The following is a 288,358-nucleotide window of genomic DNA, read 5'->3' as shown; positions in this document are numbered from 1 at the left end:
CCCCGCGCCCCGGCACCCCGCGCCCCGCGGCCGCAGCAGCCGCCTGCCCCGGGCAGGGCTCCACGCTTCCAGCCGGGGGAGGCGCGGGGCCAGCGCGGCTTCCCCCTCGGCAGAAAGTTGTGCGGGCGCCGCGCCCGGCTGCCCCGGGGCCGGGCGGCGCCGGGCGGGGGTGCGGGCGGCCGGCCGCCTCCCCGGGCAGGCCGGCGGGCCGGGGCCGGGGCCGGGCGGGGCGGGGCGGCCGGGCCCGGCCCCGCTGATGTCAGCCGGGACGGGGGAGGAGGGGAGGGAGGGGAGGAGGGGGAGCGGGAGAGGCCGCCCGTGTTCCGGGTCAGGCGCGGGAATGCGCGGCGGCCGCCAGCAGCAGCGCTGCGCCCGGCGCCCCGCGATGCCCCTGCGGGGAGGGCAGCGGCCCGCCGAGGAGCAGTAGGGGGGCGCCCCCGCCCCGGCCCGCCCCGCCCGGCTCGGCTCGGCTCGGCTCGGCTCGGCTCGGCTCCGGCTCCCGCCCGTTGTTCTCCCGGGGCCGCCGCGCTCGCCCCGGGGCCGCTTCCCGCCGCCGGCGGCGGCGCGCTGGATGCGGGTTGCCGCCGCCGCCGGCTCGCCGGGACCCGCGCTGCGCGGCGGCGGAGGGGGCAGCGGCTCCCGCGGCCGGCGGGGAGGAGGGGGCGGCGGTGAGCGGCGCCGCCGCCCGCCCCGCGGCCCCCAGCGGCCCGGCCCCCCCCGGGCGGCGGGGCGATGTTCCACTGCATCCCCCTGTGGCGGTGCAACCGCCATGTGGAGTCCATCGACAAGCGGCACTGCTCGCTGGCCGCCGTGCCCGAGGAGATCTACCGCTACAGCCGCAGCCTGGAGGAGCTCCTGCTGGACGCCAACCAGCTCCGCGAGCTGCCCAAGGTGAGCGGGCAGCGGCGGCGGGGGGCGGCGGCCCCGCAGCGGGGCCGGGCCGGTCCCGGCCCCGCCGGCGCCCGGGGCGGGGGGCGCAGGTGAGCCGCCCCGGCAGGTGCCCGCCGAGCTCCCCGGCCCGGCGCCGGCGGGAGGAGGCGCCGCCGCGCCCGCCCCGAGGCTGCGGTGAGGGGCCCCGGGAAGCCCTGGGGGTGCTGCGGCGTCCCGGCCCCGCTCGGCCCCGCCGGCCGGCGGGGGTGACCCCAGGAGTTAAAGGAGGAGCCGGAGTCTCAGGTTAGCGTTTGGCCTTTTGCCGTAGTTTGACGGTAAATGGGCTTTCACGAGGAAACCCTGGAGATCCGCGCCTTAGGGGAGGAAGAGTGCTGTTGGGAGGGCAGGGGGGCTCGGGCTGGAGTCACAGGATGTGAGTATATGTTGTGATTAACGTTCACGTCATCGGAATTACGAGGCCTTGGGAGGTATTGAACCCTCCGCTTTTTTCCCCTTTCGCTAGATACTATCTGCTCTCTACATGGGAAAAAACCAAAACCCTTTAGCAGATAACAGCGTTCCCGTTTCTGCCTCCCGCTCCTGGAAACTTCGGCATGCAAAACATGAGAGGCAAATAAGCTTTTTCTTTTTCTCAGTGTAAGTCCTGCACAGTTGTCAGCGTTTTGCTTCTTGCGTGAAACATGTAGCCAGATTTTTGTGCATAATGCCTTTTTTGTAGTACTTTCAAAGGTGAATTTACTTTCAAATTAACATGGTTTTGAGACGTCGTGCTGGTACCTGCCAGCGTGACTCGCTGGCTGGCACTTGCTGATTTTGCTAGAGAAACTCCATCAGAGTAATTCCAGCAAGGCAGTGTTCGACTCCGCGGGCGCCGAGCGAGCGGCAGGCGTGATCGACGTTTGACTTGATGAAGGAAGGGCATATTTCAGGGCTTCCTCTTTAAACTTTGGACGCCTCAGAAGCCTTCGTGAGCTGTGGTTGGTAGAGTTTGACACTGGAGGGGAAGCGTTACCTGGAAGCTGCACCCTAGAAGCATGTGAACTCTTACTAACTTGGAATCCAAGAAACTGAACGCACCAGCCAGGGAAATTTTCAAAAGCACCTTTGTTTCTACCTGAATCAAAGTTGTTCTGTTCCTACCAAAACCTAAACAGTCTTGCTTTTCTTTTTTTGAACTCAGTTCTCTCACATAAACTGTTTTTTTCACTCTAGGTAGTAAGCGTAGTCATGGTGGAGAAGTTTTCCTATAGACAGTAATAAAGACGTTCGGTTGAACTGACGTGTTAAATTTGGCTTTTTCTTTTGAAAATCCTAGGCACAGGTTTGCATCTTGTTGTGACTGAGCTCTTTATCCTTCTGAAGCAGAGCAAAACTGGTTTACATAGTCTCCGTGTGGGTGCTATTTTTACTTCCAGCAGTTTCTACTGGCTTTGTGCACAGACTAGACTCAGGAGTCTCTTTCTTTTTGTACTAGACTTTTCTTCTTTGTGTTGACTTTCAGGCTCGTACACTTCTTACTGCAGGGATACTGAATGTGCTTGTGACTGAAATCCCATTGAGACCTGTGTCTCTCTGGTTTTTGTTTGTTTGTTTGTTTGTTTGTTTGTTTTAGATAATAAATCCCCCATAAACTGATTGCTATGTACAAATGTGAACGATGGTGTTTGTGGTATGATATGGTATTTATTTCTGTAAATAGAGTGCAACTATTCATTGTTTCTCCTCTTCCTTGAATTGTAATAAATGAAATAGCCTGTGATGGCTAAAAAGACCGCTTCTTCCCATTACTGACATATGAGTATGTATTAAGTTCCATACATGTAAAAATATCTGTGGGGGTAAAAAAAAAAAAAAAAAAAAAAAAACAAAACCAAAAAAACCCCCCAAAAACCAAACCAACCCAGGCTCCTTGGCCTTGCAGTGGAATAAAGCAAAAGTTGAAGTTAGAAAGAAGATTTTAGAGGATTTTTTTTTTTTTTTTTTATGTGCACGGGTCAGATTACAGGAGTGCCTAAATATACTGTAGGAATACATTTGTGGGTTTTTAGCTGGACTAGGAGGAATCTGATTAAATACAACCGCAGAGACGTACTTGTAGTATCTGTCCTGAGTGCTTTGTGCCTTGTCAGCAGTGCAGGAAGGCATTTTTATTAGGGCTTCCTGTACAGACCTATGAACTTGCCTTGTCAGTTCCTTATTAATGTTTTCTGATAAATGGAATATAGTGCCATCGTCTCAGATAAGTGTTGACTCTGTAGGAGTTTCGGGTACAAAAATACAGCTGCAATCCTGGATGTGAAACTAATCTACTGAGGCTGGAAGCGGATGGGAAGAGCCTCGTTTAAAATTGCTACCAGCAAATAGTTTTTAAAAGTTCTGCTGTAGGAATCTGGCTGAGGAGAATAGTGGAAGATCTCTGTTTGGAAGGCAGCTACAGGGTACATTGTTCATTCCCCTTCATATTACAAGGGTAGTGTCGATGCACACTACAGAGACAGACTTAGAAATAAGTACAGAAAGCAGGGGTACACCGTACCTCGTGCAGGGCAAACATGAGGGAAATCATTAGGGCGTATAATTAACAAACTGTTAGGTCAGCATAGATCTTAGTAGTCGTTACGCCCTTAATCTAGTGTAATGCATTATATTAGTTTCCTCTCTATATGCATAAAGGCAGTAACACAAAAATCAAACCGTTTTTGGGCTCAATTCAGGCCTAAACAAGTCTTGTTTAAGTCTCGGTGGCCAGCTAGTTAGATGTTTTCCCGTACTTGATGAACTCCTGAAGTTCACAGTGATCTGTGCCGATTCTTGATGAATCGTCTGTAGGCTGTGCTGATGCCGTAATACATCCCATAACACTGATAAGGTTTTAGTGTCACTGAGATGGTTGTGATCCTCCTTAGGAAATTGCTGCTGTGAAGGCTCACCTTGAAATAGTGAAGCATCGCCCCGTAGACTCTATAACTTGCAGCAGAAGTTGCCATAGTTGGACGGACGAGGAAGACCCCAACTCTGCTGCCCAGCTCTTCATTCTGTGCACTGGTAGTTCAGACCTCATCTTCCCAGTGCTGGTTGGCAGGTGTGGTCTGAAATGGCTATGACAGCAGGCAGGAGGTCTTGAAATACTTCTCTGAAACCAAGCAGATGTTGGTGAGTTCTTCTCCCAGCTTTGCCACGCGGCAAGTCTGAGACAGTGATGATGGCTTTATCTCTAGACATCTGCTTTCCTTCCACCTGCACAATTTTTTTCATCCCTTCAAATGTAAAGCTTTCTGAGGCAGATAAATATCAGCAAGTGGCATGTTGGAATACGTGAACTCGCTGCACTTTTCTTAAGTTGATGGGGCAACTTGTGTTGGATGCACGCGCTTCCCCTCTTCTCCCCTGTTTCTCCCTCCCCTCGTTTCTATTAAGTAGCAACGAAAGGTGTTCTTTGGTTGGTTTGCTCCAATACACCAGTAAAAGAATACACTCTAATATACCCTAAACCCTCCATTTTGAGGTACAGAAGTAGTCTTAGGCTTTGTTTAATCTGCAGTCTTTGCCAGCATACTTAAAACCTCTATTGTTCTAGAGGACAGTAGAGCATGTTGTATGTTAGGGTGTTGCCAAAAAAACCCCAACAAAACAAACACACACAAAAATCCCCTCAAAAGACAGAAGACAACTTAAAGAATTGCTGTAGCGTCTTGATGAGAAATGACTAGCTGAAAGACCCAGCAATATTGCTGCGTGTATGTTTTGAGAGTCATCTGAAGTATCCTGAGGAGAGGAGAAACAAGAAATACAACTGAATTATTTTGAAAGAATAACTTTGTTCGTTTTATTTTTGTTGTGTTGGTTGACCAAAATGTATGGTAGAATTCCTCACCCCTTTCTAAGGGGAGAGGGGTAGGAAGGGTTCATCTGGAAGACATCTGAAAAGAAGTGTCTGAGAAGCAGAGGGAGATGTCTTCACCCCCCCGTTATTCCCACTCCTCTCCTTGTTTGCTCCCTTGTGCATGAATGCATATGTGGACCAGGAAAAGAATGGGCTAACTCAGATTCTCTGACCCCCCTTTCTCCTATGAATACCTCCCCCCCCCACCCCAAGCTATACCTGTCAGCCTCTCAGGAATACAAGTTAATAATTTATAATTGTACAGTAACTTACAAATTTTTTATATCATTTTGCTGCTGCACAGGGATCCTTTTGGTTTCCCATGTCAGTATACTGATTCTTTCCCCAGGTCTCCTTAACTGCTCTTTCCCGTCCTTTCTGCTGCCTCCCAGCTTCCCTCTTCTGCTCTTGCCCTTCCTGCAGGATGAGCCAGCCTGGTGGGATGTGCTGGAGGAGCAGGCTGTGTACTATTAAGCTGCTGGTGGTTTTCCACAATATTGAGGTCTCTGTAGCCTTTCTTGGCAGATGTGGCTGTCTTCCCACAGAACAGCAATTTCTAGCTGTCAGCATGCTTCTCACCACTTCTGCTTTACAAGACAAATTAAAGAGCTGCACCCTTTGGTCTCAAAAGGAAGGGCTTTGTATAGGGCCAGTGGTAGAGTGTGGCTCTTAATTTGCTTAAATAATTCCTTGTCCTGTGTTGGATCCTAAGTGCCTTCTGTTGAATACTTAGTGTATCTGATTTGATTGGGAAAAACCATAGTATGTGGTCACCAGTGTGCACAGAGCGACTTAAAAATGTAGTTTGTGGTTTTTTTCCTAAACCTGGACCTTTTTATTTTCTTTAGGAGTGAAAACTTGAAGGCTTTTCCAACTCAAGCTGTAATGTGCGGTGTATCACTTGCTACACGTCAAAAACTATACTTCACTGAAGAGTAGGCTTTCTGGCAAATTGCTTTTATAGAAGAAAATAACACATTCTGCATGATGCATTTCAATAGCTTCTCTAATGAAAAGCATCAGATAAAAATAAAACGCTTTCAATTCTATAGATCAGTCTGTAGTTGATGAGATGTTGTTTCCTACTCCTGTACATTAGAATTTAAGGGCCAATATATCCTGTCAACTTAATGTCTGTGTGTGCATGGAATTTGCAGTACAAAACTGGATCTCTGCATATTTTTTTTTCACTGGTAAAAAAAATAAAAATATCTTATGAACCTTTGAATGCAGTATTATATTTTGGCTTTTATATTAAATCACTGGCATTCTTTGCATTGGTGGGTGGTGGGAAGAGCTTATAACTCTTGTTTTGCTGCTGTTTTGTCTTGCTGCCGCTCAATTGTTTTACACAAAGGATAAAGACCACTTTCCCGTGAGACTTTTCGCAGATGTTGTTTATGTGAAAACTCCAATGGCAAAAAAAATAATTCAAAATTTTAGGTATGCACTTAGTTTAGCTTAAGAGTCTGAATGATTTTTATGTGGTGTTTGTAAACCCAATCTGATGCAACTCTGAATCATTTCGTTTCTCTGTTTGAGCTTACAGGTTGTATCTGTCATCTGTAATTTTTCTTCTTGGTCTTATATGCTAAAGCTTCTCTGTGGAGGTATTTGATCGATGTGAGACCCCTTCCCTGAGAGGCCTGGTTAAACCCTGACCTCCTCCTGTTCCCCGGTTTCTGTGCTAGAGAAGCCGATGATGTGCTGCTGCTTGGCATGCGGCTTAGGCAGTGTCCGTATCTCTTTGTGTGTGGTGTTGAAATCCAGGGTGCTGTTACCATACCAAAATCTTGTGAAAGCTCCTTAAGAAAAAAGTCCCTCCGTTCTTCCCATACCACACCTCTTTCTCAGGAAAAAAACCCGATTTTGCTGTTCTGCCATAGTTTCTCCCATTATGCAACCATAAGCCTGAAAGAGGCTTGCTTGGTCAGTGGCCAGTAATCTGCTGTGGAAAGAGAGATGATATCATACTATACCTCTCTTTAAATTTGTGCTTATAGGTTGTAACCATCCCTTCTTAAGATGTAAACATCTAGAAGCTTTATTTCCTTTTTCAGATTTATAGATCTCATTGGGATGACAGAGACGTGGTGGGATATCCCACATGACTGGAGCGCTGCAATGGATGACTACAGGCTCTTTAAGGACAGGCCAGGAAGGCAAGGACAGGGAGTTGCCCTTCATGTGAGAGAGCAGCAGGGATATGTGAAGCTTTGCCTTGGATGGATGATGGGCCAGCTAAGGGCAGGCTGGGATTAATGAGTGACGTTTTGGGTGGCTGCTGTAGGCTGCCTGATCAAGAAGAAGTAGTAGATGATGCCTTCTTCAGGTAACTGAAAGAAGCCTCATGTTTGCAGGCCCGGGTCCTCATGTGGGTTTTGAACCACCCTGACATCTGCTGGAAGGACAACACAGTGGGACATAAACAATCCAGGGGTTTTCTGGAGTGCATTGATGACCTCCTAACGCAGGTGATCAAGGAGTCAATAGACAGAGGTGCTCTGTTGGACCTCATAAATAAGAAAGGACAGGTTGAGATGCGAAGGTCAGTTGCAGTGGCTGTAGTGACTGTGAGATGGTGGAGTTCACGATGCTGAGAGGAGGGAACAGGGCAAAAAGCAGCATCACAACCCTGGACTTCAGGAAAAAGACTTTGGCATGTTCAGGGATCTGCTTGGAGGTGGTGGATAAGAAAGATGTTTATGCTGTCATTCAGAGGGACATTGACAGGCTGGAGAAATGGGCAGAGAGGAATCTCATGAAGCACACTAAAGAGAAATACAAAGCCCTGCATGCACATTTTCCAGTACAGGCTGGGGACCAACCATCTGGAAAGCAGTTTTTTAGAAAAAGGCCTTGGGTGACCTGGTGGACAAGTTGACCATGAGCCAGCAGCCCTCCCTCATGGGAAAGAAGGCCAACGGTATCCTGGGCTGCGTTAGGAAAAGCACTGTCAGGAGGTGATCCTTCTCCTCTGGGCAGCATTGGGGGAAACATGCCTGGAGTGCTGTGTCCAGCGCTGGGCATCCCAGAAGAAGAGAGTCATGGGCACACTGGACTGGGTCCTGCAAAGGGCCACAAAGATTGTTAAGGGCTTGGAGCATCTGTCATGAGAAGAGGCTGAAAGTAAGGTAGTTTAGCCTTGAGAAGAAAAATGGTCATGGGATCTTATTGGTGTATATAAATACCTGATGAGAAGGGGTAAAGAAGACAGAGCAAAACTCTTCTCTGGGGTGCCCCGTGACATTATAAGAGGCAATGAGAACAGACTGAAACACAGGAAATTTTGTCTGAAATAAGAAAACACTTTCTTTGTGAGGGTGGTCAAACACAGGTTGCCCAGAGAGGTTGTGGAGTCTCCATCTTTGGAGATGCTCAAAACCTGACTGGACATGGTCCTGGGTGACATGCTCTAGGTGACCCATGCTTTGAGCAGGGGGTTTGGATGGACTAGATGATCTCCAGAGATCCCTTCCAACCTCAACTGTTCTATGATTCTGTAGAGGGCATATCAAGGATTTTACCTGTCTTTAGCTTCGATGTTTTTAATGATGCAAATAGAATTGTCATGTTTTTCACTGTTTATTCACCCTCAAATGTTTAAGTGCATTTTACTTTTAATATTGATAGTGCCATGGTGTTTTTGCACATCTTGCTGAAAATCCTTGAAAAAATACGACTGTATGACTCGAACAAGCATGTACTTCTAGTTAATATCAGAGAGAGAACTATGCCACTGTGTGAAACTGCAGTAGACTGTATGCACACATTAAAGGTAGTTTTACTGAAAGTTTTAAGATTTTTTTTTTTTTCAGTATGACAAATGCTATATAAAATACTTTCTAAGAACACCTGCAACTTTACAACTTCAGTGTCTTGAGACTACATACCTTTTGTAAAAACCTATTGTGAGCGTAGTCAATTAGTCCTAGTGTGCAATGCATGCTTGAATTGTTACAATGAATAATGGTTTGTAAAGAAGCATCATTGGATCATTATATTAAACATCCCGCTAAGCATGGAACACTGTGTTGAAGGATTAAAATAAGTTTATTACCAGATAAATATGTCTAGTTTTTCTGCTAGCTTCCAGATTCTTTTGTTGTATTGCTTAAGACTTGAGGAAAATACTATGCCTTTTGCAATCAAATTTGAAAGACCACAGCCTGATGGGAGCAGGGAGAGAACTTAGTCTGGTGTCCCCTACAAAGTCTGACTTCCCTGTTAATGTCCCTGAGATTGTTCAGAAGATTTTGAAGTCTGCTTGGTTTCAAATATTTTCTAACGGCAGTTTTTTTTCTAGTAACATTGAGTTCTACTGATTTTTGACCTCAGTTGGAAGAAAGTAATTAGGTGGTTATGTTTCAATACTTTTAACATTTTTTTTTCTGTAACAGGTGTATTGTTGTAGTAAGTTGGTAGCATCCCCTTCTCTGTGTGATGTACACAGATAGCACAAGGTTTGTAGGCAGAGATTATACATCTGCAGCTCTAAAATAAATTTTAGGATTATACATAGAGTTATTTTTCTAATTATATCAGTTGGTCTAAAAAAAGACGTTACCTCCTGCCAACAGTTGTGTATACTGGAAAAATGCATGCTAGAGATTCATTAGTGAGATTAAATGTGTTTGGTTTTTTTTTGTTGTTGTTGTTTCTCCAAATGGCAAATGCATTTAACTGCAATGAATCCATATTTTGTTGTAGCAGATGTTTTCTGGCCTCTCTTAAAGGCAGAGATAGTCCCTCCCACTGCTGTACTCTAATGGCTATGGCATCAAGTGCTCTTTAACCTTTGTTGCCTCTGCTTAATTGACATAAAAGAGAAAGTAAATCCTTGCCTGCCAGGAAACAGTATGAGGCAACCTGTTCAATGCATTGCTCGGTAGAGCAGCATTTTGATTCAGTGCTGCAGTGTATTGGTTTTTGAGAGTGGATTGTCCCCTGTTCATTTTTTAAAATGAATGGTAACAACCAAGACTAGGACGTGCAATTGGCCCATCGCTGACTGTAGTTCAGAAAATGGCAAGTACTTTGAAATTAGGGGCCAGGAACGTAGGCAGGTAGATGTTGAATGCCAGCTTCAGTGAGGCATCGGTTATCATTTTTGCTCTGTCTCCTGTAGACCCTTCCCCCACAACCCTTCTGCCTGGCTGATCCTTCGTATCAGGCTTTAAAGCATCCGTTGGAGGGGGAGATAGCAGTTGCAACATCTGGTTCTGTTTAGGGTACATGACCGTGAACTGTGATCTTTCATTAATACTTTCTCTTGTCGTGAAAGCTAGTAATTTTAATAATGTTTTGTATGGATTCCTGCTTGAATGTCTGCCCCTATGACGTCTTCCCTTAATATTCATGATGATAAGGTTGGTGTTAGGATGCTGCAAGACCAAAGTACAGCTTCAACATATTCTACAAACATGGTTTGGGCATGTGAAACAACCTTTCACCATGCCAAAAATCTGTATCAGTTCTGGTTTTGCCATGAAACATGTGGAGACAGAGACCTCAGCTGCGTGGAGCAGTTGTCCATTTGCCGGCTTGCCACCTAGCAAGCAGGCAGAGGTCTGCGTACTGCGGTCCATCACCAGCTGCTGCTGCATCTCCTCAAGGCTTGAGAGGAAATCCATTAGCTGCTTCCAGTAACGCTTTGATACAGGGTCATCAACTGCATGAGGACTGCTGTGCTGCACACTGAGTTAGTCCCTGCTCTCAGGAATCGTTTCAGTATCTCGCTTAGTACTTTCTTTGAAAATTAAAGTGTGTTTGGCCCAAAGGATCACGTGGGATCCGTATTTGTGAAACTCTGTTGCCTTCACCAGCTGTCTCTGCTCGCAGGTGAAAGCAGGTTGAGCGACCTGGGGGGTCTTGATGTTGATAGCAGGCTTTGTTGGAGGTGCCAAGCTGATTGATAACGCCCATAGTAGACGTCACTGGAGTCTGCTGGGAGCTCGTTACACACTTCAAGGATCCGGAGCAGGATCCAGCTTCCTCAGAATTCCATTGTGCGACTAGTTAGGATGTGCTTCTGGAGGAAGGTGTCTGTTTTCTGTGCTCTTGCCGGTTTTCCGCAGTGCTCCCGCTCGTGCTACTGGCGGGAGTCTCTGGGATAGATTTTAAGTCGGCGATATAAGGATTGCGTCCTAGAAAGAGTTTTTTGCTTACAAGTTAGTTGTGGCTTTCGACTGGGGTTACCTTGAGGCTTGAGTGGAGGGCAGGGTGTGTGCTCGCTGTGAGTGTAAGTGTGGCCGTGGTTCTCGTCACCTCCAGGCTGGTATGTCCGCTGGCTGACTTCAGGGTAAAGCAATGTCTGAAATCCCACCAGTTGGTTAGTGTAGGGCGTTGAGTGTCCTGTCCTCTTGGAATCCTTGGCACTGAGTGTTCCCTATGGATGGTCGTTCAAAGAGTTAACTATCGATGACTTCTACAAAAGTGGGGTGGGGGAGGACTGAGGAAAAGTTCGCCTTTCCCTCTTCGCCTTTGCCTTTCTGACAGGCCGGGGGAATGCGTTTGTGTGTATGCCTGTAGCAGAGTCTGGTTATCGAACACATCCCCAGGAAGCACAACGCTTGAATTCGGTGCTGCTTCTGCCTTAATCCTTGTTGTCCTCGTAGTGTCCTGACCACCAAGCAGCGTGTTCGCCTGAAGAAAGGTCGGGCTTCCCCTGCTCTCTTGCTGAAGCCATGGAATGGTACAGGCAAGAAAATAACTTTGAGGGGCCAAAAGCAAGTGCTTGGGGACCTTGTTGAGGAGCTGGAGAGCTTTGTGTCAGCCATGCTGCGAGGTTGTTTCACGGATTTGATGCCTTATCTTGTTCACTGCTCTGCTTGCCAAAATCAAATTGCAGCTTCTGCTTGTGTTTGCCTGAAGAAAGACCTTTTTCCGAGGTCTTTCTGAGGCAGTATAGAAAGGGTGGGGGAAGGATTGGTTGCAATTTCCCTTATTTGGCGACTGAAGGAGGACACGTAGCTGATGAATGGAAGTGAACAAATAAAGTGAAGGCTTCCCCCATTGATTTTTGTTTACAACGTAGGAGAAGAAAATGGAGCCTGAAGTAAGATTCGAAGCAGGAATGCAATTATTAAACTATGTTTAAATTACTGTGTGTCGCTTTTTAATTCTAAAGCTCAGATACATTTTAGCTGGTCAGTTATACGTTTGGAAAATGGGTGAAATAAATATAGATGGTGTTTAAGAAACAGGACCTAGTAATGTACTGTGTCTTGGTAGTTTACTTAATTCGTGTTTGAATATAATACTGTAATTTCCTGAAGAAGCCTTAAAAGCTGAGGCAGCATGCTTATGTTGAAAATCCATATTGGTGTCTAAGGGAAACTTGACATAAAAGCAAGTACTCACAAATTTTTAAGCTTGTCAGCAGTAGCTCAAGTGCCTGCACCAAAGGAAAAAAAAAACCCTCTTTCTATCCTGTGTGAATATAACTGTGAAACTGGGGTTAATTTGCAATTTTCTTCCTCCTCTCCCTCTCGTTCTAATTTCTGCTGCTCATGCTGGTCCATCTTGAAAATTAGGCAGCAGATTTCATTAAAGTCTCTAATTTTAATTCTCTTTGCTACTAGTAGTGGCCTTTTTATGGAAACATTTTGCTTAACACAGTAAGCATTTAGTTATGCTACCTGTGCCAAATGGGTTTGGAGTTTGACGTGTCTCTAGTGCTGGAAAGGCTCTAGCGGTGAGATATTGCTCCTTCCCTTAAGCAGTGTTAGCTGCAAGTAGGTCTTTGTGCCCTCCTGTGTTTCTTATTTCAATTGCCTATTGTTTTAATCTATTTCCATTTTTTTTTTTTCCCATCAGGAAAGGTGCTGAAGCATTCAGGCAAGATTCTCGGGCATGAATGTTTTTTGTTGCAGGAGTGAACCATTGAAAGAAAGCCAGCGACATGTGTTGTTTTGGCCACTTTTGCAGGAGAAAACCTTGAGTTTTATCAGTCCTACTAGTTTGGCTTAATTCTGTTAACTTTTATTTCTAGAATCAAGAGTGCCAGTTGTAGCGGTATTCTTAAAAAAAAAAAAGTACAAAAAATGAGGACTGTGGGATCACACGGTCTGTTTATACTTTTCAGTGAGTCATGCACTTATCTTTTTTTTTTTTTTTTTTTTTCCTTCCGTTGGCTGACATCGACCCAATTTTGTCAGAATGAAGTTTTTTAAAAAATACAGGGCTGGGTGGAGGAGAGAGACTTGGTTAGTTTTCCACTGCGAGAAGAGCTCTATGCAAGATGCATGTTCTTAGAAAATCTGTATGAGAGAAACCTCTATAAATTGATAGCAGGAAAAGCTTCAATTGAAGGTTGGGAATTGCCACTACATAGAAAGTTGTAGGCTTCTTTCGTGCTGATGCTCATGGAATTATTTGTCTCATTGAAGCACTATTAATTAGGCTGGCTAAACTAAGCAGCATTAAAAGTGTTGCCAAGATACTCGTGGAGACGTTGGGTCTGCAATCAAAAACTGCTATTACAGCATGCTGGGTGGATGTGCTGCTCTGGCCAACAACCTCATTGCACTTTGGTTCATGTTAGAGCTTTTTCAAATAGAGGCTGCACTGTGTCTGTTATATTGAATTAGGAACATGTTTCTGGTTGGCATGTATTTAAGAAATTACAGATATTTTTATATATATATATATATTTTTTTTTTTTTTTTTAACATTTGTTTAACTCTATTCAGGAAGCTCTTAATTCTCTTTTTTCCCTGTGGTCTTTTTGACAGGTAAAACAAATATGGCAAAAAGGAGGTGCTTGCCTCTCCAGTAGTGCTTTAGAGCACTAATGATGTGCCTTGGCTAAAGGAACAATAGTTACTGAGATGGGAATAGGATGTACTAAACATGCAAGAGTGATTGAGTTCTGTAGTTTAAAGGAAAAAAACAAACAAGAAGTTCAAAGAAATGCCATTCACGTAACTGCAGTTTCTGATTTTATCTAGGAAACGGTGTCATTCATTAAAAATTGTTATGCAAACTAGAAATAAAGCTCCCACTTCATTTTTCTTTTAAGTAGTCAGTTAAAGAAACAGGAATGCCTTTAAATATTGTGTAATTTTGTTTGTTGCACACATGTGCTCTGCACATTTAATAAATATATACAACACTGACGCGTGGTGCGGTGAGGGCCCTCAAACCTTCCTAGGGATGCCCAGCCCTTAATAGCTTTTTGATTACCCTTCTGTCTTTTAACTGTGTTCCCTCTGTCTGTCTTTTCTCCCTTGCCCTTGCAGAGCATCTCTGGCAAGGATGACTGTTGCTCATGAGAAGATTTGTAGTAGAACATCAATATTTATAACGGTCATACAGTTTAGCAGCTACACACTGGCTGAGAAACACTTTTTGGCAAGTATTTATTTTGGACAGTGTTAGGACGGATTGCGATCTCTTCTGTGGAGTGTACTCCTGTGCTTTCATGAAAGTATCTTTAAGTGCTTTTCTAAGCTTCTGATGGATTCTTGGTTTAGTTGTATTAATAAATATTTAGCAAAAGGTATGCATTTGTTTTAGAAGATAAAAAAATGTTAATGATACGAAAATACAGTTATGGATCTTGTGAGGACAAAGAAGGATTAAAAAACCATTTGTGGCTATTTTAATTGTAATATATGTTTTTAGGGAGCTAGAAATGTGGAACTGTAAAGGTTCTTTATCTTCCTCTTACAGTTTCAACTCTGTTATCGAAGGCCTTTAATACTTGGGGGGGGCAGAAGTGCCATTCTGACGCAAAAAATGCCTTTCAATTTTCGCATTCAGATCTGATGCGTCTTATGACTGCTGAGTGTTTATAAACTTTTTAAAGCTCTGTCCTTTTTATTCCCTAAAAGGAACCCATGTTTTTGAGGGAAAACACATTAATTTCAGTGGTGTTTTATTTGTCTATGACAAGGAACGACAGTGTATATTGAAAGATTGATGCTGAGGTTGCAAAACCTTGCACTTAAAACCTGGTTTATGATCTTGGGTATAAGACACTCAGACTAAGACTGAGAACCTGTATTATAATACAGATTCATAAGACTCTGCTTTTACCTTGTGTCCTGGTTAAGAGGCCTGTCTTACTGCCCCTTTTCTTGTCAATATAAGATAGAATTGAGTGACATTCAGAGCACACACTGCAGCACTTAAATAAAATAAAATAATAATAAAAAAAAAAGGTGCTAGTTTTCAAGAAAGGATTGCAGGTGATTAAATGTAAGCAGATATCCCAAACTTACTAGCATCTTCCAGTTACCCTGAGGGGCAAAACCCACGAGGGTAACAGGCACACACACATGCTGCGAGTGGGTGAGATGCACAGGTTCTGACTGCTGGGCAAAAATGCCTCTGCAGTCCGGGGGCACAAAACTTGAAATTTGAGAAGTCCGGTCAGTTATGGTCAAGATGCCTTGTCTATAAAGTCATTTAATTCTGCACAAATCCTCACCACTTGCAGTCAGTCTCATTCAAAGGCCTGCCTGGAAGAGAGGAAAGCTGTGATGAGATAAGAGCTTTCCGACTTTGCTAGGGATGCCTACATCTCAATAGGTTTTTAATGACCGTTTTGTCTTTCGATCACCAGCTGCTCCCAGCACCTAGGGTTGACCTGACTTGCAGCTTGGCCTGTCTCCTTTGATGGCTGTTCTGTCTTGAGGGCTGCCAGACCCTCTGTGCCCATAGCTGGGGGTCAGGGAAAGTTAGTACCCTATCCGCATTGCACGCCCATGTCCTCACTGCAGAGACAGGGCTGGGTTGGGTTCCTCCTCAAGCTGGGAAGACCTGGAATTGTGCGTATCCCGCCCAACTTTCATTAGTCCTTCTGAAACTGGGCCGTGGAGGGGATGTGATGCCAGAAAGAAAGTCTTCCCGAGGGAGGCTGGCTCTGTAACCTAGTTGGTTATGGCGCTCACCGTGAAGAAGACCTTGGCAGCCGCTCTCTGTGGGTTTTCTGGATCGTCCTTTAGAAGTCTCCCTCTGCATTAGCTTCCTAATGAGCCCTGGTGTGTAATTAGGATGCTTTTAATTACCCTGCTGGGTAACCTCGCCCCATTAATGCTTTTGAAGCAGGCACTCTGGATTTCACTAGTGTCTGTCTGCTGTGATCTTTAATAGCAAGCTTTACAGTTTGGTTTTGTTTTTTTAATAATTTTCATTTTGGGTAAAACAGAGATTATAGTCTGTTTGCATGTAAAAATTAAAATGTTCATTCTGATGCAGGTCTGAAAGAGGTCTGCATAACTGATTTTAAGCAATAACTTTGATTAGCTCGAATTTTGAAAGTGGCTTCCAGTTATTGCTTATCATTTATCACGCTTATATGTGAGTTACTGGAATATTTTCTGACATGGCATTTTTTCTTTCTTTCAGCCTTTCTTCCAACTTGTGAAGTTACGGAAACTTGGACTTAGTGATAATGAAATCCAGCGGCTCCCTCCAGAAATAGCGAATTTCATGCAGCTGGTGGAACTTGATTTGTCTCGAAATGGTAAGCTCCAGTGTTAATTTGTTTGATTCTATACTGTCCTATGACATGGTCTTTAAAACTGGGTTAGTAGGGTTTTTCTGTGTCTGACATTGCTATCTATGTCCTGCAGAATGCTTCTGTGTAATTCATGGATTTGCCTGTAGTTCTAGATGGGGAGGAGGGAAAGAGCAGAGGAGAGCTGGTGGTGGAAATACAGTAATAAAATAACTCTTGACTGTAGTTCTGCCTTTCTGAGAGCCTGCTTTAGTTTCCAATTTAAAGAATGCTTTACATCCTATTTTTATATGTGTATCTATCTGTCACAATGTTGATTTCTTTCCCCAAGCTCTCTGAAATGCCTAGAATTTAAGAAGGGAAAAAAAAAAAAAAGAGGTTGAAAGAAAAAAGCTCCTTTCTCTCCAAAAAAAGGCTGCCTATGGGTTAGAAGTCCAATTCTGTATCTCTGCTCTGCTCTTTACATGTGATTAGCAAGAGGCAGAGTGCTGGTATTTCTAGTTGTACTTCTGGAAGAAGAATCAGTCTGTTTGTCACCTGCAGAGATAAATTCAGAAAAGGATGCTGGGAGAAACTGGCTTTTAAAATGTGTTGTTGGAAACCACATGGGTTTATCATTCGGTTGTAATGTTTGCTGCTTATTTTGGCCGGAGCTGGGATGGAGTGAAAACCGTTGGGTTTTTTTTTTTTCTTTTTTCTTCTCTTTTTGTGGCCTGGTGAACTTACCAGTTCTGCAAGAAGTTCAGGGGCTGGTGGGTCACCTTTAAGCAGCCTTATGACCCAGTGATCTAGAAATGGCAAATTAAAGCAGCCGTCAGCTATTTTTGCTTCTTTATATGCAGTGAATATGCACAAAATGCTCTCTGAGGTGTGATGGATGGGGTGGGAGAGAGCAAGGTTGTGTGTGAGGGATGTAACTGAGTATTCAGTGAAGAAATAGAGCCACTTTTTCTTTACGGTTTAACTTCACATTGACCCTTTGCGACTGAAGAATATTCAGTGACCACCTTTCTGTAACTATCTGAAATTTGCATCTTTCGCTTTTTTGTTTGGTGCTTTTAATGCCATCTTTGTCTGATAATATAATTGATGAAGCATAATGAGTCTCTAGGCAGTTGCTGAAAAATTTCTGTGAACCATATAATTTTATGCACATTTGCAAAACCTTGTAAAAGAAGAAAACTGGAAAGAAATCATCTGAGAGACAGAAGAAACACGTTAGTTAAAACATTTTAGAAATACATGAGCATTAATTGATGCAGTATTTTGGCTACCGAGTTTGGCTGAGTTGGGTGCTGTCTGTGACAGTCCTTATACAAAAGGAAACACTCTGTTGGCTTAGTAATTCTCTTTGCAAATGAATAACTAGCTGCAAAGGAGCTGGTGGATCAGAGCCATGTGAACTCTTGTCAGCCTGACTTGGAAGTTGGCCTGAGAGCTCAACTGTAACGAGAACAGATGGTGTGAACATTTATGGTTGGGTAGATGCGTGTGTGTCATTAGAAGTTACTGCACAAGGAAGTGTTTTCTCAAGTGATGGGCTGATCTAATGCAGGTGGTAGGGAGCAGTTGCTTTCCTATATCCAAGGTTCAGTGTTAATCGCCTGTTTGATTGCATTACTTTCTCTTCTCTGTGGTTCATTGCAGAAGGTGACTGATACCGCTTCCCTTTGCTTAATCATGTCACAGTTACTGCACGACTTGACTCTTCAAATGAGTAACGCACCATGCGAGGTGATGTAGGGGGGCCATGGCAGAAGATGACTGATGTTGCTTTCGGCTGTTTGGTCACGATACGGTTGTCTCACAGCTCTTCAAATTAAAAGGCAAAACACACGCCATCTGGGATGCTGCAGGGTGAATTCTCACATAAGATTTTGGAGATCTACAGTATTTTTGTTTCTTAGCTTTGTGTTTTGAACCACCTTCCAATATGTCAGATTCTCAACCTGCTAAAGGTTTCTCCTGTTCAGTGGTTTGCACTCCATCAGTTTTTGTTTTTCTAACTACCAAAGTACTTAGAAAAAAATAGAAACTCTTTGTATTCCTTTCAGGCAGAGAAAAACAGCCCAGCTTTTCAAAACGCAGTATGCTGCATGAATAGGAAAGTGTGATGGTGACATCTGAACTTGGGAAATAAGAGATCATTGTTCTGTGTTTTTTGTTGTTTTAGCTGTCTGGTTCGGTGCACTAATTGCTTTCAGTTCTGGCCGTTCTGTTTCCTCAAGAGCTTAAAAACGCAAATATAAATTCATTTAATGTTCTGTGTACAGGAGTACTCCTTTATATTTTAACCTCTTATCACAGGAGGAGGAGGAAAGGGTTTTGAATAAACAGAAGTTCTTCCATTTGCCTCGTAATAAAATGGTAACATGTCTTCCTTTCTCATACTTTCTAATTCTTTGGTCTGTGTATGATCTTTGAAGCTCCATGAGATGGTGAGTATGTCATAGGGCAGGGCTTGAGCCTGCTTCCAGGCCGCAGTGGCCAGCTGCGTTATGTGCATGGGTGAGGTGTTGCATCTGGAGGTGGGATCGATCCCCCCCAGGCAGGATCCCTCCCGACTCGTTGGAGGTACCTCTGGATGCCTGTGCAATGCGGTGTTACCCACTGCGTAAGTAGCCCTAGTTCATAGGCACTCAGGAAAAGTGAACAGCAAAACTCTTAAGTGTGGCTTTCTTGAATTCCCAAGTGTTCTAAAATGCCCGAGACATGCTAGTATATGTTAAAAATGTGCTACATAATTAATCCTTTAAGCAGTTTTTGGTTAGTAAGTGAATCTAGAACTACAAAAATCCTTCTGATTAAAACTCAGAAATCTTCACAAGATGTAAACTTGATGCTCCTGTGATCTTGGGTGTACGTGAGAGAAGTCTGGGAAGGGTAAGGTGAGAGCCTTAGTGGTGCAGAAGGAGAAGGATTTGGGGAAGGCTAGGAGCCATATAATCTTAAACTTTTCCTGGATTATTTGCATCTTGATGCTATTTCTTACTCCTCTGCAAGGCCATGTGTTCATGCAGATTTCCTAGGAAGCATCCCCACTGTGCTTTTCTAGTCTGGCTGAGGCTGTTATTTGAGCAAAGGTTGAATGGATGAATCGAGGATGGGAATTGTCAGAGGACAGGGAAGCTGTGCTAAGAAAACAGCACGGTGATGGGGAACACTTGGAAGGTTATTTGGCAATGCAGTTTATCTCTGCCTCTTGGTCTTAGGTTGTTCAAAAAGCTGATGTACTAGTTCTGAGGCTAAAGAAAACAGACTTGTAGGATTTCAACAGTGGATGCCTGAGCTTTTAAGTTGCTGGCAAAGCGTGTCTGAGACTCAGAGTATTCCCTGTAGCATTTTCTGAGATAGATGCTCAACTGCTGTGCATCTGAAACTGCCGCTGGTTCCCTCAGACTCCCCAGGCTTGGGTAAATCTTTTCCTGGATTCTCACATCATTGGTGAATTCTGCAGGGACACTGGGTCGCTGAAGCATCCTTGCTTGATGTCCTTGAAGTTTGGGTAGGGCTCCTGTGCTTTGCATTGAGTTTCAGTGCAAGTCTTTGCTCTACAATGGTGGAGGAGAGATTCTGCTCCAGGCACAGTCAGAAGCGCCTGTGTGCTATTTGTTTTCCCACTCACTTGGGCACTCTCTGGGACAAGTCTCAAAAGACCCTGTGATTCAGAAAAGAAGTGCAGTCTCCAAAGGAAGAAAGATGTGTTCAAACTTTTGCAGTTTTTTCCTTGCGTCTCGGCTGGCACTTCATTAAGCTTCCCTCTCTCCCAAAGCATGTGCCGCTTGTTTGAGATCCCTGGGAACTGTAGCAGGCCACTACCCATGCTGCTCATCCCACCGAGGTTTCCTCCAATGACTCCCTCCCCCCTTCTCTTCTGCACAACCCCTGGAGGCTGAATTCTTAGAGCTTAGGGCCCTGCCATCCCAGATTCATTAAAATGTTAATGGCTTTTCTTGTTTTGTAGCTTCTACCAGACAGGAGGGGTAATGCATAAAGTTTCTGCAGTTAATTTAATGCATGCTGATATTTGGGCTTATGTATGCTACGTATGTATGCTGTGTTCTTGCAGATGTGGTGCATTTCTTTTTAGTATCCCTATTCTCCAAGAAGAGGTTTTTTTGTTTGCCGTTGACAAGTATTAAATCCTCCAGATTCCAGTGATATGTTTTTGGTCACGACATTGCAAGCTCCTTAAAATGCCCTGAAGGTGTTAATTTAATTGTAGTATTTTTATTTGAAAGAAATTGCTACCCCACACACACACACTTTCTCTTAACAGCTGTGGTGTGGAAGTCTGGAATTTTTTTTTTTTTTTTTAATGTCCTATATCTTTTCCAGCCTTTGACAGATTGGCAGCAGCTTGTTTCATTCAGCTCTTTTAGGATAAGAAGAAAATCACTGTGAGCTTTCACGCTGGACAGTGGCTGCTGGCTATTAGGCATTGGGGTGGCTTTCCTACCCTTCCCAGCTGCAGGAGTGCCATTTGAACCGTCCCGCTGTCCACCTTCTTCTCGGATGAAGGCTAACCCCCTTGCTTATGTAGGACATGAGGCTCTTGCACTTCTGTGTGTGCCTGCACGTTGCTGTCTCTCTGTGATAAAAGCCTGTCAGGCCTCTCTGCTGCTGCTCTTCTTGCTTCCTTTGAATGTGCCTACCAAGGGCTTGGCCATGCAAGCCCGTAGCATCAGTGTAGTTGCTGTGTACCGGCAGATTTGCACTAGCTGTCTGTAGTGGCTCTCCAGCTGGCAGCAGGTAAGGGGATTCAAGTTAGCTGTTACTCCGTGGAAGCGCTCTGTAACCTTGCGGTTTGGTCTTGCGTCCAAGCACCAAGTCTCAAAACAGTGGAAGAGATGCAAGTGCGTATGCAATGGGGGAATTAAATGGGTTTTGATAATCTTCGTAGATGGATTATGCTGGTTCTGCAGCTGACTCCGCTCTCAGTGGAGCTGAGATCTGTTACTTCGTGAACTGAGGAGTAATGGCTTTGCTGTGGCATCCGCTGAGGAAATCTGTGTGTGGGCAGATCTTGTTAAGCCATGTTTGACTCTGCATGATGCTTGATACCAAAATCCCAACGTGGTTCTTTACTTTGATATTCAATAAGAATAATACTGTTTGTTTAATGTGTACAGTTTCGTACCTACTGTAGAGATGGATTCTGGCTATATCATATGTTAGTTGCTACCCATTTCTGTAGTTTCTGTTTAAACTGAGCTTATGACTGTATTGATAGTGCAGGTGTTCTGGACGCAAGTCTCGTGACATCAAGATATTCTCATTCCAAAATCCTCTCTCAACACAGTTGCCATGTTGTGGCAAATATGCTATAATTTATGTGAAAATAATAACAGACTTCACAAAATATAAATATGCTACTTCAGAATTACCCTAAAAATAGAGGTGGTTCCTCAGGAGCATCTCAATAGTCACAACACTGTAGTGTATGGAGAGAGCTGCTGCTGTGCAAGGCTGATGGTCTGACCTCCAAGGAGGTCAGTCTTTGGCAGCTGTAGGCCAGTGTCCCAAATGCTCCATGAGCCTTGTTTTTACCTTTTCCTTGCTTCCAAAATGGATTATAGTTGCATATTTAGAAACTTCTGTTTTGTTTTGTCTTCAGTTATCATGGTCCTTTCAGAAATCAACAGCAACGGTATTTAACTATTCTACTTTCAGTTGCAGGCAGTTTGGTATTACTACTTTTTATTTGAAGTGTTTATTCTTTTTAGCTGCTTTACAACCTAATTAAAAGTCTCTTCAGAGATCTTAGCCATCCTTAGGACACCATATTAATTGTGTATTTTGTGATAGGTTGTGCTAGTTTTGGATGGGATAGAGTTAATTTTCTTCATAGTAGCTGGTATGGGGCTGTGTTTTGGATTTGTGTTGGAAACAGTGTTGATAATGCAGGGGTGTGTTCATTACTGCTGAGCAGTGCTTACTCAGAGTCGAGGCCTTTTCTGCTTCTCACCCCACCCCACCAGCGAGTAGGCTGGGGGTGCACAAGAAGCTGGGAGGGGACACGGCTGGGACAGCTGACCCCAACTGACCAAAGGGCTATTCCATGCCATATGACGTCATGCTCAGCATATAAAGCTGAGGGAAGAAGAAGGAAGGAGGGGACATTCGGAGTGATGGCGTTTGTCTTCCCAAGTAACTGTTATGCGTGATGATGGAGCCCTGCTTTCCTGGGGATGGCTGAACTGCCAATGGGAAGTAGTGAATGAATTCCTTGTTTTGCTTTGCTTGCATGCATGGCTTTTGCTTTACCTATTAACCTGTCTTTATCTCAACCCATGAGTTTTCTCACTTTTGCCCTTCCAATTCTCTACCCCATCCCACTGGGGGGAGTGAGCGAGTGGCTGCGTGGCGCTTAGCTGCCAGCTGGGATTAAGCCACAACATAGGTACATTCATTTAAAGCTTCCTTAGAAGGCCAGGTGAGCACACAGCAGCTGACCTGCAGAGCATCTGTCTCTGCCACTGCAGAGCAGTGTGTAATCTTTGCTTTGCTCTCTGGGGCTTCAGCTCATTTGTTTGTATTGGTGCATGCACACCAATGCTTTCCATTTTAATTCCACTGTCTGCTCCCAAAGATGTACCTGTCATCCATACTGTAGCATTACCTCCCTTCTGCCCAGAAAGTGGGTAAGTGTCCCCCTTTTCTCCCCCACTGAAAGCAGGATAACCAGCGTTTTCAAACTAGAAATACTGACGGAGGAAAGGCTCGAGTGGTTATTTCAATTCACCTAGACTGGTGACCCAGCTATTTTACAGTGAAGACATAAGCTAATTAGGCAGAAGCAGTCTAAGTCTTCTGATCCTGTCCTGCAGCCCTGAATGGTCTCCGCTTTCTCATCTAACAGCTGCTGCCTTTTGCCCTGTGCTCTCACCTTGGATCTGCTGTCCACCTCTGCTGCACTTCCACAGCATCTGAGCAGAGACCTCCTCTGTGAAATGCTCTTCTCTGCCTGCCACCAGCTGCTCTGACAGGAATGTGCTGGTACAGGTCTGGTGATAAATAGTAAAACCCAGAATGCTGAGAAATAAATGTAAATTGACACTTTCTTGCTCAGTGGGCAAGAAAGAGAAAAAAGAAGGCAGCAAGCTGTGCTGTTGCAGGCACTATGGCTGGCAAACGCATCTTTTTGTTAAAATATGCAACTGCTGCTTGTTTGCCTTCAGAACTGCTTTGTGTCCAGGTGAGCACTTATGGACAAACAAGAATTGCTCTGACTCCTTCATGGACACGTCTTACCTGGTACAGGAAAGCATCCTGTGAATGCACTCACTGCAACCCTGCAACCCTGGTTGTGAACATCTGAAAGCCATAGGACATCCCACCCGAGACTGTTGTGGTTTGTATGGTGGTAGAACTATTGCAGAGGATCTTCAGCTTTAGCCTGGGCCAGGCCAGTGACTGTTTTTTAGTTTTGTGTTTGTGTTTTGTTTTTTTTGTTTGTTTGGTTTTTTGTGCTAATGAAAGCAGAGCTCCCTTGTTGCAGACTTGGAGATAACAGAATTTTTCACTCTTTTAGATGATTGCTTGCTAGCAGTTGTGTTGGATGGTTATTTTTTGTTTGTTTGTTTGTTTGTTCGGGTTTTTTTTGACACATCTAACTTCTAGTGACATATTTTCTTTGTATTATCTCCCATCCCTCCCTTCAGGTCAGTTTAAAACCTGTGCTTAAAAAACATTATCATCTTCATGTCTTACAAATGAAGTTTATGGACTGATGTACAAAGCAGAGTACTGGGGAAGAAAGAAACACACACTGCAAATTGCTTTTAAATTCTAGAGCACTGCAGAGTCCCACAGACGTGTAGAAATTCTTGCTTGCTTTGAAGGAGTGGTGTAAAAGTTGGAATTTGAATCTGTGTCATTAAAATGAATTTGATGTTGGTAAGTTGGAGGAGGAGGTGAGCTTTATATGCAGCAGGAGAAGTAAGGTGAGAGAGAAAAGACTGGACCTTGTCACTGAGCAAGGCTCATTAGGGAGGGGAAGGAAAAAGCATCAAGTGCCGACTGTGATCGGGAAAGAGAAGATAAGTGAAATCTCATGATGGAATAATCTAATTAGAGAAGTTTAGAAGGTGTTATTTTTAAATGGATAAGAGAAAAGTGGATTTTTCCATCATGGCATATTCTGCCAGATTTAACTGTTTTTTCTAAGTAAATTTTGCTGAAGTACTTGCGTGCACATTTAGCAAAAGTGTCTGGCTTCATCCAAATTCAAGATAAGGCTATGGGTTTAGAAGGTGTTTTTTGTTTGTTTTTGGGGGGGGCAGTGGTTTTGTTTGGGGTTTTTTGATATTTTAGTGAGGATTGTTTGGATTTTTTTGTTTGCTTGGATTTTTTTTGTTTGTTTGGGGTTTTTTTTGTTTTGTTTTGTTTTTTTTTTTGAAAGCAGCAGGACAAGTTGGAGACAGAAACCTTTGGCCTGCTGAGGTATCAGCTAAAGTGTTAAACATCAGACAATCCATATGGGAGTGACATAAAATAAATACTTCATTTTCTGGATAATCTAGATTAGAGATCATAAAATGGCAAAGGCGTTGTTCTTGTATCCACGGAGTTGCTTGGGTTTTGGTTTCTTTTTTGTTGAGAAGGTTAGATGCCATGGCTATGAAGTTACTGAAGAATTAATTCAATAAATCTCTAACTTTGTTGTTAAAGCACTTAATACACTTTCTGTCATCCGCAGGTAGAATACTAGGTTTTACTTTTATTTTTTCTTGCTTCTCAGACTAAAAGTGTTTAATTCCTGCTAGCCTTGAGGCTCAAGATGGAAATCCTTATAAAAAATGTCTCCTAGCCTTGTTTAACTCTTCATTGGCACGTATCAATAAAAAGGTAGAAGACCTAAATTCCTTGCCAAAGTTGGGCTCTTCCACTTGATTCACCTGGCACTATCGTTTCCTTGTGATCTGATCTTTGAGCTCCCCCCTCCTTCTTTTTCCTCCTGTTTCCAATTTACAGCTCCTGGTCCTCTGTTGCTGCTTCTTCCTGCAGCTGAGAAGGACAGTCTGTTGATTTACCACAATGCTACCTGTTCAAAAACCAGCTCATTTTTATGTCCCCGCACGGTTTTCTTTCATTGAAATAATACCTATGTATCCGTGAAATGCACTTATGTGAGGAATTTTTTCCCCTGCTCCTCTCCTCCCTTGGAAAAGGGACGTATCCAGAAGAAATGAGGAATGAGATGCGTACCTCGCTTCAGTTTCTTGCTAATTGTGCAGTAAGGGATTTAGTTGAGAAAACCCAGCCTGAACCTGTTTGTGAATTTTCCTTGAAGTCATAAAGATGGGTCTTCAAAGAGCAGTATCTCTTGTATTTTGTATATCCTCAGCCTCAGAGCTTGAAGAGGAAAATGTTACAACCTATACAAGAGCCACTTAACTTCAACAGACTTTGCAAGAACTGCGGGACTCCTGTCACATTGTGCCCCAGAAATTGTAACATTTACCTAAAGAGTTTGGTTGCTGCAGCCTTCAGGGCTAGTAGCAAAACCTTCCGGTTTCTAGAAAAAAAGAAGCCTGTCAGATCATTGTGTATATCATGATTTTAGTGTGGAAATGGAGGGAGAGGATGAGTGATCTTCCTCCATCCCTTCCCCCTGTGGAGACAGAACCTCTGGGAGCTGCACTCGCCTGCTTTGGGGAGGATGGAGAGATGTGGTGGTGGCGTCTGCGAGACAGCAGCCTACTGAGCTGGACTTTGCAGCTGAAGAGCCCTTCGTAGAGACAAACAAATATTTGCACCACAAATTCCTTCTTGCGAGGTATTTGACTAAGCGGGCTGTTTCCTCCTCCCCCGTTGGGAAGGTGGAGGAGGTGGAGAGCGGGGTGGGAGAGCTTTCCCAAGGGCAGGCGTCTCAGAGACCCCTGTGCAAGGGGTGGCACCCCCATGGAAGTGGGAAGAGAACCTCTAGGCTCCTAAATCACTCCAGCAGTGCAGTGCTTAATGTTTTATTGGACCTTTTGTGTCTGTGTGTCTGTATGTGTGATATACTATAGTAGATATTGTATATGATGTATGTGAGAAGAGACAGGGGAAAATCCTTCTGTGTATTGAATTGGATGGATGAGATCTGGTTTGCCTTTGGTTATCTCTCTCCTGAGGGATAATGCTGCATGAATTCACAGCCTTTGAATTTGGCATGGGTTTCCTGGGTATACATTTGGTATGAACTAATCAGCTGCTTAATACATTAATGAATTACTAATCCCTAAGTGGTTAAGGTGTTTTGCCTGTGTTGTACATACCTGGAGGTGGGCCTTCTGCTGTGACTGTCTAGAGCAGGACTATTCAGTTGACTTTTGCTGGGGTGCATGGGGTGTGCCAGCTCCAGCCCTCCTAAAGCACAGTGTCACATTCATAGCTGCAAAATATAACAGTGTCCAGTAGTTGCTCCCTGAAAGACTCTTGAACATTGTGAACTCTCCCTCAGGAATGTGGCACATCTGAGACTTCAGCTAAGTTCTTGTAAAAATACTTTTTACTGTGAGCTGGAGTCCACTGTTTGAGTAGCTCTGGTCTGGTAGCCCTGTCACAGCCTAAGACCTTCCCGGCCATTGCTGTCTCGATACTGATTAGGTATTGGAAATTATGTTCACTATTGCAGAACGTGTAAAGGATGATGGCCGTGTAGCCTTCGGCTAGACAAAATAATATTGTCAGCTCTTGAAAGTCGATATACAAGGCTGTAAAAATGTGCCATACAAAAGGTTCTATCAGTTTAAAATGAAGGCTGTCTTCTCCCCCACCCTCTCAGCCATAAGAAGAAGGAAAGTGGGGAAATGGGGATTGAGAGGTGTCACTGTTGTAAAAATCTTCAACAAAAAATAGATTAGCACCAAACAAAAGGCTTTTTAGAAGTAACTTTCTCATTCAGACAGTACACAATTCAGTAGTGTCAAACTTACCTCTTAAGTCACTTGTACAGGACTTGCAAGATGGTTAGCAAATTCTTGTGCAAACTAGAACGATAAACATCTGAAGAGGTATTTTGAAGGAGGTTTGAGGAATATGCCCTCCTATATACGTGACTGCCAAGCTTGATTTTCATCCACTTCTGCTGGCACGACTTCTTTTTGCTGCCAGTGTATTTGTATTGTCACATGTCACAGGGCTTATGCTTGGTTTATGGCTTTATTATTAGCAGGGCTGCACAGTCTGTATGCCAGAACATCTGGGGCATCATGCAAATGTAGAGCATTCATCAGTGTGTAGCATTAGAAAAATCCTAGATATTTAAGTAGGATTTGAGCTAGTTATCCAGCAGTGGCAAGAAAAGCATTCAACCTTACTGCTGCTGATATTGGCAGAGATGTATGTGTTAATGTCTGTAACGAAATCGAGTAGTCAACAGTAATGGAGAAAGCTGCTTAATCCATCAAGAGGCAGAAGGACTTCTTGATATATCTTTAATATCCTCTGTTGCATTTCAGTTGATTATGTCAATGCTTCTATTGTGGACCATCATCTTCTCTGCTATAATAATCACTCCAGGTTTTTTTGTCATATACTAAAATGCTCCTTGCCTTTTCTCTTCTGAGTTTATTTATTCAACATGTTACAGTAGTCTTCACATGTAGTGATAAAATATCTGCTCATAACTTGGTTGTGTTTTGCCTGAGAAATCTTTTTAAGATGCCTTGCAATTAAAATGAGTTCTATTTCAACCTTGTTAAACTTATTAAATGTATAATGATCCTCAGTTCAAAGAGTTGCACTGAATTTTTGTCTGTCCCTTGCCTGGTTAGGTGGAGGAGAAAAATTAATCAGATACAGGAAAAGTATCAATGCAGGGAGGAGAATGCACTTTACAAGTAAAAAAAAAAAGCTTAACGTAGAAATGGAATTGCCTTTCTTTTCCTTGTGCCTGTTACCATTTCTTACTGAAGGTTTTTGCTTATGTAGTGACTTCATAGTCTGGAATATCTAGGCTGGGAAAGCACATTTCTTTTTCAGAATAGATTTTGTAATTTGCAAATGCATCCAAACTATAAGCAGTGCCTATACTGTCTTATTTCAAGTAGTATCTTATATTGGAGTAATTTCTACTTAGCTCAGATTCTTGTTGGCTTTTACAGCTAATACCCAAGACTTGTAACAGAAAAAGCTTATCAAAATAGTTTTGCTGAGAAGGCATATTTTCTGGTTTTCATAGTCCATCATACAGAAGTAGAAGAGAAATTATTTATGGTATGGCAATGAAACTGCACATTGGTGGAGGAAATCAATAGCACGATTAGTTTCAGAAACTTTGTCATTGAGGATTTGAGTTTATCTTCTGCTTTATATGTTACATTTTTGTGTGTGTGTATATATATATTTTAATTTTTTTCCAAACGAATTAGGATAGTTACTTCTACTTGAGCTTTGATTTTTGTAGGAATTTTTGTTTGTTTTTTTATCTGGGAGAATGATTCACACACACAGACAGTGTGTATATGAAAGGGGTGTTGTGTGTACATACATGCATGTGTAAAAGTTGTGGACACTGGCTTGGTTGCAAAGAAAGGAGTTACTCTGAGCCCTCAGAAGCTGTGAAATAGTGATGTCCCTTTCAGGACTTTTCCAGCTAGTTATCCAGGGAAGGATGGTATGAAGCCTAGATGGCGGATGATGCGCTTCTTTATTTGCTGCTGGTTAGCAGAGCTCAGTATCAGTGTTTGTCATTGCTGTAATGAAAGGTGGAAGTAACAAGGTCTACTGAGTGCATGTAGGACTTATGTCTTCAATAATCCTGTAGTACCAGTTCAGTCTTCTACAGACGGCACTCAATCCCAGAGGACTGGAACGGGTAAAACCATCAGCTTTGCTGTCTGTAAATGCAGTTTTGATTTGGTTTGATTTTATGTATATTTATCTGTAGGGAAAGGGAAGATTTCCATTTCTGCGTACTGTTCGTATTTCTTAGAACGCCCTTTCAAAAGTGAATGCTTCTATATGAATGTTTAATAAAAAAAAGAAAAAAAAGAAAGAGTAGCGGTTTATGTGCCATCTGTTTTGGAAGACAGAGCAATGTCCCTGCAATGACGTCAGTGCTTTTACTTTCTGGAGTATTAGTGACAGGCAAATGCTTTTAAGTACTTAGAGTGTTATGAGAATTTTATCACTTTAAGGTCACCATTCAATCAGACAATCTTACTTCTTTTTAGTTACTCAAATGCCACTATTCAGACCTGTTTGTCCCTACCATATGAGAGGAATAGTGTGAGGTTTTGACTCCAGCAGAGATGCTTATGAATGTGACACTTTGAAATAGGCTGGTTGTTCAAGCATCCCCGATTTAAATTTGGGAGCCCTGTGGCTCCTGCAGTAGCTTCATGGCTACTTCCGAGGTTCTTTGTGGAAGATCTGCTTGTCGACTGTGTCACTGGCACGTGCTGTGCTGGATTTGGGCTTGTGAATGAGATGAAACCCATGAAGAGGTTTGAAGACCCCAAGGCCTGGTCGCTCTCTGGCCTGACGCCCCCGGCGCGGGGTCCCGAATCGCGGCCCCCCCACCTCTCCGTCCTTCGTGCCAGGCTGGCGTCTGGCCTTTCAGTCAGGCAGGCGGCCGCGGGGGAGCGAGCTCGCTGGATCCCGACTTGGGGACTCGGAGTGACCTGTCCCTTCTCACCTCAAAGGCCTCACCTGATGTTTCACTCTAAAGTTGTGTCATTGCTGTTGGATTTCTGGGAAGGATCAACTGTTTGCCTTCAAATACCAAAACTGTTATGAAGGAGTGGGTGAGTAAGAACGTATAAAACATCTCTGATGAGACATAATCTCTAAAGTCACCTATTCCATTTTTTGGGACAACCACTGCTGTTGACGGGCCTTAGGGTTTGTGTAGATTTAAAAGTAGTTTATTCTCCTTCACGAAGTGTACTGAGGGAACTACTTGTGCTGTACACACTGCTCCATGCAAACCTTGCCCTGGGCGGCTTTGGCATTGTAGAAGCACAGCTTGGTTGTTCGATGCCTCGCACTGTGGGTATTTACCCCGCTCATTCATTATTTTGGTATTTAGTAACAATTTACCCCTCTCATTCATTATTTTGGTATTTAGTAGCAGTGAATTCTGAAGATGCGGTGTATTTCTGGGGTTAGTGATTAGACCACTCCAGAGCTACTCGTAATCATTAGGAACTGTTTCTCCATCTGCCCTGGCTGTTTTCAAAGCTGTGGCTGGTGAGCACTGGGGTTCAACAGGCAAGAGGGATTTGCTTCCATTCCAAGAGGAAGCACCGCTTGGGATGGAGTGAAACCCATTTGGGGGTGCCCATCTCCCTCCTTCCCTCCAGCCCTTCCCACTCATGTGGGAAACAGCAGGAGGTTCCCAGGAGATGCTCCTCTACCGCCCTTTCGTTGATTGTTCACAACTGGTGACCTGTGGGTTTGGAAGATGGTCTTGCTGGCTCTGGGTTCAGTTCTGAGCTGGGAATCATTCAAAACAGGTGCATTTGCTCAGATTACCTGGCAAGAGATGAACCTGATGAGCAGGTACTCTCCTCCCATCCATTGCACCGCTTTTGGGGAGAAGGGCTGAATGAAATACATAGGTAGTCAATTCTGAGTTACTCAGCTGGATAGGAAGAGACCTAATTTCCAAATATTTTTCCACATATTTAGATGATTTATGGCTGCTGAGGTCAGTGGTACCACTTGCATGAGGAAAATCTATGAAGGTATTTCACGAAATATTCTTTGTGATGAGAACAGCAGAAAGAGGAGATGGAGTAGATGTAATGCTCTCTAGAAAAAATGGAAGTAGGAAAAAACTTGGAAACAGAAGTCTGATTTTTACTTTAAGATTTGCCTTTTTTTTCTTTTTGAATTCTTTTCAGAATGAATCATAAAAATCTAAGTTGTTAAACAAGTAAATCACATGTCTGTTTCATTTTTGCTGGATCTCAATGACAGTAAACAAGCACTTACGCAGAGGACTCACAGCCTATTTGCAGAAATACAGCTTGATGTAAGAGGCCCAGAAGACAATTTTATTTTTAAGATAGCATTCCTAACTTCAGTAGGTAAACATGTTATGTTGAAGATACTTGGAAAAAAAAAGTCTATTTTCACATACAAATATTTCTGATTGCCAGAAAGTAATCCGAAACAGTGTACTAGCACTTATCTGGGACCCGTCAATTTGAATAATATTTTCAAATTGCCTGGCTTTAGTGTGAGGGAGGCTGGTTCTGCTCCCATGAGTTTATGTTACAGGTGGAGAGACTCACACATTCTCCTTCCTTCCCTTGTTTTCCCTCCCCAGGTACTTTGTGCCAGCACAGATTGTGGGCGTGTATTGATCAAATTACAAAAGGTTCAGATTTTAATTGGTTCTTTAGGACAGTCCTAGCACATAGAGTCTGGGTTTTTTGATGGGCAGAGGCTGATAAAGATTAGTCCAAGGACAGGTGAGTAATCTAGGATCAGGAAGATGAGGGTGGAGCAGGAGCGGGAAATGGGATGTGAAAAAACACAAAATGGCTCTGCTGCGATAGCCGTGTACTTGGATGTGAAGCAGTCTTGCATGTTGAAATGTCTTGAAAGATACCAAGATAACTCCTTGCAGTAGTGAGTTACTGAATGTAATGAGGCAATAATTTCAGTGTAGATGCAGTACAGTTGTTGACATTTTTTTTTCCTTTTTTTTTTCTTCTGCAGATATTCCTGAAATACCAGAAAGCATCTCATTCTGCAGAGCACTACAGGTAGCAGATTTCAGTGGGAATCCACTGACTAGGTAACCTCCACCTTCTTCTTAGTACTTGCCACACCAGAATTACAATCTTGCTGTAACAATTACAATTTTAAATAAGCCCTTAAAAATTGTGTTCTAGGATCTCTATGAAATCTTGCCAACAGTGTCTGTCCCTGGCAGGGACTGCAGCAAAAGTTCAGATTTAAAAAGTGATGTGCATCTTTCCTGGGAGGGGATGAAATTTGTTAGCCAGCCAGGAAACATGTAAATCTGATTATCTTTTAAATAATTTTAATTTCTCTTCTTAAATGAAAAGGAAAACCATGCTCATACTTGGGAGAGATAAGGCAATGGTTAGCACGAATGCATTGGCACAAACCCAGGTGCCTGACGATTTGGAATAGACTTTAGATCAGCTGCTGCAGATAATGGCTTTTACTAATGATTAAAGCTTGGACTAGTGTTTCATCACCCTCCCGTCAATTGGGACACAGTGACATGCAGTAACATGTGGCAAAAATGCACTGCGTATGTCGGTGGCTGCTACGGCTGCTGTCGGTCTGCGTTCTGATGGGCTGGGGCTTGGGGATTACACACACTTTCAGTACAGGAGTTTTCTTTACATTTCCCCGTTCCATTTGCTGAAGAATTTGGAATTTATCTAGTGAAATGTGGCTGGACATAGCAAGGAAGAGGCAATCTGCTAATTAAGGCCTTTGAATACTATTTGGAGAACTGTTTCCTAAACCAGCCTGTGCCACAGAACTCCTTTGTGATACTGAGCAAGTCACATAAGCCAGAGTATTCACAGTGGACGCTCGCCAACCGGCGTTGCTTTGCGCTGAGATGGGCTAGGAATACTTGCAGGATTAGCTGGCTGGCTGGGCTGCAGGAGTGCTAACAAACAGGAGAGTGTCTGTAATATCTTAAGCCGCTCCAGTGGGTTTGCAAGATGGCTTCTCCCACATGTGCAGCTGAGATTCTTCAGAAGTGCACTTTGAATATCGCCCATAGTGCCTCCTAAGTTCTCTGGAAAGTCACATCTCTGAGCATTAAAGGGACACTTGTGATCTTAATCCCTGTGCCTCTGTAGCCCATTTATATAGTGAGGATAATAATACCACAAAAATCCAGTAAAGCAAACTGAGGCTGAACTGATGTTTAGATACGCAAGTGGTGAGGGTCACTGAACAGCTTTTTCCCAGACATCTCAGTGTGCAGTACGTAAAGCTCAGAGCTGCATCTCATGGTATTGAAATCAAAATTGTCTGTAGTAGTGCGCTAATTATTATTCTCCATTTTGTGTGCTGAATACGGCCTGGGGCCTAAGTAATGTGTTTCCTTAAACAGTAGTTGTAATGCACAGCTACAGCTGAGTGGAATTAACAAAAGAGTTGAAAAGCTTTTTAATGGGGTTGAAATAGATCTCATAACTCTTTGTTGACAGTCTAAGGGAATTTTAAAAATTCTTGATAAAGTGGCTCCAAAGCGTGTGCATGTCCTGGAAAACATCACTCCAAGCAGTTTACTAAGTTAGAAAACACAGATACCAGAAGCTGTTTGCATGTGGTTGCCAGATATTTTCTGTGATGAGATCCAGAATTTCAGTTTTACCTATATAACAGCATGTAGGTTTTGGTACTAATTTGCCCAGGCAGAGTGGGAAAGTCTAGTAGTGATTTCCTTTTCTGGGCAATATCCTGGAACTTTTTTTAGCCATTGATTCTTGTCCTTATTTCCTCTAAGCTTAAAAGTCAGTCAGAGATCTTCCCAATCAATGTCCTACCACTAATATAGTATGTTGCCTCATTGTCAAACTTAATCATTGATGAACCTGCAGCATTAAAAGTGGCTGGCAGACCACTTTTCCTGCTGTTTTCAGATTATTTCAGGTTTTATTAATAAAAAGCAGGCACATTTATTGTAGATTAGACTGGAAGACCACTATATGCAATAGATAGGATAGCATGGTTCCAGTTGGAAGGGACCTACAATGATCATCGAGTCTAACTACCTGTCCACTTCAGGGCTGACCAAAAGATAATCAGACCATTTAACTCCAGTCTTAAACCTGTTAGAGCCTAAACAATAATGAATAGTTACAGCGGAGCTCACAGTTTGGAGATATTGAGCATGTTCTGTTAATAAGTTCCAGAAAATGACAAACAGTGCAGTGTGGAGTTGAGCACATGAAAAGCCCTCCCTGGCCCCCTCTTGTAATTTGTCTTTTTCCCTTTCCCCATCATGGACAGTTGCACTTGCCTGTAGGTGTGCGTCTCCTTTTGGCTAGTTGCCTGCGAGTCATACCATGTGCCTTGAGCTGGGTGATGGGGAGAGCAGGAACGAAACCACATGCTACAGCTTGAGCTTAGGTTGCATGCTCTGGAGGTTGAGCAGAGGTTGGATGGCTGGGCCAGGGGCTTCTCCTCCTCTACCTCATTGCCCCTTTTACACCATCCTGTCTCCTGTGCGACTGCAAACCGAGCTGCTTGGTGCAACCCGGCTGCCAGCGAGCAGTGGGTCGTACAGGACTCCGTCCGTGTGAGGGGAGGGGAAGCCGAGCCTTGCAGAAGACTGACTGGATGATGGACCTAAAGGCTTTGCAGATGTTTTGCATATGGCTGCATTTTCTAGTGTAAGAAGGGAGGGATTACATGCTGTTGTGTTGTGAACCAGTAAATGTGAAATGCTGTAACAGTGGAACGTTGTCTTCACAGTGAACAGACTGTTTCTTCAAAAAGCAGCAACTGAAGAGCAGCCTAGTAGCTAATATGAAATGGCCATGCTGTAAGCATGTAACTGAAGCCTGAATAAACGTAATTTCTTTAATTATTTTACCATCTAGGTGATACAGGAAAATAATAGTAAAGTTTTTTTTGATATGTTTGATTTTTTTTTTTTTTTTTCCCAATTTGTTAAAATGCTTAAAATATTCTCAAGCCCTTTTAAAGTTGCAAATTGGGGGCAGGGAAGAGAGGGGCTAGGAGACAGGGATATTACCTGTTCTTTGACACCGAAGAAACCTTAAAGTCTGCAAGTAATGGGATTTTTTTCTTATTATGGTCCTTCGAATTTTCTGAGAGTCATGCTGGAGTCTGGGCATGCCTCCCTCTGTGTGTATTTGCTAAACAGACTCTTGTTTTCCACTACATGTTATCTTTTCCAGTATGTATTACATGAATGTGAATACTTCTGCTGGAAGTCCTTGATTTGAATTAATATTTCCATAGGTTGCCCGAAAGCTTTCCTGAATTGCAGAATCTAACGTGTCTTTCAGTAAATGACATCTCTCTGCAGGCACTACCTGAAAACATTGGGAAGTAAGTTGTTGTTTTTTTTTTTACACTTTATTACTATCTTAATTTATTTTCTCTTTATTGTTATGCCTATTGTATAAATGACTCGCATAATTGTATGTAATATACCTATAAAGTTATTTTACAGGTCTGTGCTTATTTTTTATATTCTTTCCAGTCTGAGGGATCTGTTTAACAAAAACCCTTTTGCCTTTTTACTTGACATTAGCAGGTGAATGCAGAATCAGAAGCATGTGTGTGTATGTTTCAACTCTGTTCTCCGGGATTTGGAGTAACTTGGAATTGTAGGTGCAAAATTAAATAAGTGTTTTGCGATGCAGATCTGACCTTTTGCTTTCCTTCATTGTAGTAGACCATTGATCCATTATTGTGGACATGTGAGATGGCTTGCAGCTTAGCTCAAAACCAGACAATTGTTGGCACAAGAGCAGATGGGTAAAAGCTGGCTGTGAGCAGGATGGAAATTAGAAGGTTCCTAACTAAGGAGCAGTCTGGTTCTGAAAAAACTCCAGTGGGAGCTGTGGAGATGAAAACTCATGGAAGAGCTCTTAAGATGAAATTTGATAAGCTTTAAGATGTGTTTGTTAACTCTGGCAAGTAGAGCAGGGTTGCAAGGACAGACTTCCAAAGTGGAGACACGTGGGAAGTAAAGTGAACGTTGTTTATCTGTCTCATTTTGACTGAAATGAACATCCACACTTGCAGAAGGGAAATCTCTCTCCTCTTAGTGGAGAGAAGCATCTCTCTTCCAATTTGAAGAAGATGTAATTCCATGTCTCCTCACTTGAATGCTGGTTCAGATCAAAGGCTCATCTAGCCCAGCTTCCTTCTACAGTTGCAGTGAGTAGATGCCTAGTGAGGATTACCAAGAAAAGTTTGATTACTCCTCTTTCCATCCCCTGACAGTTTCTGGTTCAGAGGATTTCCTGAGCTTTGCATTTTAGTTTGTCTAATTGGTAGCCCATAATGAATCTCTCTTCCACATACTTGTCCAGTATCTCCTTGAGCTTATGTAGACATCTTTAGTATTCTCCTGGGCAAATAGCTGCACAGGTCTGTTACCCATTGCATTGAATTGTTGTTGGGTTGTTTTTTTTTTTTTTTTTTGAGCCTCGCTCTACCTACCTCGCCTATGACCCCTAGTATTAGAAGAGGCAGTGAGCAGCTGATCCCTGTGCACTTGATCTGCCGTCGATGCCTTTGTAGTTTTCTATCGTATACCTTTTTTTTTTCCAGGCTGAAGAGTCTAACTTGCTACTCCAGCTTCAGGAATAGTCTTCACAGAACTTAATATCTGTGCTTTAACTCAGAAGAATTACGGTTTTTTACTTTTACTGGGAAACATACCATTTTACAGAATTTGAAGTTTCTTGCAGCACCTGATTGTTCTCTGTCTTTTTTTTCTCCCTCCCCTTTTTTTCAATCTGCACCTGCCTTTATGGTTACCTTGCCCACATTGTTGTTGTTAGTTGCTGTGTACTGAACCACTTCCATCTTTCTTCAGAAAGCTACAGTAACTCAGATGTTGAGTCATTAGTATCAGTAGAGGCCTATTAATCTTAGACATCCTTTCATAAAGTGGGATATTTCTAACATGGATTCTTTGGGGAGTCAGCATAGTCCCTAACAGTAAAACCCAACTGTTTCTAAACAGAGGAGTCCTCCAGAAGGGATCTTATTATTCAAAGCTTCTGCGAGGCAGTCAAGTTCAGACCGGCATTGCTTTAGCCACTTCCCATGGGTACGAAAGCTGTCAGCTGGCACCACTCCAGCAGCAACAGAAATAGAAAATGTCTTTTGAAACCTTCCACAAGTACTGACAAGTACAGCTAATGTACGCCCGGTGACTATGGCAAAGTCTTACCTAAAAATTGCATGGGCCGGGGCCTTTGTGATATTCTTCCTTTTCTGTAAAAGTTCGCAAAACTTTTCATGCGATTTTTTGCAGGACTGGCAACTAGAGAACAGGCTTGTTCAGACTTTGTGGTTACCGAAAACCAAGGCCAAAAATTTGGGATCCTGCCTGATTCTGAAAATGAATAGGTGAAACATGACAAGCTGAAACGATTCCCAAAGCATGAGGTGGACTGCTGCTTTGCAGACAGCAGCTAGAGGAAGGTTGCTGGCTTCCCTGAGAGGTCACTGGCTGCGGTAGCTCTGGCTTCTTGCTTGTCCTGCCTGTCATTTGGTAGTGTGAGTGGTGATAGCCTCTGTTTTAGAGCAAATGACTAGAAACAACTTCGGTTAAAATGAGGATACCAGACATTTGTAGAGATGTCAATATGTGGAGCTGTGCAAGAATAAGGGTTAAAAAAATGCCTGTTTATTGATCCTGAGCAGTCCAGGGAAATGCTGTGATACTATTTCAGCCCTACGTGAGCTGTTGCAGAACAGAGCAGTTGTAACCCGTCCTCCCTCAAAGTCTGTATCTGATTCCTGATATTGAAACTCAAAACCAGGGGTCCTCACTTGCTTTGGGAAGAGCCATATGCTTGTCCTGGTGGTCTTGGAGACTTCTCCTGGAGGGCTAGACGTTTGTTCAAGTCTGACAGGCTTGCTTTGATCTGGGAAGTGCTCCCAGGTTAGCTATCTAGAATACGAATATTGTATTTCTACAAAAACACTTTAATCTCCTTAGTAGAAATTTCTGCTATCAGATTTATGCTTAAAGAAGCAGAGACAAATGCGTCGGCCTGTTGTCTTTGGCTCATCAGGTATTCATGATAGGTGGGAATATGGGCTAAAGATGCATGCTTTCCAACTCAGAAGAATATTAATGTAAACATGAGGGAAACTCACAGGATGCCCACCCAAAATGTAACTGTTCCTGAAGCCTGTTGGGGAATGTCTTGGCGACAGAGAGAAAGGGATCCTGTCTGGTTCCAGCTGGCAATTATTGGGAGGTCTTGTTTGTAGCCAGTTAGAACTGCAACCTGAAGTTCCTATGGGTCACTTACCTCTGAGAGTGATTTTTATCAAATTTTTAGCATTAGATCTATAAGTAATAGATTAATTTTTTTCAGTCTGGCTACCAACAAGTGCAGCTTTCCTTTTTTAGTTCACAAAATTTTCATCATTTACTGCAAGTGAATTTCATGGTGCAGCCAACTGCCTTGTGTTTGGTAAAAGCAGTGAAGTGCTCTGTGTCTTCTCCAAAGGTTGTCTACTTGTGCTCTTTGTTCCCTTCTCTATTCTTTTCCCTCTGCACTTGCTGAGACCCAGAAAATGCTAGGAATGAGAAAAAAAGTAATGCTAATTGTGTCTTTCTGGCTGAAGAGACCAAGTAAGGCTCCTGGAGGTGTTCGGATATGTTTGCAAATGCCTTACTGGAGTTTCTGTGTGCTTTGAATAATAATCCATGGTGTTATTTGATGGAATAGGCTGGACCTAGATCTGTCAAATAGTGAGCAAACAAATATATATTGGTGACTTATTCTGCTACAGTTGGGCTTGTTTTGGGAAAAACTTGTGTTGTGCTTGTTTTGTGTCTTCTGTCTTCTGGCCACTAGAGTATGTGGAAACTTAAGGAAATGCATCCTAAATTCTTATGGTCTTATACTCTTGTCTGGGAACCTGCCTAATACAGCCAGTGAAATCCCTAATTCATCTTCATGTAGTACAGTGATCAGTATGTGCTTAGGGTCTCTTTCTTTTTTTTAAACTACCTGCTTAAAATCTTGTGGCACTGCAAATTTGCCCTACTGTCTTAAATGGGGAAAGCAACAAAAGTAATGGCAAATATTTTCCAAACAGCAATACTTTGAAGGTTAGTTAGGAAGTTCTTCCTAATGGCAGATAATAGACTTGAATTGCCTTGCGGTGAACCATTAGTGGAAGTGTGTCTTCCTCACGAATTCAGATACCCAGTCCGTTTTTCACATGGTGTGATGTAGAAGATGAATGCCAAACTTCAGCTTCACTGTCCCAGGCCAGTGTCTGAACTTGTTCAAGCCATTGATATGTAGAGTTGCTGTTAATATTTTTCCTGTGCCATTAAAAATTCTTCTGCATAGACCTCTTATATTTTTCTTTTCCTTTGTGATGCCAAAAGGAGTATTTTTAAGGGTCCCAACTGGATGTTTGAAGAACATAGGCAAGGCCTCCCTTGAACCATTTATCTTTCCTCTTGCTTGTGCGTAGCTATGCTCAGCGTATGTCAACTTTTCTTCTTCTGTGTGACCACTTCAATCTGCATATCCAGTGCTGGTATATGTGCTGAAAGTTTTCCCTTGTTAGATGAAGCATTCCTCTTTTAAGCTCATGTATTGTTTTAGGGCATACTAGAAAGATGCGTGACACGCTGCTTTAGGACTTGATAACAGACTAGATGCCTTAATATTAGCAGTGCTATTTTTTGTGTTTCTCTGTGATTTGTGTTCTCTTGACTCGTGGTGTGGTTGCTATCTGGAGTAAAACAGTGAATGCTAATGCATGTGAGATATTTTAGCTAATAATTAGGTGGGTGCAGCTTGGAGCAGGAGTCGTCCTGTTGGCTAGTTGAACCATTTGGAGAAACAAGTTACACAATTAAGCTGTGAGTGGGAGTGTCTTTACAGTGTTTCTCGGTCTAATGAGAGCAGATCTAATTTCCTTGCCTATTCTGCAGGACCATGTGTGTCTGTAGAGCTGCCCATCGAGCAAGCTTAACCTGTTCTTCCCAGTGTGGGTAGCATTTAGGAATTTCCCCTTGCTTCCAGGATTTTTCTTCAATATTTCCTTATTTGTGTAACACCCAAAACACAGGGCATGACTTTTTTTCTGAAATTAAAAAAATAGAGTGTTTATATGTAAGGGTATTTGCGTAAATCAGGGTGTTTGTCTGTAAGGCTTCCTAGGGCATACCTTACAGTAATATGAATAATCTAATGTCTGTCTGTCCCCAGCACCTTCTCTGTCCATTTGTGTCCATTCTGTAGCTTTGGCTTCAGGTTTAGTTCCCCACCACCACCACCAGCCCACTGTGATGTTGGCTTTTTACCAGCAAAGATTTGGGAACTTAGAGATCCATAGAGTGCTCTCATGGCTTAATGTCTAGAAAGAGAAAAGAGATTGTGTCAGCTTTGGATGTTTGTTTATTTATTTGTGGTTCTTAGGCTTGAATGAAGTCCAGGTACCTTCTTTGGAAAGCCTTTTATGTGTGCCTCTGATGTTTAATCTAGCACTGGACTCTCAGATGGGTGCTTCACAAGGAATCGGCCCTAACAAAAAAAACTCAGTCCTTTCAGCATGCAGTGAGTATTTGAAAAAGACAGTTATGTGTCAGACTCTGTGAGGACAACAAAATCAACAAGCGTCTTTAATGGCTGAAGTGCAGTGCTTCACTACTGTGCTTTATATTATAATTTAAGGCCTGCTATCCGTCAGCACACCAAACATCTAATTCATATCCAGTTTTTAGCTTTCACCATTTTTTTCAGCAGTCTTGTCTGTGCAAATAAAAAAGCTTTCCTCTGCCATACGCAATCTTTTTTTTTTTTTTTTTTTTTTTATTCCCTCCGCTGTAAAATGTATAGATGGTCTCCTACTTGGACATGATCTTCAAATCCTGAGGATTCAACAAAAGATCATAGTAATAATCATGATTTGTAGTATCCCCATCATTCACAGCCTCCCTCCCCTGCTTTGTTTCAGAGAACTGCACAGTCTGTGATGCAAGAAAGTAGAATAGCTTTATTTTAGCTTTAGAAACTTTTGATGTGGGGAGGGGTGAATTTCTTTAGATGGGAAGGATATTCTTCTGATGCCGATGACTGATGAATCTGGTTTACCCCCAAGCTGCAAGCAGGCTGAATGGATATGTGGACCTTACTACTGAAAGGGAATTACCAGGTAAGCAGAGAAATTTTCCTCTTAACATCTGCAGCTAGCAGGTAGAATGCTGAAACGGGCATTTCATTATGACAGTGAACATAATGAAAAGAATAGAGCAAATGTTACTGCACTTAGGAGCATAGTTTTGTGGAAAGATTTGTTATAGGCACGCTTTTTGAGAGTCGTGGAACCACAAATATCCAGAGATTTCACGTTAGAGAAACAAAGTCACTGAGCGTGGTGATTTTCTATATACATGCGTGTTTAATTCTAGAGGTTTTGAAGTTTTTGGCAACTTCTGAACTCAGAATTTTTAATGTTGATCTGAATAGGAGTAGCTGTAGAATAAAAGATCTTTCAAGGAATGGATGATGCGCTCAATGCAGATGATCCAGAAGCAGATCTGAATGGCATGCTTATTCTGATAATGGATTCCTGGGCCAGCCCACGACTGTTTTTCTTAGTGTATGATAGGATGCCTCAAGTATAGATTACACATCCGGTAGCATCACACAGAATGCAAAATGCCCTCAAAATTGTGTGGAACAAGACAATGTAATTCTGTTTTAAGGTTTAGCATAATAATGTCTGATTAAAATACAATCTTACATGATACAACAAAAGTGATCGGGAGGCTTATCTTGCAAATACATAGGGGGAGGACTGTTTGTAGGTGGTCTGGCTAGGCTGATACAAATAGTATTAAAAGGTCCCACTCTGGCTTATCTGAATTTAGCATGACAAGTAATATTTACAGAGTTTGAGTAGGTAGAGCATTCAGTGTTAATCACAGCTGTTTGCTAAATGGCAAAACTGAATGTTAAGGAACTTGAAAGTTTATTTCAGGAACACTGTTTAACAATGTAATAGTGAATGCAGTGCCATCTGGCCTTTAAATAAGAGATGTTGCATCTTGTATGTTACACAAGGAAGAAATATTCAACATATATTTAGCAATATTTTTTTGAAATAAAGTGATTCAATTTTTTTATTTAAGTCATTGAAGATTGACATTGCATGAGTGGAATGGAAGGTATTTAAAAATGAAATCTTGTAATAGTGAATTGGCTTAGCCTCCCCGACCTGTTTCAGTAATCTTGATAAGTAAATTGGAGAATGTTCAGTTAAAGCATTCAAAAGTGAACAGGCTGAGCATAATTACAAATCTCTCTTCTTCTTAATGATGCCTTTTGAAGGTCATAGGGAGTTCAGTGTTCCTGTCCATTTTTTGGACCATGCTTGTTGCTGTGTGTGAGGGAGAGAGAAAGTAGAACAGATCTCAGCAACTTGAAAACCAAGCTTATGTAGAAAACTAGACGTAATTAGCAGCTTAGACTACCTCTGTTACATATTTAGGGAATTCCTTGGCCATAAACTGTAGAACTTTCCTCTGTTTTTAAAACTTGGATGTGACTTGTACTACTGGCTGTCTGTTTAGTCTTTCCTCCAGTTAGTGGCTGATAAGATACTAATGTTTTTTATCCTTCTGTTTTCACTTGTGGAAGATCTGTAGCTTTTTACCAGCCAATTAATGGTATTGACAATTCAAGTAACTGACTAAGCAAATGCTCATCCTCTGGCTTTCAGTCTCTTTGCTGTTTAAGTCTAGGATGGCAAAATTATCAACTTTACTTTCTTTTGTGCCTGTCCAAGGAAGGAGTATTTTTTCCCCCATAATTTGTGTCCACTTCTCCCAGCTCTGTAGAAGATGGCAAGTATTAGGAACATAATGCTTACTTTCAGATTTTTATACTAGAATTCTTCTTACTAGTATGTTGTCCTGCTTGTCAAACTCCAGACGTGGACTGCTAAGGAAAGCCTCGTGTGCCTTTCCCTTGCACATTATACACCTAAACTTGAAAGGAAAGAATAACGTTTAACTTAGATACAAGTTACTTCAAGGTGCTTTGCCTCCAAAAAGGAGGAGGAGGAATGCTCTCAAAGATGACTTCTGGAAGAGTGGTCTTTAACAATACTGGTGAGACATAATAACAGTTCCATCAAAACTAAATCTAGTTACCTTGCTTTGCAGTTGTTTTTACAGCATCCCTTGTATTCCAAGGTAGAACCGTAGGACTTCACGTGTGTGAAGATAGTTTGTTTTGAAATGGATAGGTACACTCATTTAGGAAATTAGTACTTCTTGTAATTTCTGGCTCACGTAAGAATTTCTGGGATTCAGTAGCTTAGAATTTGCAAAAATCTCTCTCCCCTGTTGCATGGTGTGGGCATAGTCTCTCTCTTTAAATTTTATGGGATTGATCTTACAAAAATTCATTAGTGCTCTTCTTTATCATTCATACTGTAAAACAGGTTTCCATAAGCAAAGGGTAACCAAACAAAGAGGCAGGAGACTGGTTAAAGGTGACATTTGGGGAAGGAGGGGGGAAGCTTTAAGCTTAAGCTAGACTTTTTGGAGAAAGAATTTTCTTGAGAAAAGGAAACTAGCTGCAATGCTGTACTATTTGTAGGTTACTGTATAATGGATGTGAATTTTAAGGTTCTTTCATGATAACTTTGTCTAATTATATGCCAGCATTAAGCAGTAGTTGGAAGCAAAATAAGCATGTAGTTTTGAACCTTTTAAAAATGAGGGCCTATAGACCATGAACTACATGGTTGTATGTTAACAGAACCTTAGGAAATTCGGGAAGCATAATCCTTCCCTATAAGGCTAATATTGCTTTTGTTGCATTGGAAATGTCATTACACCAAAATTCCACATGGAGCTGGTTTTTCAGACACTGAGGAAGGATGTGGTGCTGGCAGGTATAGTAACTGTGGGTAAAATAAGGCAGACTCAGGGAAGAACTGAAGTGGTAGATAACTCTGGAAAGGGGTGCGTGCTACAGAAGTTCTTGAAACCACCCAAGTTTAAGCACCTAATTTCACAGAATCATAGAATGTTTTGGGTTGGAAGGGACCTTTAAAGATCATCTAATCCAACCCTTCTGTTGTGGGCAGAGACATCTTTCATTAGATGCGGTTGCTCAAAGCCCCATCCAACCTGACCTTGAACACTCCCAGGGATGGGGCATCCACAACTTCTCTGGGCAACCTGTTCCAGTGCCTCACCACCCTCACTGTAAAAAATTTCTTCCTTATATCTAGTCTAAATCTACCCTCTTTAGGTTTAAAACTGTTGTCCCTTGTTCTGTCACTGCAGGCCCTGGTAAAAAGTCTCTCTCCATCTTTCTTATAAGCCCCTTTTATATATTGAAAGGCTGCAATAAGGTGTTCCCAAAACCTGCTCTTCTCCAGGCTGAACAAACCCAGCTCTCTCAGCTTTTCTTCACAGGAGAGGTGTTCCAGCCCTCTGGTCATTTTCATGGCCCTCCTTTGGACCTGCTCTAGCAGGTCCATGCCTTTCTTTTTCTGGGGACCCCAGAGCTGGATGCAGTACTCCAGGTGGGGTCTCATGAGAGCAGAGTAGGGGGCAGAATCACCTCCCTCGACCTGCTGGCCACGCTTCTTTTGATGCAGCCCAGGATACAGTTGGCATAGGAGTTGGAGTTTGGAGACTGGTCTTTTCAGGCTCCTTCTGCAGTCAATGATACAGTCAATGAAGAGAGGGTGAGAGAGAGAGGCTTCTTTTGGGAGTGACTTGGAACAGGAGCCTATCCCAAAGGTATATGCTGTACCTTCAAATACTTAGGGTCTGAGTAAGTGGCATTTTGAGAGCTGCCTGGTGCCTGCTTAACCCTGTCATTTCCTTGGGGAAGAAAATCTGCCAAACGTCAGGTTCTCAATGAATTGTCAGTCTGCAGCTGGAAGCCCTGGGGGATGGGAGTAGCTTAACAGGATCCTGTCAGATGAGTGACTGGTCGCCTAACTGGTGTGTCCTGGGCAGGGTCATACATGTTACTGGTAGTTTTATTTGGGCAGTGGGGATGGGTTGTAATATATTTAAATATGGCTAGTTTCATGCATTTTGTATGCTGTTGTCAGAGTACCACAGTTACCTTCTCATCTCTTGGAAGACCCTTGATAGCCAGAAAAACTAGCATGTTCCTTTTTTGCATAAAAAAGAAAGAGTTGCCTAGATTAAACTCCCTTCCTTGCCAGTCTAGTGTCACGATGAACGTTTCGAAGTGTACGTGCTGTGTAGAGATGCAGAAGCAGGCATTATCAAAGTAACAGTAATCTTCAGATGCTGGCCCAGTGAACTGAAGTCCTTTGGAACTGGTGGAAGTAGCCAGAATGTGGATTTTCTATCTCATTTCTGTATGCTGCATCCTTGGACTGTGTTCTGTGACCATCGCTACTGCTGCATAAAAAAATGTAATACCAGACCAAATTCAGAATATGTTCTGTGTTCTCACCTTAGCCGTCCTTATTGTGTAGGACCTTCCCTTGTTCTGTATAAACAGGGGGACCGTGCCCATTCTCCTGTCTTTCCCTTCTTTTACAGTCTTACAAACGTGAGGAAAAACTACATTTGGGATTTTACATTCCCCATACCAGCTGAAACTTGCTGGAAAGGGTGCAGATGGGGCCATGCATTTCTGCAGGTGCTTCAGATCTTCATCTCTTCCAACTTTGCTTCCTTGTTTCCCAAAGCCTGACTTCTCGTCTTGCATGCTCAGCTTGTGGTGCTCTTGGCATAAGGTCAAAATGTGTGACTTTTATTACTCAAATAAGAGAAGGCTGTTGTCCAGGTTTTAATGACTAAACACCTTTAGCTTTTGTATTAGTCCTTTTATCATCTGTCTTTTATTTTCTCGTAGCTTTTTCCACATTTCTCTTTCTACCTTTGTATTTTTAACTTCATTTTCACAAGAAAATAGCATATATCTTAAAGGCTTCTGAGGAAAGCACAGTGCTGGTGTACTCCAACAGCTTGGGTGCTCCCAGTCCTGTTGCAGGGACTGGGATAAAAATAGGATTGGGATAAAAATGGGATGTATAGTGTTGTCTACTGTCACTCTTAAGGCTGACTTTCTGCCCTCTTGAATAGGGGAATGATGCAGCTGTCCCTGATAAAGTTAAAGCACTAGGATAACTCATATATTTAATGTATGTGGTACACTGAAAATGTAATTTCATCCAAGGTAACCAGGGAACATGTCTCTCTGTCTCTTTTTTTTTTTTTTTTTCTTTAACTGCAGTTGATGTTGTTTTAAATTGCTCTTGTCCAGAGAGTCATCTGCTTTTGAAATGGTTGTTTTGTAGGGCATGTTGCTACTGATAATCTCTTTGTAATTAATCCAAAGAAACAGTGACTTGCTTTGGCAGAACATGCTTTTGTTCCAATCTTAGCAGCTGGTTCTAGTCTTACCCTTATTTTGGAGGAGACCACTATGGTTGACATGAAGGAGTATTTGTGGTGTTCCCTGTCTGTAGACCATGTTGGATTGCGAGTTTCTCTCTCAAATCCTGACAGGAACGCTCAAGAAAGACACTTCCAGCATTTATGAACTGCTTTGTTGCCATTAGTTTTGTTCTCAGTTACTGATTTCACATTCTTCTTTTCATTCTTCTAGCTCACATGATGAATACCAATATCTACAGTTACTTTAGATACAGCACTGAATAAGTGTATCTGGTTTGTACTGAAAATGACATTTTTAGCCATGTCGTACCTTTCAATTTGACTTGGTTCCACCCTTACACCTGAAGTCTTCTGGAACACTGAGATGGAAAACTTTGTAATTATTTCGGATACTGCATCCTCCGCCTGGTTTGGCTGTTGCCTTGTGCTCCGTAATTTCACACACGTGCTCAGTGTTCGAGGTGTGTGTGGTAGCATTTGCGGTGAGAATTATTACAGTATTAATGCTTTTTACAAGCTTCTGTGAAATAGCTTCTTACAATAGTAGTCTTGGAAAAGTACTTAGGGGTTTTTTGGTCTTTTTCTTGTTTTTTTTCTTTCTCCTTTAGAATATAGATGACATTTTGCTTGTACGTTTTCTGTTGGGTTTTTTGTGGGGAGCGGTGACTGCTTGTCTGTGGTGGAGAGCAGCCTGCGATGCTCTATGGTGCGTTTGTGTTTCTAAATGCAGCTGGTGAACAGCTGCCGATGGAACTGTGTGTCCTGTCTGAGTAGGCTAGATTGCTGTTGCCTTTGTGTTTTACGGATCGAAACAGGTAACCTCCTATGACTGGTTTTCTCTCCTAGATGAAGATTAGGATTAGGGAAAGACACTGAAATCATTAAAGTATGGCTTCCTTTAGTTCCTTTCAGAGACTTCAGAAAGACTCTTGACTAACAGTGCACTGATAAAATTAAGGGCAGAGGGAAAAGAAGAAATGATTTCCTTTAGTATATTGTGAAAAATCTCTGTTTGTAGTTGAGAAGAGGAAGAAGTACACTTTCTGGAGAGAATGTGTTATTAAATCAGAAAACATATTTGAAAAATAGCAAGAAATGTAGGATTTTTCTTGCAAATGACTAAAAATCCTGTTTCTTAACATACCTTAAAAACAGAAAAATGTTTGTGAACATACAAGGTGTTAAGAACCTGTTGGTAAATTTAAGCAAGAGCTATATTTCTGCTCATTCTGCTAATGTATCGGAGATTGGTGCTTCAGTACATCAGTGTGCCTTTTATATGATGCTATTTTATATGATAACTGTCACATTTTCCCATTTTAAATTGCAGCACATAAGTTTGCTGGGAGCCGCTTCTGTAACTAGTTGAAATTTAAGAGTAATGAATCAAAAATTTCCTCTCACTTTCTAGCCTCTCTTTTGGATGGATCCACCTTAAACATAATACTTCAGTCTAATGGGGCAGCTTTGCTGGTATAAACTTCATAGACTTCGTCTCTATTTTACATTACTTGGTGGGAAGCTTCATTTTGCCTATTGGGGCCTGCTTACATTGGGTTTGGACTCAAGACCTTGTAAGAAGTAGAAAGGATAGTTTCAAGGGGTGGAGGGCAGTGTCTTTGTTTTGTTCCAGGGTAGAGTTATAGTTGTAAGCATGCTGTGGGTGAGAATAGCTGAAGAATAAAGCATTTCTGCTCCAGAAAGCTGTGTCATTAGAGATGAAAACCTAATCCCGCAGGTAGCTGACTCCCGTAAGAAGAGAACCTAGCCTGTGACTGCCATCGGCCACAGCCAGTCTCCGAAATGCATGGTACGCGGTTGGATGCAAAGACAGCTGTTGGTGGGCACCCACAAGGGCACAGCTACCCTGTGAGTCCTTACAGCGCTGCTGGCTTCGGCAGTACAGATGCCTTCCTTGCACCTTTTTGGCAGTTGTACTGGCCCAGGTGTTTAAGGGGATTTATTCTATGTTGTATTAGGGATCTGTGTTACTCTTTTTGCTGGGTTATTTTTAAGCAGGATCAATTCCCTGAGCTGATTCACTGGCCTGCCCCAGTTTAATGATATGATGAGGCTGGTTAAGATGGTGGTTCCCAAGCTCTTGCTGCTGAACGTGGTTTTGCTGAGAAAGATTTCTGTTTAACCACAGCCAAAGTGGTGTCTGATGTAAGAAGAGAAATTAAGAGATTGCACCATTTTACTCATTGACACTTCAGCGTGATGGGGAGGGAGATAAGTAGATGTGGGGTGATCTGTAAACACAAGATTACAAGGCAGCTTGGCAGTGTGCGCATCCTTTTTGTATTCTCTTGATAAAAGTGAATCATGGGCCTCACCTAATAGGAGTTTGAAGAGAAAGTGCAAAAAACAAAGAAAGATTGGAATAGGTTTCTAGAAAACCTGTAAACAAAAATGTAATGGCAGTCTGTGGGTGGCAATGTGAGTAACAGCAGACCCACGTTCCTCTCGGAGAGAAACAGTTCTCCATCGCCCCTTCCCTCTCCCCCTCCACTGGTTTGCTTTCCATGAAGATGTCAGATACCGTGTTGCATCTTGACTTGTGTTTTATAGTGTTAAAAATTTTATGTGAGAGTTTTCTCTTGTGTTGTTGGAACGATGGCTTCCTTATTACCTTGTTTCTGTCAAATGATTTTGAGTGGCAGTAGCTGAATTATTCTTACTTGTCTTCTAATTGAATTTGTAATAGGCTTCTACTAAAATATCTTCACCTATGTGGCATGTTTTAACTGTATTTCTTCTGGAGGAATACAGAACCCATGGGGTAAAATGTGCTTATTTTAAAAGCTGGAGAGGACTGCTGAGACCATAATCAAAGCTCCTGTGAGATTTTATTCATTGTTTTCTGAATGCAGTATGAAATAGGTGCTTGAAATAAGGATGTATTTTTCAGGCACCATCCAAAATCAATCCATGAAAAATCTTCTTTCCCCTTTAATGACTCATTAGATCAGTTATGTTGTTTTCCCTGCTTAGGGAGTATTGGAGTCACAAGATGAAGGTGTTTCTTTAGTTTTATTCAGGTTATCAGCTGCTTTTTTACTGGGGCTAACTAATGATCCTGTAATTCAATATATTGGTATCGTTTAAAGTGAAAATAAATATTACAGTTTTATGTGGTTTGAGTATATGGGCTTGTTTTTTTTTCCTAAGGTGTACAAACAAAAACATTTTGGGTTTAGATTTAACATGTGTTTCAAATTTAGTGGAATTCCTTTTTTAATATAGATTTTATTTAAGGCCTAGCACACCGTCCCTCTTCTCTGCACACCAGGACAGAACATATTCTGTTGTAGGAAACTACTTATTTGCAGTTAACTGTATTTGATTTTTATTTTTCCCTGGGATGCTGGAGGATTAGAGCAGATTATAGTGTTGGGATAATGTATGACTCTCTGTGTTCCATTTAGTCATAAATAAACCCCTGAAAAATCTGAATGTTGCTATGGTGATGTTAGGAAAAGCCTGGGATATGGAGTAAGTGAGCCGCTTAGAAGCATAATGTCACTTACAGTAATGAGCACGCTGTCGTTGGAACAGCCATGGGTTTACCTGGTGCTCTGTAACTTTGGTAGCCCACGCCAGATTCTGAAAGCGAGTAAGTAAACGCAATTCATATGAATTCATATGAATACACTCTGTTGAGTAACTTGCAACTACTGACCTTTTAACAAATGGAAATTTGTGTTTTGTCTGTTTACTTTCTAGCTTTAATGTGTTGAAGTATCACAGAGAAACAAGCAAAAACTTCCAGTCTTTGTATGCTGTCTTTCAGTTCACAGCAATTTTGTTTTAAACTGTGTAAACACATGAACACATATTTTTCTTCTGAAAGTGTGGAATATAAAAAGTAAGATTGCATTAAAATGTGGTTTGTTCTTTTTTTTTTTTTTTTTTTTTTCTTTCTCCTTTTAGCCTTTATAACCTGGCTTCACTGGAACTTAGAGAAAATTTGCTGACATATTTACCCGAGTAAGTGACATTTCATGTGTTTGATTATACTAACATAAAATGTTCTTATTCTTAAAATCTGCTAACATATGAAACTGAATGACAGCTAGAAAAAAATATTCAGTGCCAACTGACAACATGTATAAGATACAGCTTTGTTTTAGCAACACCTAGTTACATCCGTTACTTCTAGTTATACGTGGTTAGTAGCAGGAGCCTGCAGTCTGTGTCAATTGGTTTTGCTCTATAAAAATATTCTGTGTAAAATACAGCAGCACCAAACATTTCTTTCTGCACGCATTGAATGAGCGCATTGGAAGTGGGAGTGGTGGTTTGGGTTGTTTTCACGCTGAAATTTCATAACTGTGAAAGTAGGGTAATAGGATCTCAGAGATTTCCACTCTAGACCTTCATAGCATTTAAATAAGTGTTCGTGTTCAGGGCTAAGTAACCAAAAGCTTCCAAAACCTGGAGATCAAAGCCTTGGTGGCAAACTAGGCCTACTGATATCTGAAGTCTGACTCCACCCACCATGATTTTGGGGGGAAAAAAAGATATCTAGATGTGTCTGTGCTGTCTGTATTGTGGCAGAGGAATTGGTGGTTTTTTGTAAGATTAATTGGGTGTCTTATATTTTGGGGATCCTTTTTGGCTGCCTGGAAGAAGCCTCTTCTTTCTCTAGTGAAGGAGTTTCTTTCCTTCACCACTTGGCTGCTTCTTGCAAGAGTTTTGGTGACTCCTGTTCTGCTTGTTTGGATAATCTAATAGATACTGTAATAGATTTAACCTATTTTAATCAGAGTCTCTTCCCCAGTTGCTTTGGGGTCCTTTTTTCCTGTCAGTCTACCCAGTACCTCGGTTGTGGCTGTTTATAGCTGTGAGCCACAAGGCACTTTAAATGTCAGTGGTCAGAAGATATGAATTGCTAGCTAGGTTTTGCCATGCGGTGTCAGAACGAACCTGTCACAAATGTTGACAATTTTATTGCTCCTGGAAAATTCTGACTGTCAGTAATGTAGCTGACGAGTCTTGCTGGCTTTTGTGCTACTGCGGCTTTGGGGAAGGTAACCAAGAGCTCTACAACAGGCTGCTTTTGAAGTAGAAGGATGGCCCTCTGCGTCTGCTCATGTTCAGAGAACTTCTTTTACATCCTTTTGGGCTCCCCTCTGTTTGCATCCTCAAATCCAACCTGAAGTAGTTCAGAAATGGATAGATCACGTTGAGAAGATAAATGATGGATTTATTGAGTCTTGAGTCACACTGTTAATGTGATCACTATGGGGAATTTTTATCCAGTTGTGTAACTGTAAATTCCCCCTAAAAATAAATCTAACCAACTGTACTAAACTATGTGGCATTGTCCACCCTGAGGGAGTGATGGTTAAAGTAAAGAATAATGATTTGATTGCCTATACTAAGTTTTAAGTTTCATGCTGTTTTCATACAGTTATACTGACAAACCAAATTATTTTTTCAGTAAGACATTCCTGCAAATAGTCTATGCCCAGTAAAATAACTATCTGTCTACAATACGTTGTAATTTGAAATATGAGTTTCAGTAAAATGAGCTCATTCAAATACATGGGGTTTCTGTTGGTTTAGTCTGATGTGGTTTTGTTTTGACTTATCTCGCAGATCACTTGCCCAGCTGCAGCGACTAGAAGAACTTGATTTAGGAAACAATGAACTATATCACTTGGTAAGAGAACATGACACTGAAAGTGCGTGTTGGTCTTGTTTTATGCATCATTTAGATTAAATAGGTTGTAGGATGTCCAAAATTGAAGAAAGACAAATGTATGGAGGGAGAGTGTTTTTATACATACAGATGAATTTTGTCAGTGAGTTGGTGCTTCTCATATCTGGTTAGTCTTGTTCAGTACAATATTACTTTACCCAAAAAACTGCAGCTGACTTCTAGAAAATGAGAGCACTGCACAGCCTTTTCTACAGAAAGAAAAAGGAGTGGAAGGGCACAAACTCTTGCCTGCACTTGCAGTTACAGTGAACACATGGGCTTCTGTAGGGAGCTGGACGGGCTGAGCACAGATGAAAGCTCAGCTATTCCCAGGGTGGGAGTAGGAATCTTTGGGAAAAGGCTGAGGCAAACTGTTGAGGGTTGCAGTGTCTGACATTGTGGCAGATAGATCTACCAAAAGATACGTCATCTCCCTTAAGCTGACTCAATTAAATGTTGGATTTGCAGTAAATTGAGTGTGTATGCAATTTGTTAGTGCATGCCAGTTGAAGTATGGTAGCTTGTTAAGCTCTAACAATTAATTTGTATGATGGAGTTTGCAGATGCTTACAGTCACCCTTGCTGCATTTAACCATGGTACCTCTAAATACTGCTTGGAGTAAGGACTGGTTTACTCAGACTGTAATTACGGGGTGGCCATTTCATTTTTACTTGACGCTCCTATGCTACTTAACGTTATTACTTTTTATGTTATAGCCAGACACAATTGGTGCACTTTTCAATCTTAAAGACCTCTGGTTGGATGGAAACCAATTAGCTGAAATACCTCAGGTAAAGATGAGCTCTACTGATACTGTTTTGAAGATGCTTTTAAAAGAAAACCTTTTTATTCATACCTAAAGGGAGGCAGTTTAAATCGAAGTTCCCTTGGTTCACGTTGCCTGGGTTTAGTTTTGTATGTGTAAGAGTTTTCTTTTAATAAGTTCCTCTGCAAGGGATTGTACATGATATCATATGTTGTCAGACATTTTCTTTTAAACATTTTGACAAAAGAATTGTTTCCTAATAGGCACATTGTTCAATTTACAGGATGACACATCCTCTGCTTGCAGTCCTGGCCCAATGATCAGGAAGCCACTAGTAGACTGAGCTAACCCTCACCTTTTGTATCTATTTAAATTGCAGTTTTGACAGTTTTGAGGATGAATCATTGCTTTTTGGCAGTCATCTTCTTCTATTCAAATACAGTGTTTGGGAGAAGTACAATAATAGAACTGTTGCCATAAATAGAAATTTAGATTTATGCAGGCTCACCCCCATCTGACATCAGTCATGGGGTGAGGGGCCTTAGCATTTAAAGCTTACAGCACTCAAAATTCCCTTTCTTAAGAACTGTGATAACATGTGGGATGGTTTCTTTTCCCTCCTTTTCCTTTAGAGCCAAGTCAAAACCTGTTTTCTCCTGTTCCTCATGCACTTTGCTGTTGTTTGCTGTATTGATGTCGTTGTCAACAGTGTAACTTGGAAATCAGTTACAGTTTAGTGGTCTCTGTTGACTTTGTTGTCATTGTTGGTTTGGCCTAATAATTTTTAAAGTAGATATAGTTAAACACTGATAATCATTCATAAAAGATCAAGTGTGACTTCAGCAGCTGTTTTTATTGAAGCTGATAATTATTGTGTATTTTGTCTAATGTCCAAAAGATGAACTTGTAGGGTAAGAGGTGTGTGTGTGTGTTTAATGAAAGATCCTCTTGAGAGGCAAACATTTCCAAAATAAAAGGACTGATCTTGCGAGTTAGGATCAAGGCTGTCACTGTATGAAAATTTCATATATGTAGAAGTAAAGGACACTTCTGCTCCAGCTGTTCTGTTCTCTGAAAGATGATTTGGATGACTAAAATGAGAACTATTCTAGAGCGTGTACAGGGGTGTCTGTGTCCATGGGGAATGGGAGGGTGCTCTGATGGTTAATAGGGACAAAAGTATTTCTCCATCAGATTTAAGCTAATTGGTGGGTTACCATTGTAAAAAATTAAGTAATCATTAATAATTGTAGATGATGGCAGTATAACTTGGCAGTTCAAATATGCTTGCTAGAGCAACACTCCCAATTCCTATTTCTACATTTGTTGCAGTTGGGAGATGTGAAGATATGAAATCCCTAGATGTCATGGCATGTTGCTGTATCAGCCAGGAGAGACTAATCCTAATTTGCCTAGGGTTAATTGGGAGGGGCAGACTTTAATTACGTGGAGGTTGATAATCTGTAGTTCTGAAAAAACAACTTTGCAGTCTTTACTTGAGGAACACTCCAGTTTTGGCTGGTGCTTGGCTGGGTGTGCTCAGCATACCTTGTCTGACTGCGGAAGCCAGTCTTAATAGTTAGAATAAGAAACTCTGATGGAATCACATGGTTGGTTTATTATATGTAAGATGTAATTATTTACTTTTTTCTGCATTTAGAGGTCATACAACGAATGGCCAATTTAGAGGTCATGGAGAGAATTGTTGTTCTTTCTGGAATTTCATTGCGATGGTAAATTTTTCAAATTGCTTTGTTACGTGTTTGGGCATGACTTAAATTTTTTGTCTTGTATCGCAGGAAGTAGGAAACCTGAAAAACCTGCTTTGTCTGGATGTTTCTGAAAATAAATTGGAATGCCTTCCTGAAGAAATTAGTGGTCTGACTTCTTTAACAGACTTGCTTGTTTCTCAGAATTTACTTCAGGTCTTACCTGATGGCATTGGTAAGTACAAGGTGAATGCTATCGCGCAGAACCATTTAATCCACCGTAAATTGGAAGTCATTTGTTGTCAAGTCTTTTGAAGTCTTTTTGTGCAAGAGATGAGCTTGTCTCAGCTTTTTTTTTTTTTTTTCTTCTTAGTATGAAATGCATAGCTCTATTAATTTCTCATTTTAATTGTCTGCATAATGACTACCTTGTAATCCTTTTTTGGTCTTCCCTTGATACCTACCCGAACAAAATAAAAGTTAATATATCCTCTCTGTTCCTACTGTGTCCACGTCACCATCATAACTCTTTAACATTGTAAAATTCTAGTTTGTAACATGCTGTAGGTCACTTGATAAGACTGACTGACAGTATCACTACAAAAAATACATCCTTTTTAGTGGGGATGTGTAATTATCTTCAATTAGACAATGTGATTAATGCTATATTGAACCCAGTGGAAGGCTGTTCCAGCTTCAGCCCATTACTTGATCCTCACCCTTGAGGATCCAAACTACAGCCTTTCTGTGTCTGACCCCTTAAAACAGGTTTAATAACTGAGGAATGTTTTCTGAAGCATTACCAGTGCCATTTTAAGGTAAATGTTTTTACCCTTGCAGTAGTTGTGACAAGTAGTCAGCAAGGCATTGTTTCTCTACTACTCATCAGCTGTTTTTCTGGAGAGTTTCACATTGCAGAAGTGTGCCTTTTCCTTGCCAGCATTTTTTTTTTTGTTCAAAAATAAAGGTTTAGGGGAAGGAGGACTTAGGAATGTGGTTTAACCAGGAATGTGGAAAAGAATGGGCAGACCTTCGCCCTCCCTACATATGCTATATGAGCCTAAGAAAAGAGAAATGTTTTTCTAGAAGTTAAACCTGGGGGAGTGGGGTGACTACTGTGGGTCCTACAGTTGGCTAGTTTGTGTTTGGTAGAGAGTTATAGCAGTGCTCTCTGATGACCTGAGCTGGCCAGTACAGTTGTACATCAGAAATGGAGCTGTACCTTCTGAAAGGGTACAGCCCCTGCAGCCTGCCAGAGGGGAGCTCGTCTCTAACACCAGCTGGTGAACAAGAGGAGCTGCTGCTTCTTGAGAATCCTGTTAACTGGAGATCCTTTCTTAGGGAAGACGATTGCAAAGGGCCAGGCCATTTCAGGCCAGGCCTAGTTTGCATGTGCATTTTGTAACATTTTCTGAATGTAATTCTGTTACAAAGAGAAAAAAAAAAAAAAACAAACACATTTTTCTACTTATGTGAATATAATAGCTTACTTGTGTTTGGAAAATTGGGTAGGACCACAGTACTTATTCCTTTTGTGTAATATTGGTACTTACTATGCAAAATGGAGAAAATCTGGTATTGTAGGTGAAGTGAACCTCGCTGGTCTCTGTGGAAGCTACTGGGAGGAGCTCAGCTGATCACCGAATTGTTGGTTGGATTGGTGGATCTGTAGAGCCCTTGAAGCAGGGCTCTCACCAACACCAGTAGGTCAGGTCAGCTGTGGCCATGTCTCACCAAGTCTCTAAAGGCCCTAATGGAGGCGGCTCCAGCACCCCTGGGCACCCTGTGTCAGTGCTGCACCACCTCCCAGTGAGGAAGCTTCTCCAGAGGTCCAGCTGGGACCTCCCATCCTTCAGTTTGCGGCCACTGCTCTCTCACCTGCCACTGCAGGGAAGAGTTTGGCTCTGTCATCTCTGTAACTACCCTTCAAGTAGTTGTGGGCTGTTCCTAGATGCCTCCTTGGCTGCTTCTTTGCTGGAGTCAACAAAGCCAGCTCTCTCAGCCTCAGCTCACATGTGCCCTGGTCATCTTGATGGCTTTGCACTGAATCTTCATCAGCATCTCGCTTGAACTGGGGAGTCGGGGGGCGGGAAGGCAGGACAGGGCATGAAACTGAGCATGATTTTACAGGTATAGTGGCCAAGTAGATGGGATATAGTAACTTCCATTCATCTGCTGGCCTTAATTCTCCTAACATAGTCCAGCCATGGCGAGAGCGCACTGCTTGTTCGTGTTCAGCCTCGTGCCCACCATAAGCCCCAGGTCCTTTCTAGCAGGGCTCTTGCACAACCCGTCACTTGCCAGCCTGTACTGGTGCACAGGGTTATTCTGCCCAGGTGCAGATCTCTGCACTTCTCCTTGCTGACCCTCGGGTTTCTGTTTAGGTTGCTGTCTTACCGTGTATATCAACCATCTCTTCATGATTTAGCATCGTCAGGGAATTTGATGTGCCAGCCTATTACAGCTATTTTGGACATTGTGGGGATGGGCATGGAAGTGTCAGCAGCTAGTGATGTCTCCCAAATTCTCTGTCTTGGGCTCTGCCTGGGTCAGCTCTGCTTTGCACCAGAGATCGTTCTGATACAAAGCAGCAGAATCATAGAATAGTTTGGGTTGGAAGGGACCTTTAAAGGTCATCTAGTCCAACCCCCTTGCAATGAGCAGGGACATCTTCAACTAGATCAGGTTGCTCAGAGCCCCATCCCACCTGACCTTGAATGTTTCCAAGGATGGGGCATCTACCACCTCGCTGGGCAACCTGTTCCAGTGTTTCACCACCCTCACTGTAAAAAAATTCTTCCTTATACAAGAAAGAACAAGGTGAGCTTTCTGCTCTGAAATAGTATTTTGTCCTTCCTGGGGAGAAGACCTTCAAAGGAGTTTGATTTCTGTTCTGAAAAATGAACTTGGGTGTCATGTCTGACTAACTGGGTTCTATATTAGGACAAAGATACCTTGGTCATGTTTGAGTTTGGGCTGTCACTTCAGTGCAAGCCTTTCTTACTCTGGCTGAGTAGGCATAGGTGATCTTCTGAACACTACTTATGAATAAACATTGTATAATTGAGGAAAAAATAGATAATTTTCTCCTGTTTATAGGCCTTTGGATAGACATGTCCTTGACATTGACATGGGGTACCGTTCAGATTGCAACTGTAATACAATTTGATATGCTTAAATATATATGAATATTTATATTGAATATGAATTCAGTAATGTTATAAACTTGCAAAAATAGTGCGAGTGCCAAGTGAAGCACTGCTTGAATTCTTTTTTTTTTTTTTTTTACCTGGAAAAAAAAGGTCATTGTGTTAGAGGATTTCTAAAAGTTTTGCAGCAGAATGATTTTCTGTAATTAAAGCAGGTATCAGAGGATACTAAGCTAAACAAACGTGTTGGTTTTTTCTGTCCAGGAAAATTGAGGAGGCTCTCCATTTTGAAGGTTGATCAGAACAAACTTATTCAACTAACGGATTCAATTGGAGACTGCGAAAACCTTACTGAACTAGTTCTAACAGAAAACCAACTGCAGGTAAGCATGGTCCTGACTGCTCAAATGGCTGAATCACTTAGCTCATAAGGTTACTCACCATTACCGCTGTTAAGTAGCGAGTTTCCTTTAAATGCATCTTATTTCTAACCTTTTAAATGAATGCTGAAGATCAAGTTGTGTGTAGTAACAATCCTCCCTTCCAAAGGCTTAAGCAATTACATATTCACTCTTGAATCTTCCATGATCAGTAAGGGAATTGAAGCACCTGGAGTGCAGGTGTCATTTACTTTGTTGTGTTTATAATGTGGAGTTTGTGCCACGTTGTATCGTTGCCAATTTTTGCTGTGCCTTATCTGGATCAGACTTGCTGGAACTGAATAGAAGCCCTAAGCACTGCAGAGCTGCTGTTGTACTGTTCCTTGCTCTGCTGATCTGCTCCAGCCGGGTATTAAGTATGATATGTGGTCAATTAAAATAAAATCTCAGACTTCCTTCCATTAGGTATTTCGTTCCGTTATTTTGAAACCGCTGTGTCACAGGACACTGACACTTGGAGAGTAGAAATGTTTATAAAAAAATCTAGGTTTGAGCATTTCTTAAGTTAGGTTGGTGCTTGGTTGAGTTAGGAGCTTAAGCCTGTTGGAAAGATGCCTCTCCGGAGGTCAGTTTATAGCACTTAAGTTAGAAGCTTGCCTCTTAATTAGCTATTTAGGGAGCCTAAAGTTAGGTAATATGGACATTTTGCGTACATGCTTCTGGACACAGCTGTTGTGCATCTATCATCTTAGTGCAGAGATAACTTATGACTGAATTTGTATTAGAAACTGACATTCCTGGACATTTCTTCTGCAAGGTAAAACCTTTGGTCTCCTTTGGAAGGCCTGGTAGTAATGAGGGTTAACTACACTGCAGTTTTAAAAATGGATCAGTCTATTAATTCATTTTTAAAGTGGGATAAGTTTTGTTCTGACTCTGTGAATTTACAAATTCTGTTTGCATATTGTTTTATTTTTGTTGGCACAGTCATTGCCGAAGAGCATTGGAAAACTAAAGAAGCTGAACAATTTGAATGCCGATAGAAACAAATTAACATCTCTGCCCAAAGAGGTAAGTTTTGTGCAATTAACTCTCACAGATGTGATTATACAAACAGAAAACTCTTGATTTCAAATGCCTACAAGAAGTAGCAGGCAGCTTTGATCTACTGGGTATTCTTCCCAAACCGATCACAACCAGAAACTTGTCCATTACATCTGAACAGCGTAAATCTGAACAGCAGCTGTGGTGATTTGGTGGCTTGGAAGTACAAAATGTCTTTGCAGTTGAACAAGAAGGCTTGGATCTAATTAGCTTGTACCTACTAATTCCCAGTGTGGGTGTCAGGTCCAGCACTACTTGAAGACTGGGAGTTCTGGTAGAGTGAATGCATTTAAACATCAATATGCCTCTTCTGCAGGTACTTTAAAAATACTGCTGGAGTCTTCCTCACCTTACACTCTTGCGAGCAATAGCAAAGAGAAGGTTTCATATTCTGAAAAATGATTCAGAGACTGTTTTGACAGTCTTTTTGGTTTTGGAGATCTTGGGACTACTTTTGCCTATAAATATGAGGACCTGATGTGACCAAGATCATTGATACCTCAGATCTTACAGCTATGATCACTAGGACTTCTTGTCTATTGTAACAGTATATGGAATGAAATGAGGCTAGAATTTCTGTTGTGAAACTAAATATAACGAAGGCCTTACAAGTTTAGTTCAGCAGTAAATTCTGGAAAGAGACTGGGGGAAGCAGCGTACTGTGATTGGAGCATGGGACTGCGACTTGGTTCTGTTTGCCCTACTGTTTCTCTGTAATTTTTTTACAAGTAATTCTCCCCCTTAATTTTCCTATCTGTTTCTAACATGTGGCTCTGAGGTCGTAGCTTTTGTTCACTACTTTCAGTCACTTCAGGAGCAGAAGGGGTATGTACTCAGGTGGGAGCCGATGGATGGGAATTGAGAGGAGGGTCAGCTCTGGCTGGTGAGCACACACTTCTGCTCGGGCCCGCTTACTTACAGAGCTTGGACAGCTCGAGGAGGAAGTTTGAGGAGGAAGCAAAGTGGCTGGGAACCGGGAGGTGGGGAAGAGCCGATGGTCTGAAGAGGAGGGATTGAGCAGAGGATGCTGCTGTGGCACTGGCAGCAACAATTCCAGTGGTCCAGGTCTGAGCTGCCATAGGTCGGTCACCCAATCGGGGCTTCATGGTAGCCCTTATTGCTCCTTTACAGATTGGCTTATAAGTGTATGTTTGATGGGGGGGAAGGTGAGAGAGGGAAGAGAAGATGTGAGTACTGCAGCTCCTTAGCAGGACAGTGTCTCCTCTGCTGAGGTGCTGCTGGTTCTGAACAGAGAATTGCAGAGGGCGTACCCAGACGGGTTGCATAAATGCTAGCAAGAGGCAGGACCGTGTTTCTGGGTTGGGATGTGATGGCAATTTTGATCATGTGCTCATTCAGCAGAAAACTTCCCATGTCTTTACAAAGAACTTAATTTAATACATTACACAGGTGTCCTAAACTATCTGTACTTGAGACTCATACAATTCTGTGTCTAGTCCACCTTTAAGCAGAATTGCTCTGAGTTTGTTATAGCCTGTAAGGTTTTACTGATAAACTTCATTTCCAGATTGGCCATTAATAGCTTATGTAGTGTATAAGCACTTTTCTTAGTTAATTAAGTTGATGTATTGGACACAGTGCATGAGGGGGTGAGCAGTGTGGCTTGGAAGGAGCAGGGACAAGAGCGGGTGAGAGGAGAAGGCCCAGCTTCAGAAGCAGGTAAAGCAGGGTGACTATGGAGATTGTCTGTTTTTGGGGAATAACAGAGTCAAGGGCTTGGTGCAGAACAATAAAGGGATGAATACTGAACAAGAAACTGGAGACTTGTAAGCAGAAATGGGTTTCAGATGTGGAAAGTGTTGCCCAGTTGGTGAAGGAGTTGGGGATATCCAAGGGTGAAGTGAAGAACAAGAATGTGTGCGGAGAACATAGTGCACGTGAGAGAGACGGGAGGGGACACCTGCAGAAGGGGTGGGTTAAAGTCAGGGATGCGTCTGTGTTTGGAGAAGGTGGGTGATGAGGAAATGGAAGGTGGTATCTGGAATGAGGTGAGCTGGGGAGTTGCAGAAAGTCTAGGAGATAAAGATGGGAGAGGGTGGTTCCCAGGAAGCTTGGCAGAGAAACAGAGGAAGCAGACATCCTTGGCATCCACTTCTTTGAAATAGATTTTTTTTTTTTTTTTCTGTAAACATCTCCACAGCTATGTATCTTTCTCATTAGAGCAAACACTTTGAAATTATGTTTAACGTAAGATTTCCAGAATGTTTCTTTAAAGTATGTTTTGCTCTGTGGATATTTAAAATCCTTTCTTTTTTATTTTTAAAGGAAGTCAGTTCTCCTCCACCCTCTAGATCGGTGGATTTGAATTCCAAGCTGGTAATGGTAACAAATAGAAAGCAAAACCAACTGATGGTTTATCTCAAAAATACTGTGAATAAGTATGTATTGCAGAACCTACCGTCAAGCTAACGAGACTTTTCAGTTTCAGTTTTTCAGGTTTCAGTTTCAATTCCTTGTGCTTAGGCTGTGCAATAAAACACTTTTCCCTCAAAGTCTTTAGATTGCTTTCTAACAATGCTGAAATGCTAGTTTCGAAAACAGAAAAAAAAGTACTGCTCTCTGCTTGTGTTCCTGGAGCTGCATTTTCTTTGTGTAGTATTTTCCTTAACCAGTAGCTTTTTGCTTTAAACCAAACGTGAACATTTCTGTAGTACAACTTTTCTCGTTAAAATTCAGAGGAATTCAGTGAAGAGTCACATTTCATAGCTCTAAAAGAAAATGCTCTGTGTAAACAGAGTGCACAGGTGTAACAAGTACTGTTTGCCATTACACAAAGCATCCACAGGAGCAGCTTCAGGGGTGCTGATAATGGCAAAGATCCCAATTCTGAGTTTCCCTTTGGATGGCAGGAAGGGACGATTTGGTGTCTTGGTAAAATGTTCAATTTCCATTTTCTTTTTCATCATTACTGACTTGGAAAAAAAAATAGAAAACACATTGGTGGAATACTTAAGGAAAACTGAAAAATGTGTAACCCTTTTTCTGTCTATTGGAAGGTTCTGCTAGACAGTGAGAAAGCATACCATCTTTTCCATTTATTTTCATCTCAAACTGACTAATTAATATTCAAAGCCAGGCACGAGCTTCTGACAGCAGTAATTTTCAGCACCCCTCCTTGCTGTGTGTTGCTTAAGATGTCTCCTGAGATAGTATGGCAAAGATTGGGGTCTCGGACCTTTGCACATCAGTCAGTATTACTGCTTGTACACTGGTTCCCCCTTCACAGAAGCAGTCAGATGCGGAAGTACAGTGTGCACTGCAGATATTCTTGCTCGATATCTTCCTCTCTTTTCCCTTCCCTCTTTTCCTTCCTACTTTCTCTTGTTCTTTCTCTGCCTTACAGAGTGCTAGAACAGCTGTGCATTTGTGGTCTTCATTCTTATAAGAAATGGGTGTGGGACAGGCCTTTACTGGTTTCTGTTGGAGAGGGACAAAGACACAGTCTGGTAATGTGTACAGAAAAAATGGGACCGTACTAAGGAGAAGAGTACATGTAAAAAACATCATATCTACTTGCTGGTGTCTCTGTCCTTCCCTCCAGAATTATTCCTGTGGCAAAGAGAGCTTTCATAGACATGATGGCAGAAATTATGTGCCTGCTGTAATATAACCTAGTGAGATAATCTATGAGTTCTAGCCTTTTTGTGGTGGTGTGGGGGTATTTTTGGTGGATTTGCAGTTTGTTTGGGGTTGTCGTTTGGGTTTGGTGTTTTTTGTGGTTTTTTTTTTTTTTTTTTTTTTTTTTTTTTTGTTAGCAGTTTACTAGGATTGGATTTTGGGTCAGCCTGTCAAACAATTACATTGCCAGATTGTTTCAATGCACACTTGTAAAACCAGTCTCTACCTTTTGGTGTAAGATTTCTTGACTTGGGATTATTGAGGAGCTTGTATGCAAATACTCCTTCAGAGTTTCCTGGTTCAAAGGTTCTTCTGTATCTGGTGCCGATATATAAGGTAAAACGTGGAACAGCTGAATGTCTGACCAAGACTTGAGTCACTGACTGATTTAATCTTCAGTATCTCATCTTGCGGCTCGATCCCTTTCTCACTGAATTGAGTGACGAAACAAACTTCAGCAAGAACTGAGAATGTCTAAACCTGTTCATAGCTACAACTGTTTTTCCCCTTAAACTTGAAAGACCTGCCTGGTGACTCTTTGGTATTGAAATCCCACCCTGGCACTGGAACGCTGGTGAAACTGGTGTGTTGATTTTGGCACTTGCATAAATAACCTCCTTGGAATGTTTTCCAGTTCATGTGCTTTTGTTAATGAGTCTCTACAACCTGCAGAGATCTGGTAATGTGTCCTTCCTGGCTCTGAGGTATATTGTGGCTGAGAATTATTACTACAGTAGGTAAAACGGCAGGGGTCTTTTTTGGCAATAACTGTATTTTTTACATTTTTCTTCTCTCTCTCTCTCTCTTTCTTTTTTTTTTTTTTTTTTTTTTTTTAAAAAACAAGTTGGGGCCACTTTGTTGTTCCTCGTTTTAACTTCCGATATTCTGTCCCTTCCCTCATTTGTGTAAAAGTATGTGTTTGTGTGTCTCAAAGGGAAAAAAGGCACTAAGGAAAAATGTAGGAGAACTTGTCTTGAGTAGGAGGGCAGAGAAGCAATATTGCTGTGCTCCTCCCATACTATATTCACCAGTGGTGCAGGGGGTGTTGAAGTGAGTATGCAGAAGATTTTCCTAGCCAATTTAAAGTTAATAATAACTGACTAATAGCTAATAATAGTGAATTGGGCAGTTTCTTCCACCTCTAAATGTATTCTATGCTTGCAATTAAAGAATTAATCTAGTTTATCTGGGGCTAGGGAAAATTCTGACTTTATTTACTTTGAATCCAAACGAAATTTTGGTTATGACACTCGGCAAAAGATTTTACAACAGAATAGGAACGGTGTTTAAATTCCCAGTATATTTATCTGAGTTGTATAGGCCTAGTGAGAGTTCTTGATGCTGACGGATGTGCTGAGAGTTGAATAAAAGAGATGTGTCATTGGACTTTAGTCACATGCTAAAGAATAATCATTGTAGTATTTGTCATAATGTCATGTTTTTTTGCATTGCTGTGGTGGGTTGACCCTGGCTGGATGCCAGGTGCCCACCAAAGCCACTCTATCACTCCCCTTCCTCAGCTGGACAGGGGAGAGAAAATATAATGAAAGGCTTGTGGGTCGAGATAAGGACAGGGAGAGATCACTCACCAATTACCATCACAGCCAAAACAGACTCGACTTGGGGAAATTAGTTCAATTTATTAACAATCAAATCAGAGTAGGGTAATGAGAAATAAAAACTAAATCTTAAAAAAACGTCTGCTACCCCTCCCTTCTTCCCGGCCTCAACTTCACTCCTGAATTCTCCACCTCCTCCTCCCATACAGAGGTGCAGGGGGACAGGGAATGGGGGTTGTGGTCTGTTCATCACACGTTGTCTCTGCCGCTCCTTCCTCCTCAGGGGGAGGACTCCTCACACTTTTCCCCTGCTCCAGCGTGGGTCCCTTCCATGGGGTGCAGTCCTTCAGGAACAGACTGCTCCAGCGTGGGTCCCCCGCGGGGTCACAACTCCTGCCAGCAAACTTGCTCCAGCGTGGGGTCCTCTCTCCATGGGTCCACAGGTCCTGCCAGGAGCCTGCTCCAGCTCAGGCTTCCCATGGAGTCAGAGCCTCCTTCAGGCACCCACCTGCTTTGGCATGGGGTTCTCCATGGGCTGCAGGTGGATATCTGCTCCACTGTTAACCTCCATGGGCTGCAGGGGGACAGCCTGCCTCACCATGGTCTTCACCATGGGCTGCAGGGGAATCTCTGCTCCGGTGCCTGGGGCACCTCCTCCCCCTCCTTCTTCACTGACCTTGGTGTCTGCAGGATTGTTTCTCTCACATATTCCCACTCCTCTCTCTGTTGCTGTTTGTTGCTGCAGTTTTTTTCCCCCTTCTTAAATATGTTATCCCAGAGGTGCGACCACCATTGCTGATGGGTTCAGCCTTGGCCAGCAGCAGGTCTGTCTTGGAGCTGGCTGGCATAGGCTCTGTTGGACATAGGGGAAGCTTCTAACAGCTTCTCGCAGAAGCTACCCCTGTAGCCCCCCGCACTACCAAAACTTTGGCATGCAAGCCCAATACAATTGCTTTTACCTGTGTGAAAGATGCTAACTGGTAAAGGACAGCAGAATTGATTCATGGCTTTTGAGCAGTTAACAGATGCTGAGATCAAAAGGTGTTATTCAGCTAACGTGACTTGAAGGTCTTCTAAGTTTCCTACCTTTAATTAGCGTTTTGGCTTTAGAGCATCAACAATGTGAGAATGCGCCATCATAATCAGTGAAATTTGGTCTGTGGTGATGGATGACTGTAACTGATGGCTGGGCTCAAGGGAGGAAGCAAGTGGGAGGGATCTAAATGGGAAGAGAGGGATGAATCTGTACTCTTCTTGGGTTTACCTCCAGAAAGCTGCAAAGGTGTCAATAGCGAGAAAAATGAAATAGCAACCACCAGGTTATTGTAACAGAGAAGCTCAGTAAAAGTCAGGTGATCAAAAATATGCAACTGGTGTAGGTGTCAAAACAACAGTCTGTCTGCGGTAGAAAAGAGGAGTTATCAGAAACATCAGCAGAGAAGTGATGTGGTAAGACTTACAGTTCTGGAGGACTGTTAAGATGGACTGGCAGTGGGTATGTGGATGTCAAAAAAGCAGGAGGCTGAAGTGGTGAATGCTGGTCATGATCAGAACGTAGAGGGGAGTTTTAGCAGCCAAGTTGACATCCTCACTATGTATGCCCAAGTCCTGCTGCTTTTCCAGAACAAGGAAGCTGTTAGAAAGATGAGCCTCAGACTGAGACAGAAGAGGAAAAAAATCCTCCATAAGGGTAGAGTTTTGTATGGAACCCAGAGAGGTCCTAGTGGGGCTCATCCTCTGAAGCAAGTCCACCTGAGTGCAAATAAGCAGTTTTGCTTAGACTTTACTGTAAAATCGGTGATCTCAAAATTAGCACTTCATAGTAATGATCATTTTCCGCCTGACTGACGTGCACATTTTATTTTTGCAGTTTTCTTTTGTTTTTTATCTGGGCTGACTGTTCTTTGGAGATGGTGGGTGGAGACAAGTGAACAACTTCTTAAATTAAATTTGCTAGAATGAAATAATTCTCAGGAGTATGACTTAGACATGCACAACTCATTTGAGACCTTTTCCTGATGTCTGGCTCACTACAGAAGAACGTGATGACTTCTTTAAGCCTCCAGTCTTTGGAACAGTTACTCATGTGCCTAGAACTAAGCACGTGCTTGTCCCCATTAATTGAAGTCTGTGCTCAAAATGAACTGTGTGCCTAACTGTTAAATGGGCTTGTGGTCTCAACTGTGTACTTGGTGCCTATGCGGTGGTTTGGCAAAACGTCTCTTGTGAGCATGTGATCAAACTCTTGGAAAGCATGGCTCTTTGTCAGTTAATGACTCTCAGCCAAACCAGCAACGTTCTGATACCGTATTACTTCATGGTGGTCACAATGCTGTTTTCCTTTCAGCATGCCATTTAGTGTGTGCACTTCGCCTCGGTGGTACCACTTCGTGTTTAGGTTTTCAAACATTGGACTTGATGTCTTTCTGTACTGCTGGATGGGTGTGATGTTTTTTTGAAATGACAAAGATTTTAGTTTGTTTTTTTTTTTTTAACTGTCAACTTGTCTTTTTTTCTCTGTGATATCTCACCCGATGCTGCTTGTTAGATGCTGCCTGCATTTTATAACAACGGTTTCATAGAAAAAATTCAGTATCTGCCTGTTACCTCCCCCGCTACCCTATTAAAAAAAAAAAGTCTTCACTACCTCTGAATGAAACAAAACCTTTGAAAAATTACCTATTGATTGATAGAGCACAGTTAAAATAACTGAAGTTAAAATAACTTAGGAGTTCTAACCCTCTTTGGCAGTAGAAGAATGTATGTTCTGTCTCCATTTGTTGGCATGCTCTTGTCCAGTATGGATAAAGAAAAATAAATTGAACATCTCTTGTATTTTCTTAATTGTTAGCCGCTTGGAAAATTATGGGTCAGGTAAATTGATAACCCTGTAAGTATTATTCAGTCTACAGTTCTACTGTTGCCTTTCATTAAACTGCTTTAAATGCATGATGACTCAGGCCGTCCGGTTCCACTGCTGCATTTTTCCATTGTCAAAAGTACAGAAGTTTTGGTCTCATCAGGGCTGCATGGCTTTACTTTGTTTGTTTGGCTAAACTGTTTGGATCTCCATGCTCCAAGACTGAATAATGCAAACTTCATTCATGGAAAAGCGAACACTTCGTGTACAGTTAGGGCATCACTTTCCAGCTCATCAACATTCACTAATTGTATCTCTTGCTTTTCACAGCTGCTCATGTTAGATACACCAATTAGATACTTAGTCTGTGTATATATTTTTTTCCTTTTTTTTTTTTTTTCTATATGGTACTGTATTCTGTGAATGTGTCAAGGCACATTATTTAAGAATCTATACACGCTTTAAAGTTAATAGCAGAATTATTGCACTAAGAAATGTTTGCTCACGATTTGAGTGCTGGTTTCTAAGGGCTTTGATTCACGAGCTAAAATGGCTAACAAGGTTGTCGCTTCTAGTGCACACGCTGGGCCGGGCAAGCTGATACTCTTGTGAAATAGCTGCATCTTAGAGTGCAGTGATTTGAGGGAAACCATCCAAGATTTTGTTTTGTCAAGAGAATGTTGTGCTATAACTTTGCACTGTAAATAGCTTGTGAATCAGAAGCCTTGAGCAGCTGATGTCTACTTTCTTCCATTAAAATGTATTTATGGTACAAAGGAAGGTGAGTGGGGTATAAAAGCTCCATTTGCTTGTTTTATTTTCTAAGTCACAGTTGCATCCTTTTAAAAATAGCTTTTTCCTTGATAAATAGTGTAGGTTAAACGGACATGATTTTTACTTTGACTAGTGGAAAAGCTTTTGTGGTATTTGTCTGTAATCTCAAACTTGGGTCCGGACTGAATTGTTGATTTTGCAAAGACAGAACTGACAGTTAACTAGAACACATAAATAATTTCAGCTCAGATTTGGGGACTCCTAACCAAGGTGTAGTGACATATTGGCTATGTTGTGACAGAAGAACCTTCTTACATGTGTGTGACTATAGAAGACTTCTAATTTTTGAACTAAGATCTTTCAGTAGGCTTGCTGTCTATAGTTAGGTTCTAAGTCTACTTAGCTTGAAAGCTTCAAAAGGCATTGTGATATTTTGCCTCTAATACTTGGGGTAAGAGAAGAAAGAAATTTTTTTTTCCCCTTCTCATGATGAGTTTCGGAACTGGCAAACAAAACAAAGCTCTGTATGATAAGCAAGCAAAGGTAAGTTTCCTTTGTGAATAGGAACAGAGAGTTACTTGAAACAGCTTTCAAGTTGCTAAAACTAATGATCTCGGTGTTTATAGGAGTAATAATTGCCATCTGGAACAAAAAGGTGGAATGTGTTTGGTTTTTTTTAATCAAATGTATAGAGGGTTTATTTTTCTGAAAACACGTACCTTTGATGCAAAATATAGATATTTTAAGGGTAAAACTGAAAAATACCATCTTTTGCACCCGACAATTAGCTTGGGAATGCAGATGCTTATGTTTGGATAAATTGATAGAGACAGAGGATATTAGATTAAATTGGCCAGTTCTTATGGGAATCATCTTGAAATTAGGTGCTTCTAATAAAACAGGGCATCAAAGATGTTACTCAAAGTCTTCTACTTTTTGTGAACTCTTCATTATTCTTTGCAGACTCAATAAATGTTGGGAGTTGATTTTGGTTTATTTAACATTTTGCCTTGCCTAAAGCCCCATTGCACTTGCTTGTATGTAAAGTTACCATAAGAAAAGAAAGAATTAATATGTAAAACACAGAGCTAGAAAAAGTTGAAAGTTAAAGCTAGTATTTTTTGTGAGGATTGTCCACAAAGTGACATCCATGTGATTACTGATCTCTTCCTGGCTTGGAAGGCTCTAAAAGGTAGGTAGAACCTAACCTATTTGTAAAGATATATGTTATTCGCAGATAGAGCTGTTCAAGAAACTGCTGCAACAGACTTGCTTCAGGTCAGGCTTCTTTTCAGCTAACACTTGTTTGCAGTCTGTACCTCTGGGTGAAATCTCTGGCAGGCATCGTAACTTGAATGCGCTATGACACATTACGTGACCCGTACTGCATGCCTTTGTTTATACTATCGTACTGCAACAAAACCAGACTTTTTTTTTTTTCCTCTCTTCTCTAATATAGATTGGGGGGTGCTGCAGTCTTAATGTCTTTTCTGTACGTGACAACAGATTATCTCGAATTCCCTCTGAAATTTCACAAGCCACTGAACTTCATGTCCTGGATGTTGCTGGAAACAGGTAAGAGATTTTTGTATTGTCAGATTCTTTTGCTGGATTTACTTAATTCTTTCTAACAACAAAAGCTATTACGTCTAAGAATGAAGTAACAAAAAAACAGTTATAACTTTTGTGTTAGCGTTACCGTTGAAATTGTTTAAGTAGTCTTCCGCCTTGGCCCATAGTAGCATAAATTGTGTGTTGCCAGGAGTATGTTTTCTGGATTGCTTTGACCCTGAGGAAAAGATAGGATTTTAAAAAAACCTCTGGATTTGTGTATTTCTGAATTAAAACTGAGGATCTAGGCAATTTGGTAGAGCTTCAGCTGAAACTACCAGCCTTATTGTCAAGTAACATTAATATTGAGTGTCTTGTCTTAGAGATACAGTGCAAGTAACAAATAATGCCACTTTGACCTTGTGGCTTCTTGTGAATCTTAGTTGATATGCTTCAGACATCAAAATGCAAAGAGTGGATTGAAGCATAAACCAGCAAATTAGTTCAGTTGCTTAGTAGGAAGTTAAATGGAGAAAAAAAAAAAAAAGAAGAGGAAAATCAAATGGTATCTCATCTATGCAATGTAATTGTCTCGTAGGCACTTATATACACAACTGCCAGAACAAAAATATCTATAAGGCTCCAGAGCAGAAGCAGCTGTCTGCCTTCCAGGGCATTTTACTGCAACAGAAAAAGCTCAGCATTGTTATCTGTTATTCACAGCTACGGAGAATTATGGTATAAAGTTAAGCTGCAGATTCTTTTTAAAAGAATGGAGTAGTTGGAGTTGATGACTACTGCAATGCCTTCTATTAGAGGCATTAATCTCAATCCTGTTTATTCCAACTCAGGGATATATAGTTATGAGTTGACTTCATGACCATCTATTAAATCTCCTAGAGATTGCCCTGACTTTTTTTACTTTTGTTTTTTGAACTAGGCTGATGTATCTTCCCCTCTCACTGACTACTTTAAAGCTGAAGGCTTTATGGTTGTCTGATAACCAGTCCCAACCTTTGCTGACGTTTCAGACTGACACAGACCCTGAAACAGGAGAAAAGATTCTAACATGTGTATTACTTCCTCAAATGCCTTCTGAGCCTGGTTGCCAAGGTAAGCGCCTAGAGTCAGCTTTTCATTATATGTAGAAGTACTTCTTCTTTGTTTACTGTGTTGTCTGTTCCATAAAGGTTTGTAAAACGTGCATAAGCTCTAATGACCAAAGTAGCAAAGTTCTGGTTGAATTTTCACATTTAAACTTTTGGTTTGTTTTGGTTTTTTTGGTAATCATACTAGTTTTCAAAAGACTTGAAAAACATGGTTGTGAGTGTTAGTGAAAATACAATGACACTAGCTACAATAAATAAAATACAGACCTGGAAGAAGAAGGCTTAGTCATATCATTATTCTGAGGCTTGCCAGTGGGCCAAGTAGTGGTGTCCATATTTGTGTGCATTGATTATACATCTTAAATACATGTATATGTAGTGAAAATCGGAGGCTTTCCAACTACACTCTATTTACCAGAAAAATAATTGCATAGCTAGTAATAAGCAGTAGACATTTTACTTTTTAGCAAGCTAATATTCTTTCAAGCAAAGCTGCTGTACAGTAACTTTATTATATTCTTCAACAAGTGTAGAATTGCAGTATAAGTTGCTTTTGCCTTTTTTGCTGAAACTTGCCTGTGGGTCAGGTGGAACCATAAACTCTTTTTCACTCTTGGCTGGGTTGCTGCTCCAATAACTTCTGGATGTTTTTTGTCCTCAAGCTTTTATAGCAATGTGTGAACATTCAAGGGGATTCATCTGAGTTAATATTTAAACTGTTGCTGTAATCACTGGAGAGTAATTTATCCTATTCAAGAATAGCCTTTTAACAGAAACTGAGTGGATTCTTCTCCATGGAGTACAAAGGGGGCCTGAGGAGAAAAGCTCAGCTGTAGATATATGTATTGTAGATACCCAAACTTACCTAGATTAATTCCACTCTTTCAATACTATGCAGCTGGAGCAAATAGAAACCATTAAAGCAGTAGAAGTGTAGAAATGGCTCTGGTTTATGTCAGCTTCTGGATTTTAAGAGTACAAATTGCATTGAGTTAAAATAAGTAAACGAATTAACCCCTTTAGATTTAGAGAAGAGCAAGCTAACTCAAGAAGAGTAACCGAGGTAGACTGACTTTCTCTAAAGGCCTCACTACGAGAAAGTAGATTTCCTCCTCTACAGATGAATCTCAGGGCTTCAGGGATAGAAGGCTTGGAATTAAGGTTGTTGGATGTGTATGCCTAGCAATACTAAAAGGATGAGGTCAGTAAGAGCAATGATCCCGTGTTATGAAGTGCCATTTAGGGAACTAGCTAATGTCAGATGGCAGCCATGATCCAGAAGAAAAGCATGTATAGTGGCAAATACATTAAATTATATAATCAGTACTCTAAAACTGCCACAAACCTGAAACAGTCCAAGTACAGAAATTTCTCATTTTTACAGAAACTATTTATTGTGTGTGCTTGATAACAGAAAATTAATGGCAGTTCTGTTTTCTATTAAAAAAATAGAAATAGCCAATTCTAAATCATGGATGAGTGATTGGTTGGATATTGCAGTTATGAACAATATAGCATGTTGATGTTTTAGACTTGCTGTGAATCTTTAGTTATGTTTTGCTGTTCTAACAGATAACCTACCACGATGTGGTGCACTGGAGAGTTTGGTAAATGAAATGTCAGATGAAACATGGAATGAGCGGGCAGTGAATAGAGTCAGTGCAATTCGCTTCTTAGAAGATGAAAAAGATGAAGAGGATAATGAAATGGTATGTTTTCCAAGCTTTTGGATACCTGCAGACGCTGTGACTTTAATGCAAAAGTGTAAAAAGTATCTGACCTCTCTTCCTGTGAATATTTCAGCTGTGACTGCATGCTTTTTGCGTATGTTTATAGCAGAAAGTGTTCATGTTGACTGCCAAAACTTTTCATATTGACTTAAAATGCCCCCCCCTTTTTTTTTCTGCTTTGATTATAACTTTTATGTTCTGATGCAGGACAGTCTTTGTTTTGCTTTGTTTTCCTGTGTCTGCTCAGGATGTTTTCTTTCCAGAAACAAGATAGGATCTTTCTCTGCATCTGTGAAGCTTTACTGCCTGAAAGTATATAGGGTCTAATTTAGGATTCCAGCACTCTGGCACGTGTCTCCATTAAGTTTGCCATTGTTTGTCTCTCTAATTTCTATTTTCAATCTCTTTCTTTCTCTCTATCTCTCTCTTTATTTCTTCTTTTTTTTTTTTTTTTTCCTGCCACCATTTGCCTTGAAACAACCATAGTGTCTATAAACAGCAAGAATCTTGCTCATTAGTTTCCCACTTAAGCAAAGGATGTGGGAACATCTGTCACTGTACTTATAAGACCTCTCCATTAAGTTGGGCTCTGCATGTCCTGAAGATCAAAATGCAACGTGATCTTTAGCTTTACTAACTTTCATTAACAATTAAAACTCTTTGTAAAGATTAAGACTGCTTCAATCAGATTTTCAGCATGCTTCTCTGATGCTCTAAAAACTTGCTGGTGGTCCTCGTTAGAGCTCAGCTTGAGATACTTCAGGGCACTGTCTGGACTGTAGCACACTAGAAACATGCTCTTACTTTAAAAAGTGACTATAAAAATTCTTAGTTAGTGGGGAAATGAACATTTAAGTTTTCAAGTAAGGTGGTTCCTTAATCCAAAGGAGCAGAAACTAAATGACAAGTGTGGTTTGTAGACTGATGAGGGAATTCAGAATGATGCTTAACAGCTGTGCCAACCCAAGAGTGTCCTTACAATAATGAAGGCTCAGGTGTTAATGATAGCTACTTTCAGTCATGGTATTACAGGCTGACTTGAGGCAAGAAACTTTTTAGGGGAAAAAGAAGCTTATGATCCTAATGGGGAGGAGGAAGGGCGGATTTCCAAAACAGTCTTGACCAGTTCACCCGTTTATGGGTCATCAGTTCCACTGTAATCTGCACAGTTTACATGTATACCACTGAACAGTAATTGCATGTGTATGTGTATTATACTGATACATATTTGTGCAATTATTCTTGGTGTTCTGTTGGTCTCTAATCTGGATGCTAACTGGGTTTTTTGTAAATTTTGTTTTCCTTGTAAAAGTTTCAGCACAATGACGTTAGACGTTCTTGTGTCTAAGATGGGAGAGAAGTGCTCCCTCTTCTTCCTTTCAAGATATTTGTTCTCAATTGACAAGAGAACCAAACTGCGTGGTGGGGCTGGAAGGCATACAGGGCTCCACGCAAACATGTATTTGATACTGTAAAGAGATCGTGTGGGATTCTTTCAAAACCAGCTGAATTTTTTTTTGTTTGAAATGTGATCTTAAATCACTTGGATGGTTTTGGGGGGAAAACAAAAAAAATTTCCAACTATATTTATGAAAGAATCTTCACTTCATAACTTGTAATTGCACTTCACTTGAGGGGCTTTCTGATTAGTAGGTCAAGAGAGGAAAAAATTTGCTCCTAGACAGTTCTTAAAACCTCTTTCACTGTCTTCATAAACAAGCAGCTATGAAAATAATGTTCAACATAGAGCATCATAGTTCGAAAAGGAAAAGGGGGGGAAAAAAAAAAATCGATACCTAATACTTGGTATGTGAATACTAAAGCCTTGAAAGTGTATGTTGTTTTTCAAAGAGACAAAGGCAAAACCACTTATTGCGCTGTTTATTTTTAGAGAACACTTCTAAGGCGAGCCACTCCACACCCTGGAGAATTAAAGAACATGAAAAAGACAGTGGAGAATTTACGGAATGATATGAATGCTGCTAAAGGACTGGATTCAAACAAAAACGAGGTCAATAATGCCATTGACAGAGTGACCACTTCTGTGTAGAGTTTCATCTCCAGGTTTTACCTCCTGTGTCTTCCCCTGCTGTTGCAATGTTCCTGTCGTCTTCTGGGACCTCACTGAGCCCCTTTTTGTTTTTAACCAGAACCTGATTCATCATCTCCATATATGTGAAAAGTGCTGCCCACTGGAAGAAAGTGCCTTATTTCATCCAGGCAGTGAACTAATAATTTCCAAATCAATATTGTAATTTTAATAGTGCTAGGCTTTTTTAAGTATAATACACTACTGTATGCAGAATACAATATTTTTGTCTTAAACACAGGGGAAATAATGCTTTTCTTTTCCAGAGTGCTGGGATATCTTTTTCCCAGTGGCTGGATGTGCTGGTGAGAAATATAGTTTTGTGGAAAATTGATACACTTTTTTATTTTTTTGGCAGCTCAGATGGTGTAAATTTTAAATTTTTGTATAGGACTTTCATAACAAAATGATGTATTTCATTTTTAAGAGAAAATTTATCTTGAGCGGTACATATTTTAGTATTTGTGGAAGAGAAGTTTCATGGACAACTGTATTCATTCGTTTGTACCACCCATTGTGCCTTATTGTGTCTTGTATGTCATATTAGTCTTAAATATAGCAATTCTTGAGGGAAGTGAGTCAATTTAAAGTTGGTCTCCTGTTTTAGATATGTTTTTCTTTTCGGACAGTAATTTGTTGGGATTTTTACAGCACAGAACTTATGTTTATATCATGGGATTTTAGGTCGTGAAGCACAAATGTTAGTTTTGTTGTAAACAAGATTAAAATGACCAAACTGCTATTGTTTATTACATGATGCACTCACACTTTAACTTAGTTGTAATGAACCATCTTGTTTTGGATGCCATGTTGCATTGCAGTCACTAGAAATTCATGCTTCCGTTGTTTTTTTTTTGTTGTTTTTTTTTTTTTTTTAAATGTGCCATCTGTAAAATAACTTGAAAAACAGCACGATAGACTTTCAGAAGCACAGTATGAAACTAGTTTTATGTATCACACAAGAAAGCATGATTCTTTAAAGTGCTTTGGTGGTTTTATATAAATATATAAAACCATAATAAAAAAAAAATCTTTAAAAGCTTCAGTAGATTTATTGTATCATTAAAATAGCAATTAAAGTATGTATAAATTAATACTGGAATTTACTATCATTGTTACTGTGTTGCACTTCCAGTGGTCCAATGCTGATTTCAAGGTCTTATTAAATCTCTGGGTTCTGGTTTGTTTATAAAGGTAAGTATTAACTGAGTCAAATTCAGTAAATAACAATTTTGCAAAAGGCTGATAAAGATTGATTTTGGTGTCTCTGGGTTCTGTATGTGCCATGAACTAACAAAGACCACTAACTCCTTCAGTGCGGCGACTTGAGCAGTCTGAGTTCAGAGCAAAGATTTGACATATTTACTGTGAGCTAATGCAATGAACTCAAATTTCAATAAAATGAAAGACCTGACACTTCACGTATAGCTAACCACGTTAGGAAGCGTTGGTTGTATGAGGGTTTCTGGGTGAAGATGGGAAAGGAGGAGATCAGGGAAGTCATAATAACTTCTGTGTTAAAATTAATAACTGCAATATTTGATAATTTTTGTAATTTAACTTTTTGATTTGAAGCTTTTACAGAAGGCACTACTTTCTTTTTGATATTGAACAAGTAGGTATTGCAAGCCATCTGCAAATATTCAAATCTGACCTGGCAAAATACACTCATTTTTATGATTTCTTCTCATCCCAGAGATTCCTCATTTAAGCTTTCATGCATGGTCTCTTTGCAGGACCTGCTGCAGGTTGATAGGTGTTAGGTTAGTTCTTGGGTAGCGCAATTTCATTCTTCCCAAGGCAGAGTTCTGCCAGTTGTTCTTGGTAAGCTGCTATTAAAATAAAACCGGAAAGAAAATGAGGTTTTGGTACAGTTAACTCCAACCTTGGGCAGAATTTTCTTTTTGAAGTACTTATTGGGATTGACACAACAAAAGTTTAAAAATGTAGGAGACACTGTACCCAGAGTCCAAGTAAACCTCAGCAAACCCATTTGAGGTGAAAATGAGTTCCTAAAAAAGACAGGCCAAAGCCAAAGGCAGCAAGACTCTCTGCTCTGTGACGACAGGTTTTCATTTGGGGGCTGTGGTTTGTTTTGTTTTTAGCATCTGATCTCTCGAATGGTCCGTATGTGTGCCGTTTCATAAAGTGGTTTAGGTACACTTGTCCTCCCAGCAGTGTCGATAAGGTTCCAAACAGTTTTAACTGTATTTTATAGCCAGAAAAAGCTGATGATGTTTGTTATGCCGAAGGAGTGTGTGTCCTTGAAAGCATGAGCCCTCCTTTCCCAGTCTCTGTTTGGCTCTTTTTGTCTTGCTGATGCTTTGAGGAACCTGAGCAGTGAATAGAATTTTGTAAACGTAACTCTTGGGGTTTTTTTCTCTTCAAACTTTTTCTGCTTTTTCAGTTGCTTTGTAAGTCTTTTGGGAGGGTGGGTCTAATGCAAGGAAAGAAACACTACAAAATTTGCACGCTGCTTTATTAGCTAAACAGGTAACCAGGGAAAAGCAATTGAACGTAGTGGTGGAGTGGATTTAATATTAACCTGTCAGTTACTGCATGTGAGTGCTCTTTATAGAAAGTCACAATTCCATAGTCTTACAAGAGTAGGAAAAAAAAAAAGCACTCTTGCTACCATTGTTAGTGTAGCAACAGATTTTTCCATCTCCTGTGTGGTGTTCCAGGCTTTTTCCACAGCATCCATATAAATTATATGTCAAGATTATTTTTCTGGCTTAGATGCTGTATTTTTTATAATCAGCATATTGCACAAAAGTGAGTGCTGGAAACTTGCATACCGCTGTCCTTTCCAGCAAATGACTTGTTTGTGTCCAGGACAAGCTGCTCAGCCTGCTTTTTGTCTAATATTAGTGCTTTACTAGTGCTGGGTGAACCGTTTTTAGCTGATTAGCTACTTAACAGGTTTCACTACTTGCTGCTCACAAATTCAGCTTTTGAGAGGAGGGTAGTTACACCAGGAATTTTTTTTTATTTTTTTTTTTTTTTAAAGTATGTTCTTTAGTACATCAGTTGATCTTAGCCTGGCTGACTGTAAATGTCTACCTCCCACTGAGACTGGCGCATACTAATTGTAGACTTGGTGCTTGAGGACATGGTTTAGTGGTGGACTTGGCAGTGCTAGGTTAACGGTTGGACTCGATGATCTTAAGGGTCTTTTCCAACCTTAATAATTCTATGATTCTATGATTATCAGAAATGTCTAGAACTTTTGTTAATGGAGAAGTCACTGCCATTCTTTGCTTTGACTCTGGAAAATAAAATTACTGTAGTTTTTCAGTTGACTTGATAAGAGTGTTTTCCATCTTCAATTTCCATCAAACACAAATCTGTTTCCGTGCTTAGGTTGCTGTCAAAGAAGATGAGAAAAGCGAACTGGTCTTGGCTACCAATAAATGTTTTGGGTGTTCCCTTCTTCCTGAACCAATTGTGAAATTTTCAGAGGGACAGTGCCTTCCTCTTTCATTCTGAAATCGGGAATATAATCAGTATTCAGCCAGCTTAATGTGAAATGTGAGATTTTTTTCGAAGTGGAAAAGCAGATACCTGGTTTGAGGACAGCTTTGTGAACTGCCTTGCAGGAACCATCTTATCTCCTCTTCTGGTGGATGTTGGAGAGACTATGGGTTTTATTGCTTCTCGTACGGTTCTTGTGGCAACAGGACAGCCGGTCTTGGGCTCTGCCAGAGCGGAGGGCTTTGAGGGGCTCGGTGCGTGTGGCTGGAGTGTACCTTGCCTAACTTCAGGAGCAAGGGTTTATGGCAGTCTGGTTTTGAATTTGTAACTTGTTCAGAGTGTGCCTCATAACGCTGATGCTGTTGGTCTATTAACATGGAGATCTTGAGAAGTAGCTTATCTTTATACAGGAGATGTCCTCTCCTGAGAAGCACAGCATCAGTATTGTCCGTGGGAAGGACTCTGTGGCTCTTCAGTGATGTTTCAGAGAAGGGATTTAGCAAATCTCCCTTGGCGTTAATACTGGGAAGTTGACACCTGATGTCCAATAACCTTTGACACTTTTTTCTTTGTGCTTATCTGTTGATGGAGAATGTTGTCTTGACTGAAATCTCTGGATGTGCAGCTGGAGGCTGCATAAACCAAAATGTTAGCCACACTTACTGCAGTAGACAAATACTGACTGTGGTAACTTTCCTCATAAACCATGGATGCACGCACAGCTTGCAGATACCACCAAAGCCTCAGCAGCTTCAATTTCAGTTTATAAGCATCCCCAGAATAATGCAGAGACAGGACATAACTTTTCAAAGTTAGTTTTGTGTTGACTAAAACTATCTTCTTTTGGTCCTGAGGCACGCTCGAGCAATTTATTGGACTATACTAATGATGAAAACATTTTGATTCTCTCTGATCTCTCCCAAGAACTTGCCAGTTTTACCTAAACCCAAAACAAACAGGCTGCATTAAACCATTTTGAAGTAGCTCATAGCAGATACAATTGTCCTGTATTTCTGGAAGATTAAACAGGGCACTGCATGATTATAAACGTGAATGAATTTCTCTGTAGTTTGCTGATGACATCATGGACTTCCGCTAAGTGACTTAAAACCAAAAGGAAGTCTAAACTAACTAACAAAAAGAGTGGTTATTTGAATATTGCTGATGATTTTTTTGCCATTCAAAAGGGGAGGAAACTGCAAGTCTGAAGAACATTTGCATAGTGGATGTTTTTAGGGTAACCTACAGCAATTTTTTTTTTTTTTTTTTTTAAATGGTTTCTTCAGGAAATTCAAAAATCTTCTCTGGCTAGTTAATACTTGAACATTTAAGTTTAAAATTAAAAGTCACGTATTTACCACTAGCAAAGTTTCCTCATGGAAGTCTTACTTCAATAACCAGTTCAGGCAGCTTTCACGTTGCCTCTTCTACAGGGTAAGCATATCCAAGGATGCCTTTGTTTCGGCAGCATTCTGTTTAGCTTTCATTCTTATTTCATGCGAATCACACAGAGCTCTTTTGGAGACAGCCTTTTGTACTTTAAAAAGGGAATGAGTCTGAAATAGTTTTCAATTAGTAGAATATGTTATGTATAGTAGTACTTAAAAGGAAGAGAATGTTTATATTCTAGGAAGTATATCTTTAATGACATTTTCTTTCCCATATTTACTAATTAGTTAAGCTATTTAAACAATTTTTTTTTACTAGAAAAATAGGCAAGAATGTGTGTTTTGGGTTTCGAGTTGAATAATAGTAGCCGGTGTATTACCACTGAAATATTCTAGGTAACTGAAAGCACTGGCTTCTGCTTGCCAATGGTGACCAGGCTGTTGCTGTAAGCAGGGTGTTTCGTTGTCGCTGTAGGATTTCAGTATGGTACTTCAGAACTGTGGGTGGTTTTCATGTCTTGGCTTTTAATGTTAGGGTGTTTGGGATTCTTTTTCATTTGCCAGAATGATTTAGGGCGATACATAGCATTTGCACGCCTTTGTTGCCTGGAGGAAATTCATTCTCTAGAGGATTTATTAGTGAGATCTTACTGGAATAGACACCTTGTACTTTATGAGAACAATTTGTTCTCTTAACATACAGGGGTATGATACAGGGGAGTATTTATGTTCTGAAGAGACTGCCTTTGAAAACATGAAAAACGTGTTGAAATGAGGTAAAAAAAGGAGCCCACCTGACTTGCTGGTGAAATATTGAAGGAAAATGATCTGTTGCCAATCAGTTAGGATCATTACTGATGAAGGGAGATGAAAAATGTGTTTCCATGGAACATAACAACTGCTGAGGCTGATAAATGTTTTTTCCCTCCAAACACTTCTGCATTTACAAAACATCAGTGTTACACAGTCCAAATACCTATGAAGCTTAAAGTCCTAAATACTGAATTTGCCTTCTTCCTTTGTTTTATTCAAAATAGTTTTGAGAGAATATAAATCTATGTGCCTCATTCAGTGTTTGCTACTAATGACTTAAAACATTGACCTTTTTAATCTTCTGGGGCTTCAGCTTCCCCATGTATAAAACAGAGGAAGAAACTCCCTACCTTACCTGGGTAGTAAGAAGACCAATTATCTGTAAAATTCTGTAAGGAGAACTGATTTTTCTCCCTTAATATTAGGATATTTGCCAATAACCTCTTTTGTCTCAAAGTATTCAATATAATGAGAATGAGCTAATAAATTACTGGAGGTTTTTTAAGATGATAGCTTTATTTTTGGAGTACAAATCTACTATCTGTTAGCTGAACGGTAGCGATTTCCACCTTGGGGGTGATGGAAGCTTATTGCCCATCTAACGCAATTTTCATTAATACATCGGAGTAAGGAGTTGGTTTTATTTTTGGGAGGGAAAACAAAATCCAGTAAAAAAATCAGACCGAGTGGTCACTTTGCATTAAAGCACAGCAAACAGAGCTGTACCTTCCGTCTCTTCCTTGTAGCAAACTGCATGTGACTGGCCTCACTGAGAACTCACGGCATTGCGTAGCACCTTGGCTGCTCTTGGCTTTGTCCAAAAGGACGTGAAGAGCCGGGCACGGTAACACCCTGGCAGTCAGGGGGTCTGGCAACGCCTCCCTGGCATTCTCTGTTCCCCACTTCATATTGCTGCTGAACTCTGGATTAAAAGTCCACTATCTTCTTATTTCCACCCCTCTCCCTTTCCTTTCATCAAAAAGGATCGAGCTGTAGAAAATGATTAAGATTTGTTTTCAAAGGAATGTTAGCCTACACTCACAACAGCAGCATTCATTGGCTTTGTTTCTCCTTTTTATTTCATGAAAGCATAATCCATGGGGTGTTTTGCTTACAACTGGTACGTGCAAATGTAGGCTAAAAGGCACTTCTGGTCGTTCCATTCAACCTTGTGCCGTTGCTATAACCAAACTCTGAAACTGCTTTCGTAAAGATAATGCCATCCACGGTATTGTATAGACCTAGTGAACAGCTCTTACCCAGAATTGTGATTTTGTTTCTATTTTGCTTTAAAGTACTGTAGATCGAGAATATTGAAGACTAAAATCTCTTAGGTTACAGAAGGTGTGAGGTGTGAAACAGGTACTGAAGTGCTCTTATAGCTGTTTGGCGGCACGAGGAGAACCATCCTGCCGTAGGAGACGACGGGCAGGGAGCAGGAGTGCCCTGCAGCTCTGCCTTCTCAGCTCAGCTGCGAGGGGCGTAGGGATGTCAAATCTACTGACGGACATCAGCTTGCTCCTCGTGCCTATGGGAGGCTACCACAGCAGTTGAATATATGCCTAAGATGGTGAAGGGATTGTCAGCATAAGCTTAATTTGAAATCTGTATCTGCTGCCTTGAGAGAATAGCCTTTTACTGGTCTTACAGAATTTGGCAGGCTGGGTTTGAGAAGCTGTTTTTTAGGATTAGGGATCAGGGTCAAACAAGGATGAGACATTCCCTCAGAAGAAGTTAAATGCTTCACTGTATCTGTGTTTATTTTTAGAGTTGAAATTGCTTTATGACTTCATAATGAGCTTAAAAGTTGAGAAGGATTTTAACTGTCTCTGGAAATACCCTGAACATTGGGAGGTGTCACATCAGCTATTCTGAAATAAACCAGACCAAAACAATAGCAAACTGTTTCAGCTAGTGTGCTATTCACCTATCTGATTAGAATTGCTATCCACCCAGTTAATATTCATAGGAAACAAAGCTTCTACTTAACGGTACTCTATGGTTTCTTATTCAAGGCAAGCGTAAAGAAATACCAGGAGATAGCCCGCCTTGCGTTTTGAATTGTCAGGAGGAATAGGAGCCGCTACCGTGTCATGATCGCTTGTGCTGCTTTCGCATTCAGTTCGCTGGTGAACTAAATTGACAATCAGCTCAAGTGTCCTGAGCGATGTGGTTTAGAATAACCAGAAATACGGGCTATTTATCAGCAAACAGTGGTATCGCTGAGTGTTAGTGCAGTTCAAAATGTGGTTTAACAGCAAATTTCCTATAGAGGCCAATCATGCCTTCTGTGTACAATGCAAATAATCCTCTGTTGGGGCTATGATCTTTTCAGGGCTCACAGAAAGGTCTATAATCTTTTCCAACAAGGTGCTGAGATATTGTCCTTGTCCATTTCCTAGTCTTTTCAGCTGTCCTAAAACCAAAAGCAAATGAAGAATCCCAAGGGGAGCTCCTTCAGCAGCTGAAGATGAAGCAGTATGTCCAGCATGGACAGCCTTGTCCTGTCTCCTTTTCTTTCTCAACCTTAGATTTAATAGAGATGGTGACATCTGGGGTGCTGCTAACAGCAAGAAATCTGTGTGTGTGTGAACATAACCATTCTGCATTAAAACGGAAAAATGAGAGCTTAAAGAATTGTTAAATCTGAATCAAGTATCTGTTTAAACAATGTGAAAGTCGCTGTGTGTTGCTGGTAGCCCCACCGTAAGCATGTTGATAATTTTTTTCATTAGTTCGTGTTCTCCATCTCTTTGCCTTTTTGGAGCATGTGCCTTAATGTATCTACGTGGCGTCAGGCTGCTTTCTGCCATTGGATTTGTATCACCATAAGAAAATTTAAAGGTGAGATTAAAATGAAGCTTGAAAGAAAGATAAAGGTTACTTTGAAAAATGACTTCTGAAGTTCAGTGAAATTAAGGTATATAGGCAACCTCAACACAACTTGTCATGTACGAACTTGTGTATATGAAGAAAAGAGGTGGTGTTGTTTGGATGTAAATAAGTAATGAACATTTTGGGAGAACTGGATTATAATCACTTTGAAAATCGGAAAACCTTGAAAGATCAATTTAGTATTGTACTTTCTACTGGGACCATTCAACAAATGGAACATTTTATTTAATGAATAATGAAAAGAGGGGAGTGACTTGATAGGGTTTTGGTTTTTGTTTTTTTTTTTCTTTTATAACTCGGGTTGTGAGATGAGATGGTCACTAAAGGTCTAAGTACTCTTGTTTGTTTTCTTAATAGTACAGAGTATAACATTATTGAAGACTGTTGTTGATCATTAATTCTTCTTTACGATGCTGAAGGTGGGCTTGGTTCCATGCTCATGTAAGTCCTTGAAGGCTTCCGCTAATTTCATCAGCCTTCGCTTGCTCTTTGTGTCACCAGTATTGCCCATTAACTGGCAAAGTGTCTCTCTGGGACTGAAGGTACCTCTCAAGGTAAAAAGGGAAAACCCAGTGTTTACAAGATAATAAAATACCTTGCAGAACTTGCCAGACAATTTCTGCACGTACATACTTCAATCACTTTCTTAAAATCTATTCATTGCCTATTTTTTTTTTTTGTCATCTTCCTCTCAGGACTCTATTAAGTGGCTTCCCAAGTCTCCTAAACTGTACAGTGGCCATAACTGGAGCTCCCAGGGCTCTCGCTGGGCCGCGTTGAAAGGAAAGGAAAGTTTTCATGGTGGTAACCTGTACAAATTCAGCTCTGCTAATGGAAAATGGAGGGAAGGAAGGATCAGTCCCGAGCAAGAAGCGGAGGAACTGGAGGATCCTGATGATGTAGGTAGTCTCCTTGAAGTCAGGAGGGACAATGTTGTGTGTCCATCAAGAAACCGCAATCTGCTCGCAGTGCTATGCTGCTGAGCACTTTGGGTTAGCGGGAGGCTGCACTGCCGGTACCTTCATGTCCTTGCTTGTGCAGAGGGTACAGAATCATGTTAAATGTTTTATTCCTTTACTTTGCTTGCAATTAAACAATCCATCCAACCCCCAAGAGTACAGTGCAACTTGCAGGTTAAGATGAGTAACCTGAGCAACGATGAAATACATATGTTCTTTATTTTACTCATATCCCCAGTTACCAACATCCCTCCATCTCTTTCGGGTAAGCAGGTTGTTAGCAGTGCTTGAAGCTCAGTGTCTCCCAGGGGCTGGATGGTAGAAAAGTGAGGATGCAGTGCTACTCCACTGCACGTTTAGTTTTGGGTAATGTTCTTCCAGGATGCTGATGGCTGGGAAACCCGGGATGCTGTGGTTTCTCTAGCCTGTGCCCACCACGTGTCTGTCACCTGGGCGGCCGCTTGGCTGTCTGCTTGGTCATAGCCTGGGAAAAGGAGGTTGTGATTGCACTCTTGCAGCCTTTCCCTTTCAAGTCATTGCTCACCAGTCTTTTCTCCAGATGTTTGCTGGGAGTTGAGGAAGGAATTGGGGCTCCTGCTCCTCTGCCAGGACCTCTGCTCCCTTCCTAGCTCCTGACTGCTGCCGGTGTGCCCCCTTCTCCAGCCCCTACTCCCAGCTCTTGCTCCTGGCCTTTCTCCCCCGGACCCATGGCACCCCAGCACTGCTGATGGGTCCGGGTTAGTCAGCCTGGCGCCGTTAAAGAGGAATCTCTCTCAAGAGAAGAAAGATAATGAATGTTTTATGTGAGTTAAAGCTAAAAAAAATTCCCTTTTAATTTTAAGTGGAAATAGGAAGCAATCATGCCTTGCTTGCTCCCACCAGGGTTGGCGATGCTTCTTTGCATCCCAACCAAAAAGAGATTGTGGGAAAGCTCTGATACAGGTTGAAAAATAAAGTGTCCAGTGGGGTTTCTGCACAGGTCTTCATGGTAATGCCACTGCTTTTTATTTCTGGTATTAAACTTCCAAGCTTAGGAAGACATTTTTGGGGTTCATTTTCAGAAGTGTTGACCTTTGTTTGCTGCATCATTTTACTGCCAACAGAAGATATAAGGATTATGGTAATAAGATCTGATTCAACGTTACCCATCAAATTAAGGAGCAAAAATCAGCTAAATATAAATAACGTATCCATAAAATGTGAACAGAATTCGGACATCATGGCTGAATTTCATTTAACCACTTCGCCAAGCATAACTGAAAACTGGAAAACATCATTGTGTTTTGCAGTCAAACTTGTCGGAAGCTTTAATTGTTTGGTGGATGTGTTTTAATTGTGTATTTCTCTTTTCAAGCTCTTGTGGTTTAGCTAAGCTTGGGGTGACGTTATCAGTTCCTCACTGCATCTCAGAGTAGGTACAGCCTAGAGCCAGGCTTCAAAGCAGGCTTTGGGATGCCTCACCTTTGAGGCTCCACTTCCAGTGGACCCCTAAATCACTAAGTTTGCAGGTCTCCACTCACTGTCATTTGCAGCTAAATAAAGTCAATCCAGTTACTTAAACTAAAATCTTCTCCTAGAGATGTAGGTGCAAGGTAGGGGCTTGCCTTCCCTGTCACACCTGTGCTTCCCAAAATAAAAAGTGAGCCTTGAGGAACTACAAGAAATGTTTTCTTTTCTGTATGGAAAGCCCTTTCCTTTGCCTCATGTGTGTGGTTCCTTGCCCTGGGACAGCAGATTCAGTGCTACTGAGCTGCCAGAGACTGCCCAAAATAGGCTTGTTCTCATGCTCCGTCCTTTTCATAGGGCATTGCAGGATTTAGTTGGGTATATATGTTATATGTGTGTTACATGTGCCAGGGGATCTAGAGAAAGGCTTTATGAATCCCAGTTCTCTCCCTATTCCCACAATTTCCACCCCCATGTTGAGGGAAAACCATGCCCAGAGAAATAATGGTAAAAGATACTTGTACATTTGCTTTAAAGTTGCTGTTTTGTCTTCAGTGAAACAGATCCTAATGTGGAGCAATATGATAGAGAGGACCAAATTCAATTTACCACGGGTAGGGTCTGGGTATCATAGGTATTCTCCTTGCTGTCGCCGTGTTTACCTTTTTTATCTTTAACCCCCAGGAGCCTATTTCCAAGTTTTCCGGCAGCCTTTTTGATACCGACGATAGCATGAGAGATCAAAGAAATACTAGAACAGCTCTTCAAGAGAAGCACAAGTCGGCAATGAAAGGGAAGACTCTTCCAGGGACTAACACTAAGGTGCAGCCACCCATCTCGGCAGTGGGCAACTTCCCTGGCGAGAGCGGCTGGATCCCAGAGGAACTGAGGGCGGTGGATGTGCCGCAGCCCCCACTGAAGGTATTGAACTGCTCATGGGCTGGGCTCGCTGATGGGGGGAGCTCTGCATGCCCGTGGGGAAGCCCATATGTCCATGGGGAAGTCCGCTTCTTATGCGAGGCAAATAAGATGCAAACAAATAAGATATAAAAGATGCAAACAAGGGGGGACGTTGCATGGTAGATGTTGTGAGACTTATCTTTCACAGGGTGTAAGCTGAAGTTTGTCCTTGCTCCCGCTGGCTTATATGGAAAAGAAATTTTCCATTAAAAAAAACACCCAAATCTTTCTTTGTAGCCATTCGATACTGTCTCATTTTATATATCCAGCTTTGAGGTCAAGCCAAGGGTGTGTGCAGGTGGGCACTCAGCTAAGTCTTCACTTAGTCCATGGTTTAGGAGCGGTGGCATGGCCTTACCCTCACGGCATGAGAAAGCTTCCATCCAATGAAAAGGGATAGGAATGTTCAAGTGAAAGTTTATCAGTGCGAACTGCAAGATTTGGGCTGAAGTTTAGGGAGAAAGCTGTACTCTGAACTCAATGGATGTATCCTGTCTTGGCATGCTTTGGAGCACATGAGGAGGAAATGTGCTTTATGGGTTGGCTCCCAGGGGTGGCCCAGTACAGATCACACTTCTGCTGACCGCCTGTGGGGTGGGAGATGCAGAATTGTGCTGCATCCCCGGGTCGTGGGATGCAGCCCCAGGAAAGGCAGCTCGCCCAGTGTGGTACCCGTGCTGGGACCTGTCACCAAAGCACTGCTGGTAATCAGGGGCTTGTGAAGTCTCAAGCGTGTGGGTAACGCTAAGTCCAAGCAACATTTGGCATGGTGGTTTTCATTTGGCTGTTAGGGTATTTTCATAACTTTTTAGGAATTAGGAATTTCAGATGAGTATGTTATACGTGCAAGAGTAACTGCCTACATTTGTTAAATTTCAAAACGCAGCTGTGTTGAAGTATTTTTAATTATGAAGTATAACAAGTTATTCAAGCCTGAATTGTCTTAAAGATATGAAGCAAATCAATGAAAATAAGAGCGTTTTGCTAATGTGATAAGGTGAAATGCAATTTGCATTCAGATTCCACTACACTATGGCAAGGTGTTCTTTAAATAGAATATGATTGTTGTTTCAGCAATTAGCAAATTATTATTTACTAGCATATTATATACTAAAGAAAAAAAAAAACCAACTAGGGGGAATAATTCTTAAATGCAAGCTGTCTTTGGAACTTGAAACTAATTTTATTTGTCCTTTGTTGTGAATTCTGTAAATTCAAAAAATTATCTAAGATTTTGTACTAAATTTTTGCTGATACCAGCAGGAGAATAGACTAGCTAGATTACAATTTATACTGTTTTTTTAAAAGCTTCCTGATATTTTTACTTTTAAGTCAATGATTAGAGTACTGTCAAATGGATGGAATTAACACATGCATACAGAAAGCCTGTTTAAAGAAAAGAAAATTACAGTAATAGTGCTCAAATTCAGTTATCTGTTCTCAAAAGAGTTGAGAATAAGCAAATCAGACTGTAGATGAGGTTCCAAGGCAAAGGGTTTTCATAAACTTATCAAAAAATGTTTACTTTTCACTCCTGTGTACTGGTGTTGTTGCCATCGTGAATGCTCAGTAGATCAGTGGGTTTTATGAAACTGGTTTGGTCAGCAGCCCTATAATCAGCCTTATATGGTTTTGGCATGACTCAGACCTGGAGAAATAATGCATTCTTGGTGTTATTGAAGAGTAAAGACCAGTCTTGCATGTGCCAGTGTTGAAGCATAGCACAATATTTCTCTGGGCTGGGCAAATCTGTTGGTGTTCAGAGTGGGAGGTAGATTTTCATTGCTCATGTAATTAATAGGCAATGTTTTTGATTAATCAGGCCACTTATCCATTATAATTCTTTTCCAGATAACCATTACTGTGTGCAGTCAAATGGGGAGTCTTGGTATTAGCATTGCTGGTGGAAAGGGCTCATCTCCATGTAAAGACAATGATGAGGTGCATTTCATTACTCAAAATTTATCTAGTAATCATTAGAAAGAAACTGATGAGCAGTTCTTTGAAGCTGTTGTGTTTTGTTGTTTTCTTTCTGAGGTTATCTTCAATGTAACATCACTGTCTTCGAAATAAAGCTAACAAGGGTAAACATAGGTAACTTATTTCCCAAAGTAGAAGCTGGCAGTAGATTTTGATGAGGAAGCTCCTGGAAGGATGATTTTGGAGAGAAAACCTGATATAAACCAGCGATTTTTCCAAAGACAACCTGATGGCTGAAACACCGTTGGCTAGTTTCCACTTTCTGCCTCAATTTGGGGTCACTCCCTTGGCAATCCCTGTGCCTTTCCCATCCCATGTGCTCATTCCCGGGAGCTAACTTGATTTGAGAGAAGTCTTTCTCACATCTTCTCACTTAATTATCATTTAAATAAATCTTTGTTTCCCAGCCTGTCCCCCATGGCACAGTGTAAACAATTAAAGACTTTTGTTCATTGTTGTATGTGTAAGCCATGGAGGCTTTTATGGAGGCTTTTTTTTTTCTTTCTAATGTGCTAAGACATTTAGTTTTTATTTTAAGAGAGGCAGCAGAACAACAAGTCTAGAAAATTAATTACTTCCCCTTTGCTTTTTACATCTAAGAACAGTGGAAGAAACCCTGTCAGGTCTGAAACCTGTCTTTTGTGTTACCAGGGGATCGTGATTGCACGGCTGCCAAAAGATGGTCCAGCAGACTTGGCTGGGGTACAAGCAGGAGACAGAGTGGCAGAGGTAGATGGGTTGTTTGTCAATGTGGAGTGTGTTCTCTTGTTGTTATCTTTAAATCAAATCACTCAGAGTTGGGGAATTTGAGATCTAGATCTAGGCTTGCCTTAGCTTTATAGATATTTCCGAAACTGCATTATAAAGAAATGGTAATGACATTAAATTATCGTATTCCTTCTTATGTTCTGGTTTTCAGATCTTTATGTTCAAAGTACATAACAAAAGATTACTCACTTAAACGGCTGATTTGTAAAGGAAAATAATGATCTTAGTAAGCAGCTATGTAAGCACAAATGCAGTTGTACTTGGTCCAAGAAGCTTTCTTATGACATTGATTTATGAGATATGATTTATATGATTTACTAGATGAGTTCATTGCAGTTGTTACAAAGAAATATAAACCAGTGAGCTTGTTTTTCCGAGATAAATTTTGGTTGGGAGAGAACAGCTCAAAGTAACTCCCCTGATGATGGAGGCTTACAGTGCCAAGGGATAAATGTGTCTCTCGGGTTGCTCCACCTCAAGCCTCATCTTTCCTAGCAGAAGCTACTCTCTTGAGCTTCAGAGGTTCCCGAGAGCAGTGGTGATCACGTACAGTTTTGTGATATATATTTTTGACCTACTGTTTGGTTTCCACCTGCAGAGAAAGGTAGAGTGGGAGGAGAGCCTCTATAAAATTACTTAGAGGGGAAACTGGTCCATGGTTTTTTTCAGCTCTTGTTCTCTTAAACTGTCATTTATACTTGCTTAAACTAATAGTTTTTAATCCAGCATACTCCTTGTTGAATTAAGGTAGGATAAAGCAAGCAATATTGTATGTCTATTAAATTTCCAGGAGTAAGGATACAACCTATATCAGCAAAAGACAAATTAATGATAAATTAATCTACTAATTTTGTAAAACTATGCTATAGACTTATTAATAGAGGCTTGTGTTCCACAATCCACATATAGAAGTTAGTTTAACATTTTTCAAAAGGTTAATTATGGATAAAATTCTGTATCATTTTACCTTTTTCCTTTTATGAAAGGATTATCCTTCTCTAATTTTTGTGTATTAACAAATGCGAGAGAATTTAAATAATTCTTTACATATTTCTCATTATCAGATCATCGGGGGAAAAAAAATCAGGATTTTTAGTTGCTGTACCTGTAACTTCTGAGCAGAGTTTCTGGTACAGTCAGTATCTTAAAAATCATCCACTTTGCTCAGGTTCCTCCATGAGGCTATGATTCATTCTTATTTTTGGGACTGTTTGAAATATACTAGCTACTAATATCTGTTCATTTAATGAATAGTGAAACAAGTAAAAAAGAGAAGAAATTTCTGTTCCATGCTGTTCTGTCATGCTGCTGTTATCCTACAAATGGTTATGATTTCTCTGTCTCCCACAAGATGGCAGAATCATTCATCTATTTAAAGAGTGCAGGAAGAAATCTCTGCTTTTTGTATGCGTGGGAGATGAGAAGGAATTACTGCATTCATGTGTGCTATAGGAGTCCTAATGTTTTGATGACAGGACTAATCCGTGTACAAATAACCAGCATTTTTCTCTTGATACTATGTGTTACAACTTCTTATTCTTGAACTGACCATTTCAACAGTTCAAATATACAGTGTGTTCATCAAAAATGAGGAACGGCAATAATTGCAATATATTTTTCTTTCGTTGTGCAACCATATATAATGATAGGGCCAGGTATTTGTATACTAACCTGAGAGGGAGGGAATTGCTCTTCTTAAACAGCATTCAGAATAAAAATATGCATTTCTGCTGCTTTGTTTTTAAAGGCATCCCTCGTTTCAGAACCCGACGCCCTTGATGCTGGTCCTACTGAAGCTTCATCCAAGGGCAGCCCCTTCCCGACAGTAAACCATGTCATAACAGTAAGTAAGATGGCCCCAGTGAGTAATAAATCATTCTTAGCGAAGTACTTTGCGTTGTCTGTCATTAACGCTAGTAAAGATGGTAAAGACTGGCACAAAACTTGTGAGTGGCTGTGTAAGAGAACATGTACCAAAGATCAGTGACCCCACCGTGCGTTTACTTGGCTGTCACTACAGCCGGGACGTGGCTTCTGGAGGAGCTCAGCTCCTGGATAAACACCAGCGTAGCAGACGAGCTTTTGAAGCATTCTCGTTTGGGGGCTTTAAGGGTGGCGTCCGTTCCCTCCAGCTTAAGTGTTTATTGTGTTTTCTGGACTCCCTCTCTAGCTAACGGAAGGAGCCGCATCTCCAGGGTGCCTCTTTTAGCAGGGAGGGGTTGAGCTGCTAGCTGGAGGTGACCATTTTTATCTTTTGACTAGAGGGGGAACTTGCGTGACAGGCTAACACTGCAGGCCCATATTTTAGGTGACTGATGTCAGACAAGATTAAGCCTAACACACATGTCACAGAAGGAAATGGGTGAGCCTGCAGGGTGGCTTTTAGAAATCTGATCCACTTTTGTGGACTTCTCTAAAAAATTCAACTCTCTGAAGACCTACCCCAATCATGGTCATCTGCCTGCACACCTGGAATTATGGCTTTACTAGGAAGATATAATAAAATCAAGGTATCTGAATGATTAAGGTCAAAAAGCATACTATTTGTATTAAGCCTGAAGTACCAGGAAGCAACAACTGTTTCTCCTACAGCAAATGCCAGAGGAAAGCTTTGTTTAATTCCTCTTCTTCCAGCCTTTTTTAATCCTTTTCCAGGAATACCATTCACAACCCAGCTAATGGCTAAAATGAAACTTCATCTATTATATAAAAGACTATAATCAAAGACCACATTCAGTTTTTATTAACCATTCACATTTTTAAAAATAATGTGATTTGTTAGTTGACTGAAAAATAAGCAAATAGACCATGCAAATCTGTTTTCCTCTGGTTTCCTGTGTGGATTACTATTTAAGAAGGGTTGAGCTGCAGCTTTTGTCTGAAATGAACTAAAAAATGTTTCTCTTCTATTCAGTTGCTTAAAGAAACTTCTTTTGAGGCCTCTGGTCTCTACCATCATCTTGTCAAACATTTAGACCAGTTTTCCAGCTGAAAACTCCCTTTTTTTTTTTTTTTTTTTTTTTTGTGCAGCTCTACTTGGTAGCTGTTTCTTACGGTCTTAACCTGCATTGCAGGAAGCACGAGGCTTCCCGTGAGAGCAACCGCTGTTGAAAGGGTTGATTCACACATTGCTGGTGGCCTGGATCTGTTGCAGTAGTATCTGACTTGAGTTTTCAGACAAAAAGAGGAAATGACCGTATGTTGTATGCCTCTTGGAAAATAATGCCTTACTTTAAAGTTCTTCAGCTGCAAGGGGAGGAGGAGGAGGCAGGTTAGACCAGGCTACTTACCTTAGAGCACGGTGCACAGAGGGAGTCAACTGGCTGAATATGTTCCAAGTGTAAAAGTAGCCCTGTGCAAGTTCTTCCATGGAGAAACATTTGTATTTCTGGTTTTGTTTCTTTTTTAAGTCAAAATCTTTGGGCTGTAGCAAATTGTGTATGTTATTGCCTTTAACCTAGAGCAGCATTCATCAGTCTTGGGGATTATGGGCTTTTGAGGAGTATCCTGCTGACTTGGGAACTGGTCAGTATCATCTCATCTGCTCTTACTCTGGGTTTACTCTGGTGAAGTTCCTCTTATTCCTCAGTAACTATCTTATCTATCTGAAAAATGTTTACAGCCTGGCTTCTTATGGACACACTTTGCATGTTCAGATAAGCAGATGACAGTAGGCCCTTTAAAGCGGAATCTGCTTTTTTGCTAGGAATCTAGGAAGATTTCTTTCCTTCGTATTTCTGACTAGGTTTCAAGACAAGATGGGTGCGTCTACATCAAGGGAGGGAAGGAGAGAAGCATGGTGGCAAAGAAGCCAAAGGCTCCTATTATTCTTCCTGAAAAAGCTGAACTATGTGCTGGATGGTGCCCATCTTCCTTCTCCCTCTCTTCCATGTCATCACTGTTTCCTGCCCTCCAGCGGAGACTCTGTCTTCATCTATTTATTTTTACTGAATTTTAATAAACATCCTCTTTGCATATGCTAGCTGTGATAATATTTGTCTCTTACTTGCTGGCCGTAGCCCTCTAGCCATCTCTTGCCATCACCCATCCCGTCTCCGAGCCTGGCGCTCTGGCATTACAAAGGGTGATGCTGCTGCCGGATTCAGGTTTCCTCTCTGTTCTCCATGGGCCTGGTTGCTCTAACTTCTTCTGAAGGGCTCATTTGAATTGTTAACTCATCCAGCCAAACTCAATGTCAAGTCCTTTGTGATAGCTTTAAGATTTCATGAGAGTGTGAATGACCAGTAATTAATTGGACAAACAATGAAAAATTCTTTCACTCTAGTCATTGTTTTCCAAAGGAAAAATGAGAATTGCCCTTGGTTTTAATTATGATTGAGTATTTTATTGAAATGTAGAGGCCCCTGAACTTTAATTACAATTAGGTACTTTTTTTACATACCTTATTTTATAGACTTGTCTCAGTCATGCCAATCACACCTCAGAAATATGGAACCTGTTTATTTTACTTTAATACATATATATAAAAATAAAAATGTATTAATTGAACTTAAACCAAGTCTTTGGATTTTAAAATGGTAACCTTAAAATAAGAGTATCTATGTAAAGATGTGCATCAAAATATAACAGATTAGAACCACAACTGATATGGCTATCTACCTGCGGACTGTGTGTAAAATATTGCATGTCTAACTACAGGGGAAAAAAAAAAAAAAACAACCAAATCAGGGATACAAACATTGGCAATAGTGCCCCATGCTGACTTTAACAGAAGGAAGTTTAACTTGGATTCTGGAGTCTTTATTTCCAGTTCTCTATTTTTCTGTCTTCTGCCCTCTGCTCCTTGTTTCCTACTCATCCTCTCAAACATAGAACCAACTCTGCACAATCTTTCTCCATCAAAAACATTTTCATTCAAGCTCTGACTGAAATTCCCAGTGATTTTGTCTGACTGAAAGGAGAGTGTTGACAGGTTTCAGCATCTCATATCACTTCACGACGTGCATCATCATGTCATCTTCTTTGATCCATTTTTAGAGCTATCAACGTCATAAGGATATTAGATACTTTGTAATGAATATCAAATCTCTTAAATGTTTTAATCTAGTATTTCATTTTAATTCTTACCATATTATTTTCTTTAATTGTATGCCTTTGCCCTGGGAATTTCCTCAATTAGATTTTTTTCATATAGCTCACCAGGTGTACAAGTGCCACTTATATCAAGGATTTTCAAGGAAGTTTAAAGTAAGAGTTATCAATTACAAGTGATTGTGTAAAAGAAACTTACAGTATTAGAAAAATCTGAAGAACTTCTTCAAGCTGAGAAAGCCAGATGTTTTGGTAGCTCTGTTAAAAATGCAGAGATACCAAATGTTCCTAAATATGGCAAGAAAACAGAAAACTTCGGTGTACTGGAACCTGTAATGTATATCAAAGTGAAATGCTCCTGTGCCTGCAGAAAGTAAATAAGCATATACCATGCTCCCACAATACGTAGGTTGCTGGTTTCTGCCTTTCTCCCACATTGTTCAGATGCAAGTCATGAGAAACCTTACAGGGAGGAGAATCACAGCAGATCTATCTTCTGCAGTTCCAGCTGATATAGACTTTCCAGGAAAAAGTCTTGGTGCACTTATACCAGTTAAAAATCTTCAGAAATCGAAGTATCAAACTCTTTCTTTATTCCTCTGAGTAGGCTAGTTCTAGCCACATCAGGAAATCATACAACTTAAACATAATAGAACTTCTTCCTGTTTCTTTAGCCATTGTTTTAATTTTTCTTAATTTTAAAAGCAAAACCAGTAGAATACTCAGGTCAGAGAAGCACTATAAAAGAAGACAACTGAAGTGGGATTCAGAATGTCCCTATCATCATCAAAGACAGATTTCTTCTGACACTCGTTTCAAACAATAAAGATTTTGCTCACAGACAGTGTTTGATTGACGTGTTCCCATAACACCATATGACCTAATATTTCACACTTCAAGTTTTTTGTGAAGAACTGCTTTCTCTCTTCTCCAGAACATTTTCATGACTCTTAATCTTGTCAGGTAAGGGTGTTGGTATTTTTATATTTTTATATTTTTATTTTTTATTCTGACAAGGTAAGTTAGTTTTAGAAGTCAGGAGTCTGACTCCTCACTGCCTTGCATCTTGTGCAGGTTTATGCATGCTTGCAAAGAAGCCCATGCGCAGCCTTGTGGGCTTAGCTAACCTTGTACGGATCGTGTGAGCTTCAGCGGAGTGTAAGCACCCATCTGCCATGTGGTCTCCTTCTCCATTTCATCTGCTGGTTTGATTCCACTTTTATCTAGGTAACTGAGTATTTCTGAGTCTGGATGAAAGATAAAAGGTGTGTGGTATAGGCACTGCATTTACCTCCATAGCATAGTGGTTAGGGAACTTATCTTGTGAATTTGGGATTAAGTTCCTGCTCCAAACAAATGCTTCTGTTTGCACAGCGTATCTTTTTTCCTCTCTTCCTTTTAAGTAGGTTTCTCGTAGGACTCGGTCAGAATTGACTCACTTCAAACTTTAAATTCTTGGATTTTGCAGGGCTTGTAATTAACAATGCTAAATAGAAAAAATGTTTAAAAAAGAAAAGTCATTAATTGATCTTTTCAAGATACCATATTCAAATACCTCAAAGGTAAAGAAAAAAAAAAATCTACCAAGTAAACCCATCATATGGTAGACAATATAAGCACTGCAGACAATATAAGCGAAAGTACACACAAGAGAGAAGTAGACTCAAGCAAGGCACCTGGAACCATGCTGTAGGACATAGCATACTATTCGAGAATAAAAGAGGATAAATATTTGAACAACCACACAAACAATCAGCAACATCTCCCCTTGTGAAAGGCGTCCTCACTGGCCCTGTGGGAATTCAGCAGGGGAGGAGGCTGTACTGGATTCCTGCAGGTGTTCAGGTACGACCACTGCCTTTCACAGGGGTGATGAGCGTTCTTCAAAATCAAGGGGTTGGTAACTTGGGCCCTGGGTAGCACTGCTTATGAGAGCAGTACCTTTTAAGCCTCCTAATGTGATCAAAGCAATGCATTTTCTTCAATGTTTTTATAGCATCAGGCCATAAATGATTGCACAGAAAGCACTTAAATGAAAATCTATGTATCAGGTTCCAGTGTCAGGGAAGTCACTACCCAGTGGTACATTAGAAGATGAAAGAAATGGAGCAAGGACAATTTTCATAAGCAGTTTGAATCATATAAAAGCCTTTTGTGTCTGACAGTATTGCAGATATGACACAATGGACATTGATCTTGTCCGCTACGAAATGCAATGGTGAGTTTGACTGAACTCCACCTTCCTTGCCTTGTGCCTTGCCCTTGGGAGGCACTGAACTGCCAGATAGGAAGAACAGAAAGGAGCTTCGCTTTAAATGTGATATGCCCAAATGTTATATATACTACACGCTGGGAGACAGATAAAACATTCAAGGTGTTCTCTTGCTACCCCAATAAGAAGTAGAGAAAATACCCAGTTTTAAACCTGGCCTCTAAAAGATATCAGTCTCTAGAAAATTCCTACAGAGGAAATTTTAGGGGAAAGCACCTGGAGCAGCACTAGTCTGATGCATCAAACCCCCAGGAAATAAGGCTGAGCTGAATTAGATTTCAGAGCAAATCACCAGGCATAGTGTGCAAAGAGCAACAAGCTCAGGGAATAGGGACAGGCTGGTAGGGCAGCCCCTGCCCAGGGCCCTCACCGGGCTGCTGCACGCAAAACTGAGGCAGTGCGTTCAAAAACACGGTGCCAAAGCACAGGCACAAGTTTTTGGCAGTGCTCGAGAGCAGTGTGGCTGCTCCAAGCGTAAGGATGAACTGAATTATGTGCTACCCTCTCCCAGCCCCGAGCAGCAGTAGGTGCTGGCACAAGCTGGCCGCCCTGAGCGCAGCAGCACGGGCCACCCCACTCTCCCTGTGCAGAGGTCTTCTGCTGCCCAGCGTAACGAGGCACTTCGTCCATGCCTGACCATAGATTTATCTTCCCCAGGGTTTATACCTCTCTCTCCATCTGACTTCATAATTTCTGGAGTTTGGCCTCAGGTCTCTACAGCAGTGAAACAGCACTATAATGTGCCAGGAAGAGGGATGCAGCCATGGATTTCCAAGACCACGAGTGTTGAGGGTGCACTATAAAGCACGTGCCAGTTAAAAATGTTCCTGATAACATGCTATAAAAGGGAAGCTGTGTCGAATGCCTACACAGGGTTTGCAAATTCATACTGTTTCCTACACCCAGTTGCGCATTAGGTGTTTTTTGTCATGCCCCCTTCGCTCCCTGCCCCAGCCACCTTCGTCGCCTGGTGGTGAGATTGCTTGTGGGTAATAAATTCACAAGGAATTAATTAGATCTCTTTCTTCCTCTCTAACTTGTATTTCCTGTACGTTTTCTTTTGAGGAGAAGGTTGCTTTTATCTGTTGTCTCTGTCTTTGGGAGCAAAACGTTGCATCGCTTTAATTAAAAAAGCCACCAGATGCCAGTTTGGTCTGAACCGTGCAGCAGTTGGTCAGCCCATTCTCTGCTGTTCTTGTTGGATGCATTTTGGCATCTTCTTTTTAAAATTATTATTTAAAAATCCAGCTATGTAACATTTTTTAGGCATGACTAAATGCCCTCCTTCACTTTAAATTTGATTTAGACAGTTTCTTCTATGAATGCAGTCATTATCAAATGCAACCTTTTGCATCTAGCTAAGGCATGTTTTCATTGTTTAGTAAGCAGTCTGAATTCCTGTTGTTCCAGTCTAAAATACTACTGCCATCACTAGTGATGACAAAAATGGTGAAATTAAGTATGAAATCTTAACATTATTCATGAGGTTTACGCAAACCCCTGCAAATGCTCTCAACTGGGTAGATTTATTTTGTTTTCCTCTGTTTCCACCAGCTGAAGGGTACCAGCCTTAGCACTGGTGTCAATGAAGATCAGCTATTAAGTCAAATTTAAAAAATACGTACTATTTAGATATATGGAGTTGAACTAGGCAGGCTTCTCTATTGGAGGTATTTTCTGCTGGGGAATATTTTCTTTAAAAAGTGATCTGTTTGAACTAGGATTAAAAGTGTGTTTGGTTTTCTTCCAAAAGGCCAATCCAAATCCTTTTCCCCTGCCCCTATTCTTTCAAACTTGGGCTTTTCATGAGTTGTATCACCTTCTGATTCGTAGCCTCTCTCCCCGGCGGCTGGCCTTGCCCTCAGCTGTGCTTTGCCCAGCTGGTTACTTTGCTTTGCTGCTGGTTACTCCTTTCATGTGAAGCTCAGGTTTTAGCCGTGACTCTTGCCTTGAGCACTTCTTCTACTAAGATTGGAGTATGGGCCTGTGAGGGGGGAGGTCAGGGGAAGGGGAAGGCTTATAAAAGAGAAAAAAGATGCTGAGGGTTGTTCTGTTTGGTTTTGGTTTTGAAAAGGTTATAAAAAGACATAATGAACTGTCCTTTATGGACTGTTCTGCAACCTTTTGGACAAACATTTTTATTAGAAGTGGAAAAGGAAAGCAAATGTGCATAACTGGAAGTTAAAAATTATTGGATGTTAACCTGTTGGCAGGACATCTAATTTACCATGCTTTAAGAAGATGCTTTCAACTGAAGTATCATAGCTAGTTATCCTGTTTCAATATGAAAAAAATTTTGCAGCCAACACCACAGCTGAATTGCCCCAGGTTATTTAGACGGGTTTGTTTTACTGCTTCTTGCAGTGGACTGGGAGTGCACAGACAGCCCGTGTCTGTGCTTCAGTTGAAGGACTCCAACTTTCAATGGAGGGTGGTAATTCCATTAAATGAGAGTGTCTGAAATAAATTGATTTTTAGCTATGCCTGATTGAAACAAAAATGAAATCTTCAGTGAATCTTTTTAGTGTCCAAAGTCTTAGTGTTCATGTTGAAAAAGTGTAAGAAAGACACAAACAAGGTAGTGAAAGAAATTCCCATAGTGAACACACTGGTTTTGCTACAGGACATGTCCTTTGTGAAGTTTACTTTTTAGGCACTGAAAATATAATTTCAGGAGAAAAAAGGAAAATAGTAACCTGTTTCAAATGATTAATCATACATTTTTCTGAAAAAGTCTTCTGTATATTTTGATGGTTTGGGATTGACTGGTACTTCAGGTATTATTTTAATAATGAGTGCATGATGATGGAAAGTGAGGAGGAGGACTGTGATTTCAACAGAAATATTTTAAACAAGTTCAGACACTATTCATTAAAAACTAGTGGAGTAAGACAATGGAAAAACACAGGATCCTGGATAATCTGTCCTGCTACACCAGGATCAACTTTTTCTGAAGAGTTACTGGTAGAAGATGGAAATTCCACACCTTCCCACATGCCTTAGGCAAGTAACTTGAGCTCAGCTGCCTGTGCTGGAAAGGTTTTCCTTGTTTCCATCTTAAATGTCTTGCACTGCCTGTAATGGGCAGTGGAAATAGTTTGCTTCCTCTTTGCTGTGACATTTTTTTGCACATGAAATCTGTTGTCCTCTCTTCCCTCAGTTGTGATGCACCAGGAAATGTACATTGAAATATGAATATTGAAGAAAAGCTCCAAGAGCAAAGCCTGCCTATTTAATAGGGTGAAGCTGTGGTCAATGAAGATGAACATAGAAATCTGAAAGCAAGGGTAAAATCCACCTGGGATTCTGGGAAGAGAAGCACTGGGTTTGAGAAAAGGATGGAACAAAAGATAATGCAAGTTTAGAGTTGTTGAGTTTTGTTACTTTGTTTTGTTTTTTTTAAAAAAAAACAAAATTGGAAGAGTAAAGGAAGCTGTTAAAGCTTAGATTGTGATTCTCCTGAAGCTAGGGTGAACGTGAAGGCAGTGATGGAGAGCGCTGTGTTCCTAGGGGATAGTTAGGTGAAGATGGAAAGGTTACTGTGGTTACAGCTGTGATGTGTGTTTCTTACATCCATTTTGTGTTGTTTTGTTTTTACATTGATAACCTTTGATGCTAGGAGAGAGAAAGTAGAGGCCAGAGCCTCTTTTCACTGAATTAGACCTTGTACAAATGCATACTCTATTACTTAATTGGGTTTGCTCTCAATTTGCAGTTGCGTAGGTGGCACAATCCACAACCAGGAGTTGTTTTGTCATTGGTGCCTGTGATTCAGCTGTGAGGAAATCAGGGCTCCTCCACATCCCGTCGGGGAGGCGGGCGCGGAGCAGGACGATTGGCCACAGAGGAAGGAGCAGCGGTGGGCTTGGGGACAGCAGCAGTATGGCTTCACATGGGGTTTCAGAGAGAGAGTGGGCAGGGAGATGTGCAGAAAGCAGAGGGACAGAGGATTCAGCTGCACTTGGACCAGAATACTTGATTTGTTAGAGAAGCTCAGTGGTATGTCTCCAAATCAGCGTGAGTGGGTGTATGTGTGAGCTTTCATCTGCCTGGAGAGGATACAGAGGGACTGCTGTAGATCAGAGCTGAGCCCGCTCTCCTCTTGGGAGCGCAGGTTTCCAGCCTTTGCCGCACTTCTGGGCTGAGACACTGGTCAGCCTTCTCTCTAGAAAGTTGGTTGGTCATTTGGTGCTGGTTGCTCTTTATCTGCAGCAGCATGAAAGATTAAATGAAAGACTTCCCTCAACACCACTTATTTCATGGAAGTGGTTGATACAATTACTGTAGAAATGTTGGACAAGCATGAACCCGTGGGCAGGCAGTCGTCTAACTTGGAGCCTAACCAGGGGCGTTGGTAGCAGTCGTGCTGCTGGCGGGGAAGGGATGTCCTCCAGAGGCTCTGCCGCAGCTCAGGTGCTAGAGGTGTACAGGCTTTCCGACCGTGGGTGTAGGAGAGAGTGTGTCATCAGGAAATGAGACAAGTTTTTGGGAAAGTTGTGAAAGCCTAACTGCAGATTGCTGTGTATTGAATATAGGGAGAAATGCAAAAGGGTATTCGTGCCAGGACTGAGCATCCTGTGGAGTTCATTCCTCTAGCGACATTGTTACAGTCTCAGATTTATGTTTCTTTCAGATGTAGATGATTAATTAAAAAAAGAAAAAAAAAAAAAACAGGAGGACTGATTTTTTTTTTTTTTTTTGTGATAATTAAAATGAATAATGGTCTCTAAAATAAGGAGTATTTCAGACTGCCTAAAAAAAAAAGTCTCCAAAGGACCTTTGTGCCAAATCAAAACTCTGAGTGTGTCTGTTTGGGGGTGGTAGTAGAGTGGAATAACTCACAAGAACTTCATGTTATTAGTTTAAATTTTTAGGGTTATGCCTCACCAGCAGATGGAATTTTTTTTAATTTTCCATTTCATCAATTAAATTCCCTTTGTGATTGTAAGACCTAGTCTCATCGTAATATTTGAAAGATAGTATGCAAGAATCAGGCTCCATGAAATGTTTGAAGAAAAGCTTTTTTAGAGAATTGGATTTGATTCCTTGCAAGTGGGATCGCTGGGGACTAGACGCCATGCTGATAAAGAGTATTTCAATAACTGACATTCAAAATGGCTAAGGGCTATTCTTCAAAAGGAAAAAGAAGTACTGTCGGCTCTTCCTTTATACTTGCTAATGCAATGCATGCCTGGTCTCAGGAAAATGTGCCAATCTGTATTTTTGAGTGGCACAGTATGCAAAGAAAGGTCTTCCCTGAGCTTTGAACAGACAGCTCAATGAAATGCAAAGCCTGGTCCTGGATATTTCTGCAGGTAACTTCAGATAGGGCATAGACCTCCGCACTAATTTTTGAGATGGAAGAATTTCAATATATGACCCAGTATGCCACCTGTACGTATAGGATGTGCATTTGCTGTAGCACAAAACAGCTGGCTGCTGGCTATCGTTAGGAAAGAAACATCTGTCAGCAATGAATAGAGCCAAGAGAAACATCCAGTGCATGGAAAGCTTATAAATGCTGTCAGGTGTGCATGACAGAAGCAAATCTTCCCAGGAGTTGTTAGCTTGGCCAGTACTTAGGATATATACAAGTTATTTAAAGCTTCCAGAAATGTGTCCTTAGTCTAAGCCAAAGGGAAAAAAAAAAAGATATAATTGGGCGTTCAGTACACCAGGGAATATAACTGAATTTATAACTGGTTTTAAAATTAGTTTACGGCAATGATGGGTGAGATTCAGCTCTGGACTGACACCTGCATTTTGGTATCTACGTGAGGTGTGCCTGCCCGTGAGCCAGGGGGGTGCAAGGCCCCCCGATAGTCAGTGGAGTCGGAGCTCATGCAGTTGGTGGAGCCTGGGGAATAATTCATTTTCCTTCAGTGCAGAAACGTACCGGCTAGCTAGCTGAACAGCCACAAAGCATCTATGTGCTCATGCCATTTCCTCAATCAAATAATGTACAGCAAGGAAATAATATATAAAAGATTGAATTGTGTGGGGTCAACTTTAAACATTCTTATAAAACATGAAGAAGTGCAACAAAGTAGGTGATAAATAAGAAATACTACCTTTCTTGAAAATTTTCAGACTACTGGTAAGATGGACATTTTATTTATTACACATGATTATATTACCTGCTCATTAGATTTATAGACTTGCTGTTATATCTGTTTTCATTGCATGTTAAACTTTTTTTTAAAATTAGTGAAAAGTGGAATGACTTTGTGCATCAGAGTTAAATTTGTAATAGTCCATTCATTGATACAAACCATTACTGGTACGTTATTTGGCTATACATAAAGAACCTGAGATTCTTCTCTCTTTTCAGTTACAGCATTTAAATTAATTTTAAAACATTACAATATAGTTCTCAAAGAGCACGACATTCTTGGCCAAAAATAGATATGAATCAAAACCATGTATGCATATTTATTAGCTAATGAATTTACACATTGATATTTCGTCTTAATGTTTCCCTTAAATGTATTTTGTCAGTAAAAAAGCCAAAATATGCATTTTTTCAAAGATTGATAATGTATATGCTTTATGGTCCTTAATTAGTCCTCTATTGCTTTCAAGTGCATGAATTTAATGAATAATGAACTTAAATAAAAGTAGATGTGTATTTTTCATATTTACTTGTCTTTATTTTTTAAATATCTTTTTATCTTTTTTTTCTTTTTTCCTATGGAAGTTTTTTTTTTTAGATTAGCTAATGAGAGGAAAAGGCAATTTATCTCAATTTTGCTTTAATTATCAATGCAATTTTTGGCATAGAACAGTTTGCCTGTCAGGAAGCCCTGCACTGTTACATCTCTCACATGTTTTTCTCATCACCTGCTTCCCCTGTACCTTTAAAATATCCCCTTTAAACACTTCCCCCCTCTTGATCTGACTCTTTTCTCTGCAATCTTTCGCATCTTGCTGAAGATACCTCGGATAATCCTCACGCGCCCTTCCACTTCCGATGAAGATACCGACCAGTTGCCCCCAGACCCGGATGACTTTGAGCCCGAGGAGCCCGACAGCGCAGAAGGCCGTGCCTATTCGGACTGTCTGAACAGTGCTTTTTATCCTCCCTAATAAAGTACTTTTCTGGAAAGAGTTCACGAGTGGTTTTCTTTCCCATTGTTCGATTACGTTTAATGTAGTACTTGAACCGCTATGCCTTATTTGTAGAGGAAACCATTACACGGAGGATGGGTTTGAACTGGGGGAGCAGAACCCGTGTTTGTATTTCTTTGCCTTGAACTTTCCTTCAGCCAGAACTTGTGCACTTGAAAGAAAATGAACTGGGTGAGGTTATGTGAATGTCACCACGTCTTTCAATAGCCACTTGTAAGGGTGTCCTACAGCACCTAAATGCAATGGTGAAAAGAGCAGGTGATTTTTTATTCAGGAGGTACTTTACCCATTTGGAAACACACTGAAAACAATTGTATAGTTTGGGGTTTTTTTTAAATCTTGTGTCCATGTTTTGTCTATATAGCTCACCCTTTTGTCTACCCTCAGGTTCCTTTGAATCGTCCCTTTTAATGTTGTTTTGTATGAGAATAAAAAATCCTTTTCTGTCTTTTAAATAGTGCTGTTTTTTTTTCCCTGCAGAGAAATGTTATTTCTATTGGAATTCTGTATCTCATTCTAGCATAATAAAGAATAGTTTCTCCAGGTATATCAGTAATGCAAACATGTATCAGATTTGAACAGGACCCGTAAATTACATTTTATTAGATCTAAATGCAGGAGGCATCTCATGCAGCTATGCACCTGAGAGTGAACTGAGAAGCAATTTCTTACGCTTGAGGAACTGTCTGAGACTTTTATTTCTTCTCCTAACTTGCGTATGGGCAGAACACCTTAAATTTGCCTTACTGTGATATGCCAGTATTTCATGCATATATATATATGTGTGTGTGTATATCTATATATATATGAGGTAAGCATTTAAGAGCAAATGTTCTTGTACAGTGTTCAATCCTTTAATTCTGTTCACTGCTATTCAGGTTTCTAATGCATTTTGAGGTGCTTAAGAAGAACCTTTTGGGATTGATCTTTATTTGGGTTTCCATGGCGCTGCCTTAACTCAGAGGTGGGGTCTGGCCCTGCGCGGCTGGGATGTCATGGCTTTTTTTTCGTGTGCGTAAAGTGTGCATTGATGGTTTTTATGATGTGTATATGGTTTCTTTTCCTGTAAGTATAATACAGCACAACTCAGTGACCTGGTAAATCCTCATCTTTTATTCATATTCTGAAAGATTTCTCAGGTGATTGTTCATATATGACTTGAATGAATGCTCGTATCTGGATTTTCAGGAATTAGGAAGTTCCCAGGAGATCATGGCTGTCACAGAGTTAGAACAATATCTCCTACCCATAAAAGGGATATTTTATTTTGAAAAAATAGGTTTGCAATAACACTCCAATATCAAGATTTCCCTTGAATCTCAACTGCATCCACTGTGCCTTTTGCATTATCTTGTACATCAGCATTTTAATTGAAGATAATTTATCAGCAATAGGAATATTAAACTAATTTTCATTCATTTGCAAAATGAACATTACGTTAGAATCTGCTATGTCTTTAATAATAAAGACTGTATTATGTGCATAAACATTCCAATTTGAATTAGCTTAAATGATGTTTATAAATGAAATTATATTTTAAAATATTTACTTCCCATCCCTTTTCTTCCTCAAAAATAAACAGGGTTCTTCCACCATGACTTAATGTTTGATCAATGTATATTGCAAAAATATCATCAAGCTCAGAACCCATAAATGCTTTGGCAATCCAGCTGTAAAGTACAGTTTATTATTGCTTTATTATATCTTACTAGACTGCAGAAAAAGTAAACTCATTCTGCTGTTATAAACCAGCCCTGGGCTGCAGTTGTAGTTCAGAGATAGTGAAATAAATTTGGAGTTCTGTTGAGAACTCTGTATTTTCATTCTTTTTCCTCGTCATGCACAGGTGTGTGTTTGAGATTCTTCATTAGGTCTTGGAAGTCAAAAAGCTTGCTATCAAAATTACGTGCTCTTAACCAAATGCTGTCAGCATTCAGGTAACTTTTAAACCGTTGGATCTTTATCTGTCCTTTTCAACTGAATTTGTTTTCAAGGCAAATTCCATATATGCAGTGTAGAGAATTTTGCTGTGGGTATAAACTTACGCTGGTAACCCTCTCTATGGAAAAAATTAAACACATGTTGACAAATGAACTCAAATAGTTTCGTAAATGGACATGCAACTGTACAAAATACATCAATCAAAGCCTCTGCTACATATTTATTCAGGCTTCACTTAAGCAAAAAAATGCTGGGGCAGGTGGTTACGTTTCACTTTTGTTCTGCAAAAGGGGCAGAGGCGGAGGTCAGATGCTGGTGTCCTTATCAGCACCGAGTAATGTCTCTTTTGAGGTTTGGTGTTTGATAAGAGTGGGCAGAGACAGATGGTGGAAAAGGCACGATGGGAGCTGGTCTGTTAATGACGGCGCCTATCCTGTGCTCTCGTATCCTGCTGGCCTGGGAGGTGCCTAGAAAGGGCCTGCTGCCTGACTATGGAGCAGTCGCTCGTGTTCCGTGGGCAGCTGGCTTCTCCTTGTCCCCAGCTGCCACATCAGTTCAAAGATAGCTAAGAAGGTATGTAATGCTTTCCTGAAGTATTTCATTGGCCATGTCTCATCATTGCCACATCCATCTTTGTGGAGGAAGGCAAGGCAAACGGTACCTCTGAATATGGGAGGGAAGATTTTTTTTTTGTGATGCATCTATTGAAATATATTTTACAGCCTGGAATAATTTTGTTTGCTGGGATATAGCAGTAATGTTCAGGGACATCGTGTATATAGCTGAAACAATGGATAACCAACAGAAAAGAGGTCAGTTGTTCCACTGCTGTCTGTGCTCCTGGAGGACAGCAGGTGTAGGACCTTGCCAGCACAAGGATAATCCACTTTAACACAATTAACCTGAAAGACGCATGAAGAGAAGAACACCCTTAGCGCTTCCAGGGACTGCCATGTCAGAGAAGGCTCAGAGCTCTCAGAATCAATTTATTGTAATGTTGAAATAACCTTCCTTGTTTTTATCCTCAAACGTATCCAAACTTGCTCCTTTGGAGAAAATTTGTCAAGGCGTCTCCTGCTCCCCATCCACGACACGTAGGGCTCTGCTTCCTCACATGCAAAGCAGAGAGTTGCGGTGCCTGTGATGTTTCCCGCTTTTTCCACGCCTGCTCCCTCCTGCTCCCTGCGTGTTTGCAGAGCCAGCGGGGTGGACCAGGGAGCGACAGCAGCAGCTGCCGGCTGCCGCGGCAGGAATGTGGACCCACCTCTCCTAAGGATCAGCTTCCCGCCCTCGGCTCCCTCAGCTTGGAAGGTAAGCCTGCTCCGTATACAGCCCTGGCGGCTCCGGCGTGCTTTTCGTTTCTGTGAGGAACATGCCATGAAATACCAGCTAGAAACGCTGCGGAGGTCCTGACGTTTCCAGGCATGTGTGTGTGACCTTGGGTGGGCATGCTGGAGTAACGTAGGGATACTTGCAGGCATGGTGCGCTGGGGCTGAGAGGAGGGTGGGCACCAGAAATAACCTGCAGAGCTTAACTTGTGGCTACAAGCTGTGAGGAAGCCTACTAAGTTTTGTGGTTTTTTTCTTCTTTTAACTTTTTTACTTGTTTTAAGTGTGTGACAGAAACTGTCTCTCCAAATCAGACCTCTAAAAATCCCTGCAGGTACAATTTCTCTATTAGTTTTTTTAACTGGTATATGTGACTTAAGTAGGTGGCTTTCGGCTGAGTATAATATGATGGAGCACATCAGGGTCAGAATTAATACTTCTGACTGTTCAATGCTTGTGTTGTGTTTGATCCTGAGCAAATAAAAGCTACTGGCTTAAGAAAGAAGCAGCGCAGATCTATCGCGTGTGATACAGTCACTGGCTGGCAGCCCTGGGCTACAGCCGTGTCAGGCTGAAAATGAAAATGTGCAAAGTAGAAGAATTGCAGTAGCCACATGAGTGAAAACACAGCTGAGAGTGACACACAAAGTTTATAATAGTAACTTACTTCCTTCTCCAAGAACAGCAGATCAAGTGAGCACAAAAAATACATCTGCCTAAATGGTTTATTTACACAATACTACTGTTTTGGGTATTCAGTGCTTGTTCCTTACAAAAAAACCCCACAACCTTCCTCCCTCCCCCCCGTCAACTTCATCTCTTGGCCTCTGCTTAGGTTCTGCTCTGAGAAGAAAAACAGGTGTCAAAAGACCAGTGACTGTAATACAAAGAAGTAATTGAAAATAGCATAGTAATTTAGGCAATGTCTGTAACATGCTTTTTGCTTAGCACCTGTTTACTATGTTTTCCCTTGCGAAGTAAAACAGGAAATATACAGTTACTGACTGTTTTAGAAAGTCCTTGGAGTAAAATAACTATTATTTCTGTGCAGGAGTAAGAAATGTACTCCCATAATTATATAAAAACAAATTCTCATATGGTTAGGATCATGGTCGTTCATCAGGTTTAGTGTTGAAATGTCATGCTGAGCAAGGTGTGGTAGATAACAAGGCAATGTCAGCCTTTCTACGCTATCTCCAGGGTCCTTAGATATTAGCATCCAGGCTACGGAAGAGCCCGGCATCTGGTGTTTCTTGTGCTCCCTGATTTCAACGCAATGGCATGAATTTTGGTGTCGTATTCTGTCACATTCTTAGCTTTTTGCTCCTGTTCCCATCTCCAATGCAATCTGCTCCAGCTCCATAGCACTTGGACAGTCAGCAGCATGATGCATCCAGAATACAAATTTCCATTCACAAGAAATGGAGCAATTAGGTTTTTCCCTATCCTAGTATTTTAATTTTCACTTTTTTTTTCTTTTTGTGAAATCCAGTGTTCAGGCTGTAGCAGCCACACAGTGAAAGGGGAAGGTGTTAATTTTTTTCTTGTGAGTGCTATTAGACACCTCTACAAGAATGTTGATGGGAAACCCACTCATAAAACTGCATACTCTCATCAGCATCTTATGTTGTAATTACTATGAGTAAAGTCAATTCATAGTCACTTCCTTGGGTCTTTCTGTAGCGATCGCCTTTGACATTCACATGGGTGAGCTGACACGTGAAAACAGTTTAAGGCTCTGGAAGCAGAGTGTATGAAAGTGATTGAAGATTAAGTCTTAGGGAGGTTAGTATGAGTGCTAAGTTACACATAGCATAAACTCCAGATAAAATCCACCAATGCTGGTGTAAGTCTGTATGGACTTATATATGTCTTGAGTGCTACATTGCTGGTCCGTTGCACCACTGACAGCCTGCTCTTTGACTGACATGGGTATCCATTCCCCAGCACGAGGAAGGAGCGACTCCCCTGGGAGTTGCCCTTTGGGAGCCTGCTGGCAACCGGGGTATCCCAGCCACTGGTCGGACAGGGCTGGGGAGCGCACTGAGCACATGCAGCTGGACGTGCCCGCCTGAGATGCTCTGGTCCTTGCCCGTGATTTAAAACTGTTGCAAATGAACAGGTTAACAGGAGTGGAGGCACTTCAGGTTTTTCACCTGCGCCACAGGAATGGTCAGTAATGTAAGTAGCAGCGCAATGTAAGCTGCGGTTTGAATTGCACTGAAGGCCTCCTTTGAGGACGTTAAGTGGTACATAGGCGTTATGCAAGTCCCTTGCCGCAGGGATAAGTTTCATCCTCACAGAAAAGATTTTGGAGATACGAACTTACTACTGTATGCCTTCCTGCTGAAGAGCAGGGAAGAACTACAGCTTTCCTCTGGATATTACATCGCTTACTCTTGTTCCTTTTATCCCAGCATTTCCAGGAGATGCAGTGAGGTGTATTTTTACTCTTGTGACATCAAGTTCATATTTATTCCCTCTACTACAGCAGCTCTTGTAGATTTGACTGGTTCTTTGTGTTTGCCTTGCTGCACTCACTCGTCTACTGACTGCCTTAGACTTCTGAAAACGAAAGTAAAAGAGGGACTAAAGAAATATAATTGTCACTGGAGTAACTTTTTCTTTATTTTGAAGAATGTTTCAGAACAGGAACACTCTAAGGTTTTTTTTTTTGGTCAACTTTTCATATGTAAACTGTATAGACTGTTGTGTGACGACTTCTTTGACTGCCTTTTCTTCCTATCTGAGGCTCTAAAGATCACGTGAGTATAGCATCTATCAAGAAACAAGCAGAGTAGAAAGGAGTGTGCCTAGGTTTGGCTGTCATTTCCACAAAGACAACTGAAAAATGATAGATGAAAAAGGTTTTTATAGTTATCTATCTATCTATCTATCTATCTGTCTGTCTGTCTATCCACCTATTTATTTTAGAAGAGTCTTCTTTTACCAATGTGTTGAGAGGAAGAGAGGGAGAGGATGTGTGTCTTCTTTACTACGGATTTAGTGAGATGCTTAAACTGCCAGTTTTACAAAGGGCTATGCTTTTCTTAATAAACCACAGATTGATCAGAGTGCATATTCTTGTAGCAACCAATTTCTGTGTGATTCTGTGTTGTTGTGCTTCCCCTTCCCTTGTTGGTACATGCAGAAGCAGCCTTGCGTGTGAATCGCCCCCGAGACAACATGAGCCCAGTTGATGTGGCAACCGGTGTGTGTGTTATAAACCTTGGCATCCACAGCAGAGCCGCTGAGAGGTTCCCCCCGCGCTGAGTTTCTAATATTGGCCTCCTGACTTTATCGTTGTGAACCAGAGCCAGGTTATTCTTCTACAGTCAAATAACAGACTATACAACCAGCATCTCTATGGGTATTAGCTCCATTTTAGATGCTCACTGGTCATTTCTTGTATTTAGGGGTGCTGATAGTGCCTGCTGAAAGTTTTGCAATTCTTTCTGCATTTCAAAAACTCAAGAAGATGTCATGTCCTGATATTAGAAAAGGAGAGTACACTCTGCATGAGCATATGTTAGGATAGCTCAATCCCAAACACTCATCAGGGAAAGATCAATACTCATCCTAAAGCACCATTTTCATAGAATCATAGAATCGTTAAGGTTGGAAAAGACCCTTAAGATCAAATCCAACTGTTAACCTAGCACTGCCAAGTCCACCGCTAAACCATGTCCTCAAGCACCACGTCTACCCTTCTTTTAAATACCTTCAGGGATGGGGACTCAACCACTTCCCTGGGCAGCCTCTTCCAGTGCCTGACTACCCTTTCGGTGAAGAAGTTTTTCCTAATATGCAAGCTAAACCTCCCCTGGCACATCTTGTGGCTGTTTCCTCTTGTCCTATCCCTTGTTACTTGGGAGAAGACACCGACTCCCACCTCGCTACAACCTCCTTCCAGGTAGCTGTAGAGAGCAATAAGGTCTCCCCTCAGCCTCCTCTTCTCCAGGCTAAACAACCCCAGTTCCCTCAGCTGCTCCTCGTAAGACTTGTGCTCTAGACCCTTCACCAACTTCGTTGCCCTTCTTTAGACACGCTCCAGCACCTCGGTGTCCTTGTAGTGAGGGGTCCAAAACTGAACACAGGGCTCGAGGTGCAGCCTCACCAGTGCCGAGTCCAGGGGCACTATCACCTCCCTGGTCCTGCTGGCCACACTATTCCTGATACAAGCCAGGATGCCATCGGCCCTCTTGGCCACCTGAGCACACTGCTGGCTCATGTTCAGGCGGCTGTCGACCAACACCCCCAGGTACTTTTCAGCCAGGCAGCTCTCCAGCCACTCCTCCCCCAGCCTGTAGCCTTGCATGGGGTTGTTGTGACCAAAGTGCAGGACCCAGCACTTTGCCTTGTTGAATCTCATACAGTTGGCCCCAGCCCATCGATCCAGCCTGTGCAGGTCCCTCTGTAGGCCCTTCCTACTCTCCAGCAGATCAACACTTCCACCCAACTTGGTGTTGTCTGCAAACTTACTGAGGGTGCACTCGATCCCCTCAACCAGATCATCAATGAAGATTTGAACAGGACCAGCCCCAACACTGAGCCCTGGGGAACACCACTCGTGACCGGCCGCCAACTGGATTTGACTCCATTCGCCACCACTCTCTGGGCCCGGCCGTCCAGCCAGTTTTTAACCCAGCGCAGAGTGCACTTATCCAAGCCGTGAGCAGCCAGCTTCTCCAGGAGAATGCTGTGGGAGACAGCGTCAAAGGCCTTACTAAAGTCTAGGTAGACAACATCCACAGCCTTCCCCTCATCCACTGAGCGGGTCACCTTGTCATAGAAGGAGACCAGGTTAGTCAAGCAGGACCTCCCTTTCATAAACCCTTGCTGGCTGAGCCAGATCCCCTGGTTGTCCCTCATGTGCCACATAATGGCACTCAGGATGATCTGCTCCATGACCTTCCCCGGCACCGAGGTCAGGCTGACAGGCCTGTAGTTCCCCGGATCCTCCTTCTGGCCCTTCTTGTAGAGGGGTGTCACGTTTGCTAACTTCCGGTCACCTGGGACCTCCCCGGTTGACCAGGACTGCTGATAAATGACGGAGAGTGGCTTGGCAAGCTCCTCTGCCACCTCCCTCAGTATCCTCAGGTGGATCCCCTCTGGCCCCATGGACTTGTGAGCATCCAGGTAGAGGAGCAGGTTGGTGACTGCCACCTCTTTGACAACTGGGGCTTCATTCTGCATCCTATCTCCATCTCCCAGCACAGGGGCCTGAAAACCCCGAGGATGACCAGTCTGACTATTAAAGACTGAGGCAAAGAAGGCATTAAGTACCTCTGCCTTCTCCTCATCCTTCGTGGCAATGTTTCCCTCTGCATCCAACAAAGGAGGGAGATTCTCCCTGGCCCTCCTTTTGTCACTGATATATTTGTAAAAACATTTTTTGTTATCTTTAACGGCAGTGGCCAGTTTAAGTTCTAGCTGGGCCTTTGCCTTTCTGATCTTCTCCCTGCATAACCTCACAACATCCCTGTAGTCCTCCTGAGTCACCTGCCCCTTCTTCCAAAGGCGGTAGGCTCTCCTTTGTTTCCTGAGTTCCAGCCAAAGCTCTCTGTTCAGCCAGGCTGGTCTTCTCCCCCGCCTGCTCGTCTTATGGCACATGGGGACGGCCTGCTCCTGTGCCTTTAAGACTTCAGTTTTTTTAAAGGAAGACTTCCTTTTTTTAAAGGAAATTTCCTTTATTTAAAGGAAATATTTTTTAAATTTAAAAATTTAATTTTAAAAAATTAATGTCCTTTATTTAAAGGAAATATTTTAAAATATTCTGTACGCTTTCTGTCTCTACATAACAACATGTGGTTGCCAGCTAATCATATTTGTTGTTTTACTTGCTTAACAGTCCCCGTGAAGACAAGTTAGTGCTACTGAGACATAGCTATTCATTTTCATGGACTTTTTCAGTATGAGCTGTTGGGGTAGAGGGGTGCGAGGGGGGAGTGAATGGGGCTGGTAACCAAAATCCTTCCTGAACAACTTGCTGTGATGCCAAACCAATGTTTATTGTTATCAGAGGCAGCTGTCTGCCCTCTCTCCACACTTCTATTTGTGGATTTTCAACGGCTATAAATGGAAACATGCGCTGACCAGAAATCACCACAGTGCTGCCTGATACTTCTCTCTCCCCACTCCAAAAGTACAGGGATATGTAACATGTAGTCAAGTTAAATCAGTTCTGCTCAGGATATTAGGGTGTTTTTTTTCCCCTGGGAAATGGAGTTAGGAAAACATGAAAGAAAAGTCTCAGGAAGAGAAGCGTTAGAGGAAAAGCAAACGGTAAGATATGTTGAGAAATGTTGATAATTTTTTAATTTAATGATAAGAAGGAAAGGCAAATCATCTGTTGTACTTTACAGAAGTATTTCCTGGCTTCCTTTAACCACTGACCTTGAAGACTAAAACTTCATTGATGTATGTTAAATTAATTATGATGGTACATTTCTGTGGAAATTACAGAAATTTGTGAACACATTTTGTGTGCATGTGAAGTGCAAAAACTGCAATCTCGTTCAACATTGATTTGTTATTGTAACCCAGACTGATAGCTAATAGTCTGTGGTTTTCTTGGATTTCTCTTGAGGGACTAATTAATGTCTTTGCACATTATTTTCTATAACTTTAGATCAGTAAATGGCAGAAGAAATTGTTTGCCTGTGCCTGGAGCTTACTGAAAAGAGGTGTGACCAAAACAAATTATTAAGAGAAAGCGAAAACAGTCAAACATGGTTTATTCCTAATTAGCATAGGCTTGAAATGCAATTTATAATTTTCCTTGCATTAACAAGGTTATTTTCTTGATATCACAAAAAGGGCAGTTTATTCTTTGCTTTGCAAAGCTGTGAAGAAAGGTGGCCATCGCTTTTGTTAAGAAACAAATTAGTCCTGAATTTTTCGGCACTTATCTTAAATAGTGGTGGTGTTGAGTTGGTTTCGTTTCACGGTGGGTGGGACAGCGTTTACTCGTTTGATCACAACATTTGCCTCAACTAGCCTCAGTTAAGTGAGATTTGGCAAGCTTGTGTGTTAGTTAATAGTTTTAAATCCAGCTTCACTGAGGCAAGGTGCATTGGGTAGGAAATACGGGAAGTGCTGAAACAAAGTAATGACCTGGCCTTAAAGTACCTTTTCTTTTTTTACAAAAAGAAATATTTATCTAAAGAGTAGTATCCAAAACAGCATTGCTAAAGCTTCAGCATAAAGTTACAGTATGAATATTATCTAATGTTTTACTTGTTCATTTTCTCATTAATTAATTAATACTTTAGACAGTGACCGCATTTTGAATTTGTGGTTGATATATAAAATATAAGGAAAACTCTTCAAAATTAAAAACAATTGTAAAATCCCCAAAAGCTTCAGGAAAGCTTTGAAATTTTGTTCTAGCTCATGTGTGGAGAAATTATATAGCAATGTAATCAGACAGTATGATTATCTAATTGCGGACTGCATCCTGATGCACAAAGAATTGAACAGGCAATCTTAAGTGAGACTTTTCCAAAATGCAGAGCGCTTCATTTGTAACCCTAATGATCTTCTGATGACTTTCTCTGTGTGCATGATCTACTAATTCTAAGAATGGCAAACTGGAGCGAACAGGGACCCCACTGATGGGAGCTATGTTAACACCCATGCCAGGTTGCCCTCGGTTCAGTAGTTTCAAAGCTGAATCCTCCTAACACACCGAGCTGAGAGAGTCCCTCTTATCAGCGGCAGGTCACATCCCTGCGGGTGCTCAGCAAAAGTGGTGGAGGAGGCCCTGGCTCGGCAGGTTTCATGTCATTCTGCTGACAGCGGAGGAATGCCCTGGCCCAGCGCCAGTCCTCCTGCCCCTTTCCCTGTCCCCATCCAGCTGAGCCCTAACCTCCTCTCTGTCCCACCTCTCTCTCTCTTTGCCTATTTAGTATTAATGCCTTTCTTTCTGGTTGCTAGATGGATTTCACTTTGCTCCCATGTTTTTTCCCTGGTTTCGTACCTCCTGGGCTTTTATTGATTCTGTCCTCATGATTCTGTTCTGTTACATGCAGATCAGGTCAATATTCAAACACTGCATGAGAGCAGAGTCAATCATCTGTGGTTGATTGGTGGTACAGATACTATTTGAACATGTTACTGTTGACGTCTGTTCACATATTTAACTTCACTATAGCAAATACATAAACTATTTCATATTATAGGCACCACGAGGCATCCATTTTCAATATTATATCCTATAAACTGGATGATACTTTATATATGTATAACTGGATGATGCTTTATTTTTTTATGCATATTTCATAGGAGCATAGGATAACTCAGGTGCAAAGGGAGCTCAGGAGGTCTCCAGCCCAACCTCCTGCTTAAAGTGACTATGGGGTCAGACCAGGCTTCTCAGGGCTTTATCCAGTCAGATCTTGAAAACCTCCAAGGATGGAGACTGCACAATCTCTGGGCGACCTCCTCCACTGCTTCACACAGAGAGATCCTCTCCTCCTTATCTTGCCTGTGCCTCTTTCTGAAGAGCCTGTCCCCGTCCATTGCAGCATTATAGCCTTGTGAGCTATCCCACCACATTTGTTATTCCTACAATATCATAGTTCTATGACCTACATATATTTATGTGTGTAAGATAGATTTTGGTTTTGTGTACTTTGTTACAAAGTTTTCTACCTGTTTTCAAAAGAACAAAGTCTATATCATCCTGAAAATATTCTGATTGTTGTGTGTCAATTAAATAGAGACTGGTTCATGCTCAAAGTATAACCTCCATAGAGGGCAACCTCACAGACAATTTTATTAAGTGGGATTGTACCTTTACATTCACTGCTTACTGTGGTGAGATAAATAATATAAAATTCTCTACCACTTCAGGCTATTTCACTTAATATTTGTGAAATTTATTATTAAAAAAATCTTTTCTTTGCTTCCTGGAAGAAGACTCCTCGGCAGCCAGAATCCTGAAGAGTCTTTGTGTGAAGCTGGCTGTGGAAATGCAATATAATGGAGGGCCCATGTTGTGATGGGAAAATAGAATGACTCAGTATAAAATAGATTGGACTAAGCAGATGGGCTCAATTTTCCTTTTCATAGTTGTGACTTTAGCATAGCTCAGAAGGACAGAGTAATTCTAGAGTTCCCCTATTGAAATGACGGCTCAACTCAAAATAGTTTGTTTATATTCTGAAGTCCTCCTCCGTTAATGCATATTGCCTCTGTTATTTGAAATTATTTTAATTATATTTCACACTTGTCTGTTTCCTATTTGATCTCTTCTCTCCCAATGAAAATACAGCACATGTATGTACAATACGTTGTATTTAAAATAATGTTTGCATTGGTGTGTTTAACAGGGAACATTTGATCTTTGTACTTTAGTTTGCATTATAAGGAGTATTTTTACTTTCTCGTTACATTAAGTAGCGATAAAGAAAGGAAGAGTCATATAGAGAAAATAAATTAAGCCAAATGAATATATGGATCAGAAAGAACGCCATGCACTTCTTGAAATGACATTAAGATTAGTTTTTGGATGAGAGGATGTACTCTGTAAGAAAGGGCTGCAGGACTTCATTCAGAGAATTAGCATTTGCTTTTCACAAACCATATGTGGGTACAGCTTGTACAGAGCAAGGCAGTTTGGATCAAGCCCACCCAAGTGAAACAACGATTAATCTTTGTACACTGGTCCTCTCTGTGGGAAGTCTGGGAAGTAAAGACTCCTCAGTGAAGACAGCCCATTTCCTGAAGTTTGCTGCCTAAGGGAGCCCAAACAGCATAGAGAATGGTGACTAATATGGTGATGACTGGCCCTGCTTGCAGGTTTAGTTGTTGATTTAACTATGTGTAAACCAGGTGAGAAGCGAGTATGGGATGGGAAGAGTTGTTTGAAGAGCAGAAGAAAAGAGGAGGAGAGCTGGGTGGAGGCTGGTGGGAATGGGCATGGCAGGAGGTGCCAGGTACAATCATCCCCCCATGGGGACCTCTTCTACCAGGTCACCCTCGCTCTTGTGCTGCTGGGGGCTGGCGTCAGAGAGGCAGAGATGGCACCACAACCTCTGGGCTTAGGCTGTCCCTTCTTTGCCAGGAGCAGGACCCCACAGCCAGTGCTCTGTCACGCTACCTCCAGGTATGTACCAGGCTCTCAGAGCAGGTACTACCAGCTGCCCGATAGCTGCTGTGGTACTCAGCGTGGGCAGCTGAGTGAGCAGGGGTGGCTGCAGTACTGGTCAAAGAGGCACAGTAAAAGCTCTTAGTGCAAAGCAGCAGGGAAGGAACAGGAGCTGAGGGAAGAGAAAGTGTTTCTTTGTGCAGATACAGGGAGTCAAACTCCCAGACAACGGGATCACCTTTGGCAACAGCAGAAATCTCTATGGTTGAATAACAACACAATAGCCCATGGCATTGGAGAGGAACTGTGCTTATGCCTGTGTGACACACCAGCCTGTGAGCCTCTCCTCCTGGTGTCCACAAGCAAAGGCCCTTCCAGATTCACTGCAGTGGGTGGGGGAATCAAACCTGGAAAGGTTGAGATGGGAGGGACATGCTTGCTGCTCAAGGCAAGCAACTTGCATTGGAGTCTCTGAGAGGGGCAGGTCTGTAGGTTCCTCATGCATCAAGTATCTCACGTCCATGCACGGCTCAGGGTCTGCATGCTTGTATGTGTCTAGCCAGGACAGTGGTGTAAGATCACAGAAGAGCACCGCTGAGGTCAGCCAGGCATCTTCTTTTTCTTTGGAGAGAGGAGGTGATAATCCCTGCAGGTGAGGACGGCAGAGATTAAGAGGTGAAATACAGTGATACAGCTCGGAGTGCAGAACATATAAGTGCTTCAGCAGGTTACGCTCTGTGAGAAAGCCAGTGGCACGTACATGGAGGACTGCCAGATACAAACCCCTCATCCTCTTTGCCTGTTCTCTCCCCTAACAGAGGACAGGCTGGTGGCTGCTAGGCTGCTGATTTATGTGGTTCAGATGAGAGGGTAAAGGTGAGAGATAAAATTACATTTTTTTTGTTTAAATCCTCTTTCTTAACTGGTTTACTTTACATCTTGACTTTTCTACTTCTGTTTACTGTAAGAACACACCTACCGAGAAAAGAAACTCGTAAAAATACTTTGCCTGCCTGAATCCATTCCTCAGTTTGATAATTCAACACTGAAGTATGAGCATCATGCTCATCTCCTGCATAGCATATGACAATAAATAAGCACACATACTAACCATGGAGTCAGAGAAGGTTTTATGTGTGTATGCATTTAAATGATTCATGTTTATCTAAGAGGAAAGCTTTATTGCTTGCTCTGGAGGTTGTTTGTGACCTCCCCTGGGAGCTCCTGTCATACAGATGAGTTCAGCTGAGTGAGTTGTCACACTTCAGGCATTTTGTGCTACCTTATCCCAAACTACAGCAGCCTTGCCTAAAAGAGTTGGTCATGGAAGACACTTTCAAATATCCCTGAGCTTTGAAGATCAGGACTGAGGCTTTGTAGTGGCTACAGCAAGAAACTGATAAGATCCTAGTAAGGAGGCAATCGCATGTCACTGTGCAGGTATAAGAAGATGACCGAGACGGCACCCCAGCTAGACGATCACTATTTCCTCTTGCATACCTAGAGTTGAGGCATTCCTGCCTAGCTGTGTGGAGGCATGGATGACTCCAGCAAGCAATCACCAAGGAGGAAGGAATAAACTTGGAGGCTGCAAGTAGCAGCATATTTTTAGCACTGTTGATGTGACATTAAACAGGACCAAAGCAAGCAGGAAGCACTGAATCCCGGTCTGCCCTCCTTTCTAATCCTGTCACTTAGCTCTCGCCTTACTTGAGCTTATGCTACCTTTTCTTTAATCTAATGCCAGTCATATAGAGACGCTACTGGAACACTTGAGGTAGGCTTTGGTTGCATCAGTGGGAAAAGCACTATCTTGGAGCAATGTCATCAGCGCATTTTTGGCTGGAGGTTATGTGAAACATTACTATGCAATCTCAACAGGGATTCAGAAGAGGAGGGCAGGATGCAATGGTAAAAGAGGCTTTTTAGGAACAAGTAGCAATTGCATATTTTAACTTTTTGGGGTGAGGAAATATAAGAGCCCCTGTAACAGCTGGATTAACTGCTGCAACAAAGTCATGCAGGGCAATTCAAATGATTGCATTTGGGGGAGGCAGCAAAGAAAGGAGTATTAGTATAGAGAGACAGCCCCTGCTGATGAATTAAAACAGTTCTGGGAAATGCTTCTAGGCACTGGAACTCTCTTGAATCCAGTTAAATCGAAAGATTGGTCTGTGGTGTGGTATTGGTTTGGTACTTGCCTGAATGATAACTACGTTTAGCTTGAGAGTTAGAATGGGTGAGAGACCATTTCCAGAAATAAGTTTGGATATAGAGACCATTATTGAGAAAAATCATGTGTTTACTTTACTATGAATTCTTGGAAATAGAGCTACTTGACAATGAACAGAATAAAAGGAAAGAAGTGATTAATGAAAGGGAGAAAGAAGGTGGACGTTAACTGAGCTAGACTTTAAGGGCAACAGGCAGACAAGCAATAACATACTTCCATGTTTGCTTTGTATCACCTATGAAATTTATAACATTTCAGTATGTTTTGCCCATATTGCCCTCCCTGGATACACCATTAGATTCTACTTAAAGGCTGATAATTAAAGATTGCTTCTCAAAATAAGTTTCCTAAATACATTTTAGACATTGAATCTAAACGCCTTAAGCACTAACTTATCCAGAAAAAACAAAGTCTTTCAAAGGAAAATGATTGAAATATCAGGGCATCTGTTTTTCTGCTTGTCTTTGAAATAAGGCTGGTGTTGTGGCAGCGATGGTGCAATGACTTCATTGATATTTCTCCAAAAAGTGAATGTATTAACTTGATCAGGGCATTTTATCAAAAGTCTCTCCCAAGGAAGGCAGTGGTTACTTTTTCTCTCTCTTTTAATAAAAAATGTGGTCCTATAATGTACTGTTGACTATTAAAGGAACTCTAAATAATGCATCAAGTCTCTGTCAAGTGATGTTTGTTTTTTGTCATCTCTCCTTGAGGAGAAGATTCCATTGGATGAGGAGAAGTGGGAGTAGGGTGGCTTATTTTTCACTTTTAAAACATATAGTCTGCTGCACTAATGTTAGCAAAGGCAGGTTGAAGAAATGCAACCTGTGTGTGGAGTGAGTTTGCACTGCAGGCAAATGACGAGGCGCTGGTGAGTACCTACTGCTTCCTAACAGGATGGAAAATAGAGCAATGCCTGGTGGTCCTTAGTTTCTAAGACTATCCAACACCTTTGATTCCCATTGTTTCTCCTTTAGAGGTGAGCGCTACCCTAATTGCCTAGATTCTTTTGTATCAAGGGAACAGAGCTGCAACTCCTTTTTCCTGCCATAGACAGAAGGCAGTTTATGGCAGGAAAAAAGTGTGCTAGCTTATCGACCCACCACATTGCATGCTAAAAGTGCTGTAGTAGGCACTCCGCAGCCTTCACTGCCTTTCTAAGAGTCAAATGCTGTGCCAGTCCAAGTGGCAGGAGACCAGGGAGCATATTCTTGTGTGCCGAGGCAGGGGAGTTACTGTAATGCAGCCCTGCAAATGCCATTGCAGCATATGCAATACTGCACAGCCAAATCTGCAGGCCAATGTCTGTTCAGAAGTAGAAGGCTTTCCATAATGGTTCTGCATTTTCACAACAAATTTTTGTTCACATCTAATTTTTTAATGTTTATCATGAAACAGATAGCTGAACTATCAGATGTCTTGTCCAGTAGCAAAAACTGCGTCTTATGTTTTGGCAGTGGTCATCCTGTCATCAGATCTATTTGATGATGTTGCTTTAAGACAAGATTGATCTTGATTGAATGTGATGGTCATACAGGAAACCTTTCTGCATTAAATACTTCATTGCTGAGAGTTAACTGGTAGCTTTTTCCAAAGGACTGATGGTGACATGTAGTACATACTGCAAAATACTTTCCGATGGCATTTTTGCTATATTCATCCCTACCTGGTAAGCTTAAAAGGATTAACTAAATATAGATTGAACTAATGAAGATCCATTCTTGAGGAAAAGGGACAAAAGCAGATTTGCTGAATTTAGGTGAAAGATTAATTTTGCTCAACAACTTTTAATTTGTTCAGAATTCTGAAAAGCGGAAAGCAGCAGGCCACAGCTTTTCATTTCTTGAATGGTACACAAATGAATGTGTTCATACTCTAGAACTGACATATTTACAGAAATCTGAAAAACAATTTCACATTTGTCTCTATGAGACAGAAATTGAATGATTACCATTCTGTCTTTGCTGTTTCATGTTTCTTATCTTGATCATGAAGAAAATTTGGAAATCAAACATGGGAAAATTATAGGGATTTTTAAATGCTATGTTTTTAAATTATGTGAAATAAATTGGATTCACTTGAACCTCTTAAAATTGAAGATTCTGGAAAGAGACATCATTTTTTTTCCCCCTGTTGAATAGATTTAAATTTTTTTTCATAGTGGTTCTGGTTCCATACATCTCATAAAAAGTTACTGACAACACGTTTATCACCATTTTACTGCTGTTTACAAATATAGCTGTAGGTGATGATTTTATATAACAAACATGCTAGAAAAAAATCATTAGATTTTTCAGCCTCAAGTAAGAACTAAGTTATTTAATATCCTTCTTCAGTAAATGCACCTGGAAATACATCCAGATCAAAAGCCAGGCATCAACCGAACTAAGTGATAATCAAACAGAGAGATGGCAATTCTTAGCAAAGCTTCTGAGCCACAACTGTGCTCTCTCTTTCAGTCTGAGACAATAACAGCAAAATGCAAAGTATTTGTATTTGCAATCTCAGCAAAGGACACGATTTGTTTCTCGCTCTGTTTTTCTTTAGCGGATAATGTTTTCACTGATGTTGTGAAATTGATCTCAGTTGAAAATACAGCAGCTTTCATTATAGTTATGTTATTTACAATCTATTAGGTGAACTGACACTGATATTTGCATATTAAAAAAAACTTTAATGAAACTGTCAGTGTTTTATTTGTCAGGAGAGGAGTAGCTAAATCTAACAAGAAAGATTCTTTTTTTTTTTTTTAAAAAAGCAAGGTATCCTAGTTTATAGTGTGTTTTTCTGTGAAAGAAAGTGTATGTGCTGAAGGACTGCAATGATAAATTGTTCCTGTAATGAAGTGAACCTACAGTTCCTCCACAGTTTCTAAGGAGCAGAAGTCAGGGCTGAGGGGCTGCAAGGTTGCCAACCTTGCCAATGACTTGTGGTGACACAGTGCTGCACCATGTGGTGGATTACCTGGGGTTTTCAGGGACTCCAGTATTTATGGCTTCTAAGAATCTACATCTGAAAAAATGCACTTTGAAGTTTGGAAAGTAGGATTATCTGAGCAAATTTAATTTTCCTTTTGTTTTATTCGTAAGTGTTATGACATAAATGTCAATAACAGGATTATGGGCTATTTCTTTTTTCTCAAATGGTGATTGTGCTTCAGAATCACCACCAGCTATGTCAGGATATGATGTGATCAGAACAAAAGAGCCATTACCCTCAGGGATCTTGTAAGTAAAATACGGTAAAATAAAACCTAATATTTAATTCTTCTCTTTCCAACTGAATATTTTTGCATTTTTCAGAACGTGTGCTTCCTGACATATGCAGAAAATGTAAGTAAGTCAAATGGTTGAGATGTCCAAAGAAAAGGAAACTTGGCATTTTCACCCTCCCACACAATGGCAGTCAAAGGGATGAGTTCAGAAAACGGTTCTGCACACTGCAAAATGCTCTCAGAAATCACCCATCGGCAGGAAGGGACATGTGTGGCACTCTCAAAATTACTAGGGACAAGTTAAAGCTGTTTCTTAAAGCTAGCAAAATTTGTAGATATTAGTAATTTTTTAGAAGTAGAAATGACCAGACCACTTGACTTCCTAGGAACACTGTATCACTGTCTCTGTGAAGTGCTCGAGCACTGCAGATGTGAGTGTCATGAAAAAGTCTGAAAATAAATGTCATGATGCTCTCTGCAGTGTAAGGCTTGGGAGGGGTGTGAGATCAGGTATTGCAGTTTCAAGATGTGCTTTGACACATGCTGATGTTGGTTTTTCAGAATATACTACGGCGTAACAATTAATATTACATACTCCTTAAAATTCAGAACTTAACCTCATTCAAAATGTTGACCCAAGTATTCTGAAAGCATCTCCTTTGTGTTTTTATGCATAACTGTCTTGATAGGAAATGCTCTTAAGAACAGAATTACATATATAGTCTTATTTTTGTTGTGTATTGTAGATATCTTGTAAAACATTATTTATCTATGAAATTGTATATCACAATGTTGCAATTAATGTTCCTGAGTTCTGTTTCTATTACTATTTCTCATACAAAATCTTACAGATTTAGATGTTTCTTCATTAATGATGCAGGAAAAGGTTTAAATATTTCAGTTGTCTGCTTTCAGACTTCGTAAACAAGAATAATTTGTTCCAATAGTGGAATTATCTTTGAAATAACGGCTTTTGAATAAAATGTAAATAGTTACCAATAGTTGTCTCACTGAGCTATCTCAGGGTAGCAGTAATTCAGTTCAATAGTTGTTTGGCATCCTTTCAAGTGCAGAGATATATCATAGTCTTATATTGTAGTACCTTATTTTTAATGTCTGTGATTGAGTAGAATTTCTAAACGGATATCCAGCAGCTTACATGTGTAGTCCAAGAATTTATCAAATATTCATTGCATGTAAATGATTTAGAGGGTTAGCCAATGACCCCCAAAATATTTAAGTTCCTTCAAAAACAGATAACTCGTTTCAATCAAGTCTGAGTGAGCAGATGATCATTTTCCAGTAAATCTGTTGTTACTTACATGTGCATATCTTCTCGCATATAGACTACATTAGGTAAAGTGATGATCTGTGTGGCATGTCTGAAATACTGCCCTACATCAGAACAGATGCCAAACCATGAAGGACAGTATTTTTGTATTTGGCTATGCAGGTATGGGACAGCATTTGTGGCAGAAAGTGTGAAGGGAGCTGATAAGCTGTTTTGTAAACCAGCTTTCACTTTTGAAGCAGAACCCAAAGGTATTTGGAAGCATTATTAGGTGTTTCTGAGTTCAGTGCAGCAGCTTTTTCTCTCAAGAGACCACGACTTGTTTGGAGTGTGGCTGTGCCTTCTTCTGAAAGAATCCGGCCATTCTGGGATGAGTCCTAGGCACATTTTCTTTTTTTATCTGGGGGGGTAGTGGAAATTGGGAGAGAGATTTTAGTGCTCCAGCTTATTGAACATAGAGTAAACCAAGTCAGATAATATTCAAGATTCAAAATGGTTGTTTTGGAAACCAGTGGAGACTCTAAATCATTGCCTAAGTATTAATAATCTTTGCATCATCATTAGCATTACTAATATTGTAATTTTATATGATGTATGTTGCAATTTCACCGATGAATCATCTACATCAGGGCCTCTTAGCTCAAGGTTAGGAGCAAATATGTAACCAATGACAACTCTTGTCTCCAGAACACGCCACATATGCTATTGTACACTAAATTCTTCCTGTGAATTCTTTGTAAATGTCTTTCAAGTCAAGTTCAGATGTTTATTTTAAGCTGCTGTTGAATATATGGAAAAAGCACTATTTCATGTGATCTTGAAACAATCTTCAAAAGACTGTAAACAGCTCATTTTTTTCCTCTCTAATTCATGACTAAACATCCCAACATTTTTTATATTCTTGCATTCAATAAACAATTCTCTAATTAAATATGTGTAATTTTAAATATGTAGATTTCATAAACCGAAAGTTATTGCCATAAATTACAATTGTTGTGTGTTTTTGTGCTGGAAAGTGAGGTACATTTTAAAGTGGTTTTAATGAAGTTTTAAAACAGTAATTATAAGTTTAAACTGTTTTTTTCTGTTGCTTTCATTTCAAAGGAATGAATGTAGCTGACTGACAGAAAAATCATCAGAAAGTACATTTATGTCTGTTAGCTGTGTGTTGAAATCAGTTATTTAGAAAATGACTGAAACGACTAGCTAGATGTTATGTGGCATGGCGAGTACTTAGGGTATTTGGTACTATTAGCCTACAAAGAAATGGAAAGCTACTTTTTAACATTTAAAAATAGACACAGAACAACCATTTATTTCTCAGTGAAGGTTATTTGCAACAGCCTGTTACTTTTCAAATTTGTTTCATTATATTCTTACCTGTTAAGTTTACATTTTTTGTCCGTTAGCATGATGTTGCGTCCTGCTCTGTCCTCCTCCATCTGAGCAGCAATGCCGCACCGTCTTAAATGCCTCGGGCACCTGGGTGTGCTCTGCGGTGCCTGGTTTTGTAATGTGGCATCTTGGCTTTTCCTGAGCATTGCATGTTGCCTATCAGGAGATGTAGGTCTGTGATACCTGATTAATAAATCACAGGCTGACTTTGGGCGTGAGATGAGCACCTCGATGTTGAGCTGAGCCAAGGCAGTAGCACCTTTGGACAAGCAATAATGGTAGCATAGGTACCTAAGGACATTTTAGTCCCCACATTTAGACACATGTGGGTTTGCAGGTGCTGAAAAGGGCTGGACATTGAAAGGAAGAGGAGCAGGGATTGAAAAGTTGAACCTAGGAGCACTTTTGAGGCATAAGTGCTGTTTTGAATTGCTAAATTGGTTTTGGTGGGAGCTTCAGTACTTAGTTGTTTCCTGAAGCAATGGGACTTTGCTAAATCATTTTACTCCTCCGCCGCGTAGGCCAGTGAAATCAGTACTGTAGGGAAAAGTAATGGTGGAGTAAAAAGCGGGGTGAGTCTGTGTGAGTGTGTTTGCACTCAGCAGTGCTGCGGCAAAATGCGAAAATTGCAGTGTTAGTACCTGAATTAACCTGGTTGAAGTCCCGAGCAATGTGGTGTACACCACAAACTTTTTTACTACTGGTCTGCAGGTTACAGACGAAGTTGTAATATACACATTAGACAAGGCTTAGGAAGAAAGCTGATAGTAAGACAGGAGAGGTAGGAAGTCATAAAAATCATGATGAGAAGGTGGAGAAAAAGTAATAGGAGTCAGAAATGAGAGAAATGAAAGAAAAGGAACAAAGGAGAATTACTATTGAAAAATGAAGTAAAAACACTAGAAGATGGTGGGAGTGAGAATTAAATAGATAAGTGTGAATAAAAAGAGTTCAAGAAACTTGGGAATAGAGAAAGAAAACAAAAAATAGGGGACGTGATGGGCTGAGTATTCTGCAGCCTTATCCTTTTAATAATTGACATGTGTGAAGTGAAAAGCTGCATTTTATTGATCGATCTAATACTTCATCATTTGCACCTCAATATTAAGTTTCCTCATGCTTTTGGTAAATAATTGTGTAGAATTCACAGATTACTTGCCAGAACATCAGTAAGTAGCTTGTAAGCATGGCTTAACAGGAGAAACTCCTTCTGTTAATGTGTTTATAACAACCTTTCACATTGATGAAGTGATTCTACCAGCATGTGCTAATTCCCCACTAGACACTTATAAACCTCATCCAAGAAAAAGTTTAGTTGTGCTTTTTCACGTATTGCGGGATAAGGGATTTCAGTAAGGAAACCAAAACCTTCTTGCTGTTGCATTTGCTTGCTGGCTTCATTAGTACAGCTTTCCACGTAGGTTGATACTGATACTAGGGACAACTCTTTCCTTTCCGTACAAACAAGTTTTGCTATTGACTCCCATACCTGAGCCTAGCTGTACTGTAAACAAGATTTCCCTCCTTTCCCTCCAGCACTTTATATAAAGCACTTGACCGCACTTGTTACTCAGTCTTACCCAAATGATTTTATGTTGATCCATATAAATATAGGTAGGTATAAAGAAGACTTTTGTAACCCAGGATTGCCGTGTAACTAGAAGATATATTTCTACTCAGGAAGCCAGGAGTGATACTTTCCATCATATCTTCAAGTGAGAACGCTTCAGCTCTTTGCTTGATTTATTTTGCTATTATTATTTCCATGGTTAATATCTCTCCAGCATCCGCAGACAATCCTCCTTTGCTGCTGTTTTTTCAGTGCCGAAGTTGCCTTCTCACTCATCAGCACTAGGCAATAATATGTCACATTTTTGGTTGACCTCTTGTTCTCCCCTGTCTTCTGAAGTGTTTACAGGATTTGTGTCACTCCGGTTCACTGCACGCCAGGCACGTGAGGCAGCCGTTGTGCTCCAGCCTGACAGGAGCTTTGGGCATAATAACAAGAATTGTCTTTCACAGCTTTGCAGTGCTCTTCAGTCCCATGGTTGGTTCTTTATTTGAGTCTAGAGATAACCTCACTTTTTTTCAGCATTAAGAAGCCTGGAGTAATATCTGATAACATAAATTAGATTGTGCGGTTGCCCTGATTGTTTGTGGGATCTCACAAGGTTATGTTTTGGTTCCTTTATTTTCCTTTCAATTGTCTTCTGTCACTTACAGCAATGACAGACTGACTGGTATTAGTCTTTAATTTCTGACATATTATTTATTTTTTTGGCATCTGCTTACTAGCCCAATTCCTGTCTGATAAATACTTGGGGCTACTACTTTGTGCTGATCTATGCACACACTTCATTAGAAGCACTCCACTGATTTTGTTTGGATTGCTTCTGTGATTTAATCTCCGTAGGGATCAGAGTTTGTGGTTGAAAAATTTGATAACTCCATGGCAATGATCGTTGTAAACACTGTGTGATTGGCTGCTAATACAGAGATGAATGTAAGTGCTGACTGTATTTGCCATTAGAAAAAGCACTCACGCTGTTATTTGCTAGGGCTCAGCTTCATGTGGCTCCTGTTCTACAAATGCAGCCAGTTTTGATTGTATACTGTCCTGTTTTGATTAAAAAAAACCAACAACAAACCCCAAACCACTGAAACTTCAAATATTTTTCTAAAGCTTACCACTACTGAACACAGGTTTACCCTAGTTAGCTAGCTTGTGTATTGAAATAGTCCCTGCTCCTGGTGCTGTCTGGTTTTATGGGCTCTCTATATAGGGCTGGCTGCAGTAAACACAGGCAAAATCGGGGGGGGGGGGGGGGGGGGGCACCAACCAAAGAAGAAATTTTGGAGGTTTTTTTGGAAGGATTTTCTTGTAAACTGCTGTAACTATTTCCTGGTTTTAGCAACATTTGAACAGTCCTGTTTGGGGGGGTCTATTTCTACCCAGTTTTGAAATAATTAATTTACACTGATTGTACTGGAAGATAGCAGTAATTCATTGCTCTCGGGATTAGTATGGGATGAATGGAATAGTAGTTACTTAGTGCAAAATATTTTTAGGATTCTTGTGCTTATTTGGATTTTTCACTTTTTTTTTTTCTGTAGAGCTGACTTAAAAGGGCTCAAAAGTGATTGTCTTAGCTTAATATGACAAATTTTCTTCCCTAACATATTTCTCCCAGTCATCTAGGAGAAGTATTTAATATGAACAGTATGTGTCCACTTCAGTTTGTCATAAAAGTTCAGATTTGGTTATGCATAGCAAGAGTCACTGCTGAAATACAGTAGTTAACCTGATGGCTAATTTAAAAGAAAAGGAGGAGGGGGGGTTGGGAGGCGGAGGAAAAAAAAATAGAATATCCCATACGTGAAATATTTTTTATCACAAATAGGTCAGAGCTTATGTGCTGTTTTGTGACACAATGATAGCTCACCACTGAGCTCCAGGTTATTATTGGGAAATCCCCATGTGTCTGATTCTTTGGAAAAATAGTTGCAGGGGTTTTAGGAGAGGATTTTGTGTAATGATTTGGTATTTCATTGTCTTGAAATGAAGAGACAGGGACAATGCAATAGAAACAAACATTATAAAAAGCAGCCCTATTTCTTACTGTTTGTGTTCTCCCCTAACAAGATGGAGGTAAAAAATCAATTAGCAGCATTAGTCACAGTCTAAGATTTGAGTTCCCCAGAAAAACACTCTGCAGTCGAGTTCTGCTGCTATTCTTAGCAATTTTTCAACCTTGCCCATAAGGATGGAAGATGAGACTACTGCTGATGAGTCATATTGATGACAAACAGAAAGGATAATGTCAAGTAGGTGTTTGGCTCCTACACTAACTGTCCTCACCAGTAAATATCTGTACTGAAATAATGTACCAGGAATAGAGAATTGGACCAAGTACAAATGTTTCGAAGTAGGATTGTAAAAGCAGGTGGGGTGATGGCTTGCATTTTGTGTTTGTGCTTTGGGTGTGTTTCCTGGTGTAAAACTGAGGCCCAACCTGCATTCAGTAATCCTAGGAAAAATGGTATGTGTGAGGCAGGGTTATAATATTCCTTGCTTGGCTCGCTGCCATAAGAAAAGTGTTGGCAATATTAGGTCAGAAAATAAGAATGGACATACTGACTTAACTGGAGGTCCGTCTAGCCCAGTGTCCTGTCCCCAGCTGTTGCCTGCAGTTCATACTTAAGGAAAAAAGACATGAGGAAAAGGATTGATATTCCTGTGCCTTCCTATTTCTACCGGCCTTAGTGTAAATGAGTGGATCTATTCACTGTGGATGTATTTTCGTGGCTTTTGAACTGTTTTTCTTTTTGGCATCTGGAACTTCCTGAAGCAGTGAGTTTCATTGTGTAATTACGTGTTACATGAAACCCTACCAATTTTGATTGTATGATAAATTCATGTGGTACCTCATGGCAATTTTGGTCTTATACCAAGAATCTATGGCATTGTAGCGAAAACTGACTATACATATCTGCTTTTCTACACAACATTGCAGTAGGCATAGTCTTGGCCTAGGTACCACCGGCTCATATTTACAGGGAATCTTGTGTATGAATGGTCCAATTAATGTTGCTTAGATAGGATTCATATCCCTTCTTTTAGACGTCTATAATATACATCTGAGTGAGAAACTCACCTGATACAGTCAATTAAAAAAAAAAAAAAACAAGCACAGGAATTGTAGGGCATGATTAATCTGATTCATGTTAGACATTTACCTTTGAGTAGGATGAACTGCATCTCGGAAGTGCCGACTTCTCTCTGTTGCATATAAAGAGAGCACAACTCTGATGTAGATTTCTATTTTGGACACCTTTGCATTTGGTCAGATGGCCTCTTAGTGAGGTCATTTACTAAGGAAGAAGTAATATACATAATTCTGGGAAACAACTGTGCTTTAAGAAATCATTCATCAGGTAATAGGCTGGTAAAGTGTATTTTACTTGCTGTCCTTCCTCGGACACCCTTTGGGCAGGTGTTAGCTAGACCCTTTGGGCACTAGCTAAGGTGCTTCTGCAGTAGAGAAAGAAATGGCAAGGAAATTTCATCCAATTAAATACTCTTAAAACTATTTTTTTTTCCTTAATGCCTGACATCCTGGTGTACCCACGTTTTTTTGTGAAATTTTCTATAATCTCAAGAGACCCCATTCCTGGGATCAGGTAAGTGTTTCATTTGGACTGTAAAGAGGGTTCCCAGCACACTGTCTCTTAAAAGGTTGCCCAGAACATTTTGATTAATGCTATCTTGTTTATGTTTGGCAGCTAGCAAAAGGGAGGAAAAGAGAGCATGAAAAAAGCAAGGTAAGGTGAAAAAACCACTTTGCTCCTTTAACTAAAGCAAGGTGGCATGTAAATGTTATCCTCACAAGCACATGGTGCGTGGTGGGTTGGAGAATAAGAGATGATCCCAGGGCCGGGGGAAGAGAAGTTGGTCCCTGCACCCGGGAGATAGTGAGCCTCAGCTTGCAGATGCCTTGGTGGTGTGCCTTTAGCTGAGAGCTTGCCATCTCAAATCCGTTCCAAAAATTTGATCTCCCTGATGGCTGAGGAATCTGTCGCTGCCATACCGTACATTGGCACAAACATACTGCCTTGCAATTGATGTTGCCCTTTTGATGTCAAATCTTTCCTGATCCTGATGCCATAGTGTTTGATTCCACTAGGTAATTAGAAATTATATTTTGATTTTAACTATTTTCCAGTGAAAAGATAGGAGAGGAAAATTGATCCAAGGACATAAACCATCCTAGACTGAGCCAATAAGGAAGCATTCAAGAACCTCTAGCATTTGACTTACCCTGGTTTTGCAGTTTCTGTAACAGAAAACGGCATTTAGTTTCTAGTAGTGCTTTCTGGCATTCTTGTGCTATGTTTTCTTCAAAACAAACAAAAAAGACATTCATGCTCATTTCTTGGTTTTTCTGGCATTTCAGCATTCCTTCCCACAGAAATTTCAGGTGCCAGCATGAGATTTCAATACAGAAATTGTAAAGAAACTATCAGAGTACCATTTTAAGTTTATTTAAGACCTATGCTATGAACTTTGGATGTGGAAGTCAAGCTCTAGGTGTTTGAGACCTACGGGAGATTTCAATATTCTACTTGCTAGTAGTCAGGAAAAATCAAAGAGATGAGAGTGGGTAGGCCCCAACTTACAATCCTTTTTCTCCTACTAATTTAGAGTCTGATCTTGCTTTAATTACCCGATCTTCATTCCCTAAAATTGGAAATTTAGAAATTCCCATTTTAGTTAATGTGGCTAGTCAATAGGTTGTGATTAATCTCTCCTGAGTTTAGACAGCTGCATTTACATCTGAACAGGTTGTCTAGACTCCTGTTGTAGTCAGTGGTTGGAAATAGGGGCTTCTCGGGCATTATTCTCTGATGTAGTTTAGATGCCTATCTTATGGTGAAATGAATCTTTTACTAAGAAGTACCTGTTCTCTTCTTTGACCATAATGAAGCCTTGAACAAGCTCAAATGTAGATGTGCTAAGTACTTACGTTTCCTTAACTATCTGTACAGGAAACTGCAATTTAAGTCTGCAGAAACTTTGGCTTTTCAGATTATTGCAATGCTATTTTATTGCCTTTCAAAGTATTTCATTCATTGCTCAGAGTTATCTTTGGTGTGGAACAGAGCTATCAGCTGACACACCAAAATTTTACATGGGAAGTTCAAGATATACACAAGTGAAAATGTAGAGAAAACGTAGACTGAAATCTGGGCAAAGTCCCAAGAAATAGCCAGTGACATTCCTACTCCTGTGAAAAGTGTTAGACTATTTTAAGAGCCACTCTTTTTGATTGATAGCACAGAGGGTTTCAGTCTGAAAGAGGACTTTCAGCATGTTAAGTATGTCAGTGGCATTTATTATCTTACACACTTTTATCTTTCTTTCATGTTTTCCGAAGTCATTCTTTCACACAACCTGGTTAAATGTTCTACTATGTCCTGAATATTCTTTCTGGTACATTTGGCAACCTAACAAGGCTCTGCTCATGTTTCTCACTTGAACAATAAAGGATAAAATGATTAGGAAAGCATTCAATTTGTACTGTTAATTATGTGAATTTAAGTACTGCAGTTTCCAAGTCATAATAACCATAACCTCTTCCTGGCAGGGAACCTTGCCATTTAAACATCACTACAGCAGTGGGATTGACCCGCACAGTTTGTATATTCCTTTATTGTCTTATCAAAGAGAATAGTCCTGGAAGGTTACTGTCTTTGCTGTATTTGTGAATTCAGGATGGTCTCTGTGATTTCCTAGTGAGGAAAGAAAAAAATGTGAAGGGACATGACATGTCCTGAGAGAGGGCAATCCCATGTTCAGAAAAAAATTGGCTGTGTGATAAAAAGAACTATCTGTTTTCTCCTTGGAAACTCTATTCTGTTTTGGGAAAATAGAATTAAGAAATATGGAGAACAGGTCTTTATACTAATGGGATGAATTACATGTACTTAATAAATGCTTTTCTCCCAGTAGAAATTTGTCAGAAGGAGATTCAAAGTACTTAACTAGTATGTATTCACAGATTGGACCAGTCAGCCCATCTTCCTTCAAAGAATCAATGAAAGTTTCACTTGGGCTGCAGAGAACTTTTCTACTTCTTTTTCATGAAAGTGAGGGACAGAAATATGTGGAAATGTCCCACTCTCATTGCTTGAATTTTGCTTAGCTCCATAGTGTATATACTCTGTTGAGTATGAATCGAAGCAGTAAAATTATGCAGGAACTCTGCATAATTTCTTGCAAGAATTTACTGGAATTACAGCAACAGAGGAGCCAGTTGATTGTTCTCATTTAGTTTTCCATTTCTGTTAGAAAATCATAATGCAGAACAATTTAGTTCTAGAAAAAAGTGCCTTGCAACATAAAATCTTTACAGAAAGAGTAGCTTTTCTCATTTAAACAAGAATAACTTCACAAAGGACACTCTGTCTACAAATAAAGAAGTAAGGATGTTCCTTTGTAGGAAAGGAGAGGGACTGGGTTACATCTCACCTGATAGGCCTTGTTAATGCACATAGCCACACTGTGCTGCATCACCAAGAGTGATGTACCCTACAAACCTGAAGTGTCCGCAACAAGAAAAAGTCAAACATGTTATATGCAAGGGTAAGCTGAAGTGTGACTTGCCTAAGGCCACACAGTGACAGAGACGGGAATGAAATCCATTAGATTTGTCAAAGATACTGACCGTGGTACCCATAGCAGGTGAACACGTTTAGTAGCTGTATAACTTAACCAGATGATACTCTGCCTCGTTGCTCCTGGCCTAGGATTCATCTGATTTCCTTTGTGATTTATACTTATCGGGATGAAATCAGGAGTCATTGGCAGTACTTTTTTTTGGTAGACTGTTTTGCACAGAGGAAACTTAATTCTGCAGAGGAAAAATCTACATTACTTAAGGAAAGGCAAAAAGCAGGACAGTTGCACTAAGGAGACAAAGCACATCACTTGCTGACAAGGAGTCAGGTTGGAGGAGAGCTGTGCCTGCAGGCGCAGTGAGAAGGGCGGAGGGGGGGCGTTGGGAAGGGAGCTGCTGCTTCTCTCAGTCACGTTGCTCACTGGATTACAGGCTCTGCAAATCAAGCTGGCTCAACTGAGCCATTGGCTGAAGTTAAATAGTATGAAGTGGAAATATGTATATACAAAACTGTTAGCCTCAGTTTGCTCTGGTCAGAACTTATTAAAAAAAAATCAGTCAGTTTTACTGAAAGCTGATATGGAGTTATTCCAGGCTCTCTAGAAAATTCTGTACCTCCATTTGACACCAAACGTGCATAAGACCATGAAGCTGGCTGCCTTCTCCTCCCTGCGCAACCCCACACTGCCTTTGTTAAAAGATATCCACATTTCTTTAATTCGCAGACCCAAAGGGAAGTCTTGGAAAGACATCTTCATTTTTGTCTGCCTTCCCAACATGATCCTTACGAACATAACGGCTTAGCATGATGCACGCTACTGGCAAACAGTAAGAACAGTCGGGACAAAAGTCCCAGACCTTTGCTAATGTCAGTGGAAAACAGCCACGTGTCCCACCGGGCTGGTGGAGGTGTTGATGGGGTTCGTGACTTCCCAGCATGGTTTTTCCCAAGCAGAGCCTGCACATTCAAATCCTTGCCTTTAGTGATTAAATTCAGTTCAACATTATAGGAGTGGAGACAATAGCCATGCAAAGAGAAAAAAATATTTAAGAAAGGAGAGGGCACAAACCACAGCAGTAAATCCACAGCCATATTGTTTTTGACAGTTAAAGCCAAATTATAAGTGAATAAGCATTCACACAGCAGCTGCCCATACGGTCCTTGGTGGCTGCATTTGAGAATTACCTCTTTAGGCAGACACATAGGCTAATGAACTTGGCCATTGTCTTTTGAGAGGAGATTCATAGGCATGCAAAATCTCCTGGCAATGCTTTCAGAGACAGATAAGCTGAAAATGACACCAAGTGCGATTAAATAGCCTAGGCTGCCTGAACAGCCTTTCTGCTACTTGGTACCACAGCCCTTCCTCTGCACAGTGCATAGAGAATAGCTGGGTTAGGGCAGGGATGTACAAGCACTTATCTCAAGTTTTCTAACTGGCAAGAGGTACTGAGCATCTCCAGGGCCCACTGTACACCAGCGGGCAGATGCGCTTGGTACTGTCATATCAGAGCATCATATGTTCTTGGACTGGCTTGCTGTCAGGGTCGGGTTGCTCTTCTCCCTCACCCTGAAAACCCTGTTCTGAAGATCCTATAAACCTTAGGATAACATACCAGCAATGTATCAAAGCAGTCCTTGTAATATTATGGTATGTAGATTATTTTTGGTCTGTTTAGTCTAAAACAAATGTGGTCTCTTCCTATTTGTTTTTCAGATTTATACCACAATTTTTTAACTAGAGATGGCAAAAGACAAAAAAAGTAAACGGCTCTTACTGACCATAGTTGCAGGCTAGCTTACTGCAGTACAAGACAAGGAACAGTCTCCTACTCTAGGACCTGAGCTGAAAAGCCTTTCACATCCAGAGTAAGATTCAGACAGAATTTAAATGTCTCAGTCAAAATTCTGGAAAAGCTCATTTTTAGTTCCCTTCAAGTCATGGGCAACTATTAACATAAGGACATTCAAGGCTTTTTCATATCAAAATTTCCCAAGCACATCAATTTCAGCTTCAGTGACTTTGTTTTACAGTATACTCTGAGTATTCTGGTGCCTGTCTGAAACCATAGCCCAATGGTTTCAGAAATGCATTCAAGCCAATGCATTCATTTCTGAATGCAGAAAGCAGGAGTTATTTTGACAAGTCCTCTGATCCTATGGGTTTGATCTAAGCCCACCTCACAGAATGGAAATGCACAGGGTGTCCATTTCTGTTTAATGCAAAGAGAAAGGAAAAGTCATTGGCCCCTTTTAGAAGACACCCTACTGGGGTGGGGCTGGTGGGTGGGGGCCTCCAGCATCCTGGAGACCCAGTCACTGGATAATTTGTTTAAAACAACCCGAAGATGCATTGCAAAACCCAAATCTCACCCTGTATTAAGAATGTATCCTAACTGTCAGCGGACAAAAAGCAATCATAAATGCTGAATATTTTCTGAATATAAAGCAGCTGTAATAGAAGAGGGAACGAGCATTACCTCTTGCAAGAACAGCCTCTTGCCTGGTGGTTGGGAAATACATGGGTTTAAGTTTCTTCAGGCAGACTTTATTCTGAAAGCTTGTTTTAAAAGGAAAACCAACTGCCTTTTTTATACACCTGCCTTAATGTTTAGTACTGTAACCATCTCTATGTTGCCAGCCTTGTCCCTGGTGTAATAGAAAGAATACTTGAGCATTGCAAATACTTGTTGAATCAAACAAGTTATAAATAGCTTATGGAGGATATTAATTTTATGCTAAATAAGGTTTAGGAAGGTATTTAGAAATGGGGTATATGTTAAAAGAAAACATTGTAAGAAATAAATAATAGTCCTTACTATAGATTCATGAATATTTGAGATAGGAAATACCTCTTTGAGCCTTACCTACTATCCTGTGTTACTGGAAACCTGATCTCTGAAGTTTGGCACAGAATTTTCATTACCGTCCTGGAATATTATTTCACAGAGTGATAGATGGCACTGGGAAATGTTTCCTGATACCCAGCTGAAATATTTTCTTGCTCCCTTTTTTTTCCATTAGTTCTGTGGTGTGGACCAGTGAAGCCACCAGGAGATACAAGGAGTGGTGCCAGTTCACTCCAGCTGAAGAAGCAGCCCACAGTCTCTTAATCTTCCCTCAGAAGAGTTTTACCTCTTTTATGAATTCCTCCTCATATACTTCAGATTTTTATGCCTTTCTGAAGCCATAAGAATCATTCTGTCCAACTACACAATTTTAACTCTTTATAAACTTTGCACCATCATTATTTTAATGCTTTCTCCTAGGAAAAGTTGTGTCAGATTTATTTTTTTTTTTTTTTTTTTTTTTTGCTTACTACTGCCAATATAACTAGAAAGCTTTAAGAAAAAGAGAAGGGTCTTGCAATGTTTTATAGAATCCTAAATTGCTGCTCTGCAGCAGAGTATTCTACAGGAATGGTGCAATAGTGTTTTATAGGGGAATATGTATCAACACATAGCATTGACGATAAAAAGGCTGAAGTTGACCACAAGGTGATCACTAGCTTAAGCCAGACCTCATCAAATATTCTCAGTGATTTGTGCTAATGAACAAAATTTTGTTTTTCTTTTGCCATTATCCATCCCAAAGGAGTTAATATTATGGTGATTTTATGGTTAGAAAGTCATTTGCTACTTTCTTTCTGTATCATGTTTGATGTATAGTTTAGGATTTGCCTACAAATCATGGGGACTGAATCAAAGAGTACAGTATGATTAGCATTTCCATTTCTCAGTGTCATGTCATCTGTCAGTTTTGAGGCTATTTGGTTTGATTTAAAGTTTTGTTCCATTATAGTACTTATGGCATGGATCAAGTATGTTCTCTCAAAATGCTTTTAGAGAATTAAGGTTCAACCAGGTGCAGTAATATTTATACATATTTACATATATATAAACATGAAATTGATTCTGTTTGGAGATAATGGATAGACAGATCCCTGAGGCTATTGCCTTTATACCATTGCTATTCTGTATCACTAGGAGTGAACTTGGCTGGCTATCATAAAAAAAATTCGCTTCCATAACAGACAGAGAAAAGTAATTGCTTTTGCAGTATTGCATACAGTAAGCTCAAGGGCTCTCAGTGTATTTTATTACAGTTGCAGTTGACTGATGGAGATTAACCTTATGCTAATCACCATAAATGTAAAACCTGGTCTTAGATGATACTTAGTACAAAGACTACTGATGTAATTTATTCATGCAAACTTACTAAGTTTGTTTTTTTTTTTTTAGTGGTTAGGCAGCCATTTTAGAATCTGACAAATTAATACCTTACTTCTGACCATCTATAATATTTATGGTGCACTTCCAGTCACCACAAGGTATACTGATCCTGATTTTGGATAGCATAGAGAAAATATCTTGCAAGTTGACTGCATTTAAACTCTTTAAAACATCAGCTTCTTGAAGTAATAATATTGTTAACACATTTATCAGCGATTCTGCAAATCTTTTAGTGCCTGTCATTTGTCTTACTTAAGGAGATGGATAGTCATGCCAAAAATAATAATTTAAAAAAGTAGGCTCATGTAAAGAGTAAGCTATAATGTATGTTTTATTTAGTTCTGAATGTTACACAGTTATAATGTCTAGCCTTGTTTACAATGTAGTCTTCTGTCTCATGATTTGGGAGGATCTTGCCCAGGATTTGACTAGATTTCTATTAGAAGATCCCACTACAGTAATTTCATAGTTAAAGGAAAATTAGTATGTAAGTAGAGAGAAATCATGTGACAGAACACAACCCGAGTCCACTCTGTGCTTTCTTTTCTCATTAGAGAAAGCAAGAACAACAGATCTCCATTTGACCTTGCATAAACATTTTCATTAAAGTACTTTGGACAAAATTTGAGGACATGTTCTTTCTTCATTGAAATCAATAGCAAAAATCTCAGAGACACCTCTGGTCCCAGCATTTCCATCCCACCTCTCCCTACCTCAGAACTCATTCACTGATTTGGGCAAATACATTGCTACGTCAGCATCCTTCCATCTGAGTGACACACGAACACGCTGGTTAGTGACCGCGATGTGAGCATCCGCTACCACCACTGCAGGCAATGTCCACTGGAGCTCGTTTAAGTAGAGATGAGATACCAAGGACTACTTCCAAGTTGTTAGACATGTAGGGACTAGTCTTTCCTGAAGGTGATATTTGGGCACAGAAAAGCTGTTGTTGTTCATATCATTCATATTACTTTTTTTAAGGGGTATTTTTATTTTTATTTTTATTTTTATTTTATGAAGGCTGTCACAGTTGGAAAACTGTAGTTAGGCTAGAATGATAGTACAAAAAGATTTTTTTGCCTCCTTTATTGACAATGAAAAATGCAACATATCTCTTGCATACTTCTGGGGTTCTTTAACTCTTATAAAATCTTCACTGGGAGTAAATCTGTAAAATGATTTCAAGGTCTTGTGTAGATAATAAAGTATTTCTATTATACTGCCATTATCACATTCGTAAGTGCTATATGTTTTAGGCTGGATATTAGGAAAAACTTCTTCACCGAAAGGGTAGTCAGGCACTGGACCAGGCTGCCCAGGGAAGTGGTTGAGTCCCCATCCCTGGAGGTATTTAAAAGACGGGTAGACGTGGTGCTCGAGGACATGGTTTAGTGGTGGACTTGGCAGCGCTAGGTTAATGGTTGGACTCCATGCTCTTAAGGGTCTTTTCCAACCTTGACGATTCTATGATTCTATGTGGTACTACGAAGCTGAGGTATCTTCCTAATATAAAACTGATTTGAATGTCCAACTGCAATCATTGTCAGTCTTTTATAATATCTACATTTGGAGGAATCTTAGTTTGCTTGTAATGCTTGAAGGTTTATTATTTATTCATCAGCTTCTTAAGTTAGATAGCCTCGGCATCTCAGCTTTCTGTAGCAGAGCATGTTGATTAGTGTTTTCTAGAAAGATTTGACATAAGTTAAGTTGATGTTGGCAGAGAGAGGTGGGTAGCATATTTAGTGCATTATCACTATACGTTTTAGCTGTTGACAGTGACAGAAGCAAGCTGACATTAATGCATCCTGATAAGTGATACCGCTATTACCAGTGTCACTTTTATCATCAACCACGCAAAACATTGACCTAGGACTCTGATTTGATGTTATAATAAACTTTGCATGTATTAACATACATATCACATCAACTTATTCATCACGTATTTCGTGACAGGAGTACGATTATTGTATACTGCTTCAGTTCACTTGTTAGCATTGCCCTTAACATCTCCTTCAGAAGGTGATAATCTGATACTTATTTTTATGCTTTTTTTTTAATGATAAAGATAGCATTTATTGGTTTGGATATGAAATGCTTATAGGTAACATTTTCTTATGAAAGACTGTCATACAATTAATTTCATTGCCAGCAATTCAAGATGTTGTGAACAGATTCAATGTCATTCAAGGCTTTTTCCTCTTTCAAAGAGTACAAACCCATTTTGGATGTTTCCATCAAAATTAAATATCTGGAAAAACATACATTTTCTGTTGAAAATGGAATTGTGGTATTACTTATGTAACGACTGATGTATCTTTAAAATGTGCTAATCATTTGATTACAATTTAAAATTAATTAGAGGATGCTAACTTCTGAGCGTGAATGACCAGTATCATAACAGTAGTCTGATCTAACAGGGATGTTCTGGAAAAAATGCACTGCAAACTGTATGAACCTCCAAAGTACAGGAATTTGAGGGGAATGTAACTGGCCTGGAATCTGAACAGATAGTGGGAATCTGAGCTGTGAGGGTTTAACTTGCACAAGTCCATGATGACTTACCACTCTAGATCTTACTGGAATTCATTTGGTCATAGATTTTTATGTTATTTTCACCACACGGGTACTATGGAAAGATAAAGTAAGCATAGGATTTTCTCTAGAGCATAAACAGTCCAGGAGCACAAGATCTTTTGTGGGAACTGAGAGGTGCTTGCTTGGACCTGTGAGCCATTCGGGGTGGAACCACAATGGCTCCTAGTCCAATGTTGCCTTTGTCACATTAATCTTCAGGTGCTTTGGGTTTCTTGCAATCCCTGGGCAGCGCTGCCTGCATGCTCCCTCTACAGCTTGTGGGGCCATGTTTAAAGGAAAGGATGCAAGCACCTGCCACCATGCTTCTACCATATGGATGGGAGCCACTTCGGTGTGGAGGATGAGTCATTTGGTTAGCACAGAGCCGTGCTATACTTATTAAATTAAGTAAGTGATGTGTTACACAATTAGCTTGAGCTTTGCATGGGTGCTGACCCAGACTGGCTCAGGTCTCCTGAGCTCAGGAGCTTAAGCAGGGGTCGCTCGGATCTATCTGCAGTAATCACCCAAGAAAGTTATCACCCCAAAGTCATGCTAGGGAGCTGCCTCAGAGAGCCATCAGGAAAAGCCAGCTGTAGAAAAGAGCCTAAACCCTGGCTCTTAGAAGTGGTAAGTGTCTGACATTGGGCCACAGGGAAGCAGCTCGCCTTGTTCAGCCTTCTCAGCTGTGACTCTTTCCAAATTTAGGCCTCTAAACTAGATATCAGTTTCTTATGAGAATGAGGCTATAAAAACTGCCATGCTGAATCAACCAGAGTCCTGTCTTGTCCAGTGTCTTGTCTCAGGCTGTGGCTGAGAGCTGACACGTAGAGAAAAGTGTGAGAAAGGGGCAAGCATTATGAATTGAACTCAGATCTCTTCATTTGCAGGAGACTTACAATACCTTAGCATTAGGCACAGAGTATGTGAGTGAGTTTCTCCTAATGAAAGTCTTTCATGTTGTTTAACTACTAGAATATTCACTGGGCCAGAGTGGGGGACCTAAATTGTCCTTTTCATTCCCATGTCCTGATGATCAGCTAGTCCTTAGCTGCTTCTGCATTGCCCTAAATATTAATTATTTACATGAATGTTTTTGTAGAATTTCTATGTATTTTTAAATTAATCCATCTGTGCTACTTCATACTAGATTAATTTTTGTTGGTATTTTAACATTTTTTGTTTTTACATGTTCTTATTATGGTCTTTTTTTTCTTGAATGATTCAATTTTCCTCAGAAAATTTTAAGAACTTTTTAATGGTTCTTAAAATATTCTTCATTCTCAACAGAGTTTAGTTGAGTGTTTGAAAAACTTTTACATTTGATGGCAAGAACTAACAGCAAACTAACATTTGGTGGCTTTTTGTGCACCCTCTTTTGCTGCTACATGAGTAAGCTGGCATTCTTTGCAAATTCCTCAAAAATATTGTGCCTTTATTTTATTTTATTTTATATTTCATTTTTCAATGATCAGATTGTTATTTTATAATGAAAAAAAAAAAGTTTGTGTATTGAACCAGCACTCATTAGGCTCCCAGAAGGTGTGTGTTTGATAACTTGGTTAGTAGACTTGTGTGGGTGCTGCAAAAGTGTGAACTCAATCTGCACAGAGAAGAAACATGAAGCCTTACCAGAGGGTTTACCTTGCCAGTCAGTTGCTGTGAGGGATACAGTGTATAAAAATTCTTACCCAGAATATACTTTCTAAGTAAGTGTGTATTTATATACTAGTTGTTTTAAAATGGTGAGAAACAGCAAAAAAAAAAAGCTAAATATAGTAGAAGTGATGCAGAATTCAATGCTACTGACTAAGAAATCTGGCAAAAGAGTTTTTCATGATGTTTCAGGCTTGTTTTACCAGATAGGAGAGGTCACATGATTGCAAGTGCTCATTAACACATTCAAATGAGTTATCCCTTGTTAGCGAAGACACATTTTCACACTGGGATGAAGTAATGGTAGGCTATTTAAATAAACCCATTTTCTTTACGGTCATTTTTTTATTTTGCAGCTGCAGATGTCCAACAGCCCATAGATGGTTGGTTCACTATCTGTACCTCCACTGGCAGATAATAACCTTTTAAAATAGACTCACAATCATGCACACATGCTCCAAGAGAGATAAGCTGAGTCTGGATGAGAAAAGCAACTTCTGAAGTGTGCCACTTAGATAATTACGAGGGCTGAAACAAGCTGATGGTTTAGAATTTGATCTTTTGACGTGATACGACATAATTCTTGTGGGACCGTGCCTTTTAACTAGTCTTCATGGAATGAAGTATATTTTTAAGTAGGCAGGTGCAAATGTATCACAGTACATTTTATTTTTGTTTTTATCTGATCTCAAAAACTTTATAAGAACTGGCTCAAAATCTAAATTTTTCTCAGGTAACCCTTAAAAAGTCTAAAGTTTCATGTGACCAAGGCCTAATTTGTTTTAATAGGACAAGTATACAGTCTGCTGACATAGCTATTTGCAAAAGCAAATCCTAAATTCTTGACACTTCACCTCCACCCACGTAGCATTCTCCTGTCTTTCATTTTACAAACACACACACACACACTTTCTACAGAAAGTATGCCAAAAGCCTCTTAATCCTGAATGCTCTAATGAATGTTTCAGGTTCTAGCAATCCAGAGGGAAAGAGTAATGAATAAGAAATAGTTTGTGTCCTATGTAGCAGACAAGCAGCTCTGAAGCAGACCTGATTTTGGGTTTGTAGCAGAAATCCTCTGTATAAGCCTTTTTTGCTGTCAAATTCTGCCAAGAACGGCTGTGCGCCAGTGCAGCCTTAAATCTTGTGTTTATTTATCATTAGTAAGAAGCCAAACAAAAATGCCTGCCAATTACTTCAAATCTATCTGTGACCATGTGCGTTCCTCAAATGCATTGTTTTGGAAGAAGAATAAAGGCTGATGACAACCCTTCAGTCCAGACCTTTCATCTGCAGCCTTCTGGCTTGTTTGTGAACTTCAGGTGTTGCAGTGGGTCTCAGCTGCTCACTGGCGAAAGGCAGGTGCCAGCGAGCGCTGCAGAACAAAAGCTGTCCTCTCAAAGTTGCCTAAAGCTCCTTGCTCGCTCCTCAAATCCTTCACCCAAGGCCTTAACTTCAGGATTTTTGTGCTGATTTCTTCCCCGACCCTGGGAGGTCATATCACCGTTATAATGTTCCATGACTGGGTTTGACGTTTCTAGCTAGGAAAAAACTTTGTCTGAAGGAAAGTTTCAATCTTTGACAATTTGTTTTCTGATGCTAATGGAGGGAGACATCTTTCAAAGCTTGTGCTGAAAAACACATCTGAGAAAGAGACATCTGAAAATAGCCTGGTAGCTGGGGCACTCATCAGTGCTGTAGGAAACTTGGGGTATGTTTCCATCTTGCCCTTCAAAGAGAGGCATGTTAAAAAGCAGTTCTGTCTCTCCATCCTGGTGTTTCCACTAGTCAGTCCACCCTGGGTTCAAGGAAGCCTCCAGCCGAAAAGTGAGTAAAAGCAAATATGTTCTGTTAAAAGATTTTGTTCAATCAAACTGACTTTCTTATGTAGAAAAAATACATAAATGAAAAATTCCTGGTCCACTTCAGAACTGCAAAAGAAATGAGATTTCCTATGTATAATGGCGATGTAGAATCAGCTGAGGCAATACTACATGCAACAAACAGCGTTTGACTTCCACGGAAATTAAAGGCAACCTTTTAAATGAATGAAATTTTACCAGCTACTAGTATATTTGATAATTTCCTGCAAGAATCTTTTCGGGGAAGCAGAGGAGAAATAAGTACTTGGTTCGAGAGGGCTTTTGAGTCACTTCCAAAAATAACTTGTTTCATTTCCTTAACTTTCAAACTCTTTTCTCTGTGCCAATTTCTGGCTAGTTAACAAACAAGACCTATATAGGCAGGGCAGATGCAAAATCAGAGACTGGAGCTGTAAGACATGTACAGCATGAGGTAACTACTTTTTTGGTAAAATGCATGTCATTTATTACACTTCCTTTAAAAGTCAGAGAATGAGCATTTCAGATAAGAGGACTGATCCTGTGGGCACATCTGCCTTGTGCTTTTCTTGAGTGCCTGAGCTCTCCCATTGACCTGTAGTCTCTCCTGTAATCAAAACCTCAGCTGGATAATGTTGGCAAGACTGAGCTCCTAATCACTTTTTTCCTGAAGAAAGAGCTGTAGTCAGTAGGATCATAAAATCTAACACCATGAAAAAGAATTTGACAGAAATACTACAGCAATGCCCTTTTCTTAAAAACAAAGTTAAGACAATTTTAAAATAACCTGAAGCTTTAGTAAGAAGCATGCATAAATACAATTGCATTGGATTGCCGATACATTGCTCTTAAGATGCTGATGCATGACTTACAGGTTTAGGGTTTTTAATTTTTTTTTCTTTTCGTTTGAGACTAGATATACATTTGTATTATGTAAACTTGTGAAGCTGTTCAGAAGACATTGATTATGAAGTTTTCAGATTGCATGATGCCTTGTGCATACAGATATGAGAGCTTTATTAAAAATACTTGTGATTTCTTAATATTGTTCACAGAAATTATATAATCTCTGGGATAAAGAATCCTAGCAAGAGTTATTTGCTGAAACATAAGAAGGAGTTTTATTGAGTCCAAATCTGTTTATTATCTTTAAATCTTCTAACTTGTCAAAACATAGGGTGAAAAAGTAATACATGAGTTATAGGGTCTTTCCCTGCTCTTGGAAATTAAAATTAATATCTCAAAACAACAAACTGATAATGGAAATACTTTACGGTTTTTAACTTTTATATTATCCTCCTAATTTCTATAATTTGAATTGCAATCTTCGTTTCCACCTGAAACACGTTTTTCAGGAAATGGATGAAAAATAGAAAACAATCTCCATTGGTAGCAAATTGTGCATATATAATATTATTTTCCAGAGTTTTGAAGCTGACTCTAACTCAGAGTTGAGTCTCTTTTTGAAATAATGTACATTGCTATAATTGGGAACATGATGATAAATAGTACTGTTCTATTACTAGTAATGGCAGAAATAATGTTTAATTGACATCCAAGATATATTTCTTTCCTTTTAAAAGCTAAGACCAAGTTTAGAAATAGCATCCATTTTCACTCAGTTCTCAGGTAAAATTTCATAGAATCATATAATCGTTTAAGTTGGAAGAGACTTTTAAGATCATCAAGTCCAACCATTAGCCTAGCACTGCCAAGTCCACCACTAAACCATATCCCTAAGCACCACATCTACACGTCTTTTAAATACCTCCAGGGATGGGGACTCTACCACTTCCCTGGGCAGCCTGTTCCAGTGCCTGACTACCCTTTTGGTGAAGAAGTTTTTCCTAATATCCAACCTAAACCACTCCTGGCGCAACTTGAGGCCATTTTCTCTTGTCCTATTGCTTGTTACTAGGGAGAAGAGACCGACCCCCACCTCGCTACAACCTCCTTTCAGGTAATTGTAGAGAGCAATAAGGTCTCCCCTCAGCCTCATTTTCTTCAGACTAAACAACCCCAGCTCCCTCAGCCGCTCCTCATAAGACTTGTGCTCTAGACCCTTCACCAGCTTTGTTGCCCTTCTCTGGACACGCTCCAGCACCTCAATGTCCTTCTTGTAGTGAGGGGCCCAAAACTGAACACAGTACTAGAGGTGCAGCCTCACCAGTACCGAGTACAGGGAGATTTGTACTGAAATTTGACTGATTTCAAGTAACTTTCAGCAAAGAATGGTCTAAAGTTTTTAAAAATCAGCATTTCTTCTGAAGTCTTGCAGGACTGTCCTCAATCCAGACATTTTAGAATACAGCAGTATTCTAAAAGCAAGCAACGTTCTCCCTGAATCTGGCAGCTCTTCTCTTAGGAGACTGCAGAGTCATCAGCCACTAAGGCAAAAGAAGCAAAGGTCTCTTTGAAAGGCTACAGAATTTTGGAATCTAAAACTTATAGCTGGAAGCAGAGGGTATCTGTCTTTACCAAATAAAAAACATAGTATAAGATAACCTTGACTTAAGAACACTCTTAACATTATGAAAATACTAAACCGCTGGACAGGAGGAGAGAAAGAATACGTCTCATGTGGGGTATGTTAGTTTTGTCACTTAATGAACAACTTGAGGGTAACCAGTTCTCCCTGGTGATGAAGGTAGTTTAAGGATCTATATGGAATATACTGGAATTACTGTCAGGGTCAGCCTTGATTATACTGATTTTATTTTGGGGTGTTATAGGAAGTATGGGCTTTGAAATATTTTAGGGTGATAAAAATGTTTATAAAATCTCTCAAATTGTAGTTCTGGCAATAAACGATCTCAATTGCTTCTTTAATCTAAAGCTATGATAATTATATCCATGCGTTCCTCCAATGCTTAGCATGAAGATGTACCATGAAAGTACAAACACGTAGGAATCAAGTACTGAATCTACATTCTTTGTTACTACATGCAAAGGTGTTTTCCATTGCATTGTCACCGGTATTCTTATACTGGGAACTTCTGAAGAAAATCTTGGTAGGAAGTAAATGACAATATGCAGAATTTGTTCATTAAAATTAAGTCACCTGCCCTTTTTATAATACTGTGATCCTTTTGGTTAGTTCTTAGTATCTATAGAGGTAGTGTTATTTACACATTTTCAGCTGAAAGTCTAAAGTATTCTTTATAAAATTGACAGGGTTTTGCTTAAATTTGGAAGACTCTTCTTTAGAAGCCTGACATTAGTAGCATACCTGGTCATGAAGCCAAACCTAAATACACTGTGTTTGCTCACTTTTCTAGAAGTCTGTTTCAGATGTTGTAAACTCTGCCATAACTTAAACGTAGATTGCAAACTGGAAATGGAGAGGAGAGTGACCGAGAGAAACCTAGATGATAAGAGATTAGTAAGGACAACATAAAAAGAGGAAAGAAAGAATCACTGGTCAGGAGATGTGTTAATTGACACTGACATATAAGACCAAGAGCATAGGCCTAGAAAGAAGGAAAACCTGATATTGAAAGTAAACAACATCATTCCTATCTCTGTTCTGGCAGGAATATGACTTGCAGAGCAAAACCAGAACTTGACTTAGGTCAAGATGACCATCTGAATGGGATAGTCCTAGTTATGAAGAGCTGCTTGGCTGGACTCAAATGGGAGCTTTGATAGGTGTCGTATGTCATCCCTAGGTACAGAAACCAGAGAGGTGAGAGTTGTCCTAAGTTAAGGCTGGCACATGCTAACTACGCATGTTACCTTCACCAAAACTAGTCAAATAATGTCATGTGGTTGTAGGATATCTAGGAATATATGGTGAAGAATTTGCCATGGACTGTCAGAATATTTTAGTATAGACAAGGTTATAGGCACTTACTCAGGCCTGCATAGGAAGTCTGAGGCAAAGTATAGATTTCAGTTTGCAGGCTGCCCAGATTTGTTGGCTAAAGAAATTATGCTTGTTCGTGGTACAAAATGTGCAGTCTGCTGTGGAAAATCTACTCCTATTATTTCTCCTACACTCTAAAATATCCGAGGAATGGTACATGACTGTATTTAGCTGAATGATTATGCCAGAGTGCAGAACTCAAAATGTTTTTTTTTTAATGAGACAAAGTCAAGTTTGTAAAATGACAATTCTTCACACAAATGCTTTTTTTTAAAAAAAAATAAAAATAAAATGACTTAATTGAAGCAAGTGTAGCTATTCTTCCAAATAGATAAAGTTGTATGAGAATGACCCTGGCACTGTTAAACATGTGGTGTTCTTGACATCTGGGAAAACTAAGGTTAAATGTTTAAAGAGAGCTGCTTTTTAACGATTAGCACAGAGTAGAAAATGAGATCCTAAGTTTATCATCATGCTCTCCTATGAACGTGCAGATGAAGCCAACAGCCATTCAGCTTTACCTTTTTGTTTGTTAGTAGCTGAGTGCCAGAATAATTACTCTTTGTAGCCAACATTCTTCTGGGCCCACACAGACCTACTCAGAAAACAGCTTATTAAAAGGACCTCTGAAAATCCTTACTGAGAAGGGGAAAATATGACCTCTTCTTCAGTTTTATCACACACATTTCTTCACTGCTTTTTTATGTTCATTTTTTATTTATTTCCCAACTGTGCTCTACATACTACAGACAGCAGCCTGGGGAAAGAGGCATCTGAATTATCTGAGTTTTATTAGCAGAGGACAGGTAAGAATGCTTGTAGACGGGCTCGTATTGATTATTCCTTAAGTCCCTTGCACAGATGACTGTAAAGGGTGGTGTGGCTTCTGATGGGAAGCCTATTGCTGATTAGACAGGATGAAATAATCCATTTCTTAATGATTAAAATACCACTGCCTCCTCCTATGGTTGGTTAAAAAGCTGCAAATTTAGTGTCTGATATTTCCAAAATACTCTGTGTATCCCTAATGTACCATCAATGAGAACTCTGTTCTCTTCCTTACGGAAAGGAGCTGAGGGATCTGGGCTAGCTGGTATTATAAGACTTTTGCTGCTGTCTGCTGGAATGGCAGCAGAAAAAATGACAGCAGATAAACTAGAAGTCCTCACTCTAGTCATACAAGAGTGGATAAAGACTAAGGTTTTAATTTGCACTTCATGAAATCTATGAAAGCGGCTCCTTTTTTTCTGAAATACCTTTTTCTGATTGATCAAAAAACTGATAAATCCAGATGCCAGATGGCTTTTAACATCTTGAAAATCATATTTGAGAGTATGTCATGATCAATTAGTGAGATAGATAACTCTAAATGTGAAAGATGTGCTATTATCTGTCATTGATATGTGGGTGGCAGGTGCATAGCCTTTGAAAACTTAAGCTGTATAGCTCTATGTGTTTGTTTATACCCTTTGGATCCCTGCTCCAAAAATATAGCTCCTTAGCAAGACAAATGCCCAGCCACAAGATGTAGCAGTTTGGGAAAGGAGGTATCTATTGAAAATGTCATGCTTCAGAGATTTAAAAGAAATAAAACTGAAAGCTTTATAATAATAATGGAAGAGTCTGAACACAGGAGACAACTTGATAGAATCTGTGCTGCCAAGAGCAAATCACATCAACTTGTTCTTTCCCCCTGTCAGATCAATTATTTTTAAATAAAAAGTTAATTAATTAAACCAAACTTGGCCAAAATGTTTTAATACTCAAAACCCCTTACTTTTTACAGTTTTCAAAAAGGAAAATATTTTTTTAAAAATTAACCTGAAAAAGCTACCAAAAAATTAAATGTACTTTTAACATTGTTTAGCTGAGAAAAGACAGAATTAATAAAAGAGGGAAATGAGAGGAAAAGGCAACTTTTAAGGAACCAGAAACAGTCAAAATGAATGAGGAGACAGCTGTCAGTGGAGAGCACATGTATATGGTACCTACAGGATGTGCGTGAGTAACAGCATCTTTCTGCTTTTTGGTGTTCCAGTGAGAGCAGGTGGAGCTGGTTGGTTGTATCTGGGGGCAGCAGGCAATGGCAGGAACTATTAACCTGGGGCAGAGAGAACGGGCACGTTCAAGTCACCCACAGGTAGCTGAAGTCTCTGGGTGAGGAGAGACCTCCCGGTGTTTGAAACTGTCTTGTATCCTCTCCTGGAAAGAGGGGGTTTTCTTTGCTGAAAGTGCTGGAAGTGAGAATGAATTTGAGCCTTAACCTGTGGTCCTTCAGGTTTGAGGAGAATTTTTTTAGAGTAAGTGCTACAATACCAGGTGACTGTGGTATAAAGGGCCATGGTTGTTCATTTCTTGATATCAGAGTTGGATGATAGGTGTGTTCACACTCTGTGTTGAAGTGTTTTGGGTAGAATTATACCTGGGGAAACACAGAGAGACTGCCAGTGCAGTTGTGTACGCTGAAATACTGCTGAAGCGCTCTCGCTAACAGCAGGTTCATAGTGAAGCACTGAGAGCCCTGACACCCAGCACGTCCTCATCAGAGTCCATGAGGGATTTCACACACACCTGTTAACCTGGAGCTGTTTAAAGCATATCTTAGCTGCTGTAAAGTGAGGCTGTACCAGTACTCCTTCAGTTGTGTGTAAACAAAGCAGGAAGGTAGTTCTTCAAAAACGAGCAGAAAGGTTGCACAAATGGGAAATGCTCAGTATCTCATCTGCTTCATCCAAATCACTAACAAGCCTCAAGGGAGTGATGAAAGACCAGATACCTTATGCAAGCTAGAGAAACACACATAGAGAGACAAAAATTTGTACTTAATCTAATTGAAGTATTAACAGTATAATCACAGAGTTATAAAGTTGTTAATTCCCTTTTCCCTGACAAGGGGGTCAAGTTGGAGGAGGCACTCATCACAACCAATATTTATCAGAACACTTTTTATTAGCCAAGCTATTATCATTAATAGAATGAGCCTGTTCTTATTAACAGTGGATAACTATTCACACGGTGCATTTAGTTACGCATACAGGTCTCTCATACACTTATGCTCTAACTCATAGCTACCCAGCTGGAGCCACGGTTGGAAGGGCAACCCTTTGTGCAGAAGCAGAAGGTTCTGCTGCTATGCCTTTGGCTTCTAAGTGAGTGCTCAGAAAGTTATGTTAGGGGCCTCTTGTTTCTTTGTTTGTATGTATAATCCCAAAGTCTTTGTCCATGTACAGCAGCTACAGCTGTCTGGAATGGGGTTCGATTTGTTCACTGCCGATGCCAGTGTGTCCTGGTGGTCTTAGGGAGATCGGGCTGACTCTTGGTATTCTGAATTTATCATTTTTTGTGTATTCGACTGGACAACTAATCTCCTGAGTTTATCAGTTTAGAAAAGACTTTCATGCACTACCTCTCATACTTACCCTCTCTTCCATCTACTGTTTTATCTTAGCACCTCCTCATTGTGCTGTTCACACAAATGTACACAAATTCATGTGTACATGGGGCTTATATGATGATTACTAGTCCAACTACAGTGATACTCACACTTAAAGTCCAAATGGTCCAATTATTACAGGTCATTCTCAATAATTATAGAGTTAAAAGTGACCTAGACAAACTTTCTTGTTTCTACCGCTTCTTTTTTTCTACACATTGCTATGGAAGCTGCCAGCATCTCCAGTTGTTTGCAGGGATGTGTATGATGTTCATAGTGGGGCTTATTTCCTCTGCATTTTTAGCCCACTTGAAATTATTTTTCTGTGTTTGTTAACGGTTCACTTGTTCTTTCTTCATTGGCCAGCAAATTCTATGTTATATCCCAATTCTATGGTGTTTGATATGTTTTACATATGCTGGATACTGGTTCTTTGCTTCCTCTGTTGTCCTTAATACCAGCACACAAGGTTGCATTCCTGTAGTGAATAATAACTGATTATTAAAGGTTTGTGCTTGTAGCCCCAGGCACCCCATCTTATACTTGCACTTTCAGGGCTTCTGCTATTATCTTGTACTTGTACTTCTGAAAGCATCTGTTAAAATCCCCTGGTTTTCTTCGGCAGCCTTCAAGCTATGGTTTCCTGATAACATGACATATGTTTTATTAGCACATATATATCCTTTTTCTGGAGTGACTCCATGGTTAGTTCACTGCACGAAAATAATGATCCATTAGAAGACACATGCAGGGATACGTATAGACAAAAATGTGGTGCTGGGCACCACCTGCTTCCAAAGTGTATTGCTTGCAACAGTATCACTGGTGTGTTACCAAACTTGCTTTGCAATGCATCTTTGAAAGGAGAACTGCTGAGGTGCTCATCTGTGGTGGCAGCACTGCGTGGGCTTGATCCTCCTGTGGTGGCGAGGGCAGGACTGGCAGTGCTCAGCAGTGTGGTGGCAAAACCCCACCGCATCTGAGCCTCAGCTCCGTGGGGAGGGAGCTGGTCTGGCTGAAATCCCTCTGTCCCTCAACCACTCAGACATCTTGAGAAACCAAAGGGCAAATGGTTGATCCATGCTGCTGTAAAATTGAAGTTCCTTGCTAACATCAGCCCACAAGACAGATCTCTCAGTTCCAACAGATGTAAGTAGGGATTTATTTCTATTCCCAGTGCTTGATTTGAAAATTACACCTGCTTACTGATAGGTGCACCTTTTGGAAAAAGAAAATGAGGGGAATTATGTCATATGCATTAATGAGACTGTGCTCCAAGACTGCTGTGAGGATGACAGCAGCATTCTGGGACTCTCTTGCAGGGCTGAAATTGCAAGAAACTTTTACAGGAAAAAGAATAAATTCAGGTTAACTTTCAATTTCTCACTGAATAATTGACATGGAGTGTTCAAAAAAGGACTGGAAAACTGGGATCTGTTGTGCCTCGCTGCTGTTATACCAATGTGACTAAGTGGTCTGCAGCTTTTTTGTTGGGCAGAAGTATCATGACATTGCATAAGCATATATTAGGTGTATCAGTGTATGTGAATGTGCATACACCGGTATGGATACTCTACGTAAGAACTCGTAAGTCCTATGACCTTGTAAGGACCTAAGTTTAAGTGCACATATTTTTATGTATCTACGGGCACTGGACTTGGTCTGATGTCTCCCATTTCTGAGGGAGTCTTCTGACCTCTAATGTATTTGATAAGTGGTCCGTGTGCATGCTAGACAGCACCAGTTTTGTTTTTTATTTTTTAATTTTCTGTTGCAATGAGCCTTCAAACTTTTTCAGTCTACTTTTGCCAGTCCTTGACTGCTTTCTATGCAAGACCAGATGGCAAGCCTGGCCATACTGCAAAAAAAACCTGTGCAAGATCAGCAGCAATATTTCTGGGTCGTTTCTGATTGATCCACGCAGTAAAATGAAAGCCGGACAGACAGAAGGAAATGGTGATTACCTGCTGAGGGAGTAGCTGGAGGCAGTCTGGGTGTGGGACTGCCTAGCTGGAGGTTTGTGCATGGGTAATGGACTTTGCAGCTTGGGATGTTACAACAGAGGTGTTTTTACCTTGGAAGGTGTTGCGGCCTAGGAGATTTAGGAACCTGGAGCAAATAAGGGCTTTAAGGGTGTCAGTGATCCTAAAATATGATTTAGAGACCCAGGTCACCTTAGGGTCTAATGATTTCTGACCATTTAGTCAAACTGCATTTAATTAAATCAATTAAACATAACAGGCAAGGCATTTTACCCTGCTTTGCAAAGGAGGAAATGAAAGGTTATCTTTACTTACTTTTCACCATGCTTAGCTGCATATGTGTAGGCCACTATGAAAGAGCAATTACAGTTGTATAAAGTCTGCTGGGCTAAAGAGCTAATTAAAATTATTGTTGAAAAGAAACACTTCAGCTGAATGAGCTCTTGCATTTTAAATAATAGCTTACAATTTTATACTATTATTCATTTGCTCTTTCTAGTGCTTTACACACATTAGTTTTCAAAAGATATTTGTCTGCATATGCGTTTTAGTATGTGGTGCTGTATTGAAAGAAGCAAAAGTGATTTGCTGAAGGTGATAAAATGGGCACATCACAGGGCTTGGGGAAGTTCCTAGACCACAGCTATCATCGGTGGAAATTTTGGCACAATCTTCAGCTGGGCTGTTATTTCATCCTGGACTTTTGGAGTGGATTTAGCTTTTCCCCTGAAGTTTCACGGATAGATACAAAGTCAGTGTTCAGATGATCATCTGCTGCTGTTTGTAAAGGGTTTTAGATAAGACAGAGCTCATATTACACAATAATTAGCTAATCTGTATTAGGTTACTGTGATAGCAATAATAAGTCAGGATATGAAGATATGCTGAAGATTCCTACATCTCATTAACTGATCATTTCATGCGTAGTAGACTAGCCTTGTTCTCTGTCTCAAGGAGGAGACAATGGCTCTTCTGTGTTTTGACTTTAGTCTGAACACAGAAAAGGAGTTTGAGTAGAGGTTACACAACCCAGGCCGTGTTTTTGGATGGCCCCTCTCCCTGCTGGGCGAGCGGCTTTAGCTGTGCTCTGTGTGTTAGAGCTATATTTATCACACAGGAATTGTGGGCATGTGAATTTGTGCTCTGACTAAACCAGTGCGTCAGTCAATGTGTTTCTATGGTATGATGCACATGCTTGTTATTTTGCTATTATTTGTCATCTATTTCCTTTTCTGTCCTTTAAACAAATAAACAGCCTCAAAAGCAAGTACTTGATATTTCAAGAGTAAGGTTTTCTCAGGGTGTCGTTTTATTAGCAAAATGACTTACATTAGCAAATCAGTGGAAGAAGTGGTAATGTGAACCAGCATATTAAATTTCACTTTAGCAATCTGTATTCCAGAAGGAAATCCTGGGAAGCAATCACTGACAATGGGACCTCAATTTAAATTACAAAATAGGCAGTATGCTGAATGTATATAGAGCATGGGAGAGATTAAATAGAAGTGTTCATTTATCTTCATAAGGTAACCGAGACAATAAAAAGTAAGGACTGTAGAAGCTGCAGTAATGAAAACAATAATTAATATAATTTAAGTTACTATCCACAGGGCAGTTCTAAATTGATGGTATTAAGTATGCAACAAACCTGTTTGTAAATTGATGACATAGGAAGTCATGGAAGTCATCTAGAGTAAGTTTCTCCTTTTGAAGCTATTTGACAATGTATTATGCAGCAGCCTATAGCCCCCAATGGATATTCAAAGGTTATTTATATTAAACTCTATAATTTATATTCTTCAAAGAACTAATTAACATGAAAGGATGCAATTAAAAACAATCAATTATTTAATTGTGCATAAAGTTGATTATATTATATAAACCAGAATTCATTAGTAATAACTTGAATAGACATTGCATATGGTATTTTTCTGCCACTGTAACTCTGTTGATTCAAATGAATTACAGCAGCAGGGAATGTATGGCACTGAATTCCTTCTGCTGTTACTATTGGGTCTTGAAAAAGATGGATAATCTGCAAGAAAATTTCACTTATATATTTATTTATATTTGAATTTTAAGGTTATTTTGCTATTATTTACCTCTACATGTCAGAGTGGCTTTTAATAGATGTAATTAAATGCTGAAAGTTCACCCTGTTCATTTCTTTCAGTTCTTCAAGGACAGAAACATCAGCCAGAGAGATATAGTAAATGAGCTAGTATATGAAAAAGGTGCAAAAATCTTTTCTCTACCTTAAAAAAAAAAAAAAAAAAAAGTATGTAATGGTTCCTTCTGCTTCACATTGTCCAGTTAAAACTTAAATTTTAAAATGTCAAAATATTTTTACTTATTTTTCAAAATCTGTAAAATGAAAACAACCACTTAAAAGAGATTTTTAAACAAGAGGTTTTTCTCTTTTGTTTTCCCCAGTGGAAACATTTGGGTTTTCTGACCACTCTTGTGATATTTGCTTGTTGTCTAGGTTTCTGTGATGCAGCCTAGATTGCATGACCAGTTAGTTTTACCTGCTAGAAGTTCCTGTTTCCCACTCGCTATGAGTGAACCTAAGTGGGGCGCATTCCTCCACACTGCCTCACACAGTGTCTGGCAACTTAAAACTTTCTGAAATGCAGTGATTCTGTTTGCTGGTTTATACTTTCTAAACTCCGGGAAAAATAAAATACACTAGGAGAATATAAATAATACTATGCTTTAATGGCATCTTCCACCTGAGAAAATATTCTAGCTTGCACATCTTTATATGTGTTTTCCAGTCTTAGTTTTAGCTTGCAAGCAGTTTTGATGGTTATTTCCACAAATTTTAGGCCAAATACAACAAGTTTTTCTTCGTGTATTCTTTAATTTTTCCATCAAAACAATAAAATTGGAAGTGCAGGATAAGACGCAGTATAGAAGTAGGTGCTGACAAGATCTCCCCATTACTATGCAATGGTCTGGAGTCTCATAACTTGGCTTTTTGTTTGTATTTCCTCGTTATAAATATGCAGATAAAGTACTGGGAGTTTAGCAATGCTAGCACATTTGACTGGAATTTTCTGTTAAACTGTTTGTGTGGGGGCTTGCTATTTGCTCACTTTTTCTTTCTCTCTTCCTTTTTCTTTTATAAGAATATTTTGTGCTCTGACACGAGAATACTTGCTGATGATACAAAACAACAGATGTCAAGTGTCAAAAAAGAGCATGACAAGAGGATGAGGTAGAGGGGGAAAATGTTAGTAAAGACAACCGAGGTAGCCAGAGTCACTAACTGCATTTCCTAGTTAGAGAGAGAAGATGAAAACAGAGCGGCAGACCTGCAGGAAAGCAAAGGCCATCTCTACCTGATTTCAGTGGAGACCCAGGTGCTGTGTAAGACTGTAATGGACAGTGTCAGCTGTACAGCAATCACAAATGCCAATGCACCAATGCACACAGGTGCTCCTGCCTGTGTCCAGGTAATCCTGCTTCTTGAAGAGCACCTTTGGACAGAGCAGGTGCTCGGATGGAGGCTGCATCCCCGGCTGCATTCTGTGGACTGGTGGCTGCTCGCTAATGAGTGTGTCCTTGAGTACTGATGTTACTCTGTTGACTTGTATCAGGAGCACGGACTAAGTGTTGAATGTGCCAGCTATTAATATTTTAAAATTATGTTGCTGCTTTATAAAGAGCAATGCTCAGACTCAGGTACCGTGGCTGCTGAGAGAAGGACAGAACTATGTTGTTTCTCCCTCACACAAAATAACATCCAGAGGTCCTGGCATGGTGCAGTTAGCAGCCACCCTTTTGCTACTGATTCAGGCCATCCATCGTGTGCTCTGGTGCTTGGCCACTTGTGTGAAGTGGAGGGGGGAAATTAGGAGACCACCTTGTCCCTGCAGCCTTGCAGTGCACACCTCTAACTGGGTAGCAATCCTGCAGTGTAACGTAACCTACTCATGTGAGTTTGTGAATGTAAAGGCCCGATATCAGAACCAAGATATCTGCCATTTATTCTGATTTTTCACTTTCAAACATCAAAACACCTTATTCTTTTGGCATTAGAGGTGGACACACGGAAATTTATTCCAGGTAGGTCTGAGAGAGCAGAGTTCTCCTAAATTGTAGAGAAAACAGCAGTTGACAGTGTTTGTATAAATAAACTGCCTCTGTTTTGCTCAAGCTCTCCAGGAGACAGCTGTCAGTGGAAGTAACTAATATTTGCTTAGATTTTTTAAAAACTGGAAATCTGTGTCTATTGTTTTTAATGTTCCAGCCATGAGAAGACAGTCTCACGTGAATGTATTCCATAATCCCACTCTGTTCCATAATTGCTATTTACTTATGGATGCAAATTACAAAGGAGCATAATGAGAACCATGTTTCACTTTAAACAAAAGTAAGCCAAAAAAAAGAGTCAAAGCAATGGTCCTGTTTTTCTCTATGATTGAATACAGTTCAAGGTTCTGCATATTAGAGTTCATTGAAAACACAATTAACTGCCATAGGCTTTAAATCATAGAATGATAGAATGCTTTGGGATGGAAGGGACCTTTAAAGGTCATCTAGTCCAACCCCCCTGCAATGGGCAGGGACATCTACAACCAGATCAGGTTGCTCAGAGCCCCATCCAGCCTGGCCTTGAATATTTCCAAGGATGGGGCATCTACCACCTCTCTGGGCAACCCATTCCCATGTTTCACCACCCTCATTGTAAAAAACTTCTTCCTTATATCTAGTCTGAATCTACCCTCTTTTAGTTTAAAACCATTACCCCTTGCAGTATTGCAACAGGCCCTGCTAAAAAGTCTGTCCCCATCTTTCTTGTAGGCCCCCTTTAAGTACTGAAAGGCTGCAATAAGGTCTCCCTGGAGCCTTCTCTTCTGCAGGCTGAACAACCCCAGCTGTCTCAGCCTTTCCTCATAGCAGAGGTGTTCCATCCCTCTGATCATTTTTGTGGCCCTCCTCCGGACCCTCTCCAACAGGTCCATGTCCTTCCTGTACTGAGGACCCCAGAGCTGGAGGCAGGACTCCAGGTGGGGTCTCACCAGAGGAGAGGAGAGGGGCAGAATCACCTCCCTCGACCTGCTGGCCATGCTTCTTTTGATGCAGCCCAGGATACGGTTGGCTTTCTGGGCTGCGAGAGCACATTGGCAGCTCATGTCCAGCTTTTCGTCTATCAGTACTCCTGAGTCCTTCTCCTCAGGGCTGCTCTCAATCCCTTCATCCCCCAGCTTGTACTGATACTGGGGATTGCCCTGACCCAGGTGTGGGACCTTGCACTTGTCCTTGTTGAACCTCATGAGGTTCACATGAGCCCATTTCTCCAGCTTGTCCAGGTCTGTCTGGATGGCCTCCCGTCCCTCAGGTGTGTCAACTGCACCACTCAGCTTGGTGTCATCTGCAAACTTGCTGAGGGTGCACTTGATCCCACTGTCTGTCATTGATGAAGATATTAAACAGCACTGGCCCCAGTACGGACCCCTGAGGGACACCACTCATCACTGTTCTCCATCTGGACATTGAGCCATTGACCACTCCCCTCTGGATGTGACCATCCAGCCAATTCCTTATCCACTGAACAGTGTACCCATCAAATCCATATCTTTCCAATTTAGAGAGAAGGATATTTTGGGGGACTGTGTCAAAGGCCTTGCAGAAGTTTAGATAGATGACATCCGTAGCTCTTCCCTGGTCCACTGATGTAGTCACTCCATCATAGAAGGCGACGAGGTTGGTCAGGCAGGACTTGTCCTTGGTGAAGCCGTGCTGGCTGGCTCAAATCACCTGCCTGTCCTCCATGCGCCTTAGCATAGCTTCTAGGAGGATCTGTTCCATAAAATCAGATGATAAAATAAGGGAAAATCTATACATTCCATAGTTGTGAATCAGAAAGAAGGATTTTCTACACCAACAAGTAATGGGAAAGTCAGCATATCAGGTTCAGTGGTTTGGGATGTGGTTCCCTCTACTTACCTTGCCAAGGTCTTTGGAGTTCCTCTCCCTGGTATCTGGCAAAGCAACTGAGAGTTTCACCATGGTGTGGGCTTCTTTTTCCTGTCCAGTATCTCCTGTGAAGGAGATGGAAGTGATGGGAGAGTGCTGCCATAAAACTGAACGTTTAGGTGAAATTGCCTTGTCTTAAGGTCTCTTCTCTTCAGTGCATTCAGGCCCTACATACGTGGTCCTAGTGAGAATGCAAGTTGGGGAGGGAGAAATGAGAAGACAGACACAGAAATAGTTGGTGTATGTGGCTGAACAGTCCAGAGAAAACGGGAGAAAATCCTTTCCTTGAATCAGAATTCATCCCAGATGTTGTTCAGAATTAGCTTCATTTGCATTAGAAAATGTAAACATGTTTTGCTTTCTTTTTGCAGTGCAAAGGTTCTTCCAATTTGTTATAAGTTGTTAAGCAAATACTCTAGGGGCTCTATTATGTCCAGATACAGCAGTATAATTACATTGTTGTTCTACTAACGTGGAGTTAAACAAAGATCAAAGCAGCCTTGAAATGAATTGAATATGGTTTTCTGTTTCTGGTATGGAAATTGGAAAGAATAACAAACTATTAAACAAATTTTCTCCTGTCTGCTGTGCCACGCCATTAGAATATATATGATATTTTTGGGTATAACCAAGGCAGTATTATGTCTGTTAAAGAAGACCTTAATATACAATGACCTGTTGAAAAAAAACAATAACCAGTATAGTGAATTATAGACTTGTAAGTTATGTAGATGAAGTAATTAATGTTATTTCAAGTCTGACAAAAATAATTTTTATTTGGACAAATAATTTGAACTAATTATGTGTTTTGTAGGTCACTTCTCAAGAATCTGGAACCAAACCATTGACCTTCACATTTGTACCATCCATTGGAAGACTTCCAACTCATTTTGAGGTTGTAGATGTCTCTAAGTTCCTTGTGACAATTCCAGATGAGCCAAAGGATCTGAGCAATCAAGAAATTATAAATAAGGTAGATTTTTGTTTGTGTTAATTTTTCCACTCTTTCAAAAGATACAGAAAATTTTGTCCTGAGCACCCTGAACTGAAGCTCTTTCCCTTGAACCGTTTCTTGGCTTGTGCTTCGTTTTAATTACAAAGCCTACCAGAGATGCAGAATCATTGCGCAAGAGAAGGCTGATATCTGCTCAACAGATTGTTTTGCCTTTGGCAGAGTTTATGTTGGAAGGAAACCCTTGCCCATCTCAATACTGTCCTCTGTCAGTCATGCAAGGGCTATATTCTTGGCAGACAAGGGGGGATTCCTTCCTGATCTTCATGGGAGAAAGGGTGGTGTGTGAGGAGTGTTATCACATGGGAATCGACCAAGAGTTGGTCACTGGATCCTGGTTTCAGCAAATGCCAGTGCTGTGGCTTCCAGCAAAGGTGCCAATCCCTTTCATAGCTGTGTAGTAATGCATTAAAGTGAAAGCTTACTTTTTGTTTTTGAAAGCTTGTCCCCATGATTTCCCGTGACGGTGAAGCCAGCAGCACAACATTCCTGGTTCTCCTGCCTTTAGCCAGCCCATAGTGTTTGTTATTCCTTTCCTGTCTCACAATGCTTAACAGCCTCTTATTTTATTCCATGCTGCTTGAGCGGAAACTGGAACCTTCAGATTAATATTAATGCTTATGGTGATTCTGCTCTTGTGTAACAGCTCCTTCCTTGGGACATTGCTGGGGCTGCACTTCTTGGTGCTAATAAACTTTTCACAGTCCTCTGACCTGAACATGCTCCAGCATTTTCAGTGGCCTATCTGACTAAAAAAGGGGTTGGTCTGGGCAGAGAATGGACATGTTTGAAGACACATGCACTGGAATATTATCCTCAGGATGTTTAATTCATGAGTTACATATCCAGCCACTCAGTATTGGTTTTGCTGTAAGTAGTGCCTTGGGTAATGCAGAATCAGGTATTCCTGACCTCTGTCTCCCTGTGTTTCTCTGTAGGCAGAGGAAACCTTTCCTGGCAGTTGATGCAGTACTGAGGCCTTCATAGCACTGATTACTCCCTTTTCTAAAATGTCTAGAACCTGAATAATATTTAAAAAAAACCAACCAACTTCAGATAATGAAAAGAACACCTCCAAAGTAATACTGGTGTTATTCCCCTTTATGATCCAATTTTTTTTTAAAGAACTGAGTTCCAGGGACTCGTGGAGCTGCCAGTGGAAATTTGTCATTACTGTATTCCTCAATCAGGATTCAAATATGAGCCCCATCTACAGGCTTTCTTTTGCAGTACACAATATTTCTATTTTACCTGATTTCTCCTTCAAGAGAAATATGATTTACCATAGTAGTTTCAATACTGAATGATTTGATGATATGCGTGTCATACGCCCTGCTTGCACTACTCCCACTCTCATCCAAAGCATGCTTGAGAAGTTACATACTGGAAGTGGAAATTGCGGAAGATACGAAGAACAATTGTGGTCTGTGCTGAGAAGCTTGAACATACAGTAAAGCTCTCTGACCTCAGATTCTTTGTCTGCTCTTTTCAGAGAATCCCCTGGCTTAAAGGCCTTTGTTTCTTCATTAATATGTATAGGTTTTGTCCCAGATTTGTCTGTCAGAGTCCTCTGAGGAGCATTGTCCGCTCCCGTGGATCCTGCAGTCAGGATGCCTTCCCATCGTGTCTGGCGTAGTCTGGTCTGACAGCTCATTCGGCTTGACTGCACCCTCCTTTTTGGTTCCTGTGCCAGCGCCAGGCTCGGGCCATCGTTTTGATCAGAGTCCCCTGTTGCTCTGCAGGTCGCTGGGAAGGCAGCCCCCGAAGCATCGGCTGGGGGTTGGAAGGGGAGGGCTCCTGGGGAGCTGGTTTCCTCTGGATGCTCATGCCCAAATTCTTCATTTGCCCTCTGCACTTTTGGTAGCACAGTGCCAGCCACTGCTGCAAGCCAAAATTACTTCGCATTTTGGGGGAACACAAATAAAATGCAGCTAATTGGGATCTTTTTCCTTGTATCTTTTGCAGTCTAACGTAGTCTCTGAGGAGCTGGCCTTAAAGAGTGGGGCCAGACAAGACTGTGTGTCTGCCATCTGTACAGACAGCACCAGAACAGCTTTCCAGTCCCTGGGGTGTAACTCGAGCAAAGGAGAAATGCAGGAGAATGACCTTTTTAAGGCTGAGTTTATCCTGATTACGGACTCCGGTGATGAAGATGAAGTAGCCGCTGCCTCAAACAACATTCATCTGCCTTCCAATGGCTACGGTCCCATCAGCGCTCAGCTGCTGGCCACATCCCACGTTTCCCCTGGCACCAGCGCAGGGAAACCTCCTGGTGATGGGCACGTTCCAGGTGCTGCACTTTCCCACAGCACTGCCGATCTGCAAAAACATCAGGTAACCTGCTCTTTAAACTCTAGAGCTAACCTTTGCTTTCTAAAGCTTTCAGGACATGGACACAGAGTCAATTTATAAAGCAGCTTGGCCAATTTGTTCTTTAATTAGCATTGTTGTTGGCCATTCCTGTAACATTTGAACTCTAAGGAGTTGTCCCAGCCCTTCTCACTTACTGCCTCTCCCTATAGCTCTGGTTTATAAATCAAGCAGGTAATACATATCTATTGTTCTTTCCTTTAAGAGCAGGTCAACATGACAGCAAGTTAATCAGAAGGTGTTAGATTCCTAGCTAGTCTAAATTGGCTAATGTCGTTGAAATCAATGGAGCCAGTAGATCATTTGAATTATTAGCATCAGACTTCTCAGGCCTATTTTTTTCTCAGCACCTGCTGCAGCCCTTTATGCTGGAGAAAGAAGCTGTAAAAATCCCATTATTCTGACTGTTAGTTAGCACTGACTTTGCACAGGTGTAATGAACTAATGAAGTTGAAAGGTGCATTTTATGCTGATCTTTATAGGGCACATTTATTGATTTATTAAAATTTTAAATTGCCAACGGGAGAATTCAAAAAAGGGTCTTTGAAATGTTTCATTTTCAAAACACATCAATCCAATTTACTGCATGAAAAGTTAATATCTCTCATCTTGGAAAGCACTGATAGTTTTCAAGGACGTATATGCAGTGGAAAGCTCTGCCTTTAGTAAAATAGCAACATCCTTCTCACATGGAATACATTCAGACATTTCCTTTGACCTCAACAGGGTTTCCATGGGTTGAAAATGCCATTCTTCATTGATCATTGTAAAAAATGTTGAGCATGGCTACTTTGTCTCTGAAAATGAATAGAACTTCCTATCTTGTGTTGAAATACTTGTGCTACTCAATTTTTCATCAAATTCAGTGTCAATTTTTGATTGAGGAAATTGTGAATAAGGAATTCAATCTGGTTTGGGATTTACAGCATTAAGAAATATTAATTTCTTCCAAAAAACTCCCAGTGAAGTCAGTGAGAATTTTACCTGAGGAAGGTGTAAAAGCATAGATAAATCTATGTAGGGGAAGCAGCTTGTAAAAGAATAATTGTCCTAGGGAAATACAAATTTACTTCGGCAATGTTCAATATGCAGATTCTGCCAGGCTTACTTGGATGGTTTATTTAAAAGCTATAAATTGGGTGGATTTTTTGCAAGACTATACAGAAAAATTCATATGCTGTAGCCTTCCTAAGCTTTTGATGACTTGACAAGTAAACAGAGATTTGCCTGGTAAAGTAACAGAAAATACAGATTGCAAAGAACAAGGAATTAAAGCCTAACTTTACTAGCTATTCACCTGAATGTGAAGAGAGACAATACATAGTATGGGTAATGCATATCTCATCGTTATTCTTAAGTTGCAGTTTTTCAAGACTGTAAGTACTTCCTTAGTCTTAATTTTCTAAATATCTCTAGCTGTCTCTTATCTCTTCATAAGAAGATGTTTTTCACGAAGTTGCTTTTCACTGATGTTCTGATTCTTCTTCAATGTTTCCTTGGGCATCACTCCTTCTGGCTTACTATCTAATGAAGTATTATCAGTTCAGAAATTAAGGAAAATTACAAAATGATTAAATAGATGTATTATTTATCTGTTGGTAGATTTCCTATGTACAAAGGATTCCTTATAGGGGTTACCTTGTCAATTCTAGGATTATAATGGCGGTATCATGTCCCACTTCAGAGTTATTACATAAAACATTATGTTCATTTAAAAGCATAATTAGAACATGGGTTTCCTGTCAGAGATGAGAAAAACAAGAACCAGCATTGGGAACTATTGTGTTGTACAGTGGATCACTCCAACTGAACCAGAGGGCTCCTACAGCTTCATTTGTTTCTGACTTTTTTAAAATTAAAGAAAAAAAAAAAGAAAAGCATCGAAAAAATGGAAGCTTCTATTGTTCTTTGAGGTGTAAAGGTCCTGACTGATGTTGGAAAATGCTCTCTCATATTCAAAGTCTGAAAAAAATAATCAGTTAAAAAAAAATCTGTTATTCTGGTCTTCTGGTCATATTTGGAACTTTTTGGCGCTAGTTTACTGCTTATATATTGTGCCTTTTTTTTTTTTTTTAATGTTAAAGAGCGTCTAGTTACGTGAGAGAGAGGCAGACTGACTCCTGCCCTCAAGAGTGCACTCTTTGGGGTGCGGGGGGATGTGTCTGCTCCCCTGAATGCCAGGACATTAGTTCAGCTTGGAGAAACTTCTTGACTCATTGTGGGGCATCAATAGCCAGAAGGCTTGTTTAGCTAGTCAAAGTCACTTGGCATTTCTCTGTCCAGTGCATGTCATCTGGTTTGGCTTTTCTGGACAACTCAGTCAAGAGTCCCTACAAACTCCTGCCATTGCCAGGAAGAATGCACCTTCCTTGTTAGGAGAAACTGGACTGTTCTGAATGGCATCTATATTAACTGGGTCTCAGCTCGCAGGATGATTTACTGTGCTGTTTCCAGAGATTTTCCCAAGTTTTCCACAGTCTTCAGTGCTTCTTTCTGTCCTTCTGGCTTTCAGGTTGCAGGCTGTGGTAGGGAATTTATTTTTTTCCTATCTATAATCAAATTCTACTGAGATCAAAGCATGGTTACCTGGCTCCAAGACCAGGTCTACATCAAGCCACATCCTCTCTCAGATATGATTTCTGCCTTTTGGACTCTCCGTTTGTCACACTCTTTCCCTTTTCCTCTTTGACCAGCACATCTCTCAGGGCCTTGCTGGTACAAGTAACCACATTTTTTGTGCCCTTCCAAAACAATGATCTTACCAGAAAGACCATTTGCCTTGTGTCCAGCTCATCTCTGCCATTTCAAATGTGCTGAATGTCTCCTGGGCAAGACTGAATACTAAGATTATGACCTCTTTGATATTTCTGGGATCATCATCTATGAGGCAACAAGATCTTTTTCAAGTTCCTTGATCCCTTTGTGCCAAGGTAACCTTGCCACCTATTTCAACTTTCTTTATATACTTTTGGGAAATGTGTATCTAAGATGCTCCGGAGAAAAGAAAAAGGCTTGTAGTTGAATCACAGACCAGAGGAACACAAACCTATTTCTGTCACTCACTTACTCTGCACTAATCCAGTACAACTACAGAAGTGTTTTAAACCAGTAGAGAAGCTGAACAGATAAAAAAGGCAAAACAAATCCCATTGATGGATGGAAGTTGTTGTATCTCATCTGCTGGCACTGGTGAGGCTGCACCCGTAAAACCATGCTCAGTTTGGTGGCTCCTCACCCTCAAATTCAAGAGAGATGTGAAGAAGGGAATGGGGGTCCAGCACAAAGCTATAAAGGTGGCCTGGGCACATATGAGCTGTGACTGAGGGAGGTAGCTTTGTTGACTCCCACCAAGAGGCAGCCAAGGAGGTATCTAGGAACAGCCCACAACTACTTGAAGGGTAGTTACAGAGATGACAGAGCCAAACTCTTCCCTGCAGTGGCAGGTGAGAGAGCAGTGGCCGCAAACTGAAGGATGGGAGGTCCCAGCTGGACCTCTGGAGAAGCTTCCTCACTGGGAGGTGGTGCAGCACTGACACAGGGTGCCCGGGGGTGCTGGAGCCGCCTCCATTAGGGCCTTTAGAGACTTGGTGAGACATGGCCACAGCTGACTTGACCTGCTGGTGTTGGTGAGAGCCCTGCTTTGAATAGGAGGCTGGACTAGATGACCTCGAGGAGTCACTTCCAACCAACTTTGATATGATTTTCTGATCCTGTAAATAAGAGGGCAATAATCTATAGATGTACTTAACAGGGTAATACAATAGCAAAATCTTTTCAGAAGACTTGAATAATGGATCAATTAGCTCAGCACATAAATGTTCAGTGGTGTTCAAACTGGAAGAATACTACAGCAAAATGTCTTTATCATACTTGCAGGAGCATATTTATCATCTGTTACCATGAACATTTTCCTAGCTGCTTATAAATCTTTCTTATTAAATTTGAACTAATTAGAAGTCATTGCACATCCTGCCTTTTCATTATGGAGTTTCATATTTGTTCCTCATTTTCTTTTAATCTGTTGTCTTTGTAAGGGAAATTGATCTATTCTATTTTGAAATATAGAGATTTCAATAGAGATTTCAGGGGTTTTTTTGGTAGTTGATCAACTCACTATAAAATTCATCAGGCTGCTCCAAATTATCAGATATATTACCATGCTGCTTTTTAACTTGTTAAATAATTTTCTGTTTCGTGACATATTTAATAACAATTTTTCATGATGCTGAAATATTGGTAAATTATTCTCAATTTCCAGTATTTTTTCTTATTCTTAATTAGTAGCTTTTTCAATGAGCATCATAAGTTCTTAATCCAATAGAATATATGGTATAATGGTATCATGGACATTCATTTTTATATTCTAATATTTGTACTGTATACATCCATTGGCTTTCCATTTCGGAAACACACATACAAAATAAGGTGAGGTTAGTGTGGTTGTAAAGGCATTCTGACAAGTGGTGTTTATTTTTATCAATTAAGGCTTTTCTGAAGGTATCTTGTACAGAAAATATCTTCAGTTTACAAGGCTTGCTATTTGTTTGGTATCATTTAGCAGGAAGAGCTCATTTTAAGTTGTATGGGCTAATAGGGTTCTGTTGTGCATATTTAGCCCATATTTAGCATTTTAGGTGCAGTTTAGCCTTTTAAAGCCTGTAAGTCTTGCTCTGCTGTCACAGGTTCTTCCAGAACGTGCTCTAACTAGAAAATTATGTTTTGTACTTATTTTTGTTTTGTGATGTATCAATACTATGTGATATAATAATAATAATTCCTCTCTCTTATGGGGAAGATATTTGTATTAAAAAATAGGATTCATAAGCTGAGCCAAAGCCATGCACAAGTCATGTATGTAGAAACGGGATGTTATAATTGTCTTTTATAGAATTGCTTAAGCTTTTCAGTGTATCAGACAATAGATAAATAGGCGTTCTTATATTTATACAACGTTTGTAGGAATTAGAGTCAATTTCCCTGCTTTCAAATTGCTCAGTCAAAAGTTAGGTGATAATTTGTCACCTTTTGGTTTTACAGTTAACTTAGCTCACTATTTCATACTGATATGTTTTATTCATACTGTGTATACCCCAGTTTTTAATTTCAGCATTATAATAACTTGGAAGATTTTGAGAGAAATTCTTTCTTTAGAAGCATAAAACTGTATAAAAGGTTGATAATATACTTGTATGCTCTAATTAGTTTTGACAAATCCTAATTAGAACAGACCTAAGAAAAAAGGCACTCATGAAAGAGCTCATTACTGTTTTATTAGTGTATTGTATGACTGTGGAGAATGGGATAAGGACTCTTATATGCCTGCAAACTGTCAAACGCACTGCTCTGTGAATGACAAAAAAAGTGAAAAACAAACTGGATGTCTGATTTAAGTAGTTCTGAGCAAATTTCTTGTTCTGATATCACAGTGCTGCAGAAGGTGGTGTTTACCGAATGTGAAAATGAGTACTTGACCTGAATCTCATTTACAGAAAGGCTACTTTCCACTGAACTGGTAAAGTGAGATTGGACAATATTGCAATTTTCTCACTTTATGTTGTGTTTACGCAGTGTGAATGACATCACATGATTCTGGACACTGATGGCACAACTGTCTTGGGTTTTACATCAGATGAAAAATACAGTAGCCTTGAACCTTGTTTATGTCAACAAAACTGAGGTCTCATAAAAATAAAGTAACACATAACTTGTCTGCACTCAGTCACCTCCCTTGAGAGCCGTATCCATCAGGCTGTATCCCCGAGTTTAAGACAGCCCTGTGCTTTTAACGCACAGAGCAGTACTAATGGAAACACTATATGCATCACTACAGGACTGGTATGTGGGGTGCTTATCAGTTCCACAGGTTCCACCTATATTAACATTTCTGTTTTTCTTTTTTCTCCAGTTAATTTCTACTCTTTCCACCTCTGATCATCTTTCCTCTAAACCACCTGCTGTCCACTTAATTTCTCCAACTAATCAGAAAGTAGTGTGTGGTGCCATGGTTAACCTGAATCAAGCCTCTTCGCTGGAAGACTCCTGTAACAACGGGCAGTCAGCAACTGGGTTTTCTAAGCAAGATCCATCTCTCTACTTTCAGTGTGCTTCCCATAGTTCACCCTCCTCCATGTCTAAAATATCTTCTTCTGCATCAAATAGTTGTTACTCCACTCCTCGCCTCCATGATAACCTACAAACACCAAGTCTCTATACTGCTGGCTGTGTTTGCAAAATGGGAGACTTTACCACATCCTCCGTTCCAGCAAAGAGCTCAAGTCTTTCCCCTGATCCTCCACGTTCAGCTGAAATTCAAGGATCTTCAGCTCAGCCTTTATCCCCCAGTTCTTCCAAAATATTGAATGCTTTATCACCTATCCCTGTACATATAATAAGACATTCATTATCTCCTAGCCCTAAACCTTTGTCTCCACCCTCTCTTTATGGCTCCTCTTCAACCATATGTAGTATAAATGAGCCTTGCACACAAATGTCATCTAGAGGAAATTTAGCGAAGTCAGGAGTCAGATCCCCTCTGCCAACCAGACTGACCCTCTTAACTGCTATTTTGAGATCAGGCTCTTCTCAGCGGAGACCGCTTTCCCCTGCTTCTTGTCCCACGTTTTCTCCTAGCTCCCTTGGTTCCTCAACACTCGCAATAGATCAAAAGTCCAAAACAACTCCCCCAACCCCCAAGAAATCTGTTTCAAGCCCTCCTATAAGGCCAGATTCTCCCAGCAGAGAGGAATATTGGCTTTCAGGATGGGCTCGGCATCTGCCTTTACCCTCCAAGCCTCATCCTGCCCCTAGGGCGAGGTCCCTTTCTCCTAAAAAGCACCTTCCAGTCCGAACGCTTTCTCCAGATTTCCAAAGTCCTCTGTCATCCCCTGTCTCTTCCCATAGAAAATCAGTTGCCTCTCCAGGTTTGCAGTCCACACTGCCTCCTCCTTGTGCCCCAGCACCCTCTTCCCTTGCACACCCTACCTCTCCTTCTCCAGAAGGCCTGTGGTATGCTGCCTCCAGGTCCCGGGCACCTCAGAAGTCTCAGAGAGTACACACTTACTCACCCATCTTTACCTGCCGGTCATACCCTTTGCTTTCTTCTACCAGTCCTGGTGGTGTATTCTCCCCCACCCTAGAAAAACACTCATCTCCTTCCCCAAGTCTTTTGCATTCAGCTTCTAGATCTAAATCAGATTCATCCCAAACGTCTGTTCAGGAGATGAGTACCTCCTCTCCTACCCCTTCAAGTGTCTCAAAGCAGTGTTCTCTCTCATGTCCTTATTCTACTCCACCAGTTCCACAAACTGGTAATATTAATTTCCATCCACTGCAGCTTAATTCTTCATTGGTGCACACAAATTATAGGTCTAACTCCTCCTCTCCAAGACCTGAGCAATCTGCCACCTCACTGGTGCTAAAGTGCAGATCTCCTGTCTCAGACAAGTCGCCAGGCACACTGCCATCAAGACCCAGAGAGCTGACTTCACCACAATCTTTTTCCCTGCCTCCTGACCATGAAAACATCAAACCCAAGGTACTCTTGGTGCATGCTTATTTTCTAATAGTTCTTTGTCCCAGTAGGAAAAATCACATCTGCGTTGCACAATGCTAGTAAAATATATGAGCTGTGGAAAAAATGTTTAAAAAGGAATTGTTTTTGTATTGATAGTGAAGATAAAGACTAAATCTTACCATATCAAATTGCTAGCAATGTGTTCTGTATTAGGGGAAGATGCTGTAGGAATCCTTTAGCATAAAAATAAAATACTTTATTCATGAGTGGGAGGAGATACTACTGAAGATGGATTTGTGTCCAGTGGCTCTGATATACATTTGGTGCACTTACTTTTGAAGCTCACTTAAAACACTGGTGTGTCAAAAATAAACCATAAAACATGTTCTATACACCCCATGGTAATGTAAATCCTCATGCATTCCCACTGAAAGCAATAGAAGTACGGTGATCTTAGGTGCAGGGCTGAGCTAGAAGCATGATCTGATTGATGTTAACTGGTTGTTTCAGTGACAACCATTTCCCAAGCACCCCATGCCGCCTGTCCTCCCTGCTCCCCAGGAGGCTGTACTCACCCCAGCTGTTCTGCACCTCTCTGGGACCAGCCCAGGGGCACGGCTGAGCTCAGCCTGAGCAAGGACTATGGGGCCAAGAGGCAGAGAGGGAAGACAAGGACAGTCTCCTCCTTCTTCCCTTTCGTTGTGCTAGACAATGAGGACAAGGGAAAACCAGCCAAGCTTCCTACAACATGGGCTCCTGCAAATATGAAAGTCTCACACTCGACAGATCAGCCACGCTCCTGCTGTTTGTCATCCACCCAAAGGCGGGAGAGTCCCAGCAGAGTGAGAATAAGCAATGATGGCAATTGCTGCAGGAGGGCTTGGGAACCAGTCACACTTTAAACCTAAAGATAAATCTCAAGAATGGGAAGGGGAGGGGAAGGGAAGGGAAGGAAAGGAAAGCTGATAAAAAATGCAGCAGGTAGGTGAAAACAAAAGGAACTGCTATGCAAAGAGAAAGAGCTGGTAGCAGAGGACATCAGAGCTGCAGAAGGCTTTCCAGCCTTTTTTATCTTATCTTTTCACTCCATGCTTCCTTTGTGCCTCCTCTTGCTGATATCTGAGCTCTGCCCATCACAGAAAGGCTATCATAGTTTATTGATTTATTTGTTCACAGCACAAAATTACAGCCTGGTCTGACAGATCAAGTTGTGTCAGATGTGTTCCTAACAGCTTGGCCATGGCAGGGGTGACTTGAACTGCTTAGAAAATGTTAATTGAAAATGAGAGGTTTAAATCAGCACAAAGTAGCAATTGTCATGAATGGTTCTTTTAAAAACCAAACGACCCAAGAGGAACCATTGTGCCAAGCACAGCTGTACAGTGTCGCTACACCCTGTCAGTATTACTTAATGAAACAAAATGAGAAATGAAATTGTAGAAATTCAAAGAAAAAAGCCCCCGAGACAAAACTGGAAGGCATGACTGAGCCTGCAGATTGCAAAGCAGTTGCAGTTTCTGCTAGTCAGTGCAATGAGCACTGTGAAAGTCAGAGGCGGTAAGGAAATTCTCTGCTTGTGATACAGAGTTGTTCCCTGGGTTTATATTTGCAGAGGTTATTATACCCTTTCTGTCCTCCCTGCTGTCCCTTTTCCTGCTAATTCTGCTTTACCATGCGATATGGTAGCACTTTTGAAACTGCCCCATCACCCCATTGAGACTGGGAGAATGTTGGCCAGTTTGACAGACTTGGACCATTAGTCTGGGGCAATTTTTAATCACGCAGACAAAGCTGGCTCTACTGGGGATGCAGAAGGTCTGAAATCTCTAAATCAAATGCAGCTGGGTGTTCAGTGCAGGAAAGGTCTCTTGTGGCTTTAAAATGTGAGGCTGAGACTTCATTTACAGTTAGTAATAGTGTGCATTCAACACCCCCCTTTCCTCCTGCTCTCATTTATTTCCATACCTAATTTACAGCATAGCTCAATGAACTTTGCTGATGTGTTAATGGTTCCAGGCTCTCTGATAACACTCCAGCCTCAAATCTCAGTATATTTCCAGACAAAAAAGGAAAAGATTGAAGAGAGACAACATTAACATCCTAAGCAGCATTTAGGTATCTTTAGTACCAATCAGCTCAACTTTAGAACTAGACAAAAAGCAGGTTGCGCTATCTGTTGACTGTTGATGCATGACACATTTTTTGCATGCATGAATGTACTAAGTGAATATCAAGGGACAAGCACAGTATCTAGAAGTGCTTGTCTTTAACATGTAATTTTGCAACCTTAATGTTAAGACATGTGTTAAACCAACACTTATTAAACCAGAATTTTGACAGTAGATGTACTTTTCAGTATTCACATCAAACTGTTTCATTAGCATGATATCAAAGCAATTATGCAAAAATGATTCTTTAATGGAGAGCTTTTATATGCCTATGCCTATGCCTATGCATGCACCAATTCATGTAAATCAAAGATTAACCTGTGAACTTATTTAACTGTTTGCATTCGTATATATAAACACATGTGCTTTCTCACGCTTTATATGTTTATCTTTATGTTCGCGAATGATTTAAAAATATGACTGTTTTGCAAAGTGAGTGTAAACATAAATCCACAGATCAGTGTGAAGTGTGAACTGTGGGTGACCACAGGAAATACAAACCCTCTCCCTGGACTTGGCAGACACTTTAATAGTGTCCTCATTGACCTAATATAGCAAAATGAACAGTAGGATGGAGTGGAGACACATAAAAATTTCTGATTCTGCAGGAACAGATTAGAATAAAAACTTCTGGCTGTTGTTTGAAAACACTTTGCAGTGGTTTCATGGGCTATTATTTCTACATATGCTTTGATTTTTCCTGCTTGAATGTAGCACAGGAATGCATGTAGATCTACCCAAAACAGCTGGGGAACAAACTAACTGTAGCAACATGGAGCTCAGCAGAGCTGCAAAACCTACCACAAAGCAGGAAAGATTACTCATGAGGAGCTCTGCACTCTCATGGTTAGTCACTGATTTTAAGCCTGTACAGGTGTGTGTCTAGCAATGCCCTGTGGGTGCCCTGCGTGATTCAGCAAGAAAAGTAGGACATTTTCCCCAAAACTCCCCAGGCTGATATTTGCCCGAGCTTTGATATTGGAGTTGGTTTGCTTCTGACTGGACCATGGAGCAGGCCAGCAGACCTAACTGTTCATGGCTGTTTAAAAATATTGCTAGATTCCTGTGAACCAGATTATTAAATGTATTTAGGCATTGAAGAATAATTTTAAGTAATGTGAACTAATGTGTCAAGAAACATATTCATATAGACGAGAAACTGAATTAAAGACTTTCCACTCATCTCAGACACTGTGACAACAGTACATTGCTCACAGGTTCTACAGTATCTGGAAGTGATAAAGCACATTAAAGCAGTATAGAAACTTTTACATTTTAACAGTCTGATATGTCTTCATTTGGTTCATATAGCAGTACAACTAACTTCAAAGCGGTCACAGCATTCTCATCATATAAGATGCCCATCTCATCATGTGTAAAAGCCCATGGGCTAGTGAAGACATTGCATTTTGTTTACATGTTCAGTTATATAATTTTCTTTATTGGATATCAATTATAAACAAAGTTACCTTTTGTGCATATACCAATTTTAATATTTGGAATTTTGGCCTTCCATCTTACTTCAGTGCACAGTATTTTATGTCTTTCTTACCTGCATATAGATTTTGCATATACATAAATATATGTATGAACCTACACACATTTATAGCAAAGTGTTGCTACCTAAATGTTCAAAAGGCAGGATTCAACTGACATGACTTTTGACATTTGAAAGTTAGATATCCAAGCACAACTTGGGCAATTCTATTATAGCTAATGAAAAGAATATGGTGTATTTACAGGATGATTTTATTTTACCTTTCTAGGTGCCTATTTTGGGATGAGATGAATTATCCTGTAGAAATGCCTATGACTATAAAAGGCATTAGTTCTGACTGAAGCACCTAAATGGTAGACATCCAAGTTAGAATCACTAAATGTCACATAAGTTACTACCCCGCCCCCCAAAAAAAGAAAAAAGTGCATTCCAGTATTTGCATTCATCTACTTTGTCAGACTGTTCATTCAATATTATTATTGTGATTATTGACTTCTTGAATGTCTGTCAGCCTCCAACTTCTGACAAAGAAATATGAGTAAAGTCAAAAGCAAACATAATATTATGTATAGAAAGAATTAAAAGGTGATGTCCTACAATATTTCAAGAGAGGTGCAAAGATGATGTAAGTTTCACTTATCTAAATTAAAATTTTGGCCCCTCTGCTGTCATCAAGACTTTTATTAGATATGAAGGAAAGAAAAAAGTGACAAAAAACCAACCCAAAGTACAGCATGCTGCTCAGCCTGTTATCTCATAATCACCAGTATTCACTGTTGCAGACAGCAGTACATTAAAAAACCTGTACTGATTAACAAGTAACTTTATTTCTGGGTGACTATCACAGAAATAATCAATCAATAACAAAACTATTCTTGTGTAAATTTAGGATTTTTGATTAGAATGTTGCTGAAAAGGGAACTATGTAGCGAATCCCTATTTAATTTAAAAAAAAAAAAAAATTCAGCAGTCATGTGATTAAGAATCCTAGCTCTTGAACTCATGTAGCTACAGAAGAATCTCATCAATCATTTAAAAATTACTGAATTCAACCTCCAGAATTGCAAAGAAAATGTAGAAAGTATGGTTTCTAAAGAGTTAAAAATAACTGGGCAAGCTAATATAGTCTAAAATATAAACTGTTTAAAAAAAATTTTAAGGCCGATCTTAGAATTTTTGTACCCATGCATTTTGTATGGTTTAGATTGTCAGTTCTGTATGCTTGGTTAGAGTGTGAAAGTTCCTATACTTGTTTTGAAATATTTTTTTGGGTGGTAGAGTTACTTATTCAGGGGATGAAAAGCTGTAGTATGACTTAAATGCTAGCCAGTCATGCAAGTAATTCAGCATTTAAGGATCCTAGTCAGTCTCGTTAAAGTCAATCACAGAAATCCCTCTACTTAGTGGTCCAGGATCACACCACACAGCAGCAGTTGTTGAGGTGTATGTACTGGCAAAAGTAGCTGTGCATTGTCATAGCAAACCACAAGCAAACTTGGAAAAAACTCACAGCCTCTCCTGATATTCATTTAAGGATAACAGTCAGTAGAAAGTGGTCAAAACCACTTTGGAAGTTATAAGCTGGTACAGGGAATTCACTTCGTCCTACTTCATTCCTAAACCCAAAAGATGTACATTACAGTCCTTTAAAATCTCAATAAAAACACTAGATTTTCTTTAAGAAATAGCTTTGCTAGGTAATACATAAGTATTGTATTGTTGCAACGTGTCTGCAAGACAATTGGAATTGTCTTTCATTCTGTCGTACCTTTCCCCTCTCTTCCCTCTCTTTTCCTCTCCCTCTTCTACCCTGTTTTACTTCTCTTCCTGCTTTCTGGTTTACCCTTTTAGCAGTACAAGATCAAGACAAGCTACAAGGCATTTGCAGCAATCCCTACAAACACATTACTTATGGAACAGAAGGTTAGTGTTTGCTCAAAGACATGGGAATTGCGTTGTATATTTGAGACCATTCAACCTTATGTACATATTCTGGCATTTCTGTGGGGGATATTGCAGAATGTAAACTCTGGGAACTAACTGCTCAGGATTATAATTCCAACTATTTTTCAGGGTCAACCACTTTCCACTGAAGATCAAAGCCTTCGCTAATCTGCATTTCTGCAAATAAATTTACTGTAAAAAAAAAAAAAAAAATGCCGTAGAGGAATTGCCATGTATGGCAACATCTGAAAGTCTGTTTTGTTATTGGAAAGTGTCTGGAGCACTGCTATTCTGGGACCTAGCAATCAGTAGGTCTTGGTCAGTTAGTGATTATTCAGTGGCTATGCTTATACTAGTAAATTTAACATCCCAAGATTCGCAAATTTAACCAGCTGTATTGTTAAACTGTGAGAACAGTCCTGGCCAATGCACTGGCCTCTGTTAACTACCATTCTCCCAAACAACTTCCCTGAGCACTTTAACAGTTAGCATGGGCCAGGGGTCTGTTCCCAGTATGTAGTTTGGGGTAACAAACTTTTTCTAGAGGGTAGGATGATAGATCCAAAGAAGAGTCTTTAGTGCATTTATTTACTACCAAAACCACAGCCAACAAAGACTGGGTTGTACAGTCCTTATTTAGATCATGCAACTTTGGAAGTCAATTGAAAATTTAAATTTTGCATGAAGGATTCACCTTCAGTGCTCACCAATGTCTATTTTTAAATTTTTTTTCCCCAAATTAGTTTTGCACAAAATAGTCCACTAAGTTTAACAAAATTTTCTATCATGAGCAATGAGCTAAGTTTCTTATATGTTTAAAGGCATGCTTAATCACTCTGACATTCAGTTTATAACTTTATCAGAAAAGTCTTTCTGTTCAGGACCTAGTTCAGGAACTTAGCCTGTGTTTAATTTCTGTAAGATTAAGCTTTCCTGACTAAGCATTTAAATATGTATTCACATACACAGCTCAGTTGATTTCACTAGAAGTTTGCAGAGCCTGAAGACATTGGAGAGGGTGAACTTAACTGTGTAAAAATTTTGAAGATCATAATTTTGTCCTTGAAATATCACTGATTGTGTTCTAGTAGTTATCAGTTAACTGCTATAAATAAGACTTTTTTTTTTCAAAAAAGGGACATTGCTTTCTTTTCCAATGTTCTTTTAATCTTGAATGATTTTTTTAATCATTTGCATAAAATCTGATCCTTCCCTTACTTAAAGCTTGAAAGCACTAATGAAGGTTATGTCTGCTTTAGCATGCAATGCGGTCCAACAGAAATGGCTCTGTAGAGGAAAATAGCTGATGCAGGGGATCCTATACCCCTACAGAATGTATTTTGGGAGGGTTTCGTTTGGGCAGAGTGCCTGTTAGTGGCTGGAAGCATTTAGTGGACTCCTGAAGTGCCACTTCATGGTTGACTTCTTCTGAAAGGCATCCAGTTTGTGCACTCTAAGACTGTGCCACTCTGCAAACCGAGCCAGGTAGGTGACTTTGAGCAGGCCATTCATTCTAAGAGCACACTTCTGATGTGAACTAGTGGGTTAATGTCAGCCATCTCATTGCACTTTTTCAGAAGAAAGGGGATTCCTTTTGATGGTCTCACTGATGCTCTCCGGGGCATTGACTCACAACCTGCGTGTTACTTATCCCCAATACATAAAACTGAATTGTACAATCTAATGCTAGTATCTGTAGAAAAAGTAATGACTCAAAAGATATCTGTGTTTAGATAGATTTTTTGTTATCCACCACTTTATTAAAAATGCTAGCCTTGGTGTATCCTTCAGCAGCAAAAGCACAGTCATGTAAAACTAATAAGAAATCAGTTTTCTGCTACAGGATTTGCCTTCAGGAGAGGCTCTTGACTAATTTACTTTGTAAACTGTATCTTTCAGTATGGCCTGACTACATGCTTTCTCTCATCTTGGGAATTATGGATAATAATCTCCTATTGATCTGTACCAGCAGCTAATTATAGTGCTCCTAAGTTAGTCCTGTTGTATTAGCTGACATACATTTAGAGTATGGCTCTTAAAGGAAGCATGAAGGAGTTACATGGCACACACAGACCCCACTGTACCAAGCCCTAATATCCAACTATTTGCCTCAAAAATATTGGGGAAGGAACTGGGAAGGAACTCACGCTACATTATAGCTCAATGACAGTAATTATGTTGCTCCCATTTTATGCAATGCATTTTATGCAATGGATTAAAAAGAGAGAGACTCAAGACAATAAGATTTTAACTACATAAGTGATGTTTTATTAACATTAAAATAATGGTTATGTGGAGAAGAAGTTTCTGAGTGGCTTTTTTTAGCAAGGAAGGAAGGCACGTAATATTTGAAAGACACAGGTATTACTGAGCTGAATGCGTGATTAGGAATACATCATCTGCCTAAAGTGCTAAAAAAGTGTTTTGCTATGCAATTGAACTGGAAATGCACATTCTCAGAAGTCACCTTTTTCCACTGTGTGAGTAATCATGTTACTTAATTTGAGTGGTCATGAGAAATAAGATTTGTCAGAACTGCGATGTAGGTGATCCTAGTGACAATTCATATGCAGTATTAATTAGATCCCATGACAGAAAACCGCCATTGATATGTCATGTAAGGTACAATGCTTTGTCTGCCTCTAAATTGTCTTCTTGTGTCTAACTTTCTTTCTCAAGTCAATTTTTTCTTTTATGTGTGTGTAGATGCTTCAATTTCAGCCAGCATTTTTCAACTTTTTCTTATGAAACCATTAGGCTATCATCATCTTAATGTTTTTTCTAGAACATATTCTTCTTATCCTCCAGTACTCTTACTCAAAGTGAGTTGTTCAAATCTGTGCTGATTAGAAGAGAAGAAAAGGCTTATTGACTATATATGTGTATACTTTGGCAACCCCAGAAGTGGCTCATCAAATCTCATAACAGGCATGCTTTCCAGCTATTTGACTTTGTATGAACCTGATGTTCCTCACATCACCTGTGGTCTACTCAGAAAAAAAACAATCCAGGGTACCTCTTGGAAGATTGGGCTGTAACTTCCTTCACAGCCAGAAGAGCAAAAACTTGTTTTTAAGGGACTTATCCTCAGCATGCTCAGGCTCTGTCAGAGAGTAGCAAGAGTGGGCTGCTCCACAGGGAAGGTGAACCGGGATCCAGGGTGACAGCAAGGCTGGCAGGACAGTGTCCTCACCAGCAAGGGCACAGCTCCACAGTGCCTGAGAAAGGAGAGCAGAGATGGTGATACTGAGGTGGTGGTAACCATGGTCAGTCAGCAGTGCAATCATAGCCACACAGATTCGTAGCAATGAAGCAAGTCCACAGACTGTCATAATGAACTCTTCAGCCCAGCAGATGATAGTATCCACTGGCTAGAAGAGGAAGCTGGACAAGTTTAATGTAGGCACATGGCAAAAATTTAACAGAAAGAATTAATTAAGCATTAGAAAAATTTTCCAGAGACTGAAATGGGCTCTTTATCACAGAAATTGAAAAATCAAGATGGGACACTTTTCTGGCGTTTCATACAGTAATTTCAGGAAGTTCTGTGGTTCAGAGAAAAGGTCAGACTAGGAGATCACTGTGGTTCCTTCTGGCCTTATTAATGTTGAGTCAGTGAGTCACCCCTCTGCTGACACTCACTCTTCTATATCTTCTACAGTATACAGATGTGATCACGGTCTAATTCAAAATTCCATTCTTAATCAGATAGTATTTAAGAAGTAATACATCTATTATTTAGAGATTGTATTTATCAAATATCTATAAAAATATCTTTCAGTCAAAATAGACAGTGATGAAGACTTTATTTCAGGGAGCTACAGAAAAATTCTTAACTTTAAGTAGACAGTCTCTTAAACCAGATCCTACTTCATCTTCAGAATTACGTCAGATTTGAGATGTAAGCCAAAAACTGTTGGACGCTTTGAAATTGCAAACCAAAAAAGTCTTCTCTTAACAATTCAGTGGTCTTTGGTCTACAGCAAGGTCTATACAGGGGAATTTGGGTTTGCTGTATTTGTCCAGATACACACGCCCTCTGCATGCTGACTGGGGTGAACTTCCCTTATCTGGGTATCATTCTGATGGGAAGGAAAGCTGGACATATAGACCTGGGGAGAAGAGGCGCTGCAAATGTTCTGTTCAGACTTCCCCCAGTCTGAACTGTGGTGAATGGGGTGTGCCATGAAGCACACGTGCTTCACAGTCGAGGCTTATCCCACACTTACAAAGTCTTCTGAAAAGCGCTAGGTATAACTGGCTATGGGTGGAAGAGGTGCAAATGAAAGCACTGTTGTCTTACCTGGCTTGTATTTATCAACTAATGAAAAGTAGAGAACTATAAATTCATTTTTAAATAAATGTAGAAAAAGATCTATTTTATGTTATTGATTTTACCTGTTTATGGCTGTTCTTCACATTTTCTCTTGTCACAATGCAATTTGGCTAACCTCAAGAGAGTCTAAAACAGTCTTTCCATATGATGTTACGCTTCTAGGAAAACTCCAAAGACCTAGTAATTGCATCCCATCACCTACACAGCAGACTGACAGCAATGCAGTATATTCTCCTTGTGGAGGAAAAAAAGAAAAAAGAGAAAAAAAAAGAATTTTCCTCTTCATGCAGAAGGAAAAAGAGGGTGGGTTCTTTTTCATGGAAAGAAAGAAATGCAGCCGAGGAAATATGACAGTGATCTGCTGCATTGGAGACCCAGCTTTAAGTTCTTGCCTTGAGGGAACTCTTACCTATTATATTATCAACCATCCATTTGTATAGGGACTGATCATGGCAGATGCAGATTAAAGTCACTCCTTGAAATCATACAGCAGGAAATTGGAAGCCAATTTTTCCCACACTCAGATGGTAGACCTAACTGCTGGACAATTGACTATTATCAAGCATGTTAGGACCTTTCTGGACCTGGAAAACATTTCTGACAACAATTTGTTGAGAATATTTTGATAAAAAAAGATTTTAGTTTTCCTCAAGTACTTCTGGTGTGCACTTACTAGGTGAATTTCTTGCATCTAGATTACATGTTCATGTCAAAATGCTTCTCAACACTAGAGATAAATACCTAGTAGTAAGAAAGAAAATTATTTGTGCAGTCATAGAGTGATAAAGGACCTAGTTCATCTGTAATAATAACCAAGTATGCCAATGTAGGAGCAGGCTATGAGCTCCCTCTTTCTTTCAACAGCCTTGCAGCTTTTAGTATTCATTATTTTATCAGAGGAAAAGTAGTCAGGTCTTTTCAGTATCATCTCCCAGGATCTTCAAGGGATAAGTTAAAGGGACTCATGGTATGTGAAGTTCCGTTATACAGAGGGATTTTTTTGCATGTGCTGAGGGCTTAGGAAAAGATATTGATGGGAAAAATACGCAAGAGAAATGCTTTTGCTCAGCCTAGGGGTTTCACAATACAGTAAGAAGGAAGCTGTGTCAGATTGAGATTACAGTATTTGTTTTTTCTCCTACTATTGATGTGGTTCATTGGTGGATGAAACAATGTTCTATATTTCCTATATGTTGCCAAGAGCTTTCATTCTTCTGACAAAATATTGGAGATCCTGTTTGGATCATTTACCAGTATCCTTTCAGCTCTGATATGGCTTTAGCAATCAAATAGCTTGGGGGAGAGAAGTGATGTCATCATCACTGACGTCAATGACATATATGCGTCACATCCCCAAAGTTGCCCTTTGCAAGGAAAAAATTACTGGTTCAGCAACTGGTTATTTCATCTGAACATTTAAATTCTGTCACAAATACATTTTCATTCTCTAAATTGCACTCTTTTAAATTGTGGTTCCGCTATTGTTTTTCATATATAATAAAAAAATTTGAGTGCCTAAATAGGAATGTTCCACTTTTAATATTGTTAGACCATCAGCATAGGAAGTGAAACTTGAATACTGTTCATAGCATTAATCAACACTACTGTAGATAGCACTAATGCTTTAAATTAATCATAACATTATTGCATGATAACTCCAGTAATGAGTTCAGAAACACCAGTCATACTTTTTTAATCTCACATTTTTCTCTATGAGAAAAAGTAAAAAAAAATGCACTGCTGGAAAAAAAATTGAGTTGTATTTTTGAAAAGCTATCAACAGATTAAACAGAACCTTTTTTCTTTGTAGTGGTGATTGATAGGGATGCCTAAAATCTAGTTCTCTTTGTTTCTTCTCTTTCTTTGGAGGACTCAGGCTGTTTAAAAAAAAAAAAGAAAAAAAAAAACAAAAAAAAGAAAAAAGGAACAAAAAAAGAAAAAAAAAGAGAAAAAACAGAGAAAGAAATTAGATGGATCACTTTGAAGATTAAGATTTTCCTTCCCCAAAGGTTCAAAAAGGGAGAAGAAAACTGCAGCTTTCTCCAGCATGGCTCCTGCATGATGGCCGTATCTCAGGGGGACTGTGGAGCGCAGAGACCTTGGTGCTGTGCTCACCTGAGTTCTTTATTCAATGGAGGCTCCTAAATGCAAAGATATTTGGGTACCCAATTTCTACTGAAACTGATGGATGTTTGGTACTTAAATTATCAAGAATCTTGGTTCTGAACAGACGCTTGTGCATGTGGCTGTAGTTCCTCTAGAAAGATTCCTCAATATCTTCTGGGTAGTTGTTTCTTACCCTTGATTATGTTCACACTCTCCCAACTGCTCTGGTGACGTGAAACATGTAGTTTTTCTTAACAATTACCTTATTATGTTCATTACCCTACTGGTTTTTGGGAGTTTTGAGAAGCTTAGCAATTTCTCTGTTCCAAACCCGTGACTGATTAAAATTTGTTATTTTTCCTAACTCACATTCAGACTCATCATCTCTCTACAACAGGCTGCTTTGGCAGTCCTGGCCCTTACAGGTACTGGAATAATTCTTCTACTTCATTTTATCACTTCATTTTATGTTTACCAAGAGGATGTAATCTAGAGTGAAGCTGAACCGGGGACACTGTACTCTAGTGTAGCGCTGAGCCTTCTTCAGCTGAGTCCTCCTTTTCTACAGGACTGCCTGTTGATCTGAGAATATAGCTGGGTAGCAGTGATGAGACAGCAAAGATGAGAGAGAGTACTTATCTTTTCATTTTCTGTCTTGGGATAAGATTATATTAATTTCTGTATGTCAAAAATAATCATTCTTTTACTTTTTTTTCCCTTTTGAAGTACAACTACTCTAAGGCCAACAGGTTTGTCTAGAGCTAGAGGGGAGGGAAGAAATCTGTTTGGAAAGAAAGTACTCTTAATTTTTTCTTACTGTACTTTCTGATAGAAGACATGCTGTTCCATAAATGTGCTTCTGTGCAGGATCATTTGTGGCTGGTATTAAAACAATATTAACAGTAAATTGTCATTAACTTTTCAGTTACACATACATAGATGTATGCTGCCAGTAGCTGGACAAGGAAAGAAAAAAATTGTACTCAGCACAATTAAACTTAGAAATAATTACTTAAGTATATGCTTATTTTCTTTTTTTTTAAAGATTCAGCCATTTTCCTCCTAGCTCCATGTATGTCTTCTGTGACTGGTAGCCTTCATACCCACCTCACTGGTATCAGTCTGTTCCCACAGAATCCCACATGCTTTAAAAAGTACTTTATTGGAATGGTCTTTTTTTCTCTTATTATCATGTTTTGGTTTTTTTTTTCCCAAATAACTAGCAAAAAGAAACTTCAGAAAAACACAATGTGTTAAACAAAAAATCCACAAACCCCGTGGGTCCCTCCCCTGTAGTCCAGCTTCATGCATCAGCAGGCTTCCAGAGTAATTTTTGGTCTCAGCACGGAGCCTATTTGAAAATCACTTCAAAGCAAAAATGGGTGATGGCAGTGAGAGTGTGCCTTGCAGACTCTGGACAAAGATGAAAGGAACTGAGCACTGGAGTTTGGCTTTTGAGGGTGTTTTGTGACTTTCCTGATAAAGCGGAGGGATCAGGAAACTGATTCCCACTGTTCTCAAGCCTGCTCCAAGTACAGGCATAGGAAAGCGGGAGGTATATCTAAGCACAAGAAGCTTGTGTTTTGTTTTGGAGAGACTGCATACCTGCTTAGTTTGATATCGCATATGTCTAGCAAGTATTTTGCTTTATACATTTCTGATTTCGGGCTAAAATCCAAAAACATCGAGCACTGTTTTTGTTGCAATGTGGAATCACCATCCTCTTTAAACAGGAGGCACTTTTTAAAGAAAATGTCTACTGGAGGAAAAGAAAGGGCCTCCTGCATGCTTGGACCCCTGCCTTGTCCACCTGCTTACAGCTGGTTGCTTTCCTCCAATGGTGCGCAACAGGCAGCCCCCCGACCCCTCTGTGGCACACGGCGTGCATTCACTGCGTTACGTTTGCTGTAAAGGAGGGGGGCATTGTTGAAGACAGTTTAAACTGGTAGTTTCTGATCTCTAAAAGCAGAGACAATTCACCTAGCTTGAATACTCTCTCTCCCTCTCTGCAACCCCCCCTCTAATTCAGAATCAGAAGTTGGTAAGCTGAGGAACCTTACTTTGCCTGTAATTTCTTTTTCCATCTTTCCATGGTGAAACAGAAAGTGCCAACTTTGGAAACACAGTATTGCAAAAAGTATATGTTTGCTTGTTTTTTAAAATTTTGAACTCAGTATCACACCAAAATCTTTTGAATTGCAGGCATTAGAAGAGCCAGCCAAGAGTGCTAGTATGACTGAAGGCACTGCTTTGGACACTCATTCAGAGGTAGTGCTGTTATATTTCTTTCAAATCTCTACTTGAAAACAAAAAGCAAAGGTTAACTGAGTGATCCATCCTCCTTTTTCAGATGTGCTCCCCTGCCCAGCTCAGACAACAAACAGAGGAGCTGTGTGCTGTCATTGATCAAGTCCTGCAGGACCCGTTGACTATGGTAACCCATCAGTATGTGGGATTGACTTTCTCTCTTCCTTTCCTTTTATCTCTTGTCATAATAAGTCTGTTCTCTGTTGAAAATAATTTTCCAGCGCCGATGTGAGTCTTCTCCAAGTTTTCTGCAGATGAGCACGGAGTCAGATGTTGGCAAGGTAGGTGAATAAGCCCACCCACACACCAAGTGGTCTTTCCAGGTAGATATCGAAGCAAGCAAAATTACAATAGAGCCTATGGCAACAGTAAAGCCTATGGCAACAGAAAGCTGCAGCTGAGAGATGCAACATCAGCAAAAGTGTCTGGTGGTTTAAAAGACACGGAAGGACAGAACTGTAGCCCTGGAGTCAGTGCAGTCTTTGTTGCAGGATGCTTTCTTGAAGTCAGAAGGAGTTATATTATGAAAGAGAAACTGTTTATTAAGGCTTCAGAGGCTAGGATCCGCAAGGAAGAAATCCTTCATACCTTGTCTTCCATATTGCAGGGTCTCTGGCCATCTCCCAGATTTCATCCCATCTATGTGTCCTTACTACAGAGGAGCCAATATTTCTAGCCTCTATAATTGGAAACATCTTTCACAACATTTTTTTCATATTCATTATTGGTTTTCAAATAATGGAATGATTAAATGAATAAGTAGACTTGCTCTTAAGTGCTGACTTCCTTTTAACTCTGGCACCTCACAGGAGGAGGATGTCTGCTACATCCATTTACCCTGGATAACTCAGAAAGAGGTAGTGAGAGGCAGGGATAACTTTCTATACTGATGTTAAAATTCTGGTTTCGCTAAGTTATATTGATGTGCTTTCTGGGTTCAGAAGGATGACTAACGAAGGGAAGAGGGTCCTGTACTCAGTTTGCCCCAGGTAAATTTAAGTTGGTTGTGGTAACTATAAGACACTGAAGATGGCAGAAATCCAACTGGAAACAGGAGGAAAGGGATTTTTGGCAGAGGAACACATCAAAAAGTTAATGCATTCAAAATATCCTGCACAATGTTCAGTCCACCATGCAAACATAGGGCACAGAACCATCATTCCTGAGTGGCTATATTCAATATATACTTCAAATTTAATTTTCATTTCTGAAATTACTTCTGTCAAACAGCACACAGTGGTTAATCAGGCTTCAGGAAGCTGAAAGATGGAACATGATAGTAGCTGAAGAGGCAGGCAGAGACTGTTATTGAGGGAGTATTTTCCAATGCCTGTGCTAAATCCAAAGTGGTTAAAATGCTGCTACTAAGCTGAGCTATAGCATCCATAACCTGCTTCCTTGGGCAACTGAGAATTGAGCCTTGAATGAATGGAAGGCATCTGTTTGTTAGCAATCATGAAACCAAATAAAGGGGGCAAAAGGTGAGTTTAACAGGATGCAGCATAGGGTCCAAGCCAAAGGTTGTGAGGACCTCAGAATGAGAGAGCAAAGTGCTTAAAATGGGGGTAAAAGAGAGTCATAGGCAGGAAGGAAGAAAGAGTGTATGTTGTAAGTAAATGCCTTAGAAATAGCATGGATTAGTCAGATGAAAGCAAGTTCTTCCAAATGAGAACATGGAAAGGTGCCATTTCCGGTTATTTTGTGAACAAATGTAACTTAAATTTATGGGGCAATCACACCTATGGCTATCTACTAATAAGCATTCTGTTATGACAGTTCTCAGAGGTAATTTAAAGGCCATCCTCAATAGAGTGGGATCAATGTTTTTGAGCAGTAAAAATGAAATAGTATTTTCTATAATAAACATATCAAGCAAAACTTTAATATACCTTATTCTTATGTATGGCATGAGTCTTTCTGGAAAATTGAAGTTTTCTTGAATTCAAGCCATTAACAACTTGCCACAATGATGAAAATCTCTTTGAGTTACTCCTCAGAGTAACTCTTTGCTCTTAATATATCTATTTATTTTGTACCAGGTCTCAACAACACTGCAGAGAGCAGCTGGGCGTGAAACCAGATATGTAAGTACTTTCATACATACATTTTGCATGCAAAAATGTCTAATTTGTCTGCTCTTGCTACAATACTGGGTGACTCTGGACAGGCATCTACTCATAACATGAGGTGTTGACTACTACAGAGAAGTGAGCATGTTAGAGCAATTGAGACTTGACATGTCTTTCCACTGCTGTAAATCCATCATGGCTGGAATCTCTTCAGTGCGGTGTCTATTCATAATTTTACCTGGGTGAATATGATGTTAAAATTAATTTCTTCACACACTTCTTTGTTGTTGTTTGCTTCAGGCATGGGGCAAGAGCTCAACTGTTTGGCAAACAGACTGTTACAGGTGCTAACGGGTGCATTTGTTTGAACTCAGCCTGCACTGTAGGGGACTTGCTTTGGTAGAAGTCCTTTAGTTCTTGCCTATCCATCAGAATCTGGGGTTGACTCAAACTTTTCTTTCCAAGGTATAGAGCTGGCTGAAAACCCAGAGTTTATCCTTAGATGAATAGAAGCTGTTTTGTTACATATACACACATTCCAACATATAAAGATAATCACTATATTGAGTCATGTGTTCAATTATTGAAACATTAAACCCAATTAACATGTTAATTCTCACTAGCACACATAGTTACTGCAGGTTCCATATTTTACTTACAGCTCATCTAGTCATGTGGTAAGAAATCTGTGCTTACTATTAATCATTCAGCTTTTCTATTGAACCTCAAATCAAGGCAGTCCTGGCAAAGCAATAGACGCCTTCCAGTTTTATGCCAGTACAATGCCTGACTGATCAATTCAATTTTGCTTCTTGAATGTGGTGGTATGCATATTTTATTGCAGACTGTGATTTTTACTTGACAGATTGTACTGGCTCATACTAATTAGAAAGGATATTGGAAGACAGCTTTTTAATGAAATAAAAGAGTGTGTTTCAGAGGTAGTCTGTGAGAACAGAATATATTTAATACCACTCCAGTGCTGATCTCCAGCTCCCAAAAGTGTGGCTGACATATACCATAAATTCAGGCATCCAACTTATATGCCTAGGCATACAGTTAGGTTTTCTTTGCTAGGACAGAAAATCACCCTTACAAACTCTTCCTTTCCTGTCTCCTCTGGAACTTTCTAGATAAATGAGACAAATAAATATTTAAAAATACATTTGGGAATAATGCAGAGGATTATTGGTAGGCTAACCTTTCCTATAAATTGTATGAGCATGTTAAATTTTCTGTGTGTCAGAAAACAGACCGTGGTCTCCAGGCTGTGCTGTGGTGGCTGAACTTGGTGGGTACAGGGTCTCCTGGACTCTGCCATCACTGCATTCTGCAGCAGAGGCTCCTGAGGGATTAGCCAGGTGTCCCTAACAGCCCCCATATATCACAGCTCTTTCCCTCTCTCTTGCTCTGCTTCCTTCGTAGGACATACAAAGGCTACCTCTGTCCCAGCTAATAAACCAGGTGGTGGCTTGTCCTCTGTCCCTTAGGGTGAGGGCACACTGAGGTGGTTTTCCGTAGAGTTGTCTTCTCCTCTTCTCCTCTTCGCCTTCCTTTTCCCTCCCCTCAAAGCCTGCTCCCCTCCCCAGGCCCAGGGTGGTCTCATCCCTTCAGCTCACCGAAAGCAGCATGGTCCATGCTACCACGCAGACCACGATGGAGAACTCTCTGGAAGAGTGGTAGTTGGTGTGGACCAAAGCATGCAAGGGAGTGTGCTAACCATTAACTGGAAAGGACCTGTTCCTGAGCCTCTGTATGTGCTGACTTTTGTTCACTAGAGGAGATATAGTCTGGGGCCAACATTTCTTCACAGTCGGTACAAGACGTCTGTTTTGAAACAAGGTGCCTACTTTGAGCCAATCTAACAGTGTCTCCAGTAGAAATCAGGAATGAGTGTTGTATGAACACTTGTTATCATAATACCAAATTGTGAGCTCCCCCAGGAGGTCTGTGGTGTCTCATGTGAGCTGTCTTGGAGTAATGGTTTTCAACCATCCTTTTTTGCAAATCTTTTTTTCTTTTAGAAGTAGTCTTTTAGTTTATGCAACTGAATTAATTTTATTAGAAAGAATTAAAATGGTAATTTAGCAATATAATTTTCTTAATATTTTTGTATTCATGATGTCTGATATTGAGACACTTGTCAAAATGTTGCTTAGGAGGTGGTTTTGGTTAAAAGAAAAGCCTTAATTTATTTATGAGTCAGAGATAGGAAAATCTGTCATCATGCTAAAGTATTATTTATAAACACACACACATATAAATAAAAATGTCTGACTTCAGTAAAATTACAGCAGTTTGTACCAGCTGACAACTAAGTACTACAGTTGCCATTTAACAACTTTTTAAACTGTATGGTCTTTGATATGATCCCATTCACCATTTTGTAATAGTGCATCTCTGTTGGCTTTAGGGATGATACTGCTGATTTGTAATAATAATATAATAATTCTCTCAGTAAATTACTTTTAAGGCTATTGAGTGCCCTTATACTTCGTTATTGTGTTTCCATATAAATACTGGCACCAATGAAAGCTTTCTTAACTTTAATTTCAAGTTCTAGCAAATTTATAATTTTGTCATTTAGCTCACTTACAACTATTTTAAAAATAATTTCTCACGATTAATTGGAATAATTACTTTGCGTATTATTGACATTTTTGCTCTTCTTGACAGTTCTATTGCAAAAAAAAAATCTTTTTTGAGTGTTATAGACATGACACACAAGTGAAAAAATGAGAGAACATGAAGCAGCTAAAAATGCTCACAGACATGCAGAGATAAGTAGCGCTTTTCTTTATCTGTGGTCTGCTTTGCTTGTATACATTTCAGGTAACCCTTGTGAAATGAGATTTACTCTTAATTTGACCACTCAAGTGAGAATTTAATTCCAGCCCACTTGTATCTGTAGATCATTCTGAAGTGCTTTGATGTCTTTAAGCTCACAGTGAGACTGGTCGTCACAGTTGGTTAACGGTATGAGAGTCCCTAGTATGTAAGTAACCACTAGTAAAAGCTCTAGTTTACTCTGTCAAGGGCAGAAGATGTACTTCTCATATATTTAGTGCTAAATCACAGTTGTCCCCGTGTGGGTGAGAAAGGTTTCCTCCACCAGTGGCTGTTTAGAAATGTGAGTGCTTTCAGTGAGGAGCACAGTCCTCCATCATGACTCATGGTGCTGCTGTTCTCATCACCAATGCAGGAGTAAAGCCAACAGTTCCAGGGAGTGATTAAACACCTCTATTTAGCACTTGGGAGATCACATCTGGAGTTCTGTGGCCAGATCTCTGCAAGGTCTTTGTCACAGGGGAACAAAGGAAGAGCATGTTCTTCCCTCTCCAAATGCGCTGGAATTGCTTTTCTGCTTGAAACAGTGAGAGGAACATCTAGTTGAGTTCATAAAAATACAACTGTAGTGGTCCTTCTGCGGAGAGTGCAGGCTGTAATGGCACTGGCTTGTCTTCTACTACAGCTATAACATCTAACCATCGTATCTAGTACTTTTTTTACCACCATACTGAAGAATATTCACATTTTAGAGTCTCAAGGCCTCCAAATCACACCTACATCAAGGAAGGGCATGTCATCTCTACAGAAATACCATGTTATCCAGTGGAATTACTACAGAGCTTGAAGGAATTGATTAGAGGGTTCAATGCACCAGAAATTCTGAATCTCACCACTGTGTGGGCAAATAAGCATGTGGCACATGGCTATTTAACATACACACACAAATATTTTGCATTCATTCCATTTACCCTTGATCTGGAAAACAGGGCTTCCACTGTTCAATGTATACTCAGGAAAAAAAAAGTAATGCTTGATTAGGATTTTTCTGGTTTTCATAATGCGAAGTCAGAAGGATGAGAGGTTGAACCGAGCTCCCAATACAATTGATAGTGTTAATAAGATTGATGCTGCAAATTAACAGACTCAGAAATATCTAGCAGGCTCAGAAATGTCATGATTTACATTTTGAGATTAGATTGAGATGAAAAAGTGAAATTTTGTTGCACTTGGAAAAAAGTATCCCTAAAATTTTAACAACAGGCATTCATATTTGATTATACCTAGAAATAAACTGGAAATGACAATATTTTATCTTCTCGTACCAGTTGCATGTCACTGCATCAGTGGTAAAAGCTTCTGTACCTAAGCATACTGCTGTCCATGGATTTTTCTTCTGTCATCGCTATAATCACTATGATGTTGTATGTAATACTGTATATATTTACCTTTTTTGCAGGCCAACCTTTACAAATCAGCACCTATGGTGACAGAGAATCAGCTGGTATGTATTGCACAGCTGTGATACACTGTTTCTCAAAATTTGCACAACGGCAAAATCTAAAGTAATTATTATTTACTTTCTTAATGCTTTGAAAGAAGCTGCAGTCAATGCCCTCCTAAAAAGCTGGATTGCTTCTACAAAGCTGCATTGCTTTCTTCTGTACTGAATACACACCTGTTTTAAGTAACTGTAAATCCTGACACCACTTGTAAACCCATGGACCACATGACAAACTAGAATCCTGCTGAATCTTGAGGTGTATGACAACTATAGAGTCTACTGCTGGTTCTTGGACTCTTTTAATATTCCAATTCTACAATTTTGTTTATATGCAACAACGTTCTGGCATCTATTTTCTTCTTACACGCTGGTTTAAATCGAAGCTGACTTAACTAATGAAAAGCAAGGGGAAAATCAAATAAAGAAAGGGAGATTATGCATCAGATGTTCATTTCAGCTCTGATCACAATTTAGTCCTGTTGGAGCCAAACTTCCTGAAGAAGAGTCAGAAGAGAGGTCATGGAGCCTGTCCAAGTGACAGTGACTGCTAATGAATGCTTAGGGAAAAAATGAGATGTGGATGAGAAATTTTCCCCATTGTATTTCAGCTAATGAATCAATTTCTTCTGTATAGTAATCTTTGACCACTTCTTCTTTCATGGCTTTTTCCAGTTACTTTTTGAATCTTGTTATACTTTGGTCTCTATAACATTCTGTAGCAAAAGGGTTTACTTTTTAATTATGCATCGTGTGAAATAGTACTTTATTTCTTTGTTTTAAACCTACTACTTAACCTCAGTTCTTGTACTGAAACAGCAAATAATTATTCTTTCTTCACTTTCTAAGTAATATAAATTATTTTCTAGGTATTAACCATAATACCCTATCAGTCACCTCTTTTTCATACAGAAAAGTCAAAATTGCTTAGTCACTCTTTGAGAAGTATGCATACTGTCCCATATCTTTGATGATCCTTGTTACCCTTTTCTATATATTTTTCAGGTTTTTGTTTTTGAGACTGGGAGACTAAAACCATAAACTGCTCTTGTCTAGCTCTGAACACAGCGCTTCCTATTTACATGATGATGTGATAAGGTTCTTTACTGTTATTTCTATTCCTTTCTTAACAATTCCTGGTAATTTATTTAGTTCATCTTATTTGCATTGAGCATTAAGCCAATGTTTGCATGGAACTGTATACAATAAACTCAAGATATATTTTCTGAGTAGTAAGAGGTACTTTCTGAGCTAACGAGTTCATCACTGCATGTGTAAGTTTAGGATGTAGTTTAGTTTTCCCCTGTGAAATGTATCAATGTTGAATTCAGTTAAGTTTCGCCTGCCTTTTTGTCATTCATTCACTCAGTATCATAAAATCTCTCTGCAACTCTTTGCACTGATATTTTTTTACTCCCCTGAATGATTCAGCATTACCAGCAAACTTTGTCACCTTACTAGCCACTCTTTTCTAGTCGATGTACATCCATAATTCAAGGCCAGATTCCAGAGCACATCTCTGAGGAACTCTGTGACTTCTCTACACTGTGAAATTTAAACATTTATTCCAGCCTTTTGCTTCCAATCTTCTAACTGGTCCATAGGAAATATTCTCTTTTACTCTGTAGCAGTTTCATTTCCTTAGCAGACCCTGCTGAAAGACCTTCACTAAAGCCTTTGGAAATCCACATGCAGCATGGCTGCACATCCACTGGACTTTATACTCTGTGATGCAGCCTCATTTTGTTATCCCTGGTCATACATTTAGGGACCCAGTGGGAAAAAAAAAACAAACACTGAGTCTCACATAAGATGGTCTGTTGATTCTCACTTGGTTTCATCTAATGTGTGTTCCTAGATGCCAAAATATTCTCATATTGCTAGTTTAAACATAACCTACATCTGCTGTATCGGCCAGCTTTCTCGCATCACTGACTCTTTAAAATAACTGTAAAAGATTTTTTGTGAGTGCCCTTTCAAAAGCCATTCCCTATTTGTCCATATGTATACTAATTCTGTTCTTTAGTATAGTTTGCTCATATTACTTTGCACAGCTTGAAATGTCACAGAGTGATCTGTGATTCCTGGTTCTCTTCAGGATCTTATAGTAAAACCTGCCCCATAGTTGCCACTTCTCATTCTTCTGGTGCTGATTATGTCTGAAATTAATACCACAGTTCATGATGTGGCAATTTCACATTGGAATTTCTTCACAACTTTATTTATTCCTTGCACTTTATTTGCTCATTTTATTGATTTGTTCTCAAATCTCTCCTATTGACACTGTACTCGAGAGAGTTCCTCCAAATTGTTTCTTTGCCAGTGTGAGAACCTCCCAAAGTCTTCCTGTGAGGAAAGTTGAAGTGAGGAATTGATATTCAGCCTTGGTCTCGTCTTTGTGCATCTTTTTTATATCTTGATTATATCTACTGGCCCCATAGACTTTTAGTTGTTAGGAAATTTAGCAAGTTTTTTTTCTCAAAGTCTTTCTTGGCCTAATATATGACATTTCTATATTATGGCCTAGATTTTCTTTTTTTTTTTCTTTTTGTTTTTCCCCTCTCTAGATTATATTTAAACTCAACTTTCTGTCTTTGGAGCCTTTTCCTCCTTATTCCTTTTTTCACTTTTTGCACTGCTCTTTGAACATCCCAGAATTTACTGATCTCTTAAACTCTTCTTATAAGCTGATGCACACCTTCTCTGAAACATTACTGTCTTAAGCGGTATTCTGGTCACCTATAACCATTTCATCCTTTTAGCAGCTCCTTTGATTTTTTTTTTCTTTTTTTTTTCAATAGCTATTTTAATTACTTAACCATATATTTTATTTCACCTGTTTAAAATTGCAGTTACTACAGTGGAATTCTTGTGCGTGTTTTTTGTTCAGAGAGCAATGCTGTCTCTGAGCACATTGTGATCTCTATTCATGAATGACGATTCTTCAGTAGTAACATTTTTACTTAGAAATTTTGCAGTATTTATGATTCAGCCAATTACTTCTCCTCTTGTGGAGTTTCTAGCTCTACCAGGGACCGATTATTTAGGGTGACCAGAAATGTTGCATCTATATCTCTCAACTATGTGACTTCTATCCAATGGAGAGGTGAAGCATTGGGCATGCCACTGTGACTCTCATCAACAATTTTTGTACTCTTTTAAAAGGTGACTGTGAATGACTCATGATAACAAAGTACAAAGCCATACCCAGCACACCAACACAACACACAATATTGTCATTGTCATTAATAGTAACTTTTTTCTTTATATATCATGCAAATAAGGCAAAATTCACGTGGGGCCAGTCTTGCATACCTTGGTACTATTGTTCTAGGTCTTTTTGGTTCAGATATTTTAATGCTACATCAGCCATCCATGGTTTTTGAGTGTGCAATGAAAGGATTTATAAAAATATATTTATATACAAAAATAGTAGAAAAGGAGTCATATCTATTTAGACCAAATACAGAATGGCATTTCTCTATTTTGTGAGCAGGTTTAAATGGTAGTAACAGAAAGAACACAGTGCAGCTTCTTGCACGAAAAGAATTGTGGATAGGAGTTGTAGGGACTCGAGGCTGGACAGAGGATGAGTTCAAGCATTTGAAAGGAAGAAAAACATTAGAGAAAAATAGATAACAATCCCCATGGTCTGGTCCAGGAGATAAAGTTGGGGTGTTTCAGTTAATATCTATACATATTTCTATGACTTATTTTGTTCTGGGGTATTCTAGGTGTGACTTGGCAGCTTGAAGTATTTTTCCTCAAATTAATTTGAAGCACATGTATTACTGAGGTTCTGGTATTTCCTACATTTAAAGCTGTTGAGATCAAAGCTTAAAATTCAGCAACTTTTAAGATCCACTTCAGGTCAGAATAACATCAAATATAGCATACTTGTCAGGTCCAGCATAAAATCAGGGGTCATGGGTGCATCTATCCACCTAAAATCATTTCATGGCCTTTGAGCACCGATGAACGACTTCTGGAAGGCAGTGTTTGCCATGGGTCTACATCTATACTTTGTCAAGCACCAATATGCAGGCACTGCTGAAGTGAAATGTGTCACGTATACCGAGGAGTGGGCTGTACAGAGCCATCACACAGCAAAGCAGGAAATGAAAGACATTCCTGATATACCAAAAGAAAATGTGTGTGAAGGGAACGTACATGTGCTAAAAGAGTTTCCTAAAGAAAGGGAAGGAAGCAGAGAGGGAAGCAGAGAGCAGCCTCAGGGCTGAGGGCTTGCCCTTAGCCCTCTCCTTGCCACCAGCCTGGGGAGCGAGCAGTGCCTGGGCAAACCTGCTCCCTTTTCTCGTCCCCTTTCCCCAGAACAGCAGCAGAGGTGAGTGCCTCCTTCACACTACTCTCACTGTGGGTCTGTTCCTTTTCTCCAGCTGTTAAGAAAAAGACTCATCCCTGTACTGATTCTAGCTTTGGTTTAGTTTAGCACAGAGTCAGTGGAAAGCATGATACAATATAGCATCAGACATCTTGTTGAAAATTCAGCTGTTTCTTGAAATGCAAATATTTCAGTATGAACAAAAATAAACACAACCTCAATTTCAAAGAGGTGACTGTCCTTGTTCTGTGTGCTCTGGTGCAAGACGTGCTGCTGCTTCAGCATGGAGGTGGAGAAAATAATTATCCTTCCTTCCTAGGCTTTTCAAAGTGATGTGAATAATTTACTACTTAGCCACGGGAAAAGGAAATATTTTTGACCACAGTTGTATGCCTTCACACCTTCAAATGTACTAAGGGAGAACTTCATTGTAGACTGGTACACTGCCTGGAATGTTTTATTGCATTTTTGCAAGTGTAAGGCCTCTACAAGGGAAAATAAACTAATATGTTCAACAACGTATTTCCCTTTGTGAAGACTAATTTGTGGCAGAAAAGAAATAGAAGGGGAATATGTTAAGGTGATTCACAGTTCAACTAGACAAAGCGTCTATGTTTTTATTGTTAGGGCAAAATGCATCTTTTTGCTGACAGTGGAAACTGCAATGCTTCTTCATGACAAAGGAGCCAGTTCCTCACTGTCCGAAAGCAGGTGCTCTCAACAGTTTAGAGGCTCCTCAGGTGACTCTGTCTTCTCAGTGCTGACAGAAGATGACCGCATTGTCTAGGGCGTGCTGCGTTGCATACATGCCCCATCTGCCTCAGGGTCCTTTCCCCAAAACTAATGAGTTTGTTGGAAAGGACTGGGAATGGTTCTTCTCCATGAGGGAATTCTTTGGTTATTGCATTTGAAGCAGAAGGCTTCAAAGACTGCAAGAGACTATTTGTACAGAAAAGTTGGCTGTAAAGGCTATGCAGGCAAACAGATGGACTTGGTGCTTGCTATTTGTCAAGTGAGGTCTGATGGACTCAGAGCAGAAAGGAAAGAAAGACGGCAGCTAACTCTTCTATCCCAAGCCTAGCTCTCCTGTTGTGTTATATATTTTTCTCTGATCATGTTGTATGTTTGTTATTCATTTGTCTGGTTGTCGCAGAGGCAGGCTGCTTCAAAACAGCACTGCATCGAAAACATTAAAAAGCCAATTCCTTGTTAAACATCATTGAGAGGCAACTTTCTTGTTTACAGGAAAGTTGTTCAGGTATCCAGAATGACTTAATGTCTGTGTAGTGACACAAAGCACCACAAGGAGGGAATGCAGTCATTGCTAGCTATCAAAGAGGGGTCTGGCCCTACATACTTTGGGGATCTCTGAATACTCTGGATAAGGGGAAGTGACAGTGACTTGGATAGGAGAAACATGGGACTCAGAGGATTTTAGGCCTCTGCTGAGAGGAACAGGGTTGCAACTGGGACCTTACTCACCGGTTTCAGCAAGATCTCAGGGAGAACCAGTGTCATAATAACAGAAGAAAAAATTAGAGGTGAACATGCCCATACACCTGCTGACGAGAAGTTCAGTCTTCTGACTTTTGGGGCAAATATGCACGGCTCATTTTCTTACAGGTAAAATACCTTCTGTCCCTGAAGAAGGGTGACCATGTCCATACTGCCTATCAAGAGATGCCCTGGTCCACCATATCTTCCTATTTCTGACTGTGCACTTGTTGACCTGGGCCAAAACCATGCCAGGGAGTACCCTGGCACTGAATCAGTACAACTGATTATGGGTCAGCTCTGGAGCTTGTGTCTTGGCCTTGTGTAATTTGCTAATAGGGCTGTAGCCCATGATGGCAGCCCATTGCAACCATAACAGACTTTACCATTTTTCAGTGTTGCTGTAGGAAGACCAGCACTTTCCTTGGCAAAACTAAGTCTTAGCTTGTTTCTCAGCAGTGTCAGTTGTGCTACCTGCTATCAAAGAAAGAGTTCAAGTTTTTAGTTTTGGATCAAAGATTTTATATAACTTGTCAGGGAGCTAATAAAGTATTTAAAATTCTGGTTGCTGCCTGATATCTGACATTCTGTTAGCAGAATCAGACATGAACATATGATTCAGTCAGCACTTGAGTGTGTAATGTTGTTCAGAAAATGCTTCCTTAAAAGCATTTCTACAGTGTGCTTTTGGAAGAGGTTTCCTACATAAGGAGAGTAGCTTATCCTTGATGATTTCAGGTACCTCATTGTGCTTTTAATTGCATGGTTACATGGTGTGGAGGAGTGCTGGAAGGCCACAGGTCCTTTGTCTGTGTAATGATGACTTGATAACAACTGTAGGCTTCTTTTTATTTTTATGTTTACCTTTGTGTTGAAAGCCAGTAGTCTGTCACTTTTACAAACTCTTCTCAAAATCTTGGAGAGGAAAATAATTATTTTATGGTGAATCCTACAAAGAAATAGTCATGAGCTATGGACTGTAAGTTCATTAAATGAGTACCATATCTTTCACTAAGTTGAACTTCATGAAAAAGTTTAAGTTTTTAATGCAACTGGGCAGTCATTACTGTTTTAAAAAAGTTAATATCACCTCATGGCTTATTTTTTGCTTCCAGTTGAGTATGTTTCTTCTTATTTGATGAGGCAGATGAAAAAGGGCCTCAACCTGTGGAAAGGAGGGAGGGCATAAAACACAAAGCTAAGGGAAGATATTTTGCTGCCTGGGCCTTGCTCTTCCCAGGTGTTTTGTGCTCCTCCCACCTTTGCTGCCTTCCACGCAGACCCTGGGCACTGCTCTGTCCTTTCCCAGGGGAGAGGCAGAAACACAAGATGTGGGGACATCTCCTGCCTCCTGCACCCTTCCCCTCCAATGGGCACCCCTCTTGCCCTGTCTTTGCTGGATGCCTGCAGATCCATAACTATGTTTACATGATACATCCAGCAATCTCAGCTGCATCATTTTAAGCTTACTTTCATGGTAAACGTCTCTTTTTCCCAGACAGACTGCTTAGGTGTATTGCTCTTGCAAATAGGCAGATGGCGTTATTAAATGTACATAGTCTAACTCTTAAAAATAAATCTAGTGGTGAATCAAGTTTCTTCTCTTCATTTTCATACCCTGCTGGGTGCTGAAGATGGGGACTTGTGACAGTACCTGTTTCTCAGTCCCAGCTGGGCAAGCTGCCCTCTGGCTGCAACCACAGAAGGAGCTCAGCAGCAGTCCTGTTATCTATATCAGTTGTGAAAAAGACAGCTCATCTTCTGTGGGGTAGCTGTAACAGAGAAGAATATAATTGAGTTATTGAAAAATTTAAATTCAATCACAGACCCCCCCCCAGGACTTCAATACTTACCAAATTCCAGTGAGAACGTACACTTTTTTCTTCCTTTTCTTTGGTTACTGAACAAGATGTCTATTTTAAAATTATCCCCTAGCCACTATTTAGAGTTTATGCCACAATCCATCATGTCAGACTTTACTGTAAGAATTCTGAAAATCACAGATGTACTCAATTGACAAGTTAATAGTCAATTTTTTGATTGGCTGGTAGCTAACCAAGACATTTTTTCTTGATTAAATAATCCAATTTGTCTGAAATGAGGGGTATCACACATCTGTGCTGACTAAATTCTCTAAAATTGTACTTTTCCAAGTGAACTCTTAAAGATACTGTCAAAATCCAGCATGCAATTACTGGTATTATTCCCCAGAAAGACTTTCCCCTAATATGTTGCTGCCTGGGTGTAAGTTAACAGCATCACATTATCCTTCCTTTTTCCAGTTACTGTTTTGAGGAGCCCAGAACAGAATTTGCAGCATGAAAGCAGACATATGGCTGTGCATAAAGTGTGACTTGATGAACTTATCAAGAAGCAGCTGAACAGCTAGCAAAAACATCCAGCAAACCCCACAAACAATAGTTTGACAGCCCAGCATCTATTTTTGTGTTAGTAACAAACAGATGTCAGTGATGAGGTTCTGTGCATAAAAACAGCTCTTGCTATTTTTGTCTGCAGTCTGTATTAAAAGTAGGCCAGGCAGCATGACACCTGAATAATTTTGATGGTGAAATATGTTATTAGTAACATTTTTAAAAAAAATCTAGTCACTACAGCCTCATTGGAGTTGACTTGTCCAACAAATATTCTGTAAACTGTAAAGTATTTTATTTTATTTTATTTTTCTTCCATCTCTTTTCTCCTGGGTGTGCTATGGGTCAAGACAAAACCTGGTGTCATTCGTCCCGTGCTGGTGAAAGGAAAGAGTGCACAGCAAAAGGAGGAGCCCTATCAACCCAATCCTTTTAAAAAGTACCTTGAAGAAATCAGTGATCAAGATATTGAGCAGGTGAGTAACTCTTTGAAGGATTTAGTAGCCTCAGCTAGCTTCCTTAAAGATGATGGAATAATCTCAGATCCTTATTTTGTCCTGGTCTCTTGTTTTTAGTTAGATGATTCCCCAAGGGGCACCTTGCTCCTGGAGGAGAGCCTCCAGGCTGGAGACGGGCAGCTGGGCTTTCTACAGGGACATTTTTTGTGGCGATCTAAAATCCTGTATGTTGAGGAGAGGGTCTTTTAATGATGTCCATAGGAAACACTACACAAAAGAAAGTGGAAACTCTGTGCTCACCTGTCAAGCAGGTGTCTGGATCAGATCTACTAGAAAGCGCTTCCTCCATTTGGACTCCAGACCCGAATCCTCTTTAAAGAGAAATGAGGACAGCAAGGACTGGGCAAGGTTCACTCTTCCCTCTCCAAGGGAGGCTGCAGAAGAACCCCAGTGAGTTTCTGTGTCACTCCCCAGTGCATAGCTCCCCCAGGTCCGTATTCAGGTCCCTCCACAGCTTGAGGGAACTGCTTTTCTACTGCACACGAGGGTCATTAACAGGCAGCTCACGGGGCAGCAAAAGTGCTATCTTCTCCCACAGACCTCTGCATAAAGCCGTAGGATCACTTTGCAAAAACACATCTTGAACTTTGCTGACCTGTATGAGACATTATCTCAGAGAAACCCCAGATAAATGATTCTGTCAGCCTTTTCTTGTGCATTTTTGTTTGCGTGCATTACTGTGAATTAAACCTTAACTGCAATACATAATCCGAATGTCCCTGTAGGAGCTTATTATTAACCTATCCAGTCTGTTCTGAATCTTCCATCTGGAGGGTAGTAAAATGAAGTCAGTAGTCCTCTTGCCAGACACGATGTGAATAAAATACCTTACTAATTGAATTTCTCTTACTTCTGTGACTCTCTAGTCACATTACAGAGAGACTTTAGCAATGGCAGTCCTCTGTTCTTCCTTTTAGAACTGAAATTTTTAAGATTTTCATTTTAGTTCTTTCCATTCCTCCCCATAGCTCTGACACTGCAGGACATTCCCAGTATTTCTCAAGAGTACCGCAGCATTACAAACAGAGAAAGATTTTTTTGTAGCATCAGTGGGTTCCAGCAACACATATGGCTGGCATTAGAAGTTTTCTCACTCTATGGGTTTCTACAGAATGTAGAGTTTCTGTAAAATATAAGAAAAAATGAATACATATCATTATTAACAATTTGTCTCTGAACTTTTGAGGCTGACAGTGAATATTTGACTTCAGAGACTACGTGTGAGTTCATAGTGAGTTTTTCATGCTTTAACTTACTGAAAACCTTCTGATGCCTTCTGTGTTGCCATTTGGCTGGGATGAAAGAGGAGGAGAGCTGACCGAGAGCTGCTGCTAGAGAACTTCTGGTCTAGGCCACCTCAGCAGGACCTCGCTGCAAAAGCAGGGGCAGCTCATACCTCCCGTTCATTAGGGCTGGGCACTGATTCCGCTGGCTATAGTTTTTCTGATGAAGGAATGATGCAGTCACCAAACTTTGTATCTTCAGGCAAATACAAACCTGAGGTTACTGGCATACTCAGAAGCTTTCTGACATTTGAAGCTAATTGTGAAAACAAATCAGCTTACTCCTTATAAATTACTTATGGTACGTATTACTGAAGTACTGAGGATGTCATAAGTCCATGAATAAATGTGGTTGTTATAACAAAAGCCAAATTTTTTTTTATATAAAAGCTATGAATTGAAATGAACTAAAAAAATAGTGCACTGACTTTGATAGATGGAAAAGTTAATTTCACAATGAATATGTTCAGTTTTGCTTCCTTTATTTAAAAGAACAATTATAAATGCTTTGAAGTACTGATAAATTAGCATTTTTATCCTTACCTAAGAAATATCTCAAGTTGCTGTAAAATACTTGTTATTTTGGGGAGTCCTCTATTAAGGCATCTTTGTTCTGAAAAAGGAACTACTTAGGCCTGTATTTAGATGGATTCATTGACTTAAAAGGGACTGGTTTTGTTTGTGTGAGAAATGGTTATATGATTCTAGTGGTGGTCTGTTATAATAATTAATAATACCATAATAGCCAGATCTAGGGAAAACACTAAAGCACATGCTTACATCACAGCACGCGCCTACAATTTCCGCTCTTGCCTCTCAGAGTAGGTTTATGGTGCTGGTATGAGTCCCTCCTGCGTGGATACTTGGGTGCCCACGTGAGGATGTTCACAATCTTACAGCATCTCTGAAACTCTCCTGAGGAGTTTTAGTGCCTCTAAGAGGGCTGCAGCCCTCACTGCCTGTGAAACTGGGCTCTGTGCCCAGGCAACAGTTTGAAACTTGCAGTGGTGGTCCCTAACCATGGGGCTGTTAGCCTATGAGGACACTTGTTCTCCCTCTTCACCTGCTCTCAGTAGTTAGCATTTTTGGCTGCACAGCGGCTGGCTTCTAAAGACTGGGAGGTGTTCCCACCAATATTACTCTGAAATTAGGTAAATTGACTGCTTTCGTGGAACATGAGAGTTGTGGATTAAAACTAGGAGACTAGCAGCTAAGCTTTCTGCTTTCTGTGGAAGAGCTGGTACTAGTCCACTTGTCCTCAAATAAGAACTTAGCAGGCATCTACTGCAGCTGAGGGCAAAACTGCCCATACTGTTACTGATTTTCCCTGGTTTTCTTTGGAGATTTTCCCAGTCCTGCTAGGAGGTTCAGCTCTTATATTTCTGTTGTCTCCCTCTCTCTGCATTTTCTTTTCCTTTCTTTCTAATACCATTGCCAACAACACCCTCCCTAGGTGACGTTGCTGCTCCTTCACCCAGCCCATCTTGAAAGGACAGACCCTTCAGGCTGCATCTTTGAGGATGGTACAGACTAGATGAGGTTCCAGATGGCATCAGCTTTATTAACTTATCTCTTTTGATTTTTCTTAGCCTTCCGCAGTACATCCCCTTCCTGCCAAACCTCCCAGTGTGTCACTGAACACTGGTGACTATGTGGGTGACATTCAGTTTGAGACATAACGATTCAGGCAGCTGTAACTGCTGACCTTCAACTTCATGTCCCTGTGTTGAACACATGTCTTTTTGCACAACAAAGAATAGCTTGTTTGCGTCATTAAGAAATGTCCCCATGTGGAAAAGGCCATTTCCCTTGTAAAAAAATAGTGATTTTTGCTTTAACAGGCAGCTGTTCTCATGCAGATAATCCAAAGTCATGGATGGAGAAAAGAAGAGATTTCTAAAATAGTAAAGATCATCTGGAAAGGGAGTAGCTCAGCTCACAGATAGCTCTTTTTATCTGTGTTCTGAGTACACTGTATATAGATTGACACTGGTGTGCCAATTAAATTTATAAACCAGGGAAAAATCCCATTTTATTTTGGCTTTTTCTGATATTAGCCTATGCTGTCTTCTTTTTTTTTTTCTTCCCCTGAGGATATATACAACTTGTAGCACTGGCTATTCAGTGGATATCCCCCTATCAAACACTTGCTGCAGAGAGAGTGTAGTATTTCTGAGGGTCCAATCTGACAGTATTAAGCTTTCCACATTTTTAGATGCCCTTACTGGAGATGGTAATATCCCCATCATGAGAAAGAATTTTTTTCCTCTTGCTTAGTACATTTCAGTAATGTTTCAGGAATTTTGCAAGTATGCTCCAGTTTGTTCAAAAAAGCACCATAAAATATTCTGGAAGTATATGTAACTCGTGAGCAGCGCTGACATGATGGCTTAATGAAAATTTTCATTTCAAACTGGGGAAGCAGAATCTTTTTTTGGGAAAAAATAAGGCATTTTGTTACATACTAATATGAAAACAACTCATAATGAATGTTAGAGAATTCATGCGCTTGCAAATACTTAACAAGAATGTACATAGGCTCCTTTGTCATTAAAAAAAATAAACCACCTTGGGCAATGGAAGAGCAAGATGATGAACTAAAGATGTATTAGTTACACTTGGCATGAAGCTGTGAGGCCTGTTTGCCAAGGTTTATCATTAATAGAAGTAGGTCTGATGCCTCTGAGGAGGAGCGGCAGGAGGCAAGGTCGGTGTGAAGCGACTGCTGCCTGGTCCCCTTCCAGCCGCTCTCACTGCTGCAGGGCTCTGATCCGCTCATTTGCTCACGCTCACTCTTTTGGCGGGCAATATATTAGCTTCTGCCGGAACTAATCACAGCTCTTGTCACAAATTTTCTGGGTCTTGAGCTCAAAGGCACAGTGCGCAGGGGAGTTTCTTGTCTAGACTCAGCCAGCCAAGTGGGTGAGAATTCAGGATGTATTGTATCAACGGCCTTGACAAAACCTAAGCACGAGATTTGTGCCAAAAGCTGGGTATGCCTCCTTGACTCTATCTCAAATCTTTTAAACATCAATTTTTTAAAAGGATTTTATCCTTTAGGTGCAAAAAGCACATACATATTGGTTTTTTTTAACCAGGAACTATTAACTGCTGACAACTTCCAGTAGTGAAATATATTGTGCCTGCACCTTCATTGCTTTAACTCTTAAATAGCTGAAAAAGCTTGTTAGCATCTTGTTAAAAAGCCTGAAGTGCTCCTGCTAGTACATAGATAAGGTAGACTTTCTTTTGTACCTCTCAGACACTGTTTTCAGATTGGTTTTGCTTCCAATCCACCCTCTCAGAAAATGTTCCAAAATGTGGCCATTTTAACCTAGCACAAGATCCTTCTGGGCTTTCCTTTTCTGTCACTTGAGTGTCAGCTGAGCTGCAGGAGGGAGACGCACTGGATCCCAGTCGAAGCATAACTTTAATGGTTTAATGGGACATCTACTGCAGGTTTTGATGTGTGTACTTTCATGCTGATGAAAATGCTTAATATAGAGCAATTGTGTTGGCATGAAGGTAGAGTATCTTTCTTAGTTAATCATCAAGCCCTATGAAATGTAAAAAAGGTGCAAGACAAGCACTTTGCTTTCTGTCCAAATTTTCTTTTTTTGCATCCATTAATCTGTTTCTGTTTACTTTTCTTTTTTTCATAGGAGACTGCTCTCCTACACCCTCTGTATCCAACTAAACTGATCCCTCCAACTAAGTCCCCTTTGCGTCCTCCGTCCGTCTCCCTTGCTGACTGTTTAAACCCTGGACCTTTCAGCCACTTGTCTTCCATCACGTGTGACGTTCACGAGAACCCTTATAGCCCTTACAGTCACAACTCTTTGTACAATAAGGTGAGCGTCACGTGCGGTGTGATTCAAGAGCTTTGTCAGGCTTTTATCCTTTTGATTCTAGGCAGAATTCATCTGAGTCATTAGGATTCAGTGCTGGCAGGTGCTCTGGAAGATGCATCTCAGACGAGCCTGTGTCTCCAGTGCCCCTGGAGATATTGCTGCTTTACCTTCCCTCAGCACAGCTTGTGTCAGGGCTTGCTTCCTCCAGATCAGCTAGGACAGGGCTCCAACCACTCTTCTTTCAAGCTACTTGTTCTCTAAAGGAGGAATAATCTATTTCATCCCTCATGCTCAGATTACTTTTTACATTTACCTGTGTTAAGTAATGGGCTATTTCTTTTTTCTTGGGGACTGAGGGAAAGTAGGCTAACCTGAGAGAAATACAGGCTTTTCCAGTGGCTTTATCTGTCATCCTGACAAGCAGTTGTCTCTTGGCAATGCAAAGGGAATTGCACCTTTGCTGACATTTGTGTCGTCTTTGAAACAGCAGTGAAGAAGTTAGACAAAATCTCTGTAGTCCAAGTGTACATGACAGGGCTCGCTAATGAGCTTTGTAAGGTGAAAACTGGGCCCTATGTCGTAACTGAAGTCTTTTCGAAGAGCAGCTGGTGCGAGGTATTTACAATACCTCAAGAGAGCCTGTCTGATGTTAGAAAAGCATCAGTTGTGGAAGTCCATGGAAGATGCTGTTTGGACCCCTCAACTGCATCCCTCCCATGTCCTTTTTTTCTAACAGAATCTGGCTGCAAATGCTCAAACCTTGATGCCAGGAGAGATAATCCCACTCTGAGATGTACAATGTACTTTATTTGCGATGCAAGAGGTTAAAACAGAGTCATTAGGTGCTGTTTCTTTAGGCTATGTCACAGTTTCCTCATCAGGGGAAGCACCAGGGTGAAATACGTGTTACTAGTTTCAGGCACATTGGGACCCGAGACAGCTTTGGAGAGAAGTATCCTCTCTGCAGAGAATGTATGTGGGTCAGCCATCAGACTCTGAAGAAATGCCTGGAAACGCATTTATCTCCCCATTGAGTAGAAACATAATTTAGGTTAATAGGCAGTGTCAATAGTGTCTGAAGTTGGCCCCTCTGTCCTGTGGGATTTATAGAATTTACCATTTTACCCACTTATTAGCATGGACTAAAACTAAAACTAAAACTAAAACTAAAACTAAAACTAAAACGAAAACTAAAACTAGAACTAGAACTAAAACTAAAACTAAAACTATAACCAACCTTCCATTCTGTCTTTGAGGCATCATGAACAAGAGCACCTTTTCAAATCTGCTAGACTGGGTTTTGTTCTGTTTCAATTTTTACTAAACTGGGCTGACATGTTTATTTAGGCAGCAATGATTTTTATGATCAAGTATTTTTTGACAAGTTTCCTGGTTCATTGCAGGGCATTCACATGAACAAACAAACAGTTCATATGACTGCTGAAGCCAGTTTTTATAATGAAAATGGGTATTTGCTGTTGCTAATGAAAACACTGCTAGAAACGCAGAAATTCGTATAGGAAGGCAAAAAAAGCAGGGAAAAGTTGTCTGAAGATAATTAAGATAATGTAATTGTTTGGTATATCATGTTAGCTGTTTTCTCAAACAAGGATATTCTTGCTGAATAATTGCTGACATAAGGAAATTTTACTGCTGCTCTGATTTCCCATAGCACTGTGCACCCAAAACTCTTCTCTTGAATGCAGAGGTCATAGGACAGCCCAACCTGTGTATTTGCATTCCACCCATATGGTGATGATTATGAGGCCTCTTCATCCACAATTTTTTATCTCAAGGCAATTTTGTCATTCCAGACAACCTTTGTGAGCTTTGCAAACTACTAAATGCAGCCACACCTCTCTGATGTTCACAGATTCTTCCTGTACAATGTAAATATGAGAGCTACATCATCTCTTTGATTTCTTCCATTTCCCTGCATAACATGAATTTGCTTTCTTACTAGGTTCATTTTTTACTGTCAGCTGTTAGCAAAGGTATTTCATATGGTTTTTCTGTAAGCTTCACACATCTGTAAACAGTTTTATTTTATTTTTTTATTTTATATATTCTTATTTCTATATTGAACTCTGACTCTTAAGACTGTAACTTTCCAGGGCTGAGCAGCATCATATATAGCCCAGAAGTCACTGAAGAGTGCTGTATTCTATCAAAGACAAGCTCAGAGGATGATTTAATTTTACTTCAAACACTTCTGCAGCAGCATTTTGAATGGTTGTGTCATCAGGGAGCTAAGTGGGATGGCTGTGTTTTAGATGAGGCCCTAGTACTGACCTGCTGTGACAACTGAAGCAAAAATGTTCACAGACTTGGGCACTTCCCGCTGCCATACCTCTCATCATGTAAGTGAAATAGGCTCCTGATTTTGGTCAGGACCACATACAATGATAATCATAGAATCGTAGAATCGTTTAGGTTGGAAAAGACCTTTAAGATCATCAAGTCCAACTGTTAACCTAGCACTGCCAAGTCCACCACTAAATCACGTCCCTAACCACCACATCTACATGTCTTCTAAGTACCTCCAGGAATGGGGACTCAACCACTTCCCTGGGCAACCTGTTCCAGTGCCTGACTACCCTTTCAGTGAAGAAGTTTTTCCCAAAATCCAATCTAAGCTTGCCCTGGCACAACTTGAGGCCATTTCCTCTTGTCCTATTGCTTGTTACTTGGCAGAAGAGACCGACCCCCACCTCACTACAACCTCCTTTCAGGTAGTTGTAGAGAGCAATAAGGTCTCCCCTCAGCCTCCTCTTCTCCAAACTAAACAACCCCAGTTCCCTCAGCCGCTCCTTGCAAGACTTGTTCTCTAGACCTTTCACCAGCTTCATTGCCCTTCTTTGGACACACTCAAGCACCTCGATGTCCTTCTTGTAGTGAGGGGCCCAAAATGAACACAGTATTCGACCTGCAGCCTTACCAGTGCCAAGTACAGGGGGACGATCACTTCCCTGGTACTGTTGGCCACACTATTCCTGATACAAGCCAGGATGCCATTGGCCCTCTTGGCCACCTGAGCACACTGCTGGCTCATGTTCAGGCGGCTGTCGACCAACACCCCCAGGTCCTTTTCCTCTGGGAGGCTCTCCAGCCACTCCTTCCTCAGCCTGTAGCCTTGCATGGGGTTGTTGTGACCCAAATGCAGGACCCTGCACTTAACCTTGTTGAACCTCCTACAGTTGGCCTCAGCCCATCGATCCAGCCTGTGCAGGTCCCTCTGTAGGCCCTTCCTACCCTCCAGCAGATCAACACTCCTGGCCAACTTGGTGTCATCTGCAAACTTACTGAGCGTGCACTCGATCCCCTCGTCTAGATCATTGATAAAGATGTTGAACAGGACCGGCCCCAACACTGAGCCCTGGGGAACGCCACTCGTGACCGGCTCCCAACTGGATTTGACTCCATTCACTACAACTCTTTGGGCCCAGCCATCCAGCCAGTTTTTTATCCAGCAAAGAATATACTCGTCCAAGCTGTGAGCAGCCAGCTTCTCAAGGAGAATGCTGTGGGAGACTGTGTCAAAGGCTTTACTAAAGTCCAGGTAGACAACATCCACAGCCTTTCCCTCATCCTCTAAGCAGGTCACCTTGTCATAGAAGGAGATCAGGTGAGTCAAGCAGGACCTGCCTTTCATAAACCCATGCTGACTGGGCCTGATCACCTGGTTGTCTTGTACGTGTGACATGACGACACTCAAGATTATCTGCTCCATGACCTTCCCCGGCACCGAGGTCAGACTGACAGGCCTGTAGTTCCCCGGATCCTCCTTCTGGCCCCTCTTGTAGATGGGCATCACATTTGCTAACCTCCAGTCAACTGGGACCTCCCCGGTTAGCCAGGACTGCTGACAGATGATGAAAACTGGCTTGGTGAGCACTTCCACCAGGTCCCTCAGTACCCTCGGGTGGATCCCATCCGGCCCCATAGACTTGTGTGTGTCTAGGTGGTGTAGCAGGTTACTAACCATTTCCCCTTGGATTATGGAGCTTCATTCTGCTCCCCGTCCCTGTCTTCCAGCTCAGGGGGCTGGGTACCCTGAGAACAACTGGTCTGACTATTAAAGACTGAGGTAAAGAAGGCAAATAATGCTTATATTTCTCCAAATGCATCCCTTAATTTAGTTAATGCAGCAAGTTCCCTCTTCTGTCCCATAAGATTTAGTGAAAATCCACAAGAATCTATGATGTTAACCATGATAAGTACAAAAAATTCAATAATTAGATTTTCTGAAGCAGGATTGGTGAGAATGACAAAGATTTTTGAGACTAATATCTTTTTTGAGACTTCTTTGGAGAATTTTCAGTATATCTCAGTTTACCATTGACTGTTTCCTAGTGTTTAAAGTAATTTTAATTATTTAATTATTTGCAATAATTTTAAAGTCTCAGACAATGAGGATAACTGATATAAAATGAGACAACTCAATTGTCAGAGGTGGGTAAGATTTTTAAGCATTACTGGTAGTGCTAGTAAGTACATTTAGTAAAATGTATTGTATTTCTGAACTGATGTCAGTCTCTAGGTAGGTGTGGCCCAATACTTTGGGAAACAGAATAATCAGATGTCAATACTGGGCTAGTTTAATACAAACTGAGGTTTATTTACACAAGAAGTAAATATTCACCACTCTAAAATATTTTTAATGTTTCTGTTTTGGTCTACAGTATTAACATTCTTTGATAACCAAAGGAAGACTAATTTCAGTCTTATTCACAGGATCAATATTTAACATTTGAGTCAATATATGTTGATAAAAACCCTGACAATATTTGCCTATTGTTTCTTGCAATAACCCTGTCTTCTGCACCACCCAACTGCAGTCTGAGCTATTTATGTTTTTTAAAAGAAATTATTAATTTTATTATCATAAATAATCAAAGTAACAGAAAACACAGTGCAGTAGACACAGTATCAGGTGTTGAAATTTCAAACTATTAACCCTGTTCTGTAAACAACATCCTGACATCATGGGAATTTCTTTCCATTCTCTACTAAACCTGGACTGTCAGCTCTGTAAACTCCCTGGAGTTCCCCCTCTCCACTCCTCATCCCTTGGGATAAGGGATAATACTCACTGTAACTCGCTTGCTGACTCTCCAGTCATCCAGTAAACACATGGTCAACGTCCACATGGTCAATCTATACGTATATGTTGCATTTCTAACTATATGTTGTATTTTGCTTTATCTTCCACTAGAGGGCAAAACCCACTGACATAAATTCTTACAGTCATTTAAAATATGTTGAAAATATACTATTGAGAATGGACAGGATGTTCCAGTGAATGGAGTTGCTACTCTTCACCTCCACTTTCATTAAAAAATTACCTTAAACAAGTGTTCCCTCAGAAATGGGAAATGAGATGTGGGAAAAAACAGAATAATCGCTCGTGTTATAGTAGGGAGGCTAGATATAGTGAGCTCCTAAAACCAGTATCATTTCATTTGTTGGCTCAGGACATAAGAAAATAACAGCTATCTCTATCTGAAATGCTTTACTGAAAGGACATTGTGGTGGTGTTTAGGCAGACTGGACACTGTGCCAGGTTGTTTTTGTTTGAAGCTCCACCAAGTACCTGAATCTTTATAGCTGATGGAATTACACAGATGAAGCTGAAAGATAGACTTGGCAGATTTTGTAGATTATAACTGTTCAGAGTAATGAAATCCATAAGCTGTGCCCCAAATCATTTCACAACGTGGTTTTAGCTTTGATAGGAGGAGGCAACAGGAACCAAGGTATTGTGTCTGTCCTTCTGCTTGGAGAAGAGCAGAGAAGGCTCTCTCCTCTCGTCTGTGCACAGGCTGCTTCTGAAATGGAAATGTTGCGCATTCAAGTGAGCTGATTCTGTTCTCAATCGCCTTGTCATCTCCCTTGTCCTCTCCTTCCCCACTCTGCCCCCAGGTATCAGGCGCTGCTGCTCTTATTTACACTCCTTGGTCTTGAATAATTATGTGACTTGAACTTTTTATTATTAAAAAAGTTCCTTTTCCTTTTGATTGGAATAAAACAGCTCAGGAAGTTGGACTTGAACACAACTATTGCAGTGATGGACAGCCTGAGGTAAGGTTTAGCTCTGTGTTTAACTCCAAAGCATGCTTCTGCTGGGAATCCCTCCAGCCTTTAATGGAGGACCGTGTAGGGTGGAAGAGCACAACTCTGCACCTGGAGTACTCTGTCCAGTTCTGGTCCCCACAGTTTAAAAAAGATGCGGACAGACTGGAGAGAGTCTAAAGGAGGTCCACAAATATGATTAAAGGGCTGGAGAACCTGCTCTATGAGGAAAGACTGAAGGAGCTAGGTCTTTTCTCCCTGGAGAAGGCTCAAGGGGGACATCATCACAGTATTCCAGTACTTAAAAGGTGGCTACAAAGAGGACAGAGACTCTCTCTTCACAGGGAGCCACATGGAGAAGACAAGGGACAGCGGGTACAACTTGCACTGGGAGAGGTTTCGTCTTGTTATATGAAAGAATTTTTTTTACAGTGAGCACTATCAATCACTGGAACAACCTCCCCAGGGATGTGGTGGAGTTCCTGTCACTGGACGTTTTCAAGATGTGTTCGGACAGGGTGCTAGATAATCTCATCTAGGCTCCCTTTGCCACAAAAGATTGGACCCTTCCAACCTGGGCTGTTCTATGATTCTATGATTCATATGGAGGCACAATCAGTGTAAATACCTGTCAGGGCAGAGAAACTGTCTGTCATTTTGAAGGAGAAAGGAATGACCTGCCCAAGTGAAGAGGCAGGGGATGAGTGGGTGTTGCTCCCTCAGCTGGGGACCACCTCTCAGTCCCTATTAACTTTCAAACTGCCTTTTCTTTCTGTCAGCAAGGGCTGAGCACATGATTCATATCCATCCCTGTGAAAATTTCCATGTTGGTTAAATATTTAGCAGCACAGCCTTGAAAATGGATTGCAGGGAACTGGCTTTTTGCAAGAGGTATGAGAAATGTTAAAAAATTGCCGTTTCTGTAACTAATCAGACATTACTTATAACAGTAAAGGTCCAAGTTTGCAGAGGACAAGTTTTCTTTCATGTCCAACTTTGGGCTCAAGCTAATTTAATTTTTTTCCTGGACCTAAATGGAGTTTTCTTGAAAGCACTAAATGTTTTCATATTGGAAGTGTCAGCCTTCTATAATCACTTGCAGGTCTGCAGGCTTATAGGTAAGCAGAATATTTAAAGGGAATCTTTATTATTTTTTAAATGAAATCAGTGGTGTTTGCCTCACCATCCAATCTCCTACTCATTGGAGTTTGTGTTTGATTAATAGTAGCATAGTGGGAATTGACATTCTGTGAACGCAGCAGCCTTTCAAGGTTGCCATGGAAAAGCACTTTTCTCCCAGACATCATCCCAGCTGCTTTTATTTCTAGAAGAGCGTTTCTTTCTCTCTTTTGAACTTTGATATTTAAATGCTGTACTTGTGTAGGTGTATTGTGGTTGATCAACCTTCTACTATCTGTGATCCAGAACAATTGCTTCAGTGTGAAAAAAGAAATCAGAAGCAAACAAGCCAGTTCATTAGTGCTGTACTACAAATTGGACCTCCTTGTTGGGAAAATAATAATGCTTAATATTGTTGTGTCTCCTTTGGATATTCTTTTATGGCATTGCTTGGGCTTAGTGAGCTATTTTAATCATATCATACTTAAATAATACTTCTGTCACTTTGGACTTGGTTTGATAATGCCTGCAGAAAATGCCTCTAGAGTTCTTGCTCAGCTCATCTTTAAAGAAAGGCATTTCTCCTAAAGCACTTTAGAAGGATCATAACTTGGTAATCAATTGCTTTCTTCGAAGCCATCAAATTAGCAACAGAACATGAAGGTAGCTTAGGCTCAACAGGAGACATAGCAGCATGCACTTAACATGGAGATGTCTTAAGTCTGGCACTGTCTGGAAAGAACTCTGCTACCCACTCCTGCAGAGACAGCTCTTCCAAAGGAAAAAAGGGAATTGATTACTGTGTCACTCCTTTTGGCCTGGGTAGTTAAGCAATTTTGAAAGCATTGCTGTCTTATTTCCACTAGGAGAAGATGTTGATGGTAGCACCCTGGTATTTCTCTGGTGTACTTCTGTTCATTTAGAAAACACACACAAAAAGTTGTTTTCTTGAACGCGGTAGGATCAAACCCCAGCAGGCAGTAGAATGCTGTGCCCAGAAGTGTCCGGGTTTCCTCTTGGAACATACTTGCAGTCACTTCAGTTGCTTTCCACCTTCTCATTTATACAGACTGTCTCTGTTGGGATAGCTTAAACCAGTCTCAAGAACCAAAAAGTGCTTTAAAATGCTTTGTCATCATTCTTAGAAGTCTCTACATAATATAAAACTTGAGTTCAGTCTTATGCCTGGCTTTCTAGGATGATTGCATCTAGTCTTCTGCATAGTAGATTTCAGGCAGACATTTCTAGTACATAAACCAATATCAAATATAATAGAAATTCTGGCCCTAGCTAACAACTCATTTCTGAGATGTCTTCATCTTAGCCTTCTGTATCTTCAGATTAATATGTGAACACACATCTTAGGAGAACAATCAAAGGAAATACAACAGCCCAAATACTACGACACTCCTAGTATCTGCTTCTAATGTCTCTGTTGGTTTGTGAAGGGAATTCTATGACATGCCCCATGGTGATGGGGGCAAGCTTGCCATAGCTCTGAGGCTGCTTCTGATGCTAGGATCCTCATCCATGACTGGATTTGGATGGGATACAACTCAATTTCTAGGGGAATTTGAAACCACAGGAAGTGGGAATGTTAAAAAATAATCTCTATTAACGATTTGGCAAATGGGAATTGCAATCTGGGGACATGTCTTTGCTTGTAATATAGTAATAAAAAAAAAAAAGACACAATTACAAAGAACAGAAGCCACTCAGAGGTAAAGGCTGTTATTAACAGCAAAAGCAGAAATATACTATTGAGTGAAAAATATCAAACAAGATTTGGTGGGCATGTAACCTCTATGAGAAACAAAAATCATACTTGTATGCTTTTTATTGAAGACAGTGAGAAAACAAAGTCTGAAGGAAAAAAATCATAATTAATGGAAACTATTCCAAAACACCCAGAGCTATAGAGAAATTTGTATCTTAGACCTCACTGAACACAGATGTTTCTAGAAAATTTCCTGCTGCTTTTTTAGATTGTAAAAAACTCTTCTGAGGTATCAAGGAAAAGTAAACAGTGAGCTGATGAACCTTTGGAAACTCTACATTTTAAAGGACAAATTGGCACAATTAGCATTCACTTAACTTTTATTGCAGGTATTGATATAATGTGTACACTGAAATATGGCCTTAATTAACTCCACTTTCAGTTATGTTAGAAAAATATATAAAATATAATTAGTTCTGGTGAAATTCCAAGTATGTACTTAGAGCTTGAATTAAAGTAGCCAGTATTTACCTATGTTACAGAGATGCTAAGAACTTCAAGGTGTTAGTGTTTTTTTTTTCTTTTTGGCAAAATGTTCTGAACTTGGATAAAGAGGTCATATATGATAAACTGTAAATTATAGTACTAGCTTTCTCTTTTTCTTAATTAAACAGTGGCTGTCTTTTCAGTAGTTATATGATAGGCAGACTATGATCTTAATACCAATTTTAATATAGTAGGTGACAGTTGCACGTGTATACTGTTGAAGTATAAGTCCAAGTTTGTGGTTTGGACTTAAAGTAGCTAAGGTCAAAGATCTCTGTTGCATGAGAAGCTTACTCAGAAAACAGGGCTTATGCAGTTTTGCAGCTAATCTGGGAAGAAAATATGTGGGAGGAAGGTCAGCTCTGAAAATTAAATCCATTTCATTTCACACTCTCACCTGGAAAGCAGCTAAAGTTCTTTGGCTGTTATCAGTCAATGAGCAATGAGCCCCTTCCTGGGGCAGGGAAGCATCGTCTGCTCTAAGCAATGACTCGATTTCTGTGAGTCCATAAATAGTTCACAGTCAGTATGCTGAGGGAAACTTCAAACACTTGTGTTGTTCAAAGTTCTGAAATTTTCTTTCCAATACAGATGAAAATTTGAAAACATTTAAATACTCCAATATGCATCATTTGAGTTATATAAACTAACTCAAAGCAGATAGTTCTTATCCATGTGATTAGAAGATGTTTGTCTCCTCTGCTGCCTTACTCTATGGGCCTATAGGTTGTGGTTCTCATGCCTCAAATCTTTGTTACAGACCTGGTACCCTTGCTGGCCACCTGTAATCACCTATAGCAAAATTAGCCCTGTGGGGAACTGCAGAGCTTGATTAGCCCACAGGAGAAAACAGAGGCTCTTATCATGATTGCCACAAAGTGCACTGATAGTGAAATACATTTTAATATTTTATGGAAGTGATCCAAAATGAAACATCCAGGTCAGAAAACACAATATTCCAGTTACCACAGGATTTCTTACGATTAAACACCTCATTTTGATGACTAGTGAGAGTTTGCAAGAGACATCAAAATCGTTTGCAGAAAGCTTCATTTTTCTGTTGCAGGTATTTTTCATTGAAAAATCATTTTGGCAGAAAATCTCCAGCCAATTCCATTATAGACTAGCCCTGCATGAGAAGTTGAACTTGGCCTGGGAAAAGGCAGCCCAAGGAAAATCAATGCACTGCTGGGCTTGCGTGCATCTCCCTCTCTCCAGCTCCACTTAGAGATAACGAATCCCTACTGCAAAGCCCTGTAACTCCTCCAGCCTCTGCTATTCAGATAGAAATCTTTCAGTCTCACCCCACTCTGGTGCCCTCGAGGGCTGTGTCCTGTGAGAACCTGTCAGGGAACCATGTCTGCATGCGAGTTGTCCCTCTTGTGCAGGTACTTATCAGTATCTGCAGAGAGTTTTGAAATCCTCAGGTTAAAAATGCACAGGTACAGTAGTGTATAATAATGACTTGCAAGTTAGTCAGGATGTTCTACTGCATATGTGGCTGAAGGCACATTATAAATCTTTGTTGTGATCACCATTTCTACTTTACATTTCCTTTTATAGAGAGATGAAAGGTGCAAAAGAATTGGATGCTTCACTGACTGAATTTTTGAACAGGATTTTACACTGTGTCATTTCAGAGAGACTATAAACATCATAATTATAAATTGTCCCTTTACATTACATAATTTCTCTCCCCTTAGCTGAAGGTAGTCCTTGCTCTGCTGCTGTGGGTATTTTACCATTTATTGGTACCCTGGATTTCATGTTCTTATATGCAGAAAAAGTGGTTATCTATAAAATTGTTTTATAAAAAATTTTGTTTATTATGCATGTATAAATAAACATTTTTAGTCTTAGAGAAATTAGTAATTTTTCCTATTGTGAAGGCATGACTATGTTTCCTAAGAGTCTAGAGTACCTAATTTGTTTTCAAAGTGGATTAAAGACTTATCAGAGTAGTTTGAAAGAATAGTGTATATGTGAATGTTCTTTGGTTACTATAGTTGAAACATTCTTATGTATATTATCTCTCACTGGTTCCAAAGAATTTTAAACTTGTGTCTCAATTAGCAAAGGTTGCAGACCCTCTAGAGAGTGACTTAGATTTATGAAAAAGGTCTTACATTGAGAACACCTCAGAAAGCTTTATATTAGTTCAGAGGCAGCTGTGATTCATAGCACAATAAACTGACCTTTCAAAGGCAAATATGTCTTGCTGATTACTCTACAGAGCTAAATGAACAAAGGTCTAACTAAGATGTTATATAACCACCTCTTTTCTAAGCCTTGACTGAGTCTGTAAGGGGTTATTTTGGCCAGGTATATAATTTCCCTTTGAACTTGCATGCTGCAAATACTTATATATTGTCAGGATATTCTGATCTCCTCAGTCAAATTTTTGCAGCCACAAATGCAGATTTGTCTAGTTTGCTCTTTCACTGTTCTTAGAAATAATAAAGAAAATGTCACATTACCAGAAAAACTGAGTAACATCTGGAAAAGCTAAGCATTATTAATTAACCTTGTAAGAGTAATGCAGAATTTTGTAACTGGCAAAGGAAACAAGAATAGAAATTATAAAAGCAAATATTGTAATTTTCCACCATCAACAGATGCAATCCTTTTACATTTGTGGAAGAAAATAGGGCTTCTTGCCAGCTGCTTTGACCTGGAGATGAAAGACTGTCAGTGACAGAGCTTGCTGAGGTCTCACTAAGACAACACACCCGTAAAAAAGTACATAGTCCAAGTTGCATTCTCACTTCAGATATAGTGGACATGAGCACATTCCTATATGACTCTGAGGGGTGATAGTCACACCATGTCTAGTAAGGAAGGGTTAATCCCACCTCATTCTGCCTAATTTGCATTCTGGTACTTTTAAGTTGACTGTCTGGTACTCTGATGTTGACAGCTCATCTTTGCAGAGAGATGACCATACACTGTGAGGATCTTTCCCCTGTGCTTAGGGCCGTAAGTTGTACTATGATTAAAGTACAAGGCTGAGTTTAATCAGGTAGGCGATCTGTCCTGTTAAGTGTTCTCCGAACACCCTGGGCTGATCACCACGCAGAGGAGACAACGTGGAGATGCCAATGCCCTCCTTCAGTACTTGCCCAGACAGTGAGAGACCCGATAACAGTGCTCATCTCACCCTGCAGAGATTCGAACTTGTCTCTCTTCTGAAGAGTCCTTACTCACGGAGCTGCAGAAAGCAAGTGCCCTGGGACAGCAAGTTCCATCCTGCTTTGTGGGACTGGAGTGGTGTGCATTCAAGAACACAAAAATCATACTTGTAAGGAAAAATCAAGGAGGGAAGAATAAGGCTCTGTAACCTCTTGGTTAAACTCTGGGAGGACAGGCATGGGACATTTTCCACAGCAAGGCTGACACATTTCAGGTTACATTGACACTTGATGGAAATAACACAAGGAACAGGCCTCCAGCTCGTTAGGACGAAGTCACCCAGGCCAAGGCTCTCAGCTCCTTTGCAGCTGGCAGAGACAGAACTGTACGATTCCAGGGAAAAACCCAACACCCTGCTTTCAAGGACCTGCAAGACTAAGCATTGTTTCAGCCGAAAGGACACAACACTTGGCTTATGTGCTCCATATTCACTGAAGTACTACGTAAAGTTCTTTATAAATGTAGCCATATGCGACTTCCTTAAGACTAGACCCCATGTCATGGCAAAATCGGGTCTCCAGACACCTGACTAGAAGAACATATAAACCCTTCTATGATAACTTCAGGGGTTTTATGTCAGAGGAGCCTTGTGAAAACAGAGAGAACTGTATATTGTTCAGTTTTTCTCCAAGTCTTAAGACTGTATTAACTTTTTTCCCCCACTATTAATCAATGAAGTCCTTGTTTGCCTCTCACTTGTCTTCTTTCAATTAAGCCTCGCCAAAATAATAAATATTAAGAGTGTCTGTCCAGAAAATACAGGTAATTTTCCCTCTCTGTGGAGACTCTTATACATGTTGGCTCTTTAGTTTGAAAAGAGGATGCTATCAAAGTAAAGGAAGCAGATATATTTCTTGGACAAAAAAGATCATTACTTTTGTCAGGTCTAAGGAGGGACTTGACACCTCATACTCAAGGAACAAGGTAAGGCAGAATCATGACTCAGAGGAGCATTTCAGGTTAACATGGTAGGCAATGAATACCAGCAAGAAAGGCCAGGATGAGATAACACAATAAAAGTGCATTTTTCATTGATTGGCTCTCTGTGCAATTTGAGAAAAAGAGCTGTTGCATTCTTAGATCACTACCTGACCAGGGAGCTTTTCTTTCTTGCAAGCAGTGGACAATTCTTCTCGGAGAGCCTAGCCGCACATCAGAAAGTAAACAGAAAATGATCAATACTTTCCCTCTTCTCTTTGTGACTGACCCTTCGTACTTTGCCTGGAATGCAGAGATGCCATATTCTGGTGAGGCAATAGGTAACTCAACTCTAGGGTTTATTTCGATGAATAAGCTTGCCAAGATACCACAGGTGTTGCTAGAACTTTGTACCTGCATATCACCAAGGATTGCCCACCCTTGGTAGCTGCAGGATGCTGGGTTTGGAAACAGGACTTCTGTCTCCCACATAGACTGTTAAACACCTCCTGTGTCTGTTGTAAAGAGCTGTGCTGCAGCAGTGGGGTGGTGTAAGGTCTGGGGGCCACCCCAGCATCTGTGCTGGCCAAAATCGGGAGCCAGGTGTGCGGCAGAGGGAGGGATGTTGCCACTGAAAGGATCTAGGCTCCTTACCCCTTCATTACCCTTCCTTTGCCTAAAATTATTCCCTTGTCTAAATTTACTGAATAAATAAATTAAAAAGACATTGCCTAAAGTTATTCACTTGCCTTTTCATATTTTTTGGGGAAAAAAAAAATTAAATTATTCAAAGATTCTGTAACTGCTGTTGTGGTTGTTAGAGTTGATTCCTGCTTCCCTGAAAATGAATCAGGGCAAATTTACAAAGGGAGAGCACAATACGTAGCAGATCCATAGTGTAATTACAGAAAATTAGAGTATATTCCACTTCAGTATGCTTCTTTCTTTATAAGGCCAGTTTAGCAGATCAGTTTTGCTTCTCAAAAAGCACAGTTTCAAAATTAATTTTCTTAGGGCAAGAGCAATATTTTTTTAAGCAACACATTATTTTTTAATTTACTATTTGATCTAAATACCAAAACAAAGTAATGCCTTTGATACATTGAAAATAGTGGGCTTCTTCCAACCTTGTTTGTGTACAATCCTAAAATACCCAAACCCCAATACTTTCAGCAGCCTTTGATCTAAAGAGGATGTCTCTGTGTCACTGTATAGGAAAACCTCACGAGTTTATGATCTTAACATTGCCTTTATGAGCTCCAGCTTATCTATTTACCTGTATTCTAATCAAAATCTTGTTGAAATTGGTATGGTTCTTCACTTGAGTCACATCCATCAAACTTCATTACTCAGATGCAAATCATGTAATACTCAAAACACTGGAAAATTACTGAGATCTAAAACTCCTTTCTGCACATACTAATTACTGTTATACAGCAGTTTTTAGTTAAGTGTTTTTACGATTTACGTCTATGAATTTTAAGATTAAGGAGAGCTCTTTTGAAGGAAATTTAAGATGACAGGTATTCAAAGTGACAGAAATACAGCGACAGTTTTAAATAACTTTATGTGCGTTATCTCATACTAAATGTATTATAAGGCAGGTGCCCTTGCTGTGATTTTTACTGGAGATGCCTCTTTCAAATTGGAAAGTGATTTATCCCTTCCCTACCCTTTTAATTATGAGAATATGATGTGACAGAAAACAGGCCATACCTTGAAATAGATTTGCATACATACAAGGAGTAGTAAGAGAGAGCCTGTTCAACAGGTAGCCTGTTGAACACAAATGGGATCTCATTGCCTTGCTATCCTTTGCATGACTGGGGGTATTGGCTTTCATGATTAAATTTTAGTGATATTTTATACAGAAATTGAACTGATGATAACAGATTTCTTTTTCCTGTTTTTAACCTCATGCTCTCCAACCTGTGACATCTTGGCTCGGCAGCCCAGTCATCCCATAGTGCCTATTCCAGAAAATGAAACACTCAGCTCTAAGGAGGTAATCAGTTGACATTTAATGGGTTTAAGCGTTTGCATGTTAGCTCTATCTTTTATTTATGTAGCTTGTGTAGAGTTGATGAGCAAAAATGTGCTGAGCTCCCAAATCTGCTTTTGTCCAGTGCACAGACTAGATACGCATTAATTATTCATAATGATTAATGACAAAAAAAGCCCAGAGTTGTTTTGCAGACTCTTGCTTATGTGAATTTGGAGTAACACCAACATTTACACTTCAGGTTCCTGCTATGTGCTGTTGGGATGTTAGCAAGCGGGATCTGTTAAATTATGCAGTTAGCCCCACTTAAATCACACATTCCACAATTTGTAGTCACTGGTATAGCTTCTGTTTTAAATACCAGATACTACAACTACCAGAAGCACTTAGGATAATTAGTTATTGAGAATTTTGTAAAGGACTGTCAAGAAAACATAAGACAACACATAGTGCAAATTTGCCCAGTATCAAAATTCATTGCCAGTTTTATTTGACTTTGAAGAAGGACACAAATATTCTTTAAGTCTAAATTCAGTGGCCAATTCCCTACTACTTTTACATAACTAAACCCTAGGACCGTAGTGGTTACCACCTAGATAATTCACTCAGTGAAATCTGAAGCGATCTGCTACACATCATTAATTTTCTCTTGAGACAGAGCATATAAAAATTAAAAAGGTTCTGCTGGCACATACAAGCCTTTTTTCCAAAAAGGTCATGAACATGAAGCTGAATTATAGCCTCAATGTTGAAATAAACATACGTAATTTAATTAGCTATCATATTCTTTACTGCAGACTTTGGAATGTAATAGAACATCTTTAATTAAAGGACATTTTCAACATTATTTTAAAAATTCACATAAGAAGGCATAACTTACTACCAGCAATAGCAGTATGAGTACATTTATGTACTTATGTACACAAGAATGAATTTTTACTACCAAGACCTCCTTTGGTTACCAGGCACATGTTCATAAATATTTCACAAGTTTTTTGATGAGTTTAACAGTATAGGTAGGAATGATAATTACATTTTCGTAACACAGTTTATTTTTAATTTATTATTTTAAAATTAGATTCTAGTCTTGCTAAAAGCAGCAAAATGAGCATTTAAATAAATGAAATGGATGTTTGCCAATAACTGCTACCAAATAAATAACTTTCTTGTTGTTTTGAAAAATATTGAGGGAATTTTGAGGTCAAGCCCTTCACATGGTGGAAGCAGAGGGTTTGCCTGAGTTCTGAGTTTGTTGACAGAGCCCATCAATATATCCTTACAGTTTATCTTGCTTTCCACTGAAAAAAAGGTTTAACAAAAAGTAAAAGAAAGAAAAAAATAAAGGTAGACATCTCACTTGTTGGGTGGATCAACGGACTGCTGTTCTGCACCAGGAGTATGTGAGACACGAACACAGCTTCTTATTCTCATGCGCATCCCTGGCCTCTCTGTGCACAGGGTCAGGGACTTAGAGCTACTTCATATCTCTTTTTGTTTGAATCTTCATCATGGCTTTTCAGCCACCTCCTTTTGCACTTGCCTTTGACCTTTCTGCTTGTTTCTACACCATCAATCCCCCTTTGCCCCAGGAGCCACTTCTTGGTTCTCTCGAAAGTAGTTGTTATGGTTTCTGCTGTGGATCTAGCCAAAGGAAGCCCCAAGATGCCTTCACAAAATGAAGTTAGACAACAGATACCTTGCTGAGCTTCTCAGATAGGTTGTTTTTTTCCATCTCATCTGTAAATTTTCTGAAATATTATTGAAGTAAAGGTATTTCATTAGAGGGTTATGAGAGGGACTGAATAGTTCTGGGAATAAATTTGTTGTTGAGATGAAAGAGATTTACACTACATCAGGCACTCTAAAATGTGTATATATACATATATGTATGCATGTGTGTATATATATATATATATGCAGCCTTCTTTGATGATACAGCTGATTTTCCTGTATTTGAAAATAAGATAGGGGAAACCAAACAGCTACGTCTCATGTCTCATCCTTTTTCTTTACAGTTTACATGTAGAGGGAGAGCTTTGCAGATCTAATAGAAAGAGAGATATTTTCAAAGAGAAATCTTTTAAGAAACAAGACACAATTTAATTGATACATTATTAAGATTAGCACAGAAAGTGAAGCATCTCATACTGACATAGTAAAGTCAGACTACCATGACTGAGATATCCTTGAAAACATGAGGCTGTAGCATGTTCTGAATTGATGACAATGACAACAAAACGACAAAATTCCTTTGGTTAGAGGCCAACTTGTTCTGTTCCAGGGCAGATAAAATATACAGCACTGTCTTCTAAAAGTTCCCTTCTATTTTAAACAAACATTTTTAACATAATTTCTATCAACAAATTTATTAAAAAGCTTAAGTGTACTCCAACAGTTGGAACATTTGTACCATGACCTGTAGAATAAAGATGAAATTGCGGTTGCATTTATAAAGACCAAAGACAATCAATTGGAAAGAAGAGGATTTATCTGGGCTGTTATCAGTACTCTTCATATTTCCCCTGATAACATCTTATTAGGTGATGGTCATTTACCACTTAAAATAATGTTAGCTGGAGGCAAATAGTTAGCTTTAAAATAAAAAGCAGTGTCAGATACCATTTGGTACAGCTGAGCAAGCTGAGTATTTGTGCTGGTTCCCTATGGACTGTCACATAACTGACTATGACTATACAGGTGGACTCCAGTCCACATGTAGGCACAGTGGGAAGAAATGTGCCAGGCTCACCACAAGCTGGTCAGGAAATAACCTCAAGACGTTTTCTGTTTTCTCTATTACAAAGCAAAGGAAGTCTTCTCCAATGAACTTTTCAAAGTACTTGTACAGGGCATGTTATCTAATTTTTTTCCCCAATTTTTAATCTCATTTTTAGCAGGAGGATGTGACCAGGGGATACCATGCTGACCATGTTGAGACTAAGCAATGTCTTTCCATGCTTAGGGAGTGGCAGAGAAGACACAAATACATCTAGAGACAAACACTTTTCCTCATCCTCAGTCAAGAAGGACCGAACAAAGATATCTTTCCCTTGAGATCTATTGCTGGAGACAGAAGTATACAGCACTGATACTCAGAAGGAGATCAACATTTATGCCATCTTGGAGACAGACAGGAAAGCAACATAGATCCAGGAGCAGACCAAAACATTTGGGACACTCTTCTTAGCTGTCCTGAGGGTGGTGGCTTCTTTGAGATATATTGTTGTTGAGCTGTCTCTGAAGAATCACAAAATTTTCACCGTTTTCTCTTTTATTGGTTGGTTCTTCAAAATTGTGTATTATGCTACTTTCCCTTTTCAGTGCAGTGAAGAAAACAAGGTAGGCCTTGGTTGATGATTTTTAAAATCACAACATCTTTCAGGCACTTGTTTTGTTCCTTCTTATTTAGGAACCTATCTTGACTCTAGGAACAGTTGATGCTGAATTTGCACTTTATCACTTTACATAACCCACAAGTCTCCATACAATTTAAAATGTCCTTTATTATCAGTGAAGTCCGGTTTGGAAGCTGAACTGATTAGGAAAAATTCTGTCAAGTTATAAGTCCAACATTACTGTTACTGCTCTAATGAAAACCTTAGATTTCTGTCCTATAGTCTCTGCCCTCAGCAAAATGCTCTTCTTTATCTAAAATTATGTATAGGCTCATACTTCTTCTCCTGCAATATTCCTCCCTCAGAGCTAAAAACACAGTGAAAGTCAGTGTGATTTATGCAATTCCAAAAAAGAATGGGTGGGCAGATGCTCTGTGAAACATAAGCACCTCCTTGACCTTTAGGAAGGAGTGAGAGAGGGGAAGAAGGAAAGGTGTTGCTAGTTTCTACTTAGTAATCATATCGTTTTCCTAAAAGTGAAGCATTTACTGGGGGAAAAAAAAAAAAGGAGTTACCCAGGTATTCAGAAGAACAGCATTCTATTCTTCACGCAGCTTTAGCTTCATTCTGTAGCAGCATGAAGCAAATCAGATCTGTCACTTCCCTGTGAAAGCAGGACAACAAATAAGGGACATCCTCCTCTTTGTGAAATCTCTCTCTGCAATCAGTGCTTTTCAGCTGAAAAAGATCTGAAGAATAATCCTGTAAAACCTAGCCAAGAGATATACCGTAATTTCCAATACTTACTGTCTTCCTTTAAAGTGAACCTAGTGTTTGCCCAGGTTATGGTGTGTGAATGACATTATAATCATTCCCAGAATTTACTGAGTCAGAATAATTAGAGCGAACTCAGGGCATATGTCACAAAAAGACATTGCACGCAGGTACTAAAAGTATATACTCATTACCCTTATTCATATACGACTTGCAAAATCCCAAGTCTATTATACAATTACTTTAAGTTCATATAATCCTTTGTTGCAGCTGTTACTCTGTCTTATCTGTTTGTTATTCCTGAAAGATCTGCAATAATTATTTGAGACAACAATAGCATCTGTAAGGTCAACACTCATAAAAAGACCTCATGAGAAAAAGATGTTTCCATGGACTTCAGTGGTGACAGGATTTCACTGTCTTTTGTGCAAATTTTTGAGAATTTTAGTACAAAAAACTCTTTTTTTTTTTTTTTTTTTTTTTTTTTTTTTTTTACTACGGGAAACAATCTGCCCTGATCCACTTTAAAAAACTTTAATAGAAAAAGTTATTGAAATTTTAAATTCTATGAAAATGTCAATAAGGTCCAAAGTTCTGTTATACATTGCTCTTAGTCTTTATTTGCTTAAGGAGTGTTCCTGGTCGGAGGTCAACGTCAGTATTAATCATTGATAGATTCTACATATAAGAAGAAAATGCACCCATTTTATGAAAGAGTCCTTGTACTAAAGAACTTATGTAGGGGGTTTTATGTCAGACCAAAGCTCCAACCCAAATGGCAGTATCAGAGCTGAGTGATGTTCTTCCAGTTAAAAATACTGGCATTGAACCCTGGATTTACAAAGAAAATCCCAGAACTTACAAAATCCCCCCACGAAGTTGCTAGTCTTCATGACCACTATGAAGTGGGGATGGATGAGCGCAGGCTGTGCCCGTAGCGGAGGCCTGCCCTTCCCTGCCTCTGGTGGGAAGGTGGGAAGGTACGTGGGCAGGGTCCAGGTTGCCCTCTCCTCTAGCTTATCCTGACAGCCTGGGGAAGGCTGCTGGTGGTGTTTAGGTATTCTGTAATGATCCAGGTCTCACGTACTTTTTGATACCTTTTTAACTGCTAAAGAAGATCCCTGTCAAAGCAAGAACAGGGATATGGTGGATACCAGATGAAATTAGAGGGAACTGTATCAGCAGCCGCTCCTACTCACATGTCAACTCCTTTGTTCAAGCACCTTTGTCTTCCATTTGGTCGTGGGTCAGGTCCTTCCCTGCATGCAGACATACAGGGGCAAAAGACTGTGTCGCTCCTTGTGCTTTCCTTGGAACCACAAACATAGACTCTCCACCCATCACATTGTGGACACACTATTCAGTTTTTACTTTCAGTCTTGGATAAAATTACAGCCCCGTCCTCCAGACAGTGAGGAGCTGGTATACACTAGTATGGCAGAGCATCGCTGCCAGCTCCGTAGCTAGCCAGGCTGCAGAGCACACGGGTGTCACACTGTGACACAGTCAGCATCTCTTCTGTTCCCACACCTGGGATGCAGGGTCAGAGTGGTCTTTGCAGCACTTCTGATTTGCAAAGTTTATGAACTATCTAATGAACTAGGGGGTGTTAGGCAATTCGTAAAGAACGCTGCACAGGCTGAGACTAAACATAGACATTAAGGCAGCAACTGATAAAGCAAAGAGCAACAGCAATACATATAAGAAAAGCTCTCGAATGATGCAAATTAGAAAATCCTTTGATGTCACTTACCTCCAAAATGAGAACTAATTTTCCAAAATATTTTGGAACAAAATGAACAGTACCTCTCTGAAGTGGTAGTCTTACCACCCATAGTTTATTTTGACCAAGCCAAGGACTGCAGGAGTAGGCTCGCTCCATATCATCATAACAGTTCATTTAACCGAAAATTTAATGACCCTGCAAATGAGCATTAACAGTAGGAATAACTACTGCTTTTACCAAAAGAATAAGAATTTCAGATGTTAGCTGTTACAAATTCTTTAACCTCCTAAATGGATGGGCTGCTAAAAGGGAACAGTAAACTGCAGTCTTCTGACATTTATAAATGGAAAGGTAGGTCCAAAAAATGCACATTTGTAAATTCTCAAATAAAACCTTTAAATATCAGCAGACATACTTTCTATTTTCTTTATACTTTAACAGTGCTTTAAACTTTATAATTTTTAATACTTTATATGTACAACAGGAAATTTATACTTGCAACAGGTATTTGGGCAATACTTTTTGCCAGGTTCAATGATATCTCCTTGTTTTAAGTAAAAAGTTTCAATGATAGCCTACTGACACAAAAGGGCATGTTAGGTCACCATGCATTAACAAAGAAAAAGCATTCTATGCATTTACAGGATTTTATTTCTAATGTGATTGCTATAAAAATAATTACTGTAAATGTATTACTTATATGGGAAATTTACATTAAAAAGACTGAAAGGGTAGCAATATAAATGTGATACAGAGAAAGTATGAAATGTCAGCATGTCATTTAAACTGATATTTTAATCTAATTCTATTTGGCTTTAAAAAACAGCTGTTGTATTTGGTCCCCTTTAAATAATGGTAAGAGTGCTGTATAATAGTTTTAGAGAAAAAGAGCTTGCCCGGAATAGGTAGCTAGAACACAGTTGTAGTTTGAAGAAGGCTTTTTTATTATTCAATACTTAAATTGTGCATAAGTAATGAGAATCACAGAATCAGAGAAAAATGAGTTATAGAGTTTGACCACTCTTATGATAAAAATATTTTTCCTTATGGCTAGCTAAAATTTCCCCACTTGTTGCCTCCTTTCCTTTCACCATGCAAATCTGAGCTCTCTATAAACCTTGCTTAAATAGCTGGAGAGGGAAAACAGATACCCCTTAGCCTACTCTTCAGGTTAAACATGCCCTGTAGCATCCCCTCATATGTCATATGCCTTTCCCAGAAATCAAGGAACCCCCACAACCATCCTGATGGTCCTTCATGGGGTTTCTTCTGGTTGCTTGACAGCTCTTTTCTATTGGGAGGACTCAAAAATGGAAACTATGTTCCAGATGCAGCATCACTAGTGCCCAGAAGAGGGGAATAATAACTTCCCTCAACCTGCTGGCTATGCTCTAATTAATGCAACCTTATATGAGGTTATCCTTCATCACAACAAGTGTGGACTGATCCGCATTCAGTTTGGTTTCAACCAGACCTCAGGTCCTTCTCTGCAGAGCTGCTACCCAGCCAGTCAGTCGCTGGCCTGTACTGTTGCATGGGGTTGTTCACTTCCTCCATCCCCCTTGTCCCCCACCAGATGCAGGATTTTGTTTTTGCCTTTGTTCACAAAGCTCCTGCTAGCCCATTCCTCTAGTCTGGCAAAGTCCTCCAGAATGAGAGCTGTACCCTCAGCATACGAGTTGCTCTCTCCTCTCCAAGGTAGTAACATCCACAGACTTCCTGGACATGTGGGCTCTCCTACCACCCAGGTCCCTGATGGAGATGTCAAATAGCATTCACCTTAACATCCTCTGAAATGCACCTGGAACAGAGACTTTGAACTGTTGACTACTGTCTTTTCAGACCAGTGGTCCAGCCAGTTATTCATCCATTCTGTAGTCCACGCTCTTCCTCGGTTTGGGTACCAGGTTACTGTAGGAGACTAAGTCGAAAGCCTTACAAAGGTGGAGGAAAACAACATCCATGCCATGTGAATACAAGGTTGGCCACATGCTCTCTTCTTCCAGGATGTCGTCCCACCATGAGTCTGAAATCTCCTCTAATGTGCATTTAGCCATGGTGATGTTGGTCTGTTGAAATTTGCTGTGTGCAGTGTACTTCCTCAAACATGTCCATGCATGAAAAATCATCCCAAGTTCAGTAAGCATAGTTATAAATTAACAGTGCAGAAAACCAATGTTTTTAAAAGACAGGATGCTGTATGAAGTTGTCCACCAGTTTTTAGAACGGTGCCTGCTTAACATACTGCAGTTCTTAACATACTGCAGTTCTTATTCTCCTCTCCACTTTGTTTTCACCTTTTATTTCCCTTTTTTCTACAGGTTGCCAATGAAAGAGGTTCTGTTTAGCTATGATGGTGAGTATTACTATTTATTTGACTTTTAGTCAGAGTGTGTTTTGTGTTTTTTTAGTGTTTGGATAATAAGCCAGCTATGTTTGGTGAATGATTTTCTGTTAATAATTACCAATACAGAATAATTCCACATCCTAGCATCACAGAATAAAGTCACAACTGAATTAATTTTAAGTGGGATGCAATCAAACAGTTGGAAGAAATTGAGGTATGGTCTGGAATTAGATTGTGAAGTAATGTCATTGACATAAGATGTTATTTTATATTTGAGTGCATAACCACATAATTCCATTAAAGTTAATGGTTTGCTAGAGTTAAACAATACTATATTGCAAATAATGTGTTATGCTTGAGAGCAGATATAATGTAGTACTTACCAAGGGAGGCCAGCAAATAGATGATATAGAAAAGGCTGAAGTGTTCAATGCCTTTTTTTTTTTTATGTTTCAGTCTTCACAAAAAAAGGTTAATTATTACTAAAATTTTATTTCAGTTATTATTAAGAATTTGGGACTAGGATCATGGGGAGAATAGGAACAGGACCTGAAGGAATACTGGGGTAAATTGGAGTATTTAGGATGGCACAGCTTAAGGAAACTTACCCATAAAATACTTAACCAAAGCAATTTCTCAAACACTAGTGATTAGCAGGATGAGTAAGTTCCCAGGAAACTGGAGAAAGGCAAACGCAATGTCATATTTAACAAGGGAGGAAAGGAAAATCTAAAGAATTACAGAAAAGTCAGCCCTAATAGCATTTCCAAGACACTGGAAGAAAGTATTAAACACCCCATTTGTAGGCATCTAGAGAATAGTAAGGAGATAAGAGGACTTGCACAGGGACACATCAGAAACAAATCCTATCAAGCTGATCTCATTTCCTTCTTTCACAGCAGAACAGATATAGGGGATGTATTTGATACAGCATATCTTTGACACAGTCCCACATGACATTCATAAGCAAGCAAAGCAGATATGGACTAAATTAAATCCGCATAAGGTAGATGTGCAACTGATTGGAAAGCTGGACTCTGAGAACAATCATTTGCTGCCGAAGTGGGAGAACATCTCACACAGGCTGCCACAGTGCTGTCTTCTAGTTCTAGCCCTATAAAACATTGTCGTTAATCACTTGCTCAATCACATGGACAGTAAGCTTACCAAATTTACAGATAATGTCCATTTGGGAGGACTTGCAAGTAGCTTGGAAGGCAGGATTAGAATTCAAAAAATGTCACTTGCATTAGAGGCTTGAAATCAATATGATAAAATTCATTGAAGACGAATACAAGGAAATATGAAAAACAGAGACCGAAAAGGAATGACAATAATACTGCAAGAGAGAACCTGAGGAGTACAGGGGACCACAAACTGAATCTTGAGTTGAAGAGGCGATGCTCTTAAGAAAAATGCCACTCAAGGAAGATGTCGAAGGGAGTGCTTATAATATGATGGAGGTAATTACTCATCACTGTTCAGTGTTAGTGGAGAATCAGTTGAATGGGATGTGGAAAACAAATGGGAGCTTTAGAAAAGATGTAATGGTTTCAATGTCTTCACACAGAAGAAAAGAAATAAGGAGAGAGCAGAGGCACAGCAGTTTATATCTCTTCATAATGGGCTGTTAGAAAGGCATATTAGTGACTTCTCCATCCTTCCTCAGAGTAGGAGAAAAAGAAAAGGGCCTAAATTTCAGGAATAGAGATTTAGTTTAGAATTTGGATGGTTGCAGCTCTGTGGAAATTTAAGTACTCAGTTTACGTCAGGCTGCTGCAAAGACAGGCAAGCATCTCACAAGGTAGGTTTGGTCTGCCAGCTGTCGTCATCTCACACAGCTACACCCCACATGAGATGGCTGAATATTTCTTCAAGCCTTTTTTTCTGTGAAACTATGAGTTACATGTTAGTCAGATCACCAGGTCATATAAATTAAGAAAACTAAGTGACCCGAGTGCATGTTATACAGTTTACCAATCTGTATTTTTGACTAGTCATATTAATGTGAAAACTCTTCTTTTGCAGCCCTGAATTAGGATCAAGAGCTAAAACCGTAGAGTATTTTGAGGCCTGTTTCTATACTAAGAAGGAATCGACGGCACAAATGTTATTTAAAGCACCATTTAAAAAAAAAAAATGCTTCCAGTATGCTAATTGCAATGCAATAATAACAATCAAATATTCTTTCAAGAGATAATCTTATGTACTAGCATAATTAACCCCAGAGATACACACATGAATGTGCCATATTGAAATATGATTTCTTGAAGTGCTTGCTGGTTTAAGAGATGCCGAAAATAACACAGCATATTTTCTCTAGAAATAATATAAATGTTGAAATTAAATAAAGCCATATTTTTGTTGCAAAGGGTTTGCTGTGATTCTTATTTTTGCTCTTGTAAATCTAGCTCCATGTATTTCAAATAGCTGAGAACGAATGCCAGCATCATTGGGAAAGGAATGCTCCGATGTTCTTAACCTTGGTCACATTTTGCCACCACGCAGTGACTTATGTTTTGTGAAATACTCCAGGAATTATTCATGTTTGTGTGAGCACCCACAGCAATCAGCACGCACAATGATTCTTCCCTGCCATGCAATATTCATAGCCGTTTTGGCCAGGCAGTGCCCGTGCCAGCCGGTGAGTGCAGGCAGAATTACCAGCTGCACTCCTGGCACATGTGGAAGAATCACCACTTTCCACTCCAGTTTATGCTGCTGGTTTTTTGACCCTGTGCTGCACCCACAGACTGAATGTTGTTCGAGCCTGGATCTTAAACAATTTGCTTTCAAGATGCATAATAAATGTCTACGGAAGCTGATTGTCTGTGCTTGCATGAGTCAACTGCCTTCTTCCTGACCCCTTGATCCTTTGAATCCCCAATAACCCCACAGGTATGTATATGTCCAGGACCTTCGCATCACAGTCCTGTCCTGGCGTGCAGGAGCATTTTACCTCCGGACATGACGCTATGTGTTGTGGTTAAGATTAATATCTTAATGAGGCATGCTACTACTTTGATTAAAATTAATGCGATGAACTAATTTATAAAATATTATCATTAGTTACAACATTAAAATTAAAATCAGTTTAAACGGAATAGTCCTTAGGCCACTCAGCCTCTTGCACTATTGGACCTGGTGTAATTTCAATCCAGCCTGCATTTAAACTGTTGAGCTGTGGAACTGTGAAAACAGAAGAGAAGTTCAGCAATCAGTGAGTCTCTCTATGTAAGTAAAATATACATTTGTCCTACAGGAGCACACGCATCCTTCAGAATGTCATGAACAGATATATAAGCTCTGTTTTTGTATTAGTTTCTTTTCTCAATGGAAAAATAATAGAAGTTAAGTGTGTACATCTTGTGGACAGCATATCCATTAACCAGATGGCAAAAAAATTATTGAGAAAAGCATTTTGGTGAGTTCAGGAGAGAGTTCCTGGGGACCAAAATCAACGCATACAGGTAAATATAACAAAAATGTATTGAAAACTAAAAAAAAAAAAAAAAAGATATAAATGCATACATATAAACACATCTATAGCTATAAATATGTTACAAATATTGTACAAAATGTAATAGGTCTACCCACCAAGGACCTAGTAGTATTTCTGGTTTTCAGTCAAGCACTGAAGTGGGCAAAATTTGTATTTAGAACCAGTATGATCTGTGTGATTCTCAAAAGTCTGCCAATTTTTTCAAAGCACTTGCTTTGTTACGAATTTGTTCCGAACCCAATTTTCTCTTCCTCTTGAATTTCATTTTTGTAAAGCCCAAATCCCACCTAGCATGTCTAGCCAAGAGAATTATTCACATGGTATGTTTTAGCTTTAAATTAGCCCAGGTGATAGATTGAAGCCCATCAGTGGAAGGAACAGAAGCAAGAGAAAGAACTACTGGGATTATAGGAAGGGCAAAAGAGAAATAATTTTGTGGACCTCTGGGTTTGTGATTTAGTTCATCGGTGCATACTTTGAAAAACAGTTTCCGTACCTGTTGAAACAGCTTCCATCTATGAATGAAAAATGAGTATATTGGCAGTTAGCGTCTAGGAAGTCTATCCTGAGAAACCAATGGAAAAAGCATTAACAGAAAAAAATCCTTTAAGGAGAGATTATGAAGAGTAAAACTCAACACAAAAAATTGATTGCTTTTTCAGTAGTACTATAAAATTAATGGATGTTGCTTATTCAATAGTGTAATATATTTAGTCCAAGTTCTGATACCTTTACCCTGCTTTCATTCATTATATTTCATTCATTATTTTTCCAGTAAAATACACATTCCTGTCAGGATCACAACGACTGCCTATGTTATGTGAGGGCTTATTCCCCTTTTTCCCTCATCTGCCAGGCTAACGTGAAGTCTGCTACACAGTGTTCACCCCATCCTATGCATGCTTCTGGTATTTCTGTTGTTGCTATGTGCTACAACTCAAGCTGGCAAAGACTTATTAAGGTTGGTCCACGCGGTCAGGAGGGAGATTTGCCTAACACAAGCGATGTACCTGGGCAGTGACATAGAATGGGCCATGGGAAGGAGGGTCAGAATTGATGACTTGAGGAAATTGGGTTGCTGCACCAGACTAAGGGCAGCCCTTGGCCAAGGGTTCAGCTGTCTGGCATCCAAAGCCTGGCTTGGTGTGGCACAGCTCTGTGGTCTTGACTCACTTTTAATGAGAAAATTGCTTAAATATCAGGAAGTTCACAAGCTAAAGCTATGCAAAATGAGAAAAGTGAAAGCACAGAGAGAAGCATTTTGTTAAAAGGGTAACAGTAGCAGCTCAAGGATATAGAAGGAAAAAATCTATACCTTAAGGTATAAAAAAATCCTTAAAAGCAGAGAATCAGAAAGTGGCAACTCAGCAACACTGAGGATCAGCCTGTTATGAGGATCAAGAAGCCCAGTCCTTCCCCACCTGACTGACACTTGCCTGCCCTGCACAGGCTCACTGACTGTCTTACTGGGGGTGGTGAGCACGTTAATAGTGGCTACCTAGTGTGCGCGTTAGCCAAGGCATAATTGTTTCATATGAATAAATCTATATATCTTTCTTGCAGCATCCCTTTGTACATTGTAAAAGATGTCTGAACAAAAATGAGCTGATGATTTCTATGTAAGACTGCTCTCACTTATGCAAGGAGCAGTATCTAGCCATACACAGGGCAATCCTAGGCTATGTCTGCCCTGGTCAAGTCACACACCCCAAAGCATATGGCACGGAGTAGCTTACAAGTTAAGGGAAGAGCCTGCTGCAAGCTGGCTTCTCTAGAAGTGGACTGGTGGCACTCACATTGCAATAACACCAAACTTAATAGGTATCCGAAGCACCTCTAAGCCTGTTTGGTGGTAAAGCTAATGGTAGGCACATGACAATCTGTTCAGGTTTCTAGTATTGGTTTGGGACGCTACTTCTGCCTCTGCCCTTGTCAGTCTACCCGTGGTCAAGAGAAGAGTTTAGACTTGGGGTGTCAACATTCACTGGTGGGATCAGATAGGGGCACACTTTTGAGATGAACACCAGTAGGTACACATCTGCCATGCCTCACCAGCATAACACCTGAGAGCTCATACTGACAGCAAAACACAGTATGTTCCCCTTCTCCTTCACTTCTAACTTGTTGGTGAGTTTGGGATTGGCAAGCTCACTGCAAGCATCACCTCTCTGAAGCTATGCACAGCCATGCACAGGCTAATGGGTCCACAATAGTCTGCGTTGATAGCATAATGAAGGTGGCATGTGGCTCATGATATGATGGGGCCACTGCCGAGATTTCCATGCCCAGTTGTGTCTCCTGAGAGGTTCCTATCCAGCTATAAGCCCCAATGACTGCTGTTACCTGTTCTGCAAGCCCTAGTGAAACATCGCTTAGGAGGGGACTTGCAGCTGTGAGGCTGCATGCGTACTGTGCTGGTTCATGCACAGGTTACCCCATTCTTCACATGTATTTACTTGACTGAGCCCAGAGCGGGCTGACCTCAGGGCAATTCTGGAGTATGGCTGACAATAAGAATGAGACAGTACCTGCTGCCTTGAGGTTGGCCAAGAAATGCAGCTGTGGTAGGAAGCATGCATGGTGTATTACTGTGGTGGGAAGAGTGAAAAGGCTATGAGGCTGTAGCAACCACTTAGTACCACGTAATACCTATAAAGTCATCTTCTTTCACCTGTGGTTGTTGACTCTGAGCGCTTGAGCACTTGTGTGTGTGTGAATCTGTGTGTGTGAGGAATGGGATTTCTTTGGCATGGGCAACTGGGGTCAGTTTCTCTTCCCCTATCTCTGACTTTGACCCTACATCTGTTGATTTAAATATCTGAGGAACTAGGCGTGTTGGTCCCAGAGGCTGCGTATAACAAGTTACACTGTGGCAAGAGTCTACTTAGACATCTGATGAAATTTTTCTCCTAAGCCACCACTATTCTGAGTTACACGTAACCTGAATTAGCATCATAAGAATTGAGATAGGGAGTCCTGAAATGTTTGAATTAAAAGCGGTACTGCTTGATACTGTGCCAACAACACACAGCCGTGAGCTGCCAGGCTGTTGCCAAACAGGGTGAAAGCACCCCCGTTCCTGTGCCTGTTCCAAACATATAGAGACCAAAGTGACAGTGAGAAAATCACTTTAACACACAGCTTTTCTCTGCATAAATACATCTAGGAGTTAGTCACTCACAGTTTGGAAGGGTGAATCCTGTTCTGTCTTTAGTACATGGGAGAGAGAAGACATTGTGGGATATTACTTTTGGTGAAGTGGGTTTGCTTAAAAAGCTTTTACTGCATTGCAGTCATTAATAATAAAGAGTAGTAATTATAAACTATTGCAGCCATTACAAATCAGTGATATATTTTGTGCAAGGAATCATTGGTTAAGCTTCCATTTAAGTTCAAAGAAAGGGATGGCCCATATCATTGCAGAGTTTGAACTGGAAAAAAGCAATTACACAGGCTCTCTGATGCACTGAGTTGTGTCCACTGGCAAATGACTGAACTGGGGTCTGGCGTCCTGGTTCCTTCCTAAACTGGCCGAAAGTCACTTCATTTTCCTGGCACAAGGTAGCAGTACCGCAATTCTCCCTCTGGGTCTGGGCGCAAGGCTTGACCCCAGCTCGCTTGCAGCAGCTGGGAGAAGGAAAGGTGCCGCAGTCTTCTGATGGGGTGGGCTCTACCGTCTGTCCTGGGAGTGACCTTCAGCACCCAGAGCCTCACTGGCCGGTGCTACCACCTGCACTCTGAAGGTGATTAAAAAGAAGATTTTATGGTGTCTAATAGGCTCATTCAGACAAATCAGGGAGACTTTTGAAAGAAAGGTTGTTGAATAATCCTGCTCCAGTTTTAGAGATTCTTGGACATTTTAAACTGGTTTTTATCTGTTACTCCACCAAGTGTTCAGTGATATTAATACTTGAATTTCTGCCAAGCGTGTGGCATTTTTTGAAGCTCAAGGGTAGACATCAGTAGAGCTGAAACAGCTATAAGTCAGATATTTTTGTACTTAATTGTGAAGACTAGAACTAGGACTAGGACCCTAACTGAAAATCTTAGCACAGCTGTTATGCTTGGAATAGGTTAATCTTCAACAGAGGAAAAGGATCCTGTTTAACTGTTACTAAATAGTTACAGGTAAGCCAACACGTGCTTTCATAGAGTGAACATAGAGCTGCTTTTGCTTACAAAGGAAACTACTGTAATGAAAATAATTGCTGAACCACAACAGAATAGATTTGTAGGTTTTTTTTTTAAGGTTTGAACACATGCCAACAAATGGGAATTGGATTTTATCACAGTTTCTTGTATCACAAAACAAAGCTCTTTAGAAGCACAAGTTACATTTTCACATCCTTTTAAAAGAAATCTCATTCCTGTGTAAACTAGCTCACGTCATTTCCAAGCATTAGCATCACGTCATTTCCCTTGCCTCTGGTTTATCATCAGCAAGTCTTTAAAGTTGAAAATTAAAAAAAGAACACCTAACAAAACCAAATGGAACCAGAGGTCTGTAACTTAAAACACAGATATGCCTGTTCATTTAATCTGACTGGCTGATAACATTTATCAGATATGGTAGCTTTTTTTCTTTCTTATGCTTCCAGAGCAAGGAGATAACTTTGTAAAATTATTTCCAATGATCTGTAATAACAAAGAAGATGAGCATTTTGCTAATGTCAAATCAGGAGTCATTCTCTTGAAATGGATGGAGCCGCATAGACATAAGGAAAAGAACTGGATTATCATTTCTAGTGAGCACTTCACTTGAGTTTCCATAAACATGTCTTTTCTCATTTTCCTCACATTATATTTGATGCATTATAGCAGTCAGTGACAGACTTAACATTGTCCAGATTTTTGTCTCATAAACAAAACTTAATAAAAAAAACACAGAGCAAATTTGAAGGCTAAGATTTATGTCCTACTATGTGATGTACAGTGACTGCATGCTGCTGACCTTGGCCTTTCTATTAACTTACACACAGAAGATTGCTTGCAACAGAGCAAAATAAAAATCGTGTGGTCAGATGCAATTTTCCCTCATCCACTGTTCTTTAGCTGTGGTGAGGAGAGTGTGGGAGGCAGGTCCAATAAAAGCACTGCTGGCAAGAAATTGTATTAAAGACTTAGAAATAGTATTAAAGACTTGAACGTTTGGATTACAAGCCCTTATATGTATAAACACACACACATATTCCCTCTTAGTGTCTCTGCCATTCATGGCAATGCATCCGAACCAGCTGTGCTGCCAGCTGTGCTTTCAAAAGTATCGCCCTTTGATGCTATGACTTCCTGCAGCACTGAACAGCCCAGTTGAAGTCACAAAGGGAAAGACTCCCTTAATTCCCTAGAAAACAGTCTGCCATTAACTTCCCCAGATTTGTCTCATTTACTACAAAAGGGAGACAGAAGGATGACTGTTTTTTGCCCCTGCTTGTTCAGCTTTGGAGACTTAAATTCTCTTGTAACTGTTCAGATTTCAAACTATGATATTTTTTGCAATTTAGCCTTATGTGCTACCTCTGCTAGGAACTTCAAAGTTCTTTGCTGCTTTTTTCTGAATTTGTGAGGTTTTGGCAACAGTATCATGCATATTTCTTTAGCTCTGCTGTTGAAAAACCTGGAGATCACAGATCAAGTAGTAAAGGCTGTTAGACATATCTTTTGATATCTGCTCTCTTTTTCTTTTTGATTTTATTACTACAGCCATTTCCTTTTTAAATAGGAATGAGCACTCATCAGTGGGTATTTATTACACTATTTACAAGGATTACCAAGTTCATTTTACTAAAGAAATGCAAACCTTAAAAGAATATCTTTGGGAAATAGTTTATACTGAATATCACCTGACTTTTTTTTAATTTGCCAACAGTAAAACAGTGCAAAATTAAGCATATACAGCTAAGCTAGATAACTGGAAACAAGACTGAAATGGGGGATGAAGGATAAGTTTACTGCAGTGATATAGCCCTGCATATCAGAAAGGAAAATGTAGATGAAATGCAATCAAAGTGGTATATAGTTTCCAATCATAAGGAGAACATATTAGTTACAGGTAAATAAAGCTTGAAAGAAAGAGGGCTTGCTTTCAGACCATGAACTCATTCCTCACATTGTTTTCATTTTAGAAGATAAAAGTATAGAACTAAAATATTGGACCATGTATATTTTTTTTATTCTGAAACCTTTACTATAAACTTTCTCACTTGCAAAAGAATGCACCCAATGTTTCATAATGATGAATACATAGTTGTGGCTCTGTTTCCAGTATCTCTGGATCTTGGGCAAATAAATCAGTTTACAACATGTCTGACTAATAATTAACGCAGAGTCTTCCTAGAAAACCATAGTCTGCAGCTTTCTGTTCCGATTTCTTTCTGAATACTAACTGAAGGTATTACATCTACAGTAAATGGACATTTACCGATAAAGTGAAGAACAGAGGGCCTTAAAAAAGGCTGAGACAGGCGGAAGAATGTGGCTCAAAAGTCAGATTTTGTTCTTATATTGCATTGCAAGTGAAGTTTGGATGGCAAAGCAGCTTGACTCTAGAAGAAATTTCCCCCGAGGACTTTATTCTGTTGAAGACGATGGCTCTGCAAAGTGGAACAGGCTAAAAAGGAGTCTGTATCAGGGAAGGTCCTGCAGAATACGAGGCTGCTGCACAGGCAGAGATGATGACTGCAGCTTTAACATCGTCTCCAAGGCAGCTATATGTTACTGTGACCAGTTCTGTACCTCAGGTTCTCCTGGCCCTGTAGACTGTTGTGGTGACTACTGGGAAGTCTGTGACAACCCCATTGAGCCCACCAGGTCAGACGAGCCTTGGCCACCTCCAACATCGGGTACGTATAGAGAAAATGCTCAGCTGGCATCACAATAAAAATATACTTGGAAGTAAAATTACTGATTAATCAGTATATATATTGTGTACATCCTAAAAATGTGATTAAGACTTAGTGGACAAAGACACTGAGTATGAAACTGGAGTAAGAATTACGCTTGCTGTTATTTTTTTTGTCTGTAGGGACAGATTTTTAGCATTGGTTAGATCATATTTCTGCTGGACGGAACCTCTGTTTTACCTGCAGCTTCTCAGAGATAACCTCATTAGATCAAAATTAGTGTAATCTCATCAATTTCAATAGATCTTCACGGATTAACATAAGATGAAGAGCAACCTCTAAATTTTTGTATCCTTCAGTACTAACAAATCATCAAGAAAATTGAGGATTATCCTGAATGATACTGCTGTGATGTATTCTGCAACAGTTTTGATCCAGCATAGCTTTCCTGTAGGACACCCTTTTTCCTGTAACAGCTCAGGTGCAGGAGTAAGTGAAGGGATGTGGTTAGAACAAGGATTTCTGGCATATTCTAGGTTCTTACTAGTTAGTTTGTAGTGGAAGTTCCTCCAGGACTAGTCTAAACTCAGTCTATTTTTTTTTAGAACTAGAGATTGGAAAAAAATGATCTACAAAGGTCATCCCTTGGTTCCTGCACAGGCCAAATCTCTGCTAGTGAGAAAAGTTTAGAATAGTGGATTTCAAGATTATGTAGCTTCTCACTATTGGTAAACCAAATCTGGCTGAAAATGTGGAGACTGTACCAAACTTTCAAAAGCCTAAAATCAACAAAAATACCACCATAACTTTTTAAAATTAACTGTTTCTTTGCAATAACCCTGCTGCTTGCATTCCAGCAATCAGACCACAAGCTCTTCAGGAGGCTGTGCTCTTCAGCCAGGCATGTAGCCAAATTCTGATAAGTGGGAGTGACAGAAATGCTGTAAAACAAATTTGATTTTCCAAAGTGTTTCTAATCATCTAAAAGAATGTTCTATGATTTATGTAAATAAAGACATTTGTTTCATATTTATTTCGTGCAGTGGTGTATATTGTTTCCAACAGATCAGGGGCTTGTTGTCGTAAGCTCTACATAAACATTTAGCAGTGTTTCCGCTCCAGAGCCGACAGCCTGTGGGTCTAGTTTGGCAAACTGTTTCATGGAAATGAATCACTACAAAACCTGCAGCAGTTTGCCATGTCAGCCCTGCCATAGGTCTACCTCTAAACGGTAAAAGTGTAACAGAAGGTTTAGGTAAGGGAATAAGTGAGGGGTAATATTTTTATTGCCTTTCTTAATCCAATTGTTTGCATGTGTGTTCACTGTTTTGTAACTTCTGGACTGCACATGCCTGCCAGAAGTAGCAATTATATTTACTCTATTCAAGCACCTTTATTTGTCCTATAGGTGAGCTTATATCTTTTTTTTTATGTCTCATCTCAAAACAAGATCCTGTTTTTCTGATCCTTGAAGTGCTTTATTGATGGAAAGTCTGCAGCATTTTTTAGTCTATTTAGTGGAGACTATTTAATGGAAGAGAGAATGAAATTAAAAGGCAAAAAATGCGGAAAAGACTGACTGTCTGAAGATTAAGCAAACTATAAAGCATTTTTAGAAATGCCAGAAGTATATTAGCTGACTTTTAGTAACTGAGACTACACTTCTGCCTTTGGCTAAGAATTATTTAAGCACTAGAAGACCACATACTCTAAAGTACTTTTCACCTGGAAGATTTTGATCTTTTGGTTGCCTGTGGTTTTGCTTTCAGTGCTTCCTGAGTCATATTACTTTAAATAAACCAATAAACTGAAGTGCTTTACATGGGTTGGAATGAACAGCAATAAAACTGCTCAGCGCTTTATTTCTGGATACACCTCTATTCACCAATTTGGTGCACGGCAGCAGTAAGCTACGCTGTGACTTCTTCCACGGGTGTGCGCCATGCCGAGGGCCAGTCTTGATTTCACTATGTGGAACTGTTTTGACTTTGCCTTTATGAACCCAGCATTCCGTATGTTTCGCTGGCTTTCCTGTCTAGTTTCAGAAGAAACAGCACATTCCTGCCTTAGATACCGAATACAAGTTCTGGATTTTTTTAATTATTATTATTTTAATTTTTGTAATTAGAAAAACTGTTAGAGTTTTATTTATTGACTATATTTATTATTTATTTTATCTTCTTGTTTTAATTACTCTGATGGTACAAAAAGCCCTGTCAGAGTCAACACACTCGATCTCGCCCTGGTGGTGGTATAAAAGTGACATCCAGAGAGTTTTCTAGTTGTTTTTACACTGCACAATCAGGATCTGGCCTATACTTGAGTAAGCCTGGAGGCATTTCACTGAGAGAAGTACTTACATCAATACTGGGGGCAAATAAAGTAAGAACTATAAGGGTATAGGAATGCCGGACTGGGAGGGAAGTCCTCATTTATCAAATACTCTTCCTTCCAATCATGATTTTCACATCATATAATCCCATTCATAAAGTCGTCAGGCTGCACCTTCAAATTAATTAATTTCCCATTTAATATATTAATATTCCAACCTAATATACTGATGGCCAGACCATCTCACTGTGTTCTCATGCAAACAGAGTCTTTTAGCTTAGATATCTCTGCTCTCTGCCACTGATACCTCAGGCAGCACTCCTGGCCCTCTAAGTCTCAGTTTGGCTAGACTACAGAAACTGCAGAGTTTTAATCTTCAATTCCCTAAGCATACATTATTAGAAAGCTTCTTCTGTACTTGCCCAGGTTTGCATTTTTTTCTCGGGCATGGGCGGTGAGGCCTGCCAGCAGAGCTCCAGTGAGGCTCCGTCCTGTCGCTCTGACGCTGCATCAATACTTCCTTCCCTCAATATATTTGAAATATCTCGCTTGATGCCTCCTTCCAGCTACTGTCTGATGCTGACGTTGTGGCAGACTGTGACAAACTGTGACACTTAAGTAATTTGCTTTGGGTATTCTCTGAAAAATGTCTCAGGTCTTAGCAGAGGCTGAATTAGACCAGACACTTTGGGCCTCAGACTGCTTAGGTGGGATATATCTCACCTACGTCTGCACTAGCTAACATAGCCTGCTGTATGACTAACAGGGAAAGACAGCCACTTATAATTAATTCATCAGCTCTAGTCTACTTCTGTAATGTGATATGAAATTAACTATGGCTTAGAAGTGCATATTTCTCTCCTGCCAATAAAGAAGGCCTAGGCAGCCGAGGCATACATGTGTATGTCTGGGCAGACAAACTCCAGCCCTTGCTACGAGAGGGGGGTGGCCTTCCTCACACTTGTGGTGGGAAAAAAGCATGATATAATGCAAATGCAAGTCAACACTAAATCAATATGAAATACGGTTTAAGCTTCTTGAAAATGAAGGAGAAAGGAGAACTTGGGGGTTCTGGCTCCAAACCCTTTCAGTGGGGGAAGGAAAATGATCTCTACCTGTAGGCTCACCAGTGGAGGAACTGTGAGAACAGGCTGGAAAAAAAAAGACCCACATGATAAACGTACAATGTTTGTTATAGACTTGATCCAAAGCCCTGCACAGGCATTCTGGGTCTTTCTTTTATTGAAGCTTTGACAGTCAAGCGCACTGAAGAAACAGTTTATGTGGAAAGATCTTAAAACACACAAAGCCTTTTCTCAGTGAAGTGTTATCAAAGAAAAAAGTTAGGAGGCATGTATTTGTTTGGAAAAATCATCATTCAGTTTAGGTTTTATACTTGGTTTTGGAGAGTATATGAAACATACATTTGCCTTGAAACATAATTGATCTGTCTGTTTTTCAAAGAGGAATTAAACTGCTAAAGAAAAAGAATGTATTACAACACGTTTGGAATAGTTATTAGTTTTTTAAATTCCACGACTGGAAAAACTTATTTCTGTTTTAACTGCCAATTAGAAAATTATTTTTATTAGATATGTATTCTTTTAAAGTTTATTACTGGAAAATAACCTTATTTGAAGAATTGTTTTTATTTACATGTAAGATAATAATTTTTCAGCGAGTGTTTTGAATCTGTTGCTGATTTATTTACTATGAATGACAACGTACCTGGTAAAAAATTAAAATACATCAAACTGCCTTCATTACTTGGAAGAAACGGGAAATAGATGTTGCCGACTTTCAACTAAATAATTTATGCATACCGCATACAACGAATTAATTCAATAGTAGCAAGAATTTTGAGTTAATTCACTTCAAAATGATTTTTTTTTCACACATCTATATGTTATGTTGGCAGGTTGTTATAAAGATGGCCGATATTATGGAGAAGGAACAATAATTAAAGACAACTGCAATTCCTGGTAACGTTTCAGAGAACAGCAAATTGAATTTTATGTAGCATATGTCATGAAACAGGAATTAAGGTAGTGAGCATCCTTAAATTCATATTAAACATGTAATCAAATCAAAATGGCTGGAAGAGTAGTGCTGTGTTAAGGTACTGTAGAACTAGATTACAGCCAACTTTGAAGAACAGCAGGAGGTCAATGGGCTTTCTAATAGAGATATGAAAATGAGAGTATTAAAATCTCCTCCTCATTGGCCTAATTCTTTTCCTGCTCAGTCAATCTGCTGACTCTGACTTATGTTGAAAAGGTTTCAGCCTAGATCTGGGCATTGACCTGAATGCAGACAAAACAAATATTAAAGTTCAGGGGATTACTTTAGAACGTCTTCCTCTGTTTCTTTGGCATGAGTGATGAGACCTTACATTATTTCATAAGGAAAGAATATATATATGTATATTTAGGAATATGTATATGTAGGAAAGGGATGAACCATTTGAGCATTCCTTTCTCTGCCTTGGGACAGGAGCTGACAGCACAGGCAGGGGAGCTCTGCTGCTGGCCCCAGCATTCAGCTGCCTGAGCCGCCTCCCTGCTTTGCCTCTCCAAAAGCCAGCCCTGCACCTCCAGCCTCAGGGCATCCCGGGGGGCTCCAGCAGCACCCAAGCAGGGCTGGGGCCCCCACTGCCCTGGCTTTAGCCCAGGGTCCTTGGAGCAAGGTGTCTATGGCCACATGGCTCCTTTCTGGGTTTCCAGAGTGAAACTGCCTCAAAACATCTCATTTACAGGACATTGCCTTTTTTCCCTGGTTTGGTCTCACAAAGATGGAAGCAAAATTTTTCAAATACAGCTTTTCCCACAAGCTATAAACCTTCCCACCTTGTTCCAGTTAGGATTCCTTAGGTAGTGAAGTAGTGAGAAGTAGCATTGTGTTTTCATAAATACTATGTGACATTTATATTGTTTATGCTTCTTTTTCTCCATTCTCCTTCTGGTGTTAAAGTGCATATTTTTCCTTTGACAATTCATTTTCTGCTCAGTGATATTCTTGTCCTTTCAGCAAATGTTTCCAAAGTCTCTGGAAGTGTTCAAAAGAAGTATGCCTTGTTCGCCAAGACTTAATTCAGCACATCAATTCTGAAGATTATGGGTGAGAACACTTTCATTTTAAGGTTTTGTTGTAAACCACTGTATGGCTCATTGTATGTATGTGCAAATTACAAGTTATGCGGTCCTCCCCACCTCTTCCTTCCCCAATTACATTACAGCAATTTGACAGTAAATGTACATCTGTGAAAGTTTCCTAAATCTCTGGCAGATTATAGAGTTTTAAATGGAAAGATACTGAAAGCCTCATGGTGGTAAGAGCTGACATTGTAAACATCTATCTAAAACATTCTCCAAATTTAGTACAATTTTTTTTGCTCACAAAATGCTATTTAGATCATCTTCCCTTATTCTTCACCTTATTACTTGGGATAGATATTTAAAGTAATTTTTTGTCCTCCCTCAAGAGCACTGTTCCACATAACAGGACTCTAGGTAGTGTTGGAAGGGGAGAGGATGGGCCAAATGGGGACTGAGATATCAGAACTCTCTGGGGCTCCGTGTTTTTCTTGCTACCAGTTCTCATTCCCCCCCGGTATGCAGAGGGATTAGGGACACCCCAGTACCAGACCTGTGCCTTGGGAGCCTGCTGGCCGTTTACAGACAGAGATACAGGGGTTGCCTCCCTCGGAGATGAGGTGCTAAATTCACCAATGAAGCCTGCTCAAATTTCAAGCCGTGATTTAGTGCCAAAACATTTTCTACTTCATGAGAGACATTCAAACCAACTGAGTTAGGATAGAAAATTGTTAGGCACCTGCAGTCCTTCACCTCTCTCTTGCCAGTGGTAAGCGGTAAAGTTTACCACAGAGTGGTTAAGCTCACCTGAGATATGACTCAACTTCTGCAGGTGTTTGCACTCTTCACTGACTACAGGCAGACCAAAAGCAATGAAGCTTCTCATCTGGGCGGCATGAATCCCACCTCCTTGCTCCTCACACACAAGCAAGAAAGAAATGGGTAAAAGGAATGCTCTCCCTTGTGGCTCAGTTCTTTTCCAGTAATAAGAAATTTCAGTGTGTTCCAAATGTGTATGGCTGCAAGGTATTCTTTTTCCATTTTGCATACAGTTTGCAGGGCTAATGCTACAATCTGAGCCTAGTTTACCTGAGAGTAGGGAGGGAATAATTAAAGAGCCATGGGGAGCCCTTTCTTACAACCTGGTTATTGGTGTAAAACTCAGGCAGAAGGTGTCAGCTGGGCTTTCTGCTGGCTTCAACAGTGTTTCACTGCTGGTGCACCAGAGCTTGAAGGCAATGTAACTCACCACATGAAGCTGTTAGTTCTCTGTGGGCATCTGGTCTGAAGCATAATTTGAGCATAACTTCAAGACAACAGTAATTGTTAAGGCTGAGCATCTTGTTTTCCAGTACTTCTCTGAAGCATTGCATGCTCATCTCCTGCAGGCTGACATGATGCTGAGCTCAAATCACCGCTTTTCCTATACTGCTGTGTTGCTCCATCCTACACTCATTTGCAGTGGAAGAACCCGTACTAAATATTTTCTCATGCATATCGAATACAAGGTTTTGAAATGTAATTTGAAGGATTTATTTCTGGATGTTATTGTTAGCAGTGCTCTTACAAAGGTATTAAAAACTGGGTTTTGTTTGTTTTCTGTCTGTGAGGAAGATGGAAAGCTGACAACTACAGTCAGTTCTGGGGAATGACAGTGGAAGAAGGTTTCAAAAAGCGCCTGGGCACCTTCCCTCCATCTCATTCCTTGCTGAATATGAGAGAAGCTCCAGTAAGTGTCATGTACAATTGTTAATTTTTTTAATAACTTTATCGCATGGAAAAATAAATGTGGACAATTATAAGAGTCGGATTCAGGGATTTAACACTAAATTATTCCATATTGAATATGAAGCTCCCAGAATAGTTCTCCAAGCCATAGGGTGTGTGGTCCTATTGATGGAAATCAAACAAGGAGGAGCAAAAGCAAATGCTAACCATTGAGCAGCTGTGCACCATTATTAACTTATCATTGTAGATCACTGCTGTTTAAAATCTTTGCTTCTTTAGGGTGGTTCCATACCATCTTCTCCATTTGCTAATCATTGCACACATAGCTGTAACCATAAAAAAATAAATCTGGGCATAGTGCATTAAGGCTAACAGCTGAGACTAAAAAGCAATCTTTGAAAGAAGGTCTAGGATAAAGTAATGTAAAGATGCAGTAAGAGGCTGGGATTTTGGCCAAATGGAAAGAAAAGTGATGGGAAACATGGGAAAATGAGATGATTCTCTACTATTAGCTTTCTAAACCTCTTGGCCATGGCCATTTTCATGGCAGCTAAATTAAATTTCCTATCATATATTTATGCTCAAATTAGTTCTGCAGCAAAGCAAATACACTTTAAGTTATGTAGGTAGGTTAAGCAATTAAAGAAGAAATGCATAGTTATTGAATCCAGAGTAGATTTTCCAATACTTTGGATCAGTTACTTAGCTTCTTTCTCAGAGGACCCAAAATTATGGAAATCATAGACTGAAAAAACTACCTCACCATAGTGAAATTAGTAAAATTGGAAGAATAAATAGATATATCCAAGGTTTACAGATGACATTAAATATAACAGTTTTTTACTTTTGGCTTCTGTATAGTTCAGGCAAGTGATGTCATTTGATTATCTGTTTGAAGTCAGTCGTTGATGCTTGTTGTATATGTGTATGGCAGAAGGGTTTCCACATCACAGAAGGCCTTGTGGGGACAGCAGTGCAGAGCTACCACTTGGCAGGGAATTTGGGAAAGAGGGGGAGGTCCATTTGCCTCTGCAACAATTTTAACAATTCTAACCCTTTCACTCGATGCAGACTGGTTCTTTGTCCCACACAAAGTCGGATCCTTGCACCAGCATGGCGAGGCATTGGGTTGTGGCCCAGACTGGCCAGCTTGCTCAAAATTACACTATGGAGGGTTGTCAGAGCAAGAAGTTGACAGAAATTGAGCTTTGGAGTTTTGCTTCATATGATTTGCTAGACTACTCTTCAGAGTCAAAGAAGGATCCATTTCAGTTGAAGACAGCAAGTGAAATAAGACAATGACATAAAGGAGTTTAGTGCAATATTTAGTAGGTATTTGCCACAAATTACCAGTGAACTGCATTGAGGCTCAAGACAATTGAGGTTGCTTTGTTGTAGTTGTTGTTGGCTTTTTCCTTGAGGAATACAGTATGATTCTTATATAAGCAGAAGCAAAAAGTGGATATCTTGTACCTAGCTCAGAGACTGACATCTGCATTACTAGATACCTAGCTAGGTGAGACAAATCCCACCTCGGAAAACAAGAAAGGGAAGGTTACAAGAAATTCTTTATGATATTTCCTCTTTTCCATTCAGTTTGGGGTAACTGGTCACTCAGTGGTCCTACATTGTGTCCGGCCTATTGAATCATTGTTATTAAGCTTCCTGTAGCTTCTTTGACTGCTATGCTACTTATGGCCTTTGTTCCACTCATACATTTCTCAGACATATTTTCTCTATCTGCTATCTTTTTACAAAATCTGTGAGACACAACCCAACTACCTTTGGCCCTGCCAGACAACCGAGGAGCTTCAATGCATTCTTCTCTAGAAATCCAGCTTTGCACATTCATGCATTTAGCCTTCAGGAAGTCCTACATGTGGCTGGAAGAACAAGCTTTGCACAGTATTCTAAGAAATCTTTCTCTCTACTTACAAAAGCTAAAAATACAAAATAATAATCTCTGTATGACTTTCGCAGCTTCTGGAGAATTCTTTGAGCTTGCAGAAAATTGCTCTGAATTGTACATGAGCCCGTCTCCTACCTACAGCTTCTCTTCAGAATTATTAGAACTTTCTTGCTCTTATGCCAGTGTTTTCTGTCTTAGATAGTCTTGACGTAAAAACATTTTTTCTGAAGCTTCCTATGAAGATCCAAATCTCCCTGAGCTGTCCCCTTCTATAGTTTTGTAGAAGAACATCATCTCTTTAGTGTCCTTGTTCTGCCTCAGGAAATTTCCTATCATCTGCCACATTTTAATACTTCACAAAAACATAAAAAAAAATGGTTTTCTTCACTCATAGTCAGCTCCATATTTACCATCACTGCATGATCCAGCAATTTCATAGCATGGGTTGGGCTCACCAGGGGCACATCAACAGATTCTTCCAATTGGAAAATCAACAGTAGCCATGGAGTTAACTTCCAGGCACTTTTTACAATAAGTATCTTACCGGATTTTCACAGACACTTGCCCCTGCTTCACCTTCCATGAATAATTTTCTGTCACTGATATTTTATGAAGCATACTAACACAAAGTCCTAAGTAATAAAAAACAAGTGAGTTTTCATGACTGTGTTTTCATTAAGCTTCACCTGTAACTAGGTGACAGCTCAGAAGAGAATAAAAAGATATGAATGACGAAATTCAGAAATAACAACTTTTTAATATTTTTCAGAGACATTCTCCAAACCTTAATGGCTTGACCTTTAAGTGACTTTGTTGAATACTAATTCACCTGCAGGCCAAAGTACTAGTTACTTACTGTGAATAAATTGGCACTAATTAAATATTCATGCATTCTCTGGGATTATTACTGTCTTTCCTGTTTAGCAAGTGAGAAAACTGCAAGTCATTTGCCCAAAGTCATATATTTAGTTGATAAAAATGTTACAATTAGTGTTCAGGAGTTTTTGGCTCTGTCTTGTGTTGGCCTGATTAAAACCTGGCAGCTTTGCTAATGTAGAAAGAAAACCATAGCTACTCATTCATTAAATACAACTTTTTTTACTTTAAATAAAAACCATTTCTTCAGCATGCTACTGGTCTACTATTTAGGGAATAAATGACAGTTTCTGGTACCTAAGGGCCAGCTGTTCTGATTATTTCCTACTGTCTTTTGGGGATGCTTGAGAAAAACATTTTTGTGTAGAAGGGGCTCCTTACTCAATTGCATGGAAAAAAAGATTCAAGAATGTAAAGCCCTTCTGTGTTAACCACTTTATATCTACGGCAGAGTCTTAGTTCTCAGGAGTGTTGAAAAGTTTGGTTGTGGAGTAGAGGCTTTTCAGTTGTTTCTTTGACTGACATATCCAACTACAAATATAGCTTCATAACATTGCTTCCAATTACATGGTGTGACAGAGCTACATTTCATCTTAGGGAAAACACAAACTTCTTGAAGTTGCTCATAGAGCTTTTAAAAGGTCTGCTATTAATAAAAGACTATACCTGCTCAATAAGGCGATGCTTATGTCAGGAAGGGTAGTTTAACGTGATGGCACATTAAAATACCTAAAAGGCAATGATATGGAACAAGAACTAAATCTGAATGAGGACCCTCTGCTGCAGAATATGGCTATGCCTGAATATAGACTGACAGCTAAATACACCACTAAAACTGTTGTGACTCCTGACAAAGCTGAACCTCCCAATAGTGTCATGTGTGTTATCTGAGAAGGCGTTTTGAAAGTGTTTACTCACTGCAGGAGATAGTGTAATAATTCTAGAAGTTCTGTGTAGCACAAAAATAATTGCCACACCTTTAAAACACATTGTGATACAGTCTTGGTGGTATTCTGTCAGTACATGTTATGGCAACAACGGTGGGGTCTGCACCTGCCGGCAACAAGGTGCTCACCTAACTGCCATCTTACAAGAAAATGGAATGCATAGTTTAGTAATAAAGCACCATTTTGGATTAAGTATCAAAGAACTTGTAAAGACAATGTAAAGGTATAGAAAGTACACTAGCTGTTCCTCTGATATATGGCTTTTCATAGTAAAAAATCTCAGCAGTTGTAAATCTCCATCTTGCAAACTGAAGGTCATGCATGACCATTTTGTCTTCACAAAGCAAGTGATGTCCAGAACATTTTTCCTACATTTAAAAAATATTGCTTTCCCTCAGAAAAACTTTGAAAAGTTTTGAAAAGTCAGTGATCTTCAGCCTTTTTTCTCTGATGGGCCATCTAACTTTTCTAAAGAAGTGATAACTGAAGTACGTGTTCTTTTATATCCACTCACCTTCCTGCTTTCGCCAGACCACTAGCTTCACTGCAGAGAACACATATGAAGGTTTAAAAATAGTTTGCCAGTCATTGTACCGATTGCATTGTTCTGTCTGATGCTGGTCCATGGAGCATACATTGAGAAACAATTGTCTAGACTTACTGTTTGTCACAGACCAGCAGTGTTTCTCAATATCAGGGTAGCAATTTCTCAGACAAGAAGCTAATGTTTCTGGCTACTGGTAAATCCTGCATTTCTAAATGACAAGGCTGAGGGTTAATGAGGGATTTGCTCTGGGATTTACAATATGAGGCTATTAAATACATTGGCAGTTGTTTAGGAATATGTAAAATAACACATTGTCTCAGACCAAAGATCTGTTTAGAATTTTGCTTTTCTCAACTGCTTCATTTGTAGCATTGTAAGCAGCCATTGCCCACATAAGTGTGCTAAACAACCTTTGCCAAATTTTGCTTGGCTGATAGTGAGCAGTCTTATAATGTAAAAGAAACACTATTTGTCTGGGATTTCGCCTGTGATGATTCATCCTCAAAGTAAATATTGTGCTTGCGCTTACTCATTAATAATGAACCTAATGATAGTTTAGCAAGATAGCCTTTAAATTAGCTGTTGCTTTCTGTGTGTCATTTGAGGTTGCAAGTTCCATGTATCTAACAAGGTTTTGAAAAACCAGACTTCTGAAAGTGATCAATCAAAATATTGAGGTTAATATTTTATCAAGATTGAAAAGATTACTGGCTTATTATGAGTGGGGGGTAAAACTTTCAAAAGCACTTAACAGCTTGCAGTATACTTTAATGGTACTTAAGACTCACAGCCTGCATCTAATATAGTGAACCTAGAAGCACTTGAGAGTTATTGAGTCTGTATCCCAATCTAATGTCAGATACAGACCTGAGGTACAGGCTTCTTTTTTCCTTACCCATTTCTTCTCAGCCATGGGTTTTCTGTGGGAAACCCAGGTGTACAAGATGGATGGTGGCACTGCTGTTTCCCAATGTATGGAAAAAAGTGATCTGGATACAGCCAAAGTGATAAAGTTCTGCTCCCCAAAGAGTCCTGAAATAGTTTGAAAGAACTGTCCTCAAATGTTTAAATCATCTTAGGAAAAGCTATGTAGTCTTGTAAGTCACATAAGCAATTCAGAAAAATGGTGCAGCAAGGACACCCAGAATTAGAAGACTAAGTAAGTCGAAGTAAAATAAAGGAATTTGAACAGGTTAGAAGCTGTTGTGCTTCAGGGTATAAGCCTGCTTATAAGAAAGAAGCATCAAGGAATGTTTTTCTTAGGAACAGATTATCATGTTTGTATCTTGTATTTTTCTCTGGAACAGATGTTATCAACAATTGTTTGAGAAAAACTGATAGACTGGATGGACTAATATTGCAATTCTCTTTGGCCATTCTTATTTCCCTGCACAGCATAAGCAATCATTCCATAAAGTTCAACAGTAAAAAAAATGGGTCAATGGTTTTGATATGCTGAACACAGAGTAGATTATTAGCAGTTGTACCAGATGCTTCTTGCATATGTGGATATTTGTGCAAAGCTTGTGTTTGATTTTCATTCTGTAATGAGAATAAGTGTTGGAGATGATTGAAAAACCTCTGTGTAAAAGACAAATCAATGTACTGATATCTCCCCCATGGTAACTAAAATTTCCTATCTACAGCCATGTGTCAAGGAGTATAGGGTAACAGGTACTTCACTGCTATTTGTAGCAGAAGGCATTTCTTTCCAAAAAATGCCATCTGGGTCATAGTTAATGTTTCATAGGGAATTGTTGTTTGAGATAAAAATCAGAGAGAAACTGGACAGGTCATTCAGGTTGGCAGTTGTGGAGCTCAGCTTTCCAGCTCAGCTAGTGGAGTGCCAGAACCCCCCTACTCTCAGGGGGTCCAGCCACAGGGTAACCACCACAGGAATGCTCAGGAAGCCACAGGTGCCAATGTTTTAGGTTTCCTCAATTTAAAAGTTAAGAATTTTAAAAACAAAATTAGGGTAAAATTTAAGAGAAAATTATGAATTGAAACATTTACAGATCTCCTACATTTTGTTTTAGGGAAACTCACTTCCAGAAGAAAAATTTCCTGCATTTTTTGCAGCCACTTATGCGTGGCCTGAGTGGATTCATGATCCTCTGGATCAACGAAACTGTGGAGCATCCTGGGCTTTTTCAACCGCAAGTAATATTAATTTTTTTCTCCTTTTACAAATGTCATTGATGTTAGATGTGTGATGAAAATTTGTAGTGATTAGTAATGAAGTAATTTCGGCTTGCTGTTCACTTTTTATCAGCAAATAAGAACAGTGAAAATTGCTATAGCTTTCCCTCTAAGTTGTCCCAAAGTTTTAAAAAGTCAATCTAAGCTGTAGAGCTTTGTTTGCTTTTCATAAGTTTGTGTAACATACGGAGATTTTTTTGTGACAGAAAGTAGAAAATGAATTGGCTAATGCACTTTATCATAACTGGTAGAGTAACTTTTAAAAAATCTGCATCCCTTGCTTGCACAACTACATGCTTGACTTGAAAGCCTAAAACAGGTAGGCTTTATTTTTTTTATATGTATTTATATATTTGTGCATTTGCCATTGTCCAACCCTTGCTAATCAAATAAATTAAGTATGATCTTTTCAATAATTTTATGAGAAGAAAACCCTGAAACTTCTCAGATATTTGTGGAAGAAACTATTTTCAAATTCTGTAAGCAAAGAAATGTCAGTAATGCAATTCAACCTCATGTGCTACAACCTCTGGTTTTATGAAAAACGCTCACAAATGTTTGTGTCACTTTCTCCAAAGAAGCTACAGTGATTAGTTATGTTCATTTTTGTTATGCTGCAATAAATCTCAGTACGTATTGGGATACATAAAGATAGAGAAAAAAATTATGCAATCAATCTTTATGACTTGATCCGTCCAGTGGGTCCTCACAGGTGCAGGTTTCTGCAACTGCTTCTTTAAATCACAGCAGTAAGAGAAGAAAAGGAGCATTTATGTCAATTAATCCCAGCTCCCTGCCAAAGCCAGACTGAACACACTCTGTTACCAATATGTCTTGTCCAGTGTAGCTTTAAAAGAGAAAACCAAGAGAGCTTCTAAAAGCTCTCCTGACAGAGTGCTGCAGAGATGAACAGAGCTCACCGAGGGAAAGACTTTCCAGATATTCAGTCTAAATTTTCCCTTTCATAAGTGAATCTTTTGATTTTAATTTGCATAATTATTTTCAATGCTAAATATTATGAGATGCTTTCTCATGTTGTTTAGATGCATCTAACATTTTCAATCTGAATTTTCAATCTTTCTTTGTAAGATTAATTGTTGCTCAATTAATAGCCAAGCACTGCTGTATAATTTTTTCTTATCATGAGTAATTCTAGAACTTTTCAGTAAAAAGCTTTTACAACTATTAAAATAAATTCATTATCATGTGACACCTCACAAAAGCACAAAACACAGTTGTTGTCAGCTGCCATCAGCAGATTCACTCTTTGGCAGTCTTGTCCAAAGTTCACTGATGTTAGTGTTGATTTTGATGGGGCTTTAGATGTCAAGGCATTTTTTTTTTTACTTTCAGATTCAAAAATGAAAGGCTAACAATAATAAATATATAATTTAAGCACAGTTAATGACTGGGATTGGGGTTTAATAATTGTTTCATTATCACTCGTTAAAGAAAGGAGAAGTGGCTTAATTTCACCTACAATTTAGTTAACCTAATCTGCTTTTAAATCAGTGCATAAATGTATTAGTACTTAGAATTATGACTATCTGATTGAGTTCAGACATCTAAGGTGTCTATCTCAGAAGAAGAATTTTGTGCGATAAAGGAAGAAGGTCCAATGAATCCCACAGTTACACATTAATATGACCATTTCAAAATATTCTTTCCAGTAAAACCAATACATGCTTTCAGTCTTGAATTTTCACCTTCGTAGGACTGCTCATTTTTGCTTTTCTTTTTTCTCAAATAAAGGAAGGAAGGTAGAAAAAAAAGAAAAGAGATTTGGAGATTCACCTGCAGAGAGGTGGGGAAGTATTTGCATCTTCTGCTGAAGTCAACCAGAGATGAATATGCATTTACACAGATGATAGAGACTATCAGACTAAATTATGTAATTGCCTCATCTGATGTTTAGATATGTGGGACTTTATGATAACCAGTAGATCTATGGTTTTATAATATTACAGCAAAGTTGCTCATGATGCTTTGCAGTTTCACAACCCTCTCTCTCGAAAGTCTATACAGGTTATCTTTGTATTGTTTTGTAAAGATATCTGCACAGTCAGAAAATATTGAGGTTGTATTTCAGTCCCTCTTTCAAAATAACCAGTGTGAATTTGTGAGTAATTATTTGTTTTTGACAACAGAAAATTTATTTCAAAACAGGTGTTGCAGCAGATAGAATAGCAATCCATTCTGAAGGTCAGATCACAGACAACCTTTCCGCTCAGAATTTGATCTCTTGTGATACCAGGAATCAATACGGATGTAATGGTGGAAGTATTGATGGTGCCTGGAGATATCTGAAAACACATGGGTAAATATTTTATGTAACTCTTTAGATTATTTTAACTTGAACCAGTTGCTTAAGTTACAATGTTGCTTGTGTTACAATGATTTCTGACATTTCCAAAAAAGAGGCATTTAGCTCTGTCCTAGGTCAGATTAAGTGTATTACTTCATCAAGACTATCACTCTCTCTCATTTACACCTTCTTTAAATCAGTTTCATGAAGCCCATGAACTATGAAGCATTCCCAAAGAAATAAGCAAAGACTATTTTGAATGAGGGCTCTCAGTGAGAAAACTCTGCAACCACCCACCTCCCATTTAAGCCTCATTACATCTAGATGTTTGCATTAGCTGTAATACAACTGGTAGCCTCTCTAACAGCAAGACAAACAAGAAAGGATTCTTTTATGTCAAAGACAATACCGTAAGTGGACTCAAAACTTCTATGGTTCTTGGGATTCAGGCTCTTCATGTTAAACAACCTTGAGTTAGCAGCCAGTTGCATGAGACAACATTTTAAATGTTCAAAAGGATCAAACATTGTCTTTATATAAAGCAGATTGTAATCATCCCATTCCAAGCTTGTACCAGAATGCAACACTGTAGCAAGGACTATACCTAGATCCTTCTTCCTTCAGGTCAGACTAAGCAAAGTTAACAGCTCTCAAACTCCACATGAACAGGTAGAACCTTTTTAAAATGACACATAATGATTTATAGAATCACAGAAAGATTTAGGTTGGAATGAACTTTTGGAGGTCACCTAGTCCAGCGTTCTGCTCAAAGCATGACTAACTCTGAAATTAGATCAGGCTGCTCAGGCCATGGCCCCAGTCATATTTTGAGTATCTGTCTCCAAGGATGGAGGTTCCACAACCTTTCTTGCAGCAGGTCACTCTTGTGGTCAAAAATTTTTCTCTTATATCTAATCAACATTTTCCTTGATACAACTTGTGACTGGTACCTTTCAGCTTTTCACTGTGCATCTCCAAGAAGAGTCTTGTTCTGTCTCCTCTATGACCTCTCTTTATGTAGTTGAAGACAGTAGTTATATCCCCTTTTATCCTTCTCTTCTCTGGGCTGAACAAATCCAGCTGCCTCAGCCCCTCCTCACATATCATATGCTTCAGCCCCCTAAGTGCCTTCCACTGGACTTGCTCAGTTTTCAGTGTCTTTACTGGGGATCCTATAATTGAACACAGTACTCCAGATGCAACCTCACAAGTGACAATTTGAGGGGAATAAGCACTTTTCACAATGTCTCGGCTATGTCCTTGCTAACACAACCCAGTATTGATTGTCCATGTTTGCTGAGAGGGCCCACTGCTCACCCATGTTCAACTTTCTGCTCATCAGGACCCCAGGTCCTTCTCTGTGAAACTGCTTTCTACACAAGCAGTGCCCTGCCAGTACGGCTGCACGGGCAGTTCTGGCTCAGAGGCAGGATTTGCCTTCTGCCTTTGTTGAACTTCATGAGGTTTCTGTCAGCTCATTTCTCTAGCCTGTTAATGTTGCTCTGAATAGCAGCGCTGCATACTAACCACTCCCCACTAATTTGGCATCCTCCACATATTTACTGAGGGTGCCTTATGGTCCACTGTCCAGATTGTTAATAGAAATGCAAAACAGTGTTGCCGCTGTGTTCTGAGGAATGCCACTAGTAAACAGACACCAGTCACTTGGATCTGTCGACCTTTCAGCATGCCAGTCCAGTTCAGTTACTGACCTTGTCAGCAACTTATCTAGTCCAATAAACTAGAACACCACCACAGGAGACCATACTGAAAATGTTGATAAAGTCAACATAAATGATATCCACTGTTTTTCTTATTCTCCATGGAGCCAGCCATTTCATCATGGTCAGATCATCTCATCTCATCATCTCATGGTGAGGCATAATTCGCCATGGTAAATCTGTGCTGCCTGTTCCCAGTCAGCTCCTTGAACTTCACGTGCTTCAGCTTCCAGGAGAATTTGCAATAACCAGATTTTATATACTGTATAATTAAATCCTGCTGTTTCTCACATTATCAGAAAACTTTTTGTACTTCCTGTTCCGTACCAAAATCTATTTCCTCTCCCACTTTCATACAGTTTCATCCCTTACTCTGTCTTTGATGTACCTGATACTGACAGAGAGATCTCAAGTGTGCTGTCTGTCAACTTTTAATTTTAGTTAAAAAACAAAAAAAAAACATGGAAAGAACAAAAGAATGTCAGACGTGATGCATCAGACATCACAGATGACACGGCAGCCTGGGGATCCAGGTGAAGACCAAAGCACTGTCATTCACATGGACACAGTATACAAAGTGATCATTCCGCTTTCTTCAAGTGCGCCAAGCTCCTTCTGATCTGAGAAAGATTTTGTATTGTTGCCGGGAGAGTTTACATCAAGTGTTCCTCTGTCTTTCTGTTTCAGGGTTTAAACACCAAACTAGTTTTGAGCTAGGTTTTGAGTGGGATACCCTTTAGGTGAGTGATTACAATGGGCAGTAAGGGATTTCACCCAGCAAAGGCCCCTAAGCACCTCATGGGGGTAAAGGCAAAGTCTCATTCATGAAGAAATGAAAGTGATTGATAGCTTAACATTTTAAGTAATACTTTTCTGTAACTAGAAGAACAAGCTCCTTTTAATCAGTAGCTCATGCTCTTAAGAGAGTAAATACCACTCTTTCTCACTGAACTGTTTGCTTGCTTACCATGTTAAGGACAGGACCACAAGAATTGCCGGTGGAGATAAGATAAGAGATCCATTTTAATGAGCATTTTCTCCACAACAGTTGGAGCAAGCTATTTTTAGAGGAAAAGCCCTAAAGAATGCACCAATAGGACTACCTCCTAATCTTCTGTTCCCTCTGACTGTTATCCCTCTATAGGCGTAACCACCATGAGCCCATAATAATAAGATTCTTCCTATACCAGGAAGCTGTATTTTTTTTACCTGAAGAAGTGTGGTTAGTGATGCAGCCTGTTCTGCAGAGGCAGTTTAAGTATCAAGAGTTAGCTTCTTTCTCTAAGGAAAGCAAGGCAGGCTGAAGCTGTATGAGGCACTTCATTATCAATCAGGAGCTTGTGCTGGTGTAAACGCAGCAGTGAGATTGCTCCCTGACTGACTACAGAGTACCAGTGTGAAAGTGGTGTGCAGAGCAGGCTTTCTGACTGATGCAAGCCTGGAAGGATAGAGGCAGGGCACCTCAGCTCACCAGAGCACACCTGTGAACTGCCTTTTCACCTCCAAAGTCCCAAGTACTTGCATCATTGCTCAGTGACCAGAGATGCCTCATGGTATTCACCAGCCTCTTGCAGCTGATTGTCTGAGTAAAGGGTCTGCAGGGCAGTTGTGAGAACCATCACTAATTTTTTGGAGACAATCATCTACATCTCCAATAAATCTCCGCAGTCCAAGACTATTTTCTTAGTCATTCATCCAGCTTTCTTGTCCCCATGAGGCCAACTCCAACATGTACAACATCATTGCACTCTTACAGACTTTGCGGGCTACCCATTTTTATCCATGATCATTGATTTGCCATCAAAGTACCACACATGAAAATATCTGTACTTACTTATTTTTATAAACAACATTTCTAAATCCTTATTTTCTTTCCTCAAGTTCAAATGATATTTCAAATCCTCTTCCAACAGTTCCAGACACAAATAAACACCTTAAGGAAAATATCCAAATATCTGTGAGGACAGATACTGGAAGAACACAAGAATGGCTATGCTAGGTCTGAGCAAGGGTCCATCTAGCCCAATATTTTGCCTCTGACAGTGACCAAGAGCAAATAGTATAAAAAAAAAAAAAAAAGAATTAACCTTTTTGGTTCACTGGACTGATAATTGAATCATTTTTGTAGCTGAAATCCCATAATCCATAACCCTTCACCTTTGACAGTGAAAAAAATGGAAATTTATGGCATAAAAGTCTGAAGTGTCTTTTGAATGAGCCCTGTTAAATAATACTTGCTTCCTTACACTTTCAGGTGACTTTTATTTTATGAGCCAGTATATTGCAATCATTTTTTTCATTATCTCCATACCTGCAATAGGGAGCAAGCACATTGATTTTCTGTGTGGGCTTGTAAATTTTCACAGCAGGTGTTCAATGCTGTTTTAAAGCTTCTGGTTTTCTGATTTCTGAAGTGTGCTTATCTAAGGTTTTTGAAAGATTTTAAGGAAAATCAAGTGCTGGCCTAAACTATCCCCAGTGAAGTAAATGGAAGACTTCCATAAAGCTCAGCCAGTGCTGAGACCTGACTTTTCAGAATCACTGAGCACCCAATTGGCAGTGAAATCTGCTATAAGGGAAGCTGAATCGCTGTTTAACTCTCACTGTCTCTCTCTATCTTCCTCCATTAATTAAACCATAAATCTGTATTCCATTTCTAATTTCTATTAATTTTAGGCATTTCTGTTACAAGCCATAATTTGGGAGCAACCAATGTGGTTTGAAAATATGTATTTTATCTGCTAAGAGAAATTAAAAGCTTATAGTCTTTAAGAATGAGGAAGAAACATTTCATTTTCAGGTAGCAAAAACATTACACACTTGAATGCAAATACGGCTTCTAATCAGGACTTGATCTGATTTGTACCTTGGGCTCTTAGCAGTTTCAGGGTATGATAAGGATATTATTATTATTAGTTTTGGCCAACTTAACTTGTTCTCATCTCACAATTCAGACATATAAATACAATAAAAACACAAAAATTTTCATTAGGTTGAAGATATAAACATGACTTCATGAACATGACATGAATTCTGCCAAGAATGTATGAACACACTGCAGACTTTTGCTGCTTCTCCCTGGATGCTGCTTGCTCCTAGTAGTATTTTTTTATACATGTATGTATCTATGCACATAAACACATTCACATTTATTTCTGTCTTACTTCTATGACTCTTCTGGCAAGGTCTTCTCTTTGAAATGTTTTTAATGTTTGCTGTTGTGCTGATGCTTCAGCATGTACAAGCTCATGTTGCAGCAAAGAGCTGTTAAATTATGTTAATCATGACTGCAGAAACCATGGTAAGATTCAAAAGTGACTGTTAGTTCAGAATGAGTCATCATGTCTGGATTACCACACAGCTCTAGTGTGCCAGTGTGCCATTTGGTGCTTCACTCTATTGCCATAGAAGTAAGACCCATCCATCCAGAACCTGTGACAACTCCAGCGGGACAATCCAACTGAAAGAAGGGAAAAAAAAAAAACCCTACCCCAGGAATGAATTTCTCCTCTGTTTTCTCCCTCTGAGGTGTTTATAAGTACACGTGAGCAATAGGTGTCATACCATACCTTACACTGGGTTGTACTCACCTACTCCTGCCCTGCTTATGCTAGATCGTGCTCTGAGGACTGTCTTTGCTCACCTTACCTGCCTTGCAGGCCTGATTGCACTCAGCAGCAATCCTTTATTTCTTTTGGAAATCTGTGATCAGTGGTGACTAGAATGTGTATATAGAGATAGATACATTTTATAAAAATTATATATGTATACATATATAAACCAAAGGTTTCCTTCTACCCAGCAATTTGGCCTAAATACTTACCATTCCCCATTGGAAATCTGGGAATCCAGAATACCTTCAGACATTCAGAAGTGATAAAAAGGGGTTGCCAGTGAGTAGACTGGAGACCTAACCAATAACAGCCTAACAACCTGACAACCGTAGATGTAAAATCCCTTTTCATGTAGGCAGAATTATTGTTTTTTGCAGCTTTTTGCAGCTCCTTGGGCAGAAAGAATTTGGTAAGCAAAAAGACATTCTCCTTATGGTCAATTTTTCCACCACCAAATGCTAATGGGAAAATGCCATGTCTTATTCAAAGTAGCTGAAGCATGTATGTGCTCATCTTGTAAAAATCCTGAAAACTAAGTATACACAGGCAAACATAATTGTCCTTGGTATTGCGTGGAAATATGGTTTTCAGTTCTTCAGATTCAGAAAGTTCGGTATAATTGGTGAGCTGCTTAAATACATATCCTTTTTATAGGACTGCCTATTTTAAAATATTCTGCTTCAGTGAACTATTTAATTATACTCTTTAAAATAAACCTTCTCACAGGCCTCCATGGCATTATCACAGAAATCATATATTGTTTTGAAAACATCTAGCAGTATAATGTAGAAAACTAGGAGGTCCCAATATCTCATAAAAAGGATAAAATAATAAGTGGAAGAAACGGTGAGCCTTTATTTGAGTATTTCAGATTGTTAGAAAGTGCATTTAAAATATATGCTTTGTTTCCTTCACTTTATTGAAGTAAAAGGGATGTTCAGTTAGTCAAACAGTCAAAACAGATGAACAATTCAGGATAAGCTACTTGAAAGAAACAAACTTACTGTATGAAGCAGCAGTTCATTTGATGTGTTGCCAAGGTAAAGAATTAAAACCCCTCCTTACCTTTCCTTCAAACCACCTCTTATTTTCATTAGCCATCTCCATTCTTGGATGCAATGAGGGCTCTTAACTTGTGCTTCAAAGCTCTTTTGATTTAGCACTTCGGAGATCTTCAAATCCAAAATTACCACGGGTTTAAAAGTCTCAGGTGAGTTATCACAGGTCCTTCACAATCACTCCTCTGACAACATCAGTGTTAAATGCCTTCAAGTCTTTGAAGCCTGCAACTAGAAACTTGTTGGACAGATGAAATTTTCTTTGTTATTTGAAGATTTGTCTTTGTTTCATTTAAAACAATAAATACAATTCACATATTTGCTATTGCACGTTTCCTCTATGCTTCTTTTCATAAATGGATTTTTGTGGGTTTGAAATCTTTGTTAGAATAGAAACTGCCCAGTGACTACTGGACTTAATATTTTTAAATTAACATCTTTGTAGAATACAGAATTTCATTTAAAAGTGTTAAAAATGAGTCATATTTCCTGTAGATAAACTCTAAAACCTTGAAACTGAAAACTTTAATGTAAATTTCTAATAACTGTTAGGAAAAATTTAACTGCTGTATATGTGAGCAAAAACTCTCTCAGCATTTGGAAAACGTTTTGACATAGATGATTTTCTAAGAAATAGCCAGAGTGTTTTCAGGAGCTGTAAAGACCAGACACATACCCCCGTGATATCATGGCACAATCTGCCATTTTAGTTTCCTTGGGAGGCTTATTGTTGTCAACAACCAGGAACTGCCAGAAGGAGCCCTGTGGCCTGAGCCCCCTGGGATAGTCCCCAGCCTTTTGTGCACACTGGATGCCAAGTGTTTAGAAGTCACAAAGTTGGTCTCTGTTTGTCCTTTGGTCCACATTCACTTCCAGGCACAAACCTATCTTTCCATTAAGGAAAAACAGCCTGAACGTTACTGCAAAATAGCAAAATTGTAAATTGTAATAAGTCCCACCTCTCTGACGTCTACCCAGTCTCACCTGTTCTGTGTCATATATTTTGTCAGTGTTTCAGTCTGGGCAAAGTCCCTTCTGCCAGCATCACTCCACAAAACGTACTATTTTTATTTCCCCTTGTGATTCAAGATGGAGGAACCCAGTCACAAGCCCCTGTCCAAACGCCTCCCCTAGTACTGCTCTACGGTTGGATTGTTCGTTAACTTACCAAAAGCTCAGTGCTTAACATCTTCCAAGGCTATGTTCTCACTTGTACTTATTTCAGATGTATTTCTAGTAGTAGAGGTTCAGTTCTCTTTTAAGGAGGTACACCCCTCCGGAAGTTTGTTGTTAATGTTAATTAAACTATTGATATTAATCACCAAGGGTTATACCTCTCTTGGGAATAAGCACTACATTTACTCATACGCCAACAAGACACCAATTATTTGTACCTAAACGTTTAAAAAATGAATAGAGACTTTTTTATCTCAACAAATGTTCACAAAAATGTGAGAAAATGTTCCCTTTATATTGTCAGAAAAATGGAAGGTCAGAGACTTTTTAGGTAAAAGAAATAAAAAGACCTGTAGCTTTTCACTAGCATTCCTGATAAAATAGGAGATAGATAAAACTAGAAAATGGTTCATTTCCTTTAAAAATTTTCTGCTGCAGATATACCTATTTCACAAGCCATTTTTGCTAAGTGGATCCTGTTGACAACATTGGTAATTTATTGATCTTATTCAGTGTGAACTTTCATGCATCATTAATGAGATGAATGTACGAGGTGACAAGTGCTGAAACACATTTTCTACCCTACCTCTCTTTGGAGAAGGGTGGGAGGAGGGCTACTGCGACTGAAAATTAATCATAAACATCATGCATATGAATTGAAGCAAATGCCTTCCAGTTGAAGATATGAGACATTCACACTTTTGAAGAATGAGTAAATTCTGTAAAGTTACTTGAAGTATGACAGTTGTAAAATAGGTAAAATCTTGAAATAAAACTGCAAAACATGTTTAAGCAAGCTTCTTATGAAATTTTTTTTTTTTTCCTAAATATCTGAACAGGGTTGTATCCTATGCTTGTTATCCATCATTTTGGAACAATCACCTGGAGCCATCAGATGAAAATCACTGTTATGTGTCAAGTGAATATGGGAAAAACTATACAAATGGGCCGTGTCCCAATGCTTTAGAAGAATCCAATCGGTTATACCGGTGTGCCTCTCACTACAGGGTCTCCTCAAAAGTAAGTTCATGTTGTTCACCCATTGTCTCACCCATGTTTCTCCTTTGGGGACTGAAAATTATCTGGCATATGGAAATAAGTTCACTTCACTTGAAGACTAGAGCTGTGAATTTTCCTTTATATTGCCCTTGTATTTTCAGAAGAGTTTAAATTCTTTATAGTTTCTCAGTTTTACATCATCTCTTTAAAGTTGTTTCTTTGTGGTCCTATAGACATAAGAGACAGAAAAGAAAGTATGCAGTCATAACTGTGCATTAGTGCTTCTTAAACATGTTTCTGAAGGTTTTGTTCATTTGGTAAACCAAATATTCTCTAGCAAAATACAAGTACAATGGAACATTTATACCATATATATGTATGTACACAAAAATAAATTAGTATGAGTTTTAATTTTATTTAATAGAATGTATTATCTTCCCTTGCCCTCTTTGCTGCTGCTCTCATCTCCCCTCAGGAAACCGATATAATGAAAGAAATCATGGACAAAGGACCAGTGCAAGGTATGGTAAGTTTGGAAGATGATAATATTATTATTGAAATAATTAAAGAGTGCAATGTCCTTGTATCAAAATATTAGAAAACACAAATTGCATTCCCCAGTGAATAAAACAGGCTTATGCACCGTAGTTCATGCAGGGACATTTGGTAGGCAAGTAATGCCCCTAAAGGCAGGTATACTGCATCAGAGTCCAAGAGTCCATAATGAGTAAAATGACCTTGAACTAGATTTGTTGAAAATTTGTGCACAATCTGTGTGCTGGAAATGTGCCTTTTTCCCATGACAGTTCTTTGCTCACTGATAAAATAACAATTTTGGGCTGTGCAGGAGGAGTTAAATGTTAGCAAAGCTCTTATCTCTAGGGCTGGGATCAATTCCTCCACTGGCTGAGGTCAACCCACCAAGCCTGCTCTCTTCTGAAGGCAATGCTGCAGTATATGAGCCCTCCAGCAAATCATTCAGTGCTGGAATACTCCCAGAATTTCCCCTTTCAGAGCCCAAATGCTCTTGTTGGTTGTAGAAGGCTATCGGTTTTGAATTTTTCTCCTGAACATTGTGACAAAGATCCCTGACCTCTTAGAGAAATAAAGAGAGTTCAGCAGGGAGTGAGGGACTGCAAAAGAGTTGTTTAGCTTGAATACAGTCTGTTTGCAGTCATGGATGGTGCTGGCAGCACCTGAAAATGCAGGCTTCTGCTCGCCCCCCCCCGGCCAGTGTAACTGGAGAGGTTGAGGGATGCGGGGCTTGGGGTGATGGGGAAAGGTTATCATGCAGGACGTCCACCCCTCTTGGATGGATGGCTGATGCAAAACCGAAGCATTTTACTTCAGAGGACTTCTGCATTTCTACTGCCTTCAATTATATAATGAATTATCATAACCTCCGATTTATTATTGAAATGGTCCTGATTATTAGATTTAATTGATTTCAGTGCATCATGGAGTTGAAATTACTTCTTAAAGCTCTTTATGTGGGCAATTGCAATTAATCTGAAGCTCAGACTTAACAAGATTGATATTATCAGTCTTTTTTGTTCTGCCCAAGTTTGTTTGCTCAAGGAAAATATTCTTTCCCATGCTGCATTTGATCTAGAAGTGAACACAGTAATTTCTGCCAGTTTTAAGAAAATGAAAAAATTAAGATCCTCAAGATAAAATTTAAGACCTCTCTCCAATATTGCATTCATAGTCCATGTATACACAGTTTGCTGGATTAATCTGTCAGTACTAAATTTTCCACATAAAATAATCTATAATCAGTCATTTGTTAGGTTTTAACCACTCAATAATTCATATGATTTTTTGAAGTGTCAATGCTTTTTCAGAGAAAATGTCTGTATCAGGTTAAGGTAATGCTGTATGTGGAAAAATCAAGATCTAAAGAAGAGTATATAACCTAGAGTGTATATCACTGAGTAAAATCACTTTCCATTTTTTCTTTTTTCTTATAATGAGATTTTTAAATGAGTCACAGTTATGACCCAATAATTTGTCACTGATTCTCTCTTCTATCTTCCCATACTACAAATGCAATCAGGGCATAATTCTAATTTTAAAACCATATCATACTTTTTTTTTTTTCAAAACATCCTGCAAATGACCTCCAGCTAGTGAAAGAGATTTTTCCATTATTCATTCACTTGTCATTACTTAAGAACTAAAAAGTGCTTATTGCCAGTCTTATCTAATGTACTAAGTGATGTTTAATAGCTGGAAAACATTCAAGATCCTTTCAAGATCATGATGTAGAAAGTCATCCTGTTTGATGATGAATGTACTTGGATTTTTGGGCATATTCAAAGTTAAGAAAAATACATATTTTTTAACAATTGTGAAACAGTAGGTGTAGGAATGTAATTGAAAACTTTCTTTTATACAGCTTTCAAGTTTGAATGACAATTTCTCTCCGACATATGTTATTGTTTTCTATGATATAGAAACTGAGCAATTGGCATTTTCAGGTGCAAATCATGAAACTATTTTTTTAAATAAATCCATTTTCAAATAAACATAGTGAAGTTTCATTAATGCTTTGAAAACATTCAAATGGAAAATCTAATATTGCCCATTCATCTTTTTTTTTTTTAATGGACTTTAGGAAACACTCTGATAGTTATAGTGCTGACGTAGGAAAATAATCCTTTCTCTCACATTAGTCAGTCTCAATCAAAAGAAAAGCTAACACGTTGTTGGCAATACTTCAAAATTTTGACCCTATAAAACTTATAATTTCAGCTATCACGATCTTGGAAAAAAAGGAGTATTTAATTTGCTGACACAAGAAAAAGATCTCGAGAAAGCACTAGGCTGCATTAATGTACAGTGTTACATATTAGTTCCTTTTGTAGCAACTACTTTTAGTTTTTTGTATCTTTGTGTGTCTCAGAGACACAAATTCTTATTTAAGAATTTTATGCAGAGGAATCTATAGTGGAATGAATCTTATGATCTGCTGCATTTATATGCATAGATCTGACAGCTCAGCATGACTGAGGTAGCTCATGCATGAGCTACAGTCAACCCTATGAAAACTGCTACCTCATCTGATTCATTAATAATTAATCCATTCATTTTGGAAAATGCAAAGTCTCTTCTATGTGGGAGGGAACAAAGTTGTCTGGTGGACTGTGATCATCACATCCTGTCCAAGTCACAGTCCGTATTAGGACAAAGTCACTGAATAAATAAAAGTATCTCAGTGCTTGATTTTGAATCATCTCTGTCCACCCTACACTTCATGGACCCAGCCCACTTAACTCCAAAGACTGTATTTAGCTCCTGATTGCAGGTATATATATATATATAGATATACATACACATGAGTATATATATTTCCATATACATAGAAATAGATACATACATATATACACACATTAAATGTAGATATACGTCATCATGGATAAAATTCTCTCATGTAGACTAAAGTTATTCTGGAAGCATACTTCAAAATTTCCTGTTTCATTTCAGTGGAAATAATTTAGGTATGATGTTTCTTCACAGAGCCAAGAACATGTGTTTGATTTAGAGTTGCTGATACAGAATAAATTGTTTTCTGAAACTGAACATACGGACCTTGATTTCAAAGTACAATGTGATTTAGAAATGAAACTAGCCTCTCCTGTCTCAGCCTGATGACAGATGAGATCTTCTAACCTCAGACCTCCTGTGGGAGAAGGAAAATTTGCAGTCCTTGGACTCACCCCTGTTTCTTTGCCTCCCTTTGGTCAAGGTATCAAAACAAGATTCAGGGAAGCCTCTACAGTAATTTTTTGACTGACTCATCCCTTTCACTTCTCCTCTGACACCCTCACCTGGACAAAGGCCAGTGGGAGTCTTCTTCCCCCTTTCTGTTCCTTTGTACGGCTTTAAAGCTCTCCCTCCACAGGCTCCTCTGCAGCTCAGAAACCTCAACAGCTGGTATTTTACATAGCGGTACAAGGACATCCGCAAGAGTTAAACTCCCAGGTCTATACACTGGTGAGCCTGGGGCAGAGGGAGGGGCGAAACCTTTGCAGAGAGCTCTAACAGAGTCCTGAGCTTGCAGCTAGAAACTAAGAATAATAGTTGTGCTATTTTTCCACTTGGTCTGTTTTTATCAATATGTGTGAGCTCTGGTACTGCCGACAGCTCGGCAGAGCTGTAACATTATTCATTAAAAGCATTTAACTTTTTTTCCGATTTGACTGATATAGCTCTCCCCCAGACTTGCCACCTAGGTAGCATCATGGCTACTTATTCCCCGTGTGTTGCTATCAGCATACATTTTTTATGTGAGTGACCTCACTAGCAAAGTATATTTTTAGCCAGTTCTCCTGGGCAAATGGGCTCATTTGGCCATGTTTTGGGCTGTTCTCTTTCATCCCCTAAAATTTGTGAATGTTTTCTGTTTTCAGCCAAGTATGATAGAGGCCAAGAGGTTGTAAAGATGGTTAATTTCCTTCAAGTTTAGGAAAATATTCAGGTAGGAAAAAGAAATTTGAAAGTGTGCCAGACAGAAAAACCTGCAGCATCAGCTCACCTTACTCGATATTGGAGATCTATACCAGGCACATATGTTATAAATGCTCCAACCACATAAAAATGGTCAGTGAGACTTGTACTTTATGGGACTCCCAAGGTGCAAGACTTTAGGAAACTGGATTTCACTAATTCTCATGTTCCAAACTGTGTGGCAGTCTAAGACTGTTAAAATCAGAAGGTGAAAGTAAGTTGGAGTTAAGCTTGTATTTAATGCTTCTGATTCACTGGAATCTAAAGGTAATGTAGACCTGGAAAATATTTTCATTTCTCTGGATCTCGTAGCCCACCATATAGCAAAGCAAATGGTACTAAGGTGGCAGAACAAATGTGGCAAAGAAACCCAAAACATTTTTCTTAAAAAACAAGTGACTGATATCCCTAGGAAATAATGAATAGACATAAAATGCAAATTATAATCTTCATTCTCTTGCACAAAACTTCCAGTTCCTCAGCTCTTTGGCCTTACATTTTTATGGACACAAAGGATTTTTTTTCCACACGTTTAGCTGACAGTCAGGATGAGCATATACACAGACAATCTAGTTTTCCATAAGGAGGTTGCTGTGTACTTAATGAACTCTATTGAGTTTCAGAAAAAGGCATACATATCACTGCACCATATTTCGCAGGATATACATTGGCTGTTAAACACTTTTCTTGAATATGCAGGTGCTTGTCAGAACTGAGAATTTTATACATGAACCTTGAGGAGATTTTTTTTATTGAATTGGATTTCACTGGAATTGAGAAAACTTATGTAAGCCTACACGAGGCAATATTTCTTCTTACTGTGTTGGAAGAAGTCCATGACAGGGTGTTTCCCTGACAGAGAAACCCTATTAACTTGACAAGAGACCTTTGGGAGAACTCTGGTGGAATATTTCCCTTGGTTCACTCACAGCAGGCAACTTCTGAGAAATTAATGAATTTGGTGTAGTTACACAGTACACTTATGCAGTCCAACACACAACAAAAATCTCACTGGTAAAATGCAAGGAGCAAACAAGAATAGAAGGAATACTTGCCAACTGTGCTGATTTTTCCTATTGCTTTTTAGCTATAATGAAGGTGTATGAAGATTTTTTCCTTTACAAAGAGGGAATCTATAGACACTCCCAGAAAGCAGGATCTAAATGGAAAACTCATTCAGTCAAACTCCTTGGGTGAGTAAAGCATATTCTTTTACCCTTTTCTTCTGCCAGTCATGAACGTAGTAAAATGTCAATGACCAGTTTGGAACCCAGAGGTTTCACTGTCAGAGGTGGAGCACTGTTAGCTCCCAACATAAAATTCTTGTTGTTTCTTTTTCATGTATCTGAGAATTTTAGAATGCATTGGGAAGACATATAGACTCATTGTCTTTTAATCTACTCGAACATTTTCTCTAAAACTTCAAATGTATTGGTTATAGAATAAAACGTTTTGCTGAGTATTCACAAATATTCCATGTACACATCAAGTTGTGAACAAAACATACAATTTTCTCCAAACATGTTACTAAACAGAACTGAAAAATGGAAACACAAAAATTGTCAGTGGCCTCCTAATTAACAAGCACAGCTTACTGGCACAGCAGTCTGGACTCTCTACGCCCCAAAGAGAAATCAGTTGCTGCTGGGATGCTGTTTTTATTTGGGATGCACAAGGAATACACACTCCGGACTGAAAATGCTGCAGAAGAGTGTATATAACACACTAGTGGATTACCCCTCAAATGTAGACCAGTGCCACTACATTAAGGTGACAAGTATCTAATAACACATACACTTGAATTACAGAACACACCATGGGGCTTTATTTTTTGACATGGAGGGAATATACAAGGATGAATTTATTATATCAACGAGTGAGTAGTTACACAGAGAAATGACTGGAGAGTCTCAAACAAATATTTTATAGGTGATCTAGAATATCAAACAAATAATGAGTCAAGCCTGTGCTAGGAAGATTACTGAGAGTATCTTCAACATGTAGTCCAAGAAAATAAAGTCATGAAATAAAGTGCATTTTGTGTTTGTGATCTTAGTGAAGATATCCTTGTAAAGGACATGGAAACACCTATGGCTGTGAAAACTGCTGGCTATGAATTACAAGACCGTACCTGATAGTGGCACAGCAGCAAAGAGAAGCAGCAGACTTATGCAAGATCATCCTTGATCCTATATTGTTGCAAAAAGAATTGACAATGACTAGTAGAGGAAAAGTTCCTGAAGTATGCTTAGAGTGAATGTTGTGAAGTAATGAAAGAGAGAAACTGGACTTTAGCCTGGAAAAATAGAGGACTGAACTAGGAAAAGATGTTTATGAAGGACAGCCAGTATGTATCAGTTTATGTGTATGTATTTAAGGTGGATCTGAAGGGCCATGAAAAAACAATACAATTAGACAGTAAAATCTGCAGTGCAATTTGAATATCTCAGTTCAGGGATGAGCTGCTGTGAGGCTGTGAGTGCAGGTGTTGGGAGGGCTATGAAGCATGCCTGGTGCAAGCGTAGGGTGATGACAGCTATTCCCTCAGACGTGCTGTCGCAAATATATGCTGAATAACCTACTGAGGTGAGTGATTAAGCCTAAATGGCACAGGGGGAAAAAGTGATGGCTGAGGAGGGAGAGAGGAGGGTCATCAATGTGCTGAAGTGGATGCTGATTTAAATGGGAACTGATAGGCTGTGCAAGGAAAAGATAGCAGCCCTTAGGCTGAGCAAAACGTGAGCAAAAAAACTGAGTGCCTTGACTGACATCGGCAGCTCCCTGCAGAGTATTGTGTTGAATGGTCAGTGCAAAACACTGAATAGGATGATAGCCAAGTATACTGATATACTGAAGAAGGACATGAGAAATGAAGGAAAAAGAAGAAAACTGAAGGCAATGATATTTAAGAAACCTCAGCATGGTTCAGAGTTTAATATGTGGGAAATGCATTTACTTACTAACTTCCATTGAACATTGCTGAAGTATCCAATGGATCCAACAATATAAAGGATTACCCATCCTGTCATTATGTAATGCACAGGTTGAGAGATTATGCTGTATAAAAATATTTGCAGAGGTGTTTAATTGGAAAAACTGAATTCAAGTTTGACAAGTTGGAGCCTATTTGATCCCAAGGCTAGGTGTACTTGAGTTTCTAGCAATGATAAATCCAGTCATAGAGTGTGATTCTGCACCATGAAGTCTAAAACACTCTTTTGTATAGATTTTAATGTTTTCAGTATTGAGATCACTTTTTCATAGCATTCATTAGTTTGAATTAATTTAAATGTAAAATATGTGGCCAGGGTATAAGTTCTTTGCCACTCACATATAGCTTGGGTGGGGTTTTTTGAGCAAAGGATAGTGCGAACTCCTTGACCTAAGTGAAAAACTCAAGAATCTCATTAAAGTTGGACTTCAAATGAAAATATTGATGATTATTTTCATTCTGCTTATCTGATATGGTTCCTGGAGAGAGAAAAAGGAGCAGAGACATGCTGACAGATAGGGTAAAGAATGCAGTTTTGTGTGGGTAGATGTTTATTGTAGTCCGATTTTTTGTTTATAACCCCTTCTGTAAAAGAGATTCAATATTTGTAAAAGTCAGCCATAATCATGAATGACCATATTGAACTGATATTTTTAATCCCTCAGAAACATTTTTGAGAATGCCTTAAACTGCTCTTGAATTGTACAATATATAAGGTGATGGAGTCATAAAATGGAAATAAATTTTGGCGAAGCTTGCAAGAGCTATTTGTACAAAAACAGAAATGCACCTATAAACTGCCTAATTGATCATTGGATCATAAGGATTGTAAAAGCATTGTCTGACTTCTCTTGTTGTGCAACTTGAAATTGCTAGTTATTTTCTGTCATTTGAAGGCTTCTTATTTATAAAATCAACTCTGATAGGACTATAAGTCTATCTCCAGTGAGGTACTGTGTGACCTCAGGCTCAGGGAGAGAATGGGAAAAGACAGAGCAGCATGGAAGCAGGAGAGGAAAATGTGGAACAGCCAGGTGGAGGGCGTTGTGACTAGCTGACCATTTGGATCTGATGGAGTCTCTATGGACAGTGAAATAAGGCTTTCAGCAATCTGAAGGCAGGATGGACTGACCCCACTGACATTTAGAGAGAGGAGGATCTCTCAGGCAGTTTCTGCGTCTGTATGGGAGGTAAGCAGAAGTGAATAACGGAGACTGGGATTCATAACAGCTAAGTTTTGATGCGTAAAAGTTAGATTCCTATGTCTCCGCTAGGCAGCCATGGTCTTTATCTTCCACGGTTATTCATCTGCTCTATCCAAGGTATCTATCTTAAGGTGAGTTGAATTGCTTTGTTGGGTCTTATTTCTCTTTGCTGACTATAAAAGAACCTGTGGAGTAACATCTGACTTACATCAGCTGACATTAAAATGTCTAGGTTAGACCAGAGGAATACCACTTGTAATGGCATGATAAAGTAGCTTAAAAACAAAATGACTGTCTGACTGGTACGTAAGATTTATAGTAAGATAGTATCTTCAGAATGTCTTGCATATGTATGTTTGTGTATATGTACACACACACATACATGGGTCTATGTATGTATACACATACAATTACAACTCTTGATGACACCAGAATGAAAACAAGTTAAGAGGCACAATGAAACTGCAAACGGTAAGTGGGACTAAGGAACACAAATTGGTCAAAGTTCAGTAATTTTCACTTTTGCAGCTGCATTCTGTTATTTTAAGAAGACTAATGACTGAAAAATGACATGTGAAACTCGTCTTTATCTCAAGATCTCTTAATAATAAAAGTAGACTGAATTCACATCAAAGATGAACTTGATTGATAGCAGATTTATCTCTCAGATCTATACATTTAAGCTAGAGTTGCTGAACAAACCTGTCAAGTCTATTCTATAGCAGATTCTCAGTAAAATTGGTAAATCTTTTTTGTTTAATCTTCTTTTCCTTCTACTCCTCTGGCTTTCTTAGTTCCACCTAGGAAAAAATGACAGAAGAGACATGTAGTGTCCATAGGGAAAGAAAACATGAGGCAGGTTTGTTGATGGTGTAAAGATGCCAAAGTCTATTCAGCATAGAGGAAGTACATTGGCTTAAATAGATACAGTTCTAGTTCAAATATACCTCTTTTTAAAGTTAGGCATAGTGAAGTAAAGTATTCATCATTAATGTCTGCAGCCTGTTCAGATAAATCTTCTCTCAGTCTCTTTCCTGTGCATCAGTTTAGTATCTGTGCCAAGCTACAGTATCTGATCCATACCTTCACTCAAAAAGTTGTATCTGCTGATGCCCTGATACTGAAAAATTCAGAAAGGCCCCAAAAGCCCAAGTCTTTGGCTACAATCAAATCTATGGACTGTCACCTTAAGGCTTGGAGGGGACAAGAATAATTTTATTAAAAGCCTTAGATACTGTTTCATGAACAAGATAGATTTTCAGATGTCTGGAAGGTGCTCAGAATGAGAAAGGACTTTCATAAGAGGACATTGAGAGTTGTACCTTAACTGGAAACACATTTCCCCTCTATTTTTATCAATGATTCACTGGAAGCTTTAAATTCAATAGTGCAACAGATTAAATGGCATTGAAATATCTATGCCCTGAAAAAACATTGGCTGAATGTTTCTTAACACAAAAAGCCATACTAATGGAGATAAAATTGACATGTGAGGCAAAAACTTGTGTTTTAGCATTGAGAGGATAGCCAGACAGAGCAATAACACTGTAAGATTTAATACACAATTAAATGACTCACCCGTGCAAAGTCCAATGGCTTAAAAAAGATACCAGCGACTATTGTTAATGACATATCAGGTTTTGGCTTTGAAGACACTCTTTGTTTTTTTCTTCATTTTCCTCTTCGCTTGTCTCAAGCTTAGACTCAGAATAACAACAAACAAGCAACATCTTAAACCACCAAAAGTCATGACCCAAATTATTTTCTTCCTGACCAAAGAAACCTTGGGTTGAGTTCGCTCTTTCTTTCATGGGGTAAAAAAACCTACTTTATTATTGTCAGACAATCAACACTTGATATTATTATAGTTTAAAAATCAAACAGCAATGCCCAAAAATATTTTGCAGCAAAGAGAAATACATTAGAAGATCATGGGGAACAGATACAGAGTGTCTGATGATTCATGCAGTTAAATCCATGAGACTGTTTCCCATATAATTCATTAAGGTAGATTTGTGGGAATGATTTAACTGTTGATTCACTGATAATTTGACTCATCTCTCATGCTGAAAAGTCGAGGCAAAACAGTAGTTTCAAATTCCAGCAACCATTTTCTAAGAAGTTTTTTTCTCGCCGAGAACACTAGTCAGTGACCTAACCTTCTTCTTATTAATAAAAGATTAAGAACTAAACTTTTGTCTAATTGAGTAGATTAAAATCCTGGTCTTTGAAAGGTACTAGGATATCATGTTACAGCACTAAGAATAGGACATAACCTGCAATAGTTATACCTTTTTTGTCTGGTAGCATTATGAGTCCAGGGAAGAAAGTGAGATGAAAAGTTTTAGACCATATGTACTTCTGTCTCACTCTGTTTTTGTCTGGAGAAGGAGGTACTGTGAGCCTTTTCTGAAAGCAGGACTTTGGTATTAAAATAAACCAGGTCAAGATGAGAGGGACCAAGTAATCTTTCTATCCTGTTGCTGTGTATATATAGTCTATGGGAAGACAGTATTTTTGCTCAAGAGATTTCATCATCTGTTTGGCTAGTGTGGTGACAGCAAATTCGCAATACCTACATAGAAAACATAGTATTAGAGAGACAAATGAGTGCAATTTGTTAGCACTGTTTGTGGTCTGCACTTAGGTGGAATGAATCATCTTCAGGAGGTATCCCTCTCTCTTGATAGTAGAGAGTGGTTCTTTTCCTAGTCCAAATGTCTCAGTTCCCTAAAGTTGAATTGGATGAATTTGGAATTCACCAAGTCTTGTTTGATCACCGGCATTTTTTTTCAGAGATGGAAAGGGTCAGAAATATCTCATTAAGTACATAACTGTGGAAATCCCATGGTTTATGCGCCCTGGCAGCCAAGAGGGCAAACAGCATCCTGGGGTGTATCAAACACAGTATAACCAGCTGGTCAAAAGAGGTGATTATCCGGCTGTATTCAGTGTTGTTGCAGCTTCACCTGGAGTACTGTGTGCAGTTCTGGGCCCCACACTTTAAGAAGGGTGTGAAGGTCCTTGAATGCATCCAGAGGAGGGCAACAAAGCTGGTGAAAGGGCTGGAAGGAATGTCCTATGAGAAGCAGCTAAGGACTAAGTTTTTGAGGTAGGAGAAAGGAGGCTGAGGGGCGACCTCATTGCTCCCTACAGCTTCCTGAGGAGGGGAAGTGGAGAGGGAGGTGCTGATGTCTTCTCCCTGGTAGCCAGAAGGATGCATGGGAATGGTTCAAAGCTGTGCCAGGGGAGTTTTAGACTGGACATTAGGAAGCATTTCTTTACCAAGAGGGTGGTCAGACACTGGAACAGGCTTCCTAGAGATGTGGTTGATGCCCCAAGCCTGTCAGTGTTTAAGAGGCATTTGGACAATGCCCTTAACAACATGCTTTAACTTTTGATCAGCCCTGAAGTGGTCAGGCAGTTGGACTAGATGATTGTTGTAGGTCTCTTCCAACTGAAATATTCTATTCTAAGATTATGTTGTGTTTGTATTGGAGGTTATATAAGGTTTTCTATTTGTCTTATTTGACCTGAAGATCCTTGTGAATGCAGAAGTTAACAGAAACGAAACTATTTGAAAAAACAAGAAAATTAGGAAAAAACTGAAAAAACAAAATATGAGTAAAGACCATAACCTTAAAAAGAGAATACATACATTTCCTTTATACATCATGTATGTATGCTCTTTTTTAACAAATTCATGGCTTCTGTCTGTGAAGATAGGATTTGACACAATCCTATCTTTAGTGCACCCCCCTTCTAGAAAGAAAGGGAGGAGCCATTGCAAACAAACAAGCAAGCAAACAAACAAACAAACAAACCAACCAGACACAAATCTTAGCTTTATTCTTGTAAATCTGGGAGTTTTGCCAGTGTTGTCAGTGAATCCAACATTCAACCTATAAACTGTATAACTTGGAAACTGCAGCTGTGAGTTGAAGTGGTTGGAAAAAAATTACAGGACTGATTTAAAGTTGTATTTTGCTGTTTGTGTATTTTTGATTGGTAGATGGGGACTGTCAGTATGTGAGAAGAGTCTGTTCTAGATATAAATTGTTGAATGGCAGAAGTTAGAAAGATGATGCAGAATGCTGATTCCTAGAGCACTGGTGTTCAGTAAAGAGTTTAACTGCTCGGTTAACGCAAAGCACTGACTTCAGCTAACATTGACAGATCTGCAGGAATTAATAGCTTGAGATCTGAGACCTGTCATTCTTCATTACTCTTAAGGCCTTATTTGTTTTTAGTTGACCTCTTCAGTCTTAAGGAGCCAGTTTGTATAATATTATTTAGCACACTCTTCAGATGCCTTTGCTATATTTGCTGTTAACAGCATTTTACCTACAAAGCTGAATGTAAGCACACTAGAATCTAGTTTCTGTTCTCCTACAAAACACCTCAGTTTTGAAGCCACTGCTGATAACCCTTTTTGTTGTGTTAGGTTGTATTTCTATCTTTTTTTACTGTTTTATTCAGTGATATTTAATTATCAACTACTATGTTTTTTTCTGAAAGTTTTCTTTATACTTTTCTTGTGAGGTCCGCCTTCATTGTAGTGATAAAGTTTCTTGAAAAAGAAACTAGGAAATGTTCAAACAAAACCAATTTCCATTCTGTGGAAGAATACTGAAACAGTCTCCATATTCTAGTTTTTTAACTGTCAGGCAGTGTTGTGCATTCAGGGCCTACTCCTACAGAGTTAATATCACAGGAAAAAGTTATTACTGGAAAGGAGAGCTAAGGTGCCTCTACTATTTAAAACTGGACACAAAATTATGAAAATCCTTTTATGGAAGCACACAAGTACTCATCCTTTTATCTGAAAGAGCGCCAGAATTCTCTTTACAGAATCAGCTGGAGCTGGTTTCCCTTGAGTAAATGGAAATACCTTGCATACTTTTTCTCCTGAAGGGGACTGAATGCAGTTTGGTGAAAATACTTCTTTTTATTCAAGGTTATTTTTGATTGAAGATCGTGATGGTTTCTTTTGGAAAAGCTAAGTGGTGTATTTCTTACAGAATATTTTTTTCAGACAGAAGAAAACTCCCTTTTTAAAGTAATTTTTGTTAATTGATAGGCAGATCTTCTCCTTAATGATTCCGTAAAATCTCTTCTTGTTCTTCTTAATAAAAATGGAAATTTTGGAGGGGGTAAGGTTGAAAGCTTTTCCTAAAAATACCAAAGGTGGGGACATTAGTTCTCTAAAGCTTTGTAAAAATAACCCTAATAGATTTCCTGTCTCTGCGAGTAATGAGGTCCAGCATCTGTTTGCTTTTGAAATGTCACTCATTTGGAGTAAATATCAAGCCGGAATAATCACAAAAGCAAGAGACAAAAAAGTGCTATTAGATTATTTTGGTCATCTATCAGAAAATGTAATATTGTTCTCTCATGGATGTTGTCCAAGAATGTGCCAACTCAGTTTTAAGTCTCTGTCATTTCCACTTGGGAACTAATTCCACTGGGAGTTAAATTACTTCATTGTTGGGATATTTTTTCTTGATGTTTTCTTTCCTGGACTTCTTCCCCCTATTCTATCTATAGACTAATATATGACACTTAATTTTCTCTTTCTGCTTGGCGCTTGAGCCCTACACACCTCTAGGTTGTTAGTGTCTATATATTTTTACTTATTCTTTTCCCAATTTGTCACACAAATACTGTTACTCTTTATTCCTAGCAGTGACTTACTTATCAGATTTAGTGTAGCGCGCTAGTCATACACTGTATAATTCTTTACTCAAAACATGCATGATCTTTCCTGCTTTTAATTCCAGATTCTTAGGTTTTCTTCCTAATGTTGTTAACATACCTAAAGCAGACCCCGTGTCTAATTTGCTGCTCACTATCACATCTATTAGCTTCCATGTCCTTTGCTTCCCTGGAGACACTGGAAACCTCTGATTACCTTCAACAAGGTCGGGATGCCATTAGTTAGGAAGATGTAGTTTGGATAGGTCTGCTTTAGGAAAAATTGGTAATGACTACCTTGGCTACATGAACTACAGGATCTCAGGAACAAAAACTGTCCGAGAAAGGGAAAGAACTGTAGGAGAAGATACAATATTGACTGTATTAAAGAAATTATATCAGCTAACAACTCTGAAAGTGTCATAGTTTTTTATGAAGTAGTGACAATCACTTGTTAATTCCCATTGATTTTAATTTATAGTCAAAATATTGATACCTCTCAGATTCATGAATAGATTCCAATTTCTTTTCTTTAAAGATTACTTTCTGAAAGCAGATAATGGTAACAGGATTTGGTCTTCTACTAAATCATTTTCACTTACAATGCTCGGCACAAAAGGGTTCTGTTCCGTGATTAAGACTCCAAGGCACAGCTGTTTTACAGGAAAAAATAAATAAAGTGTCATTTTCCCTTCCAATCTGTTGGTCCCTAAACCAGCTCTTGCTCCAAGACATGAAGGAACATAAAATGCATCCCAGATTAGTTTAATAACCTTTTTAGCACAATACATTCCTGTTTTAATTTTGTTCAACCAAACTGTAGCATCTATGATTTTGTTTTATATTGTGAAAAACTGATATATATCAGAGCTGTAATTTACATATTTATTATGATAATTTTACCCTCTTCTTGAAATTCTTTGATTTTACCCCTGATGGTTTAAGATGGACAGAATCCAAGTCCTTCAGTCTGTAATGTCTTAATTCTCCTCATCATTTATTCTGAAATCATGTGTTACAGTTGTGTGGTTCTGGAAGCTGATACATTCTATTGCCTGCTGAGTCCCATTTTAACACTTTATTCACTGTATATTTCCTAATAATTTCCAGTCTTCTCCTTTGCTCATGTCACGCTTCAGTAGGCAATTAATTATGTCAAGATTCAATTTGAGATTCAGGCAGGTGTGATGTGCTAGATATCCAAATTCTCATCAGAGAGATGGTGATGTAGTCAACAAAGTCAGTGGAGACTGGAGGGCAACTCAGCTACAACTGCTCATGGATCCATTGGTTGCCCCTGCACAAATATTTGGTGCTACCAGAAGTGGGAAGAGCTTCCCATATGGCTGCGTCTCTGAAAGAACATGGATCTCTCATACGTCCTCTGTCATGGCTGCCAGAAACATATGGATGTCTCAGGCTCCCTAAGGCATCTCAAATAGCCCTAGACACCTGCGTTTAGGCAAGTGAATGGATCCCAACATACTCTGTTTGCTACTGTGGGACACATACATTTAGATATCTTAATCTTGAACTAAATCCCACAGTGTTTTACTGTCAGGAAAAGACAAATTCTAATTCCAGTTCTGACATTAGCATTTACATAACTGTTTACATCAAGCATAATAATGCCAATGTACTGCTTAAATCTCAGAAGAAACCAGTAAAACAGTAGCACACTGTATTAACTCCATTTTAGAAAATATTGTAAAAGAACTATTATGTATCCTATTTTTCCACAGTATACCCAAAGCAAAAATTTGCATTGATTAATAATATCCTTGGACCACTGGTGCCTTCCATAATCTTTACAGATCTTTCACTTTTCTGGGACAGAAGTGGGTGGTATGAGTTTCACTTTTAAACCCCAATGGCTTATTTAGCTCCTTCAGGATTATACTTCTCAATTTTTTTTTAATTTTGGTTTTGAAGATTTTGAGTGACTAAATAACACTTTCTCCAAGCTGCTACTCTCCAGGAAAAATGATCTGGAATGCTATCACTTTCCACAGTTGCTATCAATACTATACCAGGTTACTTTTTACTCCCATAGTGTCTTCCATGAGGGCTCTTTTTTAATTTGAATAAACATTTGCAACTAATGACTATTTTAAAACATGAAATAAATAAAGAAATCAAATCTCAAGGATTACCCAGATTCAGGAAAAGGTATTTGTACAGAGTCCTGTCTATGTAATGTGAAAATATACAGGATGTGAACTCCATCGAAACAAGGCTGATTTCTGAATTGTTAAAATAAGATGCCATCCAGTTTCCATTCAGCCTAGTGGATGGCTAAGAGTTTTAGAAGGTTAACATTTCCTCTGAATTTATTTTCAGGTTACTAAATATTATCTGATCATTTTAACAAATTCCTCTCACTCAGTCTTTGTTCATATTTCAAGGAGTAGTACTTACAGCAGCAAGTAAAACAGCAGTTAAAATGCAAACTGGATTTAATATTATTTGTGTCATATATTTCTTTATAAATCAGAAAATTCACCCTCAGATGCCTGGCTTAGCAACAGAAACAATATTTAGAGATTCGTTTTCTCTGAGGAATCTAAACTTAAATTAAGCTTAAAGCGGAAGCTGTGCTTGGATGCCATAACATGTTTGGTAGGTGCAACTAAGGGATACAATACAGAATGAATTTATTCCATCAGTAAGACTGAAATCGTGAAAGTTACTGAAGTATAACTTTATAGGCAGGAAAAGGGAAAAGGAGAAATTGCAAAGATCAAATGCAATACTTATGCTTAGAAATCTATTTTAGAAAATTGAGAAATCTATTTTAGAAAATATGTCCTCCTTTCCTAAAGATACTACTGCAGAAACACTTTCCACTTAGGAGTTTTTTGAAAGAATTGCTTCCTCCTTAGAAAGTATATTAGTATGAATGAGCCAAGAAATCCCCAGAAATGCTCTTGGTGGAGCTGGCATTTGTTCCCAGAGGCAAGATGTCAAATCAAACTGGCATGTGGCTACAAACACTGCATCATTGAACAGTATATATAGAGCGTGGTTCACAAAACAACAGCTGTTTCCATCACAGCTTAGTGCTTTTTCAGACTGAGAGAAGCGCATTAGCCTGGGAGAAATGAGAACTTGTGAATCTCAGCCAGCCTTTGGAACAAACGTGAACAAACTGTGCCAAGTTTTAGGAAAGGCTTGGTTAACAGGCCTAGGACCTCATGCCACAGTTGCTGCCAGTAAAGGTCAGCATCTATGGAGATGACACTCCGTTCCACCTTTCCTGCTAAGTCCTGCTCCTGATTCATGCACTAACCCCAAGACTGGTTTTGATCAGTCAACAGTAAATCAACCTTATTATCTGCTTTTTTAGACTGCAGCCATTAAAAAAATTGGCAAAATCACTTGCCCCATTACAATCTATTAGTATACTTAGTTATTTAACTGTTACACAAAATCTATACATTGAATACAAAATGTAATAATTCCCAAAACTGTAGACTAACTGGGGCTGGAAGTTGCTTGGTCCAACTCTCGGCACCTTAAATTGGCAGGGCCATCTTAGATCAAGCTGTTTAGATCATTGAATACTTTAGATTAGAAGGGATCTCTGAAGGTCATCTAGTTTAATTCCCCAGCTCGAAGCAGAGCCACCTTCATAGTTAAGGTTCACGGGGCTTCTCAGGTTGAGTTTTGGATATCTCTGAGGACAGATATTCCACAACTTCTCACTTCAGTAGTGCCTAACCACTCTTGTTGTAAAATACTTTTTTTCTTTATGTCCAGTTGCAATTTCCCCTGCTGAAAACTGTGACCGTCATCTGCTAACCATTGGCTGTGCATGTGTCAGGAGAGTCTGCTCTATCTTCTCTATACCCACCTTTTTTAAAGCAGAAGACAACAACTTTGTTTTGCAAAGACAGGCAGGGAAAAAGAGGTGGAGGAGTCACACTCTATATTAAGGAAAACTTTGAATGTGTCAAAGTCAACTACAGTGATTGTGAGTGCTCTATTGAATGCCTCTGGGTTAAAATCAGAGGGATCATCTCCAAGCAGGACCTTACAGTGGGCATCTGCTACCAACCTCCAAACCACGACGATAAAGCCAATGAAGCAGTATTTGGGACACTAAGGAAATCTTCTGGTCAACAGAACCTGGTTCTCATGGGTCACTTCAACTACCCAGACATTTGCTGGAAGAACAATACAGCAGCTTGCGTGTCATCCATCAAGTTCCTGGAATGTGTAGAGGACTGTTTCCTCTTACAAATGTTAGATGTGCCAACCAGGAAGGAGGCACTGCTGGACCTGCTATTCACAAACCAAGAAAACCTGCTTTGTAATATCTCGGTCAGTAACAACCTTGGCTGCAGTGATAACAATATTGTGTTCGGGATCCGGCTGAGCATGCTGAAGGTTAGCACCAAGACAAAGGTTCTAGATTTTAGAAGAGCAAACTTCAGCTGGCTCAGAGCTCAGTTGGGAGGGATTCTGTGGGAAGCTTCCATGGAGGATAAAGGAGCCAGTGAGTGCTGGCAGTTCTTCAAGAATGCTCTCTTGGAAGCACAAAACCAGTTTATCCCCTATAAAAGAAAAGGAAGTAAGTGGAGCAAGAGGCCCCCTTGGCTCAACCACGAGCTCCTGGGTCTGCTTAAAACCAAAAGAGATGCGTACCAGAGATGGAGAAGTGGAAGATTGTTCACTGAGAACTACAAGGGCATTGCCAGAGTGTGCAGAGATGCAGTTAGGAAAGCAAAAGCTCAGCTTGAATTGGAACTGGCCAGAGATGTCAAAAATAACAAGAAAGGCTTCTTCAGGTATGTAAGTTGCAAGCAGAAACAGAAGGAAAACATAGGCCCACTGTTAAACAGTACAGGTGAATCAGTCACCAACAATGCTGAAAAGGCAGAGGTTCTCAATGCTTTCTTCACCTCTGTCTTTACCAGCACTGTTGGATCCCAAGCATTGGGAACAAAAATCCAGGAGGATCCAAACATAGACCCACCATCCGTGAAGAAGGATTTAGTATGTGAATTATTACAGGAGCTTGGCCCCTACAAATCGATGGGCTCTGATGCCATCCACCCGAGGGTGTTGAGAGAGCTGGCTGATGTCATTGTGGGGCCACTCTCTATAACCTTCGAGAAGTCATGGAGATTGGGGGATGTCCAAGAGGAATGGAGGAAGGCAAATGTTACCCCTATCTGCAAGAAGGGCTCAAGGGAGGATCTGGGTAATTATAGGCCCATCAGTCTTACTTCAGTTCCTGGAAAAGTCATGGAACGGATCCTCCTGGGGGCCATCACAAGTCAAATGAAGCACGTGATTGGGAAAAGCCAACACGGCTTCACAAAAAGCAGATCATGCCTCACAAATCTGGTGGCCTTCTATGATAAAGTGACCTGCTCGGTTGACATGGGGTGAGCAGTTGACGTTGTCTACTTGGACTTCTACAAGGCTTTCGATATGGTTCCCCACAGCCTCCTCCTGGAGAAACTAATGCGTTATGGCCTGGACAAGTGGTCTGCGCAGTGGGTGAGGAATTGGCTGGCAGGCTGCACCCAAAGGGTGGTGGCAAATAGCTCTTTTTCAAACTGGCACCCCATCACTAGTGGGGTCCCCCAGGGATTGATACTGGGCCCAACGCTATTCAATATCTTCATAAGTGATCTGAATAACGGGATCAAGTGTAGCCTGATGAAGTTTGCAGATGACACCCAATTGAGTGGGGAAGCAGACACTCTGGAAGGGAGAGCCACCCTGCAGGAAGATCTGGATAGCCTGGAAGAGTCAGCTAAAAAGAACCTTATGAAGTTTAACAAAGACAAGTGTAAGGTCTTGCACCTGGGAAAACATAACCCAGGAGTGCAGCTCGGACTGGGATCCACCTGGCTAGAGAGCAGCTCTGTGGAAAGGGACCTGGGGGTCCTGGTGGACAGGAAGCTCAATACGAGTGAACAGTGTGCTGCTGTGGCCAAGAAGGCCAATAGGATGCTGGGTTACATCAAAAAGGGCATCACCAGCAGAGATAAAGAAGTCATTATCCCACTCTACTCGGCGCTTGTCAGGCCACACCAGGAATACTGTGTACAGTTCTGGTCCCCGTTATACAAAAAAGATGTGGACAGGCTGGAGGGGGTCCAGAGAAGGGCCACCAAGATGATCAAGGATCTGGGAAGCCTGCGGTATGAGGATAGGCTGAGAGAGCTGGGTTTGTTCAGCCTTGAAAAAAGGAGGCTTAGAGGTGATCTCATCACCATGTACCAGTACTTAAAGCGGAGCTACAAAGAAGATGGAGACTCTCTTTTTACAAGGAGTCACACGGTGAGGACAAGGGGTAACGGGTACAAGTTACTCCCAGGCAGATTCCAACTGGACATGAGAGGTAAATTTTTCACAGCGAGAATAGTCAATCATTGGAATAATCTCCCCTGGGAAGTGGTTGACCCTGCTACTCTGAACATGTTTAAGACTCAGCTGGACATGGTGCTGGGCCATCTCATCTAGATTGTGCTAGAAAGGTTGGACCAGATGATTCCTGAGGCTCCTTCCAACCTAGTATTCTATGATTCTATAAAATAGATCTCCCCTGAGCCACCTCTCCTGAGGGCTGAACAAAGGCTGCTCCCTCAGCCTCTCCTTGTACATCATGTGCTCCAGATCCCAAACATCTCAGTGGACTCCTGCTGGTCTTGTTCCAGCCTGTCAATGTCTCTCCTGTATGGGGAAGCCCAAAACTGATCACAGTGCTCCGGGCGCAGAATGGCAGGTTCTAAGTAAAAGGGATTAGTCACTTCTCTTTACCTACTGGCTGCACTCTTGTATACTTTAATTTAATGTATTTTAATTTAGAGTATTTGGATGAATGCCCATGGGCATGGATTACTGAGCAAGCAGCTCGTCTTTCTAAACTGTAAGATAAAATGCATATGTCAAGTGCCTCTTGGTATTTGACTATGATGGAACAAAACCTAGGAAATTAAATTCATGGCTATGTTATAGTAAAGAATAAAAAAAGGATCCTTTTCCGTTTTGGTTTCTAAGTTTTCTTCCATTTAGAAACAATTCTGAGAATCAATAAATTCCTATCAGTGTATGAAACTAGAGGTTGACTTTTTTTTTTTTTTTAGAAAATAATGAATGTTAGAAAAATATTTAATCGCAGAAATGTGAGTCTGTAGGAACTCGTCATCATCTTGCTCAAACAAGTGGGAGAGATAACGTGTAGTACTGAATGCAGGAGTACCTGAATATAAATTCAAAGCAATTTTCCTCTGTCATTAACACTGATGTAAATATTGGACTTTCTGGCTGCAGCTGATGTAATTTTTTTTAGTAAAATGGTCACAAGGAAAGAAGTAAATCTGAATCTGATATGAAATCAGATAGCCTATTATATCTTTTCTTTTAAATTTGTGATCACCACTGCCAAATATATTTCAGATATTGTCTAAGAAATGGCAAAGATTATCAATAATCCCTGAACTTTCATGTGGTAATTCAAAGAAAAAGCATCATGATGCATTTTTAAAAAATAACAATTACTTTCAATGGTCATTATGACCAACATTGTTTTTATGATTCCTTGCATTTAATGAGCAGTAGCTACAATTTGTGCTTGCAACTGTAATCCGGACTTCACCTCTCTGCTAGTGACCAATTTGTCTTGCTTTTTTTTTTCCTTTGGCTGGAAGTGCAGATATTCTACATTAGGGTTCACTGTTAACTGAGGAGAGCTGATGCCACTGTGGCTGTTCAAATTTTTTTAGAAAGATGACACAAAAGTCCTAATTTCCTCATTCACAGTGTGGGATTTCTCATCATATTTTTGCCGCTTGCCTTTCAAAGTGAATGGAGCACTGCAAATACAGCTCAAACACATGGCATTGATGGGATATACACCAAGAAACACCATGTCAGTGGCATTCTGTATATTCTAGGATTAACTTTATACTGTGGAAAAATCTATAAAAGTTCACGTCTTTGGTTTTCTGTTTATTTGTGCCCTTTTATAGGCACCCAAACATCATGAAAGAAATTTTTTCCTGTAAGAAATTTTTTACAATGAGGGTGGTGAAACACTGGAAGAGGTTGCCCAGAGAGGTGGTAGATGCCCCATCCCTGGAAACATTCAAGGCCAGGCTGGACGGGGCTCTGAGCAACCTGATCTAGTTGAAGGTGTCCCTGCCCATTGCAGGGGGGTTGGACTAGATGACCTTTAAAGGTCCCTTCCAACCCAAACTATTCTATGATTCTATGACCTGTGAACAGTACCTAGACAAGCATTCATTGTATAAATGCAAAACAAGACAGAGCTCTTTAAGCAATCAATAGACATACCATATATACCCACTACGTAAGGTGTGCAGTGCAGCTTTTGCTCATTGAACTACATCCAGATGATGGCCTTGCAACTTCTGTCCCATATATATACAAAGTGAGGCTTAACAACTCAGAGCACTGTGCAGTTCAGCTACAACTACACAATTATGAAAGTCCTATCACCTGGCAGGTGGGGACAATCTCTTGTGTGGTTTCATGGATATTGCCACAACATTTAGCATGTCCTCAAAGATGTCAAAGAAACATCAAGTAAGTTTACAGGTCATCCCCCACACTGTGCAATAAAACAGATTAGGTTATCAGCAATTTAATTTGGGCTGAGAAAAGCTGGGAACATTTTCAGTCCCGACTCACCAGCTATTTTTGTAAAGATGTTGGATGAGATCTTTAACAAAAATGTTCCTAGGGATCTTCAGCTGAATTGAAGAAATGTGTTCACATTCATTTAAATCCTCCTACAGAGTTCAGTTCAGTTTAGCCAGCAAGCTGTCCAGAGGAGACGTTCTGTCAATGAAAACAGGTTTTTGCAATGACAAACTAAAACTACACTTGCATTAAGTTTTTGTAGTCCCTAGTGGCAATTTGCCTTAAGGCTAGCAAGATGCTTATCCCTGTTTTCAGCAACAGCAGAGTTTGTTATTTAAACATGGAGACATCTATGAATCAGTCATGCTTTGTTCTGACACTGATGTTAGGACAACTAACTAAGACAAGCTTTTCTTTTCTGGTTGCTTGTTTGAAGCTACAAAATGTGAATATATGCATCAAAGGTCTCACTAGTACCATCTCTTGTAACAGGTGGGGCACGTTAGCTGACAAAAATGGACAGAAACAGAAGTTCTGGGTAAGTGAATCCTTAGCACTGTGTTTTGAGGCAGAAGAAAAAATCTCTGCAACACAGATTATCTAAAAAAAATCTTATTTCCTTTCAATTAATCTCTCTGCATCTATTTTTTTTTCCTTCACCTTAAAGTCTCCTGCATAATTCTATTCCCTTTCTGGCAACTTTTATCATGCTGACCCTAGAACTATAGCATCATCTACCTCAATTTCAAAGCCTGTTTCATCTGATCTCCCACATACATCTGTGTTTTTTCCTACATTGTCTTTTCTGTCTTAACTCCTACTCAAATTCTCAAATGTTATTCAAATTTCCCATGAAAACTCAGTTGTTTTGATGCCTGTAAATGAGACTCAATAAAAGTAATCAATATTATCTGTTAAAACATTTGGAAAAGACAAGCTATCTATTTAAACAGCATTGGCAAATGCTATCCAGCTATCAGAAAAAAAAATTAAGCATTGGCTTTCAGCCATTTACAGTAAGTCAGATTTTATCACTTTGATTGTAATTAACAGCTCATCTCATTATTCCTGTGTTCAGCAGAAGGTAATTTGGAGTTTACATAGCTGATGGCAGGGCTTATGCTACCTAGTTGCACTAACATCCAGGGCAAAACTTCTACTGACTTCATTAGAAACTAAATTGCTCAATATGTCAATAGCTACTTGAATGAAACCTTGTTTATTAGAAGTCAGCTCTTTCGTATCTTGGGTCTCTCTTTAACAGATTAGTTGTAATTGGAATTTTGACCATTGTTGTTTCAGTGAGCACTTCCTCCAGCCAGCAGTTGAATTATCTAATGGTTTCTGCTTCAATTTATCAAACTGCCATGTAGAAATAGTATTCCATTTTTATTAACCTTGGTTTTGGAACTGAATTTTTGATCAAAACAAAAAGGAACAAATGATTAGAAATCAGAAAAAGATGCATTCTGATTCTCAGTGCACCAAATCTGAGAAACTGTTTCTTAAAAAGGAAACTAACACAAAAGATTAATTTTGCATTTTACACCTTACATTTCTAAATATTACTTTAAAATTAAAATTAATATTTTTTTCCTCTTTGTTTTTTCTTTAGATTGCTGCAAATTCCTGGGGAAAATCTTGGGGAGAAAATGGTTATTTTAGGATTCTACGTGGACAAAATGAGTGTGATATTGAGAAGCTGATTTTAGCTACTTTGGGATAACCATAGTCTTCTACTCTAATTGTATTGTACCGTAGTCTGCTTTATGTATCTATTCTTTCCATTGTTGCATATTGAGCCTTTCTAGAGAAATAAAAATGTCTCCTCTGTAAGTTGCCTTTCTTTCTATTATCGCTCATTAAGGCTTCCTGACTCGAACACACTGCAGCCATCACAACACTCTCAGATCTCACCTGGTACAAACACTCCTTTATACTAATAGCAAGTTGTATCCAGGGCTACTGAAAACCTTGGTGTCTCACAGAGTGGGAAGTTCCCTCCTCTCTTATTTACATCTCACCACTATTTTGCTACATTACTAATGGTTGATTCAACAGTGCCTGAAATAAATGGAGTTACATTGTTAGTATTAATCTCTTTACAATACATACTCTGGTCACAAATAACTTCAGAAATATTATGTACTCTTCAACACAGAATTGGCCAAGGCAGCTCATGGTCATACTGGATAAAAAATTCCAAAGAAATGTAAGTAGACTTCTGATCCTGTTGCAGATTAATTATTTCCTATCCTACCTTAGATATGTTGTGTATATGTATCATTATCTCTTCCAGGAAATTAATTTTTTACTAGTAGACTCCACAAAGTTGATGCATTTAGAGTAATACAAAAATTACTTGCAGTGAAACGGCATATTCCTCTTCCCACAATGACAATTAAAAATGTACAATTTTAATAATT

General features: G+C 40.0%; 3 protein-coding genes across 3 annotated transcripts; all 3 read left to right on the top strand.

Moving 5' to 3' along the window:
• Positions 1–732: 732 nt before the first annotated feature.
• LRRC1 (leucine rich repeat containing 1) lies at positions 733–74,429 on the top strand (the record flags this gene model as incomplete). The annotated part of the gene is made up of 14 exons (XM_082305984.1): positions 733–891; positions 16,130–16,247; positions 31,905–31,983; positions 35,172–35,261; positions 50,275–50,331; positions 51,946–52,009; positions 52,766–52,840; positions 54,615–54,759; positions 57,938–58,056; positions 59,041–59,124; positions 69,449–69,564; positions 70,481–70,653; positions 72,222–72,358; positions 74,271–74,429. The coding sequence occupies 14 exons, from the start codon at positions 733–735 to the stop codon at positions 74,427–74,429; spliced, it is 1,575 nt and encodes a 524-aa protein (XP_082162110.1).
• A 38,666-nt stretch (positions 74,430–113,095) lies between these two features.
• On the top strand, positions 113,096–230,358 carry MLIP (muscular LMNA interacting protein; the record flags this gene model as incomplete). The annotated part of the gene is made up of 15 exons (XM_082305991.1): positions 113,096–113,158; positions 159,666–159,824; positions 161,829–162,197; positions 168,139–169,767; positions 175,264–175,335; positions 184,001–184,066; positions 184,149–184,232; positions 184,327–184,386; positions 186,145–186,189; positions 190,421–190,465; positions 199,021–199,146; positions 204,134–204,322; positions 219,835–219,888; positions 228,042–228,076; positions 230,096–230,358. 14 exons carry the CDS (start codon positions 113,096–113,098, stop codon positions 228,066–228,068), a joined length of 2,988 nt encoding a protein of 995 aa, XP_082162117.1. The 3' UTR covers positions 228,069–228,076; positions 230,096–230,358.
• Positions 230,359–238,038: 7,680 nt separating this feature from the next.
• On the top strand, positions 238,039–287,658 carry TINAG (tubulointerstitial nephritis antigen; the record flags this gene model as incomplete). The annotated part of the gene is made up of 11 exons (XM_082306738.1): positions 238,039–238,408; positions 242,658–242,721; positions 243,767–243,856; positions 245,446–245,560; positions 251,875–251,998; positions 254,204–254,354; positions 262,751–262,931; positions 263,386–263,431; positions 268,507–268,612; positions 286,425–286,470; positions 287,548–287,658. 11 exons carry the CDS (start codon positions 238,039–238,041, stop codon positions 287,656–287,658), a joined length of 1,404 nt encoding a protein of 467 aa, XP_082162864.1.
• Positions 287,659–288,358: the final 700 nt, after the last annotated feature.

The sequence above is a fragment of the Platalea leucorodia genome, assembly GCF_965183815.1.
Source record: "Platalea leucorodia genome assembly, chromosome: 3".
NCBI classification, from domain to species: Eukaryota; Metazoa; Chordata; class Aves; order Pelecaniformes; family Threskiornithidae; genus Platalea; species Platalea leucorodia.
The sequence above is the reverse complement of the archived record's forward strand: the minus strand, read 5'-3'. Positions and strand labels throughout refer to the sequence as shown.